Source organism: Semicossyphus pulcher, unplaced genomic scaffold (assembly GCF_022749685.1).
Source record: "Semicossyphus pulcher isolate SPU_LCO1_2020_fin unplaced genomic scaffold, fSemPul1.0.p SCAF_17, whole genome shotgun sequence".
Lineage (NCBI taxonomy): Eukaryota > Metazoa > Chordata > Actinopteri > Labriformes > Labridae > Semicossyphus > Semicossyphus pulcher.
In genome coordinates this window covers 1,792,124-2,035,916 of record NW_027211681.1, presented here as the reverse complement: position 1 = coordinate 2,035,916, position 243,793 = coordinate 1,792,124, and the positions used below count along the sequence as shown (strand labels likewise).

Below are 243,793 nucleotides of genomic sequence, written 5' to 3'. Positions count from 1 at the left end.
ATACTTTTCAACATTGTTTGATACCAACACAGATTTTGAGAATAAAAAGAGGGAACAGATCTGCAGGGTATTTGTGGGGCATCTCTGTGGCTCAGGTTTGATCATTTTGTATGAAACTTGCAGCTCCTCCAGTCAGCAGTATCTGCAAAGATCTCTGGAACCTGAAAAGGGTGAGAAAAGCACAGGCCTGATACTAGTGCAACACGCCCAACAGTTGAAGCTCCATGGTGCTGCATACAGCATGTGTTAGTCGGAATGGTGTTTCACTTCCATACAACAAGATCTGATAAGAGAGGTGGTGGAATAACTGCTGTCTTCTCCACCATCTACACCTGCAAGGAAGTCCCCCTCGGTGATTTCATTTCTTTTGAATACCTTGCCTTATTTATACACTGTGTTCACACAGTGTTAATAATTACTCTCTAGACCACCAAAATCTAAATGTGGATTTTTTGATGAATACTCTGAGCTGTTATCCAAGGTATCCACTGAATATGACTGTTTAATTATCACAGGTGATTTTACCATACATGTTGACAATCAGACAGATCCAGTTGCTAGAAACCTCATGAGCATACTGGAGGCATTTGGCCTCAATCAGCATGTCTCTGGACCCACCCACAATAAGGGGCACAATTTGGACCTTGTCATATCAAAAGGACTTAATATTACCGAAACTTGTGTCATTGATGTAGCAATCTTGGATCACTGTTGCATATTGTTTAATGTGTCAGCTTTTCCTGTACAACATAATACCAGAACAACCAAAAAACGTCTTATTGATAATAACACCCTTGACAAATTTAAGAAAGCTGTAAATGAGTTATCGATGTTCATGGCATCACCATCTCAGGATCCTGTGAAAAACTTCAACTCAAAAATACAAAAAATCATTGACAACGTTGCACCTGTTCAAACTAAAATCATAGAAAAACAAAAAGCCCCCTGGAGAAATGTAGGGGTTGTTAGGCAGCTAAAGAGAGAATGTTGCCAGGCAGAACCACAGTGGAGAAAAACATAGCTTCAGGTTCACCATGATATTTACAAAGATAAACTGAATGCATATAGCAATGAATTTAAAATGGAAAGGCAGTCCTACTTCAAAAAAATCATTAGTGAAAATATCAATAATAGTAAAGTGCTCTTTTCCACTGTTGATCGAATTATTAACCCACCATCTCAAATCCCACCAGAGATGCCGTCCACTGAAATATGTGAACAATTTGCGGCATTCTTTAATAACAAAATTATAACCATCAGACAGAACATTACTGCTTCACATTCTGAAAATAAACCCTACTTTCTGCTCTCCAGGACTATAATCGCTGACACCATGTCCTATTTTGACTTACTTGATCTTAAAAAACTAGAAAACATTGTTGAGCAGCTCAGGCCCACCACCTGCTGCTTCGATCCTGTCCCTACCACCTTCTTAAAAATGTCTTTAACTGTCTAGCGCCTGAGGTGCTACAAATTATTAACTGCTCTATTCAGTCAGGTATATTTCCTACATCACTTAAAACAGCCGCCATTAAACCACTTCTGAAGAAGAGCAACCTTGATGCAACAGTTATTGCCAACTACAGGCCCATCTCAAACTTACCATTCCTCAGTTAAATACTTGAAAAAAATGTTTTTTCTCAGCTTAATAATTATCTCACATCAAACAACCTTCTAGATATTACTCAATCAGGTTTCCGATCCCACCATAGCACAGAAACAACACTTATCAAAGTTGTTAAGGACACAGACTGTAACAAAGTATCTGTTCTTGTGCTTCTGGACCTCAGTGCAGCCTTTGATACTGTAGACCACGACATACTTCTGCAGAGATTAGAGAAGTGGGTGGGCTTGTCTGGACCTGTTCTAAACTGGTTCAGAACCTACCTACAGGACAGACAGTTCTTTGTGTCCATTGGAGATTATGTCTCGAACAAAGTAGGAGTTATATGCGGTGTTCCCCAAGGTTCGATTCTCAGACCACTATTGTTTAATCTTTATATGCTGCCACTCACACATGTTATTCAGAAGCACAACTTTATCTCCCGATGACCTAGATCCCATGCAATCCTCTTACTCAATGTCTTGATGATATCAACCTATGAATGTCAGACAACTTTCTACAATTAAACAAAGACAAAACAGAAATTCTCATTTTTGGTGCAAGGACTAAGATAGACAGAATTGCAGCTCATCTCAGCTCGCTGTCTTTAGCTAGCAAAAATGAAGCTAAAAATCTGGGTGTAGTCATGGACGGTGATCTAAACTTTAAAAGCCATATCAATCAAATCACAAGATCAGCCTTCTACCATCTAAAAAACATCTCAAAACTCAGGGGCTCCCTGTCAAAATCCGACACTGAGAAATGAATACATGTACTCATAATAAGTAGACTAGACTACTGCAATGGTCTATTCACCTACCTCCCAAAATCAGCTGTCCAACGTCTACAATTAATTCAAAATGCGGCTGCACGAATTCTCACCAGAACTCAAAAGTTATTTGAACACATCAAACCTGTTCTTAGATCCCTTCACTGGCTCCCTCAAAACCAGAATTGATTTTAAAATTCTCCTACTTGTGTACAAAGCTTAAAATGGCCTAGCTCCTCAGTATATAACAGACATGCTAATCAGCTACAATCCAGCTAGAACTCAGGCAGCGGCCTTTTGACCATCCCACGTTCAAATTCCAAAGCAGGGGAGGCTGCTTTCAGTATCTATGCCCCAAGACAATGGAATGCCGCCTGAGGACCTCAGAGGGTCCCCAACACTGAACACTTTCAAAAGCAGATCAGTTTTAACTAAAACCTTTAGTGTGTGTGTGTGTGTGTGTGTGTGTGTGTGTGTGTGTGTGTGTGTGTGTGTGTGTGTGTATGTGTGTGGTGTGTGTGTGCTTGGGAGAGTGAGATTTGACCTTTTATTTACTTCATTTTGTACTCTGTGCTCTGAATTTTGATAATGAATTTTTCTGATAATATTGTGTTTGCCTTTCACTTCATGTGAAGCACATTGTGTTGCCCTGTGTATGAAATGTGCTATATAAATACATTTTGACTTGACTTGACTTGACTTCCTGCTTCCTTGAGGAAAATTGATATCACCCCTCTGAAGTTCACAGGTTCATCCATTATCATCTACCTGAAGATCGAGAAGCCAATAGGCTGCTTTTACTTTATACTTATTTACTCAACAACGTCCAGTGGTCATGAGCTTTATATCTAAAATATCCTTGCTTTGCTGTGTGCTGAGACTTGACAACAGAGGGCAGCAAAGGCTTGTCAGTGGGATGCTGAGCAAACTAAATATACACCAAACAAAACAAATTCATACCAACTTTATATTCAAAGGAGAACTTTAAAGAAAAATGTTCTTAAACTTTTTTTTTAAAGAATCAACTTTCAGACCTGATACCTTAACCTCACAGGAAAACCAAGGATAGGATAAAGTTGATGCAATGTTTCTCTTTTACCTGTATGAACAAATATATTTTCAAATGGAAAGTCGTCATTTAGTTGTTCTGATTTTGGGAAATCAGAACAACTAATCAGACAAAACGTTTTATTATAACGCTCATGTGATCAGAAAAATACTGCACATTTAGAGGATATTAAGGGGATAGTGTCAATTATTTAGAGAACAGGTATACTAGTTATCAGCTACCAGTTATGCACAATAAAAAACTAGTTTTGAAGTAAAGTACACATCATCATTCTGACTTAAAATCGTCACTGTGCCAAATAGTGTAAAATTTGGATTGGGTATAGTATCTCGATTTTCAGGACTTTATCTCAGCTACAGAAAGACTAAAAGAAGGCTCGAGAAATCATCAAGAAAATGTTTTAACATTATTTTAGGGTTGTTTTAGGTAAGGTATTTGTAACAAGCGATCAAACACTGACGCATAAGCACTGCGCCAAAACTGTTCCACCTGCTCCACACAAAGAACAGCGTCAACTGCGCAGATCCGGACTAATCCTAGTAATACTGTTAACTTATTATGAGTTCAGGGAATTCATATCAAGTTCGATATTAGCTTTAGTTCGTTTATAGTCTACATGGGACTACCTGACACGATGAGTCCGGATGTTGCCGGCAGGCATTAATTAGTGATTGGGTCGCTCCCCCTATATAAAGGGGGCGCGCCCACTGCGCTGCTCTGTCTCCATACCAGCCAACATGAGCTACGGATCTGAAGTCTTTTCCTCCTCCTCCTACCGGAAGATTTTCGGGGATTCTCCCCGTTATGCTTCCTCTCCATCACGGAGTGCGATGAGCGTGTCCTCCCGGGGAGGTTACCGGTCCTCCTCTGCAACCCGGAGCAACGCGACCTCCCTGGGCTCGTACAGCAGGAAGTCCGGCCGCTCCTTCTCGTCCATGCCGTTAGAGACCTTCGACCTGAACCAGAGCAGCGCCCTCAACAATGAGTACAAAATCATCCGCACCAATGAGAAGGAACAAATGCAGGGTCTTAACGACCGTTTTGCGATGTTCATCGACAAAGTGCGCAACTTGGAGCAGCACAACAAAGTGCTGGAGACGGAGTTGACGGCGCTGCGCCAGCGGCAGACCGAGCCGTCCCGCCTGGCAGAGCTCTACCAGCAGGAGATCCGTGAGCTGCGCTCCCAGCTCGACGAGCTAAACGGGGAGAAGTCCCAGCTTATGATTGAGAGGGATAGTATTGAAGATGACCTGCAGAAGTTCAGGGGGAAATACGAAGAGGAGTTCCATGCCCGGGAGGAGGCGGAGGCCACCCTCAAGGCTTTTAAGAAAGACGTGGATGATGCCACCATGGTGCGCCTGGACCTGGAGAAGAAGGTTGAATCTCTGCTGGACGAGATTAACTTCCTCAGGAAGGTCCACGAGGAGGAGGTGGCTGAGCTGATGGACATGATCCAGGCCGCCCAGGTGTCTGTGGAGATGGAGGTGTCCAAGCCGGATCTCACCTCCGCCCTTAAGGAGATTCGAGGCCAGTACGAGTCCATGGCGTCCAAGAACCTGCAGTCCGCCGAGGAGTGGTACAAGACCAAATTCGCCGACTTGTCCGAGCAGGCCAGCCGGAGTAACGAGGCCATCCGCGCCAGTAGGGAGGAGATGAACGAGTTCAGGAGGCAGCTGCAGTCCAAGACCATTGAGATAGAAAGTCTGAGAGGAACCAACGAGTCCCTGGAAAAGCAGCTGCGGGAGATGGAGGAAAGGCACAATGTGGAGATTGGAAATTACCAGGTAATAACATTTTAATGACTTAGCAATATACAGTATATATATATAACCACAGCCATTAATTGTATTACAAAAGTTTATTTTGTATTGAAATTAATATTCTGACTAGTTATTTTCCTTTATAAAAAAAAGTGTGTCTTAGCGCAGTAATAATATCAGGAGCATTCTTTTGTCGGGCTCTGTCCGTGGTGCTGAAACTCTCTCCCCTGGGACCGCGTGCTCAGCAGCTGCATCTGACAACGCCCACTTAGAGTAAATGCTCTAAATGGGTCATTTTATGCAACTTTTGTTCAAGATTCGCCACTAACAATTGAGAAAACGTTTTTTTGGGACAAAATATCAACCTTTTATGCTCGTAGAGGACTCTAATTTTTAGCTACACGATGCGCAGGTTAACAAAGAGACTGACAGAGGTCTTTGTTTGGACACTGATTATTCCCCTGCTACAATGTGGTCAGAGACTTTTATTTGTAACTTAATTTTATATATTGACCCTGGCCTACTTTTTCTTTTGTCGCTGTGTTTTCCTTAGGACAGCATGGCAGAGCTGGAGAATGATCTGAGGACTACTAAGAGCGAGATGGCTCGTCACCTGAGGGAGTACCAGGATCTGCTCAATGTCAAGATGGCTCTGGATATTGAGATTGCAGCTTACAGGTTTGTTTTTTTCCTTAAGACAAGTAGCACAATTTAACCTCATGGAAGGGAAGGAGCAGAATTTAAAAACACTAATGTATACATTTTTATCTGAAAAAAATTACACTCTTCCTCCTTAATCACCGTCCTTGTCATTACTTTGTATCCTCATGGTATCTGTTTTATTGTACCTCATTGTCTATACCCCATCTAAACCCATCCCTCCATCATGTTCTCTACAGGAAACTGCTTGAAGGGGAGGAGACCCGCATCGGTACAGGGATCTCCTATTCCAGCCCCTCCATGAGCGCAGGTATGGGCCAAGGCTACAACTACCAGACCCGTATTTACAGCAGCTCTGGCAAGGGCTCCAAGAAGGACGAAGAGCAGCAGCAGAGCAAGTCAGGGGCCAAGGTCTCCCAGCGTGAAGTCTATGAGGAGACAGTGATCACCACCAAGAAGATGGAGAAGCAGCAAGAACCCGGCGACATTCCCACCAATCAGAAAAACTAAGAGCCTACTGTAAGCCATGTGTTTGAGCCCCGATGCTTCCCTTAACCCTGCAAACCCTTTCCTTTCTTCCTCTTTCAAAACAAACCATGAGCCTTTACTCAAAGCACTTGTTGGGATCTTGATGATATCTCTTCTTTGCCTTCTTCTCTTAAAATAGGAAGCTCTTCATGTTTTCTGTGTAAAACAATTGCGCACTGGAGGCCCACAAGTGTTTCGAGTGCAGGATCTAGATGTTTGTTTTACTCCTCATCCCCTTTATCCCCCACGTGTGTCCCCAAAGGAAATCCATTATAACTCTACTGTATCACTCTAACAGCACGGTTCATCTGTTCTCTCTCTCTCTCTGTCACAAACTCAACATCTGACAATAGCAAGCACTAAGGTAGCATCTCTTCCAGAAGTACAATATAATATTCAACTGGTCTTTTGCACTTTGGACTCATGTTACATCGATGTGTGATACTGAAACACAGTAGCTAATGTGTCTGATCATTCACCACCAACACAAGCTGTGAGATACTCTCAACACATTCCAATAGGAGCATGTGTGAGCGCCACTGTGCGCATTTAAAGGACAAAAGATTCAAAACACATCAGCTGCTATCGGCTTCTCTTTATGCATCCACTTCTTGTACAGTACAATAAAAAGATTCCTGACATTAATGAAGCACACAGTCTACAGTTGTAGGAAACCAGCCAAAGTAAACAATGTGACACAAAAGAGGCATTATTTCCAGCATCGTTACTTAAAATGGAGTTCATTAGCAACTTCTTGCACAACTTCCTGATCTTTGGTTCGACTGTGGCCCAGTCAGCTCTGCATGACAGATTGGAAGAGGATGAAAATCAAACGAGCACTGACTCCCTTTTGAACTTCCCCACAGCTGTAGCTATTTCAATGAGATTTGAAGCAAACGAGACAACAAATGTATTAATCGAGTGTAATATGCATGGTGTATGTAGATGTCATGCTTGCATGGATTCCATCCATTGCTCATCCAACACGATTTGGTTGTTTGTTTAGAGTTAAAAGGTCGGCTCACGCCTTCCTTTTCACCATCCATGCTGAGCATCATCACGCACAATGCTCTTTATAACTGTGATAGACGTGCTTGTTAGCCTGTAGGCTAGATTTGAGACTGCTGTTATAACTCGACTGTAGGATGTGACATAGGTAGGCTATAGATCTCTGCTGTGAACATGAAAAGAAGGATCCTCTTTAAGGCACTTAAATAGGAAAGGGAACTACTACAGTTTGCACAATTTGCTATAAGGGATACAGGGAAAAGTTGAACAAAGAGGCTGTAAAGATGAAAAATTCAGCTTGAATCAAAAAGAAATGTATCTTTACAAAGTCCAGTCAACTGTAGACTGAATTGTAAATTAAGCTTCAGCACAAATGTACGAGATTCTGTTTGATCTGTCTGGTTTTGATGAATTGTATGCATATAGAACACTATTTCCCATGTGCCACTGATGATGCTTGAGCCCCAGAATCCATACCATATCACTCTGCCAGAGGAAAACTGACACCATCAACCCTCACAATACATCACAGTCAGTCTGAACCTGCCAGACACAGATGTGTTTGCAACCACTTGACCTCTCTCTTTGTCACTGTGGCCATGACTGGATTAAATGTCTGTTGTAGTACGACCTCACCACTAGATATCCTTCAGTATAAGAGACTTGTAGCTCTTTTTTTCTGCTTGTGCACTGCCAACTTTAACACAGCTTTCTTAAACTCCTGCTGCTGGCCGAGGCCTAACAAACTGCACTCACACTGAAAACAAAAAACTACTGATTGTAAGCAGACTGTTCTGGACTGATAGATAAGTATCTAAGTACTGTAGTGAGTGTGTTTGTATCTTTACACAGTGGCCTATCATAACTGGAATCATTTGGCAGGTAAAGCAGAAGAAAAATCTCAGATGTACAAGCACTTATAAATATAAGCAGCATTTTATAGTATACAGCTATAACAATGGACAAATGGTTGATGGTTGCAAATGTCAAGCCTTTATCTTTACACTGTAAACCAAAATAGTTTAAACTGGTGTCTGAATAGAAACTGTCACTACTACTTCTATAGCACTGCCAAACTCCTCTAAGTGCACACGCAAAACCACTTCATGGAAAAAAACAAGTATTGTCCGCAAATACAGATCCAAAACCAACAATCAAGATTCAGCCATATAGCAAATACTGTAGGATGAAAAATGCCTTAAAACACCAGCAGCTTTTTCTGGCCATGTGTGTGATGTGTATGATTCTGTCCAGTGGGGTGTTTTAATCATTATTATCTCTCTATTAGCGTTTATTAGAGCTACCATGACTACAAAGCCTAGGATCTGAATGTAGGTGACATGCTTTTCTCTTTACTGTTATTACTACTTAATGCATTGCTGTATGACACCATATCAATAAAGACTTGACATTATTGAGGCTGCACAGGGTTTATGTTTCTTTATTTTATATGTAACTTTCATTTTGTAATCGTGGAGTACAAAAGTATTTACACAATATCTATTTTCAGTTTATACAGTCCTTACTTTCTACATTTGTTTAATCAGGGATAACTAAAGATTATTGACTTAATGAAAGTAACCAAGTACAGCAAAGTACTTTAATAACGTTTAGAGGTACTTGGACTTTATTGGTTTAATTTTATGAAACCTTGTATCATAAAATTGATACACCTACTGCACTACTTTAATGAGGTCAACCATGTTCTTTTTACTCCACTTTATTTGATACCTTTGCAGATTCAGATGCATATAACAAAATACAAACAACAACAAAAATAAGATGAAACATTAAAAGTTAAAATTAGACTTTATTGAGCCCAGGGGGTGAATTAACAGCTACCCAACAGTATATAAAGTCATTAAGATAAAATTTTACAAGCAGCTAAGTTAAAGTAGAGTGCGCATTAATGCACCAAATACTTAATAATGAGTTAAAGTTTCCGTTCTCTGAATATATTTTGATGCAAAAACTTGTACTCTTATTGAAGTAAAATATTGACTCACATAACTTTAACATGTAACAGAGTATTTCCTGTATTGCGGCACTGCCACTCTTATGAAAAATTAAGGATAATAAGATAAGATAAGCTTTATTGATCCTCCACAGGTGAAGTTTACTCGTTACAACACCTCACAAAAAAGGGAAATTAAATTAAGTACTCAAGTAATATAAATAGAAAAAAGTACAGGTGGCAATGCAAGGATTGCAAGGATTAAAAAAATGACAATATGAATAATAACAGTAAAAAAAAAACTAAAAAAAAACTATGCACACTACGTACACATTTTTCCTTGTTGATGGATATCTGAAGATTCAGAAGATTCATAACAACCCATTTATCCTTTAACCTGTGAGGTTCAATGTTAAGTGCCAATAATGAAGTATAAATATTCTTCCAGTGTGGAATTAAGGCCTGAGCAAAATCTTTGCTTTGATTTATCTGTCATTGCTGTGGAGCAATAAGGACAGGAGGAAAGCAATGTCACCTTGACCTCTGTCTCGGAGTATCTCCTGATCCTCAGGGCCACAGTGCAGATGTGTATGAACGAGATATGATGGATTACCTGCTGCTGTACTGTATGTTGATCTTTGTACCCACGATGCCGCTCCGCACACTTACACACACACACACACACACACACACACGCTTATACACACACACACAGTCCCAGACCTTAGGACCTTGGACCTCCTGGCTTGTCTCTGATTAGCCCATCTCTCCCCGGCCCCTCAAACTGGGTGGGACAGCCTCAGTTGTGGGTGTGCGTGTGTGACGCAGGTTGCAGTTCTTCAAAGATTTATACCCCTGCAATGCTGTTTAGTAGAAGGTGTGGTGAGAGGCTTCCATGCCACCGTAAAAGCCCTGTTATACAACAGCCCGCCCTCGCTCTGTTCAAACTTGAAGAGTGCTTCAACTTTCTATTTTAAGTCTCACATAAGCCCCCGCGCCCCTTCTTCACAGCCATAAAAATGCATGACAGTATTACAAGGCTATAAAAAACATATGAAAAATACTGCTGACTGTTACATGTATAAAATATTGCCTCCTATAGGAAACTCTAGGATTAATTTGAAACTTAAAGGCTGTTAAGAGCTATTAGAGGGTGTTCAGCTTTCGGTCCCAATGCAATCAGCATATGTTGCAGTCTGCTGATTTCTCAAGTGTGTCTTTCTGTAATTATTGCACTCATGCTTGTCTTTGAACACTCGCAGTGTTGTGTAAAAGCTTTGTTTTTATGCTGTAGTAGAAAAATCTATGAACAAAATGAGCCAAATCCCTTTATAGATAAACACATTTTTCTCTGTAGATTTCTTACATCTCATTATACTCACATCCAGTTCCCTCTTTTTATTTCCCTTCTCCTTTTATTCAAGTTTATTTTTAATGTTAATTATTATTTTTTTATTATTATTATTAATGATATTATTTAATTCCATAATGTTTAAAAATTACAAATACACAGCCATAACACTATGACACTGACAGGCAAAGTGAATATTATCTCATTACAACGGCACCTCTCAGTGGGTGGGGTATGTTAGGCTGCAAGTGAACATTTTGTCCTCGAAGTTGATGTGTTGGAAGGAGGAAAAACGGGCAAGTGTAAGGATGTGAACGACTCTGACAAGGGCCAAGTTGTGACGGCTAGACAACTGGGTCAGAGCATCTCCAAAACTGCAGCTCTTTGACACATACCATCTACCTAAACACTGTTGCAGAGCAAGTACACCCCTTCATGGAAACGGTATTGCCTAATGGCAGTGGCCTCTTTCAGCAGGATAATGCGCAAACATGGATCAAGCTGCTGACTTGGCCTTCAAATTCCCCAGATCTCAATCCAGTCGAGCATCCAAGCAATTAGAAACAAATCTAATAAGTGTTGAGTTTGTACTAACAGCAAAATAGTTCTTTTATTAGGGCAAACTTTATACTAAAACATGACAAATTATAATGATCGAACTGTGTGAAAAAGGTCTGCCTTTCAAGCCTGATTCAAAAACACCTTTTGTAGTTGAAGTAAATAAAGGCTCAGGTCACTCTTTGAGGAAATATAGTATTTTTTAAATTGAGGAATCTCCCCATAAAATAAAATAAAATAAAAAGTCAGGAGATTATCACAACATTTGGATACACCATATGAGTTAGTAATGAGTGTTCGTTCAGTGGGGTTTGAGAGGTTAATATATTTCATCTGCAGGTGCACACTCCTCACTGACTGTGGCCATCTTTCCTCTTCATGTCCTTCCCTTTGCGATCCTGAGGGATAAAAGAGACAAGAAGCATGTTTTATGTTCTGACTGGTAATAAGTGCCTGTGTGAGGCTGTGATGGTGCTGGAAATGAGAATCAGGCTGTGGAGCGAGAGGTCTGTCGCTGTAAATTTCACTGGTTTGTCAGCGTCTCTGGATCAAAGCCATCCCTCTTCACAGGGCTGAGGCTTCGGCTATGCAGACATTAATGGGAACAAAGACCAAAGTCCCACTAACAGACATCCAAGAGCAGAAGATGCAACACACTGACCAAGGAAAATTGTAACTTTTCTTTTTAATCTTTGTCTTAAAGTAATAACCTTGAAGAATTTCATGTATATAAATGTCTGTTAAGTCGCTATCTATCACAGAATGAGGTAACACAATGGTGATTGAGCCTATGACCTGCTGATGACAGCCTTTGCATTTGCAGTATTACAGCTGGGTGTCGGTGGCGACATTCATGGAAAAAATCACAAGCGGTGCCCAGTTAGTGACGCATTTTCCATCACCCAGCAGTAGTTGGTCTGCCAGAGAGGGTAGGCGGAGCTAAGCGTCTGCTTTTCCGCCTCTGCAAGTGTTACGAGTAAACAGTAATCTACTATGGCAGTACAAACAAAGAAAAGATTGATAACTACAGATACAACTTCAAAAACAAGTGAAAATCCACTCAGATGAAGGCAAACAGTCTAAAAAGGAAAGCGACCGTCAGCGAGGAACAGTGGAGCCAACTGTTGACGTCACACATGCGACACTGTCTGGATATCTGGGAAGTGTGCTCCAGCAATTACCGTTTATCACCATGGTTGCCGCCAAAAAGAAACGAAACTGTGATCTTTGAGATTACCACTTTTACAAAGTTCAATCTAACCTTAGTTGAGTCTTAAAGTATTGGACGGAAATAAATATAATCTATAGCTGTATCATTATAAAGAGAATAGAGAAACACAAATACACAAAACTGCCCTTGACAGTTTGAATAAAAGTAAAGCAGGAGTTGAAAATGTTTCAGCTTGGTGCTTTTCCCTAGGTGTTATTAACAGACTTCTTAGATCTACAACCGCAAGAGAATAAAGGAGTGAAAATGGAGGGAAATGACAGAAAGAAGCAACACAGGCCCACTCCCCCACACTACGTTAGTGTGAATGTTGTTGGCTGGCTTACAGCTAACAGCTGACTTCTGAACAGTTGATACCCGAGCTGTTTGGGACAAATAAACACAGACTGCATGCAAATAACTCAAGATTAAAAGTTGCTTTGCTTTCTGTCTCAACACACCTTTAAAGAAATACACTGACAGTTTGAGAAGTTTGTTTTTGTCTGAACTGGAACTACATGAGGAGATTCTCTCTGTGCAGGATGTGTTTAGCCTAGCTTAGCTAAAACATTGTTATCAAGAGAAAAGAGTTAGTCTCCACCAAAATACGAAAAAATAAACCTCCAACATCTCAAAAAAAGCTTTTTTTATTCTTTAGAAAGTTGGTGGCCAAAAGTAAATCATAACCGAGGTCACTCCGAAGAACAAACCCAGGTTTTTTATGAAGAAAGTGTGCAGAGCTAGCAACCTTAGTGTGACACAGGATGAGGTGCTATGTACCTGCACAGGCTCCTGGTGGACAATACATGGATGTGTAGCTAACTGCTAATTAACCCAGTTCCTTGTTTTTCTATTCTTCATGTTTAAAAATATACAATGTGTAAATATGACTTGCTAGCTGGCTAAACTGAGCTTTACCAGAGATGAAAATGACTAAAATGGCTATTTCCCAAAATATCAGAATTCCTTTGAAGACACGCAGACGGACCAACATTTTTCCAATACATTTTTGGCATCTTTCTGCCAGATGACTCAATGACAGATGGTGACGCATATTTTATTCTTTGTTCCTGTAAGCAAAGTGTTAATTTCTGCTGCTGTTGCCTTGGAATCTGTTGCTAACACCCTGCTGGGCTTTGGCTGCCCTGGGGAGTTACTGCTCACAGAGAGACAGAGTTGGCTCTAGTTCAGACAAGAAGACAAAGAGGTCTGAGGGCATATCAACATATAGAGAGCCAGTCAGCCAATAAAATAAGGAAGCAATAAACAGAATGCAAACATGAAGGAAAGCAGATTTATCACATTAAAGGTGACCGTGGTACATGTTCATGTAAATTGTAGAGGCAGAAGCAGAATAGAAGCAACAACTAGGCCTAAAAATAGTTTGTTGACAAGCAGTTTGATTGGAAAATCTAAAGGCTGTCTTTGTTATTACATTATGTATTTAATCTGTTTCCTTGCCTGGTACAAAGTGCTGAATCATTTTGAGCTAGGTCCTGTGTGTGACGTAGCGTCCTCTCTGTTAACCAAACCAGCACCGTGTTTTTTTCTCTTTGTGCTAATAATAGCAGAGACGGAGAGGGCAGAGCCAGACATGCAGACAGGCAGAGCAAAGGAAAATGTCTATCCCTGAACAAAGAGGGAGGTCGGAGCACAATTTTTGACCTCTGTATAAGCTTCTTTGATAATGGATGGAGTGGTATTGGAGGTATTCAACATGAGAAATATAATTGCATTAGCTGGTAGCACCGTCTTATCAGAAAATGGGTTGGGCATGGCCACTGTTGTTTTTCACATAATTTAATATTGGATTAAGGTGTAGAGATTGGATTTGTGTCAAAGGTATACTGAGCCAATCTAGAAAGCTCAATGTTTTTCTTTGTTCTACAGTCCATGGATCATATAAAAAAGCTTTGACATTTAATTTAATATTTTGCCTTTGTATTTTGCCAGATTTTTTTTTTAAGTTTGGTGAATTAGTTAATGCACTCTGGTTAATTTAAATGAAAAGATTTTGCCAAATAGTTGTATTCTAAACAGATATCTGAATAAAGCCTTTGTATCTTTCTAGGAAAAGCAACACTAAAGAAGTAATGACTTTTTAGTGGGTTTCAAAGCTACATGCATTACACAACAATGTGAACCAAAACAGAGTACCCCCATAACTATGACCTGTGATTTTTGCAAAGCCAAATGACAACTGTATTAAGGCTATTTTGTCATAAAAGTTTACAACCTATAAACCTTCCAAAAACTTTCATGCATGTGTTTAAAATAAGGCACCATCAGGTATCTATGTTGACCTTGCTAAATGGTTTTAACTACAACAGTGATTCACCTCACATTAGCAGACTGCCAGAAAACTACAGATACAACACATCACACAAGGACTATTTGGGGAGAATTCGTATTCTATCCTCAGGTGTGTTAAAATGTGATTAATTACTTTCTCTACTCATTAAACAGATATAACAAAAACCCTCGGTTATACATGGGAACGTCTTATAAATTATTAAAATGCTGGTATTTTTAGGCTTCAGCAGACTGCATCAAAAGCTGGAGAAGGAGAAAGGTACATTGAGAATCTGATATGTGCATCATAAGCAGCTGAACTGAATCTCTGCAGACTGTCGATGCTGCACTGGAGGCACAAAGTGCCACTGCGGAGAACATTCTGGTAAAGATGAAAATGCCCCCCGAACATTAAACCACTCTGGAATATTTTGGAAGAAATTTTGTTCGTTTTCCTCTTCAGGCAGGCTGTCAGAAGTGAGTCTCGAGACAGAACTTGACTATTCTTTGATTCAGTTCCAATTTTTACACGAGGAAACACCTGTCAGAAATTAAACATGCATTTCCTTTATTGCCACTAACAATAAAGCAGTCCTAATTTTGTTTCTCCAATATGTGATGACCTTCAATAAACACAATGTTTACACTGTATTTGTTAACGCCCTTGCTTATCTGTAAGAGTTACTGTCTGTTAACCTTTGCAGAGACGCAGTCACTGACTCGAAGAAGAAGTGCTGTTGGGTCTTTATCCATATGGGACTCATTATTTTGGAGAAGGCAGGAGAGGGTGCAACAAAACAAGTTTAACCTACAGGGATGTGTCCTTGGAGTAGTGTCCCATAAGTAACCTTGATCTACAGTGTACAACTGCTGACAGTAGTAACAGAAGTAATGTGGAATCAAACTCACAGTGAGGTTTCCATTTGGATTTTGACATTCAGGTTTATCAGTCTATAAAAAGGCACTGTCCTCATGAAGCTGCAGCAGAAATATATTTTATATCCACAGTGCCATTTCAAGGTTGTTTATTGATACAACTATATTTTTCAGTGATACAAGTTCAGTAGTGGAAAAAAACATGCAAACAAACATTATGTCCATCTTCATCATCTCCTGTCATCTTCAGCAGTCTTGATACAGAAGTGCACTGCAAGCATTTCTTTTTAGACGGACAGTCTTTCTAAGGATCACAGTGTACTATCCTGTCATAAAATGTTCCTTCAGCTCTTTGGGGGTGTGTGAGGGGTGTATGCTCTTGCTGCCTAATCCATAATAGAGCAGCTGAGTCCATCCGGGGGCCTTTTTATTCAACATCCAGCCTGCAGACTGTGACGCAGCATTTTCTGAGAGAGAGAACAAAGAGAAAATGAAAGGATGAAAATGTAACAAAGCTGAGCTCATCCTCATGTTGAAGATGATTCTCTATAAGGCTTCATGAGGGATTAAAACTTGTGTCATGTGTAGCATGGGAGTAGTGAGTGTGTAAAAAGGAATAATAAATGATCAGGAGCTCAAAGCTTCAAAATGAGTGATATCTGATCGGTATTAGATGATTGTGTTTCAGCAATCAGTGTTAACAATTCACTTTTTTACTTATGTCAGAGCTCTGATGACGGGTGGAGCCGGGTCAGATGAAACATTACATGAGAGATAAGCTTTCATGATTTTATTCAGAGCGTCTTCTTTCTTTGTTCTTGTCCCTCTGTGCTAAAATATTCACATGACTTCATCGCGCTCTTTCTGTTGCATTACTGCTGCTGGAGAGTTGGTGCAGAGATTTGTATAATCTTGTGACGATCCTATATACTGTACATCATGTTCCAAAGAGCATCCACTCTCTTACCAGGTACATTGACTAAATTAAGAGTTGTATTATTATAATCTGTGTGGCAAAATTAGCTCATGTGATTGTGACCACTGCTCCTCTGCTGCTGAACAGGTTTGACACTCTGAAAGGTCAGGCAGGTAATTCTGATATCATTAATCATCAGGCCTTTTGGACTTCAGTTTAAGCATTGCACCATGAAAACGTCCCTAAGGTAGGCCTATATATTATTAAGGCCATTAATAACGAAGTACAATCCATTACAATGAAAAGTTACCAGCACTGTATGTCTGTGCAGGTGGTAAAGCTTTTCTCCCCCATGAACACACCACAAAATACAGAGGCCACCAAAAAGCCAATTAGACCATAATAACTGATTTACAGGTCAAAAGGTCACAAGTTGGTGGTATCATATAGTGATACATTGATGGGACATGGATGCATGTGGAAGTGATCCAAATGTAATGTATCTTTGATGAGGGCAACTTTATAGTTTGAAAAAGTATGAAAGGTCATCCAGCACCTAGTTAGCTTAAATTAGCTAAAAGACAGGACCTACTAGCAAACTTTAAGCTCAGGGATTAAAAAACATACAAATGTTTATTTAGTTGTTTTAATCAGTGTTAAAACAGTGCTCAGCTGTTAAAAAAACAAAAACCCTGGACTATTTCTAGAGTCCCGGAGTTTCCAGTCTTTGGCCTAAGCTAGCTAGCTGGTATCTAGCTTTAGCTTCATGTCAAAGAGAAATCAAGAAAGTGCAAAACGTACGTGTGTAAACCTGCATGAATTGATTTCTTGGCCTGTGAGGACAGGGGAACAGGCTTTTTAACAAAATAATTAAGTTTAACACATACTTATAGCGATATAAAAAGGCTCAGATGGCGGCTGTATTAGCAAACACAGGCCCATTTACACGTCCTGCTGACACACAACTTTAGCAATCAGTTTTTGGCCTCTTCTTTTAGCTCTGTTGAGGTCTCCACTGACTCCTAAGAAAAATATCATTCAGCATTTGATTGTTCTATGTTGTTATACCAGCTAGTTGCCAACTTTGTCTGTTGCTGTTTGGAGCTGGACAGATCGATTACAGTAGGTTTTTAGAGCTTCTTTCCTGAGAAGTCCCCAGCAGGAAAGACACAAGGCAGATGTAATTAGTGAAGTCAAACAGTAAAGTCTGGAGACATAAAACCAAAAAAATGTCCTGCAGATGCTGAAACGTGCTGTAGAGCTCCAGAGAAATGCAGAGTCAGATGATAATGCTCTGTGGCTTCATAAAATTGATCCCCTTTACATTAAATATTATAATTTGACTCAGCAGTAATAAAAAGATATTAAACATTGTGGTGTAATCTTCAGGGCTGTTCCCAGGCGCTTAGCTTTGTTTTACTACTTTCTCTGAGGTTCTCTTCGGGGGGGTTATCATTTGATCTCTATCTTTGAGAGGATTAGTGTCTAACCTTGAAAAGTCCTTCATTATATTGTGTTTGTGTGGTAATAGGCACATTATTGTAATTTTCTCACAGTGCTGTTGGTTAAATTATACGCAATTTCCAAGGAACAAGAATAAAACACTTATTGTAGCCTTGACTGGATTATTGTGGGATTATTTTTTTTAACTCATCTGACACATTCACCTGGTATTTTCTTTTATTATCTTAAATCATGGATAAATGATATATTACAAACAATATCATCTTTAAAGTAGTCCTCTTGTCCAGTTTCAATCTGAGAGTGATACTGCTTTATGATTTATACATTAAACAGCCCCAGTACCCGGGTACCAACGTGCGGCAGAGGCTGTCGGAGCTGGAAAAGGACACACAAAGCGCTGCAGGCTGTCAGGCTGGAGGAATAAAGATTACCTGCCTCCAGAGGAAGACTTATTGACAATCCTCCCCTGCTCAACACAGTCTTCAAACATCCAGAGCTGCACGGGGCAGCAGGGGCACAGGGAGGTGGGTCAGCTCAGTGGGGGGGGGGTTGCTCTGTCCATACCCCCCTCACCCATCCTTCTTCTATGAGGTGCAGGAACAATGGTCACACATGCACCTAATGAGACATTAAGGTGGGATGTTTTATTCTCTGCATCAAGCCACTCAACTAATCACCATTCAGCACTGATCAATCGCTGGCAGTGAATGATTAAAACACTTAAATGTTCTCAGATGTAAGGGATCATTTGTTAAACATCTTCTTTCACACTGCTTATTCAGGCCTGCCTCCTTGTAATGTTTTCTTTTGTCCATAAATGATCGCTTTCTGTTTTGCTGAGAAATCCTGCACCAGGTCAGAGTCTGTTAGAAAATCTCAGTGAACGTGCAGCAGCCCATCAAAATGCAGAGCACACTCTGTGCTGTTAGAGGCATGAAGGTCACTCATGTTTGAACATGTCCTCTTCATAAAGAAAATGACAAATGGACATTTTCCTCAGAGGAAGTTAGAAAGTTACACATTATGTGCACACACTGGTGTCAATAAAGAGTGCATGTTCAAGAAAACAAGTCATCTGAAATCATCAGAGGACCCTTAGGGACGGAGGAGTCATTGTGGAAATGGGTTTCTTGCAGGAAATGCAACAAAGTCACTCAAAACTACCTGATAATTTCCCCATTTAGCTCCCTGTAAATAAAGCAATTAAGTATATTTCCCTAAATGTAAAACTTTTTCAGGCTTTACATATTTTATCATCATTTAAAAGACTTAATGCAGTAATATAGTCTGAAACTAAGAACCAATGTAACCCTTTCCTTAAAATCCATCATGTCTGATCTCTAACGATAAATTACTGACGTATTAACCATTCATGGAAGACATTTTTTCATTGTAAATGCCTTATGAAGTGAACAGGATTGAAAAGTACATATACACACATACACAGTCATATTTTCATCTTTTAAATAGTTTCTTTTTATTGCTATTTCCTCCAAGGTTTTATTGCCTCTTTACTGCAACACCCATCTTCAGCCTTCACCCACTGAAGGTGATAATGTCTTTGTATGTGATGTGTGGTGTGTGGGTGGTGCTAAAATATCGAACCGCAGCGTCATCACCTTCCTCCCCTGTGCCTGTTTGAGTGGCGATATCTGTTTCAACCTTGAAGCTTGAAGAAATGACATTAAGATTAGCGATGGAGTGTTTCCCCGGCAGTGAGTGGTTCAGTGTAACCTGCGGGTCACGGGTGAGTGCAGGGAGATTATAAGGCATCATTCAAAACCTCAAGGCGGGAATGGATGACTTTATGGCGGCATGATTTTCTAAGATTGGCGTTCCATGAAGCTAACAGTTAAGGGAACATGTCACTCTGATGCCTGCTCTCGTTAATCAGACGTCATCATTGATCAAAGACATCGCCTTACTGAGCGACAGAAACCTTTTAACAAATGATCACTCAGTGATTTTAATTGGTTTGGCAGTGTTACGGATGTGACAAAAAACAATGGATGACAAGAAACTGTAGCAATTTTTTTATGTGAGCACATCCTATTTATTTGACCTATCTCCTGTGCAGTGTCACCAGCCTGATTCACTATCTGCATTATGTGTGATGGAGGGTTTGAACACCCATCGCTAAAGACCAATGAGCATCTTTACCCACAGCTGGGCCGTGCAGAAAGAGGCCACCAGAAAACCATTGAATGGCTCAGAGGTAGAGCGGGTCACCCACCAATCTAAAGGTTGTGGTTCAATCCCCAGCTCCTTCAACCTACTGTCAAAGTATATTTCCAAGATACTGAACCTCAAATTTCTCCCGGAGGCTTAGCCTGCTGCGTTAGCCGTGGGCAAACAGTTGCCCATGTTAAGGAGTGTGTTAAAGGGTGAATGTGACACCTCCTGTAAAAGCGCCTCAAGTTATGTTTTCTTTATTGTCATTTCATGAACCATATACAGGAGGCCTACACAAGTGAGATGAACTTTTGCTCCTCCAGTACCATGATGAGAAAAACAGTTAAAGCTCCTGTGAGGAACTTTCGGCTTGTGTTGATTTTGGCGCCCCCTGTGGACATCTCTTATCTCTTTGCAGATTTTGTCCTGTACATGGTTAAGTTGTTGTTTTTAACAAAAAAACTCATCCTGCTTAACAGTCATATGTATCACTCACTTTAAATTTCTGTCCTGGAAAATGTAAACAGAGGCAGCATGCAGTTAATCGCTTCGTCTGACACCTAATTAATTTATCTTTTTTTTAATTGTACATAATGTGCAAATTGCTACAGAGTGGGATGATTCAGTTGGATGTGTGTGTGTGTGTGTGTGGTTATAAGTCTAGAAAGGTGCTATACAGGTGCAGTCCATCCATTTATTTAAGTGCTTTTTTAGAAAGGCCAGATTTGACCCGATCAATAAGGAACATGTTTCCAATAGACTGTTTTATTTGAGAGGAGATGTAGGTTGTTATTTTAATAAACACAATGTTGCTTTTAACTTCTTTTTTTATACAGTTTTATTTGTTTAAGTCTGGGTTCAATCTTCTCATTAAATCTGCATTTCTCTGGTTAACAACACAAATGAGCTGAAAAGCCTATTAAATTAGGATCTTCTAATAATCAAACATGTACCAACGGAGAAACTGCATTTTGCCCTGTATGGCTGTGTCAACAGTGCTAGAGGTAAAGTCTCTTTTAGGAAGGATTTCATACTTATGACAAATGATTAGGGGCTGGATCGAGGTTGTTAAAGGGCTGATTTAGGTCTGTTCTTGAACTACTTTACCTGAAATAAACAATACAGAATGAATGCATTAACATGAAGGCACATCATCATTGATGCGTCTTCATTCTGTTCATTTTGCTTTTCTGTTTCTCTTCCTCCTCCTGTTTTAGTCCTCCTCTTGTCTCACGTTCACACTGCGGTGCTGCAGTTTGCAGATCCATCAGCTTTTAAATCCATGATACGAGGACTGTCTGCACTCCTGCACCCTTAGCTCCACCCTTTTTGCTGCACTACATCAACCTGGCTTATACATGCAACGCCAATGCATCCTATTCCCCAGGCCTGCAGTATGCATGTATATGTGTCAGCCCCTCCCTCCTCTCTCTGCCCCCCCCCCCCTCTCCATTCTCCGAAAGTGCTGACTGGAGTGGTTCCCCACCTGCTGGCAGTCTGCCCACAGGCTGATATACTGTGTCACTGTACACACATAAACAGCTATTGATCAGGCAGAGAACAGCAAAGAGCATTCCATTATCTCGGCGTGACCGTAATTAAAAATGTCAGCTCGTTCTGAGCCTGTGGGACTGAGAGTGGAGACGCGCTCAGGCATTCAGGTTCTGTCTGGTAAACTGTTAAAATATTTACCTCCCACAATGAAGTGGTTAGAGTAAAACGTTCTGCTGAGGGGCGAGGAAGTATGCAGGATGGGCCTGTGTGTGTCTGTGTGTATATATATTACAGGAGCAGCTGATCTATAGCACGTAACGCCCCATAATGAGTGAGCAGATCGATGGAGCAGGATCAGCTATTAATTAAAAGCAGTTTAGAGGCGTGTACGGTCAGACTGGGAGGTCATTTATAACCCATCTCTATGACTCTATTAGGTCGGCTCACATGTTACTTTATCTGTTTGCATTTTGAATTTCTGTTAATGTGTTCTCAATTCAATTGTAGAGTTAAGCGTCTTTTTACAGCTGTATTTTTCATCATATAACACAATTACAGGCACTCTGAGAGTGAAGACATCCCGTTATTGCTCAGGGAGATGGGAATGTCAATGGAAAAGTTAATTACTCTGATAATTGGCTTTCAATAAGTCCTCTCACTGCACAATATACACGGATATTACACATTAGAGATATAATATAAGCAACTTAATAGCTCCCCCACTACTCCAAAGGCTATTCAGATACTGCTTAGAAATCTCTGAATATTGTATTTATTATCTGGGGAATTAATGTCCTTTTGAAGCTGCTATTTAGTATGAAATGGATCCATCTTTCCCCAACGTTTAAATTATACAGTGCCAAAATGTGTGTCTGTGATGGAGGCCACCTGTAGACCCAGTGGAAATGAAAAGAAATGATCACCATGACAAAACTTAAGGAATTATTTTGTTTTGGTAAAGCAGCAAAAAAACCTGCAAAGCAGAGATGTTGCAGACTTTTTGGAGATGTGTTTCTAATGTCGTCTTCAATCTAAATTGAAATGCAGACTGGTGGTTTCAGAGTGACTGTAAACAAATGTGCATTTATGCATATGTATGTTGGATGTGTGTTTCTTGCCTTTCATATAAATAAACCACCAGTCTGTCATTGTGTCGGTCAAACCACAAGGGCATTCCCCTCCTCCTGTCCACCCTCCCCTCCTGGTGACATCAAATGGTGGTAACAAAGGAAAGCCTGGACCATCCCCATCCTTGATTCTGTGTCTGAATTACACACACACACACATCTCACGGAAAACAAAGGGCATTTCATCACCATGCGCTTGTGCCTGTCCGCCATTTCAGATGTATGTACATTTTCAGAGTGAGAATGACTGACTGAATTCTTGCCTTGCCGTTGCCAAAATCCCTCCACTCCATCAGAACAGGCAGCTGAATGAAAATCAATGTTTCCTTCTCAAGAAATTAACTGATAACCTACGGTAAAAAAGATGCTCTTTAACTCTTTGGTTTACAGATCGGATCAGGATTCAGCTCAGGGAAGATTTCAGGACTTTCAGGAAGCTTATGTGCGATAATGGAATCTTTATCAGGTGGTCTATTGTCCTGGATGTCCTATAGGGAAGATACTCTGCCAATGTGACACACAGTGGGTGGGAGAGGTGTGAAAAACATCAATGAATTATTCTAATGTATGAGGTTACACTTTACATCTCTCAATTCCTTCCTCCTCTTTTGTATCCTTTTTATAATAGCTACTAAACCTTTATCGTGAAACGGCAGACAATAGAATGATGTCGTAATCCAGATGGTATCTATAGAAACAGTAAATATAAATCATACATCAAATTATTCGTCCCCAAAATGTTTACATCACCATTAGTGACAAAATTGTGAGTATTGATTCAGGCTTTAAGCAGCGGGGCTCTGACCTTTAGCAAATTGGAGGCCGCCTTTTATCTTAAACTCACAGCAGCTGTCAATGTGTCTGTGAGGTGTGAGGTGTGTGTGTGTGTGTGTGTGTGTGTGTGTGTGTGTGTATGATAATCTTTAGACGTGCTCATTGGACCGCAGAGAAGGCTAATTTGGTAGGGAAGCAATCTGAAGAGGTTTGGATTGCAGGGAACAAAGGACACTCATGCAGTGAAATGTCTCTTACATAAAGCTTCATTCTGGGATAACACCATGTGGATCATCGACAAACACCAATTAATAATAATACTAACAGAAATAATGGTGGTATAATATGTGCTACGCAGACATGTATTAAATACTGAGCAGAATATAAATGCTCCAATAGAACTCTGCATGTTTCTTAGTTTGAGTTGGTTCTGTCGCGTCACTGTGCAATGCCTCCTTATTAGTTTTAGATGGAGGCTGCATTATTTATAGTCATAAAGAAACAGTGCTTAACATTGTGTTGTGAATGACCCGCAGTGGGGGGCTGCTTAAGTGGCTGGTTAGATCTCTGCTGGCAGAGAAAGCGTGGGAGGGAACAGAGAGGAACAGGGAGCAGAGAGGAGAGGCGGCTGTGCACCAAGTAAAAAAACTACTTCTTATTCTGAGACGACAGTTTCAAAATAAGATTACTAGCACATATTTGGTAACAGATGTCTGAAAACAGAAGTCGTCCTTTGCGGATAACGAGATCTCTCATCTGTGACCATGCAACAAACTACATATCCATCTGTTTGCATGCAGTATGAATCACTTGCATCATACAGTACGATCTCCAGAGGTTACACACGCACAGACACACCCTGCTACACTACAAAAAATATTCATCTTAGCAAGCCACATATATAAATGACTGTAAATGGACTGCACCTACAGTTAAAGCACCTTTCTAGGCTTCAGATCACAGTTTACACTACATGTCAGCAGTCACACAGCGCAGGCTATTCCTCCAGGAGTGATTCAGGGTTCAGTTACTTGCCTGAGGATATTTCAGCATGTAGACTGGAGGAGCTGGGGATAGAACCACCGACCTTCTGATTGCGGAAATTGTTCCTTTATTACAACTTTGTTTTATTCAGTTGTGTTGATGAAGACATCCCTTAAATGTAGTCAGACAGGCCAAAAAAGACAAAACAAAGTAAGACAAGACAAGACAAGGCGTAGTGATAGCAATGTTGTTAGCAAATGTTAGCATACTAACATGCTTCACGAAGACGGTGAACATGGTGAACAAATTACCTGTTACACTGTGTTAGCATGGTCATTTGAACATGTCATTTTGCTGGTTTGGTTAGCTTTGTTCTGAAAACATATACCTGTAGCCTCGCAGAGCTGCTAGCATGCCTGAAGACTCACCAACATTACAAGTGAGCTCACTTGCTTCCAAATAAGCTGATTTGCATACACAAATCTGACTTGCTGATCTGAACCAATGATGCTATCGGCTATTGCCTGACAATGATTTAGCTTTCAGGGGGTGACGGCCAATATTTCTGGCCTTCTGGTTTGGCTAGTGAACATCCGGCTAGTAAATAATTCATTTCCGGATCAAGACTTAATTTTCCATGTGCTGGTCATTGTTTATAGTCAGACTAGCAACCTGAGACGGGGGCATAGAGTTGCTGTTAAGAGACGGCATGCACAACTGGATTCTTATCTGCATTCAGATGATATCTGTTTAAAGGTTTCTGGTTTGAATCCCAGTTTGGACTAAGTAGGCCTTTCTGTTTGGAGTTTATTTGTTCTTTTTGCACACACACAGGTTCCCTCTGGGTACTCCGGCTTCCTCCCACAGTCCAAAGTCATGCTTGCTAGGTTCATTAGTGACTCTAAAGTTGCCGGTAGTTGTGAGTGTTAGCGTGAAAGCTTGTCTGTCTCTGTGTGTCAGCCCTGTGATTGACTGGCGATCGGTCCAGGGTGTACCCAGCCTCTCGAGCAATGACAGCTGGTATAGGCTCCAACCCCCTCGCGACCCTGAACAGGATCAGCGGTATAGATAATGGATGGATGTTTACAATGATTACAACTTGCAGTGTATTTACTCAGAATATAATAACACCTGTATGATGGTTATAGAAGCAGCTGTTCTTTGCCTTGCTTAAGGGTACTCAGACAAAGTAAAGAGTGTATTTCATCTTCTCACTCCAGATTGTTACAAGCTGTTCTGGGCATTTTGAACAAACCTACATCTGTGCATCTACCACCGCCCATCAGTAACACCAGCAGAGCCGACGACTGCGTGCAGCATCCAGCTCTCCTGTTAGGTCAGTATTGAATAATGCAGACTCCCCACATTTCATCCCTTAAAATGGAGCTCTCTAGTGCTACAGCTCTGCCTTCACGCCCATTATTCCGCCTCGGTGGGCAAAAGGCTCGAAGATGCATTCACGAACGCACACACACACACATAAGTCCACCATCACAAACACGCACACACCTGAAACAGACTAGAGAGAAAAGGGCAGCTGCTTCTCTCTGGAGGCTTGTGTAAGTTACAGGAACATAAAGATGGGTTACAGGGTGTTTAGTTGAGCTTAACCTAACAGAAGTAAAGCTAAATGTGAAGGGTGCAAAGTGTGTTTTTGCATTTGGAGATCAACTATATTTGAGAAGCAGTCATCAGCCTTTTATTATGGCCATGAAAGAAACTGCAGCCCTGTTTCATTGCCTCTCCTCGGTGTGATTAAACCGGATGAAGACGCAACTCTTCTTTGTTGCTAACAGCTACAGGAAGAGAAATCCTCATGTCTCTCTGGCCTCTCAGCTCACCTATTTAATAGCTGAAAAATCAGCCTTACTCTTTGCTCTCTTCATTTTCTGTTTCACTTAATCATTCACATGTTTCACACCTTCTTTCACACCTTCTCACTGTCACATCTCAAACTCAGACTCTCATTTAAGCTTCTCTCCTTGCCTCTCTATCAAATATACTTCATCTGTGACTCCCCATGCCACCCACCCACCATGCTGCCGTTCACCCTCCATCTTCCTTCTTCTCTTTTCTATCCCTTCATCTTTTCCCTCACTCTCTACCTCCCTCTTTGCTTCTCTTAGGGCTTTTTCTACCTCTACTGAGAGTCACACCTCATGAATTATTTACATGTGCAACTCAGTGGGGGTTTGCTGTGTTTCCTGACCGTTTACTGCTCTGTGATGGACAGGAAGGGTTTTCTAAAAGGCAAAAAAACCTCGTGTTTCCTTTAAATGTGCAGGTAGCATCACAGAAAAGGAGAGGACGCTGAAGCATCATAAGAGCTTCGAATATAAAGAAAATTCAGATGCTGAATTTATGTCATGAAATCCACTCGACTGCACCATTTTCCTCTACCCTACACGTGCATGCATTAAACCAAACATAAAAGCAGAAGAAGCGAGTAGAGAACTGCCACGCCCCACCCTGCACTCCCAGGACGACATCACTCTCTGCTGCCTCACACATAAAAGTGCGTACACACACTTTCCTTCAAAGCTTCTTTTAATTATAGCGTCTTCCATGTATCTCTTTTTAAGGATTTACAGCGTATGAGGAAGATAAAAGTGATTTCCAACTAGTAGATAAATCCCACCTCTGAATTTCTCATCTGAATGAGCACTTCACAGTACGGAGGAACCTGCTCATTTCTTTATTCTTGGGCAGGTGCCACTAATACCAATTAGCACATCTGCTATAAACCTTCCCTCCCAATCTCATCAGAGGACGTTTTTACTGGCACACAAGCAGCTTGAGGGGACACCCATAACAGCACATCTTCTCATGATGCAAATTAACCATGTAAACACAATGAAAGAGCCTTTTCATTAAACTCAGTGATGCACATCTGGTATCAGCATGAGGCTGGTTAGTACCATGTGAACGAAGGCTCTGATAACCAGTACAGAAAAGGTAACAATTAAAACAGGTAGGAATAATTGTTGAAAATGTATGCCATGGATTGTATGGACTGCATAATATACTATTAAAATGCTCAGAAAAATGGTGCTATTGCTCCGCAGCAGTTTGAATTAAAAGGGTTTACAACACATGAAGCCGTCTTTTTCTTTGAGGGTCTGTGTGCTCCTACAGAGCTGTCTCCGCCGGGTGAAGCCACACCCTGCTGCCTCCTGACACACACAGAGAAAGAGGGAGTGTGTGTGTGTGTGTGGGGGGGGGGGGGGGCAGAGAGAGAGAGGGGAACAGAGAGAGAGCGTGAGTGAGAAAGAGAAAGAGTGAGAAAAAAAGAGATAGAGAGAGGGAAGAAAGAGAGAGAGAGCGAGAGATGGGGTGGGTAGGGGGATCCTCCAGCTTCCTCGCAGAGCAAAGTCATCACTGAGGTGTGAAAGGAGGATTCGACTGAACAAGCGTCTCTCCCTGAATCACTCAGCCGTTTCATCACTGTTGTCAGGAGCATTTGAGCAGCTTTACATTAAGCAGTGAATATAGGACGACACGCAGCATTCTCAGAAGGTCAAATGTTCGAGAAGAGGGTTTTTGATGCCGAAAGCTGATCAGTTTAAAAGCATTTAGTAAAAGTGAATCAAAGAAATGAGAAACAGAATGACACATTTGTTTCCCCAAAATAAATAAAAAATTGCATGAGATTGCTGCAAGGAACTGAAGCAGAGCAGACGGGGGATCTTTCTTTCCCCTCTGGGGATCAATAAAGGATCATCTTAAATTCTAGGTATGAAGTACCAGTGTGTTCAGGATGTCTTTTTTTTTTTTACAAACTAAAGTAAAAAATTAAACAAAACATATATATATGTGTGAGTATAAAATGATTTATATGATATAAAAATAAACATAAAAATAACATAAAATGTTCATTATTATGAATAGCTTCAGGCATACTGACCTCTTGACATTTTCTTTATATCAGTGGAAGAAACATCAAAAGGAAATGTTGCCAGATTTTATAGTGCAGAACATTATGGTGCTTTATTGTGAAAGCAGTAATATAAAGTTAAATGATCCAGGTGGCAGTGAATGCATCATTTCGTACAAGCTTGTCTGCAAATGTAACAAGTAGCTAAAACGTAAGATAAAGACAGTGAAGTAAAGAAGTATATTGATACTAAAAGTGCCAGTACCTGAAACTGTAAATGTGCTATTTCATTGACATTTCCCAGCCTCCTCTCGATTACACAGTTCAGTCATCGAGTATCAGCTGACTGCTGCATGTAATCACGGTGTTTTTCAGATCAATGTCAACTGGTTAGCTGCCATGGAAGATTAAAGTAACAGGAGATGAATTTTTCTGTCTTTATCAATTACAAAATAAAAGCACTTAATACTAAAGCACACCTCACTGCTCCCTTTATGATGGTGCAGGTGCTGGACATTGCAATTATTAGGTGCCTCACAGGGGCCTCTTAATGAAGGGGACACTTATAGATCTTCAATCAATATCCATAAGTCTGACACATGTGTTTCAGGCCTCATCATTTGCATACCTAAGAGAGAAGGTAAACACATACAAGAGCTACAGTATGTCAGCATATTTACAGTAATGCTGCTGATGTGATGTTATAACACACTGTGTACATTGTCATTCAGCAGAGGACACGTAAGGGAGGCATGCATCCAAGCTCCCTAATTAGCAGCGTCACAATGAGCCTGCATGGATGACCACGCCCTGAGTGGCTGATGCTACATGTGTGTCTCCAACACCCACCAACCCCACCCCCATCTCTTCACTACAATGCCACTGCAATGTTATACAACGCCCTGCTGCTTCTGCTATAACCCCTCTTTTGTCCCACAGATCTCATGCTAAACCTGCTGCTGCGTTATCACTCTTAAGATATCCAGTGTGGAAGATCGAGGCAGGAGAGAGCAGCTAGTGCAAGTTAATCTGAGGATGATGAGAAATAAGTTAGTTATAGGTTTAACACTTGTATAATATCCCATAAGGTGGTAAAGACAGATACTGAGCCAAGTGCTGCCAGAAGAGATTTACAATTCATGATATACACACTGCCAGTGAGTAAACATGTCTCCCGCACTGTTGGAAAATGAAGTGAAATACTATTAAGTTCTTATTTTCTCCTGACAGCCTCGAGAAATGAAAACAGATTCTGTGCAGACCTGAAACATGCACACTCAGCGGTATATGAGTGTGTCTCTGACAGCGGGTTCATAGTGTTCAGAGATGGACAACGGTGTGTTGTATGGTATAGGCAGAAATCCAGCCTCAGCCAAATGCAAAATACTGCTGATACTTGTATGTACTTTATGTCTCTTGTGTGTTTGTCCTATCTGCTACAAGTTGTGTATAAATCTGTGTGCATGTTACATTTACTTGATCTTTACTTGATGTATTAGTAAAACCTAAATGTTCCTTAGCTTATTGCTTTACATCTAAAATAAAGGGAAGATGGTCACTGGTTCCATCTTTTCATATAGGTATATTTTTTGATTTTCTTACTCTTCTGTGATAGTAAATTGTACATCTTTGGGATTTTGACTGTTAGTTGGACAAAACAAGGCATCACTGTTGGCTTTTGGGATTTCTGATCATAAACAAATTAATTGAAAATATGATTGATCAATAATAATAAAGAAATGTTTCTTGCAATATTATTACATTTCATTGGCAATACAATGTCCAAGACGGTCATCATGTTGGGGTACTGAAGTCTGGGCCAAGGTTGTGTGGGACCAAACTGCCACCACCTGGTGCACAATGGTACACACGTTCTCATAAAATAAATGTGCATCCAATTTAAAGTATAAGAACAGCACAGTACAAAAAGTACAGTACAAGTTATATATTAATAAAACTGTTGGACAGAAGAAAAATGTGCTTGCATAAATGCTAATAACTGCTCAAATTGGAAGTTTACCTGATTGCAAAGGGTAACAACAAATGCAACAAGTAACAACAGATGCAATAGTCATGCATGTTAGATGTAAAACAGCCTCTTTAAAACTTATTTAACGACTATTACAGCAAAATGCTGTTGATCCTGGGATAATGGTTTGTAAAATCATAGATTATTGTGTGATTTACCCATGCACTTACGGACTGCTTCTGGTATCGAGGGAGGCGGGACTGATGGTGACGCTGCATCAATAAACACCAATTACGTGACCGGATCCTACACTTTGAGCGTTTTCCGTTTTGAAACTTCGCACATGCGCATTTCATTTTTAAAATGGCGGCCGTACAGGGTGGTCTGGTCGACGCGGTTGAGGAGAAAGAAATAAAAACGGAACCATCGAACGATGGCGGTGGAAATAATAATGCAAACGATGGCAGACTGCTCTCTCCTTCCCCTAGCTCCAGTGCTTCGGCTGGAAGTAACAAAAGTGCGGCAGGAGCCCCGGAGGACCAGCAGACGCTCCTGGCGGTCCTGCAGTTCCTCAGAAAGAACAAACTCACTGAGTCCGTCGAAATTTTGCGTCGTGAAGCAGGATTACCGGAGGATTCACTAGATCTAAAGGGGAATGATTCTTCCGGGGCAGGCTCGGGTGCTGCTGCGGGCAGTGTGGACACAGAAGGCGGGGATGCGAGCGCTCTTCTCAGCCGGGTGACCGGCTCATCCTCCGCTGCTGCCCCGGCGCCGACCAAAGGTAGAACTTAGCTACTGTCGTTCTAAATCGTGTTACACTGTTCACGCTGAATCTATGCGTTTCCTGTTGATATAACATCAACTACCAGCATTTCTTCAGTCAATAACTGTCACGTTTACGACAGTAGTGTTACTACAATAGTACTTTCTCAGTGATCAGATATAATGACTACTAACTGTCTTGATATAGCTCCTCACTGCTATGTAAAAGTTAAAAACTCTCAATTTAAAGTGTTTTTTAATACAAAAAATGTGGTATGCATTGGAATGGGTTTGGGTAACTTGGGCTTGCTGGCATTAAGAGTACATCTTTTACTAATTTCCTTCGACTTTAGGAAGGCTTATTTGTTTTTCCAATTGACATTAGCAAATGCCATTTTACACTTCTGTTTTACTTTAAGGGCACATAAAGATAGGAAACAAATAGTGATTTTCAGACTTGCCTGTCATAACAATGCTAAGAAATTCCACAAAATACAAGCAAGGCGAAGTACCAACTTTACTCCTGTCTATTACTGTCACTATTAATCAATAGATAAGTGGATAAAATGTCATGAAGTTGTGAAAAATGTCTAATTAGTGTTTCCCAAAGTCCATATACTCAAATTAATGATTTAAACAAAATAATCAATATCAATAAATATCTGATGACTAATCAATTAATTGTTGCTGCTGTACAAAATACTTGTTTGTAACTTTTATGATGGACATTGCCTTTATGAACCTTGCCTTTATATATATTATATTATATATGAATTATATTGAACAAAGAATACTGTTTTTGAGAGATTGGCCTATAATTATTGGATGTACATCTCACCTGGACTGTCGTTTCCAACAGCTCCTGGGGAGGATCAGCCAGACGTCAATGTGGTGCTGTCAGCTTACAGCCAGCAGGGAGACCCGGCTCTGTATGGTGTTTACTACAGCGGCCTGAAGAAGTTCATAGAGTCGGTTTTGGACTGTCACCGAGCAGAGCTGTCTCAGGTCTTCTACCCGCTGTTTGTGCACATGTACCTTGAGCTGGTGTACAACAACCACGAAAATGAGTCCAAGGTGTTCTTTGAAAAGTGAGTTTCCTTAACCTTTTGTAGTTTATCCAAATTAAACTGCTTACGTGGTTTTGTTTTAAGCAGCATTAAATCCTTCACTCTTAAATAACAATTCCTCTCTCCTTTCCCTCCATCTCAGGTTTAGCGGGGATCAGGAGTGCTACTACGAAGACGACCTGCGTGTTTTGTCCAGCCTGACCAAAAAAGAGCACATGAGAGGCAACGAGACCCTGCTGGACTTCCGCACCAGCAAGTTCGTGCTGCGGATCTCCCGTGACTCTTACCAGCTGCTCAAGAGGCACCTGCAGGAGCGTCAGAACAACCAGATCTGGAATATCATCCAAGAGCACCTCTACATTGACATCTTTGACGGCATGCCGCGCAGCAAGAGCCAAATCGATGCCATGTCTGGCAGCTTGGCTGGAGAGGCCAAACGAGAGGCTAATAAAGCAAAGGTAGGATTTATATGCAAACCCATAAACACAATGTGCTTTCTTTTTCCTCCCATGTTTTTGAAATAACTTTGTTGTATTTATTGCCTGTCTTTGCTTTATCAATAAGGTTTACTATGGACTGCTGAAGGAACCAGAAATTGAGCTTCCTCTTGATGATGAGGATGAGGAGGCAGAGAATGAGGAGGGTAAACCCAAGAAGAAGAAACCTAAGAAGGACAGCATGGGCTCCAAGAGCAAGAAACAGGATCCTAATGCACCTTCACAGACCAGGTAGAGAGTTTTTATGCACTGGTGTATTCCTTTGAACATGCACTGAAAGATTAGCAAAAATGGTCAGCTTCAGCACTGCCTACTCTTTGTAATGCATCTTAGAGAATTCTATACTGTAAAAGCAAAATTTAGACTATATAAAGGTTATGCATTGATTTGTTCATTCATTCATTAAGCCCATAAACGTCTGTGTAGCGTATTGGGAAAATGTTTACTGCGTGGGCGTCACGTTGCTGCCACCGATGTTTTCTGGTGTTTTCTGAAGCAGCATGTAATGACAATGGCCGCTCTCTGTGCAGTAAAATGCAATTGTTCTTCTTGTCTTCAATTCTTTTGCTAATATCTATCAAACACTGAAGTCTGCTGTCCGCCTAATGCGCTCTCTGCTCTCTGCTGAGCGCCCCTGCCTCTCCACGCTCACACGCCGTATTTGAAAACTATGAAACAGTTTGCAAACTTGGCAGATAGTAATGATGAAGCTTTTTTCTTGTGGCTCAGGATACCTCTACCAGAACTAAAGGACTCAGACAAGTTGGACAAGATCATGTACATGAAGGAGGCCACCAAGAGGATCCGCCTGGGACCAGATAACCTCCCCTCCATCTGCTTCTACTCTTTTCTTAATGCTTACCAGGTAAATCACTCAAAATAACCAGAAACTCACTTCATGTCTACTAGCAAATTGTCTATACATTTAACAAGTGGTAGGAAGAGAATCTTTGTGAAAATTTTAACTACAGGAAAATATTTTGTAATTTATTCCCACCTTCTGTCGTGTAGGGTCTGACAGCAGTGGACTTCACAGATGACTCCAGCCTGATTGCAGGAGGCTTTGCTGACTCCACAGTACGAGTGTGGAGTGTTACACCGAAGAAGCTTCGCAAGGTCAAGTCTGCAGCAGGTAAAGTGTATGATAGTGATTACTGATGAATGAATGAGTGAGTGGATACTATTCTAACTTTCTCTAACATAAGTCACACTTCCCCTCCTCTCTCTCAAGACTTGAATGTGATTGACAAAGAGTCAGACGACGTGCTGGAGAGGATCATGGATGAGAAGACGGCCAGTGAGTCAAAGATTCTTTACGGACACAGTGGCCCGGTGTACGGCATCAGCTTCAGCCCGGACAGGTAGAGATCCTTTCATTACTTAAATGAGCACTTCATCCTAGCTGAATTTTTGTAACACAGTTTTGGACCAAATTATTACAATTATAAGAATCAGGGCAGGTTTATAGGGTGTTTATAAAGAGAATTAAGATGAAGGCACATTGTTGAGAGACCTTCCTACCCCTTCTTTATGTGCAAGGAAACGTAACTCTGGTAATTCCTGTTGACTCCTGTTCTTTTTGCCTTTCAGAAACTACTTGTTGTCTAGCTCAGAAGATGGTACAATCAGGCTGTGGAGTCTCCAAACATTTACATGTCTGGTGGGCTACAAAGGCCACAACTACCCCGTGTGGGACACCCACTTTTCCCCACATGGGTACTATTTTATCTCGGGGGGACATGACAGAGTGGCACGGTATGACACTGCAGAACTCAACCCTTCCATATTCTCCTATGATACAGAGATAAATATATTGTTTATACATTATGTTATGCTTTCTTCAACAGTCTGTGGGCAACAGATCACTACCAGCCCCTGAGGATGTTTTCTGGTCACCTTGCTGATATCACTAGCACCCGCTTCCACCCCAACTCCAATTATGTCGCCACAGGGTCGTCTGATCGCACCATCCGGCTCTGGGATGTCCTGAGCGGAAACTGTGTCCGCATCTTCACTGGTCACAAGGTCAGATGTCACCAGAGCAGAGGCCTCATCAGTGGTACCACATGCAGGAGAATTTTATAAAGCTGTGTATCAGTTCTTAGACATTGTCAAAATAAATCAGCCTCTTAAACTGTAGCTAAATTTACCCAACAAGATTAACGATCAGAAAAGTACTATTACGAGAACACCAAAACAGAAATAAAATAAATCTATCAAATGTAACTTTAAATGCTCTGTCAATACCTCCCATTCTATAAAGTAAGGTTCCTTTGGTGTAAAGAATTTTATTCACATCCAAGCTGTTGGTTTGATTCAGATTTCTACAGTAGCACAGCTTGTTGTATTAATGAATGCAGGGCTTTATTGAGTCTTAATTTTATCTTCAGGGTCCGATCCATGCGCTGGCTTTCTCTCCCAATGGAAAGTTCCTGGCTTCTGGAGCAACTGATGGCAGAGTTCTTCTGTGGGACATCGGTCATGGACTGATGATTGGAGAGCTCAAAGGCCACACAGACGGCATCTACTCCCTCAAATTCAGCAGAGACGGCGAGATTCTTGCCTCAGGTGCGAAACTACAACTTATCTTCATTTTTACATCAGTGTAATATCTTGTAACTGTCAAGCTCAACACATTCTTAGCAGGCTCTGTTGAACATTAAATCAGATTTAGAGAATTATGAAGCAATAAAACTTTATCGTTGCAGTCTTCGTCTATTGATTTCAGGATATGCACATATACTGTTTCTTTGTGGAGTTTCTACAATTGAACTTAGTAACATGTCCTCTTGTCTTTTTCTAGGCTCTATGGACAACACGGTTCGTCTGTGGGATGCTATGAAAGCATTTGATGATTTAGAGACTGATGATTTCACAGCAGCGACAGGACACATACATCTACAGGATAACTCCCAGGAGCTGCTGCTGGGCACCTACATGACTAAATCCTCACCAGTCATACACCTTCATTTCACCCGCAGGAACCTGCTGCTGGCTGCTGGGGCCTACAACCCATGAGACATGATTGAGTTATGAGAAAAAAAATCTACAAAACTTGACAGGAAGCAAACGTCTGGTTCCAGATCACCCCAAATAGCAGTTTGTGGTGAGGTGGAAGTAAAACATAACTATTATCAACTGTGAATGAAGATACAATGAGGTTAGCCTACTCGGGTTCTGGCCCCGGATCAAGCTAATCAATTGCCGATATCCTCTGGACTGAGAAAAGTGCCGTTGATGATTGAGGACTGTTTTTAGAATCACTGCCATGAGTACAGCTGTGTCAACACATGGCTGACATTTGTGTATCATAGTCTTTTATACTGGTGGACACTGTAAATAAACAAAAATGTTTTCTATGTTTTGGGCATAAATTCTCTTTATTGTTAACATAGGGAAACCAAACCACATTTTATCACAAGCACGTCAAGCTGCTTTCTCCACCCCCAGCTGTTAGAAGCGATGGTCAAAATGGTCACCTGGAAGAAGACAATAAGGGCCTTCAGTTAATTAAGTGGAGTAATACTTCGGGATACAGGGACATTTTGAGATTAACAGGATGTAGAGACTGTAATGCACTTACATTATCACTTTTCTGTGATGGCTGCCTTTTTCTTGGGCTTCAATTTGAAGAAAAGGGCAATGCCTAGTATGCTGGCATATGTGGCCAAAACACACTGAAGAGGAAAAGAAGAGCAAAATGAGAATTCATGGAAGAATGACAGTTTGACATGTCATGTGACATGCAGTTTATGTTAAGTTACACACAACTCACATTCCTCCTTCCTGTGATTGTGTATGCGTTAAAGTACTTGGCAATTCCAGTGAACTGGTGCTGGGTTCCTGCGTCGTGTCCTCCCATGATGGTTTATTTATGGTCCTACCATAAAGAGGACAAAAGGTGTTTAAGTGAGTTATTTTGTAGAGAAACATCAGTTTGGACCTTGGATACAAACACATCTGGAGCTGAAAGGAAAACTAGATGTCATCAATTAAGGTTAGTGACATTTCAACTGACGGTAACCTTTAAATATTTGCGTTTAGGACTTTTGGACAGACATTGGAAGACATCTCCCTGGAAAAGATATTTTTCATATTTACAGATCACATGATGATTGGCTTTATCGAGAAAAGAATCCGAAAAAACATCACAATATATGATTTCATCAATACACTGTGCTGTCAATCCTAGACAGAAATTAACGTAGGGACTCCAGCACGTTAGCAATTAAGTAATATTATTTTCTATTTCAGAATTGTACCATTTTAATATCACACAAAATAACCTGCGATTTCCTGCGATTGTAAACTAGCAATAAAGTTTACTAGCATCATGATATAAGACAATGTGCAACTTAATAGGTCGTTTGTTTGACATTCTAACATTAACGTTTCTTCAATAAAACCAGAACACAAACTTTAATGCAATACTCCCGGAAAGTATATACACTTTAACCAACTTAAATGCATTAACATTATACCAGACAAATGCACAACAGCGGACTTTTCATTCAGACTGACTTTTATCGGTTTGTAACTGCATAGCTTCTTAGCTAGCACACACTATCGTAAGTCAACGTTAGCATGCTAGGTTAGCCTGCCAGCTAATTTAACTTTCACACAACATTAGATAAATAGTACATGGTCGCAGATGCAATTTACATTTATCATAGACTTATCTGGACATTTTAAAAGAACAAAGTGAATAAATGTATTTGTTTTCAAATGTCTCAACGATATGTCTTACCTTTAGCACACGACCCCTATGCAAACAGAATGAGACAGGTGCCCTTCAGCAGAGGCCGCGATGCTAAATTCACAAGGATATCCCGCCTACTCTAGAAATCCAAACGAGAATTATTATTGGTCCAAATTGATGTCACTCAATGCATGTGTCTTAAACGACCAATAAATGGCTTGAGGAAGTGTCAATCATTCTTTCTCGTCGATGATTGGATAAAGATTGAAACGCCCATATGAGTTTTGCTTCCGGGTTGAGATCGTGGCGTGTTGCTGAACAACATGTGAGTTGTGGTACCTACAAGACGGAGATTTAATGTAAGGAAACATTTTATTTCAAATACTGAAAGAACAATTAAAAGTATGTTTGAGTTATAGCCGAGTTTTTCTCTACCGCAAAATGATTTTTTTTATCTGCTGGTAAACTCGATTTGTGTAAAGCCTTAGTGTTAAAATATGTTACTGGTCGCTGGTTTTATCTCTTATATTTTCAGTGGTAACGTTAACTTTATTTGCAGCAGTATTGCAGTAAGTGATCCAGATGGACATAAAACATTATATTTATCCAAAAGGATAAACAAGATAGATGTACATATGATGAAACAGAAAATATCCGATTATAAATTCAAGCTGCTGTTTGTGGGTCTCGTGCTCACTGTTCACACGTTTGAGACTACATCTGTAACACTAGAATGTAATAACAACGAACTCACCCCTCTAATGTACAGCTATCAAACTGGGCCTTACGTCTGGCTACATCCATTTATCACAAGCATAACCTAACTTGTTGTGTCATGGCCAGGATCTGAGTTTGTTTTTTTAATCATCTGTTTATTGATGTGTCTTAGAGGTCTGAAACAATATCAAACATGGCATCTGTGGAGGAGGACTTCCCTCGAGGTGGTATGGCAAAGAAGCCCACTGAGAGTAAAATAGTAGTGCAGCGGACAGAGGTGGACAACTTGTTCCAGGTACTATTCTTCTCTTTTCTATCTATTGCATCTATACTACTTTGGAAAACGTATATTAACATCTCAAAGTATCAGGCAACATATTGGTTTAAGTCACATCAGTACATTCCTGAAGTGGAACTTAGCATCAGCTGTTCTTCATCTTTCCTTTCCACTCACACAGTACTAGTTTGGCTTCTATTTTGCATACTTGGTCTCACTTAAAAAGTCACTGGTAAAATGTCCCCTGTAGTTAACAATTTATTGCTTTTCTCCTGCAGTCAAACGAACAAGTAGAAACCAAGAAAAGAAAGGGGGCAGTCAAAGATGATGGCAAGAAGTTTAAGAAGCAAAAGACAGACAAAGGAAAAGAAGATGTTTTGACACTGAATGCAGCAGCCAAGTGTGTGGAAATTCTACATATCAAGGTAATACATTTGTCAAGGACCATTATATGTCTATAATTAATTTAATGTATTAAGTAAATCCCTTTTTTTCTAAATCTATTGTATTCAGCACAGAATCCACTATTGTATGTTTTTGCATTTCTCCAGAATGTGAAAGAGGGTATGCTGATGCTCGGCTGTGTGAAGGAGGTAGCAGACTTTGAGGTGACGGTCAGCCTGCCTTGTGGCATGCAAGGCTTCCTCAGCATCAAGAACATCTGTGACTCGTATGCCAAGCTGCTCAGTGAGCAACTGGATTCAGCTGACACAGAGGTAGGCCTGCGGAGTGATGGCTTGAATATACTGTACATGCTGAGGGTGCTTGAGACTTCATACTGGGCCATATCCTCAGAGATTCCACACATTTTTAAGATTATCTGAAAAGTGAGATTGAGGTCATTTTCTTTGTATAAATCAATGGAGCCTAGAATCAGATATTAACCTACATTAGACAACGTTTTATTTATTAGGCTTTTCTATGTTGAGAGTTTACATGTGTCTTAGAATATTATGTGACATCTAAGAGATGGATCTTGTTCTCTAACTCGACAGGAGATCTGCTCTCTGCCTCACCTCTTCCACACTGGCATGGTGGTCAGGTGTGTGGTTGCCAAGTTGGATGTAGCCAAAGGAGGCTCTCTCAGCATCCAGCTGTCAATCAACCCAAAGCTGCTGAACAAGGCTCTCACTTCAAGCTCCCTGAAAGCTGGCATGGTGAGTCAATAATTATAATCCTCAGTTCAATATTTAGTTTAAAATTTTAAACATCCAGCTCTCCTTTTTTGATCCAACTGATTGTAATGTTATTTTGTGATGGCTCAGGTCTTGAGTGGATGTGTGGACAGTGTGGAGGATCACGGCTACATCATTGACATTGGCATCAGTGGAACCAAAGCATTCCTCCCCAAGAAAGCAGTAGAAGATTCACAGAACAATTCAGATGGTATGAAAAAGCATTTTGTCTTTCCTTCATTTACTTAAAGAATAAACTCAGTCTCGTTTTTATTAAACACATTAAGAAATTAAAGAATTGCAAAGAATTGTTGAGACTTCTTTTAAGCATGTGTGTGTTCTTGTGTTCAGAGCTGAAAGTGGGTCAGTATCTGACTTGTCAAGTGGAAGAAGTAAAGAACGACGGCCGTGTGGTCCGCCTTTCTGTCAGCCCCCCGACCATCGCCCAGGCCAGTGCTGAATCCACGCAGGGCTGGAACCTCGCCAACCTTCTGCCTGGTCTTCTGGTCAAAGCTACAATAAAAAAGGTAGACACAACTTTTATTTTTGCTATGCTGTTTGGTAAAATACCTTGAGTGTATTTCCTGTCCAAACATATTATAAAACTCTGCCGCAATCTTACACCGTATTAATAAATACGATCTATTATACCCCTCATTATAGTCGCTATCACAAACTCTGTAGAAGTTACGTTTGCTTTTAATAAAGTCTTCATGTTGGTATTACAGGTGACCAAACATGGTCTGCTGCTGGACTTCCTGTCCTCCTTCAGTGGCCATGTGGACTTCCTCCACATGGAGCCAGACCAGGCATCCAGCTACACTGTGGGAACCGAGGTAGGACAGGCCTGGCACACATGGTACCCTCTTGGGTCAAACAAGACAGTTCATCACTTTGTGTCAGTCATCAGTCTCTTTCCCCTCTGGTCAGTAACCTGTTTTGCATCCATCCACCCAGGTGCAAGCCTGCGTGCTGTATGTGGAGCCGTCTACCCGTCTGGTGGCCCTGAGCCTGCGCAGCTACCTCGTTCAACCCGGGATTAGAGTTGAAACGACTCCTGCAGGAGGAGACCGCATTGGTGAGGTGGTGAAGGAATGCAAGATGACCAGGATGCATCACATGTCTGGAGCTGTGTTGGAACTGCCCGACAAAACGTTGGCCTTTGTACATGTGAGTCGGGGTCATGCTTTAGATATTGACACCTACCTTGTTTTGATACAATATACATATTAAATGGGTTTTTTTAATATTTTGCTGACTAAATATTTTGGTAATTGCTGTGTGTGTCTTTCTTGACAGAGGAACCACCTGAAGGAGCCTAATGTGCCAGTTAATGAGAACAGATTGATGGCCATGTCTGAGCACACCTGCAGGATCCTAGACTTCAGCGCCATGGACCAAATTCATTTTGCTAGTCTGCGAAAGTATGTGACACCTCCTTTATGTTTCTTATTCCAAAGTTATCAAGGACCTCATTATTCTAATTTATTTACCTGTCAATTTGTCTTGTCTTGATTTCAGGAGTGTGATCGAGAGGCGTTTTTATAGATACCACGATCTTCAGGCCGGTCAGGTTGTGGAGGTAAGAAAAGAGCAACAAGAGTGCTTTCTTTATTTGTTCTTTCAAAGTGGAAAAATACCTTTTAAAGGAATTGATCGACATTTTGAGACACACACTTATACGTGTTTTTTGCAGAAAAATAAGATGAGAAGCTTGATTACATTTTTTTTTTCTGTCTGTTAAATATGAAGCTACAGGCAACAGTCGGTTAACTCAGCTTAGCATACAGACTGAAAGCAGGGCTAAACAGCTAACCTAGCTAAACAAAATCTGTGTACAGGCAGCTCTGAAGCTCAGTAACAAACACATTAATATCCCGTTTGTTCAATTTGTAAAGGCACTTCAGTTTTCATCCTTTGGGTTCTTTTCTGCCAGATTCAAAATCTATATGGTAAAGTAAGAGATATGGTGTATCTACTGATAAACAAAAGAATTACATACATTTCTTTGACTTGCAACGGCCATGTGATCACTTTAAAATGAGATGTTAAATGCCTACAGGCAGTTCGGCTAACATCAGTGTAAACTGCTGCGAATTACCCTGAACAAAACAAAAGGTTAAAGCTGGATAGAGTAACTGTCCTCTCTGTGTAGTGTTTCTGTCTCATTCAGCTCTCTTCCTGTTGTTTGTCTCACATTGTCTATCCTTCATCTATCTCTCCCTCTCAGGGGACAGTGTCAGTCCTGCTGAATCACGGCATGGTGGTGCATCTGTCTGACCACATTAAGGGCCTGGTGCCCCGGACTCACCTGTCTGACATCATCCTCAAGAACCCAGAGAAGAAGTACACGGAGGGCATGAAGGTCAAATGTCGGGTAAGTCCAGTTCTTTACTTTGTTTTATAGCCTCTTAAAAGACCACAAGAATACAAGCAATAATCTGCAGTTAAAACTGTTAAATCCACTTTCCTTTGTGTTTTATCCCTCTGTATTTATGTGTGAATATGTTTCAGGTGCTGTCAGTGGATGCAGAGTCCAAGAAGCTGTACCTGACCAGAAAGAAGGCCCTGGTTGAAAGCTCCCTGCCGTTGTTCCTCAGCTACTCTGATGCACGTCCCGGCTGCGTTTCTCACGGCTACATCGTTTGCATCAAAGACTTTGGCTGCATCTTTCGTTTTTACAACAACGTGAAGGGTCTGGTGCCGCTCAGGGAGCTCAGCTCTGAGCTCATCATCAGTCCTGAGGAGGTCTTCTATGTGGGCCAGGTGAGGCATCGCGGGCTCAGAGCATCATGTCTGGTTTTAACGATTTGCTTCAATTTTTTCGTGTTTTGGGAAAAGTAAGAACTATGAAAAATATTGTATCTGATAAGTTGTTTGTTTTTGCCTATGTTTCAGGTGTTAAAGGCAAAAGTTATTCAGTGTGATCCTGAGAAGGCAAAGATGGTGCTGTCATTCAAGGCTGCAGTGGAGGGAGACCCAGAGAAAGCTGCCAAGCCCCAGTTTGACTGTGAGGTGGGAAAGGTAAGTTAAAGACCCTCATACATCTTATTTTGTTTTCTTATATCCGAATGTTTCACATATTGATCTCAACATGTGGATTTTGTGTGATGTAGAGGCTGGAGGCAAAGGTTCTGAAAAAAGTACTTAACGGTCTGGAGGTGGCCATCCTCCCTGATGAGTACCGTGCCTTACTACCTACAATGCACCTTTCTGATCACATCTCCAACTGCCTGCTGTTGTGGGAGAGCCTGAAGGAGGGAGACAACATCTCAAACATCGTCTGCTTCAACAAGAACAAAAACAATATTGTATCCTGTTTTTACAAGTCTTTGAATTTCATCAATGAAGCATACTTTATAAATGATTCTGCACAGTGTGAAATATTTTACAGAATTTTGACGTTTATCTGGAATTAAATTATGCATTTCCTAATTATAAACAGCTGGAAAGTTGCTTCTGTTTTCCTTAGCTGCTCCTCTCTTAAAGTCCCTCACCAAGAAACCGACCGTGAGGTGGTCACTGGAGGAGGGAGTGGTGGCCAAGGATTTCTCTGAAATCACAGTAGGAATGCAGCTGATTGGCTGGATCAAAAACATCATGTCTTACGGCGTCTTTGTAGAGTTCCCATACGGCCTTGTTGGTCTTGCACCCAAGTCGGTGAGTAAAATACTTTGTTCTAAATATTCTCATCTGAAATCCTCGACCACTAAGTTGTATTTTCCTTCTTAAATTCTTACTGTGCTCTGTTTTCTTCAGGCCATGTCAGACAAGTTCATCAGTGATGCGACAGCTGCCTTTCAGATGGGCCAGACAGTCATGGCTAAAGTCACCAACCTGGATGAGGAAAAGCGGCGTTTCCTGGTCACACTGAAGATTTCAGAGGTCTTGTCTCCAGAGGGAGATGCACAGACGAGACTCATTAATGGTCTGCAGGAGAGAAAAGCTGTGACGGAAATGTTAGCTGTGAGAGGTATGATTGAAGCAGCTTTTCTAAGTGTATCTTGTAATGAATGCCCAGATAGATAAAAGGTTGCATCTTGTAGTTTAAAACACATTTTTTAGATTGTTTGATTTTTCGTTTGAAATTGTTTCCAGTGTGTAATTGTCTCATCGTGTCTTAACTCTCAGATAACAGTGATCTCCGCCAGCAGCTGGCTGCTCTGTCTGTTGGTGAGAAGCTGAAGCTGACTGTAGATAATGTGAAGGACACTGATGCCACCTTTAAGTCGGGTGATTTGGTTGGTGCGACCATAACGGCCACAAAGCACCATGTCATGGGTACGTACTTAACCAGACGCACCAGAGATTTTGTACAAACCTTTTTTAACATCCCACTCCTCTCTGACAAAAACTCTAACATTTGCCATCACATAGATTTCTTTTAATATCTTTACTTTACTTGAGTCATGTTACCGGACTTTAGAGAGCTCCCTCCAGAGCCACAAAAGACATCATACAACTGTTTTGAATCAATGTTTCCAGGTGTTACCCTGACCCCAGGGCAGAAAGTTACTGCGGTCATCCTCCATGTTGACATCCTGTCCACATGTATCCATGTGTCCATCCTTTCCAAGCTGGTGGGGAAGAAGAAATCTGTGAGTATGACTGTATTGTTGCCATACTGCAGTTTTAAAACAATGAAGTTGTTTGGCTCATTATGTGTGACTGTTGAAAGTTGGGCTGAAATGCGTTCTACATTGCAGACTTTTCCTTGGGAAGCCTGATATGACTCATTTACACACAAATGACTGCATATATTAGTTGTCAGGGCACTCGGATAGAGTTTGATTATCATACTTTCATGTAGTTATTAACCTTTGTCGTCTGTGTTTTCAGTTAACTGAAGGATCAAAGTACACAGCGATGTTGCAGCACGTCGACAAAGACTTTGCCGTCATCTCACTGGCTGATACGGCACAGCTGACGCTGATCCAAACCAGCAACCACCTGAACGAGATATTTCGGTCTGAGACGGAGAGGTTGAAGGGGGGGATGAGTTTGGCCGTTGAGGTTATAGAACCCAGCTCTCTGGAACTGCAGGGGCTCCCTCTAGTGGCGTGGGAGCGCGGTGGCCCAAATCGACAGCGCACCACCTCAGAGAACCAGACGGGCTCTAAGGGTCACAGATTTGGTGAAATTGTGCAAGGGAAAGTGCGGACAGTGAAGCCTACCTCGATTCAGGTAGTACTCGACGATGGAACCACAGGAAGCGTGCACGTGTCCGAGGTGGTGGAAGTTTCAGAAGTGTGTCAGGGATCCTTCCCCACGTCCTCGGTCAAAGTGGGCAGCATGGTCACAGCCAGGGTCATCGGAGGACGCGAGGCCTCCAGTCACAGGTGCACACTGCCAGTATCACTGTACATGCTGCAAGTTCTTACTTTAGTTATATTTAAACTACATTTTTTTATCATAAAACCACCAAAAACAAAATGTAATGATGTTTTGTATTGAACTCAGAATTAATCTCAACTGTCTTATTTCAGATTCTTGCCCTTCTCTCATCCCAAATATGCGTACAGCATTCCTGAGCTCACACTCATACCAAGGTAATAATATAGTAAAGTTCAATGTGCTTTGTAATTATCATGGCCAACACTTTCATGATTACATTATAAACATGAATATTACATTTTATCGATACAGTTTGTTTTTTTCCCTGTCTGCAGCAAACTGGATAAAAGTAAAGATTTTAAACCAGTAACAGGAAAAGAAAAACTAAAAAGCTATAAGGTGGGGGATGAAATTGCTTGCTTTGTATCAAAGGTAAGTTAATTTAACCCTAAGAGAATAATTCAGCTAAATTTGACAAATTAAAACCAGCGTTAGAGGAGCGAACTGGTTGTTCAGAGTCATTTAGTGTGTTTCTGCTTCTGCCTCCAGTTTAATCCAGAGAGGAAGTCTTTGGAGGTGACCACAGATCCTTGTGTCACTGGGACAGTTGAACTGATGGCCATGATCACTGATCCAAAGGTAAGTTAAAAATTGTAGCCACATAACAACAGGAGCATTTTTATATATTATGGTGGGTTACATTGTTTAAATTCTGCTTGTTTTCAGGACGCTGGCCACCCAGAGAAACTCTACAAGCTGGGCAGTGCAGTCTACGCCAAAGTGGTGGAAGTGACCGACAAACCTCAGCGCTTGGTGCTGTCACTCACAGGTAACAAAAGCTCTTTGTTGTTTACTCGTGTCGTCTTTACATTTCCAGGCTCTTTTTTCAGCTGTGTTTGTCATCTGTATCTCTTGCTTTAGATAGTTTATCTAGTTTTATTTATTGATTTCTGTGTCCCCTTTGTTATACAGGAGTCCATAACCTGGAGAAAGGCAGTGTTACTTTGGGGATGGTGACAAATATTCAGCCACATGTCGGCCTCCATGTCAAACTTCCGTTTGGCGGCATGGGCACCGTCGCTGTCACAGACCTAGCTGATGCCTACAAGCCCAAACCGCTCGACGGGTACAAGAAGGATCAGCTGCTCAGGTCAGTATGTGATGTGATGTTTTAGTTCAATGACAAAATGTGGTAATCTTCTTTTTTTTTCTCAATGAAACAAAAGTAATCTTTTTTTAATTTTGTGGTCAAACAAAATTACCTGTTTGAATCATCAGAGCCTCATTGTCTTGGCTGTAAATGTTTATTCCAATATCAGGTATCAGCAGCTAGAAGTAAAACAAAATTGGGACCACTATCAGGCTTCAAAATCAGTGTTGATTATCTTCAAATGTTGATTAAAAGGTGTTTTTTTTTTTTGTTTCACTCAGGTGTTTCCTTCTTGCAAATGAAAATGGCAAGTGGCAGTTGTCTCTACGTCAGTCAAGGTATGAGAAAGTTTCACTGTATTTGAGTTTCTGAACATATTCAGAGATTTATAGGACATGTATCTTACTACAATGTTTGTTTGAACTCTTTCAGGCTGAACCCCCAGGAGGCCAAGCCAGTGAAGGACATAGAGGTTCTGTCTGTAGACAACCTGACAGCAGGCCAGACCATCAGAGGCTACATCAAGTCTGTGGGAGAGCAGGGGGTCTTCATCAGGTACCACTGATATTGACCTCTAACACTGTTTGTCGTCAGACTGGACTGATAATACATTCATATTTCAATCCATAGAAAGCTTATAAAAGGCAATCATGGCCTGTGACCTCACTCCTGTTCATGAAGAAATGCATTTGTGAAATGTTTTCTAGGTTGTCGAGGAGCATCACAGGAAGAGCCCAACTTCAGCAGTCCACCAAATACTTTGTCAACAACCACAAGGTCCTGTCTGACCATGTTCCTCCAAACACCCTGCTCACCACCAAGATCCTCAGGTAAAAAGGGACTGATTTATAGTTTTGTTTGAAAATTAAAGTACTTATCAAACCATACACAAGAATTGCATATGGACAAACGGGAAGAATCTAACATTGTAATGCTGATGGCGTTCTTTGCAGAAGATCTAGTGCAGTGCAATACTGTCATGTCATTTTTTAGCCTGCAGCTATTTTTATTCTCGTCCTCAGTATTGACAAAGAGGAGGAGTTGGTCAACCTGTCTCTGCTCCCAGTGGACACTGGGAAGTCAGACATCCTCCCAGAGTCTCTGGGTCTGCCGCTGCGTCTGATCGGAGAGGAGAAGAAGAAACACGATCTTCTGAAGAAGAAGAAGAATAAACGTAAACTGTCTGAGAGCGAACAGGTAACAAAGAGTGCCAGTGTCCTTTTCTTCCCTCTTTCCTTCCTTCCTGCCTTAGATTAAACACACTGTAGATGACCTACTAATAAGCCTTTAGCTTGCTAGCCTTCCTAGAGGTGAACAGTACTTACCATAGAAAATCCACCCTCACATCGATCAATAACATTTGCAGTTATCATTCATTCATTATCCTTTAGTCAGAGTAATGAATGCTGCATTGATCGTAGCCTCAGTATAAAAACTGTCTGCGTACTCTGAAGGATACATTTAAGCCAGATTCTTGCTGCAACACTTGCTTTTATCTGTCTTGGTTTATTTAATCCTTAATGTTAGTCTGAACTGTTTTTTTTTTCTTCACCAGAAACAAGAAGAGGCCCAGATCCCGAAGAAGAAGAAGAAAACAAAGAAAGCTAAGACTGATGACAGCGACAGCGGAGTGGAGGTGTACTTCAGAGAAGAGGAGGATAAGGAAGATGAAGAGGATCCCAAATCTGACTCTGTAAAAGTATGTGGATACACTGCTGCTGAGTATTTTTAAATTCATCAAAGCTTCCAAAGATTTGGTACAGTAATAACATCATACAGAATCCTAAAATATACCATTCCCCTCCCCTCTCTCAGCAGGTGACGCAGAGCTCAGCGGGTCCATCCAGACTGCAGGTGGCAGCTGGTTTCTCCTGGGACGTGGGACTGAGCTCCCTGAAGCCTGCTTCTGCAGCACAGGAGGGAGACTCCAGTGACGGAGAGGACCAAGACGGAAGCAGCAAGGTGAGCTGACTTCTTCTTGAGTCTTACTCCGGATGTAAACATTTTCTATCATCAAACTCACCACTTATCTGATCCACTACTTTCCTTTTCAAGCCACAGAAGAAGTCTCGGCATGAGGTGGAGCAGGAGAAAAAGGCAGCAGAGAAGGCCCTGGTGCAGCGGGAAGTGGAGCTGATGGATCCCAGCCTGCGGCCCGAGGATGCAGCTGCCTTTGAGCGCCTGCTCCTAGCTTCACCCAACAGCTCCCTGCTTTGGCTCCAGTACATGGCTCACCATCTACAGGCCACTCAGATCGAGCAGGCCCGAGCAGTGGCTGAGAGGGCCCTCAAAACGATCTCCTTCAGGTGATTGTTGGTTTCTCTCTATAAATTACACTTAAATATATAACGACAAATCTATCAAAGAGCAGCAGGAAGCTAAACTAAAAACTTCTTCTAATTCTATTTTAATTCTTGCCTATATCATCCCTAATAGATAATAACCCTAATAGTATCTGACTCTGTTGATTATATGTGGGATGCATTTTAAAAACAGATGGATGTATTTTTTTGTAAGACTTGTCCTTTGTTGTTTACAGGGAGGAGCAGGAGAAGCTGAATGTGTGGGTGGCTCTGCTGAACCTGGAGAACATGTACGGCACTGAGGAGAGCCTGAAGAAAGTGTTTGAGCGGGCGCTGCAGTTCTGTGAGCCCATGCCTGTTTACCAGCAGCTGGCCGACATCTACGCAAAGTCAGACAAGATCAAGGTAAAATATATTAGGTGTTTTAATACCATACTCTCCTGGGCTTTTCCTTAGTTTAGACTCCCTGTCTTTTTGTTGAGACAGGGAGATTTGTTGAGATAAAATCCTGTCTTCATTAGCCACTAATATCCACACGTCTCTTTTTTGTGTGTGTGTGTGTTATCAACTCTGTCATGTTTGTATCCAGGAGGCTGAAGGCCTGTACAAGACGATGGTGAAGCGTTTCTGTCAGAATAAGGTGGTGTGGCTGAGCTACGGGACCTTCCTGCTCCAGCAGGGTCAGAGTGATGCTGCCAGTGCTCTCCTGCAGAGGGCGCTGAAGAGTCTGCCCTCCAAAGAAAGTAAGACGACCTGTCCAAACTCAAGACTTAATGTCACTACACAGTTTGATGTGTTGTTGTATTTTTGGTCTGCACATCCACTATTGACTGAAACCAGCCAGTTCTCATCCAGTCAGTGTCTGAGTGCAGATCTTGAGTCATTGTCCCGGCTGTGTATCTCCACAGGTTTTAACCTTTACATATTTTCATATTTCTTTTCAGGTGTGGACGTGATCGGAAAGTTTGCTCAGCTGGAGTTCCGCTATGGTGATGCAGAGAAAGGTCGCACAATGTTTGACAAAGTCCTGACAAGCTACCCCAAACGTACAGACCTCTGGTCCGTCTTCATCGACCTCATGGTCAAACATGGATCACAGAAGGATGTCAGGTGAGCAGAAGCCCTTTCCTTTGTTTTCTGATTCCTGATTGTCACTTTTAACACATTTTTAGTTTTTTTCCTTGTAGCTTCTCTTTTCATTAATGGGTGAGCAATCCCGTATAAACTTATCAGCCTAAGCTGTTTAAGTGAACTAGTAAAGGGTATAAAGAGCAGTATTATGATCAAACATAAAGAGTTCTTCATGGAGTTTTCTAACTTCCTGTCTCCTTTAGGGCGCTCTTTGATCGTGTGATCCACCTGAGTGTTGCAGTGAAAAAGATCAAGTTCTTCTTCAAGCGTTACCTGGAGTATGAAAAGAAGCACGGCACCCCACAGAGCATCCAGGCAGTCAAAGAAAAGGCCATGGAGTTTGTGGAAGCTAAAGGCACAGAGGCTGCCAACTAATGACCAAATACACACATTTTGTATGTGTGTGGACTGCAGTGTGCTACACTAGATCTGAGCCTCAACTTTCTGGGGAACAGTTTGTGGTTCTCGATGCTCATGTAGTTTCCTCCACAAAATGATCAACTTCTTAGCTTGTAATGTAGCGTTTTTTAATGTTGTGGACTGGAGACTTTTGAATGAACTGAGCTCAATGCAACAAAAAACCTTTGTAAAGTGTGATGATATGATCTAGAAATGTTAAAAACAAACTGGTATATAACATTTCATCAACTACATTTTAGCAGATTTTGTATGAGAACAAGTGTGAGCACAGAATAATTAATGTGATGAATATTACTTTACTGCTTTTTTCTGAGAGGATTTCTATCATTTAGGCAAGCCTTGCAATAAATCCAACACCATTACAATACATTACGTGACGTTTTATTTAAAAGCAACAAATACAAAATAACAATATATAGGGACATGTTTACATACAATACATACAGGCAAGACTAGTTTTCTATCAGTCTCTTTTTAAAAGGGAAGGGCCTGGGACACAATCGGTAATATTGTCTACTTAACTCTCATGGTTGTTGTACCGCTGGTCTTTGTTTCAGCTGGAGGTTATAGCTACCTCTGACAGCCGGAGAATTTCGACTACATTGGCAGTATTGAAGATGCATGTGTGGCACAGGGTTATAGAGTGACTGACATGGTTTGTGCTGGCTGTATTGGTAACACCCCTGAGATATTAGAGGTATCCATACTGATCCTGTACTCTGATGTCCTGCTCAAAGCCCGAAGTGTTGTTGGTCTCTGGCAGTGCTGCACTAGTCGTCCAGTGACAGTGGCAATGATATCCTGCTCTCTAATGTGGCTCCTTTTTCCTGTCATGTTTGTTGGTGAACAGTGCAATATGGAAGTAGAACTAGGAGCATTTTTATGAAAAGGTCCTATTCATCCACCCACTCCCTGACTGATCTGACCAAATCATTTTGGTGCTGTCAATATCCAATTCTCACCAAGGCATATTGATCAAAGGTCAGCAGCAGGGCAGCCACTTGGGATCATTATCAACATTTCCTGTGAGATGTCTTAAAGATGACCGCTGTCCATCATCCCTTGTGTGTTTAATGTGTGTGTTTTCTGTATGGGGAAGTTTCCTCTTTCCCAGTTCCTTCACACCTCCTCCGGGTCCATTGGACCCTCAGCACCCTGGGTAGCGTCTGTGTGGAGCCGGAGGATGGGCTTGTTACACATGGGGCACACACTGCGGATCTCCAGCCACTTAAGCAGGCACCTGACAGGATAAACACAGTAACTGCTTAAAACAAGAACGCACGAGAAAAGATAGAAGTTTACCAGGAGTAACTCAAACTGGAATAATAATTTATTCCTGGTGACTTTTTATGTTATGCACCCATAGGAATATATTATAATACTGTTTTGCCTTATTCACTATAAATACAAAAAGACATTTATGCTCATTCGCTCTCTTGACGTACATGAAACTACTGATACGAGTTTAAAGTGCGTAACGTTACTACAAGCAGCTGCCAGGAGCTAGTTAGCTTAGCAGGCTGGGAAAAGCCAGCCTGTCTCTGTACAAAGGTAAGAAAATGCACACACCAGCACCTCCGTAGTAACTCAGTAACTTGTTTGTTAAGTCTTCACAATATCTTGTATTGTAAGCGAACAAAATGTGGTTTTTAAATGCGTTATAACTATGTCATCAAGCGCAGTATCATCGACCTGACGTTGCCAGGCAACTATCAAAGACTCAGGTATGGTAGCTGTTTCTTAATGCTTCTTAATAGGCATTCTTAAAAAAATAACCATTCACCGGTTTTAGTTCCAAATGTATTTTACAAACATGAGGATGGTATCTTCTCTTAAGCTCCTGTGAGGAACTTTGGGCTTATGTCTATTTTGGCACCCCCTGTGACAATAAATACATTTCAACTTGCTTACTTATTAAGCTATTTTTATGTCTTCTTAGTATCTAGGTTAGCAGCACTCACTTCTTGTGAAATGCATGTGAGCATGGGCACACTCCCAGTTCATCTCTGGTCCTGAATTCTTCCAGACACACTGCACAGGTTTGCTGCAATAATAGGAATAACAGCAAGGTTAGTTTTTGTGGGATATCCTTTTTCAGAACATAAATAACAGCAAGCGTATTTTAAATGGAATTTTGTGTTTCATTTGTTTTTTTCCATTGTTGTTGCCTCCCTTTTTAAAAATGTGCTTCAATCACACAGCCAAGAACACTAACACTTGTAAATCTGAGCCGTAAATGAATTTCATATGACCTAGATTTAGAGCGTTACACAAGTGAAATTTTGCTTAAATCTTAAATATGTTTACAAGAAACAAGAGTATTTCATCCCTCCCTTGTACAAAGGTAGAAATTGAAAACCAAAATAACCCCAACCACCACTGTTGCCTTGGAAATAAAAGAAAGAACTTGAAAAAGCAATCTTTTAAGGAGACAGACAAGACCTTTTTATAATGCATTTTGAATGAGTGCAGTTATTCCTGGAGTCCTACATTCTGCTACGGGAAGAGAGCAAAGCAGGCATTTTTTATAAATGGCTCTATTGCGATACAAGATGTTCTGAGGAATGACTGTGTGCAGCAAGTTAATCAAATCTGAGATGAGAAATTGATTGAGTTAACCAACCGAACCCTCCCAGCTTATTATGGGTCATCTGAATGCAGAATGCAGGCAACATAAAATCTGCACAGCTGCTAGGTGTTAACATAAATGCCTATGTTAAGTTGAGTGAGGGTTTTGCAAAAAAAGAAAGACTTACTCCTAGGAGGCTGAGTTTCTTGCTTGCTCCCTTCAGCACCACCTACAGTTGAGAAAGTACAAGAGGGAAAAAGGCAATGGGTCATGTGAATGATGTGTCAGCACTACTGTGTTGGCAGAAAATCGATAGTGTAAAAAAATAAGACTTTGATTGAATGTCCTTATTTGACTGGCTTAAAAATATCTTCAAGATTGGTATACATTTTTTGTTTTTTCGATAAAAAAAATCATTATTATTACAGACAAAACAGACAGCTGCGGCTGGACTTCAACCTTCACCAAAGCTGAAAACATTGTTTGCAACTGTCAACAGACCTACAGCGCCACATTGTCACACCCTGCTACCTGCTGGGTTAACAGTTTTGAATCAAGGCGTAGGTAATGCTACATGTATAGGGTCAATGTCATCTGTAAAGGTTGGTCTAGGGTTTCACAGACGATAACGGTGTGAAATGCTATAGTAGTATTTATAACCTGCCTCAGAAGCTGATGTTACATGTTCACGCACTGTGACAGATACAGCACACATACCTCATTGTAGCTGAACTGCTCCCTTGTTCCTTGTTGTTTCAACCTGAGGGAGAAAGACAACAACATCTGTATAGCAGAATTGTCTGTTGTAACATCTGTAACTTATGGCAGTGGTTCCAAACATTGGCATAAGGGGGATGAAATGAATCTAAGGGTATGGGAGATGATAACACAGGTACAAAAAAGCAAAAGTAAGGAAGCTAAGTTCTGCTATAGGACTCAATTTATAGACATGCAGCCAGCAACAAGGGCTCACAAGGCAATAGAGGCTTCATATTTAGGAATCACAGGCAAAATATTATTGGGAAACACTTACTTATGTCATATTCATCAAATTTCTGTTAATATTATAATATTAACCAACAATGCACACTGCAGTGTAATTACTGTGGGTGAATTGGCACCAGCATTTATAGGATGTTGTTTGCCATTTGTTTTTATATCAATGTAAAGCCTCAGGGATTCCCATATGGAAGTGGGTTGCGCAAGCTACCTCTAGGGGGTGCGCATGAGGAAAAATGTAATGGTGGTGTAATGGTGGTGTAATGGTGTATTTATTTTACCAAGTGGTATTTTTTAATGGACATTCCTCAAAAGGATCTGCTTTTTGTCCATGTGATGTGTTTCTGAGCCTATGCATGTTGCAATCAAAATTTTCTTCACTTGGTGGATCGTGTGTAACTTTATTGCAGATTGATTCAAATTGGGCAACTGATGTTCTAATTTCTGTATAATCCACCATGTTATGTTTGGTAATTGTCATTTAAACTTGATTAAATTTTTCTTTAATGCGGCTGAAAATATGGCAGCCTTCTCCCCATCTTCTCTCATGATGCGCCTATCTGCCTGTGCATTTCTCCTCGCCCTCACTCATCTTCTTTGCTCTTTAACAGTGAGGACTTGTGCGTAAGTTTGTTGCAGTGTAGTTTCAGTTTCGAATGTAAGAGCGCATTGTTGTGATCTGATTAATATTTTGAATATCTTGATTATTTGTGCAGAATTTAACTTGAAGCCTTTTATGCACCTAAAAATAGGCTATGTTGCGTTTTTATTTTTTTAATAGTTGAGGGTTGGGGGTACATCAACCCGGTTGGGATTTAGAAGGGGTGCGTTGCATAAAAAGTTTGGGAACTGCTGGCCTAACTGATGCTGGATTTCAAAGATCAAATCAAATCAAATATCAAACTGTTGCTTATTTAAACATTCAGCATAAACAGAGCAACATTATTATTCACTTCACTTGTGTTTGTACTGTGTATTATGTATGAATGCAGGTGCAATATTAACTCTGGCTATAGCTCTATTTTGGTCTAGCTAGCTAGTCAGGTAGTTATAGTCCCTATGGCATCCTGCCAGGCATAGTCTCGAGGACCTTTAAGGTCCTTTCCCTGAAAACAGCTGTCTGCTGGGTGTGAATACGACGCTGATGAGAGCCGGGCCCAAAATATTAACATTTAGGCTAAAATATAAACATAAGCGGAACGGCGCTATAATGCAATAATGGGTTTGTCATTACAGGCAACCTTTCTAACATTGCAAATATTGGTTAGATCTTTGCCTGTAATAAGTTGGTCCAATCATTGTATTTGGCGATGTCTTACTTTCTACCATGTGTTGTGCTTTCACTCTACTCTTGCACTCATTTCTCTTGAGCAGAGTCTTCCACAAGCTAAAGCTAGATAGACAAGAAAGGAAGAGTCGTTGGATACAGTAAGAGACAACAGCGACATGCTGTGCTCTTCCCTTTGCTTTGCCTCCCTGGTTTCTCCAAGTCGCCTACCCCAGCCTTAGTATTAAAAAAGATACATGCAGGAAGCAACGCATTTTACAGAAGATAGTTGAAAAAGATTTGCATTAAAATTAGAATGACTTTTCAGCTAATGTCTACACAGATACTGATGTATATCTAATATGCTAATACTACCTGATTTGTCAGCTTGGCCACTTTATCTAAGGTAATGTTTAAGTTGAGTTGCTTTGCGTGTGGTGCTGCAGCATATACTATACATGCTGTGTGTTGCAAAATAAATAATACTAGCATACCTTGATGGGGTTTTTTCTATATGTAGAGTACAATTATACACTTCATAGCAACTTGGCAGCTCTGCAAAGCAATACACACATTTGCATCATGCTGCTATCCTCACATAATTAGATCTTCCTTACCAAGGTACTTTTGAAGTAATTTTATTTGGCACATTATGTTGCTGTGCTTGTTTAAACTGCCAAAACATTCCTAACTGGATTGACCTCCTTTTGTGCTTGCTGTTTCTTTCCCACATTTCTTAAGAGCTTTTCTCACTTTCTCAGGCACTCTTACTCCCAAACCTCCTCTACTCACCTGAAAAGGTAGCAGCAGAAGATGAGGCTGAGCATGAAGACGAAGAGGCCGATGCCCAGCACAATGACATATACATTGAGCGGGAGGTGATAGATGTCAGACGTCATGCTGCAGTAGTGTTCAGAGCGCTGAGAACCCAAACCACACAGGCATCCTGTAAGGAAGTTTGCAGGTACAGATTGAATATGTATTAAACTGTCACAGTGTAGGGTTAAGAGTCCAATGTGTTCTCTATAATATCTTATATAGTTCAATATAGAGGAGTAGCTGTCATTCTGTTGGAGCATCATGACAGTTAAACCTCACTTGTCTATTTATATTTTGGGGCGTCATGTTTGTTACAGCCTCATGCTTTTAAAACAGGATCTTCCTCCTGAAAACAGATCTACTGACACAACAATATCCAGTTGTGCAACTTCATTGTTTACTTTCCCATTATAATCGCCCGTGCTCCCATTGCATTGACAATAACAGTCCAACAGTGCAAGTCTAAATGGTTGCATACACTTTAGTCGCTGCAATTTGTACAGACAATTGCACTGCCATGAGGTTAGAGAGCATTTAAGCTCTTGAGATCTGTGTTAACCATTTTACTAAGTCCAGGAATAAGTTAGCCATTTACGAGCAGTAAAACTGTTTTTAAAATAAACTATGAAGAGGAAGAGGACTCTTGGAAGAGAAGTAACAGATTGTTGATCATTAACTAGAATATGTCGTTCAATCTCAGGCTTCAAGTGCAACAGGGCTTTGAGCCTCTGGCTGCCAACAGATCCAATATTCAACTATATTGTTTGACAATAAGAATATGGCGAGTGTATCTACAATATAAAAAGATATATATTTGTTGGGGAGTTTGACGTAATAGTTGGTGTTTGTTTGGATGCAGGTGTGTCCTGGGAGCTGTGACTGGCACTGTGGTGGTAACTGAGACACTCATAGGACCGCTCGTTAATTGGCTGTGAACAAGACAAACATGGAGGACAGACGGCACTTCCGCCACACCACCATCTGTTCCACAGACTCCATCGACAAGTGACTGGTAGTGTGTGTGTGTGACAGCACTGGGGGATGGAAGGGTGTGGGTGTGGGGTCTGTCTGCATGTACTTGGTAGACAGATATGTGTGTGTGTGTGTGTGTGTGTGTGTGTGTGTGTGCGTTGCAGGTGGCAGGGGGTGGGGTCTATTATACAGAATGAACTCTGGGGACTAAAGGGCCATTTGGTAAAACAATAGCAGAGGAAGCCTCACTTCCACAGGCCACATGTGTTCCAATTAATTTGCAGCGAGGATGCTCTTGCCAGGCTCTAGATGTCCATGTGTCTCTCTTTAGGGGGAATCAATGGGTACAGCTTGCACACTGTGGGGGGTACGGGTTGGATAATTTAACATGGCTGGGGGTTGGGGGATTTACAAGCCATGGTGGGGGTGCTAGTGTAGGGAAGACCTAGGGTAGCATAATGAGAGTTGCAATTATGAACCAGGCGCTGATGCTCTGCAGAATCAGTCAACAGTTACAGAACAAGATTGAGGAATACGAGTAGATAAAATATCTTCAGCTTCAGTTGTCATAGCTGTCAAACAAACATGACCTTGAATGCAGCTTATTGTAACTCCACTCCTCTACTCTCTCAGTTATTTACCATTTCACAAGAACATCCATTATGTGGATCCCATAAGCTTGCAGACTTCATCTAAGAGTTTATGAGCTACAAGTAAGTACACGTGCTACCACCTCTTGTATTTGGCAGACGGCAGAGAAATCGGCTCACTTACCGTTACACCATTGGAATGGTTGCATGAAATTTGACTCCCAGCTCAGCAGCAGTAAATTCAGGCCCTGTCAGGAGAAGGCTGGAGAGGAGCCAAACTCGTGGGCCGGAGCTCGGGACACTGGATCTGTTTGGAGCCTGGATTCAGACACTCTGACCTGAATCGCTCTCTTCCTGGGTAGTGTTCGCTCCTCCAAAAACAACCATCAAGATTTTCAGATTTGCTCAGATTCCACAAATCCTCAGGAGGTGCGGTTTTGTTGGCTCAGCAGTCTGTAACGCCCAGCATTCCCAAATCTGGATTAACCACTCGGTGTAAAGATTGGGAGATTTGGGACTGGGGCTTGGACCGGGACCGAAGACCTCATGTGCTCCTAGATCCCAGTGAGAATGATGTCATCGCAGGAGAGAGAAGCAGAGACAAAGAAATGTTGTTGTAAAGGAGTGATTGTTTTTCACATGCCTCACACCATGTGTTATGCAGGAGTTGTTATTGTGAAAAGCTGAATCTCACTCAGTCACAATGTCATAAACAACACAGGCTGCCTGGTGACAGAAATACTCACATTTCCAGCAGAAAAGGGCCTCTTTGACTCCACTTTGCATCTGCAGTATCGTCCCTTCACCAAATTCAATGACAGCCACCCTTCAAAATGACAGTCCTCGTCCACTGAAGGTAATTATCTGGCATTAGTCTGTGCTTTGTCTTCCTCCCAAAGCTGCTTTTTTAACAGAGGATTTTCACAAGTCTTATCCCCCTCTCCTCTCCTCTCCTCTGTTGTCTCCTCCACCAGTCCTCTGATCCTGCAGTGGGTATTCCTCCTCAGTATGGAAAGACAAAGATGTGCTTCCCTCTAAGCCCAAACAAAGTGAGGGAAGCTCCATGCAACAACAGTCCTGTAGCTGGGTTTGGTATTTTGCTTGAGAGTGTGTGTTTGTGTGTCAGTCAGTGCATGTGTGTGTGTGCGTAGGGGGGTGGGGGGGGATCCTACTCTCCCTCTAACCATCTGCTCGTTCAATTGAGAAAAAAAAAATCAGAGACGAAGGCAGTGTGTGTGCAGGAGTGTGTCTGCGTGTGTCGTATTTAGTCTCTCCCACCTCCAGCTGGCTTTGTCATGGCAGGCTTCCCCTCTTCCCCTTTCAGTCCTTAATGGTGCTCAGAGAGAGCCTGCAGTTTGCCTTTCCCTTCCTCCCCTTGCTCTCGCTCTGCTCTGCCTTGGGTTTGTAAACAGATCTCTGCTCATGTGACCAGCCGTTTTGCCTCGCAACTCTCCTCTCCCTCAGCCCTCCCTCGCTACCTCTGTCCTCCAATCTGTAGGCAGAAGGAAGGCAGAATGAGGCAGACACTGACGAATAGGGCGCCTGCAAGCATGCTGATGTGTATGTGTCTGTATGCGCACACCCATGTGCATGTATATGTGAGAGGGAGAGAAGAGAGACATTTGCAGCAAAGTCAAGCGAGGCCTTGGTCAGTAACATGCGCATGGCTGATGTCCTGACAACCAAAACAAAACCATTTGTGTGAAGTGGAGGTCAGGAGAGAAGAGATGACACAACCTCAGTCACTATTTCCTTCCCTCGCACAGATTGTATTTTTAGAGCTGCAGCAGATTCGTTTTCATGTTTGCTTTGTTTGATCTATATATAAACATCATGTCCCTCTTACAGAGGAGGAAGAGGCAGGTAGAGCAGAGGGGAGGAATCGATAGAGGGAACAGAAGAGGAAAGGAGATATGAAGGCAAATAATATGAAGGGAAAATGAGGAAAACAACATAGAGGAAAATCACAGCCCGGACAAAGACATTGCCTGCACGTCCACCCCCACACCCCCGGCCCTGGCTGCCAATTCACTGAGGGAGAGAACAGCTGCTGGGCGACTGGGCGAGCTGTGAGACGGTCAAGGGGAGAGCTGCTCCACCAATCCCCCCGGGGGAGGGAGGGAGGGTAGGGAGAGGCTTCAATGGGACCCATGCCATTTTCATTCACCCTGCCCTCCTCCCTCCTCCCTCCTCCCTCCTGCTCTAGTAATGACATTAATGCTGAATACGGAGGAACAGCTGGATTGACTGCACAGATGCATGGGCATTAATACAGTCTTTAATACACCACATGCATTGTTGTTGGTTGTTTACAGGTTTCAGTTGTAGCTACAGGGTTGTGTTTGCATTGTTGGCATAATGGCGGTTTTAGTGATAGCGTGCCCTGTTTTGTGATGTGATAAAAATACATTTTGTCAACGGCTTACTGAAGGTATACAGTATACGATTGCATAAGTTACATATACATATTAAACTGTATTGAAGTGGTTATTAACGAGGCCTTTTTCAAACATAGAAGACAATTCCTTATTTTCAGTGCAGTTTTTCTTACCTGTGTTTGTTTGACTGACTGGTTAAACTGGGATCTTCGCAAGAAAAGGAGGGAGTGAGAGGAATGCAAATTTTGACCTTGTTTACTGAGTGACATGTAAATAGTGTTGGCAGGTAGAACCTTGTTTTTACATAATCATAGGTTTGCCTGATTTGATCTGCAGTAGCGTTGTAGTGTTTCCTGCTCATGTCGAAGAAAGAGGCCAGAAGACCAGCAAAGATGAATTACTTGTCTGAAGTCCATCAAGCTGTTTAGCTTGAATGTCACATGGAAAGAACTTGGAACATGCAACTTTTGCTGTACAGGGACCACTGTGACCACAACTGAGCCACAGAGTCGTAAAAAAGGCCTCAGTAATGTCCATTACACAACACTGTCTTGCATACATTACTTAGAAGCAGATCAAATATGTGTAATATCTTAAGTTAAGAGTGTTTCTTTTTGCTTATGCATCAAACTTTTTATTCGTAAGAGATGGTTGTGTTATTTTTTTAAATTTTTCACTGCCTTGTTTTAAAGCGAGGAGCAGCCAGAGTTTGATTTTGCCTTGCTTAAATGACCCATGTTGACACTTTGTAATTTGTGCCCTGGGAATATTTATGGTGGCCCTGCAGTTAAGAGCAATACAAAAATTCATTAGTGTTATCAATGAGACCTCTCCAGTGTGCTGCAGTAATGCATTACTCCTAGCTTGATACAGTAGCTGTACTTCTTCAGCCCTCAGATTTACACTCTTCAGATATTTGCTGAGGCTTGTGTTGTTGTAATGTATTTATAAAAGTAAAAATCCTCTATAGAGGACATTAAAGAAAGAACCTGATCTGAATCCGTCCCTCAGAGAGCAGCAGAGTGTGCTTTAAATAATTCATGACTTGTGGATGAAACATAGTTGTGGCAAAAGAAAAACAAGTTTTACCAGACATTTTGTAATTGAACTGTATTTGAACCACAAAATGATGACAGTTTACATTTTTCCCCATTTTGCGGGTTTTATGCACCAAACTATATATCACGCTGAATTCAATTTATATTGATGTATATGCTGGAAATATTTCAGTAAAAATCTAATTCAACTTAGTCACAATAGTATCTCATTTTTAACTTAACTTGGACAAAATTCTTAAATATAAAATTGGTAAAGACAAAATGGTTCCTGAAACACTCAAACCATATACATGAGAGTGAAAGAAGAGGCAATAAAGTTGAACTTTGTCCCTTCAGCTCTTCAGACTTTACTGTAATACACTGCCCATTCCCTTTTCTCCACCTCATGGGTGTGTCCCTTTACAAAACCATTTGCTGCTCCATTGGCCTCTCCATTCAGTCTGCCATTGTTTTCTCCGTCTATTTGGTCCTTTCTCAAAGCCAGAGCCGGCTTACAGGTGTGCCAGTTCCATAAAACTTTGTTCATATCATCCTGAGCCCTGATACCCAGGAGCTTCTCTTCGTCGCTTTTATGCTTATCTTCATCTTCGTCGTCGCTGTCGTCCTTGCTGGAGCGATGTTTGTGGAAGCTGTGCATCTCCCCGCTGATGTTCTCAAAGTATTGCTGGATGCAAACCTTGGCAAAGCTCTTGGCATGCTCCTTACACGTGTCATCGAACATTTTGCGCTCAATGTCGATGTAATGAGACCAGTATTTGGTCTTGAGGAAGGCAGCTTGGGTGAAACACGGCCGAATAGCTCGGATCAGGAAGGCTGTGAAGGTCATCATGAGCAAAAACATCCATCCACACGCCTGTAAATGTAGATATTATTAGATACATTGGGTGAGCAAACTGGCCATTCTAAGCACTCACAAATGATGCTACAGTATTTGAGCTAAATATAGAAAGCAAAATAAATGGACTAATTCAACCAGAGTGTCTAGAGCAGAGACTGAAGCACTCCTACATGTGATCCAAACGGCATTTCTAGGTCTTTCCTGACAGCTTCATAGCTCATTAACAGAATCTGTATATCAATAGACTTTTTAGAGACATGTTACGTTTAAGCCTGAATAATTGCCCTTCGGCTGATCAAAGACCTAAATAACAGTGTGGGTGTATTTGGATGGATTGAAATAGGTCCCAGTTCCATGAATAATAAATTTAGAAGGCTTATCTTTGCCCTTAATAAGCACACAGGAAAGCTTCAAGAGCTCAAAGTGCAAAGCCAGAGTCTGGTGGGGAGATTTAAGTTAACTACAGTTTTTGAGGAATAAAGCAGGGCAAAATGAAATTCGCTGAGTCATCAGATCCTGTGAAGAAGTTGAAAAACTTTCTTTTCAATGTGTCCTGAATATTAGGTCACACTTATTGTATTTTTGATCTGACTGCACTGATTGTGTCTTATAAAATTAACAATAGCTACATGCTCTGAAGTGTCAGCCATATTGAATAACTCGCAACTAAATGGAATTCAGCCGTTAGTTATGTCCCTATTTAAGTCACATAACAACTGATATACTCTCATTTTGTGCTGTTTTTACTTTCTAAAAAATACAATCAGGATGAGCTGGCTAGCCTTGCTAACACCGAACTTCCTATGGACCATGCTAACGTTTAGCCAACAGCATTAGCCACCTTTACCTACATTAATTATTCACATTTTGGACACAGTTTATCCTGTATTATTCAAAAGTGCCTTTTAACTGATGTTTGGTCTTAAAATTGCCTTGTATGTATTGAGATCTATCTCTGTCTACCGGCTAGTATGACCCTCAGTTTAAAACCATTCACAGAAAAAAGGACAAAATAAATGAGCATGCTACCTGTGATATACACTTGATGTATCGTGATGCTGCCACTCTTATCTCCTGATGCTCAAACAGGTCTTTACATGGGATCCTGGCCAGCAGCCTCAGCCTCTCAGCCTCTGACATCCCCTTCACGAGACTGTAATTCCCAAACTTGTCCAGATCCAGGTTGATGCTGAAAGCACAGAGGAAGCTCTTCCCGTCCATTAGAGTGACAGACACCCACACTGCAGGTGCTATCAGGGATCTCTGTGTGATTGAACAAAACATATAGCGAAGGATTGTTGGATCCTTCCTCCGTTTCCCCGTGGGTCTCTTCCACTCCTCTGCCAGCACTGACACATTATTGTTCAACACAAAACCCAACATAAAGAACCATATAGGTGGAATGAAGAGCAGTCCGATCCCATAGGTGTAGTTGTATTCTGGCATACAGGGGCAGCTGAACTCAAAGGAGGAGTACATCTGTGCACTAGCTAGTGCCATGATACCACAGATCCCATTCATAAAAGACTCCTGGTTAGATTGGAGGAACTGGAACATCATACGAAACTTATCCATCTTGGGAGATGAGGTGCAACTTTAGTCCAGATGGAATAAATAGATCTGTGAAAAAAGTACAGAACAAAGTTTGAAATCAGTTGGTGAGAAAGTTGTAGGAAAGACACCACAGCATGGTGATTCTTGTGGTTATATACAGCATCAAATTCTTAACTAAACTCTTTGTGTTAAATGGTGGTTAAATAGAAATGACTTTACCACTTTCTCAAAAGAACTAGGTAGAATAGGTTTGTCAATGATTATTGATTAAAGGTATAATCTCAAAGATTTTAATTTAAATAAATGTCTGTTAAGTCACTATCTAAAATCACAAGCGGCGCCCAGTTAGTGACGCGTTTTCCGTCACCCAGCAGTGGTTAGGCAGAGGGTAGGCAGAGCTAAGCGGCTGCTTCCAGTGTTGCAAGTAAACAATAATCTACTATGGCTGAACAAACTATGACTACAGATGATATTTCAAAAGTAAGTGAAAATCCAAAGAAAAAGAAACAAATTCGACACTCAGATGAAGGCAAAAACGTTTAAGAAGGAAAGCGACCGTCAGCAAGGAAAATCAAGAGTTACAACCGGAGCCAACCGTGGACGTCACACATGCAACACTGTCTGAATATCTGGGAAGTGTGCTTCCGCAATTACAGTTTAAAGCCATAGGTGTTGTCTAAAAAGGAAAGCGACCATCAGCGAGGAAAATTACAACTTGGGATGCTTGATATTATTGGCACGTTGGCCACTACAATAAGAGTAGGCATGATATTAATTCCACTACAGAGGAGACTTAATGTTCTCTACAATTAGGTGGAAAAAAACACGTGCCTAATATATCGGTATTGAAATCGGCAAAAAGGGTTGGAAAATGTTGGCATATTGGATATCGGCAAAAAATCCAATATTGTGCATCCCTAGTTACAACCGTTACAAAGAGAACCAACCGTAGACGACTGGTTATCTGGGATGTATGCGCCCGCAATTGCCTTTTATCACCATAAGGTGCCGCCAAATAGAGCGAAACTGAGATCTTCGAGATTATCACTTTAACTATTCAAATGAAAAACTTTTGGTTTTGAATTGTCTCATAATTGAAAAAATATGTCTGCGTTGTAAATGATAATAAGTCTCTAACAAAAGGCCAAAAGTTTCCTCTAATAAACCTACAACAAAGGTTAGTGAGTCATTAACAGTCAAAGTTAATAAGTCATTTATAAAGAGTGCTTACAATAATCCAAGCCTGTTAATAATAACTTGTTAATTCACTTCAAGATGCTCAGTTGTCCCTCCCACAGGACTGGAGGTTTAACAGCAGGAGACTTTTCATAACCAGACAACCTAAACTATGCTTTTATTAATGGCTAAATACTGTTCCTAAAAGCATTGATTTGTTAAGTTTTAATGAAGCCAGTAGAAACTCTTCAGAGGAGTAGCCTTATCAGAAAGTGGTTCCAGAATCTCATAAGCCAAACCAATATGTTCTAAATGAGCCATAACTCTTATTCTAAACCCGAAGCAGAAATATGTTTTATATTGAGAGAAATACACAGTCAGGCATCGGTAGACATTGATCGCAACATCACACACACAGACTTACCTATTTTCAGAAGAGCAGACGAACAAAAGCAAAGGAAAAGATCATAAAGTGACACGATCCATGGTAAATAACTTGCAGTTCTCTATTTGTGTATCTGACATTGTAGCTCTGACCGACTGTCAGGTGTTTCTCAAACTCTCTGTGATGATGTTCAAAGCCGACCACATCACCTGTCATCATGCCCCTCCCTGCCCAGGCACCTGTGCTTAGTGTGATGAAACCATCTCATTGAAAACACACTTCCTCTAAAGCTAACATGTTACAGTGCTCAGAGAACACTTTCAGTCTGTCCTTTCACACTTCACTATGATGATTTTTCTTACTTGTTCTTATATAGTATGTTGTAACTCAACTTACCTGAACCTGGAGATGCAGTGTCGTGCAGCCGTAGCCATAACAATCCAAACATGCAAACATGGTCTGGAACAATTCAAATATCTGCGGTTTTGGCTGGAAAATTTGGTTGCTGTCTAGGAGGTGAAGGGTGAATCTGTTTCTGTTTGTTTAATCAGATCCGAATAAATCAAGCGACAAAAACTTTCCATATGCAAAATATGATTAAATCTCTTGTTAAATCTCTTCGGGACTTTATTTACACCTTTACGCCTACAACTTTATTTCACATAATACTTTGAACTCACCTGCGCCCATTGACTCAGGCAGAGCTTGACTAACCAGTTAGAAGCCCACAAGAGGATAAAAGGCAGGAGCTAACTCTCCTATTCATACACACAACCAATTTCTGCACATAGTTTTTGTCTTAACAATATATGTAACTATTGTCATTTAAACTGTTTATGATTCATGCAGTGACTCAGAGTAAGAGCTTCATTTTGTGCCGTTCTGAGAATGCAGTTAAACTTACAGGAAGTCAGTGCTATCTGTTTTTCTTCAGCGTATTGCACAGGAAGATGTTACGGCAGAGCACATGGGCAGGGTGTGCAGGAAATAAGTCACCAAAGACAACCTACAACTGCTTCTAAAAAAGGAACAGATCACTGAGAGGCTGTTGCTGCGCAAGGTTAGTCTGTTCCTTCCTGCTTTAATACCTCTTCAAGCATTACCGCAACATTGCATTTTAAAGATAGATGATCACTTCTTGGTGCATATTGTTTTTTTTCCTTTAATTTATTGTGCAGTTATATATGGTGTTTTATCTTCAATTTGATGACAGATATGAGTAAAAAGGATGCTTCAAGGCCATCAAGGAAGTAGCTTCTTCTGCTTGCTTTGCATCATTTCCTTATATAGTGTTTTACATATCTATTCAGATGATTGCACGTTTATTTTTCTAGCTTTAGTTTTTACATATTTCCACAGACATTTATGCACTTCCACAAAATATTTGTAACATTAATTTATGCTGCTGATGTATTTACAGAGAGTATTGAAGATGCAGGATACTCTGCTGCGAGTGTTCGTGGTGGCTGTGGGTCTCCTAACGTGTCCGAGGGATGACCCCGGGGTCCACGAATGGGATGATATGACCCCAGTAGGCCTGCATAAGCTTGAAAAGAGTCTGCTAAGAGAAGGAGACAAACTGGACCACAAAATGGCAACTGTCAATGAGGAAATGACACATACTGACAGTAGAGGGCCTCCACATAACATACAAAACATTCCCAAGGAAGACAATCAGTCTGAACATCATATTACTGAAGATCCAACGTCAGTTTTAGAAGATGTGACTGCTCCCAAGACCTCACAGCTAGACATGAAGACGGAACAGGTAGAAGACATCCACACTGATGCCTCTTTTAGAGACCCGAGCCAACCACAAGGGAAACAAGAGCGCCCTGAGGAGGAGGACGTTTTCAGCTCCAATGAACAAGAATCTCCTCTGTCACACCTTCACACTGAGACATCAGAAAATGAATCTTCAGACGCCATCGCTGACTGGGAGAGGGATTACCTCTGGTTCATATGGAACACATTCTCCATATTTTCCATGATCCGCTTCTTTAGGAAATACCTGGGGAAATTTTATGGTATAAAACGAGAAGAATCTGGTTTGTTTCCACTTCTAGACACCGACACTCTGCAGCTATTCCATTCTAAATATGTGAAAGATTTGTCTGATAAGAAGTGGAAGGAGGAGTTCCTGGAGGGGTTTGCAAACGATCTATTGGAGGCCATGAGGACCGCCTGTGATAAAAATGGCGGTATGGTGATTGAGGACTTTCAGATGGTGGACGTGTGTAATATCATCGTCCCCTTCTCTCCTCCTCATCCGTGTAGTTTTCAGTGTCTGCTGTGGAACAACCAGGCGAGTGACCAGCTGTCTGATATGCAAGTCTGCGGTCAAATAAAGCTGGTGGAAATCCAGAATGGCTGCCCCTGTCAGTCTCCTGATGCGGATGATGATATGGTTTGCCTGCTGCATGGTGACACAGAGAAAGTAAAGATGGACATAAAGGATGTCTGTGATGGCCTTCTTTGTATGAAGAACTCCCCGTTCCTTTCACAATCACTGGTAACCAGATGGTTTCAGAGCACCATCAAACAAGCGTGGGGACAGATTTCACATAAGTACGAGTTTGAGCTGAACATTCGCTACCTTGATGCTCCAGGTGCTTTGGTAGTTCGATTCAGATCAGGGAAGAAGATCAGCTTCAGCATGAATCCTGTGGTTAAATTCAACACTGACACTCATTTCTTCATCACTCCTTGCTCCACAACAAACTTGGATACTTTCTGGACGCTCTCACTGACAAAGTATGAGGATTGTTTTTTAGAGAACATTTCTAAACACCTGCCTGAAAACTCGTGCCACATTCAAACCCTTGACATAGCAAGTTTTATTCACCGGAGACAGACTGCAGTGTCAGGAAGTAGTGCTCTCAAGGATTTTCATTTCAAAACTGCACTAATGCATCTGCTTCTGACCACAGAGCCATTACAGTGGAAACCCAGCTATGTGGCTGATCGGTTACAAGATTTACTGGCCTTCATGAAGAGGAGCCTGGAGAAAAAGTTGCTGAACCACACTCTCATTGGGAATCCTTTAACTCGGAGGGTTATTGAACTCCCTGCTGAATTTAATCAGGCGAGGACCGTGAATCTCTTCCATCCCCTTGTGGTTCATGACTGCATCTACAGAAATGCTGTGGTGCACTTTAAGGAAATGCTTAGAAATGCACACATGCTGATACATGATTATGTTGATCAGTCTATTGACAATGCTAAATGTTGAGTTTAAAAGAACTCAGTTGGACACTTTAAATCTCTCTCCTCCAAGTTAAGTGAATGAGTTATGCATGTCTGTAATGGCCTTAAAGAGAAACTTCAAGCACAAGATATAAGCAAATCATTTATTTAAAATTCTAATCAACTCATTTATTTTAGTAGTCATGCTCCCAGTAGTTTAAGAAGTCTCTGTGCTCTGCCATGTTGGGGTCCTCCAGATTGATCGTGTCACCATCTGCAATTTTCATCAGAGGTTCAAAGTCCATGTTTTCATCCTTACTGCTCAGGTCGACCTTCCAGGAGTGACTGGAGATCATATTTCTGGAAGCTGTTCAGAGAAGAGATGATACATTTGAACTTTAGAAATTAATCTTTAAGCATCATGTAACACATTAAGATCATTTTTTTCAAGGAATAATGACTTAATGCCTGTACATTACAGCAAAATGCTCCGGCAATCGACTGATGAGTTAAAGCCAGAGGTTCAGGTGTTAAGCTTAAAAAAAAAAAAAAAAAAAGTTTTAAGATGCTTTCATAAGCAAACTTACCCTTATTATTTGCAGAGCAGCTTGATTTACAGCAGGTGCACACAGAGTCATCACCGTACAGCTCCTTCCACCTAAAGTCAAACAGATTTATCAGGGATGATGCCATCTGAAAAGCTTCATAACATATCAGTACACCCCAGGAGGCAAAAATCAGAGTACTGTTAGGTGAAGTTTTGTCAGACTAATTTACATCAAACATTTCTTCCTACAAGACCTTCAAAAAGCAGATTACCTCCAACCCTTCCATGTTTTACATCAACTTACTTTTTAGTAGTTGCGTCATAATTGCATGCCTTTGAACTCGTAGTTGGAGTACGTTTCCCCACAGAGATCTCGCAGTGCATGTAGAGTTGCTAAAAGACAGTTTCAGTGTTAGCATGCATTTCTATGTAATGGTATAGTGCTCTGTACAGCTACATTTTGACAATACCTGTGATGTTGAAGTGGAAACTGAGTCCTTGAAGATTAAGGCGCCTACACTGAATTTCTGGACCATCATTGAGTCACCAGTGATGAACTTTGACTGGTCAGTCAGCTTGCCATCAATCATACAGCTGCAAGAGACAATATTCATGTTTTAATCAGAGAGACACACCCATCTTATTGTGAAGTAACTCAAAATCTTACCCCTGATTGTCAATGACTGCATATTTAGGATTTGAGTTGGGGTCCTTTGAGGCCGTCATGAAGCACTTGTTGACGTAAACCCGCTGATCTGCATTTGCAGTGCTGGTGGAACGCTTGGCCTCGAAGTACATTGGCTGGCCCAAGGTGTAGGTTTTGGCCCCAGCGATTTCATTCCCTGATGCTGTAGTGGAAGAGGGGAATGAAAGTCACTGGACAATTTGGTACTTAAAACATTTGTAACCTGATCACTTACCAAGTGCATAAAATGTTTAAGTAAAAAATGTCTGGTGAGAAAATGTGATTCCTGCCCGAGTTCTTAGCTGTCTCAACATGACATGAGGAATTCCTGAGAAATCTTGTACATGCTTTAGTTTTGAATGTTATATTGTGTCTTCTTAATCTGTTTGAGGGCAGATGACTGCTATGGTGTTGTGATAAACTGTAAATAAGTTTTACTTTTTGAAGAAATGTTAAAGACAACTTTCCTATTAGTTTGTGAAACAGGAACAGCATTAGGGACCCATTAAATTTAATCACACCTGAAATTAATTGTTTTTTGTTTGTCTGCCAATACACTACATAGTGAACTGGGAGAACTTAAAGTAACCCATTAAACCACACATTTTTCACCATTTTACACAAGTAATTTCAAGGATATTAAACATCAAGCGTTTTGCCTTCCTCTGTCTAAGGTACACATCTACACTTTCAGCAGCAAGTTGGTGAGTGCTAGTTTTGACTTGAGAAATGAAGGATTTGTCTGCAAGTCATCTATTCACTCAATTTCCTTTGTATGCTTCTACCACAAGTTAACAGGAATCACTTCACATCTAAGAGACACATACCATCTTGAGGAGTGAGGGTGTAACTACTCTTTGGTTGGAGTGCTTTGAAAACTGTGCCTCCCTGCAGTTTGGGATAGAAGCCAACTTTGAAGGAGTGAAAGAACCTGAAACAGTAGAGTGAAAACCCATGTTAAAAAAAATTGGAAAGGTAAAACAGAAAACTGATTTCTTCGCATACTGAATAGTATGCGAACTGTTGCTAAACCCTATATTTATAAAGAATACTTTTACAGTCTGGGCAAAACTAAAACAAAATCTTACCTGGGATATTTACACTGCAGGGGAATGTCAAATGGCATTTCTCTTATAACTGGAGTCGATGGCTTGTAGTGGATCACATTGCGAATGGAAAGATCATCTACATTACTCTAAAAACAAACATTTGTTAATAGTTTGTCAAAAGTGAAATTATTGACGAGAAAAAAGCTTTAACCAACCTCTTTCTTGAATCCACAGTCAGTTTTCACTAGGTACAGAAAGTAGTAATGCACTTTGGTGCCTTGGTTAACAGGACAGCTGCCTAGTTTTAAATATTTGTATGCATCCCTGGTCTTAAAGAGCTCTCTTCTGAGTCTGACATATATTCTGTCAACATGGCAAAGGATTTCAATGAGCTTTGGTCTGGCTGCTGCTCTTCCAGTTGCACTGGCAGTGGAAATACTTCCAAGTAACATTTCCTTGACTGAGTTAGGGAGGGGTCTAGCACCCTTTTCTGGCTTGAAAACCTCTTTCGGGACCTTGGAGCCTGCAACTATCGTATACTCAGGAACCATCTTCGCCTCAGGTGTTGAAGATCCAGAACTTGATGAGCTCCTCAAGAATTTGGCATCATGTGCAGAAGCTTGTGTCTTTTCTTCCCCTATAACTGTCTCCATTCTTGCCCACTCTAGTTCAGGATTTTGCACAAATGGGCCAAACCCAGATCCACCTCTAAACTGATAACTATAGGCAGAACAAAAGAACAATAATAAAAGACCAGTCTGCATTAATTCCATTTTCACTCCTGCGACTGACTCCCACTGAAACTGACCCCTCACCTAAACAGGTTGCATGTGTTAATGGTGTTTTACCTGGCTTTTATATCCTGCAATCAAGAGAGAATTCCCTCAGCTGCTGCAAATGCCAATCAGCATCAGCCAGTGACAGGTGGCCAATAGTAATCATCGTTAACAGGCTATAACTTTCTCCTTACCTAAAATACACCAGTGGAGGTTTAACTGTTTTTGTATCTTGCAGTGTTTAATTTGACAAATAAACTATTTCCTTGTCTATTTTACTTTAGGTTTTTATGGAAGATAAAGCAAAAATCATTTACTTCAAATGACTAAATAGGCAGGTTTTGTGATCAGGCAGCAGGAGTGCATCCCTCCAAATATCTATAAAACGTGTTTCATAAATAAATAGAATGAGGTGTACAGATCCATTGCTTAATCAATTGCATCATTGTATATAATTATATATAACATAAATAAACTAAATTATGGTGTATAAGTGTTGCATATTACACAAAATAGAGACAGTAAAGCTCAGAAAAAAGGATCAAAAGCCATATTAATGTCATTGAGATTGTGTTTATAGATATTGAAGCAGATTAATCATAAACTACAATTCTTTTGTTACCGTTACCAAGTCTAGATAAGAAAATACAATTATAAGATCGGGGGAAATGTGGGCTAATTAATAATGCATCTATCAAATAAAGTAAATAAAATTAACTTGTATTTTTTGGTTTGTGTTATTTCTTTTATTTTTTAGACCTTATAGCAGGAAGTGACGCAGTTAACCAGGAAGTTCCAACACAGTCCACTTGGCTAACTAGACATTGTACTCGGATGCTAATATTCCTCGTTGTTTTCTGTTTATTTTATTCATGAACAAAGTGCAACAATCGTAGTTGGTTTGGTAGAGTGTGGTTTTGTAAGGAAAAAACAGATTCGTTTATACTTTGAGTTCTCCTCCTTTGTGTTGGAAGGCGTTATTTTCTTATCTTTTAGGTAGCTAGCTAACAAACTAAAAGCCAGTTAAGGTTGTTTTGATTATACATGCGAACAGTTACGTTACATCCACAGTGTCTAGACTCATCTTCCTGTGCCTGTATTGTAAGCCGAAAGGTTTATTTGCCATAGTTCATTTTAGTTAGGATATTATTTTCTATATTAGATCATAAAAGGGAGGGAGGTAATGTAAATCGTGGGTAGTGTGCCAGCTAGCTGGAATAGCTAACGTCAAACGACAGTCGCCTACCTTTAGCTAACGAGTGTTGGGGACCTTCAGTTTTGTCCCTTGGCCCCAACATTTGACGTCTGGTGAGCTTAAAAGCTCTCTGTGAACCGGATCCAATGCGTGGGATGATGGGGACCCAGAGCAGTCCTGTCAAGAGTTACGATTATCTCCTTAAATTTCTTTTGGTGGGAGACAGCGATGTTGGAAAGGGAGAAATCCTGGAAAGTTTGCAAGACGGATCAGTAGAGTCGCCCTATGCCTACAGCAGTGGTGAGTAACTATGTGTCTTTGTTCACAATTACACTGAAAAACCTGAAAGGCCCAGCATTAACCTGCACCGTGGATTCAATCTGATCTCAGGGATTGACTATAAGACAACCACTATTCTACTGGATGGGAGAAGAGTAAAATTGGAGTTATGGTAAGTGTGTTTAGCTATAGATAATAACCATATAGTCAATAGTGGCTGCAGTAATAAAAAACAAGCCCAGAGCATATAAAACTACTAACGGTAATATGTGTTTGCCTACAATAGGGACACATCTGGGCAGGGCAGATTCTGCACCATCTTCAGGTCTTACTCTCGTGGAGCACAGGTGAGGATTTTTCTAGTTCCCCAGGAGAAATGTCTAATGTAGTGTTATGGAATTCTGTATGTCGACATGTTTGACATTCATTTTACAGGGCATCCTGCTTGTGTATGACATCACTAATGGCTGGTCGTTTGACGGTATTGACCGCTGGATTCGAGAAATTGATGAGGTAATCCCATTTACCATTGACAAAGAATTACAGCACATCTATGGGAAGGTTATATCCTGTGTCTTTATGCTATAATCACTGAGAAAGACCTTTATCTATAAGATAGGTCAACTATTAGTCAGAGATGTAGAGTGGCTTTTTGAAATCATGTTTACAATAGCATTGGGTAACGATACCTAAATAAGGCAACATTTTTGTTAATTTCCTCTAGCATGCTCCGGGTGTACCCAGGATCTTGGTGGGTAACCGACTTCACCTGGCTTTCAAGCGTCAGGTTCCCACAGAGCAGGCGAGGGCTTACGCAGAAAAGAACAGCATGACTTTCTTTGAGGTCAGTCCACTGTGCAACTTCAACGTCATCGAGTCCTTCACAGAACTTTCACGCATTGTGCTGATGAGACACGGGATGGAGAAATTCTGGAGGCCCAACAGAGGTGAGCTGCTTAATAATTTTTCCACACCAATACAGTCAGATATGGAATGCAAGAATAATGAAGAAAAAGGGATAGTGATCACAAATCATAAGAATATAAATGAATAAATTCAGATTTCAAAAAATTACTCAATTTTGTAAATTGTCAGTAACAGTAAGTTACTCTGGATTAACCACTGTCCTTGCTGTCAACAGTTGACAGCAATTACAATACAATATCCATTGATGGCCATTCAAAGCAAGATACGATGCTCAAGATACAATGTTCTTGAATGTATTGAAACATATACATATGTTTTTTGTAATAGGCTAAAATTTCACAGTACTTGATAATGCATGAAATTTTCATAAAGTGACACATCAGAGTTCGATTTTCACTCGTTCGGGTGGACCAAAAATAAGTTTAACTTCCGAAGGTGTAGCCTCTGGTAAGGGATTGTTTGAATACCTCATGTCTAAGGTAAATAAACAGGTGTGTAAATTTAAGTTGTGTCCTACTTAATTGTGTGAGAGAGTCGGAGAATAGATGGCAAATAAAAGGGAGAAAAAATGCTGAGTTAAAAATAAAAACATATGCATTGATAACAACCTGAAACAGTGCAAACATGTGGAATTGTTATGGGGTAAAAATATGGCGGAGGATATAGATCAGGTCCAAACAGTGCAGTTTATGGACACACTGGAAAGATGCATTGAAGAGAACTGTAGATGTCTCACACCTACATTTTTGCTTTGGGAAGTATCCAACATTGATGTATAACATCCACATTCCCTTTTCTTGTTCCATAGTCTTCAGCCTCCAGGATCTGTGCTGCCGTTCAATCGTCTCCTGCACACCGGTGCATCTTATTGACAAACTGCCCCTCCCCGTGGCCATCAAGTCCCACCTCAAGTCTTTCTCCATGGCCAACGGCATGAATGCAGTCATGATGCATGGACGCTCTTACTCAGTGGCCAACAGCGCAGCCACAGGCGGTGGCAGCGGTGGAACCAAAGCCAACAGTCTCAAACGTTCAAAGTCCTTCAGGCCTCCACAGAGCCCGCCAAAGACCTCGTCATCATCCTCTAAAGGGAACTGTAAGATTTCATAGTGAAGGAGTGGACTTGTGGTTTCCTCAGAAGAGCCAGCATTAAAGGTGTTATTGCTCCAAGGGGTCATAAGGCCACAGAGGAGCACAGAGACCTAACAGGAACCTTCAGCAGAGATGGAAATAACTGAACTTACTTTGACCTTTGGGGATTGACTCGGATGGACGGACTGGTTTCGGTTCTCTTTGCGCTTGCTGGTGCCATCTTGTGGGTGTGTGTTTACCTGTACTCTTTACTACAGAGGCTCACTGTGATCAAGTAGAACAAGGTTTCCCTGGGACCAACAGATGTGAATCAAGGATTATCGCTCACCTGTTAACACTACAACTGAGTGGAGGGACATTAGCTAGCTTTTATGTGGCATGGGTGGTTTATTGTATTTAAAGTCGGACTTGAAGTTGTATATAAGCTGTGTGTGCTCGTTGTTCTGGTCTGTGTTTGGTAATTGATCTTGGAGAGGAACTTCCTTTGCTTGTTTTGTGTTGAATGTTTGAGAGACGTGCTTTGGTGTACAACTTACTTGTGTGTCTTATGCCCTTATGTCTATTGTAGGAAATCCCTTTTGCAACCTCAAGGGTGCTGAGCTACTTATTTAAAACTCAGATTAGTTTTAAATAAGACCCACTCAAATTGAATGTCATGTGAAGGGCCGGGATAGTTTCCCAGACGGATCAGCACTAGACTGGAGAGATTTTCTGAAGAGTTATCTTTTAAAAGCATTCTTGGTCTAGCACTACTTCATCTGTGAAACAGTCCAGCAAGGTCAAGCCAAGTTGTGATGTTTTGTAGACTTCCTGCGGTGTCCTTAAATTCCAGCCCAAATGAATTCCCCCTCCATCTCCATCAGTCATTGATTTGAACACCTGTTTACTTTCTCAGGCCGTATTTGCGTCTTAATCTAATATCCTCTGTTGTCTCATTGCTTTAACTGGTTAAAAACATCAACAGCATGATTGATTTAGATCTATTCACTCTTGGTGCAGTTCAGGGATAGCTTGGTGCTGATGAGGAAACCTTTTACAAACTCGGGTGTACAGATTGTTTGCTCAGTCGCGGCGTTTGCCTTCAAAAAGTGCTGCAGTCTTGTCTGGGTTCTAAGGTTTGTAATCTCAGTGTGGTGAGAGGACTTTTTAAATGTGATTGTTTGTTGTATTTTTTATGTATTTATGAATGTATAACAAATATTAATCGGCTACTTTTTCTGTGGCCATGTGGTAAAAATGTGGAAATTCATCAGGTGTTGCCTCTGGAGTATTTTTTCTTTGCTCGAGTTAATTCTTGAATAATTAACGGGGAAAAGAACCATTTATTGTAAGATGAACTTGAAGACTTCTGAATTTGCTTAGGAAGTGTCTCTTTAATAACAATTAATGAATTATCTTGTTTCTTGAAATTGCAAATCTAAATCCACTCAAAAATTAAATTAATTCTCATAATTCTGACTTTTCTTTCCACCTCTGATTAAAGTGTGCAGTGGCATGGCTTTATGTCTGTGATAACATCATCAAGTGCATACACACTTGGTGCCTGTTTCATGTAATGTACTGAGACCAGTGCAATAGGCTAACAGAGCAGTTGAATATTAAAAGCACTATGTGTAAACATCTGATATTAATTGTTGCTATCAGAGCTGTGTGTCTCCAGGTATGGATATGGGATCAATTATAATTTCGTCTGCATTGCAAACAGTGTGTCAACAAGTGTTCTCAGGAACGTGTGTGCTACGATGCATTGTCATTTTCATTCACACATTTATCAAGGTCGTTGTGGGAATATTTTTGTACCCTTTGTCCAGCTCGGGGCCACCGGTGCTCAAGTGCAATAAACCCGGTGGGTGGTGCTGAATTGATTAGCTGCTCTCTCGGTATTGGCCAGTTTTGGATAACCGGCACATCGCTGCAGCGCCTGAATGCAGCGCGGTCAAAAGTCACCCAAAGGTTGCAGGGTCACCTCCAATGAAAGGATGAGGGCTGCTGCTTCTCATCGCCTCGGAGCTGCGCGGGGACAAAGATGAGTCGCACACTATTGAAAATGTGGCTCTTTACGCCTTCCCACCTGACCGTGGCATCTCTGAGCTCCGTGTGAATGAGGGATGGTGGTAAATTGAGCGGCGTCTAGACAAGACGGACGTAAACATGTTTTTCTAGACGTGAATTGACACGCCCCATGTTTGGGTTTCACGCTTTGCGCTCCAGGCGACTTTTTACAATTTGGTCTTCAATTTGTGCAAGAAAACTAGTATCTGCACAAGTTTGCATGAAACACCTGGAAATGTAGCCTACTTGTAACTAAAGATGAAAATATAACCACGATATTCAAGAGCTCCCAGTGAGAAAGCAGTCCACCTAATTTATGAATGACACCTCTATAAAATCTGTCTGGACACATTTAACGTTGGATTTCTCACCGGAATGTGTAGCTCCGTGCGCTCGGTTGTTGGGACAGCTTGCCACAACAGCCACACGTTTTCTTTGATGTTTTTACAATGTTTGTCCAGTTGCTTAGCGCATGGTGCTGCTTCATAAGAGTTTCAGACACTGGACGACCATGGGGGCGGTCAGAGGGGCTGCCCTTTCCACCTCCATTCACACTCTGAAAGGCTGATGTTGCGTCTTTCTCTCTCATTGTGCAGTTCCGTTCGCTTATTTCGCTGTTCGGGTAAATCGACCTGAATGAGAGTTTGCCTATTGTTGCAAGAGTTTTGTTTTGGTTATCAAGGCCAACATTTTCGGCAACCCAAATTCATTTTAAGCGCGTGTCTTGGATATTTTTTGTTCAGCAAATGTCCAGCGTATGGGAACTCGTCTTGATCTTTGGGATCGCTACAACTCTCCTCTCTGAGCATAGCAAACTGGTCTCCACAATATTTACGCACAAAACGGACGTCTACATCTAAAAATCGACCTCAGACTCAATCCGAATTTGAAGACCTAAAGGAGGAATGGATTTACTCGGTGGGCAACTCATGCATAAAAGCGATAATGTTTAATTTCCCTCTACGACTTTCGGAGGATCGATGTATAAAGGTTAAAAGCAGGCATAGTGCACCCAACTCAAATAAACTAGTGTTGGGATGGATACGTGCGTATATGTTGATGCTCTGCGTTTGCAAACTACCCGAACTGTCTTTGTGTGCAAGTGTGGCAGGATCCAAAGTTGAACACGAAGGATTTTGCCCTAACAAGCTGAATTCCAATCTGTGGGTCGATGCGCAAAGCACCTGCGAACGAGAATGCAACGTAGACGAGGTGATGCTATTTATGTTATTCCTCTGACAGTTATACGTATATTTGATATTATTTTGTCCGTTGAAACTTGCTTTCATAAATGTTGTTCTGTGTGTGCAATGTGTCTGCGCAGGACTGTGCTGGCTTTGAGAAATGCTGCACCAACGTGTGTGGCCTCAACAGCTGTGTGGCTGCACGTTTCTCTGATGGCACCCCTGCACAGCCAGACGGGCAGGGCGGAGGTGAAGGCAGTGATACCCCCACCTCCACGGCTACCTGTGAGGGCTTTATCTGCAGCCAGCAGGGAGCCATCTGTGACATATGGGACGGACAGCCAATCTGCAAGTGCCAGGACCGCTGTGAGAAAGAGCCCAACTTCACCTGTGCTTCAGATGGCCTCACCTACTTCAACCGCTGCTATATGGACGCAGAGGCCTGCATTAGAGGGGTGACTTTAACTGTGGTCACCTGCCGCTTCTACTTGGCCGGACCCAACACCAGCCCACTGCCTCAGGACACCACAGCTAACCCCACCCCGACATCCTCCCAAGAGGACCCCCTGCCCCCCACACTGTACTCCAACCCTCGCCACCAGTCCATCTACGTGGGAGGTACAGTCAGCTTCCACTGTGATGTTATTGGAGTCCCCAAGCCTGATGTAACCTGGGAGAAGCAGAGTGAGCGGCGTGAGCGGCTGGTCATGAGGCCTGACCAGATGTACGGCAACGTGGTTATCACCAACATCGGCCAGCTTGTCATTTACAATGCGCAGGTGTGGGATACTGGTATCTACACCTGCATCGCACGGAACTCTGTGGGAGTTCTTCATGCAGACTACCCGCTGTCTGTCATCCGGCGGGCTGATGATGATTTCTCTGAAGACCCTGAGATGCCCATGGGGCGGCCATTCTCCCCAGTAGACTGCCTGGCTGAAGTAGACATGAGGGTGTGCAGTGGAGAGCGTCATGTGGACTGGTTTTATGACAGTAAGCTGGGTTCCTGCATGGCCTTCAGCAACGGTGGATGTGATGATAGCCGCAACAGATTTGAGACTTTTGAGGAGTGCAAGGCCTCTTGTCAGAGAGAGGGGATGGGCATCTGCTCCCTGCCTGCAGTCCAGGGACCCTGCAAGTCCTGGGAGCCACGATGGGCCTGGAACTCCGCCATGAAACAGTGCCAACCCTTTGTATATGGTGGCTGCCACGGGAATGCCAACAGCTTCCGCAGCAAGAAGGAGTGTGAGGCGAACTGCCCACAAGCCAAAAAGAAACCTTGTAAGACGTGTCGAGTGAGGGGGAAACTGGTGCCCAACTTGTGCAGGAGTGACTTTGCCATTGTGGGGCGACTGACAGAGCTGGTGGAAGATCTGGACTCTGGATTAGCACGCTTTAGCTTGGAGGAGGTCCTGAGGGATGAGAAGATGGGCCTGACTTTCTTTAATACCAAACACCTTGAGGTGACGATCGCAAAGATAGACTGGAGCTGCCCCTGTCCCAACATCACCATGGAGGAGAACCCTCTGCTGGTGATGGGTGTGGTGCAGGATGGCATGGCCATCATCCAATCAGACAGCTATGTGAGAGCCATAACTGAACGCAGACTCAAGAAGCTACGAGAAGCTCTGGGTAAAAAGGCCTGCGAGGCATTGTGAAAGTGCCAGGAGACTTGCGAGCCCACAAGGGTCTGTGGTCACTGTCACCTTTAGCACTGAAGATATGCAAAGCTGATATTTAATAACTCTTTGAATCAAATCAAAATCAAAAATATGTCCAATACTGTTTGTTCCTGAGGCTATGACAGAACATTTCTATGTACAATATATATTCATTACAACACCGGTTGTACTACATTCCAGATGTGTTGTGAGTCTGGCTAAAATGCTCTTTTTTAATAAGTTGAAATATATTTTGTTTGCAATGTATGTTTGTATTCTGAAAAATAAGATAGTAGCATGAATAGCAGCAACACAAGTAGATCAACTTACCTAGCTTGTGATGCTGACGAAATAGACATCTACAGTATATTACCTTTGTATAGTGTTTTCTTCTTTCATGTTATCTTGGGCTTTATATTAGATATCCACAGTTCTTTTACATAGTTTTCCTTTTGTCACTGTGTATAATGTCAATATCCAATGTGCAGCACATTTTGTCTTAGATATCTCCCTCTGCCAGGCACTTCTGCTAACTTAATTCTATCCAAAGTCTCTGTAAAATGAATGAAGAAATAAAAAGAGTATGTGCCTCTATAAAGGTAAATATAGAACACAGACAACAGGTATATGTGAGTCTTAATAATTTTACTCAAGTGTGCAATACAGAAGTATATTGTAAAGGAGATTACATTATTTCAGTCCTGATTGATTTAATCGTATGTCTATGAGTATTTCAGCATGGGAAAAGGATTCATTAACAGTTCTTGAAATTTATGGCACTGTTTCAGAGCTTCAAGTCTAATTTAAGGCGCTTTGACCGTCAGGAACAAGACTGAGAGGATCCCTCACACCAAACTCTCCTTCCTGAACAGAAGACACTTGTTGTTCGCTGGCATGTCCATCTAACAAAGAAAACATTTAAAATCATTCGATTAGTAAACCAATACTCCGATGCAAGCAATGATTATGTTCTTATCTTTCTACATTTAAGGGATAAGATGCTCAAATTAGCAGTTTACTTACAATTCTCTCCAGGAATAAACCATTACTTTGTGCTATAGAACTGAGGAGGGAGATATCCCTGAGTCCCCACTCTGGGTTCCTGTAAAATAAAAAAGTATAATCTTCATCCTACATTCACCTTTGCATCCCTTTTTGTACAAAGGATGTAACAAAGGATGTAAACAATGGTATACAATGTTGCCTCTTCTTAGACAAAGCAAATGCTTGCTAATATATGCAGAATCTGGTGAGGAATTTGCATCTTTATTCAAATTCATTAACTGCATGTTTTTGACAAGAAAAGACTGTGACCACTCAGTTCCTTCGAAATCTCTTCATCACAGACTAAACCAGTGAAGTATAAAAAAAATAATCATAAAACATGTTACCTTTGCCGGAGGCTGTAGTCAAAGTCAACGTTACTCTGAGGGGTGATCATACCATTCACTGCATACGGCTGAGGGTAACAACAAAGGATGTTATAGAGAAAATAATAACACCCTTTAGGTTAACATTTGATGATATCTGATAATAACATGTTTAAATGTGGTAGGTTTATGTTTATGACAACATGAAAGTGTGGTAGTTTCTCACCCCATATGTCAGTAAAAGACCCTGTGGCTTCAGCACTGCCCCGGCCCCATTGAATAAACCCTAGAAGAAAAAATAGAGATGCATTAAGGTACTAGAATTACATCACAGGCGGTGGGAGTTGAGTGGGAGGAAGGACACCTACTCCTGGCTGCCAGAAATAACAATTTTTCTCTTACAAATGAAGGGTTGCATATATATAAAAAAAATCAAACTCTCTTGCTCAATTAAATATACTTCAAGGTTTCGTTTCTCCAGCCTTATTTTGTCTAGTATGACCAGTACCATATGGTGGCTAATGTTAGCTGACTTAAGCTATGACTTTTGACACTTCTATCTTTATGTGTAGAATTGGTACAGATTATATTTTAGAATTTACCATCTAATTGTAACAGCCACATGTGGCCACAGCAGTCCCAGTTCAAGTTTCATAAAGATGCTTTAAGTATGAACACGAGCCTTAAAACATGTATTGCTACTTCCACATGAGGCCTCTCTTTTTTTTTAATAAATGTTCAGGTTGAATCAGGACTAAATAAAACTACTAAGGGCCCCCAGAATATAAATCAGCTCAGGGACCTTTTATAGTATTTTGATAGTGGTGGGCAGTTCAAAGTGTATTCAAAAACATGAGCACCATATAAATGCAATAACCAAACATCAAAATAAATATAGAAATAAATAAATACATAAATAAATAAAGGCCTGAAAACCTGATTTTATCTATGGACTCCACTGCTACAATCCTTAACATCAGGTCATAATGCAGGTGCACATAAGACATTTAACATTTCTATTTATTTAGCGCTTTAGTGGTGCATACAGTGATGCAAATGAGAAATGTATCATATTTCAACAAGTCACGTTAAACCATTGTCAGCTGGTTATCCAATATATTTAGTTAAATCATTGCGTTATTGGGTTACTTAAGACCAATGACAACACTATGTGCATCTTAACAAACAGCAGTCCTACCTCTGTGCAAGCCATCGGAGAAATGTGGATCATGTTGATGTTGACTACCAGATCGAGGCTCTCTGGCTGGATGCCTCCCCAGTACTGATGGGGCAGAGAAGCATCCAGGTGGATGGCTGGCTTCACATTGTGCAGCTGGTAGTGGGCTCTGTACGCTTCTATACTGAGAATGGGAACAAAGAGCATTATTGTTAATGCAGGCAAACCTTAACAAAAAACACATTTTACCAGCATTGTATTTCAATCCCTTATCAGTAGTAGTAAATTAACTACCGTAATACCTGAAATAAATAGCCACTACCTTTTTCACTACCATTTTAAGTTTGCTACGCATTAATTAATCAATACAGTAAATACCCGAGTTTATAAGCCGTTTATAAGGCTCACTAGACAAATTGTTACTGACCGATGCAACTTGTTTTTACCTGGCTAGAGACTGACAGTCATACTCGGATGGCTGCCAGGTTATATTCCGCAGGGCCTGAGCGAAGAGTGTGACATGCTGCCCGGTGCCGGAGGAGATCTCCAGAGCCTGCAGGTGTCTCCCGGTGTTCACGCTCTCCCTTAGCACTGCCAGGATGGGCTCCTTATTCCTCTCCGCGGCGGCGGCGCTCAGCATCTTGCCAAACCCCGGGTATAACTGTCGAGTTATACGGTACAGTGTACGCAACCACTCCAGTGGACCTGAATTACGTCAGTACAGATTGAATAACTCAACACCACCCACGAATGTTTTGTTTTTCTGCTCAAAATGGTCCACTTCCGCATTGCCTCACGTGACTGGTCGGGCATCCAATAAAGGCACCGAGTGGTCAAAGGCTCTTCTCTTGCGGTGTTATAAAATAATTATAATGCGAACACACATTTTACATAGAGGGTTTCTTTATTTAAGGGAAAAATAGCATTCAGGTACATCTTTTATTTTTATTGTTATAACATGTACACAGTTTCTCACATATGAACGTCACAAGTCCCCATGGCTGAATTTGAAATTTAACAGACACAGCAATCAACATAGGCTATAATAAATTAAACGTTCTGTAAAATAACAGCACATTAATAGAAACAGCACAAATTAACAAAATATTTTGGCAAACACAAATATATTATTACATATGTAATGATTGTCAGTGTGGTAAATTAAAGGTAAACAGGCTTAAGTCACAACAACAATTTAATTCTTAATGGGCAGGGGGAGATATCTATCCTATCCATATGTCTTAACTTATATTAAACAAAATTTGTGCAAAAGCAGCACCAGAATAAAAAGATAATACTGTGAATCTCTCGATCTATTACACAGGTATATGAGCAACTTTAATGCTAGTAATGAAACTCGAGCAGTGGGGGGAGAAAAATCACAACTAAATATACCTAAACATCTTTTATTTACAACTTAAGGTAAATTCAAACCCAGGTAGTCAGTAAAATAACATAAAGAAAAATAATAACTGAGTCTAAACTGTGTGCTTCAGTTGATGTGAAAACAGCGGCCTTGCAGCTTCTTGCTTTTTTTTGAATGATACAATATTCACATGTGACAGCTGCTTTTATGCAATTGTGAGCATCTTGTCCTTCTCCTCCAGCCCAGCTGTATGATCTGCAGTATGACTCTGCTCCTTTTCCAGGTTGAGTGTTTGTGGTGTGAGAGGATCAGACTCCTGGCTCTCAAGTGGACAGTTTTGCACCAGAGATGGATTCAGACAGATAAAGGTCTGGTTATTGCCAAGGGCATCCAGACTAGTTGTTGTGGTGACCACAGAATCACTGAAGATTGTATTTGAGAAGACAGAGTTAAAAGTGAACGAGGAGCCAAAAAGTGACTCCTGCACAGGGGATTTGGGGTCTGTAGAAACAACAACTGTTGGGTCTCTGGGAGGTTTGACTGGAGGAATGGGCTCAGGCTCACTGGTTTTGGTCACTGGTTCTGGTTGTTGCTGACCCGCTGTTTTCTCCTGATTATTGCTCACTTCTGAAACCTGGACAGAGGGTGGGTCCATCTTGACTTGCACTCTACAGTCGCTATTAACACTAGAGCGCCGGGACGATCCCTCTGCTGTGGAAATGACACTGCTGGCTCGGGGGAGACTTTTTGGTGACCTGGACCCTCTTAGTCGCCCCTCTTTCCCCAGAGGTGTGGAGAAGCAGTTTAGGCAGCCAGACATTGAGGAAGACTTACCCTGAACATACAGCACTGTGATAGGTGAACAGGCTGAGGCTCGAGTAGTTTCAGCTTTGCTAGAGCTCAAGTTTGGATTCATCCCATTAAGTCCTTGGTTTATCTTGACTGTGCCCCCTGAATCTGAAGAGCGACGTGTCACTTTCACTCTTGAGCCCCTTCGGATGCTCTTTGTACCCCTTGTGAGCCAGAAGTCCTGAGAAAGCCCAGGATCTTTCTGCTTTGGTACTGACTGCATATCTAAAGTCTGACTGTTGATGATAGGCATGGTAGCGGCTTTCTCCTTGTGCACCTGCTGCTTCTGTGTGTGCCGGGGGGTGGACGTATCAGTAGGTTGCTGGTAGGAGGAGGAGGAGCGTCGTGATGGGGGCTGCTGGACGGGGCTGCTGCCATTTGACCACGGCTCATTCTCCAGACTCAGGCTGAACTCGCCGCTGCTCTCGCTTTGGGCTCGACTCTGGATGCCATTGAGCCCTGTAAAGAGATTGTAATGTCTTTATAAAGAGCTACAATAAAACAGAAACATTCACATCCATTATTATAACATCTAACGTAATATTGTAAATGACAAACAGGGGGCAGCACACTCAAGTCTCTCTGAAACGGTTGTTTGCCTCTGATGTCAGCACTGAGATTAACATAAAATGAGGTCATGATTGCAATTTGATGGATTTACTCTAATTCCTGAGCGGGTAATACATCTGTATGCTTGCTGAATCCTCTAAACAAGTATCCACAAGGCTTTACCGTGATTCTGCAGCTCATCATTGTCCTCAAATCCAGATGGCACAGCACTGTCATTGGAATCCTTGTCTGAAGGGCATAAAATGAGCAATCAGTCAAAAGTTATATATGATCGTGATGCTTCTCAAAACTTCCCATGATGCCCATAATTGTGTTGTCTTTACTTTAGTTTTCGCTACTCTTTATTCAAGCATCTAACTACTGAAGATGACAACAAACAAATGAGTTTCTGGCCAATGCTTCTACCTGAAAGCCAGAGCTCAGAAATGTCAGTGGTGTCATTGGTTATGGTGGCTTTGGGGTCAGACCGTATGGATGTGGGATGGTGAAGGTGGAGCATGGACAGGATGGATGTCGTAAGGGATGAGGTCAATGCATTCTTCCTGTCCTCCTCCATATCTTCATCTGAGCCTTCCAGCCTCTCTGAGCTCTCTGCCCTCTTCCCCTCCTCGAACAGGGCCGAGGGATACGCCAAGCTGCTCAGGGCTGCAGTGTTGGACCAAGGAGTGGAAGAAGTGAATGAAGGAGGGGGGACAGACAGGTGAAGTGGTCATGGAGATTAGGAGGTATTTTTGTTCTATGGTGTGAAAACATGGATGCAGGGATGGTTGGCTCTCTCCCACAATCTAGGTTTGTGCTTAATGTTTGCTAAAGTACAGCTGGCTCCTGTTAGGACAGAGCTCATGCAACACCAGTGTCCTCCTGCAATGCAGCATTTCTTTGACCTCAACTGTTCTAATAAAATACCCCAGATTGTCTTCATATCTTGCCACAATGCCAAAAAATGATTGCTGCAGATGCTTAACTCTGTAATATATTTATTTTAAATTAGCATGGTGGAGTAAGACATAGAAGAACACATTAATAACACATATCTATTGATTTTACTAGCTGAAAAATATGAATCCTACTTAATCCAGGTGTCTTTGGTGTTAAGGCAAGTAGTAAATGATGAAAAAATAAAGCATAGATAAACCTAGTGCGATTGAAAGTCTTGAAATAACAGGCTACAGTAAATATGATGGCAGACACAGCACCACAGTTTTTCTTACACATGGAACGACGGAAGAGGGACTTGACTTTGTCTCTGTCCTTCATCCTGTTCCTCATGCGGGGAAACATTTTCAGAGTTGCTATTTAACAGCAAGTGCAGACACATGGGAGGTAGACAGAGGGATGGATGCAAGCAGAGAGAAGGGTTTAGGAAGGAGAGGAGAAGACATGGGAAAGAAGAATAAGAGGAGTGAGAAGTAGATTAACACACAAGATAGACACAGGGAAGACATATTGAGGACGGTCGAGGAGAGATCACAAACTTCATGCATCAGGAAGAATGACCCTTTGGACACGACAAACACATGTGCTTGAATATTAATTTAACTTTGAAAAGGATTGTTAAAAGATAAGATAAAGGCACGTTTTGAATATCTTATTTCTCCTCAGTATTTCCAGCTTTCGTAAAACGTCAAATAAACTAATTAAAGCTGCGATTATGTTCAGGTTTCACTGTGTGAGGCTGTGTATGATGGATAAATGCACATGACAACAGAGCTGGACCGGTTTTACTTCACAATACATTTATTTGAATTTTTTCTTCTTCTTCCTTGAAAGATACTGAGGTGGAGGGGCAAGTTTTGTCAAATTCTTTAAGAATGTCTGTCCTACAAATTCAGCTCTCTCTGTAGATGGAGCTGCGTTGGTTATTAGCTTGAAATTGCTTCTCTGTTCTCTTGCTGTGAGGTAGAACTTATATGAACACATTCCTGAATGATCTTTGCACCCTGCCTCTGATGATGATTTTACTTTCTGGGCTGAAGTGCTGTGGGCACTTTGGTACTTTGATGAAACAGGTTCTGCCAAGTCAATGGGAGATGATCTGGTGAATTCAAGACGGTCATACTCACTGCTGTTACGTCGGGGTGAGATGGCATCAACTACTAAGGTGGAGGCTGAGCCTCCAGAGCCGTCTGAGCTGATGAAGGAGCTGTTGTCGTGACAGGGGAGATGGGGCTCAGCAATGCCTGAGTGTGTTGGTGTGGGTGGGGGGTCGAGTCCGTGCTCACGGCTGCTGGATTTAATCAACTTCTTCAGTTTGAGAGTGATCCAGTTTCCACGTCTGTGGGAGGGCAGACATAGAAGAGGAGACAGAAAATGTTACAGATTAAGACACAAATAACACACTCAGGGGGGCGGCTGCAGAGAAAAAGCATCGGGCATCAGGCAGGCAATCACCTCAGACAGATGAAAGCTTAACTAGCAATTAATGTTAATGTTTATTTAATCTTTAGATTTAACATTGGATACTTAAAGCTGCTGTAATAAATATCTATATTTCACCAAGTGGTTAAAGGTGACATATTTTAGCTTTGCAATCAATTTTCTATTGATTTCAATTTTCTATAGATTGCAAAGAGGCTCAGTGGTAGAGTCGGTCGTCTCTCAATCAGATGGTAGGAGGTTCGATCCCTGACTGCTACAGTCACATGTCGAAGTGTCCTTGGGCAAGTGACTGAACCCCAAATTACTCCCGGTGGTATAGCCATCGGGTATGAATGGATGGATTCACAGATTCCTAATTTAGGTCATTGCTGTGAATGAGACATGTAGTGAAAAAGCAGCTTTGAGTGGGCACAAGAGTATAAAGTACCTGTACAAGTACAGTCCAGGTGAGGAGGTGAATGACGATTGGTCAATTTCAGCAAAGTAGAAACCTGCAGCTGTTCTGAACGGCCCATTTCAGAGGCTACCTAAAAATAATCAATGGCCAGAAAGTGCTGAAGGAAAACAATTACACTTCTATTCACACACTGTCTTCTTACCTGCGAGGGGGCGATGGCTCGTAAAACTTGTACTGGTCCATTATCTTTTCCTCCAGCTTCTCTTTCTGCCTCCTCAAATCATTCAGCTTGTCACTGAACAGACACAGACGGGGAGATACCGAAGATACATCATCAGTTATAAGGGTGGGCTTGCTGTTGATTACAGTGGTGTTATAGTGTTCAAAAAAGGAACATATTGTGCTGTTTGTTTATTGCATTAACAAATTAGTGTTCCCTGTGATGTAATAAAATAATGATCATATTTCATGCAAAATTATCAAGACATGGTGTTAGCCCTATCTGCTTACATATACTGTCGCTCTTCAACGTGAAACAGATCCTTGCTCTCCATCGTCTGCTCCAATAAGGTCCGGTTCTGCAGCATCAGGGTCTCAATCTGGCCGAGCAAGTGGCGATTCTCCTCCTCCAGGTTGCCTTTTAGCTGGCCCAGCAACTAAACATTACATAGACAAATAGACATATGCGTATATGCATTAAACAAGATACACACTGTCATGGATTATAAAGACAAAAAAAATGCAACTCTATGCAGCTTAATGAGCCTTGGTCTCCCTGACAATAAGTGTGCTGTGGTTAAGAAGCAGTTACATGGTAAACTTATATTATATAAAAGGTAATTTCATGCCAGCTCAAGCTGCTGCATGTCAGTACCTCACACTGGTTGGTGAGCTTTGTAGAGGAGATGTCCAGCTGCTGAAACTCCTTCTTGAGTTTGGAGAAGTCGGCCTCCAGCCAGGTGTGCTCCAGCTTGGCCTCATTCAGCTGGCTCTTCAGCTGCTTGTGATCCGCTGTCAGCAGCTCATTATCGTTAAGGAGCTGACGGTACGTCTGGTTCAGCCTTAAAAAAGATGTATGTTGATGTATATCCGACACAAAGCACACATCTAAGCATTAGTCTAAGTGTGCATTAGCGTGTACTTTATATGCTCCAATGGGTACATGCTTCCTCACCAGTCCTTCTCGTCTCGGAGCCTGCAGCACTCTGCAGCAGTGGTCCGGTGCTGTTCTTTCTCCAGAGCCATCCTCATCTGCTCCTCCTTCAGGGCTTTCTCCAGGTCCTCTAGCTTGGTCCGCTTCTGCAGAAGACTATTATACCTGAAGATACCATCAAATCCACAAAATACGCATAAATGAACTTGAAGGAATGTCGTACCACATGCCATGAAAATTCATCCATGCCTCCTAGAAGGTAGTTGTCTCTCCTTTGCTCATTTCCCCACCTGTCCTGCAGCGTGCGATGCTCCAGCTCCAGAGTGCGATGGGCATTTTTCAGACAGCCGTGCTTTCCCATCAGGGCCTCATACTCCATGGCCTGCCGCTCATGCAGAGCTGCCAGCCGCTCGTGATCTCTAAGCAGCTGCTCGTGAACACCGCGCAGTTCTTCGCGCTCCCGTATGGCGCTGTCCCGCTCACTTTCTGTCCCTGACTGCTGCTGCTGCAGCTGAGCATTCTGGGCCATGAGGGAGGCACTCTGTGAGTTCAGAGTGGATTTTTCCACCTGGAGAAGAAAGGGAGCATTATTATATTATCAGGAGTTTTGTAGCTCAGTGTGTACTGTCTGCATGCATACTGATGCAGTGGCATTTGTTATATATTTATATGTGTGTGTCTAAGGGCTGTTATGCTGAGTGTATCACAGAGTATTATGTGTTATCGTGGCACCTGCAAGTTAGCATTGTGTGTCTGCAGGGCAGTGTTGTTCTCCTGCAGTGATGCAGCCTGTCTCTGCAGGGCGAGGACCTGCGCCTGCTGGCTATCTGACTGACTCTCAAGCTGCTTCAGCTGGGCCTGCGTAGCCTGGCGCTCTGCCTCCAGTGTCGCATTCTGAAGAGAAGAAGGCAGGAGAGGACAGGAGAAAGAGAAGGACAATTGAAGAGAAGAAAAGAGAGACGTACAGCGTGGATAAAAATATGTTGGCTCTTCTAAATATAGTACAGTGTGACTGTTTGCAGGAGGTAGAATAAAAGCCAGGAGGCAGAAATAACTTCATGCTCACAGTAAACTGTTTGTTCTATCATTTACTTGTATTTTTATCAATATAAATTGCTAGCGTACTTAGGAACCAGTAATACAGTTACAAACTGGTCGCCGTACAGTTAATCTACTTTAATAAGGTATAACCACTCACATTCCTCTCCACTTCAATGAGCCGGTCTTTGAGTTTCAGCAGTTCCTTGGTGGCCTCCTGGCTCTCACGCAGCCATTCGCTCATCACCCTGCCCGTCTCTCTGGGAGGGGTGGAGCTCGATGTTGTCCACTCTTCCTCCTGCCTCTGTTGCAGGGCCTCATAGCTCAGCTTCACCTGTGGGGTCAAAGAGTCAAATAATTTGATCTACAACAAAATATTATATATTTTTCAAAGATTTATTTAAAGGGACACAAGCAAATATACATTTTATGCCATGACTTACAGTCCTGAGCTCCTGGCGCAGCTGCTGGTTCAGGTTGGAGGATTCATGCAGACGAGCCTCCATAGCTGCCATCTTGTCATCTTTAATCTGAAGAGATCTTTTCAGACAAGACTCCAACTCTGACTCCAGCATCTTGAACCTGCTGTGTAGAAAAAAGAATAAATGATAAACATTTCTCATCATATTCACTTTTAAAGGTACAGGATGTGGCAGTAAAGCACCTGTTGTCTGGTGCCTCTTGTTCAGTTTGTTGTGTACTCTCCTGGTTCAGGACTTTCATTTCCAACTCATGGGCCAGTCTCTGCAGTTCGTTGTCTCGCTGCTGGCTTTTCAGCTTCTCACTTACCAGCTCCTAAAGATGGAAAGTGTACATGGATTAAAACTTTAGATGTTTTTTTCTCGAAGAGCTCAGTTTTTTCTCTTTGCGGGCACCTATGGCTATCAACGGTAACAGCGGGAGCACACTTCCCAGATATCCAGACAGTGTTGCATGTGGGACGTCCACTGTTGGCTGCGGTTGTAACTAATTTTCCTCGCTGACGGTCGCTTTCCAATTTAGACTGTTTGTCTTCCTCTGAGCGTCAAATTTGTTTCTTTTCCTTTGGATTTTCACATATTTTTGAAGTTGTATCTGTAGTCATCGATCTTTTCTATGTTTGTTCAGACATAGTAGATTACTGTTTACTCGCAACGCTTGCAGGCGATAGATAAATGGTAAATGGACTGTACTTATAAAGCGCTTTTCTAGTCTTTGCGACCACTCAAAGCTGATTTTACATTATATATCACATTTACACACACACATTCATACACTGATGGCAGAGGCTGCTACATAAAGTGCCCAACTGTCAATCAAATATCACATTCATACCCTTTGGCTATGCCACCGCAAGCAATTTGGGGTTCAGTGTCCCAAGGACACTTCGACATGTAGCCTGAGGGAGCTGGGGATCGAAACTCCGACCTTCATTTTAAAGACGACCGACTCTACCACTGAGCCACAGCCGATAGTGACTTTTATTTTATACAGACATTTATTTACATGAAAATCTTTGAGATTATATCTTTAATAACAAATTTAATCTGACTGTTGAAAAAATGGCTTTTTAAGGTAAAGAACCCATTGTTCAGGGTATTAATAATTTAAGAATTATATGCAAACCTGGTTAAAAACATTAACTACTCACAAAGACAGAAAAGACCATTGCATTTGAACATCCTTCCTAAGAAATATTCACAAAAACCTATCTAAGTTACTGTCACTGATTAGGTAATGCAAAAATTCACCCCTAAAATATTAAATATTTTCACTAATTTTTTTTTGTTCTCATATTTCAAAATAAATGTTGTGGATAAGGAAACTGTTCAAATCAAAGCATCTCGTCATAGGTTCAATCTGAGAACTTCTGTGAAGCACATGCACACAGCTGCTGTAAAAACACTGCACTATCAGTGAAACGTCAGGTAGGTCAGGGCAGATTATTTACTCAGTCAGCGTAATCTCGACAGTACAGACGTCATCCCCTCACCTCTCTGAGGGTGGCCAGGGTCCTCTGGTCGATAGCAGCTTGCTTGCTCAGTTCTCTGTTGTCTCCCTCCAGGCCTTTCACCCTCTCAGCAGTCTCCCTCAACCCCTCCACCTCCTTCACAAGAAAACGCATCTCCCTTTCCAGACTGGCCATACAGACGTTGCTGCTGTCTAAGTTGGCTTCCTGGATTTCAGCCTGAGACAGAGGAAGGTAGCAGTAGCCATTTTATTCGAGGGCGATGTAAAGGGTCTCAGGTTAGCAACTGACACCTTGCCTCCAAAAAACAAGTCTGCCTACCTGTTGGCGGAGTCTGCGATTCTCTTTCTCTAGTTGCCTCTTTTCCCTCTCCAGCACAGTGATTTCTTGCTCTAAACTTTGCTTCTCTGTTTCCAGTTGCTCCAGACGTCGTGCAGATATCCGCAGTTCCTCTAGAGTGGCCTGAAGACTGTGGTTCTCTGCCTCAAGCTCCTGAACCTCTGCCTCCAGGCGCTGAACTTTCCGCTCTAAAAAAACAGGAGAGTGGTAGACAGAATAAACAAATACGTAGATGTATGTTTGTGTCACTAACATTTATTTGAAATGCAGTACCTACCAGTGTTCTCGAAGGAAGTCTGCAGATGCTGATTAACTGTGTCCAGGGCCTTACACTTGGCCTCCAGCCGCTGTGTGTGCTTGCTGGCATAAGAGGAGCGTGTTGGCAGACCTGTGAAGATGCTGTCATGGCAGGGACTGCTGCTCTTTGAGCCAGGGGAGTGATCCCGGGATCCAACAAAACAATGGAGCCTATTGTGATTATTTTCTAAGACTTCCAGGTCAGACATGAGTTCTTTAAAACCATCTCTACTGTCTCCATCCTCTAGCTGTCCTTTCTCCTGAATATGAAGGTCTGGATTATCCAGACCAGCCTCTCCTGCATGTCGTTGCTGATGGCAGTTTGAATCTCCATTCTGAAGAGATACATTAGTGCAGTTTTCAACCTGCAACGCTGTGTTTTCACATGTTGCAGCACAGTTGCTGGTACTACAGCAGACCTGAGAGACCTGTTTACACTCAAGGTGTTGGCTGTGTTTGGGCTGTGTGCTGTTTTTCATAGAGGCGGCTCTGAGCTCCTCTATGGTCCTTAAGAGACTTTGGTTCTCCTTCTCCAGCTTCAGCATCCGACTGCGGGTCCTCTCACTCACCTCCTCGCTCAGAGTCTGCTGGCCTGTCCACAAACACATGATGGACATTACAATTACAGACTAGTTAAAAGTGCTTGATGCAGAGTTAGCGAACTCATGGATACATTTGTTGAGTTTAGCTTACATAATGCACTTATAAGATGGCTTATACACCAAACCACATCCACCAATCCCCTCTATTAATTCTCCCTTTACTTCATCCTACTAATGCCCCAGCTCTTACCCTGAGAGTTCTCAGTGGTCTTGGAAAGCTGCTCTAACTCCCAGCCCAGGTGTTGGGACTCCTCCATGCTCCTCCTTTGAGCCAAACACAGAGTCAGGTTCTCCTCCTGCAGCTCCTCAATGCGCCTCCGATCTGCCTCCCTTTCCTTAAATGGGGACACAAAGTATAAGATGAAACAAATCAATCAACAAATCTCAAAGTGGACTTATGCATCTAATTAAACATTTCAGATTTGAGTTTTAGGTTCAAAACAAGGCAATACAAAGGTATCAAAGATGCAGATGTCTGACCTGTTCCATGTCGTGGACTCGGGCCTTCAGCAGCAGACTGTGCTTCTCCAGCTGGTGGATTTTATCAGAGCGTGCCCTCCAGCCCTCCAACTGATCCTCCAACACCTCTTTGGTCTCCTGTAGCACCCTGTTATCCTCCTTTATCTCCTGAAATACACACACATAAAAAAGAACCCGTAGATTTGTATATTTTATCTCCACTCATTGAAAGTCATTGCTTTATATCTCCATCTGTCTTTTATTTTCATGTTGTCCATATCCTAGGAAAACCCTCCTTAATTATCTTAATAGTGAAGTACTTGATACCTCTTACTTCTTATCATCCGAAAAATCAAAAATACATAATTGCTTCATTAGAGTATTCAGCTGAGTTCCAAGCATATATAATCGAAATTGATATTTGAAATTGTTAAGCATTCACAAGACTTCACCAACCTCCAATTTGGCCTTGTAGAACTCAATCTTGTGCAGTTGCTCCCTGTAGCGTCCCACTTCACTCTCCAGCTTGTCGGCCTTTATGGCTCTCTCTCTCAGGGCGTCCAGCTCGTCACGGTATGTGCGGGCAGCACGGGCGTCTACAAGCAGCTGGGAGTTCTAGTGAAGAGTCATTCAGAGGCATGATTTATAGAAAAAACGTATGTGTAACTTGCAACATTCTTTCTCAGCTAATCTTGTATTGTAAAACGGCATTAATATTAATGTTTTAATATTTTAAATACATCAAATGACTACCTTTTGTATTGGGGCTACTTGTGGTGGCAAGAATTATCCCAAAACTAAAAAATCGTTTAGGGTCTTTCAGCTCCTTGTTTTGGTGTTACAGCCATTGTTTCTGTCTCTGTGTGGCATGCAGCTGGTTTTAGCTAGCAGCTGACCTCCTGTATCTGCCTTGAACCAAAGGACATGCAGACATTGTTAGCGACTAGCTGTTGGAGCATTTAGCCACTAAAGGGACAGATTTCCCTCAGGAGTTGGTCAAGACTAAATCAAAGCTATAAGAGGGTGGATACTTATTAATTGGCAAAAAATGAATGTTAATGTTGCACTGTCTGAATGTATAAAGGTCACGGTCAATGTTTCAAGGTCGTGTGGGCCCAGAAGTGGCTCCTTCAATTTCCAGTACGGTAGTAGGAAACACATGAACCATGATAGCTTGTCAAGCAAACCACGGCTTGAACATAGAATACAAATGTAGATGGCCTGTTTAAACAAATCCATAGAAGCTTTCGTTGTATCTCTGAGTTCAGAGGTTTAAATGTGTTGTCATTAAGCGCTGCTCTGCAGCAAAGTATGGTGTGCAATAATCTGTGTAATCTGCAGAGCGGTCAGGAGGTTACTGCGTGACACCATCAGAAGGAGCTTCAATCGTGTCTTTTATTCTTCCTTTATACCTCCTGCTGGATCCTCTTCAGCTCTGCCTCCATGTGCTCCAGCTCATGTCTGCAGTCCAGCATCTGCTCACTCTTCTCCTCTCTGGTCAGATGTGCAGAGAGAAAGACAAACAGCCAGGTTGGTTCGTGTACATTTTAATCCTGCACATTACTAAATACATGGATGAGCAGCACAATAACACAAATGCATTGCCTCTTTTAATTACTTTAAAACGACAAAGAGACTTTCATTATGAAGGTTGCTACAAAACTTCAATTTCACAAACCTAAAAATACTTGATTCAAACGAAAAGCTTCCACATAAGCTCCCTTAAACCCTTTATTATTTTCCTTCCAGCTTGGCTCGTTCTGCGTGCAACCGATGCAGGAAAAGCTAGTTCAGGTTCACATGTATATGGAAATTAAAGACCTGCATAAGCCATATTACATGCTTTAAGTGATATATTGTGTTTGCTCAGAGGCAGCAGTATGTAAATCTGAGCATCCCAACAAGAGAGGACAACGCAGGGAAGAAGATGGGATGGGTTGGAAAGATGGAACTGAGATCTTGATCGGATCAGGATTACCGTGTGTGAGTGTGTGTGTGTGTGTGTGTGTGTGTGTGGGTGTGTGGGTGTGTGTGTGTGTGTGTCTCTGTGTGTGTGTGTCTCTGTGTGCTTTCAGTATCCGATGAAATTCAGGGCCAATGTGGGTCAGTGGTAGTGCACAGCCATGGAACCTGCCAAGCAGGCGGTAATGTGGGCCAAACTCCCTGGGGCATCTCTAGTATCTCTCTCTCTCTGCCTCTCATTCACTCTCTATTGGCAGTTCCCCAGAGGAAACACTTACTCTTTTTACTAACAGCCGTCCTGTAGAGAAACTCATCCACTAAGAAACAATCTAAAGTTTTAACAGTGGATTTTACTCTCTTAGTATTTTAGAAATCGACCCCAGTTGGATCAAAAAAGGGAATTTGTAGACTCACAAATAATACAAATTGACAGAAAAATGGCCAAAAGCCAACTTTGTTGTCATTTTTTCTTGTCAGCTCGATACTCACAGTTCTTGTCTAAGACGTCTGATCTTGGCCTTAGAGTCAGCCAGCTCCACAGCCAGGTGTTGCTGAGTCCCAACCTGCTGCTGCTGTATGCTGGGAGAGTAGCTGGCCGACTGCGGGCTGGAGGGGCTACCGAGCAAGCTAACAACACCTTCCTTTTCCTGCATTAGCTCTACTATAGTCTGCAAAAAGAACAGATGCATGACTCAGAAAACAATTTACCTCTAATAATCTGTGCTTTCAGAATAAAAGCGTGTTGACTGAAAGTGTTTCACTGTCTACAAAGAAATGTCTTATTGTGCACACTTTCTTAGCAAATTATATCCAAAGTACAACTCCATGAAAAAATGTGAATGCATTATACACCGTTTCTGACAAGAAGCCAGATTTGCAGGGAAAAAAAGGAATCTCTTAAACTTTAAATAAAAAGAAAGAAATGGAAGATACCTCTAGCTGAGTGTCCCTCTGGTCAAGCAGATGTTGCAGGTGTGTGGCCATGTTCCTAGCCATAGCTTGTAGCTCATGTGGGTGCACCTCAGTGGACTCCAGCCAATGCAGATCCAGCACATTCTCCTGACTGTGGGTCAACTGGTAAACATGAGGAGGAAAGCAGGAAAACAGTTTGGTTGAAGGAATACATAGTGCCATATCCTAAGAAAGCAGCTAAAAGATGACAGACAGCTACCTCTTTCATTTTGCAATAAATACTTACTGGGAGTGTTTCGCTGATGTCAATGCCTAATGACTGATAGTTACAGTAGCTTTTTTTTAATCTTTCAAGAATGTTAAAATGTTATATAAACCTACTATAGCAATAGTGTTCTTTGTATTTTACACAAAAACAGCACAACTAAACAAAAAGACTCTGCTACATTTCAAAGCTCATGCCACATCAAGTGAGATACCTCCTGAATGTGTGCAGCGATGGCAGCTTTCGTGTCAAAGTCAAGTGTCTGGATTCTCTCAATATATTCTTCTTTCTTCTCACTCTGTAAATAAAAAGTAGACAAGTTCATGCAGTCTGTTTCAGGATTTCTGTTCCACAAATGGTCAGACAGTGAGCGATTACCTGGACTGCACATCCCAGCAGCAGCAGCAAAAGCTTCTTTATTTCCTCCAGACTTTGTTCTGTGGAGAGTTTTGAAAAAAAAAGTTCATTATCTGAAATAATTCTTATCAGATGGAGCACTGAGGGTTGCTGACATGGATTTAAGTTGAATAAAGTGCTGGCTGGTGAATTTGGGTCACCACTTGCCAAAGCCTTTCTATCAAGAGCGACTGTGCTTATCAGACTGATGGAGTGCAATTGAATTTAAACAGTATCAGAGAGAGAGATGTCTGTGTGTCTGGAAATACTTTGCAATGATTGAAAGCTGTTTTGGGGTAAAAATGTACCAAAGTTTTACTGTTCACTACTTAGCTTTTTTAAACTATTTTACTATTCAGAACTATGACTTGTTAAGCATTGTTGTAGTACTCTTTTGTAGTTTCATTGAAAGGGATTTTTTAACTGAGGTAATTTATAGGAAATTAAAGCAGAAGGTATTGAGTAAGAGCAAAAGATTCATCAGGCTTCTAACCATACTCTGACTTTGCAGCTCCAATAGAGACAATAGATGAGGAAAACCCTGAAAGAGCATACCACAGTAGGGAGTCCTGCCAAGCAGCAGCACGTTTGGCAAAGGAATCATGATTAATTGTCTCAGATTCTCCTGCAGAAATAAAGAGAAACAGAGAGGGCGGGGGAAATGGGTCGAGAAAATGAACATAAGCACATTTTAGGCTGAAACAAGGACAGAACACAACACTTCTTGCAGTCCAGCCAAAAGTTCTTGAAAGGACAGGGATGTATGTATGTATAGCACATAGCAGATGCTTAAACACATGTATAGAAACGCAGCCAACAAACGGAGGAGTGATCTGAATGGGTTGATGGAAGTGACAGTTTCCCTGGTACACTGGTGAATGCCACCAAAACTTTGTATCAGGCCGGAAGTGGCTTGCGTTCATGTCTATGTGTGTACAGTATGTAAGTTTGTGTGTATGTAAAAGTGACTGTAAATAGCTCCTAATGAGGATAAGTGGCCTTAATAAGTTCAGGAAGCTATTACTTATTCCCAAGGGCAAAGAAAGCTACAGTTGCAGTCATTTAATGTTTGATGTAATTCTGCACAAACAGTCACATTTTCCAGTGACTGTTACTGCAACCATTTAAGACAGGTTCATCCTATGGCCACGGATCTCCCATCATCCTCTCTTTTCCTAGCTTATGTGTGATTATGGAGTACAGTACTGAGGGCAAGTCTCTAATCTTTAGGGGTATTAGAAAACTCTGACCGGGACACTTGAAGGAAGTGAAGAGAATAAAAAGTGAGATGTGTTAACATTACAGGGCCTAGCAAGCAGACTTAAAAACATCACTGTTACTGAATACCTACCAACTGTATCTTATTAGGCTTCTTTCTGTTGAAAACTCAATTTATCAACAATGTCACTTGTTGCTGCACTTTGGCAATCGAATGGGCTTTGACAGAGTGTTTAAAGACCAGGCAGCAAGGCTCTAGAATAGCAGTGTGGATCATGGGGTCAACCACTTTGGTCCACACTGTAAAATCTCAACAGCTTTTGGATGGATTGGTATTGTTTTTTTGTTTATCAGTAGGATTCTGTACACATGATCATGGCTCCCAGAGGATGAAGCATACATACTGACTTTGCTCATCTCTGAATTTGACTTAAGTGCATGCATGAGGTCAAATTTTAATTTAGTAAAATAAATCCATTATCTACACCACGTATACTGTTCAGGGTCGGAGGATGGTGGACTGATCACCAGTCAATCACAGGGCCGACACATAGAGAGAAACAACATTTCATGCTCACATTTAAACCTAAGGGCAATTTAGAGTCACCAATGAACGAAACTGTGGGAGGAAGCTGGAGTGCCTGCAATGGGAGAACATGCAAACTCCACAAAGAAAGGTCCACTTCATCCGAGCCGGGACTTGAACCAGGAACCTTCTAGCTGTGAAGCAACAATGCTAACCACTGCACCACCATATTTGTTTAGTAAAACGTCTTGAAATAATAAAATGCATGGCTGTGAAATTCTGTAGAGCAATTGCAAAGAAGACAATTAGGATTTAGAGTGAAATACCCTCACAACTTTTAAAGTAATAATCTCTTAGATTGTCATTAAAATAAATGTCTGTTAAGTCACTATCTATCGTTGAAGCCTATGGCCCACTGAAAGCCTTTGCATTTGCAGTATTCCAGACTGGGTGTCTGTGGCAACATTCACGGAAAAAATCACAAGCGGCGCCCAGTTAGTGACGTGTTTTCCATCCCCCAGCAGTGGTTGGTCTGCCAGAGAGGGTAGGCGGAGCTAAGTGGCTGCTTTTCCGGTCTCTGCAAGTGTTACGAGTAAACAGTAAACTACTATGACTGAATCAACAAAGAAAAGATCGATGACTACAGATACAACTTCAAAAATATGTGAAAATCCAAAGAAAAAGAAACAAATTCGACACTCAGATGAAGGCAAACTAAAAAGGAAAGCGTCCGTCAGCGAGGAAAACAACCGGAGCCAAACCTGGACGTCACACATGCAATGGATGTACTGCAATAAACTTGAGATCCATTGACATTTTACAATTATCAGGTCATCATCAGGTCGAAATGATTAATTGTCCAATATTTTAGTTTATGACAAATTTCCATTTGTTATTGTAAACAATAAACAAAGACATTTGCAGGTATCTCAAATGACCACAGTTCCAGAGCGTGGCCAAACAAATCTGTCAATCAAACACGTGGATTGTGTGAGATTGTTAAAGACAATTCTTTTGGCCTTTGTGCCTTCATTCGGCATGACAGAGAGTCGGAAATGTGTGAGGACAGAGTGGGGACGAGAGGCAGCAGGGGGTCGGGACACCTCCTAAAAAAAATTTTTTTCTTGAGTCCAAGGGCTGAGAGCCATGCATTACAAAGTCACTGTCATTTAGGTTCCAGGGTCGGATCTTGACCTACGAGGGTCAGGATCAAGCCTGGGGCCACTGTATTGTGGGCTGAGCCTCAGTCTGTACATGAGGTGAGCGCCTTAACTGCTAGGTTAAACTTGAGCCCCAGCTTTACTAACTTTATCAAGATTAATTACAGCAGAAACACTTGTCAGACATTCTACTGCTGATATCACATATACTGTGAATCTGTTGTAACTAATGAAATCATTCCTTTGCAGTGCTAGTCTGAAAATCTTGATTGTCCCGTCCCCATCAAAATTACTTTTCTTGTGACATTAACGTCTTAACAGATGAAAGCTCTGCACGATTTGTACTTAATGTCTTTGACACAGACAGAAAATCCAAGCATCAACATCAGTGGTGAATCTGGTGACTTAATGTGTCACTCTAAAGCTCTGTCTGTCTGTGTCACTGACTGCAGCTTTACTCGGGCTCTCTGCGGCGCTCTAACCTCGCTGCTGTGCTGATTACACAGATGTGTACACGGCTGATATTTAGGGCATGCATCTTAACAAGAACTAGTTGATCTGCTGGGACACAAGTGCTACAAACTATGTGGTTTGCGCATGTGTGAACAAGAGAGGATGTTGTTAGAAATGTTGAGATACTATAATCTGATTTGGTGTTAGATGTAAAGATTAGCAGGTGGTGACTTGGATACATTATATAACATATAATATGGCTGAGACATAAGGGGGAGGAACAATCAGAACTCACCAGATAAAAGGTCTTGATTTGCTGGACGAGGAAGTTCAGGTTCTGGATCCTCTGACTTGAATCCCTGCTCGCTTTGTTTGCGCCCTGAGATGTAGCTGAGGGATTTCTAAAGATGGGATGCAGCATTAAGGCATTTTACTTGACATGTCTGCTATTCACACACAAATAAATGGTTGTCAGTGGAATAGAGTGGGGGGGGGGAGCTGCGAACTAGTGAAAGTCTTGGCTCAAGGATGCCCATGAAAACATGTCTGAGGTCCCTATTCAGTCCTAACTTTAGCCTGTGTGACGTCATTCCTTTCAGCCAACAAATTAGACTGTTCGAGCCAAATGGGGTGAAATTAGACTTTCCACCCAAAAGGAAATCTTTTAGCTGGATTCTTTGGGCTGACTGTAGTCTTGTGTTCAGCTGTCTTATACTATTTCTAAAATGTTATCATCAATGGAACGTTGTGCAGTCAAATAGGTCAGACTTTATCTCAGGGAACCAAATTCATTCAATGCCAGGGAAAAAAGACACAGACAGCCAGTATGGTTGATATACGGGGACTTTGCCTTAATACCTGATGCATGACATTTTTAGCCTTCCTGTCTCCATCTCCGAGCTGTTTGGCCTGTTTCTCTGCCTCCTCCTCCCTCCCTCCCTCCCATCTGCGTCCGACTGCCACTAAACACCAGCAACAAGGCCCTAATCCCAGAGGGTCTCCCAATCCAAGAGATTATCCCGCCTCTTCCCCTCCCCTCCCCTCCCTTTGGCACAGCATTGTTTTGCATTTAGAGCTGGTTATTGTGACCCTTGGGGGGATAAGTGGGATGAATGGATACTGTAGACTTGGGGTGGCCAGACAGCATTATCCACAAGTGCACTGGGTCATCAGTTTTTAACCCTTTCTTTGCAACTCATCAGTTTCAGTTTGTGCTTTATGATCAATGTCTGAAATGTTACTTAATCCAAACAGGGGGGCTAAAGTAATTCCTAACTTGCAGTAGTCTTTAACTCATTTTTAAACTACCAGAGGACCATAAGTTTGTGTTTGTTAGGGGTGAGCGTAATACCCTCAGAACATAAGGCACCCCAATCATAATCTCTTAAGTAGTGTCTTGACAGTTTCAGTGATGTCCCTCACGATGTATTGGAAGCCATCATGTCGGGTTGATCATTTTTTTCCAGTCAATGCCCCTCGCTGTAGGCTAAACTTCTGTAACTTTTATGCTAATTTAGCATTTTTTGAGAAACCCTAACCTGTAAGTAATGAGGAAGTTGCATTTAAAGAGTGCTGCAGACTACAAAGATCCCCTTTATTACTGCAAAGTAACAAAGACAGCACTGTTGGTGCTTGGATAAGAATGTTAGCAAACACGCTCAATACGTCATGAGGGAAAAAGATGCTCTTTAACAAAAAAAAAGACAGCTTTGATTGTGATGACTGACATTTTATCCAAGCGTTTCTCTTCAAATCATAACTCAATGAAATGTGCAATATAAAGGCTTCAAGACTCAGACTGCAAATCTGAGCATCCATCTGAGCACTGCCCTAACCTACATATATCAAAAATCAAATATAATAGTGACTTACATTTCTGCCATTATGTCAATCAAAAAGACTCCATCCATTAATTCAGAAAACTCCAAGTGCATGCCTCCATCTTTCGGCATAAATGTCTTCACCTAAATAACAAAGAGAGTAGTGCAGGGTGAGAGGATGATATCACAGTTTCTGGCAAGATATCAGAGTCCTCTGCATTACTTACCCAAGTGACAAGTGGGCTCAGCATGAACTGATCCAGACAAGGAAGAAAAACTCCACTTTCCATCGTTACCAAGGTTGTAGGTGATGGATTTAAACAGAATACTCCAGCTGTTTCAACCAGGAAAAGACAGTAGCTGTAACTAGCCTACATCTTCTTTAGAAGTGACTCAGTCCTGCAGAAGTGCACCAATCAAGTCGTCCCATCCATCTTTTTTCAACTAATAAAAATGTATTCCTGTCGACAGTCCACCCACAGACTTCTCTTGCAGCAGCTACATTCACGACATCCGGCCCTTTAAACGTCGCCAAAATCGGTGTCCAAGCACAGTCCTATCCGCATTTTGTCCCGTAAAACCGCACACTCACACACACTAACATCCTCCTTGCTCCACTGCTGCAAAGGCATCTGCCGTCAGTCGCCCTCCCCAACCCCTCCTCCTCCTCACAGCTTCCCTGCTCGTCACACAGAAAGAGTTAGCACTGTTGTTCTTTTCAAAAATATTAAACTACCAAAAGTTGAAATTTTAGCCAAACGTGCTAATCCTGTTGAAACATTCATAGTTAGAACAGGACAAATGAAGCGTTGCCTCACATTGGATCCAGAGTTTGAATGCACTGCAGCAGAAGTACTAATGGAGCTATCTGAAATATCTTTGCCTTTAATCTGTTACCATGACAACGGTACCCCCGCCCCTCCCCATCAGCAGCAGCCTCTTTCACGCGACAACAAAAGCAACACTGCTGCTAAGACTCCCATTGCAACGTTAGCCACTTAGCGGGAGGTGATGTTCAAGAAACTATAACGGGATTTACGACAGTATAACGACAACTTTTAGCAAAGTTCTAAATGTGTTTTTGCAATAACCATTTATTTTTTAATGTAATTGTTGAACATTAAGCCAAATAGCACCGCAGAAACAACAAACAAACAAAATGTCCCCCTATGTAAATTCCCTAACTAAGTATGAAGGCTTGATGATGTATCTCATAGGCTATACTTTAGTACACGGATCTTCAGCCAAGGGTGCCTGCTCAGAATGAATAAATAAATTATAATGTTTTATTTTTTTTTTCTGTAATTGTAATATGGTTCCTCCCTCCGGATACAACACCTTCAAACTCATCCTGCCCAACTTTTCAAGCCAAAAGTAGCAGCCTATGATGGTGTTATGACGCCACCTTGTGTTAAAAACTGGAGTCAACGCTGCAAATCGTCATAGAGGATTATTACAAATATTTTGTAATACTACACTTTGAATTTACAACAATTATTATTATAATTAAATTATTAGACTAAACGTATTAAACTTTAACATTCCAGAATTTGAGGACATTTTCTGTCCCACCCATGAAATTTCTAATAATCCATGCACAAAACACAAACACATGCACTTGTTTTGTAAATTATACTTGTTCTGAGACGAAATGTAAATAAAGTTGTATGAAAATGTGGTATTCAAAATACCAAATAGCTCTCAAGAACCCCTTAAAATGGCATTTTTCTCTTGTCCCACCTCCTTGATGACAAACTTGCATGTCAAATATAACTGTTAAAATAAGTTTTAAATCTACTTTGTTTTGTATGATTTTGTTGATATGTGTCTCTTGTAATTGTAAAAACTATTAGTTTAATCATCAACATATTTTAAATAATAGTAATTATGCACTTAAGTTGTGTCCCACAACATGTTCGCAACCCTGTTACCGAAACCTATTTAGCTATTTAAACCTATTTAAAGAAGAAAAACAGTGAGTCACATGACACACAGGAAATTACATCTTCAAACTATATGCTAACACCAGGGGTAGACCAAAGGTAAGTCCCCTCATCTATTTTTCATATTTTTCCAATCTTTTCAGCGTTGACTGAGTGTGTCACTCTCACCAATGCAACCCTGTTAGTCATATTATCAGAAGAAGACAAATGAGTTCAAAGTTTTCTTTTTAAAAAAAAAAAAATATAATTAAGTCTGTCCTTGACATTAATAGTGACATCACATTTCACAGCTAGCATCTATTCCTGAGATAAAGCTAACATTAGCATTGATTTGCAACCCTGTTACTGTATTAGAGTATGAATGACTGTATATATTCAACCCTGTTACTTTACACAACCCTGTTACTCTAATTTCAACTCTGTTACCTTATCATTTGTATTAAAATAATCTTAAATGATTTTCAAAGCTCATGAGAGTTTGACCTATTGTCCTTTTAATAGTTTGAGTGATTCTATGCATAATGTATTTTAGCAAATATGTGAAAATCCATACTGGAATTAGTAAAAAAAAAAAAACATGACTATTGAAAAGATTTCAAAAGTTGCTTAAATAATATAAATCGAGTCTTATCTGAAACTAAATGATTATTCAATGTGAATGTGACCTTCTTTACTTAATGGTAAAGGATTTATTTAAAAAAAAAATTAAATATACATTTTCAGGTTCCTGAGTATTTGTAAAAGGTTGCGCTAAGCATAACACACAACAAATAAAACAGGGTAGATTTTTCAAAAGTTTTGATGCCTAAATTGTCCTCCAATTCTGGAATGACCAGATTAGTCCGATCATATTGGTGGCTGTAGTTTTTGGTGATGTTGAACTGTAGGGCATTTTATAGAAAGTTGTTATTGTTATCCCATCTTTATAGATATAAATGAGTGGACAAAATAATAAACAATAATATTAATAATAAATACACCTCCAAGGAATACAAATGACACATAACAGTATTTGTATGGATTGGGTAGAAGACCAGGAGTTATAGATAAGTAATTTAAAAAATATATGTTCATTGAATGAAGTTATTTCATTTAGTCTAATTTATAAGCTTGTTAAAAGTGTTCATTAAAATTGCAACATACGCAATCTTAATATCACCACTGTAAAGATTTAGCTGACTAGGCTATATGTTTCTTTCTGGTTGAGAAATACAATATTGATCAATTTGACTAACCAAATAACCTGATGTAAGATGTTTTTGCTCAGTTAAGAGCCAAATATACACTAAAATCTCCACTTGTTTTAATAAAGAAACCAATAGTATGTAAGCCTACTATAATGCAGTAATTCTGTAATGCTGTAAATCTCCATCAAAGGTGTTGATCAGTGTTCTGGTCTCGGTATAAGGTGTTTTTTCTGCCCACCAGTGGCCAAATGTGGTTCATGCAGTTTGCATGAGTGTAGCTGGAGTATCACACAAGCAACCCATGAAATTGGATTCATGCTTTGGACTATTTCTAGTCTAGCTGTGCTTTAGTGCAACCGCTAAAATGTTATATAATGCACACTTACTAGATATAGACTCAGATGAACTTTTTTCAAACTCAACAACAGGAATTGTGGATTCTGCGATTCAAGAAACCTGCTAATGGCTTCAAATCTAAAATTCTTTCATTCTCCCTGTGCATCCACTAAAAACACTCTGGTGACTAACTAACAGCTTGTTAGGGCTCTGATAAAAGGATAAGAAGAGTGGTTGGGCCGCACTACATTAGTCAATCCTAATTAAATCCTGTAAAGGAAACAAAGTAAAAACACAGCCGTCTGAGAGAGTCTGACTATTATCTGTTGAGAAGCCACTGACCTTGTTGTTTGGGGTTTGTGTATTTATAAATGTTGTACACTTGTTTCTGTGAAGCGGTGCTTGAATAAACACAACAACAATTAGGAAAAGAGAACATTTTATGAGGGGAGATGTAACATTTCAATGAAATCACAGACAGCTGTAAAATTATTAAGTATGTATGTGGGTCAACAATAACAAGAAATTCAAAATCATTGCAATAATAGGCCATACAGCATGAATGTCCTAAATGCTATACAAATGTAAAATACTCATAAAGGTTATAAAATAAACAAACATAAAAACAGTGGAATAGTGCATCATCAGTAAATTCTGCAGTTAGTTTTGGTGAGTTTGATGGGACTCATGGATTTATATATGTTTGACATAGAGCATATTGATTTTATAATCAGCATATTGCTTGTCCTGGTAAATAGTTCTAGTTTGAATATTGCTTTCAATATTCATGCAGAATGACATGCTCATATACGGTTTGGTTAATGATTTATAAGTTACTTCTTGCAACATAAATGAGTCAAGTTATTACGTTGATGTTGTCTTTGTTGAATCTATTAAAATAACATCACAAAAATACATTTAAGTCTAACAGTCTAAGTCACATTCTCATATTGTGCATATGTATCATAAAATTTAGAGTATGCAGTTTATTAGGCTTTAGGTTATAGAAAGACATTCTGTGCTTATAAAGATAAAGGGTCGTTCCACTCGTTTTCATCCTTCATGTCCATATGAGTTTTCTTTTGTTGCAGGTGTCTGTATTTCCCCTGTTGATCTTTGTTTCCTTGCAGACTCTTTGCGTAGCGTGACCTCCAGTCTCTTTCAAAAGCAGCCTTGACGTGTTCCAGGATTGTCACTCCCCTCTCTGAAAGACTATTCTTCATCTTGACCACCAGCCCAACTCCTGCAGACAGTGCAAAGTCACTCCCAACCCAGTCGTGGTTACCTGTGGACGAACAGCAAGCCTTAGATATTCTGTCTGTAAAGTGTTTTATCTCAAGAAATAATATTTTAGGATTTGTGGATGATGAGATTTACATTACTCTCAGATATTTAAGTTAAATGTGAAGGTACAGCAAGGATGGGGTTAGCTTACCTTAGCTAGCCTGGCTCTATCCAGAGGTATAACTAATCCCTCAACAAGTGCCTTCAAAGCTAACTTTGAATGTAGTTAGTTCAATCTAAAAAATGTTGGTATTAAAACGTCCAGTTGCGATTTTAAGAAGTGTTGTGCTTCTTAGCCTGGCAGACAGAGCTTCTTGCTGGTCTACATAGAAATGACAAGATTATTTGTCCCTCATACACCTGGTAAACCGCAAGATACCTTTAAGCTAGCTGGCAACATTCGAACTGATAGTAGGTGTTTGTATTTACCACGGCGTCTGACTGAGATAATTCAGCAGTCTTTGGTTCTTTTTGGTATTTTATTTCTCTGTATCCTCTCCTGTTGGTTTATACATGAGGCACATACATATATTGGAACTAGCTGTTACCCTGTGTTTTTACTCTGTTGCTTGTCTAAGCTAACTGTTTCCCAACTGAGCTTCATATTTAGTCCATCAGAGGCTTGAGAAGAAAGAGAATAAGGTGATAAACTATACCAAAAAAATGTAATGTGTTAAAATAGCACAGAAATACCTTAAATATTTTTAAATACAAAAACAACTGACAAAAAAGTACATTTAGGCTGCAGACACATTATGCATTGCCTACCAATATAGAGGGCGTTGTCGGTCACCATGTACTTGTTGTGGTTGAGTCCATGTTGAACATCTTCCTTTTGCTCCTTGTGACTGAAAAACCTCTGCAGAGAAATTTGATACATTAAAATCAGTATACATTTGTACCACACCCATTGCACATTTAGTTCTAGCACAATGAAACAAGAGGAATGTTTAGAAGTTGCAAAGAAGTTACTGCAGACACTAAAATAAAGCTTTAATAAATGTGGTTGAATTATATTGACTCACGCACCACCTCTAATGAACAGTTGTGTAGCTGCATGCAGAGTGATTTGAGGGAGGTGACAAAGTTAAAGGTGAGGGGATGAGTCTTCTTCCAGAAGCTTATCAGCAGGCGAACTTTGAGTCCCCTCAGCACCACAGCCTCTCTGAGCATCTCATCAATAGGGGACCAGTACCTATTGATGAAACTGCTGCAATAAGACACTGTTCGATAATCTCAATGCTACAATGTGTTCTCAAATTACAGTTCCTTTTTTGTTACAAGACACTATGTTTGAATGCTAACTTTAGGGAATACAGAGTTCTGATGTACCTTGTGACTGAGGTTCCTCTGAAACTCTTGCTAACCAGAGGGAGGTAGTCTGTCACGGATATGAAGATAAATGTCTTTGCACTCTGGATGACTTGATAGATAGCATCTACATCTCTGGTGCGATCTTTAGAGCAGAAGAGTTCAGGAGAGGTCTGCAGAAAGGAAACATCTCTCAGACAAGTTTGCACCAAAAATTATATAAAGAAATCATCTAGCTGAGTGGTTAAAAAATGATTTAGACGACTTTAAATATTAACTTTGTTAAGTCCAAAATGTCTGACATTAGGATAGAGTACAGGGATAGAAAAACAACAAGGCACATGTCTTCATCAATGTTTCATTACTAGAAGAAGTGAGGCCCACGAGGAGGTTGGAGTTGGCAGCAGCTTGTGACAGTGTGGCTCCATTAGTTTCTATAGGATGATAAATGTGCCTCATGCAACTGATAAGCATCCTGTCGCTTGGAGGGTAACAAGATTCATTACTGTCAAATTAGGCTCAGGTACTGAGAAATTCATACCCAAGATGCTCCTCAGCATGATATTAACATGATTAATCGTACCCTGTGTGTGTCTGTTATTAGTCCATAATGAAACTTTTAGAAAGACATTCACTATCCAGACCTGAGTCAGGAAATTGCTGCCTTAAGAGGAATATAAACCAGGCAAAGAATTTCTAACAGGCATAACCTGTGTTTTGTACTGTATATTTATGTGTTAACATGCTGTAATACGCAACATAAGAGAATGGTTCCTCACAGACACATAAGCAGAGGCCTCTGTAGAGTTGAGTTGCAGCTCCAGGGCGTCATGCCTCCCGTAGAGGGCTGTAACTCTTTTCGACCAGATGGAGGGGATGTAGTCCCTCTCATGGAGCTGCCAGTAAAATGAGAAGATTCGATGGAGGTCCAGAGCCAGACAGCTGCAGTTATACACCACCAGCCCCAGTTCTTTCCTCTGTGGGGGGTCAGAAAGAAGCAGACAGGAAGAGGTAATGCAGCAGAAAAGTTGCATGCTGAGTGTACTACATTACACTGTATAGACAGGCTTTAGCAATGTGAGAAAGGAAGTAGAGTGAGGATTTGGTTTTGATATCTTAAAGAAGTAGTTGACATATAAGAATATTATCTATATTATTCTGAGGCGTGGCTGGGCACAGTGGTGTTTTGAGCTGGAAGCTAACATCAGCATGCTAACATGTACGCAGTGGCTTATGTGCTGGCAGATATTATACTTCCAATGTAAGCTAAACATGGTAAATATTTTACATAGGCTACTAGTTTGGCATTTTAGCATGGTATAATTTGCTAACTAGCTAACAGCTGAGGTGCCATTAGCTTTGTAAGAATTTTGCCTCGTATCAAACTGAAGTATTGGATTAATTGAAATACTGGAGTGGAAGCGGTGGTCTGACTCAAAAGGCTCACATTGCCTTCTTTAGAGTCGCTAGCATGGCTAAGGACAGCAAAAAGAAAAGTGGACAAGAGACAGCCATTCTTAATGTATTCTAGCCTGGTCATTAACCACACTGCAAACATTTGTTTCATGTTTATTCTATTTTGGTGACTGACCCAGAAGGAAGCACAAAGTGGTTTATTCTAAAGTCTATTCTGCTACCATGTATGATGGATTTTGGACAGATTGTTCTTGGCTCCCCTCCTCTTCCTTTCTGCTCCTCTATAATTTGCTCTGTACAGTATGTCTCTCTGTGTGTGTGTGTGTGTGTGTATGTTTGCACTTATTCATATATGTGTCCGTTCCTTCCTTCCCTCTGGCTCTTTAGTTAATTATACTGAGCAGTAGTTCTCCCTCCAGCCAGCACTGAGGCATGAAAAGTGCCAGGTAATCACTTCAAGTAGTAGTATGCTAATGCTCCCTGGTTCCTCCACTATTGTGAATTACATATTAAATGCAAAGTGAAATGCTACTTGTCTCTCTGTACCGCCTCAGACAGCAATCTTAAATCATCCCTGATGCTCATTAGGAGGTGCTCGAGGAACTGCATAAAAAGGTACAGGTGTAGAGTGGAACTAATCCAGACTCTGTGTTATGTTTGAAGTCCCTGTGGGGTGACAAGGTTATCATTTAATTAAATGTGTGTATGTCCAGCTTGTATTTCTGAGAGACCAAAGGCTTCTGTAGCCATTTTCAGTGCAGAACTGCAGTCCTGGCAACGCCTGACTGCAGAGGCTCATCTATCCTCCGTTCTGATTTCACTCTGCAAATTCATGTTGTTATGTTTGTTGTTACCTTGGAGAGTGACCTCCAGTCCATGTCAGCGCTCCCGATGTAAATGTGCCTCCGATCCACTATCCAGAATGAGGAATGTAGTTCTCCTCTGGTAAGAGCTGTCATATTGAGGAAGCGAACCTCTGCATCTAGACAATATGAGACCGATATGTAAAGTTTGAAAGAATTAGACGGAGGGAATCCTGGAAATCTGCCAGTTGGCCTTGAGCTGTCTGATGTGTATGTGGGCACAGCAGGCAGGCAGCCTGAGAGGAAAAGGCTTTGAAAGGAAACCAGTCAGGTGAACGTTCACATTCATGCTTTTTTGACCTTTATTTTGAAGTTTGGCAGACATGAACAATGAATGACCTGTCCTGCAGAGCTGCTAAATTGGGCTGGAAGGTGTAAATACACCTAGTATTGTTTCCTTGTATCCTTGATAGTATCCTTGATATAAATCAGACATATTTAGCATTCAGCATACACTAAATATACAATTTAGTGTATGCTGACGTAAAACAATCAAAGAAACACTGAAAATGTTATAATATACAAAGATTCTTTCTTTAAAACACGGTTTGTTTACAATAATTCTGTCAGATGAGTTGTCAGGAGCTACAGTATGGAGGACCGAAGCTGCTGAAAGCTGCTGGATTGATAAATTAATATGCAATTAAATGTACCAAAAATAAAATTGATCATCAATTTAGGCATTAATCAGTCAATAAAATGTAACCTAAATAACCTTAAATATTCTTCATAGTTACCTTTGTATTTAAGCGTCCTCAGCTAAACGCAAAAGTGAAGGTTGCCCACCCATTACTCCTACAAAATTGTCTATCCAAAAAGGGAAAATGGAAGAAACAGCAGAAAACATTGTAGCTGTGCTCAAGCTAGCTCGAGGAGCAGGGCTTTTCAATTGAAAAATCCACTGAGGAGCTCAAATCTTCAATCAACTTTCTCTCGGCTGACATGCAAGGCATAAAAGGTGAATTATAAAAACATTTCTATTCATTTATTTATTTAATGTCCCCCTTTATCTAAAAATGTGTTAATTCAGTTGTTAAATGTATTTTTTCTTTTCCTGTTTCCCCCTCATTGGTTTGCCCAAACTCAGATTTTTCTGTATTAATTTTCTGTACATTTCCTTTAAATGCTTTTTATGTATTCTATCTCATGTTGTTTTATGATTGTACATGATGCTACATACGCTCAGTACGTAAAACCTAACCTACATAAACCTAAAACAACACATATGGACACAAGCTTTTACTTGTGGGCTAAACTAGAAGCTGTTTATAATGAAAGTGAGTCAAAAAATCTTTAACTGACACATGAAGAAAACATTTTTTTTATTTTGGCAACTTCCGTCCTCCGTACCATAAATCTTCTTTCTGGTCGGCTACAGCGGCATAACAAATTGCTTTTGTAAAATGAAAATATGTCAGCCACTCACTGTGTTCTGCCAAGGTCTTCAGTTCAGCAGAGTTAGCCAGACTGCTGGCAATCTTCAGTTTAACCCCACGAGACTTCAGGCTGAGCAGCCTCTGGAACAAAAGCTGACCCTGAGGAAGAGAGGGATGTTCTGTATTAGTTGAGCATGGATGTCTGGATGTCTCTTTAAAGGCCAATACTTACCATCTCTGCAGGACTAACCTCATTAAAAGACTACACACAGATTTACTTGAAAATAATTGCATTTCCCATCACAGAACCCCTGGGAAATGCAGTTGGTTTGAGCTCTGCAGAAATATAGAGATGTAATCAGACTCTCTGCCGTGACTTTGTACCTGTTTGGCAATGCTCGGTGTTGTTTCCAGATCCCAGGGGTTTAAGGCCCAGGCAGGTGACACCACCTCAACAGAGTGCTTTGCTTGGTCCAACAGTATGTGAAAGCCGGCTGAAAGAGGGAGGTGGTGTTTGCCATCTATCGGGAGGGAGAGGTCTTCTGGAATATTCTCTACAAGCTCGATGCTGAAAGTAACACATACTTTTTGAGTTTCTGGAGCCTCTGTTTACACAAAGCTACGCAAAATCTTATAAATTGACTTAAGTTATGCAAGTCTGTGTAGTTTGGGTCGGAAAAACAGAAGTTTGAAAATAAAAAAAATGTGAGAGTGTGAAGGAAACGTTATCTTACAGAGCTAACAGATGCTAGTCTGTAGCTCTCAGCTTATCTGCTTGAAGTTAGCTGCTCAAGGTTAAATTAGCCGCTACTAGTGTAAAACTTCAATCTCTAGCCAAACCTTTGGTAGTCCAGTTGCACTGCTGGTTATATAAGAACGAAGAAGTGCGGAATAAAAATATCTCTGGTTTGCTACATCACTTTTAATACTTGAAAAACTGTGAAGGTGAGTCTGACAGTGCTAAAGTACAATGCTAAACTGGTGGAGGTGTCCTTTAGGTTTATGGGGCTAGATAATTAAAAAGTTATTGGATAACATATTTTGCACTATACTGATTTATTTTTAGGGTTTAAATATAAATAAGACTCATTATCATGTAACACACGCGGAGCATCTTACCGACAGTCACTGCCACAGTTTTCCTCTGTGATACCGTCCTCATCGTCGCCCCAAAGGTCCACAGAGGAGAAGATCAGCACCATCAGCACAGCACAGCAGCACAGAAGCGCAAAGATGGCTATGCACTTCTGCTGGGTCTGGAAGATAAGTAACACATACACACATTTAGTAAAAGTCAGACTTAGTTATTCACGGGAGTTTTTATGAAGGTGCAGAATCCATAGCACTGCAGAGAACAACTCTTTCGTTGTTGTTACACAGCAGGTTGACACCTTACAGAGAAGACATTGATGAATGGTTAGTTCTAGATGGTGTACAAAAGGGAAATGATCAGCCTTTAAATGCTAATGTCCTCAGTCAATGTTATTGATTAGAGGATGGGATTCATGATCAATACAACAACAAGTTAATGTCCTCATTTGACAGTGGAAAACACTTGATTTTACAACCAGGCTGCAGATGAATTCAAACTCTGGAGCTGAAATCCCCAAGCTTTAAAAATGTACGAGTGCAAGTGAAGTGTAACGCTCTCCAGCTGAAGGCAAATTGATGCAGACTAAAACCCAAGCATAAGAAATACTGTAAAGCTCTGTTCTGTCCTTTTCTGTATTCTGTCTGCTTTGTTGCTGAAGTGAATCCCAGCTGAAAGGGAATTTTATGACCTCTGTGCCGGGATGGATACACCCAATGTCGCATTTATAACAAGCAATATTAAGTTCTATATTAGTGTGCATGTATATGGTGCAGCATGTGATATATAAGGGTTGTAATAAGGACTGAGTGACAGCCAGTGGTCAGGGATTTCGATTCTGCAGCCTTATTGCCCTGATCCGGCCCGGGGAGTCTTGATTTTTCTCTGTTTTAAAAGTGCAGTTTGGCACTTCTGTTTTGCTTACGACAACACATTTTCAACATCTCATTCCCTGCCCTGTTTGGCTTTGTCGGTTTTCTGAGCTGTCATCACGTCTCATTACATATTCTCTTTTGTTGTGTTCGATCAATCACATGAATTGCCTCCCGCTGATGAGTTCAGAAGCGTAAGCAGTAACTTTTCTCCCATCTACAACTACAAACAAAAGAAAAACACTATTCAGCACTGAGTCAAAGATGGGAGCTGGAGGATCTTTGTCAATCTGATCTCCCGCTCCTCTCTGCACTGTCTGTCTCAGGCGATGAAGCTGAAAGTCTGGTGCCAGCCGGATGCACCTAACACTCCTCTGTGTCCACTGAGACCTCTGAGCTCTTCATCACGTTTAGCAGGGTGGAGGACCATGCTGGACTTGTGGATGTGCACATGGCCGCCTCATTATACAGAACAAAACTGACAGAGCGAGACAGGTCAGACAACAGACAGTTACTGCAGTAAGATATGATATTTCCTTCACTTTGAAAACACTGTAACACACTGGATACACAATGGGTTTCCACAGCTGTATTCAATGCTGTCAAAATGACCTTACATAGCTGTCGCTGTCTTAACAGCAGACACCATTAATATATGATTCAAATATTTGACAGTAAGAAAGTGTGGTGCAAAAGAAATAGTAATTGCAATTTTTATGCATAAAATATCCAACGTTAGCTCATTTAAATCTCCCAAATGTATGAAATAATTATATTCTATCTTATATATATTGTGATAAATTTAATATTTTGGGTTTTGTTCTGTTATTTGGACAAATTAGCAATTTGTCTTTGGCTCTGGCAAACTGATAGTACTTTTTTTTTTACAATACTTTTTGACACATAGAATAAATCATTATTTAAAATGTATTAAACAACCTTTATAAGAAAAAAATTATCATTGTAGTTGTCTTTTGAAATGGCAATCATTTGCATATCTCATGTGGGGGAAATTCTAATATTTTCTTACATTTAAAATATAAGAAAAAATATATATTTTCCTCAATTTTTCTGGCATGATAGATAGATAGATAGATAGATAGATAGATCTGCAAACTATAGAGACAATCGTTTTCTGAAAATCAACCACAAACAACTTTGATTAGGAATAGAATTGTTCAAGTCATCTATCACTCTAAACGTCCCATACAAGCTGGTTCAAGCTTCCAACAAGTGTGGACTTTCTTCTTTTGTCTGTTTTATATTTTGGTACATTGCATATATTTTCATTCTGAGCTGTTGTTTAGAAAAAAATGAGGAATTTAAAAACAATTCATTAAGCTGTGAGAAATTGGGATGGCAAATTCTCCAATTAAACAACTAATCAAATAATTGATTACTCAAAGACATTATATCTAATTAAATTAATCACAGCCCTAACTTTGTTTATTAATATACAAATGTTTTATTTTCATTGGCTATTCAAGAACACGTAATGTCTGTTAAGGTTGCATCCAATTAAATCAATGAATGAATTATGCAGAATCAGCAAGAAACAAACATGCACTAAAGTCCCACCGACAGACAAACTAAGATTAAAATCACACATTAAACAGATGCGGACTGAAGCAGGTGTATTTGAGGGTTGTAAAAGTCACCTTTAAGGGCTCCTGTGGGGCCGGTCCCGTCATGAGAGCAGCACTCATTTAAACTTCTGTGACAGGTGGGATACAGCAGCAGCAGCTCAGTCACACATCTCTGTCCGCCAGCCTCTCCGTCTTCATCCCCCAGCCCTCAGTATGTAAAGTCTTCACGCTCTGCAATCGTCTTCATCATGCTGCTTCCTCACTCTCCTGGAAGGTCCTGGTCTGTCCCATGTCCTGACATGGTTCCTCCAGCCTCCAGCCTCTGTATGTGTGTCTATGTGTGTGTGTGTGTGTGTGTGTGAGTGTGCGCGTGTGTGCGGCTCACTCTCTGCTTCTCCGGTGGTGGTGAGAGAGATGGAGAAAGACCAACCCCTCTCATTCAAACGGCCAATACAGAGCGGTGGCTTCGAGCCCCAGCAACCCCCCTCCTCCTCCTCCTCCTCGATTCCTCCCTCCTCTTCCTCCTCTCTCTATCTTCCTCTTTTATCTGCCTTGTGAACAAACCTCATCTGGCAGAAATCACTTCGACTCGACTGTAGAAGGCAGGGATGCTGAAACATGCCATTGGTAATCCACTGTGTGTGACAGCTGCAGCAAAACTACCAAATTGTTTTGAACTCAATAGGTGGGGCATGTACACACACACTCTAACACACACATTAATGCACCTAGTTGTCCCTGGAGAAGACAAAGAATTTCTAACAGCCCCACAGCTCCCATTAATAACTTGTAACTGATGACCTAACTGTAAGTCAGCATTTCTGTCTGCTTTAATCCCCACTGTGTTTAAATCATTGTAATAAATGTGCTTTTCAATAATGCACCAGATTGCAGAGCACTCAGTCATGTTACACTTGGCCTCAAACCTACAGCTCTGCCTTTTCCAATTTGCACAAAAGAACATTAAAGGGCCTCATAGTTGAAAAATTGAAAAACATGCTAACACTTTCTTCCACTCTCTTATTTGCTCCATACCTTTCCCTTCTCTCACAGATGAATAAAGCGGTGCCTTAAAGCAAAAAACAACATATGCTGCTGACTGCAGGCAAGCTGCTGCTGTTTTGGCCAGCGCCGTGCAGGGAGTGAAGGAAGGACATAATGGGAGACGAGGGAGAAATTAGGGAATGACAGAAGACGTGTGGAAGAGTTTTTTTTTTCTTACTTTGGTAGCTCAGGATAATCTGCATAGCAATGGAAGGAGAAGGAATGGGAGCGGATGATTGCACCTAGTGAGGTGGTAAATATTGAAAAGAGAAGGGGACCGAGTACTGGCCCTTGAGGCACCCCTGTGGATAAGCCGTGCGGTTTGGACACTTCTTCCTTCCAAGATACTCTAAAAGATCTTCCTGAGAGGTAGGACATGAATTAGCGGAGGGCAGATCTTGAGATACCAAGCTCAGAGAGTGTGGAGCTGCTGACAGATCTAGCAGCAATAGAGCTGAGGACAGTCCAGAAGCTTTAGCCAGACGCAGTCATTCTGTTACCGACAGTCGTGCAGTTTCGGTAGAGTGACTCCGCTTAAAGCCAGACTGATTTGAGTCGAACAGATTGTTCTTGGACAGCAATTCAGACACTTTATAAATACTGTGCGCTTATTCAGCATTTCTTTCACTGGTCTTAAAAAAAATGTTTGTGGAGTTTAGTTTTTATATTCAAAGAAAACAGTATTTATTACTGAAGCTGTTGGCATGTTTGCATGCTAACATGCTGATGTTTGCCATGCTCACTGTCTAAGCATGTGAGCATGCTAACATTTGATAATAAGCACTTAACACATAGCACTGCTGAAGCTGATGAAAATGTCGTTATTACATGAGACTGTAGTGTCATCTGGTGTTTCATTCCTGCCAGATGACACAACTGTCTCGGCACGCATCTCGTAGTGCCTAAAGATCCAGCTGTTTCATGAAGCTCTTTCTCTGCATTTAATGATATTGATGCTATTGACGATATTGATGATGTTGTTGATGTTCTTGATGATGATGTTGCTTAACATGTTCTTGTTATCATGTTACACTAGCATTTAGCTTCAGGCACCATTGTGTCTTCTACAGCCTCAGAGAGTCTTGGCTGTCCAATACATTAAAATCTATAGTGATTTCTATGATCAGATTTCTTTTATCAATGAGACAACAGATTCTTTGTCCCTGTCATCCACATACAGCATGTACAGTAAGAATGACTTTTGATAACAAAGACTTGGGAGCACTGTGGGACAAACAAAGTCATAGCAGGGAAACCTGCTGTGTCTGTCTCGGGTGGGTGCCCTCTGCACGTCACCCTGTCTGTGTGTGAGCAAAAAAAGAATGGGAGAGTGAAAGAGACAGAGGGGACAGAAATGTTTGGACCACTTCCCAGGAGAGGTGAATGTTCCTAAAGCTGCTTGTATGAGGTCAAACAAACACCTTTTCCGGCAGGGGGGGAACAAGGTGATAAACTGGATGGGATTTTCACTGTTTCCCTGACCATCAGCACGAACAATCAGCTGGTGGGACAGAGCGACAATTTCTAGCTGAGCTGCAACATGACCAAAAATCCCCAGCTAACGGTCACTAGCAGTAATGGAAGGAAACTGTTGACATAAACAATTTACTCACCGCACAGTCACCACCATGATGCAACACTGAATACTAATGTATGAAAGGCCTTCCAGTCCATTTTCTTCTTCCTTTTTCTCGAACAGCTCTTTTTGACCAGTGCACTTTTCAAGCAGCGCTGTTCGCAGGAGAGCAGGTCAGAGGTCACAGCAGCCTTTACGGGTTCATTCCTGCTCTCCCATGACTCTTTGACCAGAACATAATTATCTGATAATGTAAAGCGCAGTTGTCCAACACAAGGGACCAATTATAAATAGTCCTCATCTTTAAGAGTCACACTGGAAGGCACATTCAGACTTTGCTCACACAAATGAGCAAATTATAATGATACCAAGGGCCTTCACCAGGTTTGTTTCAGTATAACAAAAAAAACATGGTGGTTACAGGTCATATAATACTTTTACTGCAAGAAACCCTGATTTTGCCACACCTGACATTTTAGCAAGGTTTCTTAAGGTTGTTCTAACAGCCTATCAATGAACATATCTCAGTATGTAGAAGGGTCCTACTTTATGCTGAAATTTGATTAATTAAATGCCTTAAAAACAGCTGTTTATAATAATAAAACCCTTTACATTGCAATAGATTTGCAAATCAGACAAACTGTCCTCAGAGTTAACATTTAAAATAATTCAATATGGCATTTTGTTACTGTTTTATTATGTGCGAGTATACCTGTGTATGTCAATGAAAGACGCCTGAGTATACAGTAGGTGTTTCACCTTCACACTCAAAGCTCAACAGCAGGTTGCCAGGTGTGCACAGGGCAGGGTGTTTTTTTTTAAATTGCCATGGCGTCATAGTCAGGGTGATATGTGCTGAGTGAAGGCTGACTGGGCGCAAAGCCACGGGCTACATGCCAGCAGCTCTGTGGATGGGGTGCAGTTACAGATCCAGCGGGGAAAGTAATGGTTGTGTAAGGCTGTCTTGTTCAGAAAGCTCCATAAGTTAGTGATTGTCCTGAGCAGAGCAATGCAGCGACCAGCTCAGCCTCTACAACCAACAGGCCCCATGGTTAAAAGAAAGAGGAGTAAAGTACAGTTATACCCCTTTCCCCTTTCCCACCAAAATTAACGCGTTGATGCAGGTTTTTCAAACCCGGGAAGACCCACTAATAAATAAATGTTTTTTTTCCCATTGCCAGTGGAGTATACTACTTTCGGTCTCTTTTCTGCTGCGTCACCGTCTGACATCACAAACGTGCCAGAAACAAGGTTAGTAAACAGTGGAGATGTTACGGTGGTTAGGTCTTTATTGTATCTATTACTCATTCAGTCAAATTTGGAACGATGTTCGAGCGCTACTCGGACAGAGACGGGTGGAATTTAAAGCTGAGATGACAAAGAGTTGTAGAAGTTACGGAGAATAGCACCGTGCCGGAAAGGTCGGAGTTAGCGGGTGTTAGCGGGGGAAAGGGGTTCTACATTGATCATCTGATGACTGAATTGTTGTTTGGAAAACGATGAGAAAGCACTGAGTGGTAGAAATGATTCACAATCCCCCCTGTTTTCTTTCCTCCTTTTAGTTTAATTGGATCCTGAATCATGTCTGGGAAGAGTGGGACTTTGAAGAAGAATATAGATTAAAATGAGATAGATTTATAAGTAATGATCATCTCATTTGTGTGTTTTCAGTTACAGTCATATATTTGATCTATCTTATTAGTTCCTAAATGTGTAGGCTGTTAAATAACCCTTGCAAATAAATGTTGCTAAGCTGCTGTTCAGGATTTATGAGCTACATGAAGTTCTATGTAGTGTGCTATAAAAAGTGCTTTAAAGAAGACAACATGGCAGTACAATTTTACCAGCCTGAAAAAACCCCCTCTGTGTTGCCGATGATAAAATGCAAGAAAAATCTGCCGCACATGCAAAAGAAAACTTTTCATGTAAGCAGTCACATGGATCAAAATGCACAACATAACAACAAAACATCACAAGCCCACACCAAATCACACCAGCATTTCATGCATTTATCATCATCCCTTGCATGCATTTTTGGTTTATCCCTCACTTCCACCTCCTCCTCCATCACACACTCACACACACACACACACACACACACACACACACACACACACACACACACGATTGCATTGGCCAGAAATCAACCCTGAACCTCATTTTGTTGCAGGCAAGGACCAATTAATTCAGCGGATTTCAAAGTGCTTTTGGTTGAGTGGGAAGTGTTGTTTGATGTGAAAGGACAGTGTGTATGAGTGCACCCAGAGAACCCCGAGTCTTTCTCTGGTTATGCAGCTGATTATGTCGTCAGATCACAGACCTTAGACTGGCTGTAAACATACTGTATATCTGTCTGTGCTGTAGGGCGACCGAAGATATTTTTTTAAATGTTTGTCACAATTACTTAGACTACAAAGTGAGATACACAGTGTTCACTTTGTGTGGTCAATCGTCCAAACCCGAAGTTAATAAGTTTACTCCTTTAAAAACAGAGACAAGACAAGGCCTGAACCAGACAGTTTTAGAACTCATTTGCTATCATCTAATTACGATATTGCCTCTGGGGGCAGCAGCAATTTTTTAGCGGCTTCTGGTTTTTAGTGAGTAGTTTTTCGGATAAGCAGTAAAGGACATCCGGGCCAGGACTTCCTTTTAACAGGGCTTCTGGCAACGTTTGTACCAAGAATGGAGTTGGTGGGAGAGACAATGCAGGATTGTTATCTGCTCTTGTACGGACGTCTGAGAATGAAGAAAAACAGGGGCGTAAGTGTTGTCTCATGGTAGCCAGTTGTTCTGGGATTGCATCATTGCCTGTATAATCCTTCTCTTTTGCTGTACACACAGACTGTTTTCCAGCATAACAATAAAGCCTGCTGTAAATGGTTGAAGTAATATTGTCCAACCGTAGAAATCTTCCCTGCCAACACATTCTGCATTTATATGCAGATATATGCTTAAAGACATTAGCAACCAGCAAATGCTTTTATTCATTTTTGCCAAGAAGCAACTTACTGAATGTTTCAGGTGTATTGTTCTTACTGATTATTTTGTAAAGCATATTTAAGAACGTATTTTGTAAACTGACTAATCATTTAAAGCAATAATCTGTAAATCATCACTTTTGGGCCTCCATACATGTGTGTTGGTGAGGCAAACAGTCTAAAAAGGAAACCGTCAGCGTGGAAAATCAAGAGTTACAACCAGAGCCAACTGTGGACGTCACACATGCAACTCTGTCTGGATATGTGGGAAGTGTGCTTCCGCAATTACTGTTTATTGCCACAGGTGCCGCCAAAGAGACCGAAACTGAGCTTTTCGAGATTAATACTTTAAAATGTCTAATAATTTGACCTCTGCCCTGCTTTAGTTCATGAGACTAATCTAAACTAATCTAATATTATTAGCATTCCATGAAGAACTTAAAATGCAGGCTTCTGTTTAAAGTAAAGAAACACTTCGACACAAACACTTTGACACCCAGAAATGAAAACCAATTCTAAGTGTGTGTCTTTTTTGATTTGTGTGTGTACTGTGTGTGTAGCAGCAGTGAAGGAAGGAGTAATCAATTCTCATTGGAGGCAACAAAGCTCAATTGCACTCTTCTCCTGTAGCAATTCTCCTGTGCTAAAGCTGGAACACCACAGCATGCAGAATGGATTGGTTTCCAGTTGATAATCAACTAATGTGTCTCCTGGACTCAGAGAGACATATTGCATACCTGACAATCTGGAAAGTGAAAAGATTTCTCAGAATTTATCATTACATACTTAAAATACATATATATATACAGCATATATTCTGAGATACTTTGTCAAGATAGTTGCTTACTAGAACCACTTTCAACTTTTAACGTCACCTCTTGAGCTTCCAAAAGGTAGATTGACAGCTGACTAAGTCATGTCATGATGTTTGAGAAGTACTTTACTCACCCGCTCCAGCTTGTCTTTGTGTCGGAGATAGATGGATGCAGAGTAGCCCTGCTGCTGGACGGCACTGAAGCTGCTGCTTTTTATTTGGGACACACACGGTGGCAGTGATGGGGGTGCCTCCTCTTGCCCCCTCGACCTTGGATCATCTGACAGTTCCATTGATGACCTGTGCTGTTGACTGCTGGGGTACAGACAGTCTGATATACACACACAGACATACACACACACACTCACAGCCAAACACACAATGCAATGCAGTCACTTGCTTCTTTTCTTTTCTATCTATCTTTCAGTAGCTGAATAAGGCACTTTTGGTCCCTGTGCTGTCTGAGCTACAGTGTGCACCCTGCCTGTTTGCGGCCAGAACACCGATGCTTAATCACACTTGTTGGGGAGGGTGTGTGTGTGTGTGTGTGTGTGTGTGCGTGTATTTGTGTGTGTATGTATGTAGTTCAGTCCGCCAGGCAGGATGGGAGGGGCATGCAATGGGCTTCAGGATGGTGCAACAGGAGTTGCTGCACTGAACAGGACACAGAGCAGCAGACAGGGAAGGAGAGTAATCTGATTGAGGAAAGTGTGAGGAGACTATTAGACATGAAGGCAAGCGCACACACACACACACACACACAAACACACACACAAACACACACACACACACACACACACACACACACGCACACACACACACACACACACACACACACAACTGTATGAAATCTAATTTCTCCCATTTGCCCCTCACGTACAGAATACTGATACTGGCAGAGACAGAACACTCTGAAGTTCCGTAGCCTTACCTTAAGAAACCTTTGGCAAAGGCCGAGAAAAGCACCATATGTCTGCTGTAAAAGGGACACACACAAGCACACACACTCACAAACACACACACAGGAACAAGATGATTTCAGGTTTTATAGTCTGCACAATTGACTTTATGGATACAGAAAGGTGCTGGTGTAAGAAAAATTGACTTTGCACTGATCTAATTCAAAACACAACCCCCCTGCGGCCATTGTGTCAATACTAAAGCAGAGCTCCAGTTAGTAGTCATTGAGATTCGTTACTGCACACCTTGTTGGCCTTTTTTAGACAGTGTTTCTTAAAGAAATAGTTTTGGGAAATGCCCTTGTGTGCACTCTCATGTCTGTTTCATGTGTGCAGTAGATGATGCTACAGCCAGCAGCCGGCTAGCTTAGCTTATCATAAAGATTGAAAAAGGGGGAAGCTGGTAGCTTGCCTCATTCCAGTTTTAACAAAATCCGCCTACCAGCATCTTAAAGGTTCCCTGTGGAGTTGAAAAGTTGGTGCTGCTTTCACAAAGACACAACTGGATTTCTCTGTTTTCCCCTGAGCCTAGTTACTACAAACAACAAAACATGGCTACCGCTTCTAGCAGCCTTACTGTCCTGAGCAATAACCATAAATATCCACATTTGAGCAAACCCCCATCTCAGTGCTATGATTAAGGCAGGGTCTCTTCTGGATGGTTGTCATAGTGGTGTGCTTGCTTGGTTGTTGTGCAGAAAAATGTTTTCATGGTTTCTGCCAGTATTCAGTAAGCTCTGGCAGCAAGATGACCTCTCCCCGGATCAGGGAATTTATATAAATGCACTGTAAAGAGGTTTTAAACACTAGATCAGGGTTAAGCAACCAAGCTAGCTAGTCAGTCAGTCAGTCAGTAACACTCATACTTCCTTTGCAACATTTAGAGAATGTCAAAATGTAAAATGTAAAAAAGGAAAAACAAAAAACCTTGGACCGTTTTTCTGACAGTAAAATACCAGAGGTGATGGCAATGAGCAAGACTGCTAACATTCACAGAATGGGTCAACAATAGCCCAGCCTTGGGACGACTAAGTGCAGATGGCAAGCAGCTCATTCTCAGGGAAGCCTAGCACCTGTATAAATATAACAACATGTTACATTAATGCAATATTTCAAATCTCCAGTTAGCATTTAAAATTTAGTTAATGTAGGGGGCTATGGAGAAACAGTTAACAGAGTGTTAATTGGTGAGCTATAGGGGTGCTAGTCAGATTTTGTCACCTAAGGACAGTCAGGCTGGCTTTTCCTTATATAAGATTTGTGTTTTTAATGTGCTACAAGATATATCACGGACAACATCAGCAGTCATCTCCATGGCTGGGCCTGTCTGCTTTTAAACTGCAGTGTGCCAAGGACAGGCTGAACAGGCTGAGATGTCACAAACCTAAGGAGCCAATCCCCTTAATGGACGGGGTGACACTATGCATATCGTTATGTGCAACCTACAGCAACCACCATGGCGATGCCCGAGCCAGCTGTAGCTGTCATGGTAATTTTACTGACTACTAACGTTAACGTTACTACTACTGATTACAACGTTTCAAGCCAGCTAAGTTTCAACAAGTTGCCACTAAATGATGGCAGAGACGCTGGTCTTTAAGCTAAGCTTACTCCTGCTGGCCTTAACCAGACTTATACAATCCTCTCATCTAACATTTAGCTATGTTTTTGAGATAACTATACATTGAGGTGGCTAAAGCTTTTCAACAGTAAAGTTCATTCAGGAGAACTTTTAATGGATTGTACCTACTTGACTGTGCTTTTCATTACCTCTGCATCACTCGTTTTAAACGCTCAGTTTGCTGACAAAGCACCTTTGCCTTTTCCTGTTTTTCTCCTCCACAATGACTATAAGCAATGATGGTTTGTGAGGAGGAGGTGCAGGATATTTAAATTCTTTCAGTATCCTGCACACACACTGCATAGCGTCTTACATCTTATTCCCTCTGAAGCTGCATAGGTGCTCAATCATCAATGGCAGCTGAAATTACACTGAATAGCACTTACAGCAAATGCTGTGCATCAACTGGCAAATATCTTATATTTATTTGAATTTACCTGGGCTAATATACCCATGCTTTTTATTTTAATGAAGTCAAGACTGACACCTCAGAGTGAAAAAACTTCAATGACATAAATATTTAATTTATATGCAATAAATACAAGCAGTGTGAGTGCAGACAATGAAGTCTAAAGGGAACCTGAACTTAATAAAACTAAGTTGGAACAATTTAGCCAAACTGTTCCCACTTAGGTGAACACCTGCAGAAGCGCTGATGTGCACCAGCAGGCGCAGTGAATGCTGTTCGCAAGGGAGCAAAACCCTGACACAGCTTTAAGGATTAAGGAAGTAGAGCAGAATATCTGGAGACATACAATTAGCAGTGCAGTGCTCTGGCAGAGGGGCCTCCAAAACCTCATTTGTCGTGTGCACTTGCCTCTGCACAGAGTGAGAGAGAGGTCAGACAGAGAGGGGGGTGGGGTGTTGCTTTCCATGATGGCCAAGACTTTCTTTTTTAACCTTCATTATAATAAAAATAATATTGTTGCATTATGCACAGTAGAAGTACAGAGATTGATTCAGTCTAAAGCACAAGTACTAATAATGCAGAATCACACTAAAGTGTTATATTGTTATGATGCATTAACATGTTACATCATTTTAATGTAGTAGATGGTGGACTTAAAATATTGTATACTGTTGTGTTATTTTGGCTGCAATATATTTGATATTCTGATTTTGTGTTTTACATGTAAAATATGAATCTACAAAGTGGAATTAACATTTAAAAACCGGAACAAAGTATGTCATGAATATCATGCATTTTATTGGAAATGAGACAAACAGCACACAGGTATTGCAAGGTCAACATTTAACCTAACATCATTACAAAGAAAAGAAAAAAACTTTATACAAAACATCCAAACAAAAATTATCCAAATGCTGAAACAGAATTAAAAACAAAGTACTGTAGGTGCTGAGCACAAAATGCAATTATTCATCTTTATTAAATTTGTTTTGGCTAAAATTCTTCAACAGTTCTGATCAGGTTACATTCATGTGTAAACATTGGTATGAGGCAAGACATTGGAAAACCTACAGTCATTACACGGTCCATCCTTCCATTGCATCTGTAACAATGAAATGCAGCTGCAGGACTCGGAGGTAGCCCCTGTCTTTGCTGGTTCAAACACAACTTTGTGAACAGAAATGAATTGACAAACTGTTCATGAACAGGCAGCTGGCTGTCACCCTGCTTTGTTTTTGGTCAAGGACATCAACGTGATAAAGGAGCGTCATAGTGTCATGTCCTGGTCCCTCAGAGATGAATTTTAACATAGTTTAGCTTGTAATGTGCAAAAACCAAACACCACCTCCACCTCCTCATCTCTCATCCACTGTTACATCTCTGTTCTTCCACTATCATGATTGTTTAAATAGGGCACTTGTGACAAAATACATTTGGAAGAGAAAAACCTTTCTGGGAGCTACATTTGATTTTCTATTAACACACATGGTCTTTACACTGGTTTCAAATGACATCGCCACAAGAAAAAAGGCATGGATGGGACTTTTTGATTTAACTCTAATAACATTTACACTGGTATATTCTGTACATACCCAGCTCTTTCCCCAGCAAATAAGCAACGTGGCCTTTTCTGATGGAAATTCATTACTGAAACTGGTGTGGGGATTGCAATGGCAGCAAGCTGAGTAATATATTTCTTTTTATAAATTATTCTATGGCAGGGTAGAAGAACACTTTTCACATATACCTCTGTTGAATCCTTTGACACCATTGCACCTTTCAAGTTTCACTTTCTGCATCTGCCTCAAGTCTGACAAGCTCCAAACAGAAAGATTATAAGGCTTGTAATTAAACAGAAGACTCAGAGATGATCAAGACATAGTCATTTTTTTTAAGCAGTAGTTATGTAAGTTTATCTTAAACCTTGCATCCTTTCATCTTTTCCATCTGTTCTTTTTAAGGATAATGGATGAGAAGCTGCAACACAAAAACACAGATGGGTGACTGTATATTACGTCATATCTTCTTTGTAAGCCCACAAAGTAACAGTGTCATGTAATTCATATTGTATATATCATATCTGAAGAGCTGCTATTTGGTAGTGTTGGACTCTTACAAAGTCCAATCCACTTTATTTTGATAGACAGTTAGGGCAGTCAGGCTTTCCCACAGGACAGACTTCATTCTCCTCCCTCTGTGCTTCTTCTTCTGGAGCAAAATACTGTTAAGTGTCTGCTTCCAAGAGCTTCAGCATATGTCCAACATTAAGATGCAGTCTGTCTTCAGTGTATCACTTTTTAGACCTTTGTTGGGGCCCTGGGTCTCGCTCTGCCACCTCTGCATGGTCTGAAGGTCCAGAGGGTTCAGTGGCCTGTCCCTCAGGCCTGGATGTAGCTGCAGCTCCAGGGTGCAACAGTGACGCTCCTTGCTGCGTCCCAGGGATGATCTTGTGGTCAGTCAGAGGGCTGGTCAGGCCCATTGTGGATAGGGCATCCAGGGTGCCATCTGGGTCCACCATCATGTCGATTACTGATAGATTGGTTGAGAACATAACATTTAACATGAGTACTATTGAACTTCACATAGGCACATTGTCACAGTACACTACAAAATTAAGAAAATGATCAAATTCATACCCAGCAGTTGTCTTTCCACTCTCTTCAGGTCTTGAAGGACTGTTGAAATCTCCTTTTAAGAGAACATAAATAACAAATTAAAACTGGTTGATTAAGAAAGTGAAAGTTCATGCATCAAATAAATGAACTCAGTGCATCTCTTTGAAGCTGCAGGAATAGATTTGGAGCCTTGCCTTGTACACTCAGTAATGCTTTATGAGCCCTGTGACTGTGTGCTGGATATACATCATCTCTCTGGAGGGGTTTACCTGAGGTCAGGCTGGTTTAAAGGCAGAATTTATGACCACAATAAAGTTTTGGTGGCTCTAACTTTTTGCAACTGCAACAACAGTTCATAAGTCTTTTTTTTCATTCAAAAAAAACATATTTGGTGTTTTCTGCTCTCTGAAAAGGAATCTGGAAGATAATCTAAATGTGCAAGATGGTTTTATCTTAGATTTGATCCCTCAAAGAGCTGAAATAGGCTACTGTAATTAATCGATCACTAGATGTGCCTTCGTAAACATTAGGCAAGAAGATCCCTGAATTGCCTCTGTTTGATAACTGAATACAAACACCGCTAACATTAAAAGTTAAAAACAATATTGTTTTGAAGATTGTTTCAAAAGAGTTAGCAGCAACACAAAGTAGTTATAAAGTTATCAGGACAGAGTAATAATAACACACACTCAAACACAAAGATACCGTATGACCACCCAGCCATGACTTAAAATTGAACAGATTGTTTTAATTGTTTGAAAATGAAATTCATGTTAAGCGCCGGTACCAAAATCCTCACCGCAAACACGCATGCTAGCAGTTCTGTAAGGCTGTATTCTAGCATGTTAACATGCTTACAATGGCAATGCTAACATGCAGATGTTAAGGAAATATATGTTGACCATGGACACTATTTTGGTTTTGTGTGTTAGCATGCTAACATTTGCTAGTTAGCAAGCTAAAGAAAAAGTATAGCTATGGCTAAAAGGAATGTTAGTACCAGAATATTGCAACCAATGCCTGAACCAAATATTAAGTCAAACCTAGTTTTTGGACTTCATTTAACACCACTAATGTCAATGTCATAGATCCATTAGTTAAGAGCCATTAGGCTTCAACTTCAAGGCACCCATTTTATCTGTACCCGAGCCATCAAAGCATGCAGCTAGCATGGCTGAAAGAACAAGCTGTCTGATGTATTTCACAAGCCTTCAGCATGAGAGTTAGAGGTGTACAGGTCCATCACCTTATTGGAGCTCTTGAGTAGTAAGGAGTCATGCTCCGCCTGCAGTTTGCTCTCAATCTCTTCCCACTTTAGTTGTTTATCCTTGAAGAGGATCCTGGAGGCAGAGTTGGAACAAAAATAGAAGAAAGTAAAAAAACACAAACTCACGTTCACATTCATACTGCTATCAAAAGGTATATTAAACATGAGTTCATTCAGCATTGTCTGTGGATTGTAGGAATTGAAAAAGGCTTTAAGTTAGCGCGTGATAATTAGTAAGATGTTGGTTGCCAGTTTAAAACTTTGTGGTGCCACACAAATTGAACTGGTTGCCCTAGTTATGCCTTATAACATATCCTAACACTAACTATATGTTTCTATTTTGGCATTTCCATCCTGCACCTGCTTTTTCCTTAGTTGGCTTATTACATTTACAACAAATTCCAATAACAGCACATTCATTAATGGACCAACGTCCTGTTTTCTGATGTAGCATTCAGATTACCTGATTTTGCAGGTTGTTTTGTCAACAGACTGTCGTATCCTGGTGGACAGCTGAGTCACAGATGCTAGAAGTAAACTGTCTAGCACCCCCTGATAGATGATGAAAATAATCAAATGAATGTTACATATATAACAGTAGTCTTTTCAATGATCTTGCAAAAATGACCATAATTATAGAGATGACTATGTATGCATTTGCACATTGATACATTGACAAAATTATGAATTTATTAGCTAAAGGAGGAGTTTTGGGTCCAATCACAAGCACAGCCAGTTTGCTGTGGGGTGACTGTTTATCATGTAGGGAGCTCCCCCTAGTGACACACATACACAGACAGACATGTTGATCTGCTACAAGATTGTTGAACAAACACACTTGCTGTTACCATTAATCAATAGAAAAAGAAGTTTGAATACTTACATTTTCAGATACTTAAGTTTACTACAAGTTGCACCTTAAACATTGTCTTAGTTATGCAAGTTTACAGTGATTCCCGTTACTTACACTTAAAATAGAGAGTTAATTATTTAAATATCTAAAATCCTAACTCTGTGTTGCCCTACGTTAGCAGAATGCCTGCACATTTTGAGAGTATGTTTAAGATCTAAACAGGGACTCACATCATCTCTATTCCACGTCTGTCTGCGGATGGAGCGGGTGCTCTGTCCACCAGAGGCCCGAGGTCGAAGCTCCACAGACCTCCCATTGGTTGCCATAGTGCTGCTGTTCTCTGTAGGACCCCCTTGGTCCATGCTGTCATCAAATACACGTTCCTCCAGCTTGAACAGAATTTAAATGAATGCACGAGTAGTGTTATTTCATCAGATCCTATTTTTGGTCACTTCTGCATCTTTTGGTGTGAGAATCTTTATTTAGAACACGTTAAATTTGATCTGGGTAGCATCAAATTAATATAAATCTTGATATTTAGTGGTTTTGGATCTGAAAGATGTGGGTTTATATAATGTGTTGAGTACCATAGCTCCTGGGTCAGTGGCTGCAGGGCTGACTGAGTCGATCTCTCCTGCCACATCATGAATTTCTCTGGCGAGCATCGCTAAGTCTTTGGCTAGGTCTTGGCTTATCCTGATAAACAAACACAAATACAAATTCATTACCTGACAAATGGTAAACACGCAAAGAAGCTAAGTTTGAATACTGTTATTATGACTCATCACTGCTCTCAAACTGCACTGAACAACCAACTACATACCTGGCTATTTCCTCACTGTGTGCTGTCCAGTCTCTCATGTACTCATCCTGTTCCCTTGAGTGCTGCTTCAGGGCGGCCAGGCCTGCCGGATTAGGAGTTGCTGGGGCTGAACCTCCCAGCTGAGCTACCCGTGTGGACGGGAACGGCCGTGTTTGTCCCTGTTTGGATATGTGACGGTTTGAGCCATACTCGTCCTCTGAGGTGGAGGCATACTCGACAGGCACGCGGCGCCACCGAGTGCCAGCTGATATTTTGAAAAAATGAAAGTTAAATGTTGCTAACAATGTGCAGTTCAACAAGCTTTGTACACAACAAACTGGTTGGTATGGCTAATGCAGTTACCTGTTTAGACAGCATAAGCATTCATTTGGAGTCCTGTTTCTGGCAACCTGACACATTTCTGTACAATATTCTCGCTTTGAGCTAGCATTTCGAATGGACACAAAAGGATGTTAACCATGGTTAAACTACTTACATGCAGGTGTGACATGTCCATAAGATGAGGTGCCTTTACCCTTGTCAGGCAGCTTGGAGGCGCTGTTGGCCCTCGCTCTGGGTCCAGACACTGAGGTGACATTAGACCCTCTCAGTCCATGTCTGATGGCATAATCACCTGCAACGCTTCTGGCCCCCAGACCCCTATGCCTTGTCACAGTGGCCTCTGAGTCACTCTGAGCTGACGGGGAGCCCACTCTAGGCCTCCTCGGCTGCGCCAGAGCTTCTATCCTGGACATTCCTCTTTTTACCATCCCTGTCCTGGATGCGGAGCTCGCGGTGGAGGCCTCAGAGGCTACTGACATCCTGTCTAGATCAGCAGGCTCAGTATCTGACGAGTCTCCCAGCCGGGCTCGCCTCAGCAGGGAAGCCCTGGTGGGCCTGGGTTTGGGAACATTGGTGGTTTTACTGGCTGCAGTAGAGGCTGGATTCTGGGTCATTTTAGCCCGACTGGACTTGGTGCTGGCCCCCACTGTCGTGCTCCCGGTCTGGCCTCTGGTATGAGAGCTTCTAGACTCCTGTGTAGAGGTGGGCTGGGAGTCAGAGAGGAGTGAGTTGGAGTTGACGTCATCGTCAGTGAGGTCCAGAGAAGTCCAGGGGCGGTTTGTCTGTGGACCAGATGCCCTCGTCTTGACCCTCCTGTCCTGGGTCTCTCTGGCACCGGCGGGTCCTTTTCCGGTTGAGCACACAACTGTTCTCTCCTTCTGCTGAGCTGCAAGAGTGCGGCGTTTCTGGACTACTTTTCTTGCTCCTTCAGCTTGGCTCACTGTGCTCGTCGTGTCCACGTCTGACTCGGGGGACATGGAGCCTTCAATGGACTGACTCGGTGGATCACCTTGGTCTGATACAGTCGTCTCGAGAAAGGCTGCGACAGCTTCTGAGTCTTTCTGCAGTGTAGCGCTGTCAATGCCAGTCTCTTTACTCTGAGCTCTGCGTGTGAGTCCATCAATACGAGGTATTAGCTCAATGGGCACGTTGGAGCTCGGTTTCTCCACAGTAAAACTCTCCTGCCTCAACAATGGTTTCCCGGTACTTTCCCTGGCCTTCTCCTCTTCCTTTTTCCTCCTCCGGGCCTCCTCCATTCTTTTCTCTCCACTGGGCAGGGGACGAGGGGGGAGCTTGGCCATCACACCCGATTGGCTTGATCTTCCACCACCACTGTCCTGCGACTTGGCTGGTGAGGAGCGACTGGGGCTGCCACCATGACTGCCCACACCTCCATGTCCGGGCCGAGTCCTTCCCCTGGTCAGCTTCTCCTCCGGGTTCTCTTTCTCCTGTAGCTCTGTGTCCTGTTTCTCCCCCATATCTGTCCGCAGGCCTGAGCCTGGGGTCCTCCTTCCAAGGACCAGCTCTTCACCAGGCAGCTGGGGCAGGGTTCTCCTCTTACGCTCTGTATAGCTAGACGAGGCAAAGGAGGCTGAGTGGCTGGACTCACTTATTTCAGCTGAAAGGAGACAAAAACATTTTATTATGATCAAGCGTATGACATGTCACTGGTTGGTGTTATGAAAAATAGTTCCAGAGTTCAGTTTTTAAAGACAGAATAACACCATCTTCCTCTTTTCTTCTATGCCACACTTGGTCTTGTATGTCAAGTAGCTTATTGCAGCTAATTTAGTCTAGTCTGTTATGAACCCTATGATTGTCTCTTTGGGCCACAGTGGGTTTTGATTAGTTAGGTTTTTAAGTTAACTTTTAATGAACACATTCTTAATTTCCCTTCAATATTTACCAAAGAAAAGAATGCTGTAATTAGGCCACCATAAATTAATTCAGCACCATGTCCTGGTAGGAAAAGTTTTGTTTGTTGGAGTTAAAGAAACCTAAACCGATCTCGTACCTCTGTCCTCTGTGACCATGATGTGACTCTCCCCTCCTGATCCCTCAGGGTCTGTCCTAACATGATTGGCAGCCAGAGTAGCCCACTGCGAGACCCAGCGAGGACCACCCACCACCAATTCCTCAGGTAGTACCTGGACAAAGACAGCAATAAAGATACAAAAGGTAAATTATAGTGCTTATACCAGAGGCTGTATAAAAAGATGGATGACATGTCAGCTCCCAAAGGGTTTCTAGTGCCCCCTGTTGACTGGCTGCAGTATAGGTCATAAAACCCGCCTCCTCCATGTTAACACATGGGACATGGGTCAACTATAAAATCAAAATACAAGTCAAATACATTTTTCTCAGACATGGTTTTGTTTCATGCTGATTTACATCCAAGTGTTCATTTTTCTGACAAGTTTATTTTTAATTAGTTATTTAATGCTGTTAAAAGGATGATTGACAGCTCTGTTGACAAATATGGCTCTTGCAGCCGATCAGTTCCGGATTAACAGAGTAGAGGAGGACCAGCGAGAGGAAACGTAACTATAACAATCACTACAGTCATTGAAGTTTCCATATCTTTGAACGTCTGCTTCAGACCAACAAAAGAAGCTTTTCTGCTGTTAAATACACCTTGGCTGGTGGCAGCTACCATCAGGGGGGTATTTTGGCTTCAATTTTGTACAATAAGAGCAGATGAAGACGCGTCGTCGATCTTTATATACAGTCACCTCCAGTAGCAGTAGCAGTTAGATGGTCTCTAAGCTACAATGAAATACAAAAGACAAGGCTTATATTTACACTTTCTAGATTAAATTGAAAAGCTTTCAGTTTCTGCACCTCTGTCTCCATACGTCCAGGCTTCCCTCTGTCTCCGGTCCCAGACCTCTGGGAGGTGAACCTCTCTCTTTGGTCAACACTCCCCAACCTGGACACACACACGGCCTCCTGCTCTTCCACGCCAAAAACCTGCAACACACACATGAAAAAGTGAAAGAAAACCAACATACAGGTATGAAAATTACACTTTTTAATGCAATCAGGAGCCAACTCAGTCAGTAAAAGGGCCTTTACCTTAAGTTTCTTCTTCCTCACCTTGTCGATCATTTTCCGAGCCTCTTCCTCTTCATTATCTCCGTTCTCCAGCTCAATGGTGTAAGTGCCTCTGTCACTATAATCATCCCCATGGTGATAGCACTCATCACGGCCGCCTTGCTGGTGTGTTGCCGAGCCGCGTCGCCTCTCCACGAATCCACCTGCTACTTTGGAGGTTGAAGACTTGCGACGGCGAGCCGGACTGTCCTCCTCTGCAAAAAGCCCCTCTGGAACGTTAGCGCGACCCTCTCTGATCTTCATCCCTGCACCGCCCCAAAGCCCCCACGAGCGCTCCTCCAGGGCTACGGCTCTACGCTGCTCTCCAAGTGCGTTCTCCGAGTCACTCTGAGTACCGTCCTCATGTTTACTACCTGGTATTGGAGAGGTAGAGAAGAAGGTAGAGAGTCAAAATGTAAAGAAAGAGACTGGAGAGGGTGTAGAGAGGCACAGGATAAAGTAGACTAAAGCAAATAAGCAAGACTATGAAGATATTGTACACACCTTTAAGACTCTTCAGTTGTACAGGCACATCACTTTTCACACTCTCCCCGTCCTCCTCTGCAACTGTGTCTTTCAGAGCCAGCGGCAGCTCGTTCTGAGCCAGCCAGTCTGCAACTTTAACCTCTGCAGCTACCATGGCCGTCTGAAGTGGACTCAGCTCCTCGCCAACGGGCCTTTTAGGACGCGGCCTGGTCTCTGGTCCCACCTTCGCCACACGATCTTTAACAGTCACTTTTCCTGACGCACCAGGGTCAAACTCGATGGTGAAGGAGGCGTGGCCATGGACAGGCTCTGCAGCAGACGACGCACTGGCATCTTGTTCTCGTGTGGAGGCTTCACCGCTCACTTTACCTGCTGAGGGAGAGTCCTTGGTTGGGATCTCAAAGTAGCTCGGCTCCTGATTGGAGGCTGTTTGAGTGGCAGATTTTGGGACCTCTGTACTTTTCTTGGTGTCTGTCAGAATTAAAGCAAACATATGTATGTAGTATAGACTCTGCTAAATGGAATTTGTCAAGACTGAATATATTTAGGGCTACTGAAAGCCATGTTGCAAAAACAGTGACATTTCAAATAACACAATACACATTATTTACTGTCTCAACTACATCATCCATCACATTAACTTGTGTTGCCTTGTAAATACCTGTTTCAGCTTTCTCCCGTTTTCGCTCTGTGCTCTTTTCCTCAGGCCTCCCTTGTTGTTGGTCATCAGCGTCTCCATCTCCCCACCAGGCGGGCTGGCCATAGAGGGGCGTGCCTCTGTGCAGCACTGCTAAGTCCCCTGTTAGAAACAATCCTTCAAGTATTATTACATATAATACTGAAATGGCAACGCTGGATATACCATGACTGAATACAGCATTGTCATTTAAAGTACAAATTTTAAACAATGATTTCATCAATAATCCCCCGCTCCCCAGTGGGTGGCAAGATACTGTGTTAATAAGCATGCAATAACTGTATCATGGGTTGTGTTTTAACCATAGACTGTATAAGAAGATGGACGACGTGACAGCTCCCTAAAAGTGAAGCCAAAACATTTCGAGTGCCCCCTGCTGACTGGCTGCAGTATAGGTCATAAAGCCCGCCTCCTCCATGTTAACAGATGGGACATGAGTCGAACTATAAAATCAAAAAAATACATGTCAAATACATTTTTCTCAAAACATGGTTTTTGTCATTATAGTTAGTTCTTATCACGCTGACAAGTTTTTTTTCAATTAGTTATTTGATGCTGTAAAAAGGATGATTGACAGCTCTGTTGACAAATACGGCTCCTGCAGATCTGTATCTGATTAGCAGAATAGAGGAGGACCGGCGAGAGAAAAGTAACTAAAACAATCACTACAGTCATTGAAGTTTCCATATCTGTGAACGTCTGCTTCAGACCAACACAATTAAATTACCGCTGTTTTTTCTGTAAGTTAAGTGTGTGTTTTGGTTAGCAGAAGTGGCTACGACGGCGATCTCTACTGCACAGCTCTGGCTCCAAATGACGTCACTATCGCAAGATGGCAGCACCTATATAGGGCTATTTTGGCTTCAATTTCGTACGAGAGCAGATGGAGAAGCGTCGTCCATCTACAGTCATTGGTTTTAACCAATACTGGAGAATACATGGATAAACATTATAATGTCTTATAATTTGATTGGAAACCTTAATAACACTCAATATTGTAGTTTTGTTCTCACCCTGTTGCTAATTTATACATGCCATCTAAATAGATGATCCAATTCTTTAACCAGCTTGATTAGCCGGTAAAATATCAGGTAAACTAATAAAGGAACCACATCAACAAAAAAGTAATTTTTGACTAATAGATGACTCAAAATTGTTGCTAAATGATTGACAATTCTAACTGTTGAACACAATCCACCATCAATATGTTATCCTAACACATCTGGATTCGAGTCAGTGACAAGCCCATGCCCCTTTCGCTGCATCATCGGACACTCACCTGTGGTCTTATCCTCCGCTCTGCTGGCCTCGGGGGCCTTGGTGGTGGCTCCCTCACACACAGCTGCTGCAGCCTCTGAGGGTTTCACCTCAGATTTGGACGGTTCCCCCTCTGGAGGTTTCTTCTGGTTCAGCTGGAGCTGGCTGCTGAGCTTCTCATGCTGACAGATGGGAAAAGAGAGCTGAGCTTAGAGAGACAAAGGCAAAACCTGACTGTAAAACGCTGCTGAATCTAAAACTGGGCAGCTAGATTTTAACTGAAACATTCTTTCATTACACATTTTCTTTATTTTCCTGATCTCTGTAAGGGTATTTAATTGAAGAGACATTCTGAAATTTGCGGATGAACTTCCACTTCCTCATTAAGATGAAATCCTATCCTCTCTGCAGCTACCTGGGCAGTTTGCTGTGAAACAGCAGATTCATCAATCTCGAAAAGTGGTATTTTGCCCAACTCAGCAGAATTTTTCTCTCCCTTACACTAAAATCCTTCTCAGGGTTTTTTTAAACACTGATGAAAAAAACAACTCTCTGGCTTCACTGTTTCCAACAGGCCTATTAAATCTGGCCATTTACATATTAAGTTTCACGATACATGAATAATGTGCTGTCTAACCTTGAGGGCCTCCTCTGGAATCTGCAGCTCCCCTCGAACCACAGTGAACAGGTTGGTATGTGAGGCAGGTTAAGGTAAAAGACAGTGAACTGTGAACTGTGCAGGGGTGGGAAACATGCACTGATAGCCTCATCTATAATGCAGCAGGCAGAGGGCAGCGGGCATTCACAGTCATTGAAGAAGAGATTAAGTTACAGCTGTCCATGCACACTGACCTTGTGCTGCATTCACAGGGTTCCACAGACATAAAGGACCATATTCAAAGGATATCGTAGCCAAACCTCAGTTTGTCATCAATCTTCAGGGTGACGTAGATTTGCTCCTGTATTCTGACATCATTGACAAACGTCTGCAAACAGAAGCAGAGTTTGATTAAGATCAGCAGGGTTAAAATAATTGTCTTTTTACAGCGTCAAATAACTAATTGAAAAAAAAACTTGTCAGCGTGATAAGAACTAACTATAATGACAGAAACCGTGTTTGAGAAAAGTGTATTTTGATTTTATAGTTTGACTCATGTCCCATCTGTTAACATGGAGGAGGCGGGCTTTATGACCTATACTGCAGCCAGTCAGCAGGGGACGCCCGAAATGTTTTGGCTTTACTTTTAGGGAGCTGTCATGTCGTCCGTCTTTTTTATACAATCTATGGTGTAAACAGAGAAGCCGGCAGGGCGGAAAAGTAACATGTGTGTGTATTTGACGCACGCGCTGCTTGTTTACACCTCACGCACGTCTTGCTTGGTCCAATGTAAAATGGCAATGGCTGCATGATGGCGGAGCTTCGTAACGGCGCTGAGGCGGAACCACAGTGTTAAAAGGGCTTTAGTTGCATACTGGACCATGATTGACCTCTAGGCTAGTTGTGATGTCATAAATCATGTTGGTAGGTGCACGAGGTACACTGGGATTAAAGGTGAGCAATCAAAAACTCTGCACCTTCTGCAGATGAAAGTGCAAACAAAACTTTGCAATACATTACTTTGCAAAGAACTAAAAAGGTTACAATAATCAAAACACCTCAACACAATCAAGACATAAAAAAGGATATCTTAATGGAGTCAAGTACATGAACCTCCTTGACAACATACTGTATAAATGCATTCTGGTTATAATACTAACTGTCTCTGTATATCAATGATTGTGTGTTAGAAGATAAAGCATATGAGACACAGAATAGTAAATAAATATAACACTCACCCCGTTTAAGCTGCCCAGGTCCTTTACTTTGTGTTCGTCTGTATTTGGCTCATAGTTGATGACAGCGTGCTGTTTGTCCACACTGCGGGACTGAAGCACAAAAAATCCAGCCAATCATTGTAATCTACGCTAATCTCAGCACATCAGATAATAATCCAGCTGGATGAAGAGTAACAGCTCAGAGTTACAGTACTGTACCTGCAGCATGAGCTCGCAGTCATCCCTCCCTACAAAGATCATCTCTCTGGGGAGCCGATGACGCGTCCCCCCGCTGCTCACCAGGAACCAGGAAGTCAGACTCATCTCTGCCTCACGAGCTGACCTTTGACCTTTAATGCATCCTACTGAAAAGAAAATGGCAATTATCTATTTATGTTTCCAAGACTCTCCTTGTGAGTCACACTAAGATCAATCAAAAGATATGTTCAGTGCTAAGAGGCGTGAATGAGGCATGCTGCTTAATATAATTACTTAGGCTTCCCTTAAACATCTGTGTGTGTGCGTGTGTGTGTCATATGCTCAGTAGCTATTTCAGGAATCACCCCAGGACATGCCTTTCTCTCCCTGTAGTGCAGTAAACAACATTAAATAAGACAAGAAGAGTGCAAAATATACTCACAGATCACAGAAATCTGGGCATCCTCCTCGACTCCCAAACTAAACTAATCAGCAGCGTTGTCTAGTCACCAAATGCAGCGACAGACCTCTGAAAAAAAAGATTGTACAAAGAGAAGCAGGGAGTGAGGTTGACTTGGTGGTAAATTAAGGGACAAAAGACAGTAATAATGATACATGTATATTAGGAGAGTTAATTTGATTGGATGCTGTGCAGAATCTCAGACACAGCACACACCCACATTAGCACACAGAGGCCAGGGAGAGGCAGGAAGTCAGAGAAACAGCCAGAGAAGATAAAAAAAGCACTGATGTTTTTCCTCAAAATCTCTCCTCAAATTATGCCCTCATATGATTTCATTGCAGTATTCAGGATTCCCATGCACATGAAACAGCACAACAGCCCTTTTCAGAGACACAAGGAGCCGGTCCTCCTCCTGCAGCACACAGGCCTGCTGACTCACTCTCAGAACGAGCCATAGGTGAATTAGTGGGATTTAATTACGCACACTTTGTCATATCTGAGGCTCATGTTTGTGCATCAACAAGAGACCAATGGGACCTGACAGCCCCCCCTCTCTCTGTGTGGGAACGGACGAGTTAACCTTTTTACTGGCCTGGCTTCTAGTGGCCCAGATTTCCCTTTAAGACGCTTGACCACACACGGCTCTGTCCACTCTCTGATATAAATCTCTGCAAATGAAACTACACAAGTGTGCTCACAGGCGGAGGCAGCCGATGGGCGAATAGTCGGCCAATGACAGAGCCTGAAAATTAGCCCGGTTAGGCCATGTCTCAGTCCAGCGTTTATCATGGAGCCAATTTATAATGACAACATTCCGGACGGGAATATTTATTTAAAATATAATGATGTGTTAAAGAAAGACTGTCCATATTATGTTTTAAATAAATGTATAGCTACGGTGAGTCTGTCGTGCATGTTTATTATCGCCTTGTCATCTGAGGCGTATTGATCCTTAACGTTCAGCAGTACCTTCTTCATTGGCGCGCGCTCTTTAAGCCACACAGAGGCTAATTTAGACAGATTTACGCAAACAGTTTTCACGTGTTGTTGTAAATCAGGTTATAGAGGCTGTCTGCTAATGTGCAGCCATGGCTCCCCCGTTATGGACGACATAGCCTATAGGTTTGTCGCAAAAACACAGCGATGCTCATTTCACCGTCTCCATCTTCGGTGCTCAGAAAGCAGCACGAGACAACAGAGCGCGCCCGTTCCAAAAGCAGACAGAGTAACGTAAATGTCACTCACCAGGTGCTTCCCGGACAATCAGCATCCGATATGTGGAGGATTATGAGCGGTGGTGGTGCTGCTGCTGCTCCCGTATGCTCGCTGCCCAGCCCAGCTCCTCCAACACTGCTGTATCTTGGCCTCACGGTGGCGCTGTGTGCTCATTGAAAGAGAACATGGCGTTATGTAATACTACTGACAGCAAACCGTGAGTGGCCTGTATTAGATGTTTGGATTTTTGGACAATTACTATTAATATAGATGGAAAGATGTGCTGCGTTTTAATTGTATAGGCTATGAAGGAGAATATCTTTTGAGTTGTAAGGAAAATGGTTATTGAGGACGGCTGTATCAATCTCTCTTTAAAAAAAAAAGGTTACACAGTAGCCCCTTTGAGTAGGCTATGGCAACAATTTGAGTATTTTATAACGCACACTACATTTTTTGGGTGGACTTCTAAGGCCCCATAAATGTATTTCATCGGCCAACACAACACGAAGCTATTTATAATCATAAGTGAATAAATATAGTACTGTAATAATATTTGCCTTGTGAGTCATTCCTAAATGAAAACACTAGATGGCGCCAAAGTATTACGCTTAGAAGAAGTCGAGACACCTGATCAATTACGAAGCCAATCAAACCAGTGTTTAGAGCAACATTAAAGCAGTTATAGGTATTTTCTTCATCAATATGAATCTTCTATCCTGATTGTTTATGATCAATCATCTTTATTTAGTTAGAGATTAAGCTTCTATAACACACTGTTATGACTTAATTTAACATTCACCACTGTATGAAACCAAATACATGTAAAAAACCAACAAACACAATCCCTACATTTTGATTATTTATGTAGATTATATCATCATAACAACTGTGACCAGATAAGTATACCTTCTCATTTTTAGCCGGGTATCCCTCTGAGGATCCTTTTCACAGCAGTTATAAGCCTCCCGTTTAAAGTGTAGCCACACTTCATTGCTCATTAATCCTCAGTACTATCCCTCAACGATGCAAACATTTGGCATTTTACTCTGTGCTGTTTTATCAGATAAACATTATTCTTTGTCTCATCAGCCAAAAACACAATAAAAAGCGGATAATTGCAGTTATGCATTAAAATTATCCAAATATTTTTTTCATAAAAAGATAATTCTCTCACTTTCAAATGTCAGATGGTTTCATTTGCAGCACGTGATTGTAATTCCGGTAGTATTTTCTCTCTGCGCTCCTGTACAGTAAAAACTATACCATCACAATAAAACGATAAAAACACTCAACACAGACACTAAATCCTTTGAATAGACTGGGTGTAGTCTATATACACACAACAATATAACATTATATCACAGTGCAGTAGCTTAACTCAGCAGTGCTGTGCTTTAGAGTCCTAGTAGTTATTGAGTGTTCATTTTATGCTTTTATTTTGTTATAAGTGTTTAGCTTGTACTTTCTGTTTATCTACCACACAGACAACCTGTAAGATGAAATCATAACCGAGGACATCTGATAGGCCTATATCTGATTCAGATCACAGCTTTTTAAGATAACTCCAAGAGCATCATTCACGGTAGATACAGTATTAGCTACATAATGTTTACATGATGTTTAATATTATCAAATCAAATTATGCTCTGTCAGAGTAATAAAAATACATTAAATTATAGTTGTTAGCTTTAATCTTTACTTTGATTTGTTAATTATTTTGTTTGTATTGGGGTTTTTTTGTAGTCCGATATGACTAGTTTGATTCTATTAACATTTACATCACGGTCTACTTTATGGTCCACAGAAGCTTTAACATCACTAATTAAACTAATTCAATAAGTATAAAAATAAATGGGAAATACGTTGTCTTCCCTTGTAAACATAATAAAATAACAGGTAAAAATAGTAATAGGTTATTAAGTAATAATACACTATATGTAAAAAACAAAACAAAAACCGTTAATACAGCATATTTTATAGGCGAAGCAATAAAGTAGGTCTTTTCCTTATATTCATGCGCTTTCTGCTTACTTTCTTGGATAACTCAAGTCCTCTCTCTCTCTCTCTCCCTCTCTCTCTCTCTCTAAGCCCAGCCCCCTTGATCCCTCCTGTCCATTGGTGTCTTCGGGGTCTCTCCTCTCTCTGTCTCCCCCCACCCTTCCATAGGTAGTCCATAATGAGTGTCCATTGGTTTTTATTACGGCTTGTCCCCCTCCCACTGGCCGGCTTCGCCCTGCCCATGTTTTCTATGTCTCAGTCTGTCCATCTCCTGACGTTCAAGTTCGCAGGAACGTCACGTCCGCACTTGAACTTGCAGCTCAGGGGGGCTTCTCCGTACCCCCATCACTCTCTCTTTGCGAAAAAGTCATGAAGAGGTCCGCACAGCCCGCAGCGCGCTCCGCCTCAGCCTCTGTATGATCTGCACTTCATTTCTTCTTTGCTTTTTTTCCTATTTGGATGTCAGACGCATCAATGAAGATATTTCATTTGGAGTCTACCTTGTAGGAACGGATTTCCCAATGTGAACTCAGCTGAAGAGCCGACACTAAACCAACATGTCTCGCCGCAAGCAAGGCAAACCCCAGCACTTGAGCAAACGGGAGTTTTCGCGTAAGTGGAGATAATCATATTTATGCTGAATTCAGCTGCATGTTTCTCTCAGTGAGCCGCCTCGCGTGTTTTGTTTCGTGTAGGGCAACTTCCTTGGGGGATTTGAATAGGTAGGGTTCGGCCACGTACGGACCCTCCGCTGTCCTGAGTGAAATTACAGAACGCAAACATATCCAAGACTACAGGTTCGTTAAACTGACACAGGGATCCTCTGCTGGAACTTTTAAAACAACGTGCCAGAGAGCTTTAACTTGTGGTGGTTTACGTGTTGTATAACGCAGCCTTCAAGGTTTCTTTCGCCATTAAAGGGCATGCATGGGCTTTATGGCCAGAGACCTTTGGCTATATGAAGGCAGCCCAGGCACACTGCTGCTCTCACTCGCTGTGTAGTTCTCAGGTGCAGCATGAAAAGCTGCTAAACTACAACAACCTACATTTCTCTTGTTGTCGTTAGAATGTGTTTACAAGAGCTTTGAGCTGGTTTGGACACCGGGAAGTGGTGTTTACATACCCACTTGTCCACAGCGCAGAGACCTCGTGCGCGTTATCTAGAAGGAGGAATCCAGTTTAGTTTATTCCTCTCAGCTGCTGATTAAACACCGTGTTTTCAACCCGCAGTAGGTCATGTAGTGCTATTAGATCTTATGTATTGTATGAATCCGGAGGAATTTCGTGCGCAACACTGTTTTACAACCAAAGGAGAGGAAAGCAGGGAAGTGCTTTTACGCGCGTGTCATCAAATTGCCTGGCATTGATAGAGATTGCATGATAGGGATTTCGCGCTGTCATTTATGTTTACAGGAGAATTATTCATCGTAATCCGTCAGATAATAGCAGGAAATGCTTTATGATAACACTCCTAAGTGAATGTGGAGGCGTCTCAGAATGCACACATTGTTATAATTTAAGTTTTAAGTGGGGACTTAGGAGCTGTGAGTTTCTTTTCTCCTTAATTATTTTAGTCACAAACGCCTCTCTGCGTGCTCTTCCCATTCCGGTTGAAACCAATTATGCCCTCGCAACATGTATGCCTTAATTTGTCGGATAATTGTCAAAAGGTTTGTCAGTGGGGGGCGCAATATGATTGTAGTCCTGTGGGCCACTTATGAACTTGAACTTGATCCACTTTCTCTCTGTGCGTCTTGACCAAGCGCGTGCATGGGAGCGTTTTAGCAGAAATAAGTGACTGAATATTTATGTTCCTAGAATTTCTCATGTGTATTGTTTAAAGGGTGAAAAAAAAAAGTGTTTTAAAAATACAGCTACATGTTGGCATGGAACAATTTACAAAGATGTTACATTTAAAGGAAACTTTATTTAGCAGAGGTTTTGTTTAGCCTAGTTTCTATTTATGGCTCTGACCCAGATCTTTCAAGCTCCTTTCACTTTGTCATTATGATTATGTTTTTATATATTCAAATTATTATTTTGGACAGCAGTAACTACACGCTTTACATGATGAAGTTTATGCCCAAAGGTGAGCAGTCCTGTGGCAAAAGGACTGTTCATTACATATTCATACAGGCAGCTTTTATATTTAAATCACTCCTCTCTAAAATAAAAAAAATTATATTGTCCACTTTGTTATTTGTCAGTGAGTGAGCTGAAATACACATATTTATCCTCCACTATAACAGGGAGTTATCATGATTTAACACAGCAAAGCAAGAGGCCCAGTGATTTTCCTGATAGTGAATCAGACCTGCTCCTGTCGCCCAGAGGGAAACACTGACCTAAACTACTTTACATTCTGGCGCAGTCAGATGTCTGAAAAACGGATTATATTTGAGTTTTCAAAGTTATTCACATCACTCTTGCTTGGCATCAGAATGAGATTATTTGGTATGAAGAAAATCTTTCCACCTAACCCAGCTCACACACCTCGCCTGTGTCCGGTGCATAAGCTGGTTAAGATAAGCTCTGGTAAAATAGGGGAAGATTCCCTCATCTTTAATGCAGTTGAACATCCAGGTAACAGGGCCTATCTTGCATAGTCCCTCACCACCTTCTCAACCGACCCGACATGGAATTAAAGGTTGAACCGGCGGCAAGAATTCATCACATCTTATCTCAACATCCCAGTCGAGGCACCAAATGTCGTTTACCGTGTGGCTAGATTACTTCTTTAAAGATGCTCCCTCTCGTTCTCTCTCTCTCTCTCTCTCTCTGTTCTCTCCCTCCGTCTCTGTCGGTACTTCAGGGACCTACTCCACATCCAACCCCTCAATGTCTAACCTTGGTTCACGAGATCCCAGCACTTTTAACGAAATGGGGTCCAATCATCTTGAACTCAAATTAGAATCTATTTTTTGATTCTCAGAGGTGTTAGGTTCATTAAAACAGCGAGATTGGCAGCACAATAAAGAGGGTCAAGCAACTTAATCGTTTGGCTGCTGCCTGCAAGCTGAACATGTCAGTCCTTATCGAAGTCTGTGTGCTCTTTCTTTCCTTCTCTCTGTCCTTCTTTTTTTTCTTTATCTCTCTGTTTCTTTCTTTTGTCTTGTCTAAGTTTATTTTCACACACATTTTACAACCTGACCTTATTCCTGTAGATGTATGAAATGTACAAGTGTGAGACGCTTCTCTCTTGCCTCCCCTGACACTTCTGTTTACCAGCTCTACAGAATCACTACCTCTCTCTGAACCACGTCTTACAATCCTCTTTCTTGTCTGCCCGTCCAGCTGAGCCGCTGTCAGGTGTTTTACCAGAAGAAGACTCTCAGGACTCCCCCAGGCTGGGACTGGCTCAGGGCGAGCCCCTCAAAGGGGACCAGGACCTGCTGACCTGCGGCCAGTGCCACTCCCGCTTCCCCCTGGCCGACATCCTGCTGTTCATCGAACACAAACGGAGGCAGTGCCACGGGAGCCTCTGCACGGACAAACCCCTGGACAGGCCGCCCTCCTCCCCGCTCGCCTCACCCCTCTCTACGTCCTCCTCGCACTCGCGGACCCACCATCAGCACCCACGGAGGGCGTATCACCCTGTGGAGGTTGCAGTTCAGGTGTCGCCGCAGGATGAGGATTGTTTATCTGCACCCTTGCAAGGAATAATCCCTAAGCAGGAGAATATCACAGGTAAACACAGAGGGAGCTTAAAATGGCTGCCACACAAGAGTAAACAAATGAGCAAGGAAAAAATGTAGGAAGTGTCTCTTCAAGGTGTAAAGGTGTGTTCTGGAACACAGCTTTCAAGGTTCATAGAGAGTTTAGTTCACTAGCAATCACTTTCTCAGTTTTCCTTTGTTTTGCTTCCAGTTGTAAGGACGTTTCCTGTCCTCATAACCAGAGTGTGAAATATCTGCAGCTGCATTTAGGAGCTGTGAATCTCCCCTCAGCCACATGACGACCAGCCGCCCTGAAAGCGATTCTGAGAAACGGAAACATTCTCAGAGAGTAAAAGAGACACACACGGAGTCAGACAAAGAAACAGATTATAAACGAGAGAGAAAGAGACAGAGAGAGAGAAAAAAAAGATGGTCTTCTTTTGGTTAGCTGCTGCATCACAGATGTGCTCGGATGGTGTGGCCTCCACATTCTCTCTCATGTGGTGGTGAGAGATGTATCTCCATCCCTGCCTGGCTTATTACGCTGCCATATCTATCCTTCCCTCAAATATGCGCCTGCGATGCATCACTCTGATGCTAAAATTAAGGAGATAGAAAAGAATGTAATTATGCCGAACTGTCAAAGAAGAAGCGTTTATTTGAGGAAGCCTACAGCCACTAATTGTCAGTGCTTTTCTTGATTTGAGTAATTAAGGACTTCTTAAGGCGGCTGGTTTGTTGTTTGTCCATCGGGGCTAAATGAGGATGTACTAAAAACATGAGTCGCTGTGCAAGCAAGCATGCATCCCTTATGACTGCTTTTACAGAGCGGGGTTTGATTTTGACCGGCCTATTTCTATGTTTATTCATTTCCTTTAGCAGATCTGATATCCTCAGCCAGATTGGACTGATTGTCTGAGCAGTTTTGATTTAATTTGAAGCCAATTGAGGATAAATGCAGGGAGAAAGTAGTGAATAATGTGCACTAATGTACTGGATTAGTCAGCGCTGCAGCTTTGCAGATGGCGCTGTAAAGGGACTACTGTAATCTGTTGTTAGCTCGTCAGCCCCTCTATCACACAGGATGACCACTGTTCATTAGTGTGCAGTTTGTTAAACATCTGCCCTCTGTATGAGCGCTCACACACACAGAGATGGACATATTCATCCTCACACACATTCAGTCCGGCATGCCTCTTGGCCCTGTCAGCTGTTCGAACATGCTTTTCTTTGCTCATTTAGATCGTCATGCAGTGGAGTCCACATGACAACATAAGGTCACTAGCATTGTGAGCACAGCTTTATTTAGAGGGCTGATGTCTCTTGGCATTGTGTAACAGTAGGATTTTGCTGTACATCGTGATAACTAGATAGATCTGGGTGTATGTGGAGTTGGGGCATGTCCAATAAAAGAATAAACCTGCAACCAATTTGTGGTTAAACATTCAATGCAGCCACAGTGCAGAGTAGCTTAAACATCAGTCACATGTGCATTAAAGCCCGCCTCCCCCCGCCTCTGTTTTCTGGGTGCAAGATTGATGGATTCAGGCTGGCAGTGCCAGCGCGCCACCCCATAGCCCATATGCTAGCTGCCATGTTCCCTCACCCCGCTCAGTTAGAAGCTGACACTCAGATGAGGCATCTCGATACATACTGTCCCCGCACACTGTCTCTCTGCCACACTGGTTCATGTCCAGTTCAGTCCAGGGCACAGTCATATATGTTACACCCTTAAAGATTCAGCATACACTCTGATGAATGCGACCCCTTCGCTCCCCACCCTCCTGCTGACATGTCATCTGACGCTGTTGGATGTCTGTATGGACTTCAGCTTAAACTGGGTTTAGAAAAGCTGCAGGCCTTAAGGAGCTGACACCCAGCATGGTTGAATTTACAGCCGGGGGGGGGGCAGTGGGGGCAGTTTGTCTGTAACGCACCCGGAGCCGGAGATGAAGCTGTGCCTCTCGGCCTCCGTCTTTGGGACAGCTGAGGCCGTCTGGGAGTCTCATGGCTGCAGCTGGGGCCGGGGTCTGCAGTCTGGAGCTGTAGGCCGTTAGAGGAGGGCAGAGCAGCCTGCGTGCCATCATTTGCATGATAAACAATTTAAGATATGCATAGGGACACCGTAGCTTGTCTCCAGATTATGGATGGCCCAGAAAAAGAGCAGATGACGGTTTCTCACACAAACTATGTGACTGCAGTAGAGTGTAAAACTGGATTTATGTCACAGGACAGAATCTGTATCTGGTGATTCATGGTTTTTATTCACATTCCCGTCCATTGTTTCATAGAATTAATGTTGCTATAATCAGTGCTATAAATGATTGTTTGGTCGTCCTACAATGAGTAATGGGAGCAAGATGCTTTTTATTGTTATGATTAAGAACTAACTGAACGTAGGCTTCATCACTTCCTATATTCTATAATTAGTATTTTTACAAATCGCTTCCCTTCATAACACTTTATGAGTATGGAACCACATTCTTGTGCTTGCACTGCTACATTACTGCGGCCTTTATTTATCCAGCTCGGCATTAGCACCTCTTGCATTCTCGCCAGTGTAGCCATGTGTGTTAATGAGGCCATTGTAGCCGCTCCGATCGACCACCATCTCACACTTCTGCCTCTTTCCAGCGCACTGCCTCTATTGTAACCTGGACTCTGAATCGATGCTGAGTTAATTATGGCAGCCACCTTTCCCCCTTTTCTCTATGAGGAGGAAAACATTCTTACAACGGAGCAGTTTTTCTTGTAACACCTCTCTGTGGCTGCAGCGTGTCTTCCCTGCAGCAGCTTGCCTGTCCTGTTTGTCCCTGTGTGTTGTGGAGACAAAGGTATTTAGCAGGCTTCGTATTGGCACTGTGCCACCTTTCTCCCAACCACCAGCCCCCCCACCCTCCTCATAAGCACACATGTATACACACTGGGTGTCTGTCAGGCAGAACTGGGGGGCTGGGCAGTGCATGGAGAGAGTGTGTGTGTGAGTGGTGGGGGGGCGAGAGGATTCTTGGTGGTGATATCTTTTTCCTGCGTCCAGTGTGTGCGCCTGCATGTGGGTCGCTTTGCAAGTTCACATGCGATGTGTGCTTTTGTTTCGGTGATCACTTTAATTGATAGTGAAAAGGCACAGATGCATGCTTTTCTAATTATTATACACCGGCTAATATTTCACTATAAGTGCTCCATTGTCTGTGAAAAAGTGACTCTAATTTGATCCTACAGTTGCTCTGGGCTCTGATAAAAAGCGCTCCTATTTTTGGAAGTGGGCTCCACTAAGTTTTAATGAAGGTGAACAGGAATGGTTTTTTGGATGAATTTTTCATCGAGGACATTTTTGTATTCCGAAGCCGAGCTCTAAACACCCACAAATGTTGTCAGTGGAAATCCGTCAGCCTTTGTTGTTGGATTGAGTGTTAGCGGCTGCGACTGCATTCAAGTGCTGAAGTCTAGTGGATGTTTACATCTCCTGTGTGGACGCCGTGTTAAACTAATGTATGTGCATATGTGTGTTCGTGTGTGTGGATGAGTGTGGTTTTGACCACTTAAACTGTTTATAGCTTTCTGTGTGTGTGCGTATGTGTGTGTCGGGCTGTTTGTTAAAGCTTTACTACTCTGGGCGTGCAGGCTGAACATGAAAGGGTCTTTGACTTGGCAAGCCTCGCCGGAGGACTCCCCTCTGTGGACCATGCCAGGCCAGACTTGGCACACAGCGCTAGCCCTGAGGGACGGGCTGGGCCTTAATATGTTTGTGTGTGTGTGTGTGTGTGTGTGTGTGTGTGTGTGAGGAAGGTAGAAGAGGTGTATGTGTGCCAAAGCACAGTTTTGTGGGTTTAGGAAGCAGGACTTATGGTGAGGTGGCTGCTATGTGTGTGACTGACAGCGGGAGTGTGTGTGTGTACTTAAGGGTAGGTGTGTGTCTGTGTGTGTGCTGTCCTCGGGGCTGCAGGCTTGGGCTTCCTGTGTCTCTGTTTGTCTTCTAACCACCCCGGTACCACAGCCTCGGGCCATTCAGGTGGAGGCTAGTTCAAGTATGCTTACACACAAGCGGACACACACACACACACACACACACACAAACATGCACACATACACACAAAAAGAGGCACACACAAATGTGCTTACACACCCACATATGTACACAGACACACACCTGTTTTATGAACACAACGATGCCCCCCCCCCCCCCCCCCCCCCACACACACACACATGCAGAGTGCGAACCCCTCCTGTGAACCTGTGTTTTGTCCGTAATAAATGTGTTGTGGCAGAGGCCCCGCGATGTGTTGTGAGTTGATGAGATCTGTCAGAAACATATGATACTTATTTCAGCCCCCTCCCTCCGTTTTTCCCTCTTCTGTTTTCTCTCTCTCTTTTCCTTTTCTTAGTCTCACTATCTCGCTCTCTCGCTCACACTCTCTCCTCACATCGCTCCAGTAGTTTGTCTCGAGGGACTGGAAACTCAAAGTTTTGGCTACATTAGCGTGTCTGCACCTCTTAAAGGCTTCCAACATCCACTCCAGAGCTCATTCTCACTCTCACAGATTTGGCTTCACTGCAAGCCAGAAGAAATACACACACATACACATTAGCTGCCTCTTTCTATCCCCTCCATCTACTGTCAGACGAAGCCATACGACAGAAACAACCTTGTTTGTCCACAGACGCGTCACGCAGGAGGAAAAAAGTAGCCTCAGAAATAAGCGTGTCCCGCCGCTGTCCTGTCAATAGCGTGGCAGGCAGTCACATCACGGGGTCAGGGGTCGTCTGACAGCGTCAGGGCCTGTCACACCAGCCGCCGGCTTCACCACCTGCAGGTTAATGACTTTATTTTTAGACAGAAACAGAGAAGAAAAAGTGTCTTTGATACAGCTGTAGCTCAGGAAGTGGCCGCTGATGAGCAAAAAGAACAGTGGTATTTTAGGATGTGGGCAGGTTAGTTTCGGTTGAGAAAGGGAGCAGAGATTTCAACAAAGTAGTCTTTTTTTGTTTTCATTTCCTCTAGTTCCTCATTTAGTTCACTGATTGAAACAGATCAAGACTTTATTTGTCATGTTTTGGAGAGTCTGTATCACCACTCAGGATGTCAGGTCAACCTCTGCTCATGTTGTGGCTGTATGTTCAGTCGAGCTGTGGTGCTGAAGACTCGTTGCTTTGTCTTCCTCACACTCACAGTGATAATACTGAGGACGTCATGTCAGTCTGAACTCACCGATCCTGGTCACTATCTGCCTCTTTAGTGTTTCTTCCTCCACTATCTGTCCCCCTGCAGGTCTCAGCGCTGGGCTCGGCCTGTCGCACACACCCAGAGCATGTGCGTGTGTGTGAGTACCTTTTGTATGTAGGTGGGTGGTCCTTTACAGCTGTGTCTCGCCAGCCTTATCTCAAACGCAGAGATACAGGACGGACAGGGCCCCTGCGTCTGACGCGACACTTGTGAAAACTTACAGTTGTGTGTGTGAAAGTCTCACAGTGCTTCAGCGTGCACATGGGCATGCAACTTGTCTGCCGCTGCACTTTTTTATAACTGTATACTAATAGGTTTCTGTATTCCTCAGGGGGGTTGTGTTCAAAAGCTCATTGCCTCCTAATAGCTGAAGTTAGCTGCACATTTGATCATATATTCAAATCCCACATCTTTTAAACGATGATCACAAGATATGGGCCTCATTCATTTTTTAAGAGAGTCTTAATTTGGTTATTAGAATCACTTCAGGCGATATTGTTGTGTTGGGGTTCTCTGCACAGAAGCATGCAGGCACGAGTTGGCTTTGCACACCAATCCAACAACACACACCTTCATCATTTATGCAAGGACGCATGCACACACACATACTGACACTTCCACTCCATCCCCCATGCCAAACTGACCCCCAACCCTCATCGCACATACACACACACAGACTCCTGTCCCAGGCACCCTTTACTTTTGCAGGCTGAATCTCACTGATAACATGCTGGCGCCCTCATTTAAATTTGAAGCGCTTCTTTAATCTTCAAAGGCCTGATTGCTTTATGAATATGCATGGACTGAGCTGACTCTCAGTTCATTACCTTGTTGTAAATTCTAATGACCATTAGGGCCCCGCGCGGTAATTGCCAATTGTTTTGCATTTTTGATTAGCCCATTACCGGAGCGCATTCTGAACATGTCTGCCCTGCCTGCCTGCCAGGCCACGGCAAGAAGCAGAGGGAGGAGGAGGAGAAGGGGAAAAGGGAGAGCGTGCGAGGGAAGGTGGTGCGAGGGGAAGAGAAACAAGGGTTTAGGCTGCGTAAATTTTGATGCTCGGCCCAAAATGTTAGTTTTGTTTAGGGAGGTGAGCTAGAGGGAAGAAAGACACAGGGAGAGGAAATGTAGAACTGGATGTTCCCTAAACAAGCTTGTTTCTGCAGAGCTTGAGTGCAAGAGCGTGTACCTGGCTGCATTTATGTCAGCATGTGTATTTGTTGACTGTGTGCGTGGATGTCCGCCTGACTGTGTGTACATGTCCAAGTTTGCGTGCAGTTGGGTGAGCGGGACGGGGCTGGGTGGTGTGCCGGGAGTGGTGGGAAGGTTCCTGTAGTGCATCCCAATGCACGCCGTGCCTGGGACTTATGAAAGATTGATGGCTCCTTGCAGAATGGCATCACCCTGCTACAACTTGATAACATCTAATGGATAATTTAGCGCTCTAAAACCGGCAGGCTCGTTGGTCCCCTCTCTCTCTCTCTCTCTGTCGAGCCGGCAGGGGAGGATAGCATCTGCTGGGCTTTTGGGGCTGCTGTGTGCAGGAGAGACATGAGGACAAGCAGCAAGAAGAGGAAGAAAGGGAGTGAAAGAAGGAGGGAGGAGGAGAGATAGAAGTTGCATGTGAGCGTTTGTGTGACCATGATGTGAGTGCTAGTCCCTCTCCCATGCCTGGAGTTAGCTTGTGGTGTTACACTTGTTAGTTAGGAAACTCTCTGGCCTTTTCCTACATGCATCCCAGCTTGTAAATATTAATTGGTAACAATCATTGCGCTATGGGAAAAGGAGCTGAAGCTATTTCTTCTACAAAGACACAGATATAGAAGCAGTTGTGCTGCTTGGGACCGAAGCCAGATTTCTGGAAATCTTCCAGCATAGGTGGAGCGGAAACAACAGAAACATTTTATTCGATTCTTGTTAATTTAAATAAATCTAAATTGCCAAATTTGACATACCAAATACAATCTACATCCTTAATTGGCCACAGCCAAGTTGAACAGACTCTTCTTCAAAATATTACAGCCTTCATGGAATTATATTCATCCATCCATAATTTGATAAGCCGCTACGTCTTCTTCTGTGGTGTCCTCATTTTTCTACTTTTCCAGCATTGTTGTCCCCCGTAATGAGCAGAAAATAATACATGGAATAGCACACCACTCGGGAAAACACCTGCCACAGAACATTTCCATACAGCAGACCTGCTCTTGAACACCTACATAATTGAACCCATAAATGTTGCAGGATCCCTGCCTGTCTTTCTCTCTCTTGTGTACCATTCATAATCTCCGTAGTGTTTACACACAGCTCCTAGGCCTACTGTCAGTCTCTTATTCCCAGACTATTAAGCTGTTGACAGTTTGGTTAATCGTCCCGCAGTTTGACTTCAGGGGAACCGGAGAGGGGTCAGCGGAGTCCGTCTCCGAGGTGTGGAGAGTAAGTGGCCTAGGCGTGCGCGCTGTTCTTCGCTCTGTGGCGTGCCTTCATGTCATGAGTTTGTCTCGTTTTAACAGGACAGAGGGAAGGGGGGCATTGGCAGAGGAGGAGGAGGAGGAGGAGGAGGAGGAGGAGGAGGAGGAGGAGAGGGAGGAGGAAGGGGGTTGTCTGTCTTTGCACTGGTCTTGGAGGGGCCACAAATACAATGGGGGGAATTGTCCAGCTCTGGATCAGCTAAAGCAAGTAGCTAGTTTGTGTGATAGCAGCCTTGTTGGTTGGTCTATGTCCAGCCTGTGTATGTTCACACTCTCACACCAGCACACTGAGATTGAGAGAGAGATGTAGCAGCAACAGCAGAGCCCGCTATGGCCAGAGGAGTCTCGGGCAGACAGCATGATAGATGGCTTTGTTAAAGGGTCCCAGGGTGTCCCCTGAACTTGAAGCACTCTGTTTATCTTGAATAGGAGAAGCACAGAGTGTTGGGGGCAGCGAGGAGGAGGGGGAGGAGGAGGAGGAGGAGGAGGAGGAGGAGGAGGAGGAGGAGAAAGGGAATGATATAGCTTTCAGGGGAAGGGAGAGAAAGGCAGTGTGGGAGGAGGGAGAGGGAGAGTGAGGGCCTGTATCTGGGCAGGCCTGGCTGGGGGTTGGGGAGGTTAAGGGGGGGTCGTGAGCAGGCATGGCTGCTGGAGAGACGGAGTGGAGGGAACGCGGGGGGATGGGGCAGCTCTCCTCGTAGCTGTCCATTAACAGATGAACTTGGCAGTGGTCCAGGCCTCAAAGGTCTTAGGAGACAGGCACACACACATGCACATACACACGCACACATGGATGCACACTTCCCTGGTACCTGCCGCCTGCGGATGGAATGCCACCGTGGTCCATTTCAGTCCAGAGGCAAAAGAGGACACGCCTCTGGTTCACCTATGTCAGAACCAGTTCAGACCGGTTAGCCAGCCAGGCTGAAGGAGGCGTCGGACAGGCCTGCTTTGCCCCGGCCCTCCTCTCTCTCCTCTTGTCCTGGTCCTGTGTTTTCCAAGCTTTAGAGGAGGAAACAGAGAGAACCTCTAACCTGAGGGCACAGGACAATGCAGAGGAGAGAAAAAAGAAGCGAGGGAGCGTGGGAACAAAGTGAGAGACGAATGGATCCGCTCTTAAACAGGGTGGGAAGAGGAGGGAAAAGTGTTTGGTTGTTGTTGGTGCTCTCCTCTTGATGAGGCAACATGAGCTTAACACCAGCGCTGCTATTGTGTACTGGAAACATTACAGCAAACATGAGAGTGCTGAAAACGGGGGGAGAGAATTTGATATGGAAGATGTACATAATAGACTGTTGTGCTGTGTGGGCGAGAAACCTCCTATCTGTGTCAGCTTTACATGCATGAATATATCACAAATCCATCTATCATATATGTACACATGTGCCCGTAATGGAAATCGTGTCCGTGAATGTGTTTGTGTCTCTGCTCGCCATAAAATATGGACGCAGCTCCTCTCCTAATTACGACTCGGATGTGTCCCTCGAGTTTTGAGAGCAGGCTGTTCACGGTGGCACTTCAAATGCTTTCAGCTCAAACCTGCCTCGAGATGCAGATCAGAAAGCGGCGTCACATCATGAACATCTGAGGAATTCAAGGAACGGAGAGTTTATCGCTGCAGGAGTGTAGAAAGTCTTCATTTGAGGCCTTGTTCAGGCTGCAGCTATCGCTTCCTGTCATCTTGAATAAACTGTTTGTGTGATTGATTTTAATGTTTGCAGCTGTGGACGATATAAAGGGGGAAAGAGTGATAATGATCTAAAGATAAAGCTGCAGGTGAGAATATTGGAAAGTATGAAACTTGGGTGAAAGGTTGTGAGTGAAGCTATGACGGGTTTATGTAAGAAAAGGAGGAGAGTAGGTGTCGGCTTTCTAGCTAGCCATGCAGGTGTCTCTCTCTATCTATGTCTCTGTTTCTTTGGTCTGGTGGTTTTTGATTTTGACAAATGACTAAACTAAAGTTACCCAGAGAAGTTGATTCCTCCAGGATCATATATCCTCATATTAATAATTTTGTTAAGAATCTTTGAAGTGTGGTTTACATTTAAGGACGTGGTGCTGTGAGGAATGTACATGTCTTCTCATGCAACTCGGGCTGGATATCAAAAGGTGTCAAATATCAAAAGTTTGCATCAAATGCTTGGTTATATTTCTAGGATTATTTAGTTTTTTCCATGATGAGATGTTCCTGATATAAATCAGAAAACTGTAGGTAAAATTAAGGCTGAAAAAATGCACAATTTGGTAGACTTTTGTTTAATATAAAATTATTAAACTAACTGAAAGAATATTGTTTGGTATCAGCAGTCTTTCAAACTCTACCCGGCCTCACACACAACCTCTAGATTAGCTGGATGACTAAAACCCTCCATAATCAGCAGGTTCCTGGTGCATCATGGTCATTGTCTCTGAAGGCCTCCCTCCCACATGTAATGTCGAACCTAAAGACGGTTGTGTTACATCTTGTGCCAAATGATGGAGTGAGTTCTTATGTATAAATTCATCACATGCACGCTGCAGGGCAAACATGGATAATGTATGTTTGCGTGTCTGTGGGTGCATGTGTTTATGTGTGTCTCCATGTAAATGCATGCAATCCCATTTGCATGTATTTCACACATGCTCACATTAATTTGTTATTTATAAAGAAGCTTCTTCTTTTCATCCTCCCCTTTTATGTGCTCCTTTCTTCCAGCCTTCCAGCTCTTGCTCCATTTCTCAGAAACACGTTTTTCTTTTCCAAAACTCTTGCGTGGCTACTTCGGAGCCCAAGCCAACTAAATATCTCGCTTCTGTGTGTGTGTATGTGTGTGTGTGTGTGAGCGTGTGATGATGGCTGTTTTTATAATGCCCCCCTGCAAATTTGCATATGTATATGTGCAGATTGTATGAGAAGAGCTCTCACACTTTGAGCAGTTGGACGGGGAGGGCGATGGGGGCCGTTGCAAGGGTTGTGTGTATGGTTTATGTGTGTGTGTGTGTGTGTGTGTGTGTGTGTTGAAGGGGGGTCGTGTTGTCGCTTTCACCCCCCCAGACAAAGCCGGCCACTACTCCCAGATGGTAGTCTGCTCTCTTCGGCCATGTGTCTGGTGTGTGTGTGTGTGTGTGTGTGTGTGTGTGTGTGTGTGTGTGTGTGTGTGTGTGTGCGTTTATGGACAGAGAGAGATACAAAGACGGAGAGAGTGAATTTGCAAGTGAGTGTGAGATGCAGGCAGAGGATGCTGATGGTGGGACACAGAGTGTGTGGGGGTGTGTACGCACGCACATGAGTTTTATATGAAGAGTGCGAGTCTGCATGGAGGTAAACACCACGTTGGGTCTGTTGGATGGCTTTGCATGACACGTTTAAAAGCAACACTTTTTGGTCTTCTTTGCCTTGTTCAAAACGCATTAGAATACATAATGCAAGACAGACGGATGAAGAGAGCGACAGACAGAAAAAGAGAAGTGCTGGACGTAGAGACGGACTGACAGACAGGGGGGAGGGAGGTAGAGGAAGAACAGAGGTGAGGATGGGTGATTCTTTGTCTGAGTGGCGATGACCTAGAGATGCCCATGGACGTCTGGCTAATGGGGTCAGCATTAAAGAGCAGGCGTCAGGATTATGTTTACATCAGCTGTCTGCTGGACACTGAAACAATGAATGAGATGCTTGTTGTTTTTAGGAGAGAGCGTTAAACGAGTCGGACTGATTCTAAGGAAGTTGTATTTCAGATTGATTTTGGAAAACAAGAAAAAAGATGACATCATTTCCGTTTTTCAGATGTATGGTGGAAACTCTTCAGCTCCAATATTCAATAACAATATCCCGCCTAAAGGCTGCGTCTAAATCCCGGTATCTCCCTAGAGGCGTATGTTAAAACAGGCCTGCAGCCCTGTTAAGAAGCAGTGGCTATCTATCGCTTGGACAGACTCCAGCCTCTCTGACCTTGATGTTTGTTTTCCTTGTATCCCCAGACATAAACAAGGCTCTCGCATCCAGACACACAGACAGACAGGAAGTTATCCTCTCTGATGTCTTTCTCTTGCATCTGGCTCCTTGGTGAACACTGGGCAGATGTATGGTGTTTGAAAATGTGTGTGTGTGTGTGAGTATGAGTACAAAGTTACGTGAGCCTAAATGGTGTGTGAATTTTTCAGCATGCATTTCTTCTCCTCCCTCCCTCCCCTCTGGCCCTTGTCCTCTCTTCTACCTGTCAGACTGGTTCTCTCTCTCTTTCATTAAAGCAAAGCCCTTCTCCTTTTTCTTGACCAGGTAGTATTTTGTTATCAGACAAGAAACCAGACTCCCTTATGACAACCCTTTACCCTGTAGTTCAAAGTGCCAAGATAACCATTCTCTATTTATACCTTTATTGAGGCAAGCCCTTTTCTGCCAGCGAGCGGTCTGGCAGCGAATGCTTTCCACGCTGGACATGCCCTGTTCTCCCCAGGCTCTGGTACTGAGGTAGTCTGCCAAGTCGCAGGGCCAGATTGCCTGTAATAGGCCTGCCATTTCCCTCTCATCATCTGTCAGCACTCTGGATCCAACTGCAGGGTCCAAAGAGGACTACCACTCTCCAATTAAAAAGGTTAATTTGCCCTCGCCCATCTCTTCCGCCTCCCCCCCTTTACAGCTCGCTGTGTCTTCATTAGCACTCATTTGTGCTTCTGTGTCGCTTTTCCTTTGAATTTTTCTGGTTCTGCCTTTTTTCTTTCCTTTTTCTGTTCGTGGCCTTTTGTAAACACTGTTTTACATTGAAAAGGTAAGAATGAATGTCCATTAGCGTATTTTATTCCCAGCCAGTATCTGTATTAAGTTGTTGCAAATATCTCTTTTTATAGCCTCGTCTTTGCAATTCAAGTTGAAACCAGCTCAGTTTCTGATCAAACTGCGTCTCAGTAGAGAAAGCAAGAAATAAAAGACACAATTCAACATTTTTATTCAACAATACACGTCACGTTCCCTCAGGGAGTTAAATGAGAAGTTTGATTTCACTCTTATGTCATTCATTTTAATAGTTTAGCACGACAACTGCACCCAGGTATGACCTACTGTATGTTAGGCACATAACCTAAGTGAAAGGGGCACAAGTCAGCCTGCTGAACAATGAGTTTTAGACGTGCTAATAGGTGGATTTTGTTTGTTATTGAAAGAGCAAAGCAAATTGTCCCCCCCCCCCTTTTCAGTCTTTATGCTACGCTAAGCTAACCGGCTGCTGGCAGTGGCTAGGTTTGCCATAAAAACATGTGAGGGGTATCAAATGTTTCATCTAACCCATGGCAAGGAAATATACCGAAATGAGCTATTTGACATCATTCAATTACTCTCAGGCCTACTCGTGCTTCTGGTATAGCTAAAAGTCTAGCACACAAGCTCAACAAGTTGCAAAAATGCCTTCAGCATGACAATAATTCAAAGATTTGTGTTAATTACTCGGCAGAGAGAGAGAAACCGGCCTGTCGTGCAGGACTAAAACAACCGCAACTTCTCTAATGTATGTAAGTGGTGGCCATGCTTCATTGTCATTATCCTCACACACTGGCGTCAGTCTCTTAAGCCTGAGAGGATGAGCTGTATGTGAGTGAGACCTGCTCCTGTGGGATCCAGACTCTTACTTTTGTCTTCAGTGATCTGCCCCCCTTCAGTCTGAGGGAGCAGAGGAGGTCTGGTTCGGACACAAACCTCCCTGTCTCTCTACCTCTGCTCGGAGCTTTGGCCTTTTCCTGGCTCCTCTCTGCTCCCTCTTCCTCCCCCCATCCCCCAACTTCTCCTCACTCCTGCCGTCTTATTATCTGAGCGGTCGAAAGGAAAGGGGCCCTGTGCATCTCTTCCTCGTCTGTTCCCCTTCTTCTTGCCTTAAGCTATAGAGGAGGAATCAAACAGCAACAACCCCCCCCTGCATGCCCCTTTTTCCCCTCAGTTTATCAGAATAAAATGTATGTGGACGTACGTGGACATGATGCTTTGTGAACTAAAAGCCAAGGAAGGAAGCTGCCCCCTAACCGCTGCTTTCTGTCAGTTAGTGCTGCTGTCAAAGCTCCATCTCTGCGTCGGGCTAACTCGCCCAGCAAAATGTTGAGGGGCTTCTTTTGTGTTTACCTTTGGGTGTCTGGGTCTTTGGGGCAGGATATTGGGAAGCCAGTTGAGATAAAGCAGTTGTTTTTTAAAGGATAAGGCTGGCATGTCCGATTTCTGTGCTCATTTTGTTGTAGCTTGTTTAATTACAACTTAAATCCTTGTAGAATTTGTAGACTTCAGTCAAAGTCACTTGGCAAGCCTTTGTCCAGACATTGTAGCTACGGTAAAAATAAGCAGATTTGAACATGATGCAAAGCGACTTGTCTTGTTCACAAGAAAAGAAGCAAAAAAGTGAAATAAAAGTGTTAATTTTTGCCAAAATGCATTTGGATTTTAAATGAAAGACACTGTATGAGATTTGGTTTTATTCTATCAAACTGTATGCATCTGAGAGTCTGTGCAACTGATGCAAATGAGCACAAAATATAGCCTCAGTCATACAATTACTTTACCTTAATAAATCAGCTACAGCAGCTGCGTTGTCATCTGCTGTTAAGCATAGTGGCATACTAAATGAAATTGGGGGTCACTCTTGGTAGTTTTAGCGATTAGCATAAGCTAATGACTTGGAAGGATGAACAGGAGGTGGAGATAAAGAGGGAGAGAAGGAGGGAAAAAGGGGGACGTTGTCTGGCTCTCTCACCCGCCATTAAGGGCCTGCCCCTGGACTTGAAGTGCGGGCCAGTTTCCCATGCACCGGCGGCACAGGCGAGCCCTCTTTGGTTACACAAAATGTCTGCCTGTACGGCCACATAGAGAGATATTATTAGCGTTATTTTGCCTCAGTTATCCGAGCGCATGGTGCTTTTAGGCGCCCTTGTTTGAGTGGCTGACAGACTCTTGAGTTTCTGCAGCAGATTAAATGAAATTTTAGCAGCTTTTTCTTGGGGCCAGGCCATAAAACCACACAAAGGAAGCAGCTGCCACTAATGTAATCTAGAATGGGGTGCTGCAGTGTAAAGCTGTCCACCACTCTTTTGTTTTTCCCTTCTTCTGCTCTCCACAGCTTTTTATGCCATTCTTGACACCCTTCAACTACACCCCTTCCTCTTCAGATAATATCCTTGTTCTTTCACTGCCCTTAATTCCTCTTTTCATCGGCTTCCCGTCTCCGCACTGCAAAGGTGATGAAACCGGACGAGAGCAATAAAGGCAATGTGTTTTAAGAGCAAACATATCTTTTTATGTCTTTATATATCCATGCAGCTGTGTCAAAGGTACAAGAGATAGCCGCTGGGTCGTCTCTAAAGCTTTCTCCTCTCCGGGTTGTCTGCAGGCCTTAACCGTATAAGCTCGACATGTATGGAATGAGCATATAGGATCTTTACAGGTTGACCTTGTGCAAACCTACAAAGTTCAATTCTCGGAATGCAGCACAAGCAGTCCGCTGGGGTCGATGCCCCCGCGACCCCCGCGTCAGTCAGAGGTTGTCAGCCCCGCTCAAAATGACAGGGTGGATCTTGAGAACCTGACTTCATGTTGACAGGGAGTGGAGTTACATTCCTGTCAGGCCTGTCATTGTATAAGTGACGCGGAAGAGAAAGAGGGAAGGCCAGAGAGAGAAACTGCAGGGGCACACAAGAATTCCCAATAACCAAAGCAATTTGTTAATTACATGTTTTAATTATTTCTGTTTGACATTTGCATCAGCGCAGCAGAATTTCTGCATGTTGAGACTCCACTGTTGCCCTCTGTAAATGAAGTTTTATAGTCTGTTAGAGAAGCAATGGCACAAACATCTGGCCAATAAATCTCAGGTGGTGCTGCGGAGTGTTGCTCGAGAAAGCAGCTCTACCATCCCCTGATCAGTCATTAATCCAAATTTCCGCACTTCCACACTGTGCCTTATTTATATACGCTTGGTTAGCTGGTGAGCTTTCCAGGAGGGTAGACACTGCATCGGAAAGTAATGCTGCACTGTTCCATGCATTGGACTATAAACTACAATACAGATTACACATTGCTTCTGCAGACTTTTTGTGGCTTTATAATATGTTCTAGCGAGCATAACGCCTGTGCATTGGCTCCATTTGTGTGTGTAAGAGTGTCTTGCCACTGCCTGTTGTGGAATGTCGGAGTTCACGGCCCGTGTGCAGAAACGATGGCTTGAAGTAGGACTCAGTGTGCCGTTCAACAAGTCAGTCAGTCAGTCTTTACATGCATGTGTCCTGTCCTGCAGCTGTCTGAGAATAAATCCTTCTGTCACCAAAGCACACAGGCTTCACATATCCTGTTCATCAAGTGGTTCCCCTGTCTTGAGCGTTTCTCTAAGACATGTATTAACTGTTTGTTGTCCCTTCTCGTCTGATGATACCTTCACTGTTACTAATCCACTGGAGAAGTTTGTACCTGTGTTAAGTCTTTATCTCTCTGTCGGTCTTATCCTTTTCCTCCGTTATCTTTGCTTCCTATAAAGTCCTTGTAAAAAAACAAGAGAGTTTTTTGCTGCACACATGCACACTTACACACCAACATCCCACATGTTTACTTAAACCTGATGACCCAATAGAAATAGCTCTTGCCCCCCTTTTGCCACCCTCCTTTTCTGCTCGTCTGCTCCACCCTCCCTCCTTCCCTCCCCAGGGTAGGTCGCTATAGCCCCCCTTATAAACATAGTGATCTATAGGAGCCCTAGACCCAGACAGATTTTTGGCATGGCTGTGCAGGTAGCATTCCAGCACGGTTTGAGATCTTAGGGCCCTAGCCTCGTTAAAAGCCTGATTTATGCCGTACAGCTGGGCACAAAGGAACCTACAGGTTGGCTAACTTAATTAATATCACGCTCGCTACTGCTTGGACCTATGCATGTTGCTGACACACCTCTAGGGAGAATAAGCGGAAGGGTCCACATGCTGTATTTTTAACAGGCCAGGGACGGTGTGTGTGTGTGTGTGTGTGTGTGTGTGTGTGTGTGTACAGGATGTACCCAAGAAGACAGCTGAGTTAAACATGTTTCTAAGAAGGGCTTAAAGAGCCACAGAGTTAAACGTATCACTGATATAAATGCAGATTTTGTCTCACAGAGAATTACAGCCCTGTGTTCAGTGTGTCCACCATTTTGCCCGCCTCTCTTGCATTGCTATAGTGGCTGATCAGACCATATGTCTTCAATTAGTAGGCAGGAATCTGGTACGGCAAGCCTCGGAGATGAAGAATAGCGTGGAGCGTGGCCTGCTATTGCCAAGCATATGGCTCATCCATCTTACGGAGTGTTATTGATGGTAAACGTTACATGTAGGTATTAACTGGCTGCCTTCACCTTGTTCTAACCCTACAGTCTTCCTCCTGGCATGTACAGCACAGTCTTGTGTCATCTGCGAAGAAGATTGTGCTCTGTAATGTCGCTGCAACCTTGACTCATTTGATTTGGCAACCGTTTGTCCGAAACAACATGACATAAAGGAGCAGCCCTGGTTAAGATGAAGCGTCCATGGCGGTCCTGGCAGATTTATTGTCGAGTTTTAGCGTCGGGTGAGGAAGCGTTTGTAGGTCACTTTGGATATCTGACCACTTCCTCACTGTGCCACGTCTCTTCCTGCTTCTGTCACAATGTCTTGAAGGGGTTGAATTAGGGCCGAACAGGAGGCCATTTTGCAAATTTAATCAGGATTTGGAAAGCGTCTGGGTGGAGAAGTGGCCCAGCACTGTTTTCTCCTCAATGAATAAATAATGGGACGGGGAATGGAGGGGTGGATGAATGGATGGTGGTGGGCACTGAGGTCTCACTGTGAGTGGCTGTGTCCTTATTATAGGATCAGGGAACTTCATGTCCTAGACCTTACCAGTTAGGACATTGCAATGAATTTAAGCGGGTAAAATGAGGATGCATGGTACATTAAAAAGATGCTCTGAACCAGACTTCAGGTCTAGGGTCGGCACTTATCTCTGCTGACTTCCAGTGTCTCTGCTTCCGAGAAAAATGAATTTGCAGACTGACCCTGAGATACCTCCTCGATCTAAAGAGTCTGACTATTGATGCTTCCTTAACCACTCGACCACCGTGTGCACAGTCACACACAGCAGATGGGACGCGTGTTAAACCCTCAGCCTCCACAGCTCCGGGCCACGGGACACTCCAACACACTGGCCCTCTTGTTTTAAAGTGCCATGTCCCTCCACAATGCCTCGAGGCTCCGATGCATAACGAGCTGCTATGGTTGGCCCAAGCTCACATGCCCTGGTCCTTTCACCCTGAGGTGGTAGGACAGGGTGAAAAATAACTGCATGTTTCAAACGGCCCTTGTTCACTGGATGGCCCATGCTTGAGAGCTCCTGGGGGCTAATGCGAGCATCTTCAAGAACAAACAACTGAAGTTGACCTTCGTGGTAACTTTGTGTTTCCTAACAGTTCCCGACTTCCTTTGAGCACCAGGGCAGGAAAAAGTGGTCTCTTACAGATGATCTAAATGTATCTGGAAGGTTCTTTGGTGCCACCACACGGAGATTAAGATAACAATGACTATCTTCTCCTGCCCCCCCCCAGTGTTCTTTTTGCCTGGTCTGCTTGTCTAATTTTTGCTAAAAAAAGAAGAAGATCTGAGGCAAAGGTTTATGGGGAAAAAAGGCTCTTAAACTCTGGACAGATGGATGGATTCTGAGGTCTGCTTGGGTCTAAATCAAGAAGACTGGAAGTGTATCCTGGCAAGTTTCTCGGGCCAAAGTTAGTGTCCCTCTGTGTCTAAGACAAAAAAAGATTAAGACAAACTATTTGTGTGTGTTGCAGGCCAAGGGTACAATATTTCAGAGGTGTGTGTGATTTTAAAAGACAGACCCACTTTAACCTCTCTCAGTGCTGTCATCAGAGCGTGTTAAGGAAATAGCGTGATGGAAGGAGGAGGAACAAAGGAGCATGCAGGCTGCATGAGGGACGGAGAGCAAGAGGAAGAGGGAATGACTCTATCCTCCAGACAGGCTGAAGTGTTTGCACAGACAGACTCAGTGTGTGTATGTGTGTGTGCGTGTGTGTGTGTGTGTGTGTGTCGGATTGCCATGAGCTCAAAGATACCCTGACTGCAGGTTTGTGCCTGTAGATCAGGCGAAGCCTCTAACCCTCACTGCCCACTTTCCACTTCAACTTTTCTCCTCTCTCTCTCTCTTTCGCTCTCTCAATCGCCCTTTCTTCCTCTCCCTCTCTATCCTCCTCTCTCTTTCCACACTGTCTCAATCATTCAGCAGTGAGCGCATGAGTGCCTCCTAACTTCTACTTTTGGTTTCACCCTACTTTTTACAATATTACTGGTGTGTGTGGCGGTGCAGTATTACTGCATTATTTATGGCTATTTGTGTATTTATGTGCATGCTTTACCTGTGCATGTAGGCTTTGTGCACTGCAGTCTATAGTGCTTAGAAACAACAACTTAAAAACAAGCTGTGTTTGTTCTTTGGTATTCTCTTAATGTGGGTTAAGAGTAGGAAAAAAAGGGATGAATAATTTTGCTTAATTTACCAGGTCTTTGTGTGAATTTTATCAGCATCTATAAATGTTTCAAAGACGCTGCTTTGGTTCTGTGGTCATTTCTGAACATACATGAAGACAATCATGACAGCTGACATGGTGCTCCCTATGAGCTTTTGGAAGCTGCTGGGTATTATGACAGTAATGTGTTCACTTGAAATGTTCCTAGTCTTTTTCCATGCTGTGTTCGTGCCATGCTGTATCTCCCTGCATGTCTGCAAAGACTGAGGAGGGGGAAAGCAGGGAGGTCAGATACAGGGCCCTGTATGCTCCGGTGAAGCCGAATTGCGTCCTGGCAAATGGTATGCAGGCTCATAACGCGCTCCACTCGTCCAATAGCCAGAGACGAAACAGTTTTGACAGTGTCGAATGCCCTGCCCCGGGGGCCTTATCATCCTCTGCTGCTTGCTTGCCTCCCTCCGCTGTTTCTCTTCTCCTGATGCTATCTATCTGGAGATTTATGCAGAAATGTGCAGCTAGTCGACCTCCCTGGTCCCCCTCCATCCTTTCTGCAGGGACGCCAGCCTGTCACAGGCTGAGCTATGCAGAGATAGTGAAGCTCCGGCTGCTGGCCTCATGTCTTTCGGAGGCTTTCTTGTCTGTGCACTTCAAACACGGATGATGCTTGTAAGGAGAGACAGCGGCCGATCTCATCTGAATGTTGCAGCCTGTTTTTTGAAAGTAAAGAAAGCTAAAATGTGTGTGCCATTGTATTCCACTGATTCTTTTTTAGACTTTTCTTCATTAGCCTATTTTTTACTCTACTTTCCTCCCTTAAGCTGAAGATTATTGAGACGTATCTTTTCTTTGACAGAACACTTTTCACATTTCCCCTCTGAAGTGCTCAGAGACTCCTCGCCCATCTGGGATATTGCCCGAGTCCAAAAATACTCCTGCTTGATTAAGTCTTCTTATGTACCTGGATATGTGTGCTTAAACTGACACTTGGCAGTTTGCAGTTTCTTTGATTCCACTCCTTTATTTAATACCTACTCCATTGAGCGTCGGCTTTTGTTGACGGCGGTTTGATCCTGTGAAGCGGATCCCAACTCAATAAATAATCTCTGTGGATGCTTACATAAGCGATGGTCCATTTAATTAGACTGGTTAAGCTTAGAAGCCCAGAGGTCTTTTCACTGTACCATTAGAGCCGGGATGAGAAACAACAGCGTGCGGCCTCCCACCGTCGCTGGTAAGCGGAGAGCAAATAATGATCTTCATCAGAGACACGGCTGGCCCAGCCTATTATAAGGTCTGCCGGACCAAGCCGCACCCAAGCACGAAGCTGTCCAGCTGGGCTTAGCCGGAGTGGATGAATGGATGGATAGATGGAGGGATAGAGAGACGGACGGACTGATGGACGGGGGGGTGGACGGTCAGTTCAAACACAGTTCAACTGAGAAAAGATCAAAGGGAGTAAGGTTACGCAGGGAAACGGACAGATTGGAGTGTTGCTAATTTTGAAATGATTGTAGCAAGTGTGTTACATACTAATGCACACGCACACACACACACACACACATGCATGCATGCAAACATGGCCACAGTCATGTGATCATTCTGGCTAACAATAATTGCACAATAACAACACTCACGCATGCAAAAGCACAAGCATATAAAAAACACACTGACTTCCCCAGCAGATACACACACACAAACGCACACACACTTGTCTATTGTGTATGGTGCATGCATTCAGCGGGCCCTGTGTGGGTGCCATCTGTCCATAATGGTTCCTTAGTGGCTCAGACGCCTCAGTTCCACTGTTGCTCTTATCAACTTTCAGGAGAAGGAGACGGGGAGAGGAAAGCTAAGAAGTGTGAAAGTCTGATTGGAGACAAAGCCACAGCCAGCAGATTACTTTATACTGGGCACAGACCCTCAAAGACCACCATGCATCTCTATCAGGAGATCTGCCTCCCCCCTTTGCTTGCTCATGCCAGCTCGGCCTCTCTCGTCTACCTCTCTCCTTCCCCGTCTTTTGCTCTCTGCGCTCTCACGTCCTTCTTATTCTTCCAGCCTCTGTTTTGTTCGCTTCCCTCTGTGTGTGATGTGTGTGTCGTGGTTAGTGGTCAGCTTTCTCTCACTTGTGTAATGTGCGACTCTAACACCAGCCAGCGTCGCAGGCCCAGATCCACATCAGGCTTGTAAAAAAAGGGGCTGGGGTTTAGGCCTGTGCTTTTCCCTGGCCAGCTTTCTGTTTAGTAAACCGTATTTCCTGCATCCGGCTTTGTCTCAGGAACAAGTGTTGGTCAAACAAGCCTTTTGTCTGTGGCCAGTGGCTCAGCGCACCACAACCAGTCTGGCCCTGGACAAAGAAGTGAGTGTATGAGCGCAGTTGTGTGTGGCTGTGGCAGAGAAACGCAGACAATCAGAGAGAGTAAGGAGGAAGGTCAAGACCAGCCAGCTGCTCTATCAGGTATTCTTACAAACACAAACACATACAGAGCCTGATCAAACATGTGTGAGACACAACACCCATGTATAAATACGCTATGAAATAAAGCTCTCAAGCCTTTAACATATCATTTCAGTTATTTTGCTACCATTTTCCTGCCACTGGCACCTTAAAGTCAGCTGAAAGTCGTGCACAACAAAGAGCACTTAGAAAATGCAGAAGATCTTTAATAGGTGCTTTGGAGCCTCCACTTCTCCCCCACCTTCCCCCTCAACCCGTCCTCTCCTTATTCACCCTTCACCCCTGTCCAATCCCTGACTGTGAATACCCTAATGACATAAACAGAGTAGTAATCACATTAACGCCGGTTACGGCTGAGGCACTCTTAAGAGGCACTGTATTGACAACCCTCTGTCTTCCTGAGGCACTCACTCCAACACCTATAAACACTTATGAATATTGGCAAAGACCTGCTATTAGCATAATCACTTTTCAGGTGTGTGTGAGTGCTCCCGGGCCTGGGCGACTGATAACTTTGGGAAATGGCGGTGACATGCGGTGTCCCTCCCGTGTCTCCCGTAACTCTTCCCCCTTCTCCTTTTGGAAGGCCCGTGTGCTAATCCTGTTAGCTTGTTCCTCCATTAGCTAAATGACCAATATCAGTGAGAGCTGCGTGGTCACACCACCACGGCCTAAACCCACTAGCAGGCTCGGTCAAGGACAAAACAAAAATATGGAGACCAAGCCAAGTCTGCAAACTCTTGGATGTGTCGTAAGAAAGTTTGAGAGAGTTGAGAGATGATTGAGAGATGAAGGACAAAGAAACAGTTTATGACATTTCTAAAAGTGTTTTAAACGCATCATTAACCCTCGATCAAGGTCATGGATGTCTTTCTGTCTGTTGTTTTGTTTGTTTGTGTTTTGGCTGATGGGATAAAGGGGGGCAGGGGCATTTTGGTGACTTTTTGTGCGTGTGTGTGGTGAGCGAGAGACTCTGAGTGCTTGTGAGAATGGCTTTGGGGGTTGGGTCACTAAACAATAGAGCAATCTGCATGAGCAAAGTGTACATGATGCCTCGGCCTCCTAGACTGCGTGTGTGCTTTGCTTTGTCTGGTCAGCCTTGTTGTCTGGGACGGTGGTGTGAATGTGGTGTCAGCAGCTGCAGGCCGCCATATCTGCTGTTTGAGGCGCCATAATTTCCCTCCTGCCCTTGCATCAGTCGGCCTTGCGCTTTTTGCATGATCCCTGGATCATATTCTCTGCCTGATAGCAGCGTCCGTAAGACACCATAATAGCCTCCTCCTGCTTTGTGTTGCAATGTGCTGAAACTGCTTTGAAGGAGTTGTTAACCCCCCTTTCTCTTCTCTTCCTCTCCCTCTTTAGTTCCTTATATTTCTCTTTTTCATGATTACCGTTCCTCTACTTTTCTGCCCCTGATCCCCCTGCCCTCTCTCACTTCTTCTGTGTGCTCTCTGCCTCCCCCCCCCCCCAAAGTCCCCTCTTTCAGCCCCTGCCATGAAATGGCAGCTAAGGGGTTGTCAGTGTGGTTTCTCCTCTCTGCTGATCCTATTTCAAAGGGACCTGGAGATCCAGCATTAGCCTGTGCAGCTCTCCTGCTCTGCAGCCCTAACTCTCCACAGACTCAGAGTTAATGGAAGGAGAGAAACAGACTGAGAGAGTGAGAGGGAGCTCTTCTTTATTCCATTAGAGGACATACTCGTTTATAAGATCATCCCTCCTTCCTTGCACAGTTCTGTTAATACTAGCAAAAAAGCCTTCAAGGCCGTCAAACCCTTGTCAAAGTGTCTTTTCTCCCTCTGAATAACTGTCCTTCCCTCCCTTTGAGGACAGCTATCAGGGACAATAGTGGGCTTATTTAGATATTTTCTCTGCTGTTGTTGTGAGCCTGGGTGTGCGTTGGTCTGGCTTGTTGGTGCCCATCAATGTGTCCGCTGCCTGGATGGGAATAACAATTATTGTCGCTGTTTGCAGCATATGGTTTGTCCATAGATGGGTTCGTGATTGCACAGCACAAGACAAGCTGTTTTGATACATAAGAAAATGAATTGACTACCAGGCTGTGAAGTGCAGTGTTGTGTCCTTGAGAGATGTGCTGGGTTGTCATTAGGTATGTCCCCTTCATGCCACACTTCTCGCCCTGCTTTGCTTCCTTTATTTTCCCCTTCCCTGATCCCTCAGCGCTTTCCTTCCTCTGACGGACGCCAATGTATCTCGGAGGAGGAGACGACATGCTAGCCAACCCTCCCTCCTGCTCTCAGTTCTTTACCATAACAGAAAAGAATCATTTATTATCCTCTTCGTGCACGTACACTCTTTGCTCGCACATAATAACAGGGATGAGGAAGTGTGTACGGGCTGCAAATCAAAGCAAAGTGAACAGAAGAGGCCAGGTTATTGCAACCGTTTTACGAGTGATATGGGGCTTTCTATTTAAAGCCATAAAAACACACACATAATCAGGAAACATACATAGAGCCTAAGCCGATGTAATGGGCACATTTTATTTGTGCTTATGAGAGAGGGAGCAAAAAACGTGTTCGGGCAAATGGCTTTTTTATGATGGAAAAATTCCATAGTGGGTCAGAGCCCCTTGCAGGTGGCAGCAATTAACTGTAATTCTTGCAGATTGTAATGATCCATAATTTACCAGTGTACCCCCCTTCCAACTCTTTTCAGTCAAGAGAAAAAGGTTTGCGTGGAGGTTTGATTGGGTGCACATTTTATGCCGTGTTCTGGTCTTTAAGTGAGATTGTTCGGAGGGGGCCACGGTGGCCGTGGACACATGAGATAGAAAGGAAAAACTACGAAACACCAGACTGTTCCATCTACCGCTCATCCACAACATCCCTCACTTCTCACAGCAGCTGTCTTCTCTTTCTTCACCCCTTTGTCTCTCAGCCACAGCAGGCTTAAAACATGCAAGGCTGTCCATCCACCATCTTAAGGATCGCTCATAGTTGCAATCACACACACACACACACACACACACACACATGGCCTATCTTCCTCCCTCCCTCTGCCTTGTTCTTCCTCTCTCACACAGGACGGCCATGGTTATGGGTTCAGTGTCTGCAAATGACTTCAGAAAAATACCCTCCAGTGAAAAAAGAAAAAGGAGAAGAAAGGATAAGAAAGCTAAAAGATGAAAGAGGGTGCACATTTGCAAGTGGCGGATGCTTCTTATTTTGCATATCTCTCACTTCTGCTTTCCCCTTCTTCTCCTTTTCTATTCACCTGAGAGGATTTAAATAAATCCATAAAGCATGAAATATCAGAAATAGAAAAGTAATGCATGAAATGCATTTTCATAGGAGCCTCCCCACCCACACACAAACACAGCAACACCATTTCCCTCTCTGCTTCTTTTGGCTGTGAACGTGTGTTTTTTTGTGATAAACGCTGGTACAATTTATTAACATGTGACCTCTTATTTGTATTCAGCATTAATATGCAGCATCAGATACATGTCCCACTTTAGCCTCGCTAATTCTGTAAACACGGCATTGGAGGGGAGATGAATGTGTTTAATGAGATTAGGTGTGCATTGTCAGGCAAATCTCCGGTCAGTGTGCAAGAGCTATTGAAAGTCAATTATTGTTTCAAATATTCCTGTGCCTCCTCAGCTGTGTAAATTGTGTATTTGCTGCCTGAGTAATCTGTCATTATTGTTTTATTTATTTCTTTTTCAAGTGTAATCCCAGTGGAATTGAATACTGGTTTAAAAATATCATAAAATGAACATTTAAATTTTCAAACATGTCACACAACAGATTTTGAAAATAGATTTATATTTCTCTCTATTAACAGAATTATTTCCATCCAATTTCGTTGTGCCATGAAAATATATTTCTCGATTTAATCACACACTATTGGTGGTGGTGCTTGTGAAATGGGGGCATATTTTCTAAGTGATAGAAAATGGGAAAATCTCAGTAAACCCACAGTTTAGTTGGATTCCCTGTTCAGTCCTTTTCAGTTTTTGATGATGATATTGAATATTTTGTTTTATATTTTAGGTTTAATGAATATTTCCACATTTTCCTACAATCGTGGTGTACTACTACTTGTTATTTAAGTCCATTTGTTCATTTCAACAGGTCAATAAAATTTCTGTTTCTTTGTGTGTCAATTTTTTTCTCAGATAAAGATGAGCCCAGCAGCTACACCTGCACCACCTGTAAGCAGCCCTTCACCAGTGCCTGGTTCCTGCTCCAGCATGCCCAGAACACTCACGGTTTCCGCATCTACCTGGAGAGCGAGCCTGGCAGCCCCCTCACCCCCCGCGTGGCTGCAGCTCCTGGGATGGGGGGTGACTGTGCCTCCTCTCAGCCTCCCCTCCATGCTGTCCACCTGGCTGACGGCAGTCCTTACAGCCTCTTGAGGATGCCAGGCTCTGGGTCTGGTCGGGATTCAGCGTCCACGCCTCGTGAGGGCCGCTACCCTCGAACCCCACCTCTGTTCAGCCCACCACCACGCCACCACCTCAGCCCGGATGACCTGGCCCTGGCAACCCACCATCCCAGCGCCTTTGACCGGGTGATGAGGCTCAACTCAGTGCCATTAGAAACCCCTCCCAGCATGGACTTCTCGAGGCGGCTACGTGAGCTGGCTGGAAATGCAACCGGGGCTTCCCCGCCTCTCTCCCCTAACAGGCCCAGCCCTATGCAACGGCTGCTGCAGCCATTTCAGCCTGGTTCTAAGCCTCCATTTTCAGCCACACCTCCCCTCTCCACCTCTCAGTCACCCTCTGGTGCACGATCCACGCCGAACCCTGTATCAAACGCAGTTCAACCGGGAACACCTCTCAAGGCAAAGTCTTGTGAGTTCTGTGGGAAGACCTTCAAGTTCCAGAGCAACCTAATAGTTCACCGGCGTAGCCACACAGGGGAAAAGCCATTCAAGTGTCACCTCTGCAACCACGCCTGCACCCAGGCCAGCAAACTGAAACGACACATGAAGACGCACTGTCAGAGCAAGTCTTCTGCGCTCAACGCCAAGTCAGACGACGGACTCTCCACTGCGAGCTCCCCTGAACCTGGAACAAGTGATCTGATGGGCAGTGCCACAGATGCTCTAAAGTCAGTAGTGGCCAAGTTCAAGAGTGAGAACAATGGCCTAATGTCTGAAAATGGAGAAGACGAGGAGGAAGAGGAGGAGGAGGAGGAAGAAGAGGAGGAAGAAGAGGAGGAAGAGGAGGAAGAAGAAGAGGAGGAGGGGGAGGAGGAGGAACTGGAGAGCAAGCCTGGAGTGGAAGAAGAAAATGGAAGGAATGACTATCGTTTCAGCCTGCGGTTAGAAGGGGCGCGCCACCACCAGAACAGCGACGCCCTGCACCCACGCCGCCGGAGCTCGTCCAGGGATCCTGGTGATGAAGACTCGGCCATGGAGTCGGATCGAGCTGATGATGGAACCACCACCGCCGTCAACGGCCTGGGACCCCTATCCCCTGACAACCATTCCAGGAAGCTACTGGGTGGGGGGGTCAGCCCCGGCTCCCACAGTCCACTGTCTAAGCGCATCAAGGTTGAGAAAGACCTCGACCCCCCCACGCCCACTATCCCAAACACGGAGAACGTTTACTCCCAGTGGCTCGCTGGCTACGCTGCCTCACGACAACTCAAGGACCCCTTCATCAACTTCACAGGTGGGGACTCCAGACAATCGCCCTTCGCCTCCTCATCTGAGCACTCATCAGAAAACGGCAGCTTGCGCTTCTCCACCCCACCCGGCGAGCTGGATGGGGAGCGGGCCACCTCAGGACGCAGTGGAACCGGCAGCGGGGCCAGCACTCCCCATGGTGGCAGCGGAAACGGCAGGCCGAGCTCCAAGGACGGTCGCCGCAGTGACACCTGCGAGTTTTGCGGCAAGGTGTTCAAGAACTGCAGTAACTTGACAGTGCACAGACGCAGTCACACTGGGGAGCGGCCCTACAAGTGTGAGCTGTGCAGCTACGCGTGCGCCCAGAGCTCGAAGCTCACCCGCCACATGAAGACCCACGGACAGATGGGCAAGGACGTGTACAAATGTGAAATCTGCCACATGCCTTTCAGTGTATACAGCACTCTGGAGAAACACATGAAGAAGTGGCACAGCGACCGGCCTCTGGCTAATGACATTAAGACTGAGTAGTCAAAGAGCAGCATGCTGGCAGCTCTCTCTCAACTCCCCCGGCTAAATGGCGACCCTGGCTAACTGGCCAATAAGTAAGGGGGAAGGACAACAGGGTCAGACACCAGGACACGGTACAGCCCTGTTATCATCCCCGACTGGAAAAAGCTGAATGCATGATCCATCATTGGGGCAATACTATTGCATCAAACGCAAAACTTTTTGAGCCTTTCTATTGTGCAATAATTTACACGTTTTGTATTTTTTGTAACTGGACAGCATGCTCGGTGTGTTTTGGCTACTTAGAGAGAAAATTGTCCTCGGCTGGTGGATTTGGTTGTACATGTGTTGCTGTTGATACTTTTGATTTCTTCAACATAAAAAAAAGTTAGATATGAGAACCCATGCTGCATACAGTACATACTGTTTTACATATCATGTACAGTTTTGTGTTCAAACATAGTGGACAGTGTCATATTATCAAAACAACGAGACAAGCAGGGTCACACTTAAAACTGATCTTTGTGAAAGATTTTCCATGCAAGATTGAGATAAGAGATATTATATATATGTATATGAGAATTTGGCTGCCTATGAAATGCTAGGCACAAGCGCCATCAAACAGCAATGAAATTAACAATATGGTGTGAAATGACAACAAGAGTGCCTTGGATATTTTACCTGCATTAGTTAATCCTCCTTTTTGCTATAAGCTCGGAGTTTCAGCTATACAAGATTACAGGACATTTTTGTGCACATATGGAACACGCAGGTCCTTGCATCAAGCACCTGTACGACCCTGTCGTTTGTGACTTAGCAGAGCATAAGGAACCAGCTGAAACAAAAACAGAAAAAAAAAGAGTATGTGTATCTCTGGTAAATCATTTATCTGCCTGACTCATGTATATTGTTATTCTCCAGATTATGATTCTGTTTACTGGCATGTTACATGCTAAAAAGGAGTAGAAGTTTGGTGTGTAGACTTTTGGTTTAGGTGTTTATGTTTCCCGGTACATGTGTACCATACTGAGGGGGTAGTCTGACGAGTTGTTTTAACCAACGTAAAGCTCTTAATTTTCCAGAGTGTTTATTTTCTTTGAAAATTAAAGGTTTGCAGGTTCTTTTGTAAGTAGCACAGCATTATGTTTCTTCAGTGTCAGCAAGCAGGCAGTGTAGCCAGCAGCCATTTGAAGACCACAGAGTGGGGTTCTTAGTTGTTTTAAGCCAGACAGATTTTGGGTGTTGGGGGTTTGGGTGGGTGTCGGAGGGTAAGGGTGGGTGTGGTTCAGGGTAGCGGGTGGGGAGTGGGTTTACCAGGTGTCGCTACAATTCAAATGTTTATGTCCTTATAGCGCTTATTCTCTTACTGCATTAGATTTTAGACATCCTTAAGTAATCTGAACCCTTTTTATTAACTCACATTGGAAATGATCTTTAATGGAGGTCCAAATCAAAAGTCAAGAAATTGGAAATTATTACATTTTGTAAAAAAAAAAATCCCCTTCTACACAAGCTTTTTAGTCAAATTTTCTTACAATTGAACCTCTATAGAGCTCATTTAGTAGTTTTTCTTTATCTCCATCCCCCCTCATTGTTGATATAGCACTTGTCACTCTGCCTTGGATTCTGTATCTGTCTCTCTAATCGGGGGTACAGTCGGTTGAGTATAAAATGAGGACCGGATTTCAGATCTGGGACTACCTACGTGCACTGTTCAATTTTCCCAGTTTACAGTCGGACGCTCAAGGGAAAACTTGCTCTTATGCTGACAGATTAGTGTGGTGTCATTGCTTTGCATTAAAAAAGAAAAAAAGAAAAAAACGACAAACTGTTGCCAGCCATGTTTCCTCCTGAGAACTAAACATCAGTTTGGCTCTTTGGGGTATCAAAGCAGGAACCGCCATAGAAATATCCTGCTTTGTATCAACTATAGAAATATACAGCTCACTACAGAAAGATACAAATTCTACAAATTTGATTTAAAAAGTTAAGTAAACTGTGTTGAGTTTTTAAAGTAACACTTCAATATCTTTAGGGGAGAACATTATTTAAATTTTGTTTTAATTTTTTATTGTTGTTTCTCTTTTCCGTCTTGGTGACATCCGGGACTCGATCACTATGTAATGAATTGTAATGAACATGTCTCTCATCTTTTTTGCCTTTCTATACACAAGTCTTCAGGTTGAACAAAAGTTTGCATTGGGGAGAGATTTATGATATATAAATATATAGAGAGAACTTAAAACACATAGGAAAATGCACACTCATGTAAGTTCCTATGTTCAAAACACATTTATGGTCTACTTTTTTCCTGTATTTAGAATGGTATTTGAAATTAATGTTCACTTAGTGTAGGCACTTATAGTATTTATGTTGGAGCCTGTAATTTTAACTGTTTTGCCTGTACTCTTTAAAGGTTTCAATGTACCCTTTTTTTCTGTAGTGAAAAAAATCCCAACAAGCTGCCACCGTATATTTTCTTAATTTGGCAGGATAATATAGTGTGAATAATTTGTATGCTTGAAAATAAGTATGTTTTCGAAAAAGAAAATGTTGTGGTGTTCCCCAAGGGTGAAAGGTCATGTAATGGCCTTTTCAGGCAGTCCCGCTGGAGTGGCCACAAAGAGGTAAAACAGGTGGTTGTACATATCTTTTAGTTTGTTTTATATATTTTCTCTCCTGCCATTTTATATGCAGTAATACAAGCTATTGTTGGGTTTTCTCGGTAGCCAACTTTTTACTGTCCTTGAACATGTACCACCTGATAACATTCCAGCCGTTTTTGAAAGAGACCTTTTGTCATATGCAATCAATCCAACATCAATCTGAAAAAGAAGCAGATTTTTTTGCTACAGTTTGTTTCTGTATTTTTTGTTACTTCAAATTACGTTTTTCTTTTTCCCATTGCCAAAAGAACCATGGTGCTTTATAATTTTAATATGGTACATCTCATATGCAAGGCATATTCTAAATATAACAGAAATCATCGAAAGACAAGAGTTTGGTACATGTTGTAATTGCTCATGGTTTTGAGGTACATTTGAGTTTTCAGCCTGATTTCATCCTGTGTTCTGTATTTACTCTCAAGCTATTTGTTCTGAACTGAACTTGAAGTTGACCTACGGCATTGGTCGACATTATTTATTATGACTATACACACACACACACACACACATGCACGCTCTGTTCAGAACAGAGTCACTGCTAAACAAATCAGTCCATGTTGCTCCCTCCTGATGAATCGTGATGGTTTGATTTCTCTGTTTGATGACCAAAGGTCATTGACCAACATTCACGAGTTCTTACAGCTCGACTTACAGACTTATCTTTGTTATCTTTCAGTTATGGAGATGCCACTCTATTTTCAGCTGTTGTCTGCATTATTCTCTTCACTCAGCCATTTTGTCTTGAAAAAAATAAAAAGTATTACATACACATCTGAATATGTTCTTTATTGTTGTCTGCAGTCTAATTAGAGACTGGTCAGTGTAAAAACACACACATAATTTAATGCTTTATCTTCAGTACATTGTGCTGCGGTGTATATTTATCTGGATGTATTCCTGCCTGCTTCTATGGCTCAGCTTGAGTCATCCGTCATGGGGGGTGGAGGTTCACCGCCATATCTCTGGTCTGTGGCCTTGTCAGCGAAGCGTCTGTGTTATATCTCCAGCAACCATCCCATCTCCTCCTGTCTTGCCCCCATCTTTGTTTTCTTACCCCTCCACCCTCTCAGCCTTTGCTTCTCCTCTCTGTCTCTTTCTCTCCTTCTTGTGTTTTCTCTCTTACTTCATCCTGCTGTATCTAAGTTTACATATCCTCTATTTCCCAACCTCTCGTTTTTCTTCCGACTTCTCCCTTCCCCGTTTCCTCCTCCTCTCCCCGCTGAAGCACTGGAGGGCAACGTGACAGACTAATCGCTCTGCTTGTCCGAGCCCGGCGCTGTTTGCCTAGCAGGGCCAGATTAAAGTTCACAGATAGAGAGAGGTTCCTGCTTAGGCCAGGTGTTGACAGTTAAGATAAAGCAGAGTCGCAAGGAAGTGGGGGTGGTTGGGTGGGTGTTGGGAGCCAGGAATTGTAAGACTGCGTGTGTTCCTGCACATATACACACTTATAATGTTCAGGAGGGTGGTCACCTCCCCCTCCCTCCTCCCCCTCCCTCCCTCCCTCCCCTTGTCTCCAATCTCTCAAGTTCAATGTCAAGAGAGCAACAATGCTCTGGCCCACAAATCCTGCCACCAAACAACCCGTGCATAGCAGACATACTTTTCCCATAGCAGACTCTCAGCCCTTGCCTACCATCCCCGACCCCCTCCTCTTCTTCCTTGTGTAGACATATGTCCTTAACTCGTAAAGGCAACAATCGCAGCCCTTCGACTAAAAGGAGGGTTTTCAAAAAGTTTGTCATGCAGTAAAAAGTCCTGTTTGAACGGTTTTATCATCAAACTTGTTTTTCATTTGTAAAACAAGATGTAGGAGGAAGTGAAATGTGATATTTTTGTGTACTTTCATTTCTGCCAGGTCTTTGGGGGATACACTGGCTCTCTGTTGAAGGGCAAACATTTATTAGTTCAATATGCTCATCAAATCTAGCTCACAAACACTCTTGAAAAGATAAAGATCCCCCCCTCCCTCTTTTGCTCGTCCTCCCCTCCTTCACCTCTCTCTCTGTCTTGACTTGCCTGTGTGTTTAAAGCAGGGAGGCCTCCCAGGCATAGCTGGGGAAATCCTGTCCAGGAGAGAGTCGGAGCGGTGAATCGACTCTCTAATCCTCCTAATATGCCACTTCTCCCTGTTCTCTCCCTCCATTCCTCCACCTTCCTCTCTGTCTCTGTCGCTTCTGTCTCCTACTTGCTTCAACTGTTACTGGATCATCCCTCTTTATCTCTTCTCGCCCTCCTTCTCTTTGTTTCACATTATATGCACTCTTTCCTTCTGTGTTTCTTTGTCCATTTCTTTTCTTCTAGTTCTTGCCTCTGTTTGGGGCTCATTTTTTCTTGTGCTCAAGCCCATCGTATGAGTGTCAGCGAGTGGAGGAAGGCTGAAGAACAGAGATGGAGAGGCAGACTGCAGCTGTGCTGTGCTGCAGTGAAGAGGGGGCCTCGTCCGGGCTCCTTGGAACAATATAAAAGCACTAATCACCCAGGACAGCTGACACCCAGTGCCTCACACATACACACACACTGTGCTTCACACACACGCACACACACAAAGATCAGAGGATTGCCAGTATAGGGTGGAAGGAGAGGAGCTCTGCCCAGACAAGACTTACAGGTCTGGCTCGGCTGGAAAACAAAGTCTGTGTTTTGTCTATGGGGCAGCAATGCTTGGGGCTGAAAGTGCTCTCTCACAAACACACACATACATTGTGCCGATGCATGCGCACACTCATACTTACTGTACAAGGACATACATGCATGCACGCACACGGAAACTTAAAAGGCGGTTAAACACACAGGAGTATTCAGACAAACTTTCCTGCATGCACTTTTGTACTCAGACACAGAATCAAACACACATGCCGATGCCGGAACACAAACCACATAATGGATTGGGTGCATGCACACTCTCTCTCACACACACACACACACACACACACACAGACTCACATAGACACACACACACGTGCGTACACAAAAGTGTCTTCGGGAATGTGACCTTTTCCCAAAAGCCTCCCTTTCCTGCCCTGGCTCCCCTCCCCCTCTGGCTGTGTGAAGACTGAAGGGGTCAAGGGTCAGGTTTTGGGAGGCTGGAGATTAGGTTTCACATGACTGAGCACCTTTGTTGGGGCAGGCCGGCAGAAAGGAAACGTCCAGGAGGGTAGCTGTGTCTGTCTGAGGAGAGGGAGCGAGCGAGAGAGAGGGGGGAAGGGAGAGAAGAGGGACAGAGGGATGGATGGAGGTTTAAGTTGAAGTTTGGTCAGGCTGAAGTTGAAGTGCAAGAGCGAGGAAGCATGAGGGAGAGGAAGAAGAGATGACGGCGGAAGGCATAAAAATGTGAGAGCATAAAAGAGAAAACCAGAATAACCTCACCCACATTCCTCACCCTATAGCTCTGCCTCATCCGTACACCTCTCCCTCTCTTAACTCTCTCTCTTTCGCTTTCTTTCTCCGGCCATGTGGCTTCTGTGTCGGGCCGCGGCCAGCCAGTGTCCTCAGTGCCTGCCGGCTGCGCTGATCTCCCCCATGACCACACAGCGAGAAGAAAGCCCCAGCCAAAATAGTAAACTGGATCACAGCGGAGTCCCCCTTCCTCCTCCCCCCTCCTTCGCCTTCACAACATCTGAGTTGTAGTCTGCCCGCTAGACAATATGTGCTGTAACTGGCAATGAAAATCTTGGCAGAGACCCGGATTACCTCGCTTGTGAAGTATTGCTTTAAACGTCTGCGTGTGTGTGTGATTTTTTCCCCCTTTTTCCTACATCTCAGTTCTAGAGAGAGAGAGAGATTTTAACGATGTGCAACAGTTTCAACTAAATGAGTCACAGAGGTGGGACCGGTACTGCTGATGGCTTCCAGATAAGGTGAAAACTTTGACCCTGGAGTGAAAAAGAAGGACAGGGGGCGAAGGGTGAGAGGAAAGGAATGTCCTGAAAGCTGCGCTGACCAGAATTGAGTGGACTTTTGGTTTCATGGTGCACAATCAGATCTGAGCTTTAAGGTATTACCTTCATTATTGACCTTTGGGATGTTTTGTGTGTGAACAGTGTGTGCCCTCATCCATAAGGGCCAGCCGTGTACAGGTCAGCACTATTTCAGAGAAAGCTGCACTGTACGCTATCAGTATATATCTCTGAAGGGGTTTCCTTTGGCACATTGCAGGGGTTGCTCATTCCAGAGCATGAGTGTTTGAGGAGAGGGGAGGGTCAGGGGGTAAGGGAGGTAGGAAGGGGCAGGGGCTGTAGATTCCAGAGAGCGACTGATCTGACCTTGAACCTCACAGCGTGGAGCTCAGAGTGGCACCATGTTCTGCTTTGCCATTGCTGCTAAAAACTGTGTTATGCTTTATAACATGCAAACGTGCTGCATAGACATGCTACATGCTGGTGTGTACATGTGTCTGCATATGGCCGGGTTAATGTATCATATTTTTCTGTCATGTGTACGTGTGTGTTCTCCAGGTGCACCGCCGCGGGCAGAATTTATATGACCAGTAAAACAGGGTCATATTATCAGTACCCTCTGACTCGTGTGTGCTTTTCACTGCACCTGCATGTATGTGTATGTGTGTGTGAGCTGCATGCTGTGCGCAGGGAGAGACAGCAGGGCGCCTGTTTACAGTCCTGTGAATAAAGAGGCAAAGTTCATACTCTGGCCTCTTTATGTCACTGCTTTAGTGTCAGTTAATGCTGGACAGTCACTCAGCAAACACATCATTCATACAATGAAACTGTGAAACTAAGGACAGTTGGGAATTTAGATATTGATTTAACTCGAACATATAGGAACTGTCTAGGTCAATATTGCTGTTTCTCTCCTGACTTTGGCATCTGCCAGCTAAAATATACGGCTACAGCCAGCAGCCGATTAGCTAGCCTCACATCAATCAGGAAGTCTGCTTTCGGCCAAAAAGCAGTCCCACCTTTCATTTCCATTCTTTACTTTTTGCATAAGCCAACAAGATGCTGCTTAAGCAACCTTTAGAGGAGCTGTAGGAGGGTTTCGTTTTATTTCCACTGGTTTCCAATCTTTTTCAAAGCTAACAGCTGTTGGCTGTAGTTTCATATATACAGGACAAAACGTACGATGAAATTTGGTTCTGTTAAACACACGGAGACTACAGGATTCCTTATTTCTAACAAACTTGGTAATACACGTGTTTACATAACCGCTTCTACCTTTTCTTTCTTGGTGTAACCACAAAACAGGTCCGTGTTGCAACATGTAACAGGTGAGCAGGTCTACTGCGATATATATCTGAACAATAGTTCCTATTGCTACAGTTTTGATCTAATTTCTTGACAAGAAAACAAATATTTCCAAAATGTGAATGATTACTTTAACGACTGTGAGGAACTTTTATTTTTGGTTGATCCACAGACAACCCATGGAGAAGAGGAGACGAAGAGGTACGTCTTATTTCTTAGCTGATCTTGTACTGTGAATGGACTGTACTTATAGAGCACTTTTCTAGTCTTCCGACCACTCAAAGTTGCTTTTACACTATGTGTCACATTCACCAATCCACACACTCATTCACACACTGATGGCAAAGGATGTACCAATTTCCAATTCTAATCAGTATCTATGCATTCATACCCAATGGCTACACCACAGAGAGAAATTTGGGGTTCAGTGTCTTGCCCAAGGACACTAAGACATGTGACTGTAGCAGCCAGGGATCGAACCACCAACCTTCCGATTGAGAGACAACCGACTCTACCACTGAGCCACAGCCACCCCTGTAGTAGCTGTCTTTTGGCAGACTGTTTCTATTTCGGCCCGGTGGCAGTGGTATCAGGAATTAAAAATGACTATCTTGAAAAAGTACATCTTCATGTTGATGGTTTCGTTTGCTTTCGTAGGTCATATCGAGGCATCAGTCTTAATTTCAGTCTTTGAAACTTATAACCAGCTTAAAACTTCTCACAGGAGCTTTAACTTCAGACTGATTTAATGCCATAGCAAAGTACTTCTCCATAAAATAGCATTTTGATGTCATCAGGGTCATTGTGGTTATGGGCCGGGAGTAAGTATAAGATTGAGGGGTCATGGAGTTTAACAGATTTACCAGACAGGGTCAGTTAGTGTGAGAAAATCTTGGCCGCTGCTGATTTAAATTTAATGACTCTTTAAAAGTAACTGATTTGTTTTCTTTATTTATTTTTCAGTTCTGCAGAACTATTACTTAAATGCCCCTTTAATGTTAGATAGTTGTCTTAGTTTGTTAACATTTACCATAGTTTTTAATTAACCATTACCAAAGTCTCCCAAACTGTAAGAGCAGATACAGCAGGAAGTGAACATTTTAAAAACATTGGAATTGAAAGTATCGTAGTTTTGTAGAAACCTCCAGTATGGTCATCTTTGTTGGTGTGGCCATCAGCTTTTTAAAAGCATGCCCTAAAATCCTGATTAAAGCCCTGGTTGTATCGTGTTCACATGTGTTGTTCTTTCATGTTAACTTGGCTTAACTCTCTCCATCCTGTCTTATCTCTCTTTACCCAGTATTCTCATGCGTGCGTCCCTCTCTCTGTTTGTGTGTTAAAGGTGTATCTGGACGTACTGACCCTCCCTGTGGGGGCCAGCAGAGCCCTCTGAGCCGCTCCAGCTGTTGCAGGGGTGACAGAGGCTAAGACCTGCCGAGGCTGACGGGTGAGAGGGCTTTGGAAGTTTCTGGAAGTTTCTGAGAATTGCCGCGCCACTCCTGGTTCACTCCCGGTTCATTCCTGTGGCCCAGGGGTCACAGAGAGCGGGATGGGGGGAGGGGAAGAGGGGCTGCCGGGCTATGGTCACATGCTTGACCTGCCACACTGAGCTGGTTACACCCTGCACATACTTCCGTCTGCCTGCAGTGTGTTACAAGTTGTGTTTGAACTTTTTTTCACGTACTTTTATGTAAATTCAACATGTTAGAGTTTCACATCCATATTTGTTATTTTCAGCTTTCCTCTCTGCTCCTTTTTTATATCTTACTCTGTATTCCTGACATACACAATTGTCTTTCTTCAAAATACACCTTTTCACCCTCATCCACACCTTTTCTTTCCTTTGTTGGTCTTCATTTAGTCTGCCCAGTTCACCCTTCACACACACATTATTAATGCTTTTGCCCACTTTTCACCAAGCTGCAGGATGGAGGTCGCAGTTGTCCAAACTACTCCAGGGGGTCGCAGAAGTGCAGGCAACTCTCTTGGACCAGGCAGCCTCTAATATTCTGGTCTTTAAGGGGCCAACCGGTGGTCTTTAGCGGGGACACATTCATTGTGGGCCTCCTGTCCTACAAAGCGCTTGTCAGTCATTGTGCTGAACTTGTGTTGTTTCTATGCAGCGCTCGGCAGCACAGCTGTCGTCAAAAGACCCAAGGCTACTCTACCCTCGCATGAAAGAAACAAACAAACAAAGCAGTAAAACAAGAAAATGAAAGACAAAAAAGGGTCACAAATAATGAGTGTACAAAAACCATCTTGTCCAATTGCACCTTGGGAGCCCGTCTTCAGGAGGAGTGAGGGGTAAGAAGCCTCTGAGCGGACCTGGGGCACAATGGGAATTGGCCCCTCCTGTGTTACTGTTAGCCAGACCCTTTGGATGAACTTGTCTCCTTTCAGCTGGCGCTCTTATGCCCAGGTGTGTCCTTGTGTGTTGCGTGCGTGTGTGTGTGTGTATATCCACAGCACTGACATCTCTTTGGCCCCAAGTGCTCCATTGAAAATAAGACGGAGAGCGGAGCGAATGAAAAGAGATAAAGTGCAAAACAAGGATGAGAGGAGGAATAAAAGAAGAGTGGCTTCCTTGCTTTTCAGGGCAAGGACAATGTTCAGGCCTTTCTCCCACGCTCTGTACAACACTCTCCCTGCTCCCGTGGTCTACTTAGTGTCCAAGACCATCACTTAATATTTTAATTCATTGAAAGACATTCAGTAATTTCATGTGCAGCGGACGGCTCTGTAGTAGATATTTCAAGGGCAGAGATAAGCCTTCAAATGTGTGTGAATCGACAATTAAAAGACATGCAAATAGCAGGATTCCATTGTTGAAAATGTCTTTATAGTTTAATATTAGTCACTGATATAAATGTAGCACAAAGATATATCTGAATTATGTATGAATTTCCTTCATGTTTACTTAACCAACAAATAGGTTACTTAATTAGTATCACCATTTTCTAGCCATATTCACATGTAATATTCTGTCCATACTTTCCCAATATAGCAATCATCTAGTGGATCTCTTGGGTTGGGTATCCAGCCAGCCGGCCAGCCAAGCAGCCATCCAGACAGGCCGGTGAATGGCTCGATGCCAAGGCCAATTGAGAGGTGCTGCTGTGGTGGAGAGCCAGAGGGGAGATGGTCATCCATTATTCATCACTAAGCCAAATAATCCCCAACAGAATTGGTCTGGTCTTGTCTGGCCCAACGGTTAGGGAATGGATGGGATGGTCCGGGGGGCAAGAGGGGAGGGTTTCTGGGGCTGGGGGATGGCAGGTTTGAGGGTTTTTTCGGGGGAGGTTTAGTAGGATTTTTTTGGGGGGCCGAAAGGGGGAAGCGAGCTCTCTGTAAGGGGTGGGAGGGGGGTTCTTTGAGGATTAGATGCAAATATGTCTTTGATAGCTTTCACAGTCTGGGAGAGCCATTCTGTTTATGGATATTCATATTAAGTCTAATCTTTGGAAACAATCCCTGGCACGGAGGAGTGAAAGGCTGCTGAGATGGGTATGGAGCACAGAAGCAGCAGGGGGTTCTGGGGGATGGACCTGAATGGGGTCTCCCCTGACCCAGATCAGGGGCAGGACCAGCAGAAGCCCTTATGGTGTGTGTGTTTGTGTTATATTTGTATGTGTGAACCACCTAGTGGATGGAGGACGGGGCGAACTATGACCTTGTGTTCCATCCGATGATTTGTGAGTCTGTAAACATAAACACGCTGAAAACACACACAAACAAACAGACAAATACTTGCACAAACACACACACAAACAAACAGACAAAGCGTGACACTCCAACCATGTCACAGACAACTTTATTCAGACACAACGCAGCCTTCAACTGGTGTTCCACTCGTGTTCCCTTTGTGTGTGACTTATCTGTGTATTTGTCCTCGACATGGGTTCATGTCACTGTTTTGTCTTAACGTCTCTGCAGGCAGCTAATAACAGAGCGAGGGTCACAATGAAGAAGATGAAGACCCTTCCCAAGTTATAGTCAACAAGCAGCAGAGTTGTCTCTGCAGACAGGGACACCCCGTCAGCAGAGGAGACACTGTAATGTACTGCAGGGTATCATGAGGTGTTTTATTTGATATCACAGCAGAACCATGCAGGAACTGATGGAGTAATAAAGTGCACATCACCTGGTTACCAAGCGTACCTGTCCAGACTGTTTGATGGATGTTAGGGACAAACAAGCTCCTTCGGCTGATTTTTGACTTCCTATTTTAGAGTCAAATCTTTTCCTCTATGAAGTATATTTGACAGTTAAGTGTAACAAAGCATCACATCCTTCCACTATCTCCTGCTTTTCATTGAATGTGCTTAAAAGCAACTTCTGCTTCTTATTTTCATTTTCAGTGCTTCTTAATATGACACCTTTCTCACACCGGCATTAAATCACTGTTTTAAAGCCAATTTAAAACAATAAATGGAAGACATGTTCCCTGCAGCTGTCCAGCACATTAAAAATGGAAGCAGGAAATTTCCCGTTTACCAACAAATGTAGCAGGTGCAGAAACAACATATTTTAGCCATGCAATCAATTTTCTATCATTCGTTGGAAAAGTTTGTTTCGTTTTAAAAATTATACACATATTTTAATTTAGTTATTTTTCGGAGCCTCTCCTTCCTCCTGAAACGAACAAGCCAGTTTGCCATTAAAAGGTTAGACCTTAGCCACAATTGGCTGACAGTATTTGGAGTGACCGCGTAGCCCCTCCCCCTCATTTCAAAGTTGTAGAAAACATGGCTGCTCTAGGATAGCTTATTCGACCTTATACGTATGTACGAGCCAGAATTACCAGGAGGAATCAGAATGGTAAGTTTAAATCTTGACAACGACTTGACTACAATCAAGTGCGAGAAGGCAGCCTGAGGTTAATGATGGTGAATGACGATTGGTCAATTTCAGCGAAAGCAATGTTCTACATAGGAACCTGCTGCTGTTCTGAACGGCCCATTTCAGAGGCGACCTTTTTAAAAATGTAATTCTGGAAAAACGCGCAACTCTGCAGTTTTTACTTTTTCACTGTGAACAATCAACACCCAAAAAATGTTAAACCCATGCAACATATGAGAATATCCATTTAAAAGATATGGCCCCTTTAAAATAAGTTGAGTATTTAAAAAGCTGTGAACGTTCTCAGTCATCCTGGTCATGATAATCCCAATTTAATCCAAATGGCAACTGGACTTGGTTGAAGCTCTCGAGGAAGTTTCATCTCTCATCCAAAAGACTTCTTCAGATCTAAACTAACAGGTGGACGGAGCTAAAGATATAAGCTTCTGTAGGAACCTTCCTTTTGTATTAAGCTTCAAAGTTAGACAAGAGCACCACAGCCAAACTCTAAAGTAAGGTGCGATATATTAGCAGACTGCCTGTATTGTAGTAATGTTGAGTTGGAGTTAAAAAGTTCACTAAATGTAACATTAAATGATTTGTTTCTTTCATGCAAAGCTAAGTAGACAGTTCTGAACTATTACAGATTTTTTGCTTTATAATCCACCAGACACCACTTTTCTGTTGGTTCCAAGTGGCTGGAGGATGTGTCACTTCGCAATAAATTTTGAGACTTCAGTTGTTGTGAGCGCGTCTTATCGTGGTGCAGAGTTTAGTGAAACAGAATACATAAGGCTGTTAAGCTGTTTTTGCTGGTCTAAAGTGTTGGACAACTCGGCCACAGCCATGTAGTGGACCAGACATGGCGAGTCCTCCTCCTCGCAGCAGGTCAGAGAGCAGAGGGTGAGGGAGGTGTTCATCCTCCTCCCCCACCCCAGCTGGGCCCGCAGTCTCTCCCCTCCTCACAACCTTCGCTCCCCCTCTCTCCCGCCCTGTCCTGGTAGGCTGTGTAGGGCTGCAGGTCGGGAGGTTCATGAAGGATATAGAGGGTTTCCTTCTCTATCGTAGACTGTGTGTGTCTGTGATCCTGTGTGTGTGCGTGTGTGTGTGGGGCAGTGTCTCAGGGGCATCAGGGGAAAAGGAAGACAGCTAGACAGTAGATTATCTAACAACACACCCTAACATGCACAAACACACATATATGCAGATGTGTGTGCGTATAGTTCTTTCGATATATGTTATGTTTCTTCTTAGACTTGAGTGGAAATTAATAAAAACATGTCAAAGTAATGTTGTGTAACTTTAAAGCTGTTGGTCACATGACTTCACCGACAGCGGCTACATTTTCATCTGCCGTTGCTACAACTGCACATTTGTGTTTGCCGGCCAGTGTAGCTATTTACATCATGAGGAGACAAAACAGTGGTCACAATGGACTATGTTTTCCATTTGAATGTGTTCACGCTCTTCTTTCACAGAGGTCGAGGGATGGGGGGGTGGCGGGGTACTCGGGAGGTGCACTGTCTGCTGGGGGGGGGGGGGACTCAGCTGATGCTGAACAGCGCACATACATTTCCCTCAAGCCCCCTCTTACCACGACCAAAGATACTTTGCTGAGTTTGTGTTTTGTCTTAGGTGTGTCCTGTATTTGTGTTATCGAAAATGCCTACTGAAAATAAAAGGACTGGACTGTTACATGTGTCTGTGTATGTGTGTGTGTGTGTGTGTGTGTGTGTGTGTGTGTGTGGAATGGCGGGGTTTGGGGATCCTGGGACCCCCTTTCCCAGACATGCACTGACCTTTCCAACCAGACAGGGATAAAGGGACAAGGAGGGAGGGCTGAGGGCACGAGGGCACTGGAGTGTGTACGTATGTGTGTGTGTGTGTGTGTGTGTGTGTGTGACTGAGTTCATGGCTGTGTTCATGTGTGTGTGCGTGGTTAGATGATAACGTGGACCTCTGAACCAGCCAGTTCTCCAAGTCCTGCTGAGTTCGGCCTGGTGCAACCAACCCCCACCTGCTAACCTCCTCTCTTTCCCCCCTTTCTCTCTCTCTCTCTTTTTCCCTCCTCATCCCTCTCTCCTCTCGTCTTTTGTTGGACCAAGTCATTGTGCAATCCCCGCAGCGCTCTCTATGCAAAAAAGGTGGTGCTCTGAGGGCTCGCCAGCTCCGGACCCTTGCAAATCAATTTGTCTGTGGAAGGGGTGAGGGCAAGGAGGTGGGATGGGGGGATTGTGGAGCTCGGAGGGACGACTCCGTGAAAAGCCTGAGGTATGCATCTCTCCCCCCCGAAAACAATGTCATAGTCTCGACTTCTATCCGCTGTTTGCTACAAATGAGGAGGCTCTCAATCGGGCCAATTAGCACAGAGAGATGTGATTTGAATTCATCAATGTATAAGACGTATTTTAATTTTGTGTGAGACTTTTTTATCCTCGTCAGATTTTTTTACAGCATTTTGTCATCATTGTTTCTTCCATTAGATTTTTTTTAAACCAAAGACAGAAGCATGAATATTGACGTTTAGATGTTTTTTTTTGGATGGTCGTTTACTGACATGTCTCATTTCACCGCTGTCAGTCAGAAACAAAAAAGAGAGGTAAATCTAGACTGACCCCGCCGCTCTGAGAGGAGGATCAGACATTGATTGTGGTCGTCCCTTGCTCCCTCTCTCCCTCTCTCCCTCTCTCCCTCTCTATCCCTCTCTTCCCCCTGGATGCAGACAGGACTCTCCCCAAAGCACACAGGCTTGAGAGGGTCTTTGCTTGACTGGAACAACGATGATCAATACCTGTCACTTCTGTCTCGTCTGGCCTGAGCCCTGCCCCCCCCCACCACCACCATCCAACCACACAGTAGGAGAGCTTGATGATGCACACATGCACACAAACAAGCACGCACATGCTCATGCGTGTGTGCACATATGCAAATAGTTAAATAAAAATAGATGCCCAACATGCATGCACACATGGGCAGGAATAAGTGCGTACAAACATGCACATGAGGACATATGCGCAGATAGACGGAACACACATAAATGCACACGCGATGCATCATGTCAGATGGACGATCATACACACACACACACACACACACACACGCGCACGCACGCATGCACAAACATGCACAGGCTGTGACAGCGAGGTCAGACAGGGCATTCAGACCCAGACACCAGTCTCTTCTCTAGGGTCACACCACAAGGCCAAGGTCTACTCCCTGACCCTGGTGACCCTTCACACACACACACACACACACACACACCCACACACACACACACACAAACACACACACACACACACCTACACACACCCACGCACACACTAATAGAAAACACAAACCCACTGACCAGCCGGGACAACAGAGAGGGGGGCACAGAGGAGGAGTGAGGAAAGGGATGATGGGGGATGGTTGTTTGAATAGAAGCATTGATGCTAAAATGTGTGTTAATATTTGAGTTGGTAAATATGCATTAACTGTGCAGATTAGTTCATAAAAAGCAACTTTTCTATCATTTTAGAGCAAGTAAAAAAAAGTTCCTCAATTCCGAGCGGCCGTTATTCAGTAAATGTGAATTAATCCTGATAATCCAGTTATTTTCTTTATCAGGCTGACAGTGTGAAAGGGTGGAAATAAAGAGAAAATGCATTGTGCTGCCTGTTATAGAAGAGAGGAGAGGGTAGGAAGTCAGAAGTAAAACCTGCTTCCTTTCTGCATCTTGCCCATTCATTTGCTCGAGGTCGCCTTCTCTGCTTCATCTTTCTTATTTTTTATAACTCACTCTCTCTCTCCCTCTTCCTGCTCCTTCTGTCCTCCCTGTCTTCTTACTCAAGAGACCCTTGCTTTGCCCAGCCGGAGAGATAAGGAAGTGGAGGGGCCAAGTTTACCACTGCAGATAAGCTGTAATTGCAGGGTAATAAAAAGACTGAAAAAAAAAAGAGCAAGAAAACGGAGGAAGAGAGGAAGAAAGAACAGGACACAAAGGGGTGAATTGAGCAGGAGGAGGAATGATTGATGTGCGTGGTGACACTCTGGTTCGCTGACAGTTATCAGCGAGGGCAACCTTTTGCTCATTACAGTCATGTACGTGCAGCAGAGGACCGGTGGCTGCTCTCAGACAATCACCGCCAGCCTTGACCCCTCTGATAAACAGCAACTGCAAACTAACTAGCCGAACAATCACGCCTGTGTTCTGCGACGCTGCCGGTGCTCCTGTAAATTGCTGGTTATTAACACGGACATTTTGTTCACACAAATAAAACCAGCTGTTTCGGCTTTGTGCATTTTTGTTGGTGTCATTAAACGAGGAAGTCATTTAAATGGCTGTTATTGTTTGCTGTAATTGAGCAGAGTAAACAGTCATATTTATCATATTTCATGCTGCACTGAAACAGACCACCAAATGTTTCATATAAGAGCAAAACTAAAAACAGCAAAAGGCACTAAATAGGTTGAAGTGTAAGACGCATGAACGGGTGTGTGTTAAACAACAATCTTTAAAGAATATATATTTGATTTGAAGGTAATAGATTTATTATCCATAAGAACTTTTAGCACGTATATGTGACTGATTAGACATACTAAAAAGCAATACAACTTTTGCATATCACATTCCACAGCAAACAAATAACTTCTGTAAATCAAATCTGTAAAATGCTGAATTTCTTTCAGTGTTGTGCCTAGCGGAGCTAGCCAACGCTATCTAAGGCCATCATTACTCAACAGAACTTGTGTAATCTATAATGTAACAAGGACACTCTTGAAAAAAACAAGCACCAACAGTGATATCTTCAGAAAAGTCAAGATTGATTTCAGTCTGTGCTAGCTGCGGCACTTTCTGACCCAAACAGCCGACTTACAGCATAATACACTCCATGGCGTGCATAGGAACACAATATCTTCTAGTCCCAACCGTGAATGGCACTCCGTCGTTTCCATAATATTGCATTTCCTTTTATTTGTTGTCTCTTCTACAAACGGCTGATACAAACATCTGATCCGATACCGTGGCGGCTATGGCTCAGTGGTAGAGTCGGTCGACTGTCAAACGGAGGGTCGAAGGTTCGATCCCCAGCTCCTTCAGGCTACATGTCGAAGTGTCCTTGGGCAAGACACTGAACCCCAAATTGCTCCCGGTGGCATAGTCAACGGGTATGAATGTGATAACTGGTTTACAGCTGGGCACTTTAGGTAGCAGCCTCTGCCATCAGTGTATGAATGTGTGTATGAATGGGTGAATGTGACATGTAGTGTAAATGCAGCTTTGAGTGGTCGCAAAGACTAGAAAAGCGCTATATAAGTACAATCCATTTACCATTTACCGTGCGCTGCATGCATAGGTATACAGGGCCGTTATGCGGAGTAAGACAGAGTGCCGAGGGAAGGGCTGTCTGAGGTCAATGTGAAGCAGTGATGAAAATTAAAAAAATACAGCGTACACTTAACCTGAAATGTTTGTTATATGTAGGACTCTTTTAAGTGGCTAAAGTACGTGATACTCCTGACCTCGTCTGCAGTGGTGCTTAGCTTAGCTTCTGTGCAGGAACTCCAGCTGGCTTCTCCAAACAGGGGCCGTGCTGACTGTTATCTACTGTAAGTTACCATTGATAAGTACCTCATACAACCTCACTTTAAAATAAAAACGAGCTATCCCTTTTGGACTAAGACTTAATGTAAAATAGCTGTCAAAATACACCCCTATGTGAATGGGTGAATGTGAAGCGCTTTATAAGTACAGTCCATTTACATATCATATATGTTTATATATATGAGCATTAAAACATCTAATAGACTTTCATTCTTCATAGTTAATGGGAATGTACCTGTTCAAACAAACATCTTTGACTTTTAGTTTTCTAAATATGAATCTAAACCTTCATAAAACATATTCCTGGGGTGCTGCTTTAGCTCAGTGGGCAGGAGCCCCATGTACAGAGGTTACAGCGGCTGCAGGCTCGACTCCTGTCCTCGGCCCTTTGCTGCCTGTAATCCTCCACTCCCAATATTTCCTGTCTCTCTTCATCTGTTCTATCTAACATATCCAAATGATCTTTTATGCATCTTTATCTCTTACATTATCACCTGTGGAACAGGAAGTGTTGAGATCAGTGGCTGTACTGTAACCTATTTTTAATAAATAAATAATTAATTTACTTATGTGATCCTCCATGCAAACAAAGTCTATTATTTTGCACGGAGAACCAGTTGAGCTCAGTCGGTAGAGCAGGCACTCCATGTACAGAGAAAGTCCTCGACGCATCAGCCGTGGGTTTGACGCCGACTTGCAGCCCTTTGGTGCATGTCACCCCCCCTCTCTTCTCCCCATATTCCCTGTCACTCTTCACTGTCCCATCTAATAAAGGCAAAAGGCCAACAAAAAAATAAGATGATAGATCACATTCTGATGCTTTAAGGTTTCCACATGCATGCTACCAATACATTTTTTAAATTTTTTTAACTACAATTTTTTTTAAAGTTTTTTTTTAATTTGCTTATTTTTTGTATTATCATTATTATTATTATTATTATTATTATTATTATTATTATTATTTAAAAAATGTGGCTGACTTGAAAGTAAAATGTATCTTTTACCGTTAAATCCCCCAAAAATGTCAATATTAGCCGAATGATTATGATGTAAATTACCTTCATACTACATTTTATACTGTTTACTTATAGTGTGTTCCCATTGACACACATGGAAGTCTTGACTTTTGTTTCTTCTGTTACTTTTCTTTTAATAGCAGTTAAAAATTATAACTTTTATGGGGAAAACTTTCCAAATTTCTAAAGGCTCTTAAATGTTCAATTTGAATGCAACGATCCCCTTAAAACTCAGAACCTTTGAGGTCTTAACCTCAGTAACTTCTTACAGTTGGAATTTTTAAAATGAGACGTAGTGTAGTTAATTTCAAATCATGTCTTTGGAAAGCGGAGTTAAGTGTGCATGATGTACAACAAAAGAAGTGCTTGAATAGTATGAAGTGGTTCCGAGTTTCCACGTCAAGTGTCAAAGTTTGAAAGCCGAGCTGAGCCGCTTTGTTGACGGGAATCTTTATCATGTCAGTGAATGGAAGCACTTCATGTTAAAAAAAGTAAAGGAATAAAACATTAATCCTTCAACATGTTTCATTAGGATGTCTATTCAAATATGCACTGTAGTGAAAGGAGGCGCCAACTTGAAGAGTGTAACAGGCAGGTTTACCGTTAGCGTGTCGTGTGACCACCAGCACTTACTTCCTTCCTCTCTGCTGGCCTGGTGAAGAGTTTGTGTCCTGTTGCGCTGTTCCTCCACGCCATGCGCATGCATGCAGGTGTGTGTGTGTGTGTGTGTGTGTGTGTGTGTCTGTGTGTGTTTAGGTAACACTCGAAACGCGCACAGGAGGTCAGGTGGGTTTAGGTCTGGTTCCTGATTCCTGGAAGAGTGGACAGCTGCAACATCTCACACAAATGACATGACACACACACACAGTCAAACAGAGCTCAAACATATAGTCATTATGTTTTTCTTTCTGACTCTTCCTATTTCTCATTTTTAAGGCTCGTTTCTAAGTAGAGTTGAGCATCAAATCAAACTTTTTTTTTTTTTGAAGCAATCCACGTGTCTGTCAAAAATGGTCTGCTGTGGGGCCAGTGCCTGGTCAGATTTGTGACCTTTTTTTACTTGATTTATAACCAGAGAGCTCCAGATATTTTAAAAAGACTGTTTACAGGAAACATTCTTGTATGTCTGCTTGAAAAATTAGCATCAGAAAGCTTTGAATACAATAAAAAAGTGTAAAGAAAACCGGTTTAGATTTCATAAAGGATGGTATCATAGAAAGTATCACACTTTCACTTCGTTTAAACTCTTTCAGACACTACTCTAACCTGGCACTTGTCCATATAAATGTGCTGACTGGCAGCAATATGGAACATATTCTGATCCAGTGTCTGACCACCTTTTTTAATCTAATCATGTGTTATCTGGCCGCCTCGCTCTCCTGTACACAGAGTTATCTGAGGGGCCATTATAGCAGCTTCCCCATATGCTCCTCCTATCTTCACAGACAGTGATAAGATACCTAGGAGGGAGGCAGAGCAGAGCAGGGTCCCGGCGGGGTCTCACACAAGGCCATAAACAGGTTGTCTGCGTTGTATCACAGCCGTGGCTCTGCTGTGATGCAGTGGAGGAGCCGCGGTCTCCTGCTCTCTTACCTCTGTGTAAATACACCGCTCATTGTTTATACAGCGCGGTGTGGCTTCAGGTTCCAGGGACCATCACTCTGGGCCTGGGTCAGATGGCCAGAAACACACTCACACATACACACAAAAGACTTGTAGAGGCGCACATGTGGCTACACACACACACACACACACACACACACACACACACACACACACACACACACACACACGCACACACACACACACACACACACACACACACACACACACACACACAGACACACACACACATATTCATCCTAATGCAAACCAGACTCCCTCTCTCCCTCTTTTCTTGGGGAGAGAGGGAGAGGGAGCAGTAGTAGGGAGACCGCACAGCGTTGGATCAGGGCCAAATGGACCAGCGGAGCTTGTTTGGAAAGCTTTCAGTCAGAAAGCCACTTTTTGGCAGGGGCCCTGTGAGTGCTGCTGAGCCCTCTGAAGCGGGCTGGAGCTGCTAAAATAAATAATGGTTAGGGCTGAGGGGGTAAGAGTGGCGTTGGTGGGTGGGGGGCAAAGGGGGGAAGCAAGAGGAAAAAGGAGGGGTGGAAGGAGGGAGAGAGGAGGAAGGAGGGAGGAGGGGTGAGGTTTTAGAGACCGCTCCTGTAATTATATCTGTCAGTCGACACCGAGGCACTTGGACCGCCAACGCTCACGTTTCCCCCCTGCTCTCTTGCTGTCACCAGATAGAGAGAGAGAGAGGGAGAGAGAGAGGGAGTTTATACGTTTGTGTGTCTGAATTTGTCTGACTGCATACACAATTTTTATGTGTGCATCAGCATGTGTCTGTGAACAGTCTTGCAGGCTCCCTGGGTGGTGAGTGTGTGTGTGTGTGTGTGTAGGTGGGCCTGCAGGGAAACAAACCTGGTCATTCTGGGAGAGGGAGATAAGGAGGTGTTTCACACGAGAGTATGTTGGTCTTTCAGCAGGGAGCAGAGTAGTGGCCCCTCTGTACGCTGGCTCACTACAAAAAAAGCCCAGAACAGCTTTTCACACAAGCCGAGTGGGACATGAGCGCAAAGTATGTGGAAGTGAACTGATTTACTGTTGTTTTATTTTACATGTTACGATCAAAGGTAATCAATCTGTTGACTCTGTGGTGTAGCCTCTTAACATTGCACTGTCTGGTGTGCAGGGTCTAGTCTGATCTCTCTTTTTACCCATGTGTTTAAGGGTAGTTTATTGGGCCTCCTATTTGTAGTTTCCTGCATCATTTCTTCTCACCAACTTAAAAGTTGAGACCTGAAAACAAGGTAACAACAAAGTTTGATGCTGCGTGACACGAGTTCTCTGAGTCTGTTTGCTGACATACTGTTATTTCATATTAGCTCTAAACATAATCTCAGACAAAAGAAAATTTAAGAATTATAAGTGAAAACAGTTCTATAGATTAGCTGCTAAAATAGATGTTTTTAAACCACTGTAAAAGATGTAAATCTTCAAAATGACTCAACAACAACATGCTCGCACAGTTATAACGCTAACACTACATTCGTGCACACTGGACAGCTGCATTACTTGTCCGTACTAGAATGAACAGAATAAAATGTGCATTATTATAAGGAGTGTTCATACATTATTTCAACAGGGTTAACCACATTGCTAGGTTTTAGTCACATCATTTACTGTAAACTGACAAATTTAACTACTGTTGCATTGCTATGGTAACTGTGTAGAGTTAACTTTCAGCAGCTGAATTGATTCTTTTACAGGTCATATTGGATTTGCTCACATGTAACTGCTCTCTATGGTAGCTTTTAAGCCTTTTTGCCACCAGTTTGTTGACACCCACAATATGTCTTTGGATTTACATCAACAAGGCTGACGTGAATATTTTATCTGTTAATTGTGCTGTGAATGATTGTACTTAAACGTGGCATACCTGTACTCCGTCCATTCTGAACCAGGAAGTCAGGCTGTAAACACTGATGTAGGCCTACATCTAACAAAGACAGTTTGGTGTTTTTTTTAGCAATGACCCCAAATCCCACATGCCAGCAATTTAGCTTTCTAAAGTTTAGTGCAATGTTACAATAAGTGAGTCCACCAGTACACAAGTAGCTTTAAACCAGAATGATCCTTCAAGATAACAGGTAATTAACAGATGTTTTCACAGCCGACATTTTTGCAATTGCATTCCCATTGGACGGTGTGTCAGTGAGCTAACATGCAAAATATCAGGCCCCGAAAACTGAAGCAGCAAAATGGAATGCAGCGGTCACTCATCTTCTCCTTCTATGACATGCTAAAATATCGTCTGAGGAGGTCTACAGCATCTGTTGCTTCTTTGGCTTGCACTGTATGTAGAGATTGTGAACATTTTTTATTATCTTATGTAACTTAACTGACTCTAACTGTATCTGACCTCAGTACGAAACAATAGAGGTAATGAAGATGTGCATGCATTGATTCACTGATAAGTACATCAACCTACATGCAGCATTCTCTTGTACTCGCTCTCTCTCTCTGTCTTATTCTTTCTCTTTCTTCTTCTGCTTTGTAGAGATCCGCTCGACTCTCTGATCTCCGCCAGGATCAGGTCCAAGGATCTCACCCCAGAGACACAATTACCACACCGGGCTAAATGTGCCGCCCACCAGCTACAGTACCCATCAAAGGCCCTCCGTACTCTCTGCAACCCTCTTTTCCTCTCATGCTTACGGCCTTTCTCTTTCCATTATAAGTAGAATACATTTTATTCTCCGCTTCTGCCCGCTTGTTCTTCTCCCTTGCCTTATTTATTTTACTGTTTTTCTCCATCATGATGCAGTGAAACGGATGCTGTCTTTAGCTGACACATGTCCGTTCGGCATTGCGTCGCCTCATACCACCAAAGATGAAATAAATAAAAATGGACGAGTGGTATTGACAGTTTAAATCCGACCAGGACAGGCAGCCAGATAGAGCAGTGGACAGCCGGCAGTGGTGGTCCGAACCAGCCCGGAGTGTGTGCAAGGTGTTGATATAGCTGTAAGAAGGAGGATTAAATGGCTCATTGGTGGGGCTAGGAGGGGAGAAGGTGTGAAGCGATCAGCCCTCCCTCTCTCCTGGTCTCTCTCTCTCTCTCTCCCTCCCTCGGCCTGGAGAAAAGGCCATTGGGGCTGAACAAACAAATCACATGGCCATCAAACACTACTCACCACTGCTGCTCTGGGACTTCATTCAGACAGCGTTTTACTGGTCTCTGCAGTGTGCTCATACACACATTTAAAGACGCACACACACACAGGCAGAACACACACATGCACGCAAACATACACACTGCTGAGTCTCCCCATCAACATGACAGTGGTTTTACAAGTCCCCACAGTGTGAGGTCTCTTATTCCCCGAGTAGCACTAGAACAACATCAGCAGTGCGGACGGAGGAGAACGGGAAGAGAGGGACAATTCAGCTATTGAACCGCTGCTGGTTGCAGGGAGGGCTGTCAATAAAGCTCGTAAAAAAAAGGTTGTGAAAGTTGTAACTGTTTTGTGAAGGGAAGTTGGTGTCAACTCCCTTTAAAGTTATAGCCCATTTAAAGAGAAGTGTGCTTAAATGTGACGAGGATGCACCTTGCAGGGCATGCAAGATTGATGGGGAAAACTGAAAATGGTCGTTACATGTGGAAAGTCAGAAATGTGTGTGTGTGTGTGTGTGTGTGTGTGTGTGTGGTTTTGGAGGGTGTGTGTGGTACAGAAACCTGCCTGTAACTGAAACCTACGGCTGGCATTTTCTTTTTAAAAATGAAACTTTCACTTTCATGTTCTCCTCCTCGCCCCTCGGTTAGCCACTAAATGTCAGTCTACCCTCTGTAAAACAAACAAAGCTGGTGGAGTCTAGCATTAGCTGCTGTTTGAAATGGCTCCGAGCCCTCAGAGGGAGCCCCGAAAAAGTGTATCGTACACAAATCACGCACAAACACCCCATTAGTTTTCAGAATCAGATGGAAAATATCAGAGGAAAACTCTGACTTGACTGGATAATCACAGCCGTTAGATATTAAAGGGCTACCGTGGTATTATGGCGGGATGTGGGAGCGGCCGAGGGAGACACAGATGGTGGGAGAGAGAGGTAGACAGACAGTGGGAGAGAGAGACAGATAGCAAAGGGCACAGACTTTGGTTTTGAGCTTCGTTAAATAGCAGCTACCTCTAAACCACACTTCACATGCAGCAATCGCCAAAGATAAGTCTTCAGCGTCAGAACTGTCAGAGTATAATCACAAGGAGCTTTCACTAAATGAGCGCTCTGACTTTTGGTCCATGGGATGATTTCTCAGTAAATATGATGTTTCATCAGCTGTTTTCAAATTCAAAGGTCTTTAACCGCTCATAACATTAAACTTTGTCTCAAGTTTTTGAGATTTTTCTTTCAGTTCTCATCCAAACCGAGGTTTGTAATTTGTCTTCGGTTAGAAGGAATCTCTTCTGGTTCCACAAGAGGTTGATGTGGGATCATCGGGATCTTACTGGGTTGTGAATGAACCTTCAGAGTCCAGCAGATATGTTTGAAGCTAATTGGACATTAGCAGGGTTGGGAGGGTTACTTTAAAAATGTGTTCCGATACAGTTACTAATTACCTAAATCACAATACTTTTGAGCGCAAATGCTCGTTTTAATTAATAACTAATTATGTGCATTTAAATGCACTTTCTTAAGTATGCTGTTCACACTACTTCACACTCAAACTTCAAGTCAACTGCCATAAACTTAATCCAGTTTGTGGCAGCACACCATCCCGACCGCGGTCATCAACCAGAGTCACAAACTTTTCAGTTGTAGTCGAAGACGACAGGTTAGCTAACATTTTAAACTGGAATTCTGTGCAGCTAACGTTAGAGGTTGGTCTTACCTGTAAATGTTTCTTTAAATGATGTGGAGTCCTTGGATAATGACAGCATTTACACAGCTGGAAGGCAGAACTTGTACTGCGATGTTGCTCCCATTTTCCACCCAGTGAAAGCATGTTTTTCACCACAGGCCTCGGCAACAACAGACTGTTGACGGTAACTTTGAGGAGCAGTGTTGTGAGACTTGTGTGCTGTCGTGAAGTGTCGTAACGTGTCGTAACGTGTGCGCACAGGTGCATGGTATTATCAGAGATGGTCAGACGGACCGAATAGAAATGAGACGCCAGATGTTATAGAGCATATTTGGTATCATATCATCTTAATTTAAAATGTATTTTAAAATTGTAATCCTGTTAGTAATCCCCATTATCTGGACATTAGTAACAAAATATATAATGACCAGCAGAGAAAAACTGCAAGCAATTTTATTCTCACAGTGAAAAAAGAATGTATTCAAGATCACTTGATACTCAACAGTGGTTGGTACTGTTTACCCTGTGATAACGGTTGTATAATGTCTCCTGTGGCTCTGGGGCAGGCTGAGAAAATAACCCTGATGATGTCATAGTGATGTCATGATGGTAATCTCTAAAACAACTTTTCAGACAGAGAGTTTCAAACAGTGATGTGGAGTTGAAAAGACAAGGGTGCTTACTAAGCAGTAAGGATCTTATGAAAGATGCTACTGTGAGGCATTGTGGGAATTGTAGGGTTTTAGGGCCATGATTCATACTAGGGACTAAAAGTGAGGTTAACCAGCTTTCAAAGCTTTTAAACTTAGACATAACTAAATCACAAAAGTTCATTTTAAGAGGTTCTACTTTGAAGAAGAAGAATTTATTGTATAGCATTGATGTGTTGCATTTTAAATTGCACATTTAAAAGTGTTTATACAGTTAATGTTTCAAATTGTTTTTATGAAATATAATTTGGAGCTTCCTTTCTTTAAAAAGAAACAAACAGGACAATAAGGAATAAGATCACAATAAACGCAGCTAAACCTCAGGTGCAGAGCTCATATTGTGGTGACAAGGAGACCTACCTGAACACTACAAAAATGAATTTTCCCCCTCTGTTCTCTCGGGGTTTAAGGTGTTTGTCAAATCTCTGTCTCTATCGGGAGGCAGTCTGACATCTGTAATGCATTTTTCTGTTCTTTTTGCATGATTAAGCAAACTTGGCATGCAGGTGCTGCCCAGTGGACTGCACCAGTACAACAATATTCCCAGAACAAATTAAAGTAGCTGTCATATGGATCAGTCTCTCTCTCTCTGTCTCTCTCGCTCTTTCTCTCTCTCTCACACATTCACACACCAACACACACACACAAAACCAACCCAAATACAAACTAATAACAGCCGATCTGAGATTTCAGGAGAACAGCAGAACAAATTCATGAAACAACAAATCTCTCAGACCTAGAGAGAGCCTCAGTTTCACTGTATAATGTCTGATGTACGCTCTAATGTTGGTACAGCAGCACCATGGGCCCACTCACTACCGTAACATCGAAAGTGAAGCGCTGCAGCAAATCCTCCAACCCAAATCCACTGCGTCCTGCTCTAAGAGCAGTGATGAAGGGGCCTCGAGTGACATCACTAATGCGCTAACTAGTTTCAGTCCTCTGCAGTCTCATCACTTATTCAGATGAACCCAAAGAGAGAAAGAGACAGATATAGAGAGAGGGAGAGAGAGAGGCGACAAGCACTTCACACTCTCAATTACGCAGTGGAGCTCATCACTTGGCAATCTGTCCCGATCGCTTTAATTGGCTTGTAATATTGCCTCTGATCTTGTCGCCCAATTAACAGGCCTGTCTGGCAGTAGGACTGGGAAGCCGGCGAGCATGTGATGCCTCCCGATCCGTGCCATATGGAACAGAACCACTGATTGGCCACTGATGAGCCACCGCTTTGCCCCTCTCACACCAAGCCACTGTGTAACAGGGCTGGGTGTGTGTCCCTGTGTGTGTGTGTGTGTGTGTGTGTGTGTGATGGAGCACATTATGGCTGTAATTTTATGATGATTCAGTTTTGCAGTTTTGGGAGGAGAAGAGTTGCCAGAAGCGTTATTAGTGAGTTGATCTAAAGGGACAGATTATAATTTAACTTTGCACAGTCACACATGACGTGACACTTACTCAGCCTGATGGTCGCACTGACACACAATAAAAAACAGGCAAAAACTATATTTACACATTTATATACAATACAATTTAGCTTGTGGTAAAATTGCTTATCAACCCAAAATACATTCGTTATATGAACATTTACACGGTTTGAATTCCAGTGTTACATTGTTATACTGACAAACTGTAGTTTGATGGTCAGCCAGAAATCTCTGGCCCTGCCTCACACTAGTTTTCCACATAATTATTCAACATATACTTCAGTGTCTCGCTGGATGTCCTTTCAAAATAAGGATTTTAAAAAAGATTTTACCTAAATTTTGCTACTCATGTCACAGCCAACATATACACTTCATTAGATTTGCTGAAACAAAGCCGAAAAATAAAATCTGCCTTTGATATCAATAATCGCAGAAGTGGTTGCCACAGGTTTCACATAATGATATGCATAGCGTCACCCCATTCATTAACAGGATTGGCTCCTCAGGTTTGTGACGTCTCAAACCTGACAATCTGAAAACGTGTTGTTCAGCCTGTCCTTGGTACACTGCAGTTTAAAAACAGACAGACCCAGCTGTGGAGATGACTGAGATGTTTACAAGGTTAAACACTTGATTTTCACTGGAGGGGGACTCTGACTGCACCTTTATTACAGAGGTTATAGTTTGCTGTGTTGTTGAACTTGACCACATTACATTGAGATATTTTGATCACCCAAAAAAAACATTAGAGAGGCTGAATATTACAAACACATTTCAGTAAAATTCACCCCAGAACACACCAACCCACAACAACCCCAATATCAAAGTTGAATCATAACCTGACTGACAGCGAAAAATAATGATTATAAAAGTACAGTTCATGCCAGATATGTTGTATGACATACCATTACATTATAAGCTATGACAAAGTGTCCATGAGTATACAAAATTAGCTAACATCAGACAGTACATTTCTTCAAGTACTATTTACTCTTGGAGGTCCCCAGGGCTCTATACTTGGACCCATTCTTTTTTCACCTGTTTCATGTCCTTATCCAAAAACACAGCAACCCCTGTTCCTTTAATGTTGTCTACACCCTGATTTGCCTCAAAATTATATCCGACAGGTACTGTTTGTTGCAGTAAACAGGTCACATAGCATGTATCAGTGTGTCCTCACAAGGTGAGGAGGAAGAAAAAGGTACGTTCACAATGTACCTTAAAGATATGAAAAAATATTTTCTTAGAAGGAAACTCAGAGGTACTGTCTTTAAGGGTCTCTTTAACACCATATTACAACATACTGCTGACTATTTTGTATGGAAGTAAAGGCAGCTCTGTTACTCAGTAATCTGCAGTTGTGTAGCCCTCTCTGTATCGCTGCATGGTGACAATTGTGAGCCTGAGAAAGAGAGGAATCCAGTGCCCTCCGTCATTAGGCACAGTGATAGCTAAGGGTTCTCAAATGAGAAGCAGATCCCTTTAAACTCTGACCCACTTTGGGCCATAGGAGGGAGGTTCACAGAAATATTAGCATAAGCATTAACACACTAACCACACTATCAGTCAGGCAGTTACTTTGATAACCAGAGAGTAAGCCAGAATACTAGGCCTTATCTCTGCTTTCACTTTCTGTCCAGTCTGTAAATTTGCCCCGCAGTGTTAAAACTATCCAGTGGCTAAAACATTCTCTCCTTCAGAGACATACAACCCCAAAAGGACACACTATCTCTCATCCCAAAATCTGTTTCTGTTTCATCCTTCTTCCCCTCAGGACTCGGTGACATATCCTGCAAAGATCGTACAAGTCAAATCACTGCAATGCTTTGATTTCACAGTCCAAGGTGTTTAACTTTCAAGCGCTCTGCCAGCTGACCAGAGCACAAACTACAGAGGCCTGGGACTCGGCCAGGGCGCCAGTGCCAGGCGAGTATCCATGGACGCTGAGCGCTTGGCAGGGAACCGAGCCCGGGCTAGAAGCTCCACCTGAAGAGAGCAGACTGGGAACAAAGGGCATGGGAGAGGAAGTGGCATGAGAGGAAAGAGGAGATAGAGGGAGAAACATGGAGGAAGTGTAGAGAGAGAAAAGGAGAAAATTAGAAGAGGAAAAAAAGAATATGAGGGCATGAGTGAGCCTGTCTGGCCTTGTCTTCGCGTCCACAGCTTTTTTTTTTGGCTCTTTTCAAGTGACTGCAGGGCCATCCCTGCTCTGCTATTTCCCCATTAACTGGGCCCCACATCTGTTTCTCTCATTCCAGCCGCGCTTTAAGGTCCCTGAAGGTGCAGTTAAATTAGAGCCAGCACAGGTTTATAAATGTAAAATCCTCCAATAATCTGCAGCTGACATGACCCCTAATCTTCTTGCTCTAGTCAGCAGAGTGAGCGGCGCTAACTATGGCTTTGGCAGCACCAACATGTGTTTTGTCCACCAGACTTTCAAGAGGAAGGTGCGGAACACAGAGGGTTTTATGGGGTAACGAGTTCTTATTTGTGTGTCTGCAGCGTGGTTGAGACATGCAGGTGGGTCGGAAAGGTGTCTGTTTGTGAAATATTATTGCTGTTTGGATAGAGGATGAAAAATCTTAATGTGGTACTCATTCAAAGGAAATAATGTGTGTCCCGGATTTTTAACTTTGAAAAAACATATTTTATGCAAAAATAATGGTTTTCTTAAATTGAATTACTTGCTCTTTCTATTAACCAAACATGTTCCAACTGAGGATCATAAAATCTTTCAAGATCATGACTAAAAACCTTTGGGGATAGAAGCAGCGTATAAAAGGATGGAGAGAAGAAAAGAAGACAGAAAAGCCATGTCTCTCAGCTCCAGAGGAGGGGGGTTTCACTAAACTAGCCTGTCTAATGCAATTAATCTAATTGGAGCCGGCGTAAAGTGACAAATTACTACCTTTCACACTGGAGACTAAGAGGGAACCTCTAGAGATGGATGGAGGAAAGGATACCCAGGTAGTTAATGTTATATCTTTTAATTCCAGCTTAAACGCTGTTGTAAATGGTTGAAAAACTGTCAATTAGATAGAAATCATTTGATATTACCCATTATGCTTCGCAGTGTGAGTGTAAATTTCATGATTTATGATATATGCTGTTTTTACATGTACATATTTAAGAGGCTAGCTTTGTCTATCGCTTCTGGCTACAAATACCAGCAGATATCTTTCTAACATTAAAACAGTCTGATATAATATCCATGTCTACATTTCACATGATTAACACAATAATTGATTCTTAGTAGAGAGTCTAAATATCAAGCATTACTCATTTTTTCATTTTCGTTCTTTGACTGATCATTAACTGAGAGCTCATACCTCTCTGAGCCTCTCAGCCTCAGTATCAATATCAGCATCTCTGCCCTATTTGCTTGGATCTGCATGCATTTACACTTGACATTTGAGTTTTTGATTTAATCTGGGAACATATGCACATGAACTCTGCATATTTCACTGAAATTGTGTTAATGCGTGCCCTTTGCTGTAACCTTGATTACTTGCTGTGGTATCAGAAACCTTTTTGCGGACATTGATTTCTGCCCGGGGCCACGCTACTGAACCTGGAGCAGCGTATCTCCATGGATATAATGAACTTAAAGAAAGCTAGCTATTACCGAAACCTCTGACATTTTGACATTATCAAATGCCTTGCTTAAAAAGCACATATGGAACGAAAATACTATGTGATATACATGTGATTTGCATGTCATTTCCATAAGTGATGGTAAGTTGCACACCATCCCCTTTCATTTGTTGGTGTTGATCTTGGTGATTAAATAAAAGTTTTAATTAGATTTTATTGCCTCTTATGTCAAGTGCTGCTGAAGTGTTTATGTAAAGTGGAAACCGGCCACTAAGAGATTTTTTAAAACATTTGTTGTGGGCCATGAAATTCTACATCTGTGTGATTCCACTTACCCACGATAACCGTGAACTCTGACCCCAATAATTGTTCCAAATTGTGACCTGTGAACCTTTGAGCTTGTGAAAAAACAGAGAGGGAGGCGCCCAGAGGAGGAATGCTCTGCAGTCTCTCTCTCTGGGGCAGGTTGTGACGCGTTCCAAGTGAGAACCTGGATGACCCAAAAACGGTCCTCTAGTCTCTGAGTGCGGGTCCACCGAACCCCCCCCACATCATTTCCTTTACCTAGATCTTGTTTTGTCCTTTTTCTCTCTCTCTCTTTACCCTTTTTCTTCTTACCTTTCCCTTCATCCCTCTCCTCTTCACTCCTTTAAAGTCCATCCCCCTCCATCACCTTCACTCAAGCCTCCCCACCCCCCCACCCCACCCTCTCTGTCTGGAGAGGAAACGGTGGCCATTAAACGTGTCTGCTGGGGTCTGGGGGTCTGGAGAACAACCGTCACATTGTGTGACCCCGCCTTGGACCCCAGACGGACTAATGAATAAGGGTAACCCCCCCCAACCCCCAAACTCTCTCTCTACCCCCCCCCCCCCCCCCTCTTCATGCCAGACCCCTGGTAGGTAATTCTCCCACTTCTTTCACAGGGTCCCAGACATCTCCTGCGGCCTTTGACTGAGGGCTTATCTTTTCAGAGGGAAATGTGTGTCATTTGGGGTTTAAGGAAAAAGCAAAACAAAAACATTGTCACTACCGTACAGTTCGCCCCCCCCCCCGATACCCCCGGTCATTCACTTTCCCTTCTCTTCCAAAAACTTGTAAGGTCTGGACGCAGGCTTAAGGAAATAGTGTGAGACAAGGACAGAGTCTCCAATTATCTTAAGCAATATGTAAATAGGTGAAGAGACAGTGGTGGGATTATATGCAACTGGCAATGGCCCATGACATGAGATGGACAAAAGGCTCGGTGGAAAACGGGATTATTCAAACACACAGGGGCTAATATAATACTGAGACAGATTCCTAACCCAGTTTTACTATAAAACTACAGTACAAATTGGGATAAACAATAAAATATGCAAAATATATAAGAAACAAGCACAAAATACTGGTTAAAAGTACATTAAAGTATAATTTATTTCCACAGGATAACCCTCTATCACGTCATTTTTTATGCTCTACGTCTGATCATTTGCACGCTGACAAACAAAACCACAAGCATGAAAAAAGAAAATGGTCCATCTTTTTGTTCTGAGACACCCACGCTAGCAGTCGACTCTTCAATAACCACATGAATAACACAAAGCACTGGTGCTTCTCTGAAAGGCAACCATGTATCCCTAGGAGATTTAACAATGGTGACATGTGTAAGCTCAATGCATACAAAATATCTCTCCTCTGCTCCGTCTCTCTCTCTCTCTCTCTCTATCTCTCTGTTCTTTCTCCCTTTCTTCTTCTGCTGCTGTCATGTTTGTCTTGCATGGCTCCTGCCCACAGCACATAGCATCATTTCACGACACTCAGCGATTCAGAGCGCTCTCATTATTAGTATTTCTTCTGTAGCTTTGTAGCTAAAGCACTTGCACTTACGGCTAATGTATTCTGCGCACACCAGGACTGACTGCCGCTATCAAAGGACTTGCCTGAACGGCGGTAATAACTGGAAAATTATTTCTGATAGCCTGAAACAATCTTCCAAATCATCACAGAACTTTATTAAAATAATATCAAATCAAATTAGCCAGCGTCCCCCTGTAATGAATTAAGTAAAGGGTTATGCCAGCATTAATCCCATCATGCTCGGAGGCATGGGGGCGGTGGGAGCGTTTAATAAACCAGTCAGTCCCTTCAAGCAGCGGGGCCAGCTTTCGGATCCACCATCCGCCCTGATGCCCGCTCTGCAGAGGGAAACACATCAAAAGACTTCCTCTCCCTCGGCTTTCTCTCAACCCTTGTCCCCCTCCTCCCTCCTCCTTCCTCCCTATCCATTTATTCTCTCCTCTCTGGTCCCCCTCTTTTTCCTCTTTCTTTTTCATCCCCCCTCAAACTATCCCTTACCCTCCCTGTGTCTTTCTAAATAATCTGTCGCTTTTTTCCCCCCTTCCAGTGCTCCATTGTGCCTGTGGGTGAGTTTATTCATAAGGGGGTGAATCTTGGTGGAATCTCAGAAGGCTGGTGATAAGTGGTAGAGCCCTTTGGGACGGTGCGGCTTGTCCTCCCGCTGCAGTCTTTCCTTCCAAACCGGCACGGAGAGAGGAGCGAGACGAAACCAAATAGGTCATTCTTTAGCCATGGAACGACAGAAAGGTATTTTGGAACTCACTGCGGCCAAATAACATTGAATAGTTCAGCAGCGGCTGTTACTGTTAAAGTTAAACATTATAGTACAAAAAGACATGTCTTGTACTGAGTGACGTGTTTGCAAAATGCACTGTCCGTCTTTTCTGACCCAGTGCATGTCTGTTTGCTCTCATCAAGCTCTGCAAAAATGTAGCTCTGTATGCTAAATGGACAACATGACACCACACCATCTTTAAAGTAATGTTTGAAGCCATTTGACACCAAACATGCAACATGACAATAAAGATAAGGCTGTTTGCTGACCTAAAATGCAACTGTCCTACTGTAATGTTAGCTTGTCACTCCAGTGATGCATCAGAGACACCACGCATGAGCACAACTTTGTAAAGTACTGTCTATTATGAATCAGCCTGTTCATTCATCATTCCCAAGGCCCCAAACAGCATACTTTGTTTTAAGCAGATGCAAAAGGTATCCTTCAGCATATGCATATGTGCATCATGCTTTCAACTATGTAAACTTATCTGTGCCGATATTAGATGTTTAGAGAAACTTGGGGGGCTGAATGTGTCAGAGAATAAAGCTACATTCATACTGCAGCTAAAAGTGTCCCACTTCTGATTTTTGCCACTCAGGTGACACATCTGATTTTCTTCAAATCAGTGTGAACTGCAAAAAGTTGCATGATGTCACATATTTTAAATTTGGAACTGGGCTACTTCAATATGTGGTACTAAATTGGAATCCAGAACATGCAACCTGCATGCGACTTTATATTTGAACACTCAAATCAGAGTTGGTCCGCGTTACCTTGGTAATATGCACATTTCCAGGAGTGATTCTAAAGAAGAAGAAGAAGACTTCCTTTTTCCGCTTGCCCATGAAGGACAATGACATGCAGCAGTGGAGGGACGGCGAAAAAGCAGATTTAATTGGTATAAAGGGAAATGCCTCTATCCAATCACAATCACCAGATAAGGAATAAGGCCTTTGCTGTCCGTTTTGCACGTCTCTGATGGAGATGTTGCTTACTAGAACAAAAGGTTATGTACATCTAAAGTCCCGACAAACACCCGAGAGCAATCAGTGTTTAATGGAAAACGAATGTAAGCGGATGTGACGTCTTTTGTCATTGTTGTTTGTGCACGCGTGTGTTTTTGAAAATCATTTTCTGTTAACATTAATATCTTACCTGGTTCACTTCCTAAAATAGATTTGAACAGTGACCCCCAAAAAATCTGATATGAGCCCCAAATCAGAATTGAGCATGACGGCCTGCAGTATGAATGCAGCCTATGACAGAAAGAGCAAGCCTGCATTCATGCTGCAAAAGAAAACTCAGACAATAAGAAACAATTTTACCCAGCGTCATCATGAACTATATGTACAGCACACAGACTAACTACTTACTTGACCTTTGACCTACCTTAGGTGCTTGTCATAAGCTTAATGTAACGTACTATTTTGGGTGTGTCACTTAGTTTAGCGTTCAAATAAAGTGGTTTAGAAAACCTGAAAGCTTGTGTGCTACATCGCTTATCAGCTGTTCACTTGAGTTTCCTGTTCCATCACGCTCCAGATCTCAGCAGTGTTATTATAACTAATCAGGTTTTTTGCCAAATTTGAACATAGAGCAAATTATAAAGCAGCTTCCTGGTAATCAATTACATGACAGAATGATACATGCCATGCAGGTGCTTTGATTAATATGGTCACCACCAGCAGCAGCAACAACAATAAGTCTCGGTTCTTTTCATTTCACCCACATTCATTCCTGAACTTTCTATCTCCTCTATCTCTCTGTGAACCGCTCACCCTTTACTGACACTGCCACTCCTTGTGAAAGTTTTTGGACAGGACTCACAGGTCTGAGGGTGGGGGGGTGGGGGTGGTGGGGGTCGGGGCGGGTCACTGTGTACCATGCAGGCGGAGGTGAGATAGCATCTTCAGGTAGCAGGAGGGCATGGATAGCAGGCAACATGAAGGCAGCTAATGTTTGATGTGGGGCACTGTCCGTGAGCCGCTGCAGCAGGCCCACAGGCTCGCCACATTTCTGAAGGGCTATTCAAATTCTTCGCCTGCCACGGTATATGTCGAGGCATGCCCAGATATCGCTGCATCTAGGAGGTAGTCAGTGCCAAGCTTGTGTGTGTGGATGCTTTGATGGGCATCAGTGATAACCCCCAGCAGCCCCCCCCATCTCTGTTTCCATGTGTTTTCAATGTGTGAGAAAGTATGGGTGAGAGAGGGAGGGGTCACCACGCTATTTTCCCCTAAGGAGGGTTCGTCCTGTGCCATCTGGCACCTCAGAGGCATGGGCAAGGGAGCAGGAGGGGGCCTGTGTGCGTGTGTGTGTGGGTGTGTGTGGTTAGGAGAGGTGGTGGGGGGGTGATATTACAACTATGCTTCGTGTGTCCCATGTCCCCAAACTGCAGTCCTCTGTACCCCTAATTTTTGCACCTCAACATCCTGTACTCGTGTACTCTCCACTTTCTACGAACTTCAAACCATGACATCAACGAGCATGGCTGACCCCTCCTCTTTCTTTCCTGCTCCTCACATATTCTCTCCTCACCTTCTTTACATTGTTTTTGTCACCTCTTCATCCCCTCCTCCTTTCTTCCTTCACTCCATCTTCCCTCTTTCTTCCACATCCCACTTGTCCTGTCTGCGATGCATGGCAACAGCTCGGCCAGCTGATGAGGGCCAGTCAGAGACAGCACCCAACCTTGACACCCGCAGCTGCAGTGCACACAAACACACACACACACACACACACACACACACACACACACACACACACACATACAGAGGGGGAGAAGGATTGGGGGCATTGCGCTGTGTAAAATAATCACAATGCATTTACATTCATTGTGGCGTGGATTTGTTGCTATAATAAGGCTGCAGAAATCATGAATATTCACACACACTTTAAGCAATTATGATAATCTGCATTATTCCGAGCCTCACCGCTATCTGTCAGAGGAGGCGGCAGCAGAGGCGAGAAAAGTAGGTTGGGATAGTCGGCAGTTTTACACTCTCGAAATCATATCACATTTTTCTTTCTCTCCTTCTTTGTCCCCCTCGCTCCGCTCCTTTGTATTGTTGTTTCGGCGTTCCTCATCTCCTTCTCTCCCCGTATTTTACCCTCGTCTTCTTCTAGGCTTGTTCTGTGCTAAAGTCCATTGTGCCGTATGAAGAGGAGGGGTAGGATCCTGGAGTGAGAATGGCCCCTGGGTGCTGCAGAGCTGGCAGCAGTGTTGGTCTAATCTTCCGGGTCAGGCCTGGCGCTTTCATCTTCTCTCACTTGGAGCCCCTTGTGTTTGATGTGAACTTAGCCCAGGAATAACCGCTCCTTTCTTCTTGGCTAACCTGGCCCTGGAGTAGGGGAAAGCACTTTGTTGTTATCCTAGGAGCCAAACAATGCTGGAAGGAGTGCAGAAAACCTTAATGAAAGGCTTTTGATCCGCAGTGATATTAAAGTGAGAAACCTTGAGAGGGAGAGAGAATAATAAAAAGAAAAGTGCCGAAATCGCAGAAATCAAAATGCAAATTGCATCGGAATGGTTAGATGGAAATGTTCTTTAATTCCCACCCTTTGAAATTAATTATTTTAGATTTGCCTGCATTTGTTTCAAGTTTGAGGGAAAAAGAATAAAGGAGAGAGCTAATTTATTTTAGACGTGGAATTTAAATTAGCACATGGAGCCTTGCAGGGTTTTCATGATTAATTTTCTCAGGTCTACGCCATGCAAAACAATCTCTCTGCTCCCTGCATAAAGCCACGTGTAACTGTGCCATGTGTATCAAGGCAAAAGTCTTTTCCAGTATGTATGTGAACATTACTGCTGCACCGCTGAAATCTAAACAAATGGCCAGTTGTTATCTGCCCTTGAACTGATGCACTGACCTCAGCCCTCGACTCAAACTTTTCCCTCATCTCCTGCAGCCGCACGTTTAAAGAGGAATCTTTGGGTTGATTCAGTGTCCATCTGGTGGGCTGTTGGACTTTACAAGGTTTTCTTAACAGTGCTTCAACAGCAGTCAAACATCATCTTTTCACCTTCAACTTACTTTAAAGTGTCAAAGTTAAACCATTTCAACCTTCAATTTGAAAATGAAGTTGACCCCAAAGGCCAAAAAAACAAGTCACAAACAAAACCTCTCTTTTCGGAGGAAGGAAGCACACCTTGGTATTTGACATGCCTGCTGCCATGGTGATAGCCCAAACCTCTGTGCAACAGCAGCACATTAACCCCTCTTGACCTTCTATTCTCACCTGTGATAAAAGAGGAGGAAGAGAGGGAGGAGGTGCCCCCCTTTCCACTGCGCCGCACTTTTTCGAGTACCCGGGCACCAGCAGGCCCTTGAGAGCCCACGGTCATTAGGAGCTCTTTATTCTTGTAGAGGGAGAGAAAAGGAGAGGAGAGGAGAAAGGAGAGGTGGAAGAGGAGCATTGAGCCTGAAAGATAATGTATGGTCAAGGCTGGAGACTTGTGGGCACGGGATGAAGAGAGAGGGTCGAGAGAGAAGCAGCGCTTTCACACAGAAGCAGCGAGCGAGCCAGCTGCTTTTGGGGTTTTGTTTGTCTTTCATTGGAAGTAAAGAAAGGTAGGGGAAAGAGCGGTGGGTAATTGGTCCGGGGCGCTGACTTACACACAGGGCTGTGGACACAGGATATAGAGTTTCAAACTCTTTGTTCCTCATCTTACCTATTGGCCTGCGTATGTTTTGTCTGCTGAGGACGGAAAAAGCTTTTTTACATCTTGGTTCATGAAGTTTGAATGAACTGAAGAAAATATGTCTGATTTGAACACTATTTCTCAAACTTTTGCATACACACAAAACAACTAACCCCCTACATAAGAGCGTAGCGTGCAGTGACACTTGCCGGACAAAGAGGACTCGCTCCCTTGTATTGACCAACAGCTTCAGGGGGCTAACCTTAACTTTCACTGGGAGCTAATCCCTCTGATAATCAATAAGACAGACTAGCTTTCATCTCGGCGTGGGTCTCGATAAAGTTGAGAGGCCATGAATGATTGAATAATGTGAATGTGCACCCTGAGAAGTAAGGCGGAAAAAATAATAAATGCCAATCCGCAAAAATAACAGTGTGAAGCTTTTGCACGTCTGATGATATGATGAAAATAAATGAATTATGCATTGGCTATCAATGAGGGAGCAGAAGACGCATCGCTTCAGGCCATGGTTAAGCCTCTATTCATAAAGAGGAGACAGACACAAAGGCCCAAGGACTGTGGGAGTCCACCATCGGGGGAGAAAGGAATGAGGACACACATTTTTAAGAGTTTTCCCCCCTCTCTCGTGTGGTTCCTCTTCTTCTCTTATATTTCTAATAAATAGATGGGTTGCGAAGATTGTTGTTTGTTTACAGTTGGATTAACCGGAAGAAGCTCAGATGTGGGAGTGAAGCCTCAGGATTATGTAGGCAAACACATGTTTAGCGGACTCCTCTATTGTTATTCTCATCCCTTATCTGCTACTTCCAAACGCTCCTTCCACCCCAGACTATAGCTTTAATTATTTTGTTCCATTCCTAATAAAGAGAGTCATTTTTGACAATATATATTCAGTTACATATATTTAGCCTTATGTGTACCTGTAAAAACACATTACAATTGTTATTGGCTCTAATCCATTAGGTGTCATGATCTTGGGGCATATGTTCATTAAAACACACACATAAAGAGAAAATGTTGCTCATAAAGAAGATGGACTTGAATGCAACCAGATTAAGGAGGGAGACAGGAGTATCAGAGAGCAAGCAGAATAGGGGGCTCAGTTTTTTCCCTCCTTTTGAGCCACATGTGAGCTGTCTGCGAATAAAGATGTCTGAGCCTGTTGGTTATTGATCGGTCAGTTTGTGGAGAACAAAGAGTTAATCCTCACGAAGGCCCGCAGTGAGTGCTCTCTCAAGTTATTAAAGTTTGAAATGTCGTCTTTTATCGCTGTTTCTCTCACTTCTTCCTCTGAATCTTTTTTTTTTTTTCATATTTAACCCTGAAGGCTGAATAGCCAGTTAAGCTGACTGTGTGACCCAAGGCCAATCTGCAATTCAGCACTGAGATGGTCAGTCTTCCCTGTTATGAAAGCTTCGGCTGGTTTTTGAACAATGCACAGTGAAGGACGCTCAGGATGTGATACTGGGAAGAGAGTTTCAAGAGAAATCTGTTTAATAAAGAAATTTCATCCCTTTTTTAAAACATCCACCAGGACTGGAAATATGGTTGTAAATGTGCTTGGTTATTTTCTTTAGTGTCCACTAATATTAGATTATTTAAACCAAGACACTGACTTTGAACTACAATGGCTTTTCATTCATTTTCACCCATTCAGTGTTGTAACCTTCATATACTCTAGGTTTTCCTTGTATTTAGTGAAAAATATCAACCCTTTAACAGCATGTTTTTCAGTATTTAAAGCTCCTGTGAGGAGTTTTTAGCTGGTCATGAAATGGACTGAAATTGATACTGATGCCTCTAAATGGCCTACAAAAGCAAACACGACCATCAGTGACAAGATTGATTATTTCTTTATAGTTATTTTTAATGCCTATAACCACTGCCGGGGAGGAGGTGTCAGACGAGGTGATTAACTTTGCGCTCCCAAATCAGCCTTTTTTCTCTATTACATAAAGATTCACAGCGAGTGATACATTTAGTGTTAAAAGAAAGCAGGATGAGCACACTCACATTTCCACCTCACTTTATGTTTTGTTGAATAGTGAAGAATGCAGCGAGGCCTGCAGGCCAAGGTTCAGACCTGTGTCTGTTTCTTGTCAAGTCAGATTCCTTGTGAGGGGGGTCTGGGGCACCCTGGCATTTTCTCTTCTGAGGGCTTTTGTTTATATGGCCGAAGGACTCTGCTCAGTCTCATCATCCCACAGCACCTAAACACACATAGGCCTCCATTACGAAGGCCCCGCAGAGACACCCTGTCTTGTTTTTATTAGAAGGATACTGGGAGCAGATATGACACTTTTTTTCCTTGATTAATTTATTATTATTTAAATTATTAACTCTTGACCAAAACATCACTTTCTGTCAGCCAGCGGACATTTAGTCATCAGTGACATTTCAGTGCACCGGCCCTTTAAATGTTTTGACATGTCATTACAGGGTTTCTGATGGAAAGGGCAGTGACATACAGTGACCATTCCAGCACTGTTACAACGCTTTAATTCATCCAGGCAACACACACAAGTCATATGGACCAATGACACAACTCCTGCCAGGGCCCCAATGTCCTAATGTCACACATGTCCCAACAGTTTTACTTCAAACTTCCTCCCCTCTCTTCACCCCCCCGTGCCCCCTCCTTCCTTTCATGCACGGCCTCTCTCTCCCTTTCAACATCCACTCCCCCCTAAACCTCTCTCTTATTTCTCCCACTTCTCTCCGTCTTAGGGTCTGTCTGTCTGTCTGCCTGTCTCTCTTATCATGCCTTGCATTAACCCCTCTGCCTCCTCTTGTCTCTCTTCTGCTTTGTCCCTATGTAACATATGCTCAGACTGGCATCCCGTCTCAGAGCTGCTGCGGGTCTTGTCCGCTTCATGTCGCGTGAGGATGGACGTTTGAAGAGTCCTGCAGGCATCTCTCTTTGTCACCAGCGTTTAGCCTCAACGCTGCCTCGAACCCGCTGCGAATCTGCTGCTAATACCGTCAGTACGGCTGCACACTGGCTTCTGCTGCAGAGACAAATGAGTTAGGAGAGAAATGTATACACAAGAATGCTTAAAACGTTTACAGAAAACACACGTTCAAGCCTTGGCCTTACTGATTCCCGGCCGCCGATCTGACCAGGGCATGTAGCTTTCCTCCGGGCACAATGGCAGTTTTGTCTTGAGGTTGTGCTCTGACAGTTGTCACACACTGATCCCTCCTGATCGGTTAATTGGGTTGACAACCGACGGAGCCGTATTGGAAATTAAGAGTCTCTTTGTCCCATTTCACTCAGCGGCCTTTCAGAGCTGCGATCTGAGGGAAAGCTATCCCACAGATTAGGTGGTTCCTCTGTCAGGCCACAAAAGCCTCAGAATATTTCCCACATATGTTATGTGCCACATATTCGCCCTCACCATGTCCACCAGTCTGTATGAATGAATGACAAAGACAATGGTGTGAGGGGTCTGGGTGCTGGGGAGTATGCTAATCGTGATTAAGAGCCATTACATTTGTTTTTGTTGAAGCGTTGGATGGTACCAGTTAAGTGTCCTGAGCTTTTTCAACCTTTATCTTTCTCTGTGTGGGTTAATGAATTACGTTTCTTTAATCTGTCTGTGATGATTCTTGGCATAAATCAGCAGCAACATTTGAGAGTATAATGTAAAGCAGACTTTCCATCATCACTTCATCCCTCTGAGGAATCCTTGTGATACTAATCTGCCCACCTCGTCCGGCGCTTCTGCTGTCCAAGCTGCTTTTCTCCCTCTCGCCTCTTTAAGCCCCACAGTAGGCTTTGCTCACACCTCTCTCTCTGCGAGACTTAGTGTGGACTACAGTCAATTCTCACTCTTTGTTCTACTTTCAAACAGACAAAATAAGGATTCTGTGTTTTGGGGGCAAATCAACTTTCCTTTGGACCCACTGAAACGACTCATCATCTCGGGATCAGCTGGCACAAAGAGCATGCCGTCTCAAGCAGGCTGATCACTCACTGCCAGGAAAAAGACTATCATAGCGCGAATAAGACTCTTTGAATCGGATTCAAATAGTGACTCTGAGTCTGCTTTTCATCTCAATAAAGGTCCTTATATAGCAGTCAGGCAGTAGATGAGTAGGGAAAAGAGAGTGTAGTAAAACAGAGATATTGCACTGCTCGGTGTTGAACTCTGTCCAGCTCTCTAATGCCTGTAAATGTGTCTCATAGGTAAGGGGATCACAGCTTTGGCCGGAGAGGCGCCATAAAACACCCCAGTTCCTCTGAGACAGACTATTTCCAATGAAGACTGTTTCCTTCTTACCAAAAATGTTCAAGAGAACCGCTGTAGTTCTGTCTGCACATGCAGAGGAAAAGCTCAGGGTAGAGTTTTAGAAATAAAAAAGCCTAAAAGAATATTGTTACAGGTTAGGCTCTGTCAAACTGCAGGGTTATGCTATTAAAGTGAGGATTAGTTGGGCTTAGGGTAAAAGTTTGGTCATGGTTAAAAAAAAAAAATCTAGAAAAGAGTTGTGTATTTTAAAATATACATTTGTCTTGTCATTTCTGACTACATATACCACAATTGTGAACGCAGCACTCACTACTGAGCAGCCACTTTTAAGAAATACAACAGAAGAGCAACTGTTTTATCCTCTGTGCATATCCTTTCCAATGTTACGACAGACTCCGCCTTTAACAATGAAAACTAATGCACACAGTGGAAATAACAAAATGAACATTGATTAAAAACTGCTGACCATAAATAGAATTAAAATGGGGTTTGATTTCATGGTAACACTTTATATTAAGGTCCTTTTAATAAGCCTTAGTTAATAGGTAATAAGACCCCTATAAGTCCCTATAAGATGCTTATTAACATTAGCCTACATATATGTTAATAAGACCATATAAGTGTCATTAATAGGATCATAATCATGTTTATTGTTATATTATTAGACATTTATAAACACTTGAAAAGACACCTTACGAGCATTAATAAAAGCCTTATAAGTTTCTTATCATTGTTTATAATAGCATTACAAACTCATTCATTGAGTCTGACTCACTTACCTATTATGCTTTTGTTAAGTCTTTACTAAACTTTACAGTTGCTTTATTAAGATTAATACATGCTTTATTATGCAGTAATAATCAAATAACTATGTGCTTATTAAAAGTTAAAAAAAATTTCTGCAGCTACTAGATATACATTGCGAACAGTACACACACACACACATGCACACGCACACGCACACACACACACACACACACACACACACACACACACTGTTATAAATAAACTGTTCTTGCTTTAGATCCAGTAGTTGCAAAAAAGCATATTTTACTGTTAATAAGCGCACAGTTAATTTGTAATTACTGCATAATTGTTTACAGGTTTCTTATAAGTGCTTATGAATGTCTTATAACCTCAAAATAAACTGAATTATGATACTTTTATTAACACTTATGTGGTCTCATTAACATATATTTAATTTAAATAAGCAACTCATGAGGACTTATTGGGGTCTTATTACCTATTAACTAATGCTTATTAAAAGGAACTTGATATAAAGTGTTACCAATGACATGGCATTGTCAATTGGCATTTGAAAGTGGTACAAAATAAGTTTTCTGCATTGAACATTGTTTATGTATGATAGAGAGTTATAAGAGAAATGTAAATAAGACTTGACATTTTAAAATGTATTGTTTTACAAAGGATAAAGTGCTTTAGTTCAGCAGAAGATGCTTTGTATGTCTTTTTAAATCGGATGGATGTAAATTGTTTCAGGAAAGTGGATACAATTAAAACATATTTAACAACTGTAAAATCAAGATTAACAGCACATTAAAGGGAAGGAAAAATGTGCAAAAGCATAAATCAGGCTCAAGCCGTCATTTCAGACATCAGGCTCACAAAGTTTCATGAGACCACGTTGCCCGCACGGAGAGAACATGAAAGCTGAGGGAAAATGCCTGTGGCAGCCTCAATAACTACCTCTCTAAAACACCACGTTAGCTAACTTGGCACTCACAGTTTAGCTCTGCTGCTTATCATTCAGTGTGGATGTGAAGTCATCTCTTTTCATTCTGGGGTCAAAACACACACCAGAGGTCACTCATATTGACCTCATCACTACAGCTGAGATCTTATCCTTGCTCCTTTCATCTTAAGGTTAGCTAATTGCTAACGGCTAATAACCAATTCTCAGCTGCTCTTTGACACCACTCAGACACTTGCTAAGGGTAGCATGAGACATTTTCAGCATGTTGCCTCAGAGTAAAATCACATGTGGAAGAAATGGATACATAAGGCAGCAAATGAAATAAGACGAAGAAGGAAAAAAAGCTCATGATTAGTTGGCCTAGATTTTTAAAATTATCTGCTGTTTTGGGCATTAAATAAAATAAGCATAGTGGTTGTAGAGCATAATCAACTGGCCCCATTCCAGCAAGTTCTTCCATGTAGGGCAATTGAACAAAGTGCGTCTGAATTGAAATCAGGTCGTTCCTGGGGGCCACTGATAATGAACTTGGCGAGGAGACGGTGGAGCGGAGGGGAGGAGAGGAGGAGGAGGGCCGAGAGTTGCAGTCGAGCTGACCTCAGTTGTAACACAGCAGCTAAAGGTGCGTGTGCACAAACTCGGCTATGCTAACCTTTTTCAGCTAGTGACTGCAAAGTGCTGTAAGTAATGACTATAAGTGATGATCCTCAGTGAAGGTGGCGGGTGAACAGAGCTTTAAGAGCCATGTTGAAAGGAGGGCCGGCGTTGTGACATTTTCTGGGCCTCTGAATTACAGAGAGAGCAGGTGGACCAGGAAATGTCATCTGTTAAACATACAGAAATTCACACATTTATGAGCATTCCCTGCATTTGCTTTCCACTGATTTGCAAAGATTTGAAGTTTAAATCAAAGTAATATATTTTGAATCTTGCCTCGTGTGTTGAAACACGCTCACACAGGAGTAACTACACAGAGAGCAGCGAATACTAATGTGTGACTATACGGCCACGATATGTTGGCTCTAAGATTGATCGTGAATTTGACCAGTATCCCTCATCTCAATCCCCTGTGCATACATAACTGCCTCATCTGCTCTTCTCTCACTTCTCCTCTGCCTGTCCGGGGGCCTAATTTAGCCTTAGTAGGCTCTCCTGGTGCCTAAGAGAATTCTCCTTTATGCAAGCCAGGTAAAATAAGAGCGCAGCACAGATGAGGCCCCTCTCCATCATGGTGGATGGGGGGAGTCACGGGTGACACCCCCTGATCAGGTGTGCATGCGTAATGGCCGTCCCAAAATAATCACTGCTTTGAATAATTTCCCCGCTCTGTCTCTCGCGCCATGATTCTTGCTGCTTCGACTCGTTTTGTGGCGGGCATCCCATAAATCCTTGCGGTAAATGTAAATCAGTGGGCCGGGTGCGTCTGACAGATGGGGGCTGCGAGGAGTCCTGGGAGATCTCTCCTCTCACCTTTCCCTTCAGCTGGAATGGATGAATCACTAGCCGGGCTAGCTAAATAGCATTAGTGTGCGTCCCTCACTGAAGAAAGAGTGAGATAGGAAGCTAAGATGCGAGCGCATACAGGGGGATATAAGTGGGGGTCATTTTGATTAAGAATGATGTAGAGAGGATGTGCTTGTTGTGAACACAGGGACAGTACCAGGAAACAAAAAGCCTCCTACCTTTGCTGTTGTTGTTATGATGGGGAAATGAGGTTGTGCAGGTTGAGGAGACGCAGGCTCGCGGATCTTCGAGCTGTCAGCTCCTCGGAGGATTGGAGATCTGAGGGGTGGAGGGGAGGAATGAGGAGGAGGCGGGGAGGGCCCTTCCTTGGTCCCCTTGGCTGTCTGTGGAGCAGAACCCATCTCTCATTAAGGGAGAGTGCCGAGGAGACACTTGAAAGTGACATTCACCCTCCCTCCCTTCACCCGCCTCCCCCCCTCCCCATTTTAGAGATGCTATGCATGACGGCCACTGCCACTCAGCCAGCAGGGTCACCTCTCTCTCCCGCGCTGTCTCCCTCCCTCTCTCTTCCTTTGCCTGGGGGAGAATATCAATGCCATGGTGCTTTTGGCAGATATACATACAACACCTACACCCTTCAATGAAATCCATCAATTATGGACCCCTTACAGGGAGGAGGATGACAACAGTTGTAAGAGAGCAGGAAAAGGAAGGAAAGATAAAGAAACAACGGATACTCCTTATTAGAGATGAGGAGGACGGGGTGGAGTCTGATAATATGCAAAGAGATGAAACGATGTGTTCTTGATGTGGGGATGAAAAAAGGAGGAGAGGAATCAAAGGCTGCAGCCCGCTGTGGGGTCAGGGGCTCGGGAGCTGGATCATCTCTGCTGTGGCAGAGTGTCGATTTTCGCCCCCCAGTTCTAACCTCGGGCCTTGACTCCTCTGCGCATATCCATCTCTTTAATCTTAGAAAGCTCCACCTAATGAGCCGCATAGTTCATCGAGTCAAGGAACAATGGGTGCCTCTGTACTCCATTGTCCCTCCATGACCATCAGGCATTATTCTGTACACTCATGATCAATGTTTGTCCCATTATCACCATGTGTTTTTAGATTTTTTCCCCTCCTTCTGTAATTACTTGACAAAACATGATTATGGTCTTTAAAAAAGCGTTTCCTGTTGACTTCCCGGGCTCGCTGTTGTCTGTCCGGTGGTCACGTCTGCCCTGTAATCGCCACCGGCTGCTTGAACTCTCACTCTCAGCCAATGAGGTTCCTCTTTCCTGCCAACACAGCCCATAAATAAATTACCCAATGGCCCTCGGTGCTGTCATACTTTTTAACTGAGTGAAGCACTTGTAATTAAATTCACACAGATATGCTGAAATAAACCAAGGACTCAAAACAGCCTGGTCCTCATATCCAGCCGTAAATCCTGACAGAACTATACACTCATAAAGGCGATATAAATGGCTGAGTCCTGTAAGTAATTTGTCGCGGGATCCTTTCATTTGCTAACTATCTGTTTGTCGCTCCGGCTATTTTGGACGAGGCTTAAACACAGTTGGGTCGGCGGTGAGACCTCAGCTATGGATGTTGATGAAAGGGCAATGAGGAGCAAATGTCCAAATGTGCCCGAGCTTGGACAGTGAAATGTCAGGAATCATCTCTGTAAATTATGTCAAGATGGCTGCCTGCGATGTTTACTGTAATTATTGCCCTTAAGCCGGCCATTTTCAACTTAATAAGGTGCCAAACGTTCGGGAGAAATTGTTCCATGGAAAGGCCTGTGTCATCATAATCAAATTTTAACAGAAAACTGTCACACAATTAGGCTGGTTCATTATTACTTATTTCCATTTGCGTGCCATATTAACTAGAAATCTGTAATTTCAGAATAAAATACAAATCTCTTCTTTTAAATTACACTTAGAGCAGATACAAAGTGCATATTCTTGGCTATTTTCTTTTTAGTGCAGTCCTCATCACACTGGCTGAGAGGGAGAATAGCCAGTGCCCGTGTGAGGGATAATTTGTACCTTCTCAATGAATGAGGAGGACAGGCAAATTACTGGCTGAATAAGGACTGCCTGTGGATCCCACTGTCAGAAAGAGAGAGAAGGGCAGAGAAGGAGAGTGTAATTATCAACTAGCAAAGTGCATTCATATCCTATCACAAAAGGATTGGGATGTGGGTGGAAGAGAGAAAGAGAGCAAGAGAGAGTGAAGGAGGTTGCAAAATGGAGCGAGATATGGAGAGGGGGAGGGACGCCGAGTGAAGGACTCCTGGCCAAATGGATGCAAGGCTGTAAACAGGGTTAAAAACAGCCTTCTATGGTCTGGCTCCATGAATGCAGACACATTAAGACCTTTTAGCCCAGCGCACAAGCACCTCTTTGGAGTTAAAGACGAGGAGAGCCAGGCAAGAAGATGGAAGAAGATGAGGAGAGGAAGGCGGGCAGGAGGCGAGGGGAGGGGAGGAAGGTGGTGGGTTGTGGGCTTACAATCAAAAGCACCCATTTTTTAATTTGAATAGACCCAGATACGTTATAAGGACGGTGGGTTAGAGGGAGCTTTCCCCCCACCCCCGTCTTTTCCTTTTTGGTAGCTGACATCGCAGAACAAAGCTAGTCTATTAGTGACCCTGAACTTTATTGACAAGCCTGCCATTACCCATACTTCCCGGGGTCTGCGGGGTCAGGGGTCACAGACGGGCGGCTTGAAGGGGGCTGGTGAAGGGTCTGGGGAACACATTTAGAGAGCAGGGACACCTGTAGGGTCGCATCCAGTTCAGAACGTGACCATGAACAACAGAAAAACCTTTTGAGAGGGAGCGGACAATGCAGGCCTAGTCTCTAACAACTCCCCCACCCTCCTCCCCCTCCCCCTCCTCCTCCTCCTCTCAAGCTTTCTTCCTTCTACAACACATGGCTCCATAATGATGCACTGACTGCGGTTTACCGGCCAGAGAGGTAGAAAATCTGTCTGCGATTTCAAATGTGCATTTACGGGTGAATTTGTGCATCCGTGTGTGTGTGTGTGTGTTTGCATGCGTGTGAGATTATAAAAAGGTCATGGGTTTATAATTTGCTATAAAGTTCTTTAAAAAGGCGGGAAATAAAATCCCAAGACATGTCAGTTTGTGTTGAGGCGGAGCGGGGTGAGCGTCTGGTCACAGATAATCCCGAAAACACTTTCATTCACTCTGATTTTCACACAATCAATCACGGCATTATACCGGACCGTCGTCAATCAAATATCCATCGGAGGACGCAGCGGTGGAAGGAACCAGATGCTAAACACAAACACGCACACATTTTGCACCGCGAGGCGGGCAGGCGGGCAAGGGTTCAGACTACTGAGGGCTAAGTGATAGCAGCATGCATTTGATATATGTGACACTGCAAATGGAGGGCATCAGTGCTGTTTGCTGGCACAGCATGGCAGCGTGTGGTGCACCGCGGGCGACTGGCACACCAGCCAAGCCTGGCATACACACACACTCTGAGTAAGGAAATTAATCCCCAGTGGGTTTGCTGTGTTAGTCAGTGTGTGTATGTGTGCGTATTCATGCATGTATGCTAGGCTACATGCTTGTTTTTTATTTGGACACAAGACTGCAGATATTACAAATACAAATTGTATGAACACGTCATCACAATACATGCTAGAATATATTCCCTCTCCTGCACCATTGTGTGTGTGTTTGTGCATGTGCGTGCTCCCAATAGAGCACACACATGCACAGCAATATTAGTCTATTTGTTTATTTGTCTTTTGTACAAAGTGTGCAGATATTCATCCAGTTTGTATGCACACGTCATTACAATACATGTACAATATGTTCCCTCTGCAGAGCTATTGTTTGTGTGTGTGTTGAATCTACATGTGCTGTGTTTGTGCTCCCTGGCAGCCCGGCCTGTGGCAGTGGCACAGCAATCAGGTGTTGCTGCATATGTTCCTGGTGTCAGCTCCCTGTTTTCCCCAGCGGGCAGGCCAGCTTATTGCCAGCCTCGTAATAGGAGGGCTGGGCAGGGGCCGTGACTACCACTTGGCACACAGCACCGCCAATATGGCTGGCTTTTTGTTCCACCTCCCTCTGAAACTTAACCACTTCTGTGCCAAGATTGATTGCCGGGAATTTGCATAGCATCGTTACTGCCGCACGTGTCACCGCAGTTGTCGGAAATGTCCGTCTTTATTGTGTCATTAATCACAGGACCACACAGTAAGGCGTACAGTGGGTATGTATAGTACAGTATCAGGGAATAGGGATCAGTTGTATTGCGTAGAACAACAAACCACAATATAATTATTGTTTGTATTGTTGTTCAAATCATATAAATTCTAAAATATGATATCATCCTACAATAAAGAGCAGGAAATAAAATTGAAATAAAAATGAAATAAAAGTTGAACACTGCGTTTACATTTACTGTTATGCTTAGTAGTCATCTTAACCCTGCCTCTCATCCCCTCAGGTACAATAAGGAACACTTAAAGTGCTCATTAATAGCACCTTCCAGCTACATCCTGCCTCTGTGATCCAGAGAGCTGATGCCATCAACCATGTTCCTGCTCTCGACTGGTCTGTACACATAGTAGTGTAATTATGTACAAGCTATTTCATGTACTGCTACTACATTGCAATTTTTCTTATTGTTTAGATTTAAGCACTATTAAATATTTAAAATGATGATTATGACAAAGAAAAGAAATGCGGCTTATAAATTTAATGCAATAATAATAATGCACAAATTTTTTTTAATATATATTTTTACAGCTGAATACATGCACTTTTGTTGCATTTTTCCTTGTACTGAGGTCGGAGCCGAACCATCGGGCGTTGCGGCGAGGACTGTGCCTCTGTATATAAGGTGCCTGCAACCGACTGAGCTAAACCAGCACCCGACTTTTGATAATTTTGACCTATGAGAATAGTTTATGACAAAGTCTTAATTCAATACTGACTCCTCTATCTAACCTAAGGAAAGCTAAGCAGAACACCAGTGATGAGATTTGCTGTAGTTATTCTTAAGGACCGGTGCTGTCCTATTCTGTAAACAATCATATGAAACCATTTACAGAATGCAGACTAGAGGAAGAGGAAGCTGAAGATTTTAATTTGTCCTACTTATATTTTGTATAATTGTATCATGGCAGATACTGATGCAGGATAAGCAAAGTGAAAAAGGAGCAATGGCTGAAGAACAAAACTAGCTCAAAGGGACAGTGAGAGAGCTCAGGCTGAACACAAGTCAACCTTGCTCTGTGGTTTAACAGACCAAGAGAACTGTGAGATTTGACAGGATTAAAAACTGATCCTGAATCAGCCTTCTTCCTCCTGAGCAGGTGTGTAATAACTGTATTTTATCTAAGACATACATCGCAAGATATAGCCGTGTGACAGCACATAACAGCATAAGTCACAGTTAGATAATTATTATGGGGACATTACATAACACACTTTAGCTTTTTGAACTAAGATACGATTACTAAATAACCAAATGTGTAAGCTGTAAAACTAGGTGTCTGAAAGGTCCTGAAACAAAGTTCACTTTGCTATACGATGGTCATATTACAGTTATTAATGTTATACAGCCAAACATAGATACATTGCTTTATTGCTACACATCCTGCAAACAGCAGCACTTGAAAAATAAGCTGGTTATTAAAATGAAGTTGCGTCTTTCTGTCACCTCCAAATCAGATGCAGGTGTTTCAAGATCAGGATCTTTGTGATACAGTGATATGAGGCCGGTGGTGTACTCAGGAATCGCTCCATCCTTGGTGCCCCCATGTTTGAAAAACTGTAGCGAAAGTGCCCTCATGGATGCCCCTGTAGTAGATAAAATAAAATAAAGTGCCCTCTCAGCTGCCCTTACAATGGATAAAATTTAATGGGGTGCACTTCCAGTGGATAATTGATACATGTTGAAAATTAGTTAGCCTCCGTGCCTACTACTAATGAGCCAATGTGCCCTCATGGGATGCCTATAGTTGACCCTTTTGCCCCTGTTGTTTTGCATCACAACTTTTTGTGCACTAGTCAATCAATCAATCAATCAATCAAATTTTATTTGTATAGCGCCAAATCATAACCAGGGTTATCTCGAGACACTTTACAGAAAGAGCAGGTCTAGACCGACTCTTTAAGTTATTTAAAGAGAGGCCCAACATGAATCCACCGTGAGTAGCACTTAGCAATTCGGCACATTGGCAAGGAAAAACTTCCTTTTAACAGGCAGAAACCTCGAGCAGAACCAGACTCATGTTGAACAGCCATCTGCCTCGACTGGATGGGCCGAAAATGGGATAGAAGGAGATGCAGGATAGAGACAGGCAAAGAGAGCAACAACAACATATGTTCTTGTTACCACAACAACATATGTCCTTGTTACATGAACAACAACAGACACATACTTATGGTTACAATGCCAATAATAGTGGTAGACTAGGGTGAAGATTGGCTAAATAAATAAATAAATTAGCGAGAGAAGCAGAGTAATGATAAAGGCTGAGGTAATCGTAATTGTAACAGTTGAAGTCAACAGGTCTACTATTAGCATTAGCAGCAACAATAATGATACTATGGGGAAGGCTGATGTTAGTAGTTGTTGCAGTCGAGCACTAGTGCCCCATGGCATACAACTGGTGCCCTTTTTATTTATTTTTTGCCCCTGGCCCTCAAACAGCCTGAATAGGCCACTGCATGAGACTGACGGCTTTTATCCACAGGGTCCGCACTAAAAGGTTGCCATAAGTAAAACACTGACATAAAACTTTTTCTTTCAATACTTCAATGCAGAACTTTCATGTTTTTCCACAGAAAGTGTTGCTCCTTTCATTTGAATAAATCTGAAAACTTCCTCCAACACTGTCTGTAAATGTGAGCTGATGATGTGACAAGTTTGCAGTGAATATTCACATCTGCACAACTTTCTCACCTTCATTCACACTTCTTCTTCTCAGTGAGTCCCAGAGGCTTCAGCTCTCTGTCTCACAATATGTGATAGCTGACAACTCTTTCTTTCTTTTCATCTCTCAGTTTCTTTCTTTCACTTTTCTTTATTGTCAAGTTTTCAGTGCTGTAGAAGACACTGTGACCCAGCACAATATCTGCAGATCAAAGAACAACACACACACACACACACACACACACACACACACACACACGCACACACACAGGAGGAGTTTTTATCTTTCAGCATTGTAGCTGTCAGAAAGTTTTACAAGACAGTAACGGTGAAGGATATGAAGTCTGTGTGTATGTGTGTGTGTGTGTGTGTGTGTGTGTGTGTGTGCGTGTATGTGAGTGTGTATTCTTATACAATATGTCACAGGACAAAATATTAACATTCATGTGATAAATGTGCGTGTGCTGATGTAAAAATCAGATCAGTTTCACATCAAAAAAGTTGAATAAATGCCTCCCCTGATCCCACAAACACACACACAGCAGCGTGTGTTTGTGCGTGTGCACCCGCACATAGCAGTGACATGCTTCAGCCATGTGCCATATGGAGTGAAGCCACTTTTTTCTCTCTCTCCTTTGCTTGATTTCACTCTCTGTGTCCGAGATATTCCACAGCCCCGGGCCTTGCCTTTGACAAGGAGAGCACATTGTTTATTTTCCCCTGCTGGCTACACACACCCACACACACACACACACACACACACACACACACACACACACACACAGACACTCACACACATAATAATACATGAACACACATGAATGCAGATTTGAAACTTTCTGCACACACGCATGCAAACTCAAAAATCCTCTTACACACACACACACACACGCACACGCACTCGCACACACACAGAGCGTCCCTGGCCTGGCCAGAGCAGCAGGGTCAGCGGCGGGGCAGCCTGTACCGCTGCACATCTCTGTTATTCATCCATGTCATTCAGGCCAGGATCACGAGGGAGGGGCGGAGTGCAGCATGGAGGGGAAGGAGAGGCTTGCATGGCTCGCATTCAACCCCCACGCTGCTGCCCTCTTCTCACCCATAGCCTCTGGCACAGGCCATCCCCCTCTCTCCTTCTCCTCACTCACACACACACACACACTCCTTCCCTCCTCTTGCACCTCGGCCCCCGGGCCCCAGTCCCTGCTCCTCTAGCATGGGTCAGTGCTAAAGACGACACATGGCAGAGGACAGTTAGACCCAAGGCTGCCTGGACTCCATCATATCTGGTCAGGGACAGAAGGAGGAGGAGGAAGACAAGAAATCTAATGTGCGTTTTTGTTTTGTGTATTTGATTTAATTGATTTGATTTGTTTTAAGTTTAAAGAATTTAACAGTTCTGCCTCCAAGGTCAGGAAACTTCTAGTATTGCAGTCGGAGCTGCAGACATTAAAGGTTACAAGCAAACATTTGATGTATTCCACAGGCAACATGTTTGGTGAACACAACACAGCTTTAGAATTAAAACCATCCTCTGTCACAATATGTACAGAGTCTGATGGAGTCCGCCAACAGAACCTAACAAAGCAATTACTTCCCCTGATAAGGCAAACATATCTGTTATGTGCCACTAGTCAGCTTGTGCTAATTGAAGCAGAAACACACACAAACAAACACACACACATACAGAGTGTCTCTGGAGAGTGAAGATGAGCGCGTCATTAGGGGAGGCTCACATGCATTTCAGAGAAGTGCCACTAATCCAGCATGAAATTCAATTTAAAACTTGGAGCCTTCCCCTGCTTTGATACGACGCCAGATACCAAGAGAAGACGGAGCGCTGCAGCTACTGAGACGAGCGCGTTCGTGTGTCAGCGGTTAAACACACAAGTACCTCGAGTAAACACACACATGAGAAATGTGTTGCACTGTGGCTGCCTGGTATTACAGAGAGGTCTGGAGATACTTCACAGCTGTTTTCTATCATTTCTACTGCGTCTTTTTAACATAAGAAGAGCAGACAGTAATAAATAAGGGGAATATTGCTCACGTTAAACAGAATGAACCTTTTTCAATCTCACTCCAGAGAATTCCTTGGCTACCTTTATACTCTGAATGCCATCGGATCATCACTTAACAATAACAAGCACATTGAAGCTACACATTTCATGGTTGCCAGGGCGTTACTTTGCAAGATAAAATTGCTGTTTGAAAAAAAGACAAAAGGTGAAAAATGACCTGTCAGTCAGCAGCCCCCTCCAACAATACCGCCGCTGGCCCCGCCGCTCTTTATGCTCAGGCAGAGACCAGGGGCCCCCTTCTATCCCAGAGACCGGGGTTAAAGGTCAGCATGGACCTCTGGACATATCCCATGATAATACCCCAGGCTGTGTCATGTGAGGGAGGGGGGCAGCAGGATTTCTATATTAGAAAGAAGAAAAACAGGCCGAATGATGAGAGAGACATGAGAAGTAAAACAGTTGCTTTTAGGAAGGACCTGAAGGCACAGATCATGAGATCAGCATGCAGGTCATCTGTTTTCACATCCATTCACACAACTCATGCCCTGGGTTGTCAAGTCCATACCGCTCTCCGCTGTCCCATTCCCCCCTCCCCTTATCCCCAGCCTTACAGTGTTTCCCTTCTCCACCACAGCCCTTTTAGCTTTCCATAATTAAAGAGGGCATTTTTACTGGGAGCTACAAGAAGATGGCTGCCACATTTGTTAGAAAGGGATAGAAGAGTGAGAAGGGATGAAGAGTTGTATCTAACAGTGCTGATCATGAGGCCTCATTAAGAGTGCTAGTCTCAGCTAGTTTGATTAACTTCTTATAAAACATATACACGTCCTTGTTCAATCATATTTCCTCACCTACCTTTAACGGTTTGTAATCATGTAGAGCTGCAATGCACATCTACCTCCTTTATCTGTTTGTGACAATAATCTGCAGAATTGGGATCCATATCAGACAGGGCAAAAGTAAGCGGTTTGATTATTTACTACAGCTCTTTACAGAGGGGATAGAGTTTGAAAAGATCGGGCAATCATTCAACTTAATCTTTTGAAGAACAGATCTGGCTTCTGCTGACTCAGTTAGCTCACAGATAGACCAAGGCCCCGAAAGCCAAGAAGAAGAAAAATAAATCTAACTGAATATTCAACACTTTTTCAAACATTGTAATGTGGTTTGGATTTAAAATCTTCCTATCAAGATGGCGCTGCGGATGGCAGCCTTGGTACTGCGCTCTATGTACTGTATATAGTAGCTTTAGTTTTAAGTGTTTGTGTTACTTTTGTCAAACTTACTTAAACAAACTGGTCTCAGGGAGGAGAGCCAGGTTAATGTTGGACTGTATTAGGGCTGAACCATTTTGAAAAAGTCTAATTGTGATTATTTTGACTCTTGTTGCAATTTTAATTTCTTTTAATTGATTCTCATTTTACTTGAAAATCATATTAAAATGATGATGGCTTAATTCTCTGTAAGAGATCTGTAACAAAGATATTTGACATTATTTGTTTGTGTGAGGTGTTTAAGCCAGAACATTGAAATGGTATTTTGACACACATTTTACCTTAAACAAATGTAAAAAATTGCAGTAGGCTATGTTGCGACATGACATTAAATGGGCCTTTATAACTCATTTATTTAAAAGAGAGGTTTTCCCATGATGCCGAGGAAGCCAAGATAAAAGTGAAGTTGGAAGATTGTGAGATGGACCTTAACTTCTGGGTCTTCTGTCAAGGAGCCAAGTTGGCCGCCTCCCATTTCAAATCAGGAGCTACACTTTGTTTGTTTGATGTTACTGCACAAATTCAGATATTATCATTTTTCATGTTTAAATAATGTTTTTGTCTTTTACAAAAATAGAGTTGCAGTTTTTGGTCTGAAATTACGAGGTCACAAGTGTCCGTCTTAATGTCCCTCCAAATACAATAAAGGTGATCTGATTTTTGCTTCTGGTGCTTACAGCATTGAAACATTAATTTACTGATAAAAATTAGATCGTTAAAACCAAATCTAAAATGATTGAAAACTACAAACAGAATTGCAGTCGGACAGTGTTCGGGTGGTGGCTGACATCTAAAAAAATATCTACATGAAAGTAAGTAAGAAAAAATGTTTACATAAAGTGATTAAATAAACTTTCTCCTCTAACTGAGAGACTCTTCATCACTATCTCTGCAGAAAGGAAGGTTTGGTGTGTTGGGCTCATATACCAACATAAAGGTTGTGACAGATCACACATTGTACTCTTTCTTTCGGCCTGAATACCACTCAGTGTCTTCACTGCTTTAAGAGGTGATGCTGAACAATGGCCATGCTAATAAATAAAAAAGCAGACTATCAACCGTCACTGCTCCGTCCTGCTCTCCCTCATCACATGACCCACATGCTGGACGACATGTCACAGCCAGCGTGGCCTCATTTGCATAAGACAATCACCCCTTTCGGACGCAGCGCACAAATGTTGTCTAGACGACATGCATCAGACGGGTGAACCCCCAGCCCCACACACACACACACACAGACACACACACACACACACACACAATTGCATCCGCCCACAAAGACACATGCATAAACACCTATATCTATATCTCTGCGCATCCATTCATTCACACTTCACTTCAAACGGCCCAGACGGAGCCTCCAGCCAGGGTGAGACTATAAATCAGCTCCAGGTCTGGCTCGGCTCGATTCGCATGCTGTGTTATTATGGTGCAGTGGATCAGGCATGAGAAAGTATTAAATACATCACACACATGCAAATCCTAACTGATGGAATGACAGGACGGCCCAGTCAGTCATTTATATATGTATATGGCTCCTTAGTTTGGAGATTATGCGATTATTCTGCTCTGTGTGTCGGGGAGGGTCAGAGGGACCATGCCTTTGATATGAGATGTGTTGCTGCAACGACAATAAGTGTTGACAGCGCATGCAATTATGTGCATATTACTCTGTGTGCATGCATATGTGTGTAAAATATGAATGTGTGTTGTAGTGGCCAGTAGCCCCTGATTGTTTGATGTATGTATTAGTCCAGCTGTAATGACTGTGGCAGCAGCAGGATGGGTCTCTGGAGAGCTGATTATATCTGTTTGTCATCTGTGGAGAGGGTGATCCTGTGACACAGCCTCTCTCCTCTGATGTAGGCACAACAAACCTGTGTGTATGTGTGTTTACGTGTTTGTGTGAAGAATTTACTTGAAGTGCTTTGCATATAACAGAGGGAAACTCTCACACACAGAGTGCTGCAGCTGTCACCGTGCAGCACACGCGGTATGTGAGTGTATAAATTTGCATGTGTGGACCGGGCTTCCTGTCCTGCGTTTTGTCTTTGCAAAAGTGGCACCAAACATCTGTGTGCTGTCACTGTGGCAACACCATTGGTGCGGGGCTGCTGCATTAGTGCGCAGGCAAAAAAGGAGAGAGAGAAAGCGAGATGGCCAGTAGGGAAATAGAAGAAAATGAGAGAAGACAAGGCGCGAGATGGAGAGATGACCAGATAAAACATGTGGGTCACTTCATCGCTGTCCGAAAGGGTCTCATTTATCCTCCCCCACTTTCCCAACATGGCCAGAAGGCAAACTCGAGCTGTGCAGTAAGACAGCATCGCCTCTGTCAGGAGAAGAGAAGTGACTGCGAGAGCTGTTGCAGACAGAAGTTAGTTATTGTTGGCTGAGGGTGTGTGTGTTATAACTCGGCACGCTGGGCCAGGCTCCTCTCGGCTACAGCAGCTTGCAACAGCACCAATCAACACCTTGCTATTCACACACTAAGCTAGCAGTCATTAACACATATTATGCCTGTTTGCATATCTGTCAGCACTTTGCAATCGAGCTGACTCCTTTAGCAAATAACATGGTGGTGGGCTGATGCTGTTTATTGTCAAAGTAAAAATAACTGTATCACTGTCGGCCTTCAAACATGTCTGGAAGCTGATCTCTGTTTATGGGTAATGAAGTGTACTTAAGACAAATCTAAATTCAAAGTCATAATCCCCAAATGTTTCATTAAATCAGCCTATTTTTTGACATTATGTATGATATTGGCTGAATTTTAAACGGCATGCATGTGCTCAAAGGATTCCCAGGAAACAACGCATGCACATGAAGAATCAAATTTGGAAGGCAGCAGCCTGCACATATAAGCCGTGAACACAAAGAGGAAACATATTTGTGGTAAGTAGAAGTATAGCTACAGTTATTTTATAAGAGCATGTGCTGTCTCCATCTGTTGGACTTCTAACAGAGTAGCTGCTCAGAGTTTCCTGCCCCAAGGGATCACACTTTAAAGGGCTGTTCCACCAAATATCTACTAAAAAAACACTTTCTCTCTGAAAAGATTGTTTGTCCATCGAAATACAATGCAGTGGAATGGTATTTTGTCTGTGGGCCATTCTTGCTGGGAACAGGTAGCTCAGAGCCAAATACCTTAAAAACTGAAAAATATAGGCAGCATCTGCTTGAACCTACTATTTCACGTTTCTATTGTTGGAGACGATATTGTTTTAAGTTTATGTATGTTTCCCCCCTGCTATAAGTTAAAACCTCATCTCAAACCCCACTTCCAGTCCTCAGACATCAGCAGTCTGTCATGAAAGGACCTCATCTTTGTCACCAAGATTCCATTTATTCTTCAGAGTTCAAAACATGCAGAGGGACTGTCTGCACTGGGCCATGGCCGATCTATATTATGTGCATCAAAATCTTGTTCCACATGTCAGTGACTGCATGAGTACTGTGTTCAGCAGAAAAATATGGTTGGTCCTGAAACTGAAAGTGATACAGACATACAGTATGCCAGTAGATGTGCAAGGCAGCATACAGAGCAGCACCCCTGGAGGTGATTTTACCTTAAGGACTTCAGTATAACAAGCAGATGTGTTTAAACCTGTTTTTAACATGGAAATATCTTCTGTTGAACCACTACACCAACAAGCAGCTGTATACTGCCTCTTCCCATGAACCTTTGGGTGGGATGTGTTGAGTCTGGATTAGCCCTGTTCACACGCACAAACACATGCACACAGACACTTAACTGAACCTGCATATGCACCACTGGTCTTGTTTTACCCGGGCCTTCAGTGAGAGAAACCACTCTTTAATCATTTCATAAGATCATTTGCCTGGCAGATACGCCTCAGGCTTTTCCCATTACCCCTGGCTGCCTTGACCCAGATATTTGTGTGTGTGTGTGTGTGTGTGTGTGTGTGTGTGTGTGTGTGTGCGTGTGTGTGCGTGTGCGTGTGCGTGTGCGTGTACGTGTGTGTGTGTGTGTATGTGTGTGAGTGAGTGTGTGAGTGAGTGTGTGATCGCAGTTGATGGAGAATAGAGCAATGACTGTAAGTCCATGCATGGCTGTGTCCAGCAGTGGCTAAAACACAAATGGCCACACAGACAAGCTAACATACTCACTTACAGCATCCAGACACAGACACATGCACAGAAAAGTAATAGGACTCTCTCTCGACATGTTTTACTGTACCAGCCAGTTACATTATACACACACTATTTGATAACAGGAATGTTTGTTTGCCAATAGGTACATGTGTTTAGCATTTAGTGAAGTTGCAGAGTCACGATGTATCTCAGGTCTTCCAATTACAAACGTGCTGTTGATAGTTGCGAAGGAAAAACTTGTTTCCTGGTTTGAGGTTTCGGAGTTTCCTCAGATGTTACTTTTTATTTTTACAAAACTGGTTTCTATGTTGAAGAAAAGGTGTCCCTCTGGGTAAACATCTCATGCTGAATAGCAAACTCTGTATAATTAAAGTGCTGCATAATGTTGCAAATACAACACATTTCAAACACTTGCATTTCGCAAATTTGACTTGAAATAAGCTGAAGCCTCACTGATAGAAATGATGTTGATATAACTACATATGTAGCATAGTACCAAGTACTCGAGTCCACAACTCAGAATCAAGTCCTGATTTTCAGGACTCATGGCTCGACTTGGACCCGAGCATTGATTGCATTTTGACTCAGAAGTTGGAGAGGAGGACTTTGACTTATTTATTGATAAAAACTGTTTTATTGTTTTTGTTAGATTTTTAGTATAAAGCCCTAATCTACATCCCACAACCTACATCTGTCCAGGATGCACCTACAGAAGTAAGTGAGATGCTAAAGTTACTTGGACTGTTGATAACGTTACTGTTAGCTAGCTGCTAGCTAACTTGGACTCAGACTCAGGGACTCAACACGGACGCGACTCTGATTCAGACTTGATCACTGGGGACTGGGGACTCGAGACTCGACTCAAGGTTTGGTGACTCGAAAGCAACACTGATGTCTGTATAGCCAAAAATATCTACTGTCTGCCTTTAAGTATGGGACAGGGCCTGTTTTTTATTTATTTATTTATTTTTTAAAGATTATTTTTTTGGCTTTCTTTAGGACAGTGGAAAGTGACGGAAATGGGGGAGGAGAGAGTGGATGCAACGCGACAAAGGGCAGAGGGTGGGAGTTGTACCCGGTTGTCTTTTTCATCCTCTTTGAGCTCATCGCTTTACAACTGCTTCATATTTTTGTTATCTGCTTTCTAGATATTTGAGTTTTTGCCCATTCTCTCCCTGGATTTGTTTGCTATTTCAGACTTCATGTGCACCTTGTGTACTTCCATGTGCTTGAGATTTTTCTGATACCATTACATTTTGTTTTGGTCTAAAGCGCCAAATCATAACCAAAGTTATCTCAAGACACTTTACAAAAAGAGCAGGGTAGACTGCCCTTGTTTTTTCCTACTCTTTAACGCTCACATTTACACACTGATGCCGAAGGCTACTATGCCAGTTTCTAATCTGTATCTATCCACATTCATACAATTTAGGTTTCAGTTTCTTGTCTAAGGACACTTAGTGTGACTGTAGCAGTCAGGGTATTGTGAAATGACCAACTCCACCACTGAGCCACAGCTGTCTCAAATGAATATTAGTGGAAAGACATAAGTTTGGTTCTGGTTAAATACAGCAAGCTTATAATTTCATAGTTAAAGGGTACCTGAAAATGGTTCTTGTGTTGTGGTTGAAAATGTATTTTAGCTCCAACCAGCTACTGCAGCATGAACAACAAATATTAAAGCAACCGATGCTGATGATTCTCAGGTTCCTATGTTTGTAAGGTCTTATGTTCATTAACATCGTAAGAGATAGTTACAGGCTATCTTTGCAGTTTAAAAAATCCATTCAGCTGCTGCATGTATCAATGAAGTCTTGAAAATTGTCTTGCCTGCTTACTGGAAGGCCAAGGTAAAACCTCAGCTGGCTATAACGCAGATGGGTGATTTCAACATACTTATCAAGGAAGACATGAGACAGTTAACCCAGGGCAAGATCTCTCTCTGAGAACATTAAACCCTTTGTAAGGTCTTATATATGTTTCATATTAATAAGCTATAGCGCTAAGGCACATACAGTCTCACTACTTACTTTTAACAGCTGTGATTTGATGTGAAGTAGAACAAATTAAAAGTTTTTTATTGTTCCAGATACTTTTGTGTTGAGTGTTTACGTGTTTGTTACAAGGACTCAGCTTCCATGGATGTGTCCTGCTGAACCCTTTCAAAAGCACCCGAAGCACTTAGATACATGGTTAGAAAGGTGCAAAATCCTTCATCCTGATCAATGTAAAGAAAGATATGGTGCATTATCTCTTGAAAGCCTTCCATACAAAGAGGGTTGCCAGTGGATCTCCTCTATAGGTGTGCTACCTAGCTTGAAGTTTCACAAAGGTCACTTAGCTGCTTAGTTTGGATGACTTCTTTGGGACACTCTTAACAGAAGGCCCTCCATAGTGGTATGTATGTCTATATGTTATACACATATTTATTTTATTATTATTTAGCTTAACACCTAAATAATTTTTGAACTGGGGTGGCCAACAAGGGCACCGACTTATGCATGGGTGACATGTAGTAGTAGTTTACCATTTTTGTCTCCACTAGTCATATCTACAATCCTGTGTATAGGGTTGTATTTAAAGAGTAACACAACTTTATCTTATTCTATGTATTGTCTTGTCTTTTATCTGGACCTTGAGTCGTTAAAAAAGTTTTAACTTAAATTGAACAGACTGGCAATTTATACATTTTCCATATTTTATTCTTTAAGGTCTCAAAAAGAAAGATGTATTTCCAAAAGTCCTAAATAAACAAAACTGCTACATTGGAATGCCACAAAAACCACTAGCAGCCTGTTGATACACAACCCAAACAGATGGCCTGAACATAAGTCCCGCCTCTGTCAGAACAAATAGCCAGTCATAATGAGGATTTTGGGGTGGCACTTGGGGCAGCCAATCAGATTTCCGGTGAAGGGCCATGGTGCCCTGGGCCACCCCCTGGACACGCCCCTGCAACTAGAGAGCCATGAGGAAAATCATAAGACACCAGTGGAAAAGAGACACAAGTAATTTTAATGAAAGTGTCTGTTCAGACATTATGCCTAATGCACTGCATGTGAATGATTAGTGAAAAAATCTGCATAAATGATATGCTTCTTTTCAGAATAAGACAGATCGCCTCACACACAGGACCAATTTGCCTTTTAAATGGACGGCCATGTCATGAAACAAACAGGAGCTGAGCAGACAGCAGGGAGTGGTCACCCCTCTAAGACCTCTTGTACAGTCAGCCCGGCTCCTGCCCGCTCGCCTCGGGACAGCCGAGTGACGGATGGAGGGACGGAGGAGCTGCAGGTTGGGGGGGGGGGGTGAGCATGAATCAGTGAGATGTCAGGATGAAAGGTAAAATTAGGGGACAGAGACAGAAAACAAGAAAAAGAAGATAAGGAGAGGAAAGATGGTGTGAGAAAAAGAGAAGATAAGAAGAGGAGTGGTTATTCCTCTGTTGAATTTGGATGCAGATATGACCTTTGACCCTGCAGGGCCGCAGGTGAAAAAGAAGTAGAGCGAGTCCTTAGGTAAACATATGGACTCGATTTATCCTCTCCATATGAGCAGAGCACACACATGCAGGTAGCTCTGCAGGTGCTCATGTTCCTAATCCTCACAGAACACAGCTTTCTACTCGTGGTTGTGTGTTAATCAGCACAGCAGCTTAAACAGTTAGGTCACCTGCTGTTTACCCGGCAAATGTAGTTTTTTTCACTCTGTCTCACACATACTGTAAAAAATATAACCCATGTAACTGAATTCATCAGGAGTATTGATTCAGGTGAAGCAGGGAATTATATACAGGGAATATTTATGTATATTTTGCACAAGACTCTTACTGAACGATGTCTTTGATAGCCTTCGATGGACGTCACGTCTGAGTGCGCTTTGACTGACACACACTTAAAACCCAGCGCGGTCTATTTTCACATTCAAGCCACAGAGAGATAATGCTGCTTTCTAATCCCGTGGAATAACCTCCGGCTATACAAGCACACCTGATATTTCTGATAGCACTCCGTCTGTGAGATTGCGTCGAAGCTGCTCTCCATCCCTGCAGCCATATCACATGCTCTTGTATCTCTTCATTCCACTTTCAATCAAATTTTTGGTGGAACGCTTGACTTGATGTTGGCGAGGAGGAGTAGCCTTGGGCAGCCAGAGGTTGTGAGGCCAGCGTGTGGCTATCAAGCCTCCCGTGCATGAATGGACATCTATTATCCGCAGACCTGAGTGCATGTTACATTTTTATACACAAGGACAAAAAGATACGAATTAGGACTCATTCAGGTAGACTTTTTGATGCTGTATCATAAATTACCATATTTCATTGTGTTGTAGAAAGAAGCAGTTTTTATTCAACATTAAGATACAGGTGTTCTGTGGTGTTGGTGTGATCCAGTCGGATGTAGGAGTAAGAAGAAGCAATCAAAGTAAGCTTACAGTGAGACAGAAAATAGCACCGTGTTGGCTTTGTTGCTACGGGCTAGTTTATTTTGCTACAAGACAGTTTTAAATTTCGGACACAATCATTTAATTCACCCAATGTAAACAGTAGAGGTGGACAGTAACAACGTAAATTTATTTGACTGCTGTACTTGAAGGGCCAGTTCGCCGATTTTCAACCTCAGTCCTATCATGTTATTATGGGGAGCTAATGCCACAAAAAAAAAAAAAAAATGCAATTTCGCTCTGTGCCTTTGGAGGACATTGTCTGCTTCTCCAATGGGCCCTGGAAAACCTCCAAAGGAGCTTGCTAAACTACAGTTCCCCATTCGAGGACGCCCGCCTCCGTTGTCTACAGTGTTTAGTTGAGAAAACCACATACCGTAAAATGTAATCATTTGTTCCGTGAGGAGCCCCGAAACGACATTCCACATTTATAACTGAGTCATGTCTAGTACAAAATCGTCAGGTTTGCAATGTAGACCGAAGTCCCGAAGTGTTTTTTTTAGATGATCCACCGGTACATTCTCTTCGTATTTAGGATTCTGTACCGCTCTGAGCCATTGCCTGCAGTGATCAATGTCCTTGACTGGAAAACGGTAGTATTTCACTCCAGCGTCTCTTGCTGGGCCGTTCCTTTCAGAGGGGGGGTTGCAATACACACTGGGTGTTGTAGGAATGTAGAATGGGCGAAACCATAAGCTGTTTGTACAACTTTCGCCACAGCTATGGCGCCAATTTCAAATATTATTGCTTCAATCGATTACAGAGAACACCAGCCTTGACTGATGGTGGCTTTTTCCAGCTGCCAGTTGCTCCTTTAAGTACATTAATACAGAGTATCTGTACTTTACTTGAGTATGATTTTTGGGGAAACTTATGACTTTTACTCCAATACATTAGAAAGACAAATATCATACTGTTGACTCCACTACATTTCTATGAATGTTCTTGTTACTCTCTACTTTTGCTCTGAAGTCAGCTGATGAATTTTCTTTTCTTTTGTAAATCTGAAACACATTAAACTGTGTTCGTATAGTTCTGCGTGTGGTTTGTCTAGGTGGTGTTGCCGTACCTGTACCTTGAAAATCTCCATGGTTGAATGTAGAGCAAACACAGAGCAAATGTCACTCAGACCAGGCAGTTCATTTAGTGATGATGATGGCTACGGCAGAGAAGGATGACGATTTTCCACCTGAGCACCCATGGCCATAACGTTTTCTCACTGTTTATAGCCTGGCTGACAATTTCCCTGGTCATCAGGTATTTTTGGTTGTCCCTAAGTACTTTGAATACTTTTTTTTAAAAGCACTCAAGTAATAATTTGACTGAGCAACTTTCACTTATTGGAGTAATATCTGACCAGGAGCATCTATACTTTGACTCAAGTAAGGAAGTTGTTTACTGACAGCAGCTACAGTAGAAGTATACCATTAAGGTATGTGCTTGTCACTTTTTAGTCTGGTGGTGAATCTGCGTTCTTTTGGGGCCCTAAGCTTGTTGACCTCCTTAAGACACATCACTAATGTGGATCGTCACCTTTCCAGCTGTAAAAGCAGAAGCAGCCAACAGCAGCCAGCAGTGTCTTTAACTTAAATAATGTTACCATGGGGCGCTGTTTAGCTCAGTCGGTAGAGCAGGCGCCCCATATACAGAGGCTACAGTCCTCGTTGCACTGATCGCAGGCTCGACTCCCGGTCTGCCGATCATTTGTGCATGTCATCCCCCACTCTCTACTCCCAATGTTTCCTGTCTATCTTCAGCTGTCCTGTAAAATAAAGCCAAAAGGCCAAAAAAATAATCTTTAAAAAAAAAATAATAATAATGTTACCATAAAACAGTCTGTGTTGTATCATCTTCAGCTGATTTGATGGTTTCTCCGTATCATATATAATTGGATAAATCTATGTCTCTAACCCAGAGGACATGATAAAAGTATCTTCATTAAGATAAGAGAGAAGTGTTTTAGAAGAGGACAAAGGGAGACATTTCTTTTCATCTGCATGCTAAAGGAGATAATTGTTGTAGGAACCCACTTTAAACATTGGGAAATGTAGTCTTCAGTACTGGGTCTTTAGAAACGCATCTTGTACAGTGTTTGTATGTTGAATAAATGAACACCAGACAGCTTTTATTCATGAGGTCATATTATTAATGCAGGAATAAAGGGAGTCAGTAAGAGAGCAAGTAATTAAGTGAAACATGGCGGTTTCATGCCTTCAGCAGAACAAACAAAATGAAATTCACCTCTTTTTAGTGGCTGGAGGCACATGTTAGAGGCTTATATCTTAGATCCTCCGCACATACAACCAAAGCCATCCACATGGCTCGATACTACTTGCCATAAATGAGAAAATATTACCATATGTGATTTGGGTGAACTGGCCCTTTATTTTTTTTCTGTTGGCAGTGTATATTTTATATTGATAGATAATATTTGAGTCCCTTTAAGATTGGTGAAGGAACTCGATGGCCTGTGCTCAGTCTTTTTCAGTGTGAAGCATGTTGACCAGTGAACATACTGCACTCATATATATCATTAAGACATATGTGAACTATGTCTGTGGACTGTAACCTTTTAGACACGTTGACATGATCCTCAGAGTACAGTACAGAATGTGTGTTGCAGTGTGTGGCAGTGCAGCATGTGCATTTATCTTTAGGTGTGTGTGTGTGTGTGTGTGTGTGTGTGTGTGTGTGTGTGTGTGTGTGTGTGAGCACAGGTCCATATCTGTGTGTGACCCTTTTCACCTAAACTGTCTACGTTGCCCAACATGTGCACGTGCTGGGCATGTGGAAAAGAACACATCTCAGGTTATGGACAGTATTTACTTGAATGTATGTCCCAGCAGCATGTGAGGGCCGCAGGGACTATTTCTGTCACGTAACATGAAGACGGCTTCTCGTCAGCCGGGTGAACCAGGCCCTGGTCATAGGAGGACATGTAGGGAGAGAGGGATAGTTTGTACAGTGTATGATAAAGACTTATCTCTGTTTGGTTGCTTTCGGTGTACTGTACATTATCAAAGTGGTAAAGTTAGGTCATGTGTAGGGTTCGTTATGGGTTCCTGCAAGGGAAAGCTTGTTGTTTATCTATATAGGGCTCTGTTTGAAAAAGTGATGGCGCTAAAGAGGCGGCTCGTATGAAGGTTGCAGAACCTGAGACTCAATCTTGTGCTGAACAGATAATGAAACAACAGCTTGAGGTTAAATGTGTGCGGCTGTGAGGTCAATTCAGCTATGAGGAAGGCAAATATTTTCCTGCATGAGCTGTTTACATTTCAGTTTAGTGTGGGCACAGCGATTGTTTTGCTGGCAGGTCAAGGGAGCGTGCTGCAGACAGGCTTGACAAGTTTTTCATGTTTATTTTTTAGTCCATAAATTGTCTTTACTCCGACTGATTCATGTTTAATAATGTTCTGTAAGGCTTTTATGACACGGCAGGGTGTACTCTGCTTTAAGATTTGTTAAGCTGCTACCCAGCACCTGTCCTCACTCCAGGATTTGAGCTTTAAAGGTCATTGTTTATTTCTATGCACAGATGATGATATTCAGCTTTAGCTGCTCCCAGAAGGACTCCTATCTGCCAGGAGCCCATTCCAGGATGCGTTCAGCGCTCCTTTCTTTTCATATATCAACACAACCGGCAGAACAATCATCCTCAATCACCCTTTTTCTGTCTGTCACTCGGAACCCCGCACCACATTGGCGGTGCTCCCAAAAGCTAACGTGGCATCACATTCTTGACTAAACGTGCATAAAAACAAATTAGCCTGGCCCATACAATTTGCAAAGAGATGTGTGCAGCCAGCCAGCAAATAGATGTCATTCCAAACCAAGGTCATGATGGTATTGAGGCTGGAAATTTAGGATTGATGTTTGCACATGGCGGGCTCCTTCACTTTTCACTCTCAGTCTGACGGGTTTGATGCAGGCTTATTGGACGAGAGCCGCTGGGAGAGAGTCAGCAGAGAACAGAGACTATCGTCCACAGCTTGGTTATTGAGAGCTGAATTAAAACCTGACTCATCATCATTATGGTTCTTGTAAAAAGCTGTGAAGGTTACGTCAATACATCTCAGAGAGATAACTTCTTCATTTTGGGTTTTTTTTAGGGGCCGTAAACTGTTCTTCTACAGTTTGAATGAAAAATATAAACTTTAAGAAAGTGTTTGGGTGACGGACATGCTGTATAAGTTCATGTAAAAAAGACATAATTGAGTTAAAACCATAGACTGTATAAATAATGGACGTAGTCTCAGTGACGTCACCCATTGGTTTCTGAAGAAGCGTTCGGAAGCCCGAATTGCGCCGCCGCTGGGGGTTGCCATATTGGAAATGCCAGAGACGGCTAATCTAGAGACGGGCAAAGAGGCGGAGCGCGACCGAGCTACAGCCTATGGCTGAGCTCTATGGGCGGGCCGCATGAATCAGCCAGCTACGGCTATGAAGCTAGGCTATATGCTATATGCTCAGCGTAGCTAACGGTCATTATCCATAGACTGTATAAATCATGAATGAGCTGGTTTGACTTTCCCAGGAGGAGATTCTGTTGGTGACTGACTGCAGGTGTTTAGTTATCAGACTAAAGAAGTAGCGGACTCGCTGCTCGCTCGCCCGGTGTGAGAGCGGCGAGCCGACACGTAACGGGAAACGTAAAAGAACCGGTCTCTTCATCACTACGGCCGCTGTAATCTCTCCGGGGAAACGCCAACAACTCCTGACTCCTATTTACTGACCGACAATTAAATAAATAAACACTGCACAGGCTAACAAGCAGCTAAAGGGAGCACAGTATACCTGCTACGTAGTGCTAAAAATATTTAAATACAGTAACACTAGCATTTAACTGACCGAAAAGCTGGAGCTCAGACTTCTTGCACAGCCATAAAGGTTCATAAATCCCACAGAGACAGATTATTTGTCCAAACTTTGAATGCAAAAATCCCCAAAAGTCTCCAACAACACCAACAGGTGAAGTTAAGCTCAGTGTCTGTGTGTCTGTGTTGACGTCTAGCAGACAGCCAGCAGGATCCACCTGTCAATCAAGTGATCCGACCCCTATAATTTAAGGCTTAATATAATTAAAACGGGTGTGTTATAAAAAAATTCACCCCCCGTGCAGTTATCTTGAACAATAAAATTAGCTATTTATAACCAAACCGTTTTTTGTACCAGGCTGTAAACATGTTTATTTCTGCTGTAAAAATGGGCATTTTCCCACCTGCTGTAATGTTATTTCTTGTTTTCTGGAGCCAGCCTCAAGTGGCCACTCGAGGAACTGCAGTTTTTTGCACTTCCGCATTGGCTTCATTTTTCAACACCGGAGGTTGCCGCTTGGTTAAAACATGTAATTTACAGCTCAGATTTGGTCTAAAATTATTTTAGTGTCATATATCATCAGTTCTGAGTTGTGTTTATTCACTTCTTTTTAATTCATTTCATAAAATGTTATTCCTCCCACAAGGGGCATTTGAGGCCTTGGCGTACATACAATTCAACATTCCATTTGTACTCATTAAAAAAAATACAAATATGAAAAGTTATACACAAATATGAAAAGAAATACACAATTATAAATTGTCCTGTAACAGTCATTCATGTTATGCCTGTGTAGACCACTTAGGCCGTCTGGTTTACGGATACCCTTAACCCACCCAACGCTCCTCCTGTCGCCTAGCAACAGGTAGCTAGTTGGCTAACTAGCTTTCATAACTTAACGTATTATTTTAAAGATAATTTGGTTTTTTTACACAAATGTATCGCTCGCAATCAATTGAGTTGAAACCACAAACTTTTACATTTAAAAGTGTATTCCTCGCCCGCTTAAGAGTCCGCCTTCTTGTTTGAAGTGGTACACAACGAATCT

The 243,793-nt window shown here is 42.6% G+C and overlaps 15 protein-coding genes across 18 annotated transcripts; 7 read left to right on the top strand and 8 right to left on the bottom strand.

Annotated features, from left to right (window-relative positions):
* The first annotated feature begins 4,178 nt into the window (after positions 1-4,178).
* inab (internexin neuronal intermediate filament protein, alpha b) lies at positions 4,179-8,820 on the top strand. Its single transcript, XM_069665409.1, has 3 exons — positions 4,179-5,225; positions 5,755-5,879; positions 6,101-8,820. The coding sequence occupies exons 1-3, from the start codon at positions 4,179-4,181 to the stop codon at positions 6,369-6,371; spliced, it is 1,443 nt and encodes a 480-aa protein (XP_069521510.1). The 3' UTR covers positions 6,372-8,820.
* A 21,952-nt stretch (positions 8,821-30,772) lies between these two features.
* On the top strand, positions 30,773-36,088 carry taf5 (TAF5 RNA polymerase II, TATA box binding protein (TBP)-associated factor). The gene is made up of 11 exons (XM_069665741.1): positions 30,773-31,190; positions 32,031-32,259; positions 32,381-32,696; positions 32,803-32,966; positions 33,465-33,600; positions 33,747-33,867; positions 33,967-34,096; positions 34,326-34,490; positions 34,583-34,760; positions 35,126-35,303; positions 35,539-36,088. The coding sequence occupies exons 1-11, from the start codon at positions 30,773-30,775 to the stop codon at positions 35,751-35,753; spliced, it is 2,250 nt and encodes a 749-aa protein (XP_069521842.1). The 3' UTR covers positions 35,754-36,088.
* atp5md (ATP synthase membrane subunit k) lies at positions 36,088-37,564 on the bottom strand. The gene is made up of 4 exons (XM_069665742.1): positions 37,483-37,564; positions 36,511-36,615; positions 36,319-36,412; positions 36,088-36,214 (listed from the first exon to the last, which is right to left on the bottom strand). The coding sequence occupies exons 2-3, from the start codon at positions 36,595-36,597 to the stop codon at positions 36,323-36,325; spliced, it is 177 nt and encodes a 58-aa protein (XP_069521843.1). The 5' UTR covers positions 36,598-36,615; positions 37,483-37,564; the 3' UTR covers positions 36,088-36,214; positions 36,319-36,322.
* A 169-nt stretch (positions 37,565-37,733) lies between these two features.
* Positions 37,734-50,354, top strand: pdcd11 (programmed cell death 11). The gene is made up of 36 exons (XM_069665555.1): positions 37,734-37,793; positions 38,324-38,446; positions 38,707-38,853; positions 38,980-39,144; positions 39,424-39,585; positions 39,694-39,814; positions 39,955-40,130; positions 40,332-40,439; positions 40,561-40,773; positions 40,903-41,027; positions 41,125-41,185; positions 41,834-41,980; positions 42,118-42,369; positions 42,502-42,627; positions 42,720-42,914; positions 43,093-43,263; positions 43,363-43,576; positions 43,735-43,884; positions 44,089-44,201; positions 44,443-44,942; positions 45,090-45,152; positions 45,273-45,369; positions 45,487-45,576; positions 45,664-45,766; positions 45,910-46,087; positions 46,369-46,425; positions 46,520-46,642; positions 46,795-46,917; positions 47,110-47,284; positions 47,643-47,786; positions 47,903-48,049; positions 48,143-48,393; positions 48,627-48,795; positions 48,980-49,133; positions 49,335-49,500; positions 49,725-50,354. Exons 2-36 carry the CDS (start codon positions 38,345-38,347, stop codon positions 49,894-49,896), a joined length of 5,460 nt encoding a protein of 1,819 aa, XP_069521656.1. The 5' UTR covers positions 37,734-37,793; positions 38,324-38,344; the 3' UTR covers positions 49,897-50,354.
* On the bottom strand, positions 50,307-58,568 carry LOC138594462 (RING finger protein 122). The gene is made up of 7 exons (XM_069665556.1): positions 57,904-58,568; positions 57,342-57,711; positions 55,569-55,722; positions 53,228-53,270; positions 52,698-52,739; positions 51,903-51,985; positions 50,307-51,181 (listed from the first exon to the last, which is right to left on the bottom strand). Exons 2-7 carry the CDS (start codon positions 57,364-57,366, stop codon positions 51,061-51,063), a joined length of 468 nt encoding a protein of 155 aa, XP_069521657.1. The 5' UTR covers positions 57,367-57,711; positions 57,904-58,568; the 3' UTR covers positions 50,307-51,060.
* Positions 58,569-60,896: 2,328 nt separating this feature from the next.
* On the bottom strand, positions 60,897-63,006 carry calhm1b (calcium homeostasis modulator 1b). Its single transcript, XM_069666733.1, has 2 exons — positions 62,461-63,006; positions 60,897-61,446 (listed from the first exon to the last, which is right to left on the bottom strand). Exons 1-2 carry the CDS (start codon positions 63,004-63,006, stop codon positions 60,934-60,936), a joined length of 1,059 nt encoding a protein of 352 aa, XP_069522834.1. The 3' UTR covers positions 60,897-60,933.
* Positions 63,007-65,584: 2,578 nt separating this feature from the next.
* On the top strand, positions 65,585-69,491 carry LOC138594760 (inositol 1,4,5-trisphosphate receptor-interacting protein). The gene is made up of 2 exons (XM_069665975.1): positions 65,585-65,606; positions 65,967-69,491. The coding sequence occupies exon 2, from the start codon at positions 65,979-65,981 to the stop codon at positions 67,776-67,778; it is 1,800 nt and encodes a 599-aa protein (XP_069522076.1). The 5' UTR covers positions 65,585-65,606; positions 65,967-65,978; the 3' UTR covers positions 67,779-69,491.
* On the bottom strand, positions 67,927-70,564 carry zp3c (zona pellucida glycoprotein 3c). Its single transcript, XM_069665377.1, has 8 exons — positions 70,229-70,564; positions 70,053-70,159; positions 69,792-69,895; positions 68,947-69,127; positions 68,750-68,873; positions 68,584-68,672; positions 68,320-68,390; positions 67,927-68,099 (listed from the first exon to the last, which is right to left on the bottom strand). Exons 1-8 carry the CDS (start codon positions 70,562-70,564, stop codon positions 67,927-67,929), a joined length of 1,185 nt encoding a protein of 394 aa, XP_069521478.1.
* Positions 70,565-71,603: 1,039 nt separating this feature from the next.
* LOC138594599 (ras-related protein Rab-40C-like) lies at positions 71,604-75,900 on the top strand. The gene is made up of 6 exons (XM_069665746.1): positions 71,604-72,284; positions 72,375-72,435; positions 72,550-72,610; positions 72,699-72,776; positions 72,988-73,210; positions 73,999-75,900. Exons 1-6 carry the CDS (start codon positions 72,131-72,133, stop codon positions 74,298-74,300), a joined length of 879 nt encoding a protein of 292 aa, XP_069521847.1. The 5' UTR covers positions 71,604-72,130; the 3' UTR covers positions 74,301-75,900.
* Positions 75,901-77,279: 1,379 nt separating this feature from the next.
* wfikkn1 (WAP, follistatin/kazal, immunoglobulin, kunitz and netrin domain containing 1) lies at positions 77,280-79,176 on the top strand. The gene is made up of 2 exons (XM_069665376.1): positions 77,280-77,546; positions 77,659-79,176. Exons 1-2 carry the CDS (start codon positions 77,280-77,282, stop codon positions 79,174-79,176), a joined length of 1,785 nt encoding a protein of 594 aa, XP_069521477.1.
* Positions 79,177-79,805: 629 nt separating this feature from the next.
* Positions 79,806-82,491, bottom strand: mettl26 (methyltransferase like 26). The gene is made up of 6 exons (XM_069666156.1): positions 82,173-82,491; positions 81,748-81,910; positions 80,776-80,835; positions 80,571-80,638; positions 80,203-80,281; positions 79,806-80,081 (listed from the first exon to the last, which is right to left on the bottom strand). The coding sequence occupies exons 1-6, from the start codon at positions 82,364-82,366 to the stop codon at positions 80,025-80,027; spliced, it is 621 nt and encodes a 206-aa protein (XP_069522257.1). The 5' UTR covers positions 82,367-82,491; the 3' UTR covers positions 79,806-80,024.
* Positions 82,492-82,695: 204 nt separating this feature from the next.
* ccdc88aa (coiled-coil domain containing 88Aa) lies at positions 82,696-102,125 on the bottom strand. The gene is made up of 29 exons (XM_069665529.1): positions 102,063-102,125; positions 101,888-101,979; positions 100,311-100,416; positions 97,214-97,283; positions 96,641-96,699; positions 96,477-96,560; positions 96,019-96,159; positions 95,575-95,753; positions 94,536-94,617; positions 93,580-93,738; positions 93,145-93,291; positions 92,855-92,999; positions 92,043-92,654; positions 91,748-91,953; positions 91,451-91,645; positions 90,143-90,273; positions 89,922-90,063; positions 89,639-89,812; positions 89,173-89,334; positions 88,731-89,008; positions 88,462-88,605; positions 88,162-88,348; positions 87,798-87,943; positions 87,490-87,582; positions 86,575-86,786; positions 85,723-85,803; positions 84,917-85,156; positions 84,674-84,739; positions 82,696-84,400 (listed from the first exon to the last, which is right to left on the bottom strand). The coding sequence occupies exons 1-29, from the start codon at positions 102,123-102,125 to the stop codon at positions 83,298-83,300; spliced, it is 5,499 nt and encodes a 1,832-aa protein (XP_069521630.1). The 3' UTR covers positions 82,696-83,297.
* Positions 102,126-106,119: 3,994 nt separating this feature from the next.
* pld5 (phospholipase D family member 5) lies at positions 106,120-121,822 on the bottom strand. Its single transcript, XM_069666519.1, has 10 exons — positions 121,649-121,822; positions 112,671-112,807; positions 111,936-112,119; positions 111,602-111,710; positions 110,167-110,294; positions 108,676-108,873; positions 107,918-108,069; positions 107,615-107,780; positions 107,354-107,444; positions 106,120-106,586 (listed from the first exon to the last, which is right to left on the bottom strand). The coding sequence occupies exons 1-10, from the start codon at positions 121,805-121,807 to the stop codon at positions 106,324-106,326; spliced, it is 1,587 nt and encodes a 528-aa protein (XP_069522620.1). The 5' UTR covers positions 121,808-121,822; the 3' UTR covers positions 106,120-106,323.
* Positions 121,823-125,279: 3,457 nt separating this feature from the next.
* On the bottom strand, positions 125,280-139,734 carry cep170ab (centrosomal protein 170Ab). 4 transcript variants are annotated; one of them, XM_069666303.1, is made up of 20 exons: positions 139,637-139,734; positions 138,371-138,457; positions 137,950-138,095; positions 137,752-137,841; positions 136,823-136,901; positions 136,553-136,611; positions 135,938-136,097; positions 134,623-134,760; positions 133,980-134,432; positions 133,458-133,849; positions 133,224-133,352; positions 132,397-132,529; positions 130,537-132,000; positions 130,062-130,305; positions 129,826-129,934; positions 129,469-129,627; positions 128,849-128,937; positions 128,365-128,458; positions 127,140-127,191; positions 125,280-127,032 (listed from the first exon to the last, which is right to left on the bottom strand). In XM_069666303.1, exons 3-20 carry the CDS (start codon positions 138,052-138,054, stop codon positions 126,794-126,796), a joined length of 4,188 nt encoding a protein of 1,395 aa, XP_069522404.1. In that variant the 5' UTR covers positions 138,055-138,095; positions 138,371-138,457; positions 139,637-139,734; the 3' UTR covers positions 125,280-126,793. The 4 variants fall into 4 exon arrangements, with proteins under 4 accessions (XP_069522404.1, XP_069522405.1, XP_069522402.1 ...); XM_069666304.1 differs by having other exon boundaries at positions 133,479-133,849; XM_069666301.1 differs by having other exon boundaries at positions 133,224-133,849.
* Positions 139,735-142,134: 2,400 nt separating this feature from the next.
* Positions 142,135-174,237, top strand: LOC138594535 (B-cell lymphoma/leukemia 11A-like). The gene is made up of 3 exons (XM_069665662.1): positions 142,135-142,216; positions 144,899-145,291; positions 171,032-174,237. The coding sequence occupies exons 1-3, from the start codon at positions 142,162-142,164 to the stop codon at positions 173,017-173,019; spliced, it is 2,436 nt and encodes an 811-aa protein (XP_069521763.1). The 5' UTR covers positions 142,135-142,161; the 3' UTR covers positions 173,020-174,237.
* The last annotated feature ends 69,556 nt before the right edge of the window (positions 174,238-243,793 follow it).

Coding starts and splice junctions, on each gene's coding strand:
- LOC138594462 (XM_069665556.1), bottom strand. CDS start 57,366: ATGCAACCATTCCAATGGTGTAACG. Junction 55,723..57,341: donor ACCATTCCAATGGTGTAACG/GTAAGTGAGCCG, acceptor ACTTCCTTACAG/GATGCCTGTGTGGTTTGGGT. Junction 51,182..51,902: donor TCACATGCATTTCACAAGAA/GTGAGTGCTGCT, acceptor TTATCCTGTCAG/GTGCCTGCTTAAGTGGCTGG.
- LOC138594535 (XM_069665662.1), top strand. CDS start 142,162: ATGTCTCGCCGCAAGCAAGGCAAACCCCAGCACTTGAGCAAACGGGAG. Junction 142,217..144,898: donor GAGCAAACGGGAGTTTTCGC/GTAAGTGGAGAT, acceptor CTGCCCGTCCAG/CTGAGCCGCTGTCAGGTGTT. Junction 145,292..171,031: donor TAAGCAGGAGAATATCACAG/GTAAACACAGAG, acceptor TTTTTTTCTCAG/ATAAAGATGAGCCCAGCAGC.
- LOC138594599 (XM_069665746.1), top strand. CDS start 72,131: ATGCGTGGGATGATGGGGACCCAGAGCAGTCCTGTCAAGAGTTACGAT. Junction 72,611..72,698: donor CTTACTCTCGTGGAGCACAG/GTGAGGATTTTT, acceptor TTCATTTTACAG/GGCATCCTGCTTGTGTATGA. Junction 72,777..72,987: donor GGATTCGAGAAATTGATGAG/GTAATCCCATTT, acceptor AATTTCCTCTAG/CATGCTCCGGGTGTACCCAG.
- zp3c (XM_069665377.1), bottom strand. CDS start 70,564: ATGGTTCCTGAGTATACGATAGTTGCAGGCTCCAAGGTCCCGAAAGAG. Junction 69,128..69,791: donor CACCCTCACTCCTCAAGATG/GTATGTGTCTCT, acceptor CTTCCACTACAG/CATCAGGGAATGAAATCGCT. Junction 68,673..68,749: donor TTTCCACTTCAACATCACAG/GTATTGTCAAAA, acceptor ACTGTCTTTTAG/CAACTCTACATGCACTGCGA.
- wfikkn1 (XM_069665376.1), top strand. CDS start 77,280: ATGTTTAATTTCCCTCTACGACTTTCGGAGGATCGATGTATAAAGGTT. Junction 77,547..77,658: donor GAGAATGCAACGTAGACGAG/GTGATGCTATTT, acceptor GTGTCTGCGCAG/GACTGTGCTGGCTTTGAGAA.
- ccdc88aa (XM_069665529.1), bottom strand. CDS start 102,125: ATGGAAAGTGGAGTTTTTCTTCCTTGTCTGGATCAGTTCATGCTGAGC. Junction 96,561..96,640: donor TGCTGGGATGTGCAGTCCAG/GTAATCGCTCAC, acceptor TTTTATTTACAG/AGTGAGAAGAAAGAAGAATA. Junction 93,000..93,144: donor GAGTCCACGACATGGAACAG/GTCAGACATCTG, acceptor TCCCCATTTAAG/GAAAGGGAGGCAGATCGGAG.
- LOC138594760 (XM_069665975.1), top strand. CDS start 65,979: ATGCAGGATACTCTGCTGCGAGTGTTCGTGGTGGCTGTGGGTCTCCTA.
- taf5 (XM_069665741.1), top strand. CDS start 30,773: ATGGCGGCCGTACAGGGTGGTCTGGTCGACGCGGTTGAGGAGAAAGAA. Junction 34,097..34,325: donor ATCAGCTTCAGCCCGGACAG/GTAGAGATCCTT, acceptor TTTGCCTTTCAG/AAACTACTTGTTGTCTAGCT. Junction 34,491..34,582: donor GGACATGACAGAGTGGCACG/GTATGACACTGC, acceptor TTTCTTCAACAG/TCTGTGGGCAACAGATCACT.
- cep170ab (XM_069666301.1), bottom strand. CDS start 138,054: ATGAGTCTGACTTCCTGGTTCCTGGTGAGCAGCGGGGGGACGCGTCAT. Junction 136,098..136,552: donor TTCCAGAGGAGGCCCTCAAG/GTTAGACAGCAC, acceptor CCCATCTGTCAG/CATGAGAAGCTCAGCAGCCA. Junction 132,530..133,223: donor CTGGACGTATGGAGACAGAG/GTGCAGAAACTG, acceptor GTCTTTGTCCAG/GTACTACCTGAGGAATTGGT.
- pdcd11 (XM_069665555.1), top strand. CDS start 38,345: ATGGCATCTGTGGAGGAGGACTTCCCTCGAGGTGGTATGGCAAAGAAG. Junction 42,915..43,092: donor ACAAGAACAAAAACAATATT/GTATCCTGTTTT, acceptor CCTCTCTTAAAG/TCCCTCACCAAGAAACCGAC. Junction 48,796..48,979: donor CAAAGTCAGACAAGATCAAG/GTAAAATATATT, acceptor GTTTGTATCCAG/GAGGCTGAAGGCCTGTACAA.
- mettl26 (XM_069666156.1), bottom strand. CDS start 82,366: ATGCTGAGCGCCGCCGCCGCGGAGAGGAATAAGGAGCCCATCCTGGCA. Junction 80,639..80,775: donor GTCTTTTACTGACATATGGG/GTGAGAAACTAC, acceptor TGTTACCCTCAG/CCGTATGCAGTGAATGGTAT. Junction 80,282..80,570: donor GACTACAGCCTCCGGCAAAG/GTAACATGTTTT, acceptor TTTATTTTACAG/GAACCCAGAGTGGGGACTCA.
- inab (XM_069665409.1), top strand. CDS start 4,179: ATGAGCTACGGATCTGAAGTCTTTTCCTCCTCCTCCTACCGGAAGATT. Junction 5,226..5,754: donor TGGAGATTGGAAATTACCAG/GTAATAACATTT, acceptor TGTTTTCCTTAG/GACAGCATGGCAGAGCTGGA. Junction 5,880..6,100: donor ATTGAGATTGCAGCTTACAG/GTTTGTTTTTTT, acceptor TGTTCTCTACAG/GAAACTGCTTGAAGGGGAGG.
- atp5md (XM_069665742.1), bottom strand. CDS start 36,597: ATGGGAGGACACGACGCAGGAACCCAGCACCAGTTCACTGGAATTGCC. Junction 36,413..36,510: donor CAATCACAGGAAGGAGGAAT/GTGAGTTGTGTG, acceptor TTTCCTCTTCAG/TGTGTTTTGGCCACATATGC.
- calhm1b (XM_069666733.1), bottom strand. CDS start 63,006: ATGGATAAGTTTCGTATGATGTTCCAGTTCCTCCAATCTAACCAGGAG. Junction 61,447..62,460: donor ACATCAAGTGTATATCACAG/GTAGCATGCTCA, acceptor CTACATTTACAG/GCGTGTGGATGGATGTTTTT.
- pld5 (XM_069666519.1), bottom strand. CDS start 121,807: ATGGAACTGTCAGATGATCCAAGGTCGAGGGGGCAAGAGGAGGCACCC. Junction 112,120..112,670: donor AACTGTGGCAGTGACTGTCG/GTAAGATGCTCC, acceptor TGTTACTTTCAG/CATCGAGCTTGTAGAGAATA. Junction 108,070..108,675: donor AGGCCTCTGCTTATGTGTCT/GTGAGGAACCAT, acceptor TCCTTTCTGCAG/ACCTCTCCTGAACTCTTCTG.